The sequence below is a fragment of the Lethenteron reissneri genome, chromosome 39 (genome assembly GCF_015708825.2).
Source record: "Lethenteron reissneri isolate LAM-NWPU_2019-01 chromosome 39, ASM1570882v1, whole genome shotgun sequence".
Classification (NCBI taxonomy): domain Eukaryota; kingdom Metazoa; phylum Chordata; class Hyperoartia; order Petromyzontiformes; family Petromyzontidae; genus Lethenteron; species Lethenteron reissneri.
Genome location: NC_083817.1, coordinates 2,284,229 through 2,491,325, shown reverse-complemented (window position 1 = coordinate 2,491,325; position 207,097 = coordinate 2,284,229). Strand labels below are relative to the sequence as shown.

General features: G+C 55.5%; 2 protein-coding genes and 1 long non-coding RNA gene across 6 annotated transcripts; 1 reads left to right on the top strand and 2 right to left on the bottom strand.

Annotated features, from left to right (window-relative positions):
* Positions 1-22,536: 22,536 nt before the first annotated feature.
* Positions 22,537-78,352, bottom strand: ERI3 (ERI1 exoribonuclease family member 3). Of its 3 annotated transcripts, none has more exons than XM_061567812.1 (9): positions 78,286-78,352; positions 59,529-59,649; positions 56,729-56,902; positions 55,225-55,341; positions 54,184-54,243; positions 48,928-49,019; positions 43,561-43,633; positions 37,528-37,624; positions 22,537-23,772 (listed from the first exon to the last, which is right to left on the bottom strand). In XM_061567812.1, exons 2-9 carry the CDS (start codon positions 59,598-59,600, stop codon positions 23,693-23,695), a joined length of 765 nt encoding a protein of 254 aa, XP_061423796.1. In that variant the 5' UTR covers positions 59,601-59,649; positions 78,286-78,352; the 3' UTR covers positions 22,537-23,692. The 3 variants fall into 3 exon arrangements, with proteins under 3 accessions (XP_061423796.1, XP_061423795.1, XP_061423794.1); XM_061567811.1 differs by lacking the exon at positions 78,286-78,352 and adding an exon at positions 68,630-68,771; XM_061567810.1 differs by lacking the exons at positions 59,529-59,649; positions 78,286-78,352 and adding an exon at positions 68,630-68,740.
* LOC133352070 (E3 ubiquitin-protein ligase RNF220-like) lies at positions 69,212-188,301 on the top strand. The gene is given in 16 exon segments (XM_061567809.1): positions 69,212-69,715; positions 91,246-92,249; positions 156,611-156,740; positions 161,734-161,782; positions 166,389-166,487; positions 167,341-167,383; positions 170,235-170,281; positions 171,561-171,695; positions 171,697-171,709; positions 176,097-176,211; positions 176,628-176,723; positions 178,114-178,178; positions 179,010-179,097; positions 181,252-181,366; positions 181,898-181,972; positions 182,799-188,301. Coding segments are annotated over 15 exon segments (1,962 nt in total). The 5' UTR covers positions 69,212-69,715; positions 91,246-91,429; the 3' UTR covers positions 182,871-188,301.
* On the bottom strand, positions 114,387-116,157 carry LOC133352072 (uncharacterized). 2 transcript variants are annotated; one of them, XR_009756254.1, is made up of 3 exons: positions 115,936-116,157; positions 115,641-115,791; positions 114,387-114,895 (listed from the first exon to the last, which is right to left on the bottom strand). It is a non-coding gene; the product is annotated as an uncharacterized LOC133352072 (long non-coding RNA). The 2 variants fall into 2 exon arrangements; XR_009756253.1 differs by having other exon boundaries at positions 114,653-114,675.
* Positions 188,302-207,097: the final 18,796 nt, after the last annotated feature.

Sequence of the window (207,097 nt, the reverse complement as noted above, 5' to 3'; positions counted from 1 at the left end):
TGCCGACACAGCAGCATAAGCAGACAATTAGCGAATCAGGGTAGGACTTGCAGGACATGGATTCACGAGCTGCAATCAGTCCATCGTGAGTGTGCTGCTAAATTTATACGAATGCTCGTATTTCTCAAAACCTATTGACGGCGCCTGATATTACTCATACAAAATTAAATAATAGTTTTGACTAATTAGCATAACAATTAATATTGTTAACATAATCATATCATGAGAGGTGGGATGACTCAATTGTCACGATTTCGGGTCACAATTCGATTCCATATTCAATTCTTATTTTAATATACTTTATTAAGGTGAAGGTTAGCGCCTCTAGTGGCAGCAGGGGTGACGTTATTCTATTACATACAACGTGTACGAATTGAAAAACACGAGTCCATACACACGCATTTCAGTGCATGTATCGTGTGATTAAGAATTGTTATTCAGTGAATCAATTACTCGTTACACCCCTCTTATTTGACAACTGCTGGGGCAGAACAAACGGAAATTGTATCCCGTGCTTCAACAACCTGCTGATGAAACTACATTTTGACTGGAAACTTTCGTGACGGCAGGAATTCACATTCTTTGGTTCTTTCGATAAAGTCACGTAGAGAGAGAGAGAGAGAAAAAATATATTCACTTTATTTTTCTTATGTTTTCTTATCTACGTGACTTTACCGAAAGAACCAAAGAATAAGCTGATGAAACTCACAACGTCGAAACTGGTGCAGGGGCTTGGCCATTTACATGCTGGCGTAAAGCACCGGTCTAGAAAAGCTTTTAGATGACAGACCTAAACTATATTGTATTTCTCGTAGAGCCACGTGTGTGCGTGTGTTTGCTTTTGTTATCAATTTCACAAAATGGTTTTCGTGTCATTAAATGTTTATTATATTTCAAACGATTTCCTCCCAGTCGGTGTTTCATGTAAAATTTGATTTTCTGCTTGGCCGTTATGAATGTAACTACTTTCGAACTATACCCTATTGGGTATCTAAAATGTATCTTCCTGGAAGTAAGTTATACTTTGAAAATTATATATATGTATATACAGTACAGTACTGCACTATCGGTAATTTATTGTTAATTGTGATGTAATGTTCATATTGATATCATGTGTAGTCTTGGTGTAGATGTCGAATGTGCAGGCTTTTTAACGGCACCCGCGGGCCGACACTCCGTAGGGGCTCAAGATCCAGCCAACGAAGAGGAGAGGAATCGGATAGGGAGCCCCGTTTCATTTCTCGGAATCAGTTTATTTATTTACACTGGAGGAATCCGAAGAGCTATAAAGCTCTTTTTCGCAGATGTCCAGTAGAGGCGGGTCAGAACGATACAACAACAAACGAAACAAAAACCCGACAGCAGTGCAAAGTACAGGGAATTGCAAACAAATCACCCAACAACATTCAACTTAAAATGAAACTATCCCTATCCTACCAGCGCCCGTGCCGACCATGCCACGTCACTGTCTCAAGCTTGTCTCTCCCTGGGTTTAAATGAAGTATCTGTACGTGTGGCTTATCTTCCCAGCTGGTGTAATCCCGACAGAGAAGTCCTCTCCAGCCTCTGCGACCCCGAGGACGCCGATGCTGTTGACCCAGAGCTGGTGTCCCCCGCATCGACCACAGTGGTGGCCCTGACTCGAGTGTGATTGGCAACAGCCCACAGTGGTGTTCTGGGGACACTTTGAATTCTGGAGGAGGCACGGCGGTTCACTGCGGCACTGCCGGAGATACTCAGCAATGACAACACCCATCATGGACTGCAGCCCAGAATCGGGAAGTGAATCTGCCGATATACGCGGTGCGATGGTGAATGTCTGTGGCTCTCCGATATGGGGTTTCCATCCTAATTTCATATCCGAAAATATCGAAAGTTGTACATGTAAATTCTATGAGTTTTCCATATCCAAAAATACATATGCCCGAGTAATGTAATACTCACTGAAGTTCAGTGGGAAAATGTATTCGGGCATAATTTTCTGGGTGTAGAATTTGGATGGAACACCCCATGCAAGTCTCCACGTGTTTGGCGTGAGGCCAGCGCCGATTCTCGGGCTGAACTGGTGAAGCGATGGACTCCTTGACTCGCAGAGGATCTGTGAATGGAGAATGGGGGGGGGGGGGGCAGCTTCGTCTCCATTGGGGCGGTAGTGCCGGGTGAGTCCAGAACGCACGCCAACCCGCACCCACGGAACTTTGCACTTTCGTCTCTCGCCCGCCCGGGAAAGAACATTCACCCGGTGTATCATTAACAGGCGGCTGCAGCTAATCACCGTGCTGAACATTTTGTAAATGGTATTCATGTTTTTTTTTGTGTGTGTGTAGGCTTCCAAACAGGAATAGTAATGAGCGGAGTGTGTGGCGTGGGTCTATCAGTGCGGTAGTTCAGGTGGAGCTCCCCGCTGTGTGTTTTTGGGTTGTACCCGTCGCGTGTTGTTTGGAGTGACGTTCGACGTTTCGCTGCACGTGCTGGGAGCTTCAAAAACACACCGGAGAGAGCGATAGAGTGCAGTGCAGTGCAACCCTAAAACAAATACCTCGGCGGTGGTTGCTCAAGTAGTTAGCACGAGTCCATTCATGAGCACTGAGAATTCTCATTAACTTATCAATAAAACTCACTGAATCTAAAAACTCGTCTTGGGCATCTTGAATTGGAATATTTGGAAGAATAACTTTTTGAAAAGTGTTTTGCATGTTGGAGGAAATTTGAGTTACCAGAGAAAACCCACGACGGTCATAAGCCGATTAGCACGGATGGCGACGTACGGTGCGAAAGAAGTTCAACATACATGCATCGATTCACACAGAGACCCATAGTTTGTTGTTCTTCCCCCACAACCAACAATACGCACGGTTGGCTACGTACGGTGCGAGAGAAGTTCAACATACACGCATAGCTCCGCACACATGGATTCACTGATCCCACTTGCCCTTTTTTTATCTCCTGACCGCCTCGCAGCCCTGCAAGGTTTTACAAATTCCACAAACCCGCATGATCCACCATCCCCTGGGGTTTCCTATCGCTGCATTAGGGGCCGTCCATAAATGACGTCACGCACCTAGGGGGGGGGGGGGTCAGACATTTGTGTCAAAATGCGCAACTTTAAATAAATATAGATACCACGTTCTACTTATATTCTTGGTTCTTTCGGTAAAGTCACGTAGAAGGGAAATAATACAACAAATGTGTATAAATATTATTTAATTATTTCCCTTCTACGTGACTTTACCGAAAGAACCAAGAATATGAATCCCTGCAGTCACGAAAGCTTTAAATCAAAACGTTCTACTTATTTAAAAAGGCTTTTTAATAAATGTTTAGGGGGTATAGCTTTGTGACGTCATATTTGAGGGGGGGGGGTCTGACATTTTGTGACGCCGTGTGACGAGGGGGGGAGGGGTTTAAAAAATCGTTCAAAATCGCGTGACGACATTTATGGACGTCCCCTTACCGCAGGCGTGCAACCCGCCGCGCCTGGCGTGTCGAGACGGGAAGAGTTCGAGGTGGGGGTGAAAGTGTCCACCAGGTGGCGATCTCGCCTCGGTGATTGGCCCAAAAACGAGGCCCGTTCGCAATCGCGATGTCCGTGGCAAACGTGGTGTGTTGAAAGTGGCTAATAAGATAGTGTGCAATAACAACAGAAATCCTTCACCGTAGATGTGCAAATATAGCTTTTGGTATCTGGTGGCCGAGTATTTATGGATTACACTGCTCTATCTATAAACTGTAATAAATTAAAAAAACTAAATAACTGAACCACAGTGTCGTGGCTTATCAGGAGGCTGTGTGGGGGTGTATATGTAAACCAACGATTAAGCAATAAAGGTGCATTGTCGGTGAGATTCCTCCGTGTTTCACGCGTACCTTATCGCTGGGGCGGCTTGGCTGCGGGGAGAATTGTAAATCCTGGGGGGGGGGGGGGGGTGCCTCGATTTCGCCGTGGCCGCTGTAAAATTCCACAGAGAGGCGAGGACGCCCGGGGAGAAGGAGCGTGCAAGCGATCTGAGAACGCGAAGCCTCCCACGCTCTCCTCCTGCTAACTCGAGCCGACAAGACAATCAACCACGTGCTGCAGCCCGCTCGCCGACCCACCTGATCACGGTGGAGTTGCCACCTGGGCCCGGGTCGATGCACTCCCCCCCCCCCCACCACCCCCCCGATAGTACAGGAATTGGTATTTGTGTTTCGGGTGGCAGGAATATGATTTGTACCGAGATCTGGTACCGGTGTTGTGTTGAGCTTGTCACAGATTCTGCACACTTGGGTCTGTGGGAAAAGTGGTAAGCCGGTGGCGGATCCATGTTGAGGGAGGGGAGGGTAGTCCCCCTCCCTTGACATACCCTAAAATGGTATTTTATTCATATTTACAAGCGGAAATATATTGGCATTGTGTTTATGAATGTTGTGCCATATTTAAAAGCCTGAGAGGTTTCTATATCGGCTTCTGTGGCATCGCGACAGCACGGTGGACCGCACTCGTCAGTGTATGGCAATGTGGAAATATCTTCATCCAGCAGTGAATAGATAATGGCGATGGTGATCTGGATGTTGAGCGTCTTTCAACACCGTACGTAGCCAACCGTGCTAATCGCAGGTGCGGGGGAAGAACAACAAACTTAACACAAAAAGCACGTTGTACAAGATAGCAACGCCACTGATGTTGAATAAAATGATGTCAAGTTTCTGTGGATCCAGGGCTTGCCCCGTGTGGATTGGATGAGAGGCTGAAGGTTCTGAAATCGGGAGATGAGGATGAGTCCGAAACTGTATTACTTTTCATAATCAACGTTTTTGGGTTTAGATCGCGTTATTTATAAATGTGTCGTAACCCTCCACCACCCGACACGGCCAATCAGTAAAAAAGTGTCACGTTGACAAAAGACAAATAGTTCACTGCTTTAGCCCACCGGTGTGTTGATGCGTGAAACCACAACATTTACAATTTTTGAGTACGACGTTTCGCTGGTAATTGCATCCACCCTGCTGCTGCTCTATATAAGACCGGGAACCAGAACAGAGCCTCACCATTCTGGCGAATTGCCCGATGATGCTGGATGCAATTACCAGCAAAACGTCGTACTTAAAAATTATAAATGTTGTGGTTTCACGCTTCAACACACCGGTGGGCTAAAGCAGTGAACTATTTGTCTTTTGTCAACGTGACACTTTTTTACTGATTGGCCGTGTCGGGTGGTGGAGGGTTACGACACATTTATAAATAACGCGATCTAAACCCAAAAACGTTGATTATGAATAATATTGGTCGCGAAAGCCTCCCACGTGTTAAACTGTATTACTTTTCTTCCTGCAAACGACTGCAATCGCTGCTGCGATCCCGGGACACAGACGCACAATGACCAGGGCGATGTGTGTGTCTGTGTTTGTCTGCAGCCTTTCCTCTGCGTTGTCCACGAGAGTGTTGTGATCGCCGCAGTTTAACCTGCGACTCGGCGCACAGCGGAGCGCGCACGTGTCGACCCTTCCTCCAGGGGAAATGACTCAAAACAACCGGCAGTCATCCAGCAGTGGATTGGCAAACAACGGTCGTGCGCTTTAATCAGTTGAGACACGGTGCAGGAGGAAACTTTCACTCTTAAGCGGTGATCGTTTCGGGTAAAAATAATTCGCAGTCATACTTCGGTCTACTGCTGGACTTAGAACCCCCAATGCTGTGTTGGTAGTGTAGCGGTTAGCGCGCTGCGCTACGAACCTGGCGACCCGGGTTCGATTCCCTCTCACGGCCAACACCAGTGACGATTATCTGAACCGGTCCTGGGCCTCCCCTAGGTCGACTCAGCCTCAAATGAGTACCTGGCGCGATGTGTAAACATCGCGACTGGGGAGACAAATGCGGCCGGGCGTGGTGTTGGCCACCCACCCCCTCGTGTGCCGTGCCGGCCTTCATAGGTGCTCGCTAACAGCACTAGCCCCTACAGTCTGTTAAGGCTATACGGGGATCTTTGTTGGTTAGAACATACTTCACCACGCTGGTCAGTGGCGGGTTGCTAAAGGGGAAGCAGCACCTTATCATTCACCGCTAATGTCAGCCGTGGCCGGGAATCGAACTGAGGTCGGTGTGTTCACGGCGCAGTGCGCACAACGCTTCGCCAGTGCTCACACTCCATCCTAATCCTCCACCACCCGACACGGCCAATCAGTAAAAAAGTGTCACGTTGACAAAAGACAAATAGTTCACTGCTTTAGCCCACCGGTGTGTTGAAGCGTGAAACCACAACATTTACAATTTGAGAACGACGTTTCGCTGGTAATTGCATCCAGCATCATCGGGCAATTCGCCAGAATGGTGAGGCTCTGCTCTGGCTCCCGGTCTTATATAGAGCAGCAAAAACGTTGATTATGAATAATATTGGTCGCGAAAGCCTACGTGTTAAACTCCATCCTAATCCACAACACACCACACATATCGAGTTGTGTGCTAGCAAGCCGAGCCCTTGCGGCTTGCGTGAGCGTGTTTCCTCCTGGACTTGACGAGGTTACTCCTTCGCTGGGATTGGGACTGGCAACGCTTTCCCCGAGTACAATGGGGATGGTGTGGGAGGGTTACTATGTCGGTGTCTGATATCCCATCCTCTTTATTTCTAACTGCATTTCCTGATATTGCTTAATCTTCTCTCTTTACATCCGTAACACAGAGTAGTCACTGGGGACTGATATCTCAACTGTTGCCACTTTATTGCGTTTTTTTTTCTCTCTCTCTCTCTATCTCTCGCTCTCTGTGAGAACGATGTCTGATTTTTTTCTGGCATGCCCTCTCCTCTGCGGGTGTGGTCGCAGCCGAGGCCAGTGATCTCAGAAGGGGGGCACTTTCGCCGATAAGACGACGACATCAGTGCGAGAGCCGCCACACATTTGAAACCATTGTTGGGTTTGACAACACGACGATGATGATGATGGGGGAGGGGGCTGTTGTCACATTTGTGTTTTGTCGGGGGCCGCACGTTAGGGGCCGCACTAAAGGCCACCAGGGGCCGCCAGTACCCCGCGGGCCTTGCAGTGAAGAACGCTGACCGAGGCAGTGGCGTAGCTATCGAGTGTGCAGGCGGTACAACTGCACCGCACTGGGCTATGAAGCGGGGGGGGATAAAAAGCAGGCGAGGGGGTGGGACTGATGTTTTTTTTTATCCGATGGAAGTTGTGTCTAAGAATATTTTTTTTTCTTTCAAATATAATGAAGACTCTGAATGGTGACAATTCACCAAATCACGAGAGGGGGGTGGGTGGGTGGGGGGGTAACCATTTGTACCCCGTAGGATATATTCCGAATGATTGCGATCAGCTCATTGCCCGTTCTGTGCAAGGGTCACAGGCTGGGCCAAGGTCACAGCAGAAAGCCCTCGAGCCCTTGACCCTCCAACACACGCGGCGGGCTCCACGCGCTCTCGACGTCCGACTGGACATATGTGGGAAAAGAGCTTTATAGCGCATCGGATTCCCCCAGTATGAGTCGGGATTCTGACTCTGCTCGCTCACAGGCTCGGGCTCGGCGCAACGGCACGCTGAGCCGATTTAGAAATTCAGTTAATTTTTGTGGTAACAGCATCTGACTTGTTGGCATCGGCTCGGGTTGTTGTGAGTGGATTTTAATCACCCTAAACACATGCATATGTTTGTGCGCTTAATTCCCGTAATTACTGTAATCAGAACGCGCTCTGAGATGTTGCTCGTCTGCGGATTTTTGTCCGTTCAGTTTTGCAGAGACATGTGCACATACAAAGACAAAGATCCCCCGTATAGCATTAACGGACTGTTGGGGCAAGTGCTGTTAGCGAGCACCTATGAAGGCCGACACGGCACACGAGGGGGTAGGTGGCCAGCACCACGCCCAGTCGCTTGTGTCTCCCCAGTGGCGATGTTTACACACCGCAACCAGGTACTCATTTGAGGCTGAGTCGACCTAGGGGAGGCCCAGTACCGGTTTAGATAATCGTCACTGGTGTTGGCCGTGAGCGGAAATCGCCAGCTTCGTAGCGCAGCGCGCTAACCGCTACACTCCCACTCACGTGTTCACAAAGACAAAGACCCCCCGTATAGCCCTATCGCCTTAACACACACACACACACACGTTTCGCACATACTAAAGATCTTCTGCATAGCCCACCATTGCTACCATATGCCTTACCACCTTTATCTCCCCAGTGTTGATGTTTTGGACATTAAAGCAGATTACTTAATTACGGCTGGGTCTGCTACTGATGATAGCCGTGGCTGGGAAATGCCTACGGGGTCGCCGGGTTCATCGTGCAGTGCAACTATTGAGCCAACGTCTACACACACACACGGGTTCACACACCAAGACAGAAAGATCAAGAGCCTCCATTATAGCCATACGGACTAGAAAAGCATGTGCTGTTTGCGAGCACCTATTAAGGCCGGCACTGCATACGAGAGGATAATGTGACAAGCATCATTGGTGATGTTTACAACACCGCACCAGGTGCTAGGGAAGGCCAATGACAGTTCCAGGTGTCATGGCCCAGCTCTGTAGCCCAACACTTTGGAGGGAAGGATTGGTGGATCAGCAAGCCCAATGGGGATTTGGAAATTTCGCAAATGTCTCCGTGATCCGCGATCCGGAGGCAGAGACGTGGCCTCGCAGCAGCGGCGTGTACACACCGTTTGTTGGAGAGGTTCGCGGTTCTAGTGTGGCCAAGTTTGTTTGTTTAACCCGGCGAGACCTCACGAGACCAGGATGGGTCTCATTTGCAAGAGTGACTACTCTGATTAATACTGCGGGTGAGTTAACCATAAAATTACGTGCCAGTGTCACGGTCCAAATAAAAAAAATATCCACAAATTACTAAATTGTAATTATACAATGCAATCAGTGCCCCCACCCCCAGCTCCCCGCCTACTGCGAAAAACGTAGCAGGGCCATCGTGAAAAGCACACACCATGAGACTCAAGATTTTTCCTGGGTAAACAGGCCTAATGATCATAATACAAATCCATTACCTCCAAAAATTTCTGGATCGCAGACGCGTGCCAACCGCAGAACGGTGTCATCTCCATTTCACCTGCGGAGTCAACATCTCACAAACGCAGTTGTGACATGGCCCGCACGCACCCCCATTGGCATTACGCGCACACGATGACACACACGGTCGGCCAGGTGAGGTGTGTGCACAGGCACAGGCAGAGCCCACCACTGACATCGCCACACAGTGCCCATTAGCAGCACTCATCTGCCGGCGATCAGCTGACACACTGGGCCCCTGGCAGGTGACAACACGAGTCACCCCCCCCAGGGGGCCTTCACCATCGCCACACTTCTGAATACTAAATGAACCTTTTAATTGACCTCGGCAAATTAGCGCGTCGTTAGAGGAAGCGTGACACAGATATGTTACGTGCGCGCGCTGTGCCGTGTTGCGCAAACGATCAAGGAGCGGTGGTGCAGTTGGTTAGCTGGCAGAGCTATGAAACTGGTCACCCGAATTCGTCATTGGTGAGTGATATCGCAAACCGGTTCTGGCCCTCCACTCGATTGACTCAGCCTTAAATGAGTAAGTGGTGCGGTGAGTGTAAATATCAACACGAGGCATGAGTGACCACCGCGAATTCCCCTTCGTGCGAACAGCATTCGCTCAAACAGTCTATGAGAGTCATAACGGGGGATCTATAATGAACAAAACGAACGTGATAACATCTATATCCAGGAGAGCCTTACTGGGTCTCAAGACTCTCTTCTAGGATGACCCTGCACTGTGATGATTGGAACAATTACAGTTACGGCCAGGTGTGTCTTTATAGAGCTCTAGAGACATCACGCCGTTGGTTTGTCTGTGTTGTCTTGTTTCCTCTCCTATTTTATTTCAATCTGGCACCGTATCGTGCAGAGAGTTCTCACCGTGCAGCGCATCAACCAACTTTACAGAACGGCATGTGGAAGAATATATCATAGAACTACTTCTGAAGTCCCTTGAGATGACTTCTTATCCACACGAGGGATGGTACACTTTCCAACCTGAGATGTTCATCACCCGTCAAACCAAAAAGTAAAAGTCTCAGTGCTGTAATTGTGCCACATTTAAGTGAAACCCCACATTGTCTCTGATGGGATTTCGTACAGTGATTTGTGACCGTCCCGAGACCATCAACTCGCTACATTTGAGAACCATGGGTGGCTGAAACCGGATTCAAATCCAGCATCTCAGCGGTGCTGGCTCAGTGTCTCCGACAGAGCCATTATGAACCCCCCCAGAGACAAAGAATGACACCCACACTCGGGGCTTGAACACAGCATCTCAGCGGGCCAGCTCAGTGTCACTGACACAACCCCCAGAGAGACAGAGACACACACACACCCAGACCCTGGGCTGGAACCCAGATTCTCAGCAGTGCCAGCTCAGTGTCTCTGACACGGTCATTATGAACCCCCAGAGAGAAAGCGACTAAACCAGACTCTGGGCTTGAATCTAGATTTCCTGCAGTGTCAGCTGAGTGTCTCTGACAAGGCCATTATAAAACTTCAGCGAGCGAGAGAGAAACCCAAAACTGAGACTTGAACCTGGGCCAGTGTTCTGCATTGTAAGGCCCCGCGGGCCATTGGGGGCCCCTGGTGGCGTTTAGTGCGGCCCCCGACGACACCCAGTGAAAGACACCCCCCAACATCATCGTGCTGTCAACCCCAATGGTTTCAAATGTGTGGCGGCCCTTACAGCGATGATGTAATATCGGCGAAAGTGGCCCCATCTCTGAAATGTCGTGAAGAACACTGCTCCAGGCTCTCAACAGCGTCGAAGACCCTCGATCCACTCGGCCCACCACTGGGCGGCTTGAGGAGGAGCGAACGAGCGCCTCGTGTGGAGCAGCCACGGACAGCTCGCCCCGTCTTAAGTTACGAAGCCAGACGCCCGATTCGGGGTGTCGGGAAGCGGCGGGGGGGGGAGGCGAAGGGGATGAGAGACTCGGGGCCATTAGCACCAATACGGGCGGGCGGGGGGTCCTCAGTCGCCATGATGGAGCTCCACTCTCTCACGTTTCCCGTAAAAAAAGAGTAGAGGGCTGATGGGAAAAGGGTCTCCGTTTCCCTAAATGTGCGTGCGCGTTATCGCCGGCACGTGCCCCCACGGCGCGGCCGCGCCTGATGGATGGTCCGTGGCAGTGGAACGCGATAAAGCAGCCGGGCAGGAGCCCTCCCTAGACAAAACCCATTGTTGCGCATACCAGGGGAAAACACTGAAAGTTCCGCACAGATGGATTCAATAACACGTGCTCACTGTACTGTCATCTCCTGGCCCTCCTCGCAGCCCAAGCCTCTCTTGAAAGCCCGAGCCCATGCGATGTGATAGGACCGTGCGGGCTCAGGGTGACTTGGTCCACTGATGATTGTGATCGCAGACCGAGCTCGCCCAATCAGTGAAACCAATCAACCTCTGAAATCGTCATTTATGCGGAGCACAAAATGTGTAATTGTTTCTATTGTTTTTTGGATCTCCCCGAGTTCAACAAGTGAACGCTCAAGCCCGGCCCTGAATTGTAAACGCTGCAGCCTGGGAAATCGCGCGCAGAGTTAATGTTTCTTCTGGGAGGGGGAGGATCGTCGCGGGGAGAGGTGGTGGTGGGGGGGTCTGAGGGTTTTGCCCCTTTCATCACCGTCCTCCTTCCGAGCTCACGGCTGAGTGGGTTCGTGGACAAGGACAAGCGCGGCGGCTCCAAGATTCACAGACAAAAAGAGAGAGAGAGAGAGGGCTCTCCTCGGCCATGCTTTATTCTTCATCACAACCGCTGCGGAGAGATTTTTCATGACGGCACCGCGCGTCTCGTGCCGGGAAGGCGGCGCATATAATGAACGCCGCTCTGTCTCTCTCTCTGCCGAGAGAGCAAATTAACGGAGACGAACCCCCCACTCGGAGAATTAATTGCCAGGGTCTAAAGAGCGCTGCGCCGCTTACATTAATTAAGCTCCGAAATACGCCCGGTAGGTTTAATCAGCATATGGCTGGGATGTTAATGCCTACATAAGTGGGGTGCTCATTTCATCCGGAGGTGGCATTTAACCCAGACACTTTTGCGGCTCCCACATCGCGGATCTCGCTGAGAAAACTGACTCGGGGGGGAAAAAACAACCACCGTTCCCCCACCACCACCACCACATTCATCGCTAGATCCGCATTACAATTCAGGCTGCTGAGTCAGAGCCAGGAAGGCTAATGCCCGGAACGTCGGCGGATTGTGTATTTGTTGGTTGTGAGGCAGAGCTAATTAGTGGCGTGTTTTTTGTCCATTTTTGTGCTACACTGTCAACACTACCCGTCAATATTTTCTGTTAATTTTACTCAAAAAAATTTAAGAACACACAGACGCAGCGTGAACTTTGAAATCAATAAAATATGGCCTTGGGATTTCTACACCGTATCCACTACATATTGTGGGTCTGACCTACCTCGCGATCGAAGGCGAACCCCAACCTGAACCCCAACAAACGTGGATCTTAAGAGACTCGTTGACGCTTAGGAGCAGTCCCTAAATGACGTCACGCGATTTTGGACGATTTTGGACCTCCCCTTCGTCACACAACGTCACAAAAAGTCAGACCCCCCCTCAAATATGACGTCACAAAGCTTTGCCCCCCCCCCCAAAATAAAACATGCTTCAAATCGCATTACACTATTGTCATTGTAGTGCGTATTTAATGTGGCGCTGCACTCTGCTGTTGTAGGAGAAAACATTTATTAAAAAGTCTATTTAATTTAGTAGAACGTGTTGTCTATATTTATTTAAAGTTGCGCATTTTGATGTGACGTCACATTTTTCAAACACTCCCCCCCTCGTCACACATCATCGCAAAAGTCTGACCCACATACGGACCCATAGACTCACAGAGACCCAAAGACTCACATATCAACCCATACACTCACATGGAAATTCATATACTGTACCCACATCCTCACATATAGACCAATAGACTCACAGAGGGATCCATAGACTAACAAATCAACCCATAAACTCACATATAGACCCGTAGACTCACAAAGAGACCCTAGACTCACACAGAGACCCGTAGACTCACAAAGAGACCCGTAGATTCACAAAGAGACCCATAGACTCACATATAGACCCGTAGACCCACACAGATCCATAGACGCATATAGAGACCGATATACTCACATATAGACCCGTAGACTCACACAGAGACCCAAAGACCCACATAGAAACCCATAGACTCACATATCAACCCATACACTCACATATAAATCCATAGACCCACATCCTCACATATAGGCCAATAGACTCACAGAGGAATCCATAGACTCACATATCAACCCATAAACTCACATATATACCCGTAAACTAACATATAGACCCGTAGACTCACAGAGGAATCCATAGACTCACATATAAAGCCATAGACTCACATTGAGACCCACAGACTCACATATAGACCCCATAGACCCACAGAGATTCATAAATCCCCACAGACTGACGTTTGATTAAACCGGTTTCTCAAGGTGTAAGCGAGTTAATGGTGTCAGCCTGGTAACCAATGCCTAAACACACACAAAACAGCATTCGATTAAATGTTACATCCACTTAGCTTGACTGAATCCCAGCTCTGAGAGAATGGGATTGTTTCTCTCACACGGACCAATCACCGTGCAGGACGCGCGCAAGGCGGTGACGTGCATCGACTGCGCGGAAGTGCCTTTGTGACGTCATCTTCCGGTGGCGTCCTCACACAGGGTGGTGCACTGCTAGCTGCTGCAACACTAAGGGGCCGTCCATAAATGACGTCACGCGATTTTGGACGATTTTTGACCCCCCCCCCCTCGTCACACGGCGTCACAAAAAGTCAGACCCCCCCCTCAAATATTACGTCACAAAGCTCTGCCCCCCCCCCCAAAAAAAAAACCACATCGCTTTAAACTATTGTCATTGTGGTGCGTATTTAATGTGCCGCTGCACTCTGATGTTGTAGGAGAAAACATTTATCAAAAAGCCTTTAATTAAGTAGAACGTGTTGTCTATATTTATTTAAAGTTGCGCATTTTGATGTGACGTCACATTTCTCAAATCACCCCCCTCGTCACATATCGTCACAAATGCCTGACGCCCCCCCCCCTCCCAGGTGCGTGACGTCATTTATGGACGGCCCCTAACAACAAGAAGAACGTTCTGAGCGTAAACGCAATCCTCTAGCGACCTGACGCCAATTGTGCAATTGGAATGTGATTGAAGAAACACAAATGTTGTTATCATTTTTATTTTATTGTAATCACACAGTGATCGCGTTTTCAGGATTACGATCCGATCCGCGGCTACGTCCTCGTCGTTGGTCCCTTAGAAGAGTTAAGCGAAGACCCAGCCTCGCGATTCTACATTCATTTATGTGAGATAGTCGTAAAAAGAAGAAGCAGCAGCAGCAACAACAACATAAGGTAAAAGCCCGGCTCGTAAAATCGTGTGCAGGGCCGGCCGGAGCGACACGGTTACGAGCGAGAATGTTAATGTGCAGCGGCAGTCAATTGTGCCCCACGTGTCACAGCGAACGTTTGTCTGCGGGGGGCATTGGAGGAGGAGGGGGGGCATGGGGGTGTCTACCCCCCCCCCACACCAACAGCATCACAGAGCGGTGATAAGCCGATGACTAAAGAGACACGTGCTGTCGCGAAGTTCATTACAGACTGTAATGCGAGAGCACTTTTTTTTTGATTTGTTAATTTTTTTTTTGTTGCGAGAAGATGAGGATGGGGAAAGTGATAATTCAGTGCATTCCGCACGAAGATGACTTCATTATCGTGAGCAGCCAGCCACGGTTCGTCGTGCTCCACACATCATCGACGGTGGCTCTCAACACGACGCACAAGGGGCAGCATCAGCGGCGACGGGGGGGCATGGGATTTAACAATTAAAAAAATATAAAAGCCACTCGAAAATGTAGTAACGCTCTCCTAATTAAGTTCAGTAACACGAAACACAGAACTTAATTTACTTTGAGCAAGTATGGGTCCCTAATCGCGGCGTGATGGTGAGATGTTTTGTGCAGAGATTAATGCCAGAGTTCACCTATGCCACTCTGATGATAATAATATATCATTATAATTGCGTCCTTTATTTGGCAAACAAGGACTCACCGAGTATCAAGCCTCTGTTTCGGGATGCAGTAGCATCGCTACGTTTGGCCAATTCCGCCACCTCCGATTAGCACGGTTGGATACGTACGGTGCGAAGGAAGTTCAACGTCCACACATTTCCAGAATTCCACGAGCGAGCGTTTGGAGTCGTGTGGAGTGCCCGGAGAAAGTCCACCGCGCACACGAAAGGATGGCACCGACAACTCTGCATAGGTGAGTTCAGCAGCTGATATTCATAGGCAGTCTCCCATCCAGGTACTAACAGGGCTCAACTCTGCCAAAGCCTCTAAGATCCTGCAAACTCAGGGCGATTGGGTGATAGGCAGCGTGACAGGAGAACTTGCGACAAGTCACAAAGCCAACGTTCTTGCTTGGATCCTACACCATCGCTATAGACAGAGCCATTGCCCACCAACTTCAAGGAGACGTGACCAACAACTTCAAGGAGACATGACCAACAACTTCAAGGAGACATGCCGCTGTCGAGATGGTCCGTGCGTGCGTGCAGTTGCGATGGCCGTGGCTGGCGATATCCAGCCGGATTGGACATCTGAGAAAACTACTGGACATCTGTGAACAAAAAAGAGCTGCATAGCTCATCGGATTCCTCGCCGGATACATAAAGACTCTGGATGTTGAACTTACAGACCGCAGAGATGTCCCCTGCCAGCCTCCCTGCGTGAGCCGGGCAGCGTGGCCCTTGGCACAGCAACTCATCCTGCAACTGGCGGAATCCACAACTTTCAAGTTGTTGTTGTTATTGTACTTTTATTAATTAACGGAGCCTGAAACGAAGTGGTGGGCAGCAGAGGGCAAATTCAGTGGAACGTTGTTGCGATCCCACGTCCAGCTCCCCACACCTTCACAAACGAGCGCTGACCCCGCGTGGTGAAGTATGGTCAAATATCCCCGCCCCCCACTCACGACGCGGAGGATCGTCGGACGGCGTTGGGAGGGGGGTGTCGCCCAGCAGCGGACGGACAACACGTCTGTACATGTACACTGATAGTAATAATCATTTTTCACCTGAGGACGGCTACTTGCGTTGTGGCCGAAGCGTCGTGAGAATTATTTTATTATGTTTTATTTTTATTATTTTATTACTTCCCTTCTACGTGACTTTACCGAAAGAACCAAGAAGGAGTAATAATCATAATCATCACAGCGACCCTTCGCTTGGCCGCTCACGTTATTCGTGGACTGCGACCCTCGAATGACCGCGCGGCGAGGCCGTGACCGCCCTGCCGGGCGATCCGCGAGTCAAACAAAACCACACGGGACGCCGGTGCACGGCAGCCGAGAGCAGCCTTGGCGAACGCCGTCGCAGGAGGAGCTCCAAGTCACCTTTTTGGTGCAACGGGTGCGTGGCCGACGACGACGACGACGCCGCGTGAGCGAACGAATGAACGACGATCGCAAATCGTGACGCGCGCTCGTCACGACGAGTCTCGTCCGCGTTCCTGGCGCTCGACGTTTGGGGGCTCTCGGAGCGATTGAACCGAGTCACGTGGCCGCCACGCTCGCGTCATTTACTAAACACAACGGGGCGAGGAAATCGATGGGGGCATTGATCAGGCTGAAACTAATTAATTTTCAGTGAATTGGGTTGTTTCCATCAATTAATCTTAATTTGGAGTAAGGGCGCTGGGACGGAACGGCACGTGAGCGTAATAGGTCCGGTGACTGATGGCCAGTGCTTTTATATCTTAGTTAAAGCCATTTCCTCATAATATTGCGCGAATTAATCAATGCCTTTCATCGCAGAACAAAGCGAGCGATAAAAACACACACGGGCGCGAAGTGCGCAGGGAAATCGCGTGCGAGACACCTCGCAGCAGCACCGCCACCCTCGCTCGCTGCCGCGGTTCCATCCGAAATATCCGAGCAGAGCAGCTGGTGTGGGCCATCGGAAATTTAACACAAGCCACGCGGTGCCCTTTTTCTTCTTCTTCCTAGCGTTGTTCCCGCTGTGGCGCAGGGTCCGCTTTTCGGCATTGTCTTCCCCTTTTATCCCGGCAATAATAATAATGATGACGACGATGATCACGACCATTGTTTACACGGGAAAGCATCGACAAAGTCTCGAGACTTTTCGTTTTTGTTTCAGGAGTGTTCTTGCTGCTTCTCTATTTGGACCTTCATTCAATCAATGCGGAGTGATGATTATTAAACGGAGTGATAAGAACCCGCAGAACACCCACGCGTGCGAGGAAGGCACCACTCCATCCACGAACAGACGGAATCAACAGGTGAGAGATGAGTCCACTTGCTGTGCCGCCTTCTCCCGGCCAGCCAAGGCACGGGCTCCTCCCTCGACACCGATGCGAATGGAATTTCACCAACAAGTGTTGCGACGATCCACCAGCCGTCGCCTCCAGCGGCGCTGGGTTAAAGGCAGACACGTGCATAGCCACAGCCACCGCCACAGGCCGGGGAACTGAGCTTCTGCGCTCCCATGAGCTCCCTTGTCTGTAGTTTAAACTCCCTAGCGCCAGCGTCACATGCGGCGGTGCGTGACAGCTTGAGCTCGTTAAACTTTAATGTACAGCGATTGCGGCTAATAGCGTAATCGGAGGGGGGGGGGGGGGGGGAAACAACTTCCTCCGGAAAAGTTTCTCATTTGATTTCACTTCCAGACGAATATCCACGGAGTTTTGCCAACTTGACCGTGAACCCGCTGGTGAAAGTCAAACAGAAGAGGCGGCAGTAATGATCGCTGCCGTGTTCGATTGTTGAAGGTTGTTTTGCGGAATTGTGTCTTGCAGAGGGGGCTAAGTGGTAATGTTCTGGCCTGGTACCCATTACGCACCTATCAGCTATTGCCCCCCCCCCCCAACTCACCCCGCCACCGTCAGTCAATAGCCTTTATCGGCTAAACAAAGACAACAGCGTTAAAGAATTTGAGATAATTTGCTTAGAGATAAAAAAAAAGACAAAAGGCAAAATACAGCCCTAAACTAATTAGGAGAACACGCATCGAATGAGCGCCCATTATCAGCGTCGTGGCGACCAAATCACACAGAGCGCGGTCGATCTCATCGGATCTCAAACGCTAAAGAGATCTGATCCCTGTTCGTGCTTCCATGGCGTGGTGGGGTGGGTGGGTGGCGTGGTGGTGGAGGGTGATGGTGGGTGAATAGGGTGGGTGATGGTGGGTGGGGGCTTGCGAGGAGTCGCGAGTTGGCGGTGAAGCATCGAGTTTGGTTTCGCGGACAGAGTAGAGGTTTGAATTTGACCGCGGACTGAATCCACCTGTGGAGTTGCGAGCGAGCGAGAATTCCCTGCCGGGCTCTCGCTCGCTCCCATTGCCTCTCGCAGGCCGCTCCGAGCTTCGGCGTGGCGGCTCCCTCCCGACAAACATTCTTGGGACCCGGCGAGGCTCCCCCCCCCCCCCCCACCTGGGGCGAGTGAATTGCCAGCGACACCTGCGGGATGAGCGCAGCGTGCGGAACACCCCGGGGCGGGGTCACAATGGGCACGTGGCTGGGATGCTGTGGCCCACAACTTTCACTTTGGGGTGTGGTTCAGTGGCCGTCGTCGTGGGGCATTCATCACCACCCACGCCCCCCCACGGAGTGAGCCGGTGTCAGAACCAAATGGGACCCCCCCCCCCCCCACAAGTCAAGGCACGAATGTGCACCCTGAGCGGCGGCTCTCCACAACGAGCTGCCAGGGCTACGCAGAGTGGGATGCCGCGAGTCCCATCCTCCACCCCCCCCCTCCCCGTGGGCTCTGCATGGGATGCGATGCGAGCAACAGGAACGTCGGTCCATGGGCCCCAGGCGAAATGATTCTTCACCTGTTGGTGCCATCTATATAAAGTACCGCTGTGAAATCCGACAAAATGGGGGGGGGGGGGGGTCATTGGGGTGAATTTGCTTTTAGTTTATCGGGGAGCGGTCGTTAGTTTTGGCAATGGTTTAGCTTATCCCGCTCGGCACGTGCGAGTATTTTTTTCTTTTTCCAAATGACGTTTCAAAGGAGTGGATGGCCCCGCGGATGTCGAGTTGTTTAAAAAAAATTCTTCAGTCTGGTGGAGATGGCACCGCGCAAACGAGCTCGTTATAGGAGCCAGGGATGGAGGTGACCGTCGCTCGCCACTTTGCTTTGTCCGATGCAGTTCCGTCGACTTTTCGAGCAGAAGAAAAGCCTTTGGGAACGTGTTTACATCCCACCGAGAAACAACAACAACGAATAACGAGGCCCTGCTCGAGCGCGACAAATTAGAGCGGGCACGCGCGCTGGTGAAAATTAAAACGGTGGCGCGGAGTGTAACACACGAATTGTCATCGTTCGCGGCGCCGGATTCTCATCACGAGTTTCGTTTCCCCGGCAGCTCCCAGGCTCCCAGCGCACGCAGAGGCAGCGACGGGCGGAAGGAAGTGTCGTTGTGGAGAATATGAATTAGAAAATACAGCCAAGACAATAAGTACCCTGCACATATCGGTCTCTGTATATAATTACACTTTTTATTGTTTGTTTGTTACACAAACGCATCGGCCCCACGGCCTTCTGGGAGTAATTCCAGTGACGTTGAGTCAGTCCAAGCAAAACTTGTTTTCGGCATACGATGTCTCAACAGCAGAGTTATGCTTGCTTGAATCATAGTGGGTGGACTGGAGAGACCAGGCATAATGGTTGGACAGATGTTATGTAACGATGTGAGATACCCAGGCGCACACGCGGACTGCAGAGAATGTCGATGTGGTGACATTCGTAACAGCTGCGGTGCTGTTACGCATCGTGGCAATTCATCGAATCACGAGGGCGGAAACGTCACTGGCTTAGCACGGTGGCGAGACATTAACGACCTCGCCTGGTATACAGGAACGCGTGGGTTCGATCCTGACCCTGACGCCTGCTGCTCTATATTTGGAGTTGGCGGTGTGTTTCTCTCCCCACATGGTCGTGTGGATTTTTCTCCAGGTCCTCCGATTTTTCCTTCCGCATTTCGAAACACGCACTTAGAGTATTTGGCTGCTCTGCATTCACCACGCGGTGATGAGCCACTTCGTGGGGCTGTCATTTGTGATCGCCATGCCGCTTCCGAAAAAAGACCTACAAATACTCTTTGGTTCTTTCGGTAAAGTCACGTAGGTAGAAAATAAAATAAATCACGACGTTTCGGGCGCAACACAAGCGTCCGTCACTCGCTTGTGTTGCGCCCGAAACGTCGTGATTTATTTTATTTGCTACCTACGTGACTTTACCGAAAGAACCAAAGAGTATGGATCCGTGCAGTCACGAAGGCTTCAAATCAGAAGAGCTATATAGCACGGGTGGGCCTGACCTGGTAAAATCTAAAATAGATTAGAGATGTTATAGTCACAGTAGTCTCAGTGTGGGTTGGCGTTGTTAGACGATAACCGTCGGTAAGACTGAAAACCGTTTTCAGAAACCGGTTCGGAAAGTTAGGGACCTCGGAAACCGATTTCAGCGGATTTTGCTTCTAACGCACCGATTGGCGCGTGTGATGGTACCGCACGGCGGCAGGCTTCATGGTGAATCACGTACGGGGTGTAAGGGGGTGTAAGGGGGTGTAAGGGGGTGTAAGGGGTAAACTCGAGGCAAAGGGGCAGCCCCGCAACAGCCTGTTCACGCCACTTCTGGCGGAAGGGGAGGGGACCTCCGCCAAGCTCTGCAGGATACTTGGTCTACTCTTCCACGCTGAACAGGCGACCGGCGGGCCGTGTCGATGCAACATCGACGCTGCCGGGTGGACGGCCGGAGGGCTTGTCGAGGGCGACTCCGTTGGGACTTCTGAATAGGACCCTAAATGAAGTCAAATAAAATGAAAAGTTCTAAACTACCTTTTTTTCCGGTAAACATCAACACATTATTTTTTTTACATTTTCGGAGACTCAACGGGAAGGGGTGGGGTCACGAGGTGGGGTGGGAGAGCGATCACCCCAAATGTCCCCCACCCCCCACCCTCTGGAATCCACCTCTGATGTCAACACCACCACCCCGAGTTCGGCTCCCCGAGTCTCGGACATTTCCACGGAGCCGCGAGGTTCGCGCACGAGGAGGAGAGGGGGGGGGGTGCGAGGAGGAGGGGGCGACGTCTCCGTAGCCGGCGCGGAGCTAACGAGGAGCCCCCCGCACCGACCTCGCCCCCCCCCCGCATCCACCTGCACGGCGCGGCCCGCGCGCGACTCAAATAATCAAACAATAATCAATTATTGAGTAGCGCCGAGGCCCCTGCAGCAGCCGCCGCAGCTGTTCTATCTCATGCATGGTGTAAAGTGCAATTTGTTCCAGCGACAATCTGTCGCCGTAGAACAAAAAAAAAAACACACGCACACGAGGCAGCGGTGATTATATAAAAATTTCTCTCTCTCCGCCTCGTCGCGATTTCTCATTATTGAGTCTCGCAGTCGGTGGCCGGCATGGATCGGGGGGGGGGGGGGCGCGCCTCCACGAGACTTCATGAATTTTTCAACACTCGTTGAACATTTTCTTCTTCTTACATCCACCATCGCCCCCCACCCCCTCCTTACCACCCCCCTCCCTCCCTCCCAGAGCAGAGGCGACAGGATTTAGAACGCCGGCCACAGCACCTGAGTCGATTGAAAATTTAATGAAGCTGCGCAAATCGGCTGCTGGTGAAGTTTTGAGCGGAGAACTTTGGCACGTGACACACACGGGGCAGCGCTGCAGGGCAGACCATCGCACTGCAGGAAGAGAGAGTGGGGGGCCAGCCACAGTCATGAGTTGGGGGGGGCGCCTCCACCCCCCCGCCCCCCCACCTTACTCACTACCCCATAATAACCCGCGGGTAGCAGCTGCGGTAACAACAATAATGTTCTCTGTTTATCCAAGGAAACCACGCTCGTCTCAATGCTCTTTTCGATTGTTTTTCCACATTTCATTTAGCCCGCAATCACTTTCTCACACAGAGCGATTCCTCTCGTTGTATGCGCCGCATCTGTTCAGGTGCCTCGAGATTTACTCGCGAGACCGCCACGGTCTAAAATGAAGACGACGATAATTTTTGGGAGGGTACCTGCCCCCGGGATGTGTGTGGCCAATTCCATTTTGGGATCTGGCTTCAAGTTGCAAAGAAACCCACACGTACAAAGGAACAGAACGAAGCTCCGCACAGATGGAGGCAATCGCCTTGCTGCACCGCCATTGATGGCCACCTTGCAGGCCCAAGAGTTTTTGCAAATGTGTGTCACATCCACCAAGTCGCTCCTCCAAAGCGCCGGATTACAGGTTTGCGCCACCGTGCCTCGCACGGATATCTCTAAGGAGGGCACAGCCCCTGTTCTCACGGCATCGAAGAAGACTGCCTCAAAAAAAGGATTTAGCACGGCCCTAATTACCACAGCAGGAATGACAGCGAATATTACTGTGCCGATAACAAATGACACGCGCACAGACACGCCGGCGAAACACCACACGGTGAAATAAAAGTTGATAATTACGGAAAAAATATCGCACCAGAAAATATTTAATGCCGCGATCAGCACTTGCACAAAAAAAGGGATTACATTAGGGTTGTAAGCGAGGAGTCATTATTTCTTGTGAAGAGGCGCGTCTGTGATCAGCAGGCAGCACGGCGGTGACGAGCAGCGCAAGTGGCAAACCCACCATGTCCACTGGGTCCGTTAACAACCTCCGTAAATGGGGAGCCGCTGCGTGTTCTCGTTCTCGCGGTCGCGCGGCTGAAAGACGCGCCAGCGAGTTTCCGCTCACGCCGCTCCGGCGCGTGACCGTTTTTTTTTTTTAGTTTACCCGGCGAGCGCTCTCGAAGCGCCGCATCACTGCGCTCCGCTCGCACGCCGCTGTCCGGCAAACTCGCCCCGGCATCGCTTTGCCGCGTGCGCTTTAGCAGCGTGTGGCGGTCACCGCAGCCTCTGGCGGCTGGAGGGACCACGTGAAGCCGCGGTGCACGACAACAAAACGATAGCGCTTCCGACCCGACGCGATTCGATGCGACTATCTTGAGAATCGGCAATTAATCGATGCCACGTGGACACCGTCCGAGGTCGGGTCCCATGACAACGGGCCGAGACCAACCGGGTGGAGGGATGCCTCCAGCCTCGTCCCCTCTCGGAAGCCCAAGGAGGTTCAAGTCTTGGACAGGTACCCACTATGCAAGCCAGATGCTATAGGCTGCGGGCCTACGCGTGGGGCAGCGGAGGAGAGTGCAGCAACATCGACTGCCGCACAGTGCTTCCTCGCTCTCACGGCTGCACTCAGAGCCGTCACCAACCCGCAAAATGACCAGCGTGGTGAAGTATGGCCGCCCCCCCCCACCACGACCCGCACAGCACGCGGGCACTCATCCAGCAGTGGATCGATAAAAGAGCTATACATGTACACGCAGCATATAAAAGTGACCCGCGGTGTCCGTGCGTGTGTTGTGTTTATTTTTATCTTCTGTGCGTATCGCGCTTTCGCCGCGCCTATCTAATTTGTGACGGTTTTTTCCGGCTGTGCGTGCGTGTGCCTGCGTGTGCCTGCGTGTGCGTGCGTGTGCGTGCGTGCGCCTGCGTGTGCGTGCGTGCGCACCGCCGCAGTTGGCCACGAACATAGCGGCCCAAGGTGCTCTGAGCGCTGAGCGTCTGCGACGCTAAATGTGCGCGTCAGAGTTGAGCCGTCGCCTCCAGTGTTGCTCCGCGGCGCGCCAGCTCCTTCAGGATGGCGGCGATATTCTTGCAGTCGTCTGAAAGCAGAAAATAAAAACAACGCAGGGCGGGGGGGGGGAGCGGGGGGGGGGGGGGACAGTGGACCGGGGGGGGGGTTGGGGAGGGGGGAAAAGGCGAAAAAATATCACAAATTAAAAAAAGACGTGTTGCAGAAGCGCACAAAGTGAGGGGAATGTTGTGTTGGCGCTTAATCTTGCTCGTGTGTAAAGCATCCATTGGAGGGTATTGTGACAAGCCACACTGCCGCTGTTTTCATGAGCACTTGTAAAAGCCGCACTGCTTCGAGTGGAAAGTCTCTCATTAATTTGTCTTTGGATAATAATAATACATCCGAAACGTGCAATGTTGATAATTAGAATGTTGTTTTCATCTTCTCTCGCACAAATTAGATGAGACTCTCGCTGATGACGCGTAACGCCGAGCGAACAGTTCCCGAACATCTGCCGGTTATTAGACCGTTACGCGCTAAGCAAATAATACTCGGCAGCGCTAACGCGGTGGGCTGCGTGAGGTCCCAGAGCGGACCCTGGCCACGGCACCACCCCCTCCTCCTCCTTCCACCCCCCCTCCGCCTTCCCCCACCGAGCCGGCAGCAACCAAATGAGGCCCCCCCCCAACAAAAAAAAAATGATTGTGTTTTGGGAATAATCTCTGAAAGCTGAAAGCGAAACATCTCTGTCGAGCCGGAATTAAAACATCTGACCGAAGCGCGAGATAGCGGCGGTAAAACAGAAACCCGCGGGACACGGCAGGAGCTGTGCGCCGCGTTATCAATCGGGCGGGCCGTCTAGCGCCTGTTACCGGCGTTATTACAGCCGGGGCCGACCCAACACCCGATCTCCTCTTATCTTATCACTTTCTCTCTCTTTTTTTTTTCTTTCAGAAAATTTCATCCACGGAAGAAGAAGAGAAAAAAATGTAACTCGCTCCGGGGGAGAGGGCGGACGGATCAGCTGTAATCTGTTGATTTCGGCAAATTTTCTTTTGCCGTCTGTCAGTAATAAGGTGGGCCTGCTAAATTTGATCGGGTGGCGAGGGCCGCAGGGGGTAACGGCGGGGGGGGCGGACCACCAAAGCCCCCGGACGGAAAACAAGCCATCGCAAAACGAAGGCATTTCACCCGCCGCCTCGATGCCGTGCGCACACACAGACGCGCACGCACGCACGCGCGCGCCAGCGAGCAGAGTAAGAACACACAACGGCAGGAGAAATGAGATAATGTAATGTATCCAGATTGATTGTTGGGCTTTAATACACAAATAGCGTGATAATGTGATGGATGCGGTGTGCGGGCCCGGGCGCTAATCTTTCTGGGCACATCAAAAGGAATCGTAAAAAAAAAAACCCTCCGTAATTATAGGCTTACTTTTACTCACCAACATTCCCAGTCAAGAGTGCACACAATGCCTGCCACCGCACGTCGCCCGCGAGTGATTACGCCGTCACTTACAAATGTATTTTTGTATCCGTTGGCATCACTATTAATTAACGATTGAATGTTAAGCCTGATAACCGCCCCCCCCCCCGCGCCGCGCCGATTTCGGCCCCCCCGAACCTCCGCGCTTGGGCCGCGCACGCGTCCGGTCGGGTGATCGGCCGACGGGGTGCTCGCCGGCCCTCCGGCAATGCCGCGGGGGTACGGTGGGCGACCCCGAGGGGGGGTGGGGGGAGGGTCCCGGGGTCCAACCAACGGCCCCGGCCGCCGTCGCCCCCCCGCCCGCCACGGCACCGAGATCCGCCGCTTCGCACAAACATCTTGCACTAATTGGCGCCGTCATTTACGACAAAAAAACAAAAAGCCGCATCAACACGGAAACTTCTCGGCTTGGTTATTAACGCGCGCAGTTCTGAACGAGACGTTGCGTTTCTCTCCGTTTTAAATAGATTTTTTTTGGAATGATTTAATTTTTTTCAGCAGTCACGAAGAAATTATCACACTGTTCAAACGTTAGTCATTAATTATAGAAATAAAGCGGGGCGCTATTAAATAGTTTAATTAAATACAAACACTGCGCATGTGCAGATACAGGCGCGTTTTGTGTAATTTACTTGATAAAGAATTACGTTTGGAAATGAGAGACAGTCGAAAACACACGCGCACAGGTCTGTGAAACCCGGTGGGTGCATTTTAAAACGCGGGCGCGCGTGTACGCAGCGCGCGCCCCAGTAGCTTCGCCAACAGCACTGAAAGATTATGAATGTGCGTGCGTGGATCGGTGTGTGTGCGCGTGCGTGCGTGTATGCTTGTATGCGTGCGTGCGTGAAGCACTATTTCTTTGTGTTCCGCTCCGCATGGCGGTGCACACGGCGCGGCGCTTGGCAGCCGGCTCTGACGAGACAACCGCAAGACGATCACACGGCGTCGTAGCGGAGCCTGCCCCCTCCCGAGTCAGAGATCACGGCGAATATTTCGGAAGCTAAGGTCGCGGTAATCTCTGCTCGCTTCTCCGCAAACGTCATTTGCCGTCGCGGTGCTAATCCGATGAGGACGATAACTTATCAGCGGATTCGCAGCCCGGCCCCTGTCCTGCCTCCGTAATTTCTAGGGCTTCGGCGCAACGGTTGCGACCGCCACTCCATGAAAAGAAAAAAAAACGAACGACCTGCTCAACCGCACCTGCAGGAAACTTCAAAGGCGCCCAACATCAACAAATCACGCACCGAGCCCCCCTTTTGAAACGCACGCGGACGTGCGGATTATAAAAAATAAAACATTCATACCCAGGGCCAGAGCCGCGCGGCTGTCACGGCAGCAAATTCTTAATTTTTCATAATCACGGCAGTAAAATCTCTCATTTGCTTTCATGAGCCCGAACGCTCGCTGGCGCCACGCGTCTCCGCAGCCTCCGCCGACGCTGCTAACGCGCACGGCGCGGAAAACTTTTTTGCGAGCGACAGTTTACGAATTAGCGCCAGGCGCCTCGCTTCTCTTGACAGACGCGACCAGAGGCCACGGGCTGCACTAATTGGAAATAAAAGTAATAAGGAGGGTGGCGGCACAGTCGTCATCGCGGCTCATCCTCCACGACGCTAAATTTGGTTAAAGGTTAGCGATTCCTTTATGAGAGGATGATAATTGGCCTCCAATCAGTTTGGCGGAAGAGGCTCGCTCCCTCCCCGGCACACCACTTTGCAATTATCTTCCTGTAATTGCCACCCGTGACTCGATTTGCTCGCCCAAGGCTTGATAGAAATTTCAGCACCTCTTCCGCGAATTTCTGACCGGCGGATATCTTCGCTGTCGCGAGAGTTTATTTCGAATCCCGAATTAGCGTTAATTACAACACACTGGAGCACAAGGCCATCTCCGATGCCCGTGCCGACAAGCCCCCCTGCTGATGGGGATGACTGGAGAAGACACTCGCTGCGCTCAAGCCGAGCAGCCAGGGCACCCACATTCTTGAATGTGAAACTAAGTGGACTTCTGTTTATTTTTTTTATAAATTACAATTTTTTATTTTTTTCAATTGGAGGCATTTAAAAATTCAAGTGATCGTATAACTACGTCAGGGCTAATAAGAGTGTTACACATTTTCATCTCTTAAGCACTTATTCGTCTTTGAAGCCATCACATTAAAGAAAACGAGCCTACATTTTTCGAACCATTTCTCCTGATGTTGCATTGCAGTAAGTAAGCGTGGCTTCATCGCCAGACCGTTATTGGTTTTTAATTTACAAACAAGCGCAGGGGATCTTTAAAGCGCCGCAAGGCCTGGGGGGAGGGGGGGGGGTTCTCCACCGTAATGGGAACGTGGCTGCCCCCGACGCCCTTTAGCCGTGACAGCTCCGGCCTTCAGGCGCCGCCGTCACTCTGAGCGACCGCTCGCTCACGCGCCGTGTCACGTGTCACCGTGTCACGTGTCGTCACCGTGTCGTCACCGTGTCGCGTGAACACGCAAGTGGCACGCTCGCTCACATCTTGAGTGGCATCTCTCCACAAACGTTTCCCCCCCTCGTCTGGTGACCCCCCCCCCACTCCCCGAGTCCGGGCGGTGGACCGTCGGTTTGTCACGGTGCCGATGGAGGAGGCGGTCCGTGCCGAAAGGCCTGCGTGGACGCAGCGGCGCGCACGACGGGGTTAAGGGGAGCTCAGCGACGTGTCACGCCCCGCTCGTTTACAAAGAGATGCCGCGCACGCACGCACACGCTCCCCGAGCCGCTCAATAGCCGCCCGCCCGACCCACAATGCAAACTGACAAACAACCACGGCGTGAACAGATTGGCTAATGTAATTTATTTGTCAAGGCGCTTCTTAATGGGCCAAAAATAATATGAAGAAGTGAAATAAATTCGCTAAGCCGCGGTGATGGAAACAACAGCGGGACGCGCCTGATGTAGAAATTGCGTTTGGCCATTTGTCTTTATGAGCGGCGGTTATTAATGGCTCGGAGGTGAAGGCACGGCACCGCCGATAATGCAGGCTGCGCCATAATCACACCCCGCGCGGCGCGTGGCGCAAATAAATAAATAACAACAAACACGGAGGGAGACAGCAGCCGGCAACCCAATAAGAGGGCAGAGTGTGGCCGGGACGTGAGAGGTGCCGTCACTATTTATTAAGAGCTTCCCGCACCGGGCGGGAGCCGGGCGGGCATTAGGCCGGCAGGCGGTGGAGTATAATTCATCACGTAACGGTGCATAATTGGCCACATTTCACACCACATTACTTCTCCACCGTATTTATAGTGGCAAAACGTGATTGCATTTTTTTTTTCTCTCTCTCCTACCCAAGCCAAACGCCTCGCCGCCGACTCCTCACCGTGTCTTGCGCACCCCAACTACAGACTTGCCTCGGTACCCCCCTCCACCCCGCCCCCACAATCACCCCCCCGCCGCCCCGACCAGCTCAGCAGCGCCGTAACTATCGATCCCGCGCAGGCAGCGGCTATGAACGCGTAAATCGGCGACCACGAGCGTCGCCGAAAGTCCTCCCTGCCACCGCCTTCGCCGCGTCCCGCGAGATGACGCTCGCTCGCACGCCGCGTCTGCACCGGCCCGGCACCCGGCTCGGAGAGGAGGCGGAAAAATTGGCGTCGGCGCGAGCGGGAAACGGCGCGGACGCCGTCGCGAGATCAGGCGGCCGGTCGAGGGGAGTGGGCGGAGCGCGGTTGGGACGGCGCTGGAATCGGACTCTTAAAGATTCTCGCCGGGGGCGCCGCGCGCTCTGTTCGGCTTAAACGACGCGGCACGGGAACCCGCAATCACCCGCGCGGGTCGCCCCCCCCCCCTCTCAGCAACATCGGCAAATCAGCATTACGGAGCGAAGATAAGGCGCGTTTACCTAAATACGGTAATACGCGTATTGACGCGCCGCCACCACAGCCGGCGTAATAATCTGAATGCGCGCAGCCAATACGGGGGCGCGTCCGGTAAATGGAAATTTAGTGCCGGCCGCGACGTGCCAATGCCTTCACGTGTCCGGCTAACAACTCTGTAGCGCACGCCCGCTCTGAGGTGGGGGAGAGAAAAAAAAATCATTAGGGTTCCTCCGCAGAGGTGCCAAATCGTGATCTTCCAAACACCTTTCCAATCTACCCTGACATCTAAATCCATGACATTCCCCTTCAGTAAATGTTTGGTCTGATGAGATTTGTTCCTCATCAATAACTTATCAATCTGACCCATCAGCGCCACTGGATGATAACAGCATTATTTTCCAGTAATGGAATAAAGGGGCCGGGATTATTGCGTCGTCGGAATCGATGGCCAAAACCATTAATAAGCAGTCGTCAATAAGCCATCACGTTAAGAAGCAAATGATCTTTGACTCGCAGTAGATTACACTTGCAAAGGCCGCCCAGGTTTTTTTTTTTTCCCCCCCCAACAATAAAGGCCGGGTCATCTCAGGGGCAGAAGCAACTCTTTCTTATCGGTGGTAACGGAGCCATGGTAGGGACGGGGAAGGGTGGTGGCGGGGAGAGCTGCCGCGATTTGGAAGTCGCGTCTCAATTAGCCCCGGGTGAGCGTCGCCCGCCGGCACCGCCGTTGAATCACCCCGCGGTTGAATCACCCCGCGGTTCAAGCCAGCAGCTCCCTCCGCCGCGGAGCAACGCAAATAAAACCTCCTCGCAAGTAGACGGCAACGGACGCTTGCCCCGCGCCGGCGAGCGACCCGTGGTTACGAACGGGCGGGCGCGCAGGAGCGGGGTTACTGGGGTGTGTAAGTTTGTTGTCCTTCCCCGCGCCTCCAATTAGCACGGTTGGCCACGTACGGTGCAAAAGAAGGTCGACATGCATGTGTGTACACGAGCGATGTCGGTTGGTGTTGGGGCTCACGAAGCTCCTGTTCCGATTCAAAAGAAAAACCCCACCATGACCGAGGACTGCCCGGGGGAGGAGGGGTGGATCTTGAATCAGAGTCTGAAGGTCGCGAGTTCAAACAGCGGTCAGGGGTTGCTTCCCCAGCTCATCATTCCTCTGGGGTGGATAAATCAGGCACTACGAGCGCTGCGAAGGGTGCGGCGCGTGGTGGGCGGAGTTTGAACTTGGACGAGAGGTGCAGTCAAATTGGATAAAAGTGATCAATCACGGCGCTCGGTGACATTCCGCCAGACAGGAGACGTCGGGACGGTGGCAGCTCCGGCCAAAGCTGGGAAGGCAACGATGCCCGGCGGAGGGCGTGGGCCACGCCGTCGCTCGAACCCGACTCCCCGGACTTCATCAGCGAGCGCTCGTGATGCGAGCGAGTGACGATTCTAAGCTGCTCCCGTCTGCCAGATAATGATTGCGCGGCGCCACGATGCACTGCCGCACGCAATTAAACTCCGAGCGCTCTCCCCGGTCACGGCCGCATTTGCATAAACGACCGAAAGCCGCGCGACTGCCTCCCGATCACGCCGATCAGCGGCCAAGCCCAGTTTGCCCGGCGCAAAGTTTCGCATTTGGCGAGCGTCGTGGCGCGGGTGCGGGCATTGACCCGCCTGCGAGGTGAAGGCCGCGATATCGATTAGGGAGCGGCAGCCGGAACCGTCAGCCGGTTCCCTCCTCCATCCCCGCCACCCTCGCGTCGCCACCGCCGCCACTCCCGCGCGCGCGAGGAATGCCAATGTTTTCACCCAGACGGTGGGAGAAGCCATTTGTCTTATGAATAAAACACGAACACAAAGCTGGGACTGCAAATGAGCCCCGCGGCGGACACCACAAACTATCGCCGCGACGCGCAAGGCGCGTCAACCCGGACGAGACCCAACGCCCGCCCGCCCGCCCGCCAGTCCCACCCCAGGTGACCCGTGACCTTGGCCAACTCCCTGCTCCGCCCTGACCTGCCGCCCAAAAGAGGGATGGAGCAGAAGTGTAAGGGAGCCAAATGTGAGGGAGGGAGTCTGTGGCGGAAACAGCAAACAGAGGCCTCTGATCATCAGCCAAGAGGGTGAAACGTGTGTGGCTCCCACACCCCTCCCCAACCCCCATTATTTGTGGGAAGCCCGCGGGCAAAGTAGGCGCGGAGCGAGCCGGCGGCGCGCGCTGTAATTGCGCGCAAGTTTAGTGCCGCTCTGTGCGGGCGACACCTCTGGCTGCCTACGGAGTGCCAGCGCACAGCCAAAAAATGTCCTCTTTATAGACCCCGAGCCCTCCCCTGCATCTCGTCGCCCGTAATTAATCTGTCATCCGGTGCGGCCAGACTGCTTCATTAACTCTGACGACAAGCATCATCGTATGGCCTAAAGTGGGCGCGCTCTAATTAGTTTCAGTTCATTTGTCATTTTCTCGTTACTGCCGGAAAATAATAGGACGCCCAGTGCGCGCGCGTGCGCGCGGGCGCCACATTACGCGCGTAACACGCAGACCCCACGGCTCTCCGCTTGGCGCTCGCAGCCTCACCCGTCGCCCCCTTCCAATCTCGGCAGAAATTACGGCTTTATTCGGCGCGCGTGATTACGCCCAAATCGGTCGCGCAATTAAGACTTGACTGCCGTGCCGAAGCCGCTTAATTAGTTACAGAAGGGCTCGTTAGACAGCTCGGGTAGTTTAAAATATAACGATCTGTTTATGCTCGGAATCGGTGGCAGGGACATTGGCTTTTGAACTGGAACGGCGGCTAACAAGGAAAACACTTTTGTCTTTGGCGGAACGGGGGGGGGGGGGGGGGGGGGGCGGCAATTGCCGCTACCGTGAGGGGGGGGGGTACCAACGGGGGCAGTGGAACGCTTTAAATTGCAGGCGCACAAAGTAATTGGGAAATAATAGCGTTCGCAAGTTACCTGCATTCACGGGAACAAAGGGTGTTAATTTGAATCAGCGCCAGCCAAGTTGCATTTCTGACGACGGGGTAATTTTAATGAGTGTGTTTTACACACCGTTAATGCTAATCAGTCTCGCGGCAAAACGTGCAGGGGACGGCGGAGCCTGTGAACTCTGAAACATAGCGACACGCGGCGCCTAACGTGCGTTCAAAGGGAGGGAAAAAAAAACGGCAAATTAACATTTCAAATGTACAACAAATACGCAGCCCGCGACTATAAAGTATCTCGAGCCGCGTGAATGACTGATATAATATAATCCCACAGCAATATTTGCACTAAAATATGATTAATAAATAAAACGTAATATATTTTGCGCATGAATAAATGATGGGCATGCGAATGGTGCCACATCCCCCCCCCCCCCCCCCGTGACTACGGCGAGGACCCCGCGACTGAGATGGCGGAAAGCGAACGCGGACCTCCCCCCCCCCCCTCTCACACTCTCCGTTGTTTTTCCCGCGTCCCTCGAATTTATTTCCACTCCCCACCGCCCCCCCCCCCCGTTGTGGCACCGTCCGCCGCTTTCTACGGAGTCGAGCGCGTCTGGCGTTCCTGCGGACGACGACACAAAACGACTGCGACCCCACTGCCCCCCCCCCCCCCCCCAGGTGCACGACAAGTGGACGCGCGCACGCACACCGACCTCTACGACCCGACAAATGAGATACGGTTTTGCTTTTAACAAAAGTAAGGCAGGTTGTTTGTTTCTTTCTTCCTCTTCCTTACCGCAGCGGCGCTTGCCTCGAGACGCGAAGTAAAAGCGGCCGTGTTTGCACGGAGGGGGGCGCGGCACTCCGAGCGACGATGACTATCATCATCGCGCGCGAGCGTCCTCGGCCCGAGGAAACCGCAGAGGACAAACTCCGCAGTGCCACTCGGCGCGCGTATCAAAGGGGCTCCGAAATCTTTCGGCCGTCCGCACCCAGCCACCGCGCACACGGCGGGTGGAGCCTTCCAGCGTGCAGGCGGTGCAACTGCATCGGGCGCCACGCCACCTACGCTCCAGCACTGGACCGCACAGACACTTGCGGAGAGACACGAGGAATGTGCTTGCACAGTGGTGTAGCTATCGAGGATGCGGGCGGTGAGACCGCACAGGGGCCCAAGGGCCAGCGGGCCGCAGGTGCCGGGTTACGAAGATACGGGAAGGTGAACAGGGCCCCCCCCCGCTCCTCCCATCGTTTCATTCCTTGCACCGGTGCCCGTGTCAACCGCGCTGTGCCATCGTCCGAGTCGACAGCGCCTGGGTGGAGCCTGCAGGCGTGTCGCCCTGTCTCGGGTGAACCCCACCCCCCCCCCCCGAACACCCCCGCCGCCCTCTCGACCACGGGGTGACAGCGAGAAAGGCTGCAACGTTCCTAATCACCATTACTGCCGCTGTAAGTATTTGAAATCAGGGCCACACATTGGCGCACGAGGGCGCGGTGCAAAAGCAGACACTGGTCAGGAGTCTGGAGGGGCTGCGTGGTTTTGGGCTAGCCAGGCTGGAGGCTGTTACTTAGGCCTCAGGCTTGAGGGCGGAGCGCCGGTTTCATTTGACCGGTCTCGGCGGGGAGGGCGCTCCAAGGGGAGACGCTGCTAGGCGGCCCGCTGGCATTACCGAGCCACAGGCACACGGCAGCCTCGGCTCGTGCTGCACGGCCACGCTCGCTACGGCACAGCCAAGCAAATCAAGGTGCATAACGAAGCAAGGCGATTTTGTGCTTTTGGCGATAATTTCAACCCAATTCTGCTCTCGACATCACATCATGAGAAGAGGTGCCCATTCGGAGCTATCGCAGTGAGCAGCGGGGCAATTTATTTATCAGCTTGCCACTCAGCGATCTCTGCCTGAACAGTGTTTTTAATGCATGGCAGGGTCTAACAGTGTTAGTGTTCTAAGCTGGGTGGCAGGTGAGCTGAATCACCCTTTTGTGTCTTAATTTATGAACGCTGACAAGAGAAACCGCTCCTTGAAAAAGAACTGGCCAAACATTCCAAGGCTGGACTATCCTGAATAGGACTTAATATCCTGAGGATTTCCAGTGTAAATGAAGGATGTTTCATATTCTTTGCATCTTTCTGTAAAGTCACGTAGATAGGTTTTCTTTTAACCTACCTACCAACGTGACTTTACCGAAAGACCCAAAGAATACGAAGGACGTTTGTTTCATTAATGCTTGTTTTTCATTTATTTATTTTTTACCTACGCGACTTTACCGAAAAAACCAAAGAGTATGAGTATTTGCCACCTCTTTAAATCAACGATTTGTCACTATTTGGGGTGGCGATGCGATTTAAGAATCGATTATATGTTTAAAATAACGTATCGACGCCTCGAGAGGCAATTACATAAAGCGTATACGGGCTGATAATGATCGCTGCACACGAGCAAGATTTGATGGTCGCATCATGCACGTTAGGAATTGATTTTAATTGCTATGGCAATGTATCGTTACACCTCTAATTATCATTACATTCGTTTGAAAACTGACGATTGGAGACACTGTGAGACGTACGTTGGTGTGGGCCTCTCCCCGCCCTCGAAATAATGAGGGCAACAGATCACGCACACACACACACACTAGCTTGCATGCACACATGCAACGCAATGCACGCGCCCACTCGTCGTTCTTTTGTTTAGAGGCAATGCCACTCCCTGTTGTTTGGAAGTTTTTTTCTCCAAGTAGAGGACTGTCCACCCCTCGTGGTGACTAGAGCCAGAACGAGCCCACCACAGAGGCCCAGGCGGTACCGGTCCATCTCCCGACCGAGGAATGGCAGCCTCTCCTCCGCAGCAAGAGTTCGAACATGCCACGTGGCCAACCGCGGTAGACTCACACCAATGCCTGGATACAAAGATCCCCGAATAGCTTTAACAGACTGTTGGTGTAAGTGCTGTTAGCGATCACCTATGAAGGCCAGTAAGGCACACGAGGGGGTGGGTGGCCAGCACCACGCCCGGCCGCCTTTGTCTCCCGAGTGGCGATGTTTACACACTGCACCAGGTAACTAATTTGAGACTGAGTAAACCTAGGGGAGGCCCATGACCGGTACAGAGATGTTGGCCCTGAGCGGGAATCGAACTTAGGTCACGGGGTTTGTAGCGCAGCGTGCCAACCGCGACACCACCGCTCCCCACAATATATGCATACACACGCACTAAGGCACTCACACAGTCACTCACGCAGTCACTCACACGTGCACTCCAAACTCCCACGCACAGTCGCCCACGCGCGGGCGTGACACAACAACCGCCAGCCGCCACTAAGCGGCGGTAATGTCACCACAATGCTTGTGCCAGACTAGGTGCATCGTGAGGCGATCATCTCAAGTGTGGAAGACTGGCCCAGGTGTTACAGTTGCAGGTTATGACGCAAACACACACACGCTCTCCTGTCAATCTCATCACACGTGCGGCCCTGTGCTCTCCCTATGCAGTATTTGGGACAAATTCTGGCCTCTCTGTCCAAACGACACCAAAGCCGGCCGGGAGGAGCAGGTCCTCGATGGAACCCACGGTGCATCGCAGCTCTGTGATCACTCCCCGTGCCCTTGGCGCGATCTAGAACTCGCACGGAGGACGGTGCTGCGACTCCAAGCCTCGACGGCGGAGGCAATTGCGCGCAAAACTCTCGGCTGCGAATAAAAAAAAAAAAACCCACTCGCGCACACACTCGCTAAACTACGGCAGCCCCGGCCTGAAAATCACAAGGGAATTAACAAAGAGACGCCGCACAATAGCGTTGCTTGCACAAGGGTTAAAAAAAAAAAACCCCAAACCCAATTTGTATGCCGAGGCTGCTGCCCCGCCGACAGCTTCATCATTAGCCGGCGCCGGAATTCCATTACACGTAATATTTGGGTGCGAGGGACGGTGGGACAGCGGCGAGTGGCGAACGGAGCCACCCCGCACCGGCGGGCACGCAGGCACGCGGCGGGTTATTTTTTTTTACTACAATCCGTGCAAAAGAGCAAACGAGTTTAACAAGGCAATTACATCGGTGCTGATGAGTTACACGATAGGAACAGCACCCCGAGCCCGGCAAAGGATAATACGCTGTCAGTCATTAGCGTGGCGCGCGGGAGCCTTGTAGCGCCGCGACCGGCGCCCCGCGAGTGCGCCGGCAAGTGGCAGCCGCGGAATTCGAAAATAATATGGCGCCAATTAAAAAAACTTGGCCCCCGCGGTAATTGGCTGACCAGAGCATATGCATGAGTGGCAGCCGGGGCTGCCGGTGTCACGCCGCAAGCGCCGCGACGCCTCTCTATCACGCCGACGCTCGGCGAGAGAGAGAGAGGGAGGGAGAGCGGCGGGCTCGGCGTGCCCGGCCCGCCGGGGTCGCGCGGCGACGGCGAGCGGCGCGTGTGCGGTCAGTGGCACGCTCGCGGCTATTACCCGGAGAGCGTCCGGTGACAAATTGGCCGTTTAAGCCGCTCGCGCCGTCGCCCAAACAGCGGGTAGAGGTCACGGTGGCGCTCGGGGGGGTGGGGTGGTGGGGGGAGCAGTGGTGGGAGGGGGGGGGGGTTTCCACCGAGCCCCCCACTCTGCGCTGGGAATGAACAGCCTTGTGGTGACAGGGTGGACTGGCGTGGCACTCCCGCGATCGTGGAACGCGGAGGATGATTTGCCCGATAGACGTGCCCCCGCGCCCCGTTGGGAACCGCACGCTAGCAATCGCTGCGCTCGCAAAGATACACCTTCTGATGAAGGTGTTAAAAAAACACTAAAAACGATATAGTTGTGAATTTAAATCCAGTTGCGTATAAACACAGAAGACGTTATTTAGAATAAACGTTATTTAGAATAAACGTTATTTACAAATAATGTAATTTAGAAATAACGTCTTCTGACGCGGCACCGTGTTCTCAGGAGAGGCCAAAGTTACAGTGAGCGTGCCTCAGTGCCGACTGCAGTTCAGCGGTGCGTCAGTCGGGGTCGTCTCGAGTGAGCAGGCTGGGCTCGGTGGGGGGGGGTGGGCTGATGTGGAACCCACCGGGTGAAGATGGGAAACAAAACTCACGACGCATTACGAACCAGTGACAGATTGAGGGGGGAGGGGGGGTGGAGGGAAAAAAATAAACCCAATATAAAGAAAATGAGTGGACATTAAGAAAAGTAAACAAAAGTGACAGCGTGCAGCATTGTTTATTCATCAAAGGGAATTTTATAGTGATTTATTTATAGATTATTTATAGTGAGCGACTTGTTCTATTTCGCACTCCTATTGTTGTTTTTGCATTGTGTGCCGTCGCAACTCGCTCACCCGCCCCAAACTGGACATCTGTTCAAAAACGAAGCTTCACAACTCAGCGGAATTCTTCCTGCAGCCTGAATGAAGACTCTCATCCGGATCGTGACGAGCGCGGACCCGCAGTTCGGCCGCCTTGCCAACAGGGACCTCTCACGAGCCGCCTCCGGTGGCCACCGTGGGCTCCAGCGGGCCGGCGGCCGCAATCCCCGACCCGGCAAACTCGGGCGGGACCTACGACGGCCTCGCCGTGTCGGCCGCTCTCGTCGGGGGGAGGGGCGACGACGGGCAGACTCACCTATCCCGCTGTGCAGACGTCCCTCGTGTTGCAGGCCGAGCCCCGCCATCATGTCGGCGATGCCCTTGGCGTAGCGGCCGGCGGAGGCGGCGTACACCTGCCAGACGACGCGTGCCGGGGGGGGGGGGGGGGGCGTGTGGGGGGGGGGGGAAACGCCACTTAGGCACGGCCCTAATTCAAAACGAGCGGATCAGGGTACATTACAGACGAAATTTCTTTGCGGCTGAGAAAACCCTCCAATCCATTTCTCCCCCTGCTGCTTGTTTGAATTGCTTCGGGGCAGATTTTTATAAAATTCAAGCGGGCGGATAATAGGCTTAGCAAGCGCATAACGTGAATTGCACCGATGTAGAGCGTGCATCTCACGCTCTGACCCCGAGACAAAAAAATCGACCGCTGGATGCGAGGTGAGGGTGCGTGTGTGTGTGTGTGCGTGCGCATTGTGTCGATGTGTACGTGCGCACGTGGCGGTGTGCATCTGTGCACGGGTGCGTAATTGCGTGCGTGCGCATTGTGTGCGAGCATGCATTATGCGCGCACGATTGTGTTTGTGTGTGCGCACGCATGTATTGTGTTGATGTGGGAAGCAGTAGCGTAGCAGTCAGCGCGCTGCGCTACGTACTCAGCGTCCCGATTCCCACTCACGGCCAACAACGGCGATGAATATCTGAACCGGCCCTGAACCGAGTAAAATGCGGAAAGTGAAGCGAGTTGCTGGCGGGTCGACCGCCGTTTCGTCGCAGACACCGACCCCCCCCCCAACCGCCGCTCGGCACTCTGGGAGGGAATTGTTTTTGCGTGGGCCGCGACGTCTCCTGACACCGCCGCTCGATGGCCGCGGACAGCCCAAGCCGCGCCGAAGCATCACGGAGCCTTTCGCAATATTGTGACACCGCCCGCGTCTCACGGCACACTCCAAACACCGGCCCGCGCTCCCCGCCCTCTTGACGTCCCCGTGGTGTTGTGTCACATCTAGCCGTCTCGCCTCCACGGCCGGTGACTCATCCTCGTTCTCCCTTTTTCTTCTGGAGTTGAAAGCGGCATGGCGAATAAACACCCCTCGCTTAATCTTCTTCTACGGTGCTGCGTGTCGCCGGGGCGAGCAAGTGGCTTCTGGGACGGCAAGATAAGTTCCAAGTTTTCGACGGGGTCGGTTGCACGTCGACTAATTTTGTTTTCTCCAGAACAACCGATGCCTTCACCAAGACGGGCCGCAGCCTCTTGGTCGGAGCAGCGACCGATGAACGGAGAGCGAAGAGCACCGAGCCAAGAAGCAAATCTGTCATTGCATTGATAGTAGCATGATGATGATTTGAAAAATACCGTGATTTAGCCGTCCATCGATCAACATGTCTTGCGGACAATCGTAACCGCCAACCACTCCTTTCAACAGTTCATGAACACTCTCCAAGGTCAGGTTATGCCACCTTAAAATAAATATCTATTATGAGAAGGGCTATGTATTTTTGCCGATTTTTGTTATTTTGCTAATCCTGGACACACCTTCACCAAACCCACTCTGAGCGGTGTGAAGTATGGTCACACAATCGCCACGACCTGGCACGGCATGGGGAGGGGAGGAAGAGCAGACCTTCATCCAGTAGTCGATTTGACAACGGGCTGTAAAATGAGAGGAATGCTAATCCCTGGCGTTGCCTTCTGGTTTGCTCTCGAGCCCGTAAGTGGAATGACATCTCCCGCCGATGCATCTGCAGCCACCACGGCGGCGGGGCGATTATTTCTCCTAAAAATTAATTCAGAAACACCCAAACCGCACGCGACCCCTTAATGTTGGCAACGTTCGCAGGCGCGCGCAACTTTTGCTCCACGGCCCCTCGCAACAACAACAACAAAAAAATTCCCACCACTCCCGGCAGCGCGTTTCGTTTTTCAAAAAATCCGCTCGGCAGATGTGTTCACGCACGGCGGCAGAAGCGGGCATATGCATCATTAACGCGTGCAATCTGCTCCAGATGCATTCCTCAGTCATCATAATAATAAAAAAGCTGGCAAATCAAAGCAAAACTTGTTTGCAAACGTGCGCACCGTAAACAAAGACCCCTGCTCGCTCGCTCGCCACCCGCCAGCCCTCGCCGCCCCCGCAAGCTGCCGCTTGGCCCGGCCGGCTTGGCCCTCGGAGAGAGAGGGGGGGGGGGCCAGGTGGCACCAATATCAGTCGGCTCGTTAAAGGGGACCCCTGCCCCCCTCCCTACCCCACCGCTCGCGGCCGGACAGCGACGACAAAAGCTTCCGCCTTTGGAGCGTCGAGAAGCCCATTTCCGATTCTGCACGGCTGTCTAAGTTCGCCGTCCCCGGGGGAGGGAACCTTTTAACACGGCGGTCAGCCTGGCGTGTCCAATGTTTATTAAAGGTGGTTAAAGCGGTTTACTGTATGCAGGCTCCACGCCCGCACACGCCGAGGGTCGGGGGGGGAGGGCCGCCAGGGAGCCCGGCACCCGCGCCCATTATCCATCACCCCCAGCGCCGCCTGGCCCAGCGCCGTCATCTCCTCATCAGTGCCAGCGCCACGGCCAGCCCGCCTGGCACGCCCGGGCTGCCCGGTAAGTGTGCGGCCCAGACGCCCGATGATTACCACACCCACTACCCCGGCCACAACCATCATTCCAGCCACAACCATCACCTCAGCCACAACCATCATCCCAGCCACAACACATCACCGCCACAACCATTGCAACTACACCGTGCCCTCTCCACAGCCACTGCCGGTCCAGCGACCGCGTCAGGACACCCTGGACAAAAAAACCGCACCGGCCACGACCGTTGCCGCAGCCACACCACGGTAGCCTCACCACAGCCACCGCTGAACCACAACACCTCACCACGCCACCGCCCATCTTTGTGGACTGGACCCGCGATTAATTTATTTGTTTATCCATCAAGCAGCAGAATGGGAATTACGCGATCAACCACGAGGGGCCATTTCAGATTGGATATTCAGCAAGTGCAATTACAATAACAGCGATGGGTATACGAATTAAGTGGGGGGCCCACAGTGTCAGTGAGGCGGGGTGGGGGGGCCGCTGAGGAGCAAGACGCTGTGACACGAGGATGTGTCAGGGAGAAGGGGGGGGCGTGTTTGTGGCCACGGGGGGACGGTGGGATGAGCCCCTCCCCTCCCCCCATGCCAACACCCGTGCCCTACACTCCCCCCCCCCTCGCTCGATGCCACCGTGCCCTGCGGTCGCGTGTTCGGTTTGAACGTCTCGGTTTCCCCGGTAATAACAAGCACAATAAGCATGTAGGTTATGGGCCTCAAACTGTGGTATTTTCAAACTGCCGCCGCGGCCGGAGGCAGCATAACGATGCCGCGTTGTTTACAACAGAAATAAACGAATTCGGTGAAGGAAAATGTCGAAACTTTTACAAAGACACCTGAGAGTGAGAGAGAGAACGAGAGCGAGCGAGAGAGAGAGAGCGAGAGAGAGCGAGAGAGAGTGAGAGAGAGAGAGCGAGAGAGAGCGAGAGAGAGCGAGAGAGAGCGAGAGAGAGAGAGCGAGAGAGAGAGCACCGACGCGGACGCACAAAGCCCACTCGGAGGCACTCGGAGGCGCTCGGGATAAACGCACGCGCAGACACGCGCGCAACACACCGCCGCCACGTTCACAGTTGGGCGACTCTGGCGAGGGCCGAGCGGATGATGGATAACAAAGAACGGATTTCTCCTGCACCTCTAAGCTCACTCATGTGCCTCCCGCGTGCCGGGTGGATGGATGGATTGGGATGGGATTTGGGAACAAGCGAGCTGTTTTTTTCCCCTCTCCCTCCCTCCCTCCCTCCTCCCTCCGCGATTGCCTTCGGCCCTCGTATCTAAGGGCAAAATCCCCAAACCACGCACAGCTCCCTTCTGCCACGGCCGCCCCGACACAAGCGGGCATCAATATGGATCGATGGGGCCGGCGACCCGAGCCTTTGACCCCTGCCCAGGCCCTTGTGACGGATTTCTGTTTGACGTGACCGGAGAGAAAGGGCCGGGGGTGTGTGGCGGCGGCACAATGCCGCTAATCGGCAGGGCAAAGCTAATCGCGCAGCTGATAAATGATGGGCGCGTCAGGCGCGTTTTTAAATGCGCGCGATCGACGCGGGCGCCCTGTCACACTCTCCCATCCCCCCGCACGGGGCGACCGGAGCGGGCGTCGCTGTGAAGTTGTGCGTATGTACGTTGAACTTCTTTCGCACCGTACATAGACATCCGTGCTAATCGGAGGTTAGCACTGTCCGTGGCAACACGGGGACACGAGACGCTCGCCGTGTTGCCCTTCTTGCCCTTCCGGTGCCCGCCTCGACACCCGCCAACGAGTTTCGCCCCCCCGCCCCCCCACCCCTTGACCCGGTGCCTTCCACGGGGCCGGTGTGCAGATCGCTCACAACGATGGCGATGCCACCTCGACACCCACGGCACGCCGGGATTCCAGTTTTGTTTCGACGTTGAAAGCGATGCCTTTTGGTTCGCGAGTTACCGTTGGTTTCAGGCCCGCACGTATTCGTCTTCGTGGCTGTGCATTTGCCACTTTGGCTCGGGGCGGATTTTGTGGTGAATGTCTCGTTAGTGTTGTGTTTTTCACGGCCTGATGTGTAGCGGCTGAGCACGTCAATGTTGAGGCAGAGGCGAGGTCAGGGTGGCATTTACTTGCGCGTGCAGCACACCACAACCAGAGATCATCCACGATTCAAAAACTAAATAAAAACAATATTTTACAGCTCATTCCTGGAAGAATGGTACCCCCAAACTATGTTGGTAAGGGGTTTGTTGGACCATACTTCACCACGCTGGTGATTAGTGTGCCTCGACATAATTCGCCGCCGACGCTAGCTGTGGCTGGTCGCTGGGCTCCGAGCACAGTGCGCTATCCGCTGCGCCACCACTCCATCTCAGTTTGGAAATTTAACGTGAACAATTTACGGACCCACCACTTGTACGGTTGCCTTCACAACGGCTAACGCCGTGACATTTGCTGCCGGTGTAGCCAGAGCCGCGCTCCACCGTGATAATCACTCGGCTCACGAGTCGATTAGGCCCAACGTTACTCGCAGCAGACTGCTACGGAATCAAGGAGCCTAACAGCAGATGAAAGCGGACGCGTTCTCAACACCGCGGGATTCGACGGCTTTTTAAAGAAGCTCGTGGGCCCGTGCCTGCGCGCGGTTGGGTCGAGGCGCGCTCCTCGCGCCGAGCGGAATCTTTCTGCGTCGAGGAGCGTGCGGTGGGCGGCCCCGACGACCGCGAGCCGTTGCCGTACGCGCACACACACACGCGCGCTTTGTGACGCAACACCGGCTGCTTGAGAATGAAGAACAATAACCCCCGGCACGATCCGCACGCCGGACTGCCCGCCGATCGCCAGTGAACGCGACTCGCGACAATGCCGCTCCCGCCGCCGTGTCCGGCGTTCATTTGAGGCACGGCGGGGAAAAGGGCGGCTCGCGCCAACGCTTCGGATTGCAACGTCGGCGTTGTCACGCCCCTAGCCGGCAAAGCCCCAATAAAGAAAGTGTTTAGTTAAAAAATAAAACCGCACCAAACACATATTACAAAGATCCCCCGTATACCCTTTAACAGACTTTTGGGGCAAGTGCGGTTAAGCGAGCACCTACGAAGGCCGGCACGGCACACGAGGGGGCGGGTAGCCAGCACCACGCCCGGTCGCCTTTGTCTCCCCGATACTGATGTTAATAAACTGAGGCAGGTCCTCATTGGAGGCTTGGCCAACCTAGGGGAGGAACAGGACCCGTTCAGATACCGGTCAACGCCGTTGTCCGCAGGCAGGAATCAAACTCGCCGGGTTCATAGCGCAGCTCGCTAACCACTACGCCACCACTTTCCACGCCTGTACACACACACACAAAGACACGCACGCGCGCGCGCAAGCAAAAGGCGTGAATACGTGAATGTCGCGGGGCGACACGCCGGCCGCCCGTGCGAGGACGAGAGAGCGCCGGCGACGCTGGCAGGGCGTTAAGCTGGACGCCGCGACACCGAGCGCCCTTAATTGTCGTTCTCTCGTTCGCTCGTACCTTCTTAATGTTGATCCACGAGCGGTAGCAGTCCCTCGGCTGCAGATTTAAGTGGCTGCATTGTCCCGGCAGCCTGGATAATCCGGCCGACAAGAGATTGAAAGAGAGAGCGAGAATAATAAAAAAATTAAATTCAGAGCGGCGTTAGATGTTTAAACTCCCCCGTTAGAACGCGTCCAAATCAAAGTAACTGCACTAAGCTGCAAATGATATGTTTGCAAATAGCCCAGCACTCTGGCGTGTTATTAACCATAAACCAATTTGGAACGATAATATAAAAAAACACACAAGATGCAAAAGTGCTTAGTGTCCAGGTGCGATGAGGCAGTATTTATTTTATGACCTTTAAATTATGTTGCATTAAAAAAATAACAAGTACATTAGCAAAAGCCACAGTGCTTAAAAATGGTGTAATTATGCGGCATTCCTTAACCTCTATTTAGCTTAATTTACAGCCTGCTCCAGGAGGCCCGCTCTTTATAGCTCTGCTTAATAAACTATCGTGTCTCTTATTTATCCGCGTTGCTTCATCAATTTACAGCCGCATTTGATCAATTATTAATGGCGATGAGCGGAACATTAGCTGTGCCCTCAGCCTAGGTCACCTGTCTGCCCCCCCCCGCCCGCGCCCCCTCCTGTCCTGCGCCTTCCCCCCTTCCACCACCGAGTTCCCGAAAACAAACGGAGCCATTACGAGGAGCGTTCTTTAATCTGCGGCGAATAAATATTTAAAAAAATAGACGTGTCCACGCTCGACGGCGTAAAGAACTCGCCGGCGAGGTCTGCGACGGCCGTTTGCCGGGCCGTGCCGCGATCGCTCCTCCTCCTGCGCGGAGGCGGTGGCAGGTGCCGCGCTGCTACGGGAAGCGGCGATGGCGCCGCGGTCAGCGTGCGGCGGAGGGGGCATTGCCGTGATTGTCCCTAACGCTCGGCGCATACGATGGGCGCGCGCCTTGCCCGGCAGGGGACAACCACGCGCACGCGCGGCACTGATGATGGCGAGAAAGAGAGAATTCTGGTGTTGCCGTGGACGGCGGTGATGAAGGTGGTGATGAAATGGGAATGGTTTCGTTGCAATTAATGCCGGTGATGGTGATGACGATGATATTTGATGATGAGATTTATTGAAATGGCGACAGATTATGACGATGATAATGGTAAAAAGAGAATTGTTGCAATTGCTGTAACTGATGATAATGGTGACGATGATGATGATGACGAAGAAGGTGCTATGGCAATGAACTGCAACGATTCACTGTGACAATTTCTCTTTACTTTCCAACAAAAGACTTCGGACATCAGTCAGGAAAAAAACTCCCAGCTCCTTCCATATCATATCTAATCTCCAGGTCCCTATTTAATTTTCTGTTTTCTATATCGGATTTCGAGTAATGTAACCCTTTTCCCACTCTCACTTCTATTAATTCCAGGAGTACCGCGGTTCACGGCTTCCGTGTTGGAGTGCTTGCGACGCGCCACAAAAACAATTTACTTTACGGGATTGCTTTCCCTTCCCCGACACAAAAGGAAGCCCGGGTTTCGCTCTGGACCGAGAGCGGATTTCTGAATTTCTGCGTTAACCCCTTATGAAACGCACTGACCCGTCCGGCTGAAAAAGGGGCAGGAAATGGACACCGTAATGCGGCGAGGTGGCGCCCACAAAGGCCGCGCAGATTAAAAGTGGCATTACGCCTGTTGGATTTGGACGGCCGCGGCGAGAGAGAGCGAGCGCGTGCGCGCGCGCTCGCGAAACGTTATCACGCGGCTTCGCCATTGTGGGCCCGAGCGTTCCACTGGCTGCCCGCTAACAGGGACCGCGCGGCCCCATCGCCGGGGGCTAAGCCGATTTTCATTTGCGCCGGTTTCAATTTATTAAACCCCCTCCTCCCACCGCCGCCACCGCCCGCGTGCTCCGTCGCGCGCACACACGACGCGCCGAGACGGGGGCATCGTCGGGGAGGAGGAGAGCGAGCCGGGATCCACCGGGGCATGAAAGTGCCCGACTTAAGATCCTAACACGTGTGCAATGAGATCAGACGGCTGGCAGCGATCTACCGCTGCCTGGGCCGTCGGCCGTGCGAGACCACAAAACGCCTCTCAGCCGCGCTTCGCCGCGCCCGCCACGCCGCCCGCTGCGCCGTCCGTCCGTCCGTCCGGACGGACGGACGGACGGCGGGGGGGGAAAATGTTCATCTTAATCCGGCTCTCCCCGCCGCCAACCGCGCCGCTGACGGCTTAACAGATGGCAAAGCGGCACTGCCGCGACTTGAGGGGCACCGAGAGCTCCCGCCGGGCGCACGTGGCCCCCCCCCCCCCCACAGCCCTGTCCCCGGCGCACGGCGATGGCCCGGCACCGGCCGTGACGGCGTTATTACGGTTAATGCCACCGCATGTTCATTTCGAAAGGGAATTAATATGAGCCCCATGCAGCGACGGGGCTCACTAAAGGTTATTTCAAGCTGAAAGGAACGGGTTTGTGAATTTTATCTTACGACATAGCGCTAATTCCTAAAAGTCTGCACACCTCACAGCGTGTTTGTAGGGAATATGATGACGCAAAGATGCACGCACACACAATCTCACCTACAAAGACAAAGATCCCTCGTATAGCCTTAACACACTGTTGGGCCAAGTGCTGATAGCGAGCACCTACGAAGGCCGGCACGGCACACGATGGGGTGGGTGGCCAGCACCACGCCCGGCCACCTTTGTCTTCCCATTGCTGATGTTTTCCATTTGCACCAGGTGCTCAATTAAGACTGAATCGGCTTAGGGGAGGCATAGCCTGGATTCAGATATGTCGCCGATGTTGGCCGTGAGCGGGAATCGAACTCTGGCTGCGGGTTGGTAACGCGATGCATTAACCACTACTCTACGGCTCGCCACAACTCAACACACACACACACACGTATACTCACACAATGTCATTAACACCCTCTTCCACACCGCCTCCAAGTAAACAAAATGACTCATACACACACACACACTCTCTCGAAAACACCACACTTACACCCTCCCGTCGCTCTCTCTCCTCCCGTCTCTCTCTCCTGGCTCTCTCCTGGCTCTCTCCTGGCTCTCTATCGTGCTATCTCTCCTGGCTCTCTCTCTCCTCCTCGCTCTCGTAAGGTGTGCGAGCCTCATGGCGAGCGGCTGTTATTCGCGAGCGCTAAGTGACAAAGGCCGCCGCCTCGTCACGACGGTACGGGGACGAGCGCGCGGGGACCCGGCCCGGTCCCCGGTAACCCCGCCCCCCCCCTCCCAACCTCCCCCCTCCCGGCCCCCCCACAGAGACACTCATTGTGCCCAGAATTAAACCAAGCAGAGCGGAACAACAAGACCACCCCCCCGCGCCCCCCCCCCCCCTCTCCCGCCACTGCGGCGAACACGGTCGAGGTCCCCGGGAGATCCCGATTAAAGGATCCCCGTCTACCCGACGCACACCCTCCTTGTCTGTTTACATACTCTGGGCGATTACCGCGCCAAGCCCATTGCAATGTTTCTTTAACGATCGTTTTACTATGGAACGGTAGGGGTTGTTTTATTACCTTTTAAAAAAAGAATTGCAATTTGTCCGCGCGGATTTTTCGCGAACCGGGAATGTATTTAAGCTTCGTGTTTATTCGTGTCTGCGAAAACTACGCGATCTTGCTTTCTGTAACGACGACGTGTTTCTGTGGGGGGTTTGGGCTCCGTTGGTGCCGTGAGTTGTTTTGTTCTCTCGCTCTCTCGACTTCTCCGTGAACCAGCTCGCCGCCCCCCCCCCCTGCCAGCGAGGGTCTCAAGGCCTCCCGGGGTGCTCGCCTGGTCAAACAAAATCAACTTGAAAAACCTGCGGTGGCAACCACCAAAACTGATTTCTACTGATCCACTAAAAGAGAAACAAAATCAATTGGCAGATAATTCACCTCCACCTCGAACACACACGCATTGTTGCACACATCCCATCAGCCACGCCGCCTTCCGGCACTGCATATAATCAGCAGCATTGATTCGGTACACGCGAACCCTGCGCCGGTGCATCAACATCCAGTGTCTCATTAGCAGTGACGCCTGCCCAAACCAACACACGGCATAAGCGTCGAGGAATACAAGTCGTGGGCCGTGTCACTTTTTAGTCTGCACGGCGACGCTAACGGTCGCTGAGAAGAGTGGGGGTCTTGGGTCGGACGCGTCACTCGAAAAACACTGCCCAGGGGCCGTTTACTTGAATTGCACTTCCCACCTTGGACCACGCTGCCGCCGCCGCCGCACAAATTGTCCGTTCGCTCGCGCAGAGAGACAACGACCCGGGGGCACGAGGAGGAAGCCACAGACGAGGGGGGAGCACAGACGAGGGGGGAGCCACAGACGAGGGGGGAGCCACAGACGAGGGGGGAGCCACAGACGAGGGGGAGCCACAGACGAGGGGGGAGCCACAGACGAGGGGGGAGCACAGACGAGGGGGGAGCCACAGACGAGGGGGGAGCACAGACGAGGAGGGAGCCACAGACGAGGGGGAGCACAGACGAGGGGGAGCCACAGACGAGGGGGGAGCCACAGACGAGGGGGGAGCCACAGACGAGGGGAGAGCCACAGACGAGGGGGGAGCCACAGACGAGGGGGGAGCCACAGACGAGGAGGGAGCCACAGACGAGGGGGGAGCCACAGACGAGGGGGGAGCCACAGACGAGGGGGGAGCCACAGATGAGGGGAGAGCCACAGACGAGGGGGGAGCCACAGACGAGGGGGGAGCCACAGACGAGGAGGGAGCCACAGACGAGGGGGGAGCCACAGACGAGGGGGGAGCCACAGACGAGGGGGGAGCCACAGACGAGGGGGGAGCCACAGACGAGTGGCAAGACAGCAGCTAGGCGGTGAGCCGGTGCCAAATTCCGCCCCCCCCCCCGCAAAGCTCTGTGGTCCTCTATATATTAAGGTGTTTTGGGCCAATGAATGAGTGTTTACATGTGGAAGGAAGCAAGAGCGCCAAGAGAAAACCCACATTTGCCAGGGGGGGGGGGGCGGAGGGCGGGGTTAGGTACTCTATCCCATACAGATGGAACAGGTGGAGTCTCCACATTTTGCTGTACTGGCTTCTCCTGGGAAGAAGGGGAGTTTCACAACAACATCCGTGCCGTGGTCCACCAACCCTCGCTGCTGCTTCCACAGCGCTGGATCACAGCAGCGACGTGCAGCAGCAGCAGCGACGTGCAGCAGCAGCAGCAACATCAGCAACAGCAGCAGCAGCAACAGCAGCAGCAGCAGCATCAGCAACAGCAGCAGCAGCATCAGCAGCAGCAGCAGCAGCATCAGCAGCAGCGTAGCTACCACCGGCGCCCGGCACCAATAACACAGAGAAGGGGTCCCCCCCCCCCTCCCGTCGCTCACATCACTTTGAGGTCCCAGTCGCCACAGGTGACGAACACGGACTTTGTCTCGGGATCCAGGAGGCCCTCCTTCTCCATCCATTCGTCCACCATCTGCAACGGGCGACCGATAGTATAATTATTAATTTACTGCACGGCCAACGGAGTCCCGCGACTCGCACGCGTCACGAGCGTAAAAGAAAAAAAAAACAACCCCGATTTTAATTGGCGAATGGAATGATCGTTACAGCCTCGTGGGGGGAGAGGAGGGAGGAGAAACAAAAGAGCTCGACAGAGCGCAAGAGAGTGGGAGAGAGAGCGGGAGAGAGAGAGCAGGGAAGAGAGAGTAGGAGAGAGGGGTACAGAGAGAGGGGGGGCAGAGAGGGGGGTAGATAGAGAAGGAAGGGGTAAGGAGAGCAGAGCGAAAAATATTGTGTTCAATATTTCATTTAAAAAGGGGGGGGGGGGGTTACGTAAAGCAAAGCATTAAAAAAGAAAAACGAAATGATGAACGAAGCAAAGTGCCGAATACACCGAGCATCTTCTTGTTTCCTCTGATTGTAAAGAAGGAAAGAGAGAGCAGGAGAGAGATAGAGAGAGCAGGAGTGGGTATGTGGGGAGGCAAGAGAGCAAAGCGTGAGGGTGAGTGTGCTGGGGCAGCTCCTCCTGCTGGCGCTGTGGAGCGGTGCAGTGTGGAAGGGTGAGGAGCGGTGCAGTGTGGAGGGTGAGGAGTGGTGCAGTGTGGAAGGTGAGGAGGGGTGCAGTGTGGAGGGTGAGGAGCGGTGCAGTGTGGAGGGTGAGGAGTGGTGCAGTGTGGAGGGTGAGGAGCGGTGCAGTGTGGAGGGTGAATAGCGGTGCAGTGTGGAGGGTGAGGAGCGGTGCAGTGTGGAGGGTGAGGAGCGGTGCAGTGTGGAGGGTGAGGAGCGGTGCAGTGTGGAGGGTGAGGAGGGGTGCAGTGTGGAGGGTGAGGAGGGGTGCAGTGTGGAGGGTGAGGAGGGGTGCAGTGTGGAGGGTGAGGAGCGGTGCAGTGTGGAGGGTGAGGAGCGGTGCAGTGTGGAGGGTGAGGAGGGGTGCAGTGTGGAGGGTGAGGAGGGGTGCAGTGTGGAGGGTGAGGAGCGGTGCAGTGTGGAGGGTGAGGAGGGGTGCAGTGTGGAGGGTGAGGAGCAGTGCAGTGTGGAGGGGTGAGGAGGGGTGCAGTGTGGAGGGTGAGGAGGGGTGCAGTGTGGAGGGTGAGGAGGGGTGCAGTGTGGAGGGTGAGGAGGGGTGCAGTGTGGAGGGTGAGGAGCGGTGCAGTGTGGAGGGTGAGGAGGGGTGCAGTGTGGAGGGTGAGGAGGGGTGCAGTGTGGAGGGTGAGGAGCGGTGCAGTGTGGAGGGTGAGGAGCAGTGCAGTGTGGAGGGTGAGGAGCGGTGCAGTGTGGAGGGTGAGGAGGGGTGCAGTGTGGAGGGTGAGGAGCGGTGCAGTGTGGAGGGGTGAGGAGGGGTGCAGTGTGGAGGGTGAGGAGTGGTGCAGTGTGGAGGGTGAGGAGGGGTGCAGTGTGGAGGGTGAGGAGGGGTGCAGTGTGGAGGGTGAGGAGGGGTGCAGTGTGGAGGGTGAGGAGCGGTGCAGTGTGGAGGGTGAGGAGGGGTGCAGTGTGGAGGGTGAGGAGCGGTGCAGTGTGGAGGGTGAGGAGCGGTGCAGTGTGGAGGGTGAGGAGGGGTGCAGTGTGGAGGGTGAGGAGGGGTGCAGTGTGGAGGGTGAGGAGCGGTGCAGTGTGGAGGGTGAGGAGGGGTGCAGTGTGGAGGGTGAGGAGGGGTGCAGTGTGGAGGGTGAGGAGCGGTGCAGTGTGGAGGGTGAGGAGGGGTGCAGTGTGGAGGGTGAGGAGCGGTGCAGTGTGGAGGGTGAGGAGGGGTGCAGTGTGGAGGGGTGAGGAGCGGTGCAGTGTGGAGGGTGAGGAGCGGTGCAGTGTGGAGGGTGAGGAGTGGTGCAGTGTGGAGGGTGAGGAGGGGTGCAGTGTGGAGGGTGAGGAGCGGTGCAGTGTGGAGGGTGAGGAGGGGTGCAGTGTGGAGGGTGAGGAGCGGTACAGTGTGGAGGGTGAGGAGGGGTGCAGTGTGGAGGGTGAGGAGGGGTGCAGTGTGGAGGGTGAGGAGCGGTGCAGTGTGGAGGGGTGAGGAGCGGTGCAGTGTGGAGGGGTGAGGAGCGGTGCAGTGTGGAGGGTGAGGAGGGGTGCAGTGTGGAGGGGTGCAGTGTGGAGGGTGTGGAGGGGTGCAGTGTGGAGGGGTGCAGTGTGGAGGGTGTGGAGGGGTGCAGTGTGGAGGGTGAGGAGGGGTGCAGTGTGGAGGGTGTGGAGGGGTGCAGTGTGGAGGGGTGAGGAGCGGTGCAGTGTGGAGGGGTGAGGAGCGGTGCAGCGTGGAGGGTGTGGAGGGGTGCAGTGTGGAGGGGTGCAGCGTGGAGGGGTGAGGAGCGGTGCAGCGTGGAGGGTGTGGAGGGGTGCAGTGTGGAGGGTGAGGAGGGGTGCAGCGTGGAGGGGTGAGGAGCGGTGCAGTGTGGAGGGTGAGGAGCGGTGCAGTGTGGAGGGGTGAGGAGCGGTGCAGCGTGGAGGGTGTGGAGGGGTGCAGTGTGGAGGGGTGCAGCGTGGAGGGGTGAGGAGCGGTGCAGTGAGGAGGGGTGCAGTGTGGAGGGGTGCAGTGTGGAGGGGTGCAGCGTGGAGGGGTGAGGAGCGGTGCAGTGAGGAGGGGTGCAGTGTGGAGGGGTGCAGCGTGGAGGGGTGAGGAGCGGTGCAGTGAGGAGGGGTGCAGTGAGGAGGGGTGCAGTGTGGAGGGGTGAGGAGCGGTGCAGTGAGGAGGGGTGCAGTGAGGAGGGGTGCAGTGTGGAGGGGTGCAGTGTGGAGGGGTGCAGTGTGGAGGGGTGCAGTGTGGGGGGTGCAGTGTGGAGGGGTGCAGTGAGGAGGGGTGCAGTGTGGAGGGGTGAGGAGCGGTGCAGTGAGGAGGGGTGCAGTGAGGAGGGGTGCAGTGTGGGGGGTGCAGTGTGGAGGGGTGCAGTGTGGAGGGGTGCAGTGTGGAGGGGTGCAGTGTGGAGGGGTGCAGTGAGGAGGGGTGCAGTGTGGAGGGGTGCAGTGTGGAGGGGTGCAGTGTGGAGGGGCGCAGTGTGGAGGGGTGCAGTGTGGGGGGGGCAGTGAGGAGGGGTGCAGTGAGGAGGGGTGCAGTGTGGAGGGGTGCAGTGTGGAGGGGTGCAGTGTGGAGGGGTGCAGTGTGGGGGGTGCAGTGTGGAGGGGTGCAGTGTGGGGGGTGCAGTGTGGAGGGGTGCAGTGAGGAGGGGTGCAGTGTGGAGGGGTGAGGAGCGGTGCAGTGAGGAGGGGTGCAGTGAGGAGGGGTGCAGTGTGGGGGGTGCAGTGTGGAGGGGTGCAGTGAGGAGGGGTGCAGTGTGGGGGGTGCAGTGTGGAGGGGTGCAGTGTGGAGGGGTGCAGTGAGGAGGGGTGCAGTGTGGGGGGTGCAGTGTGGAGGGGTGCAGTGTGGAGGGGTGCAGTGAGGAGGGGTGCAGTGTGGGGGGTGCAGTGTGGGGGGTGCAGTGTGGAGGGGTGCAGTGAGGAGGGGTGCAGTGTGGGGGGTGCAGTGTGGAGGGGTGCAGTGTGGAGGGGTGCAGTGTGGAGGGGTGCAGTGTGGAGGGGTGCAGTGTGGGGGGTGCAGTGAGGAGGGGTGCAGTGTGGAGGGGTGCAGTGTGGAGGGGTGAGGAGCGGTGCAGGGTGGACGGGTGAGGAGGGGAGGAGGGTGGACGTGTGGCCCTGGCGGTGACGCGTGTGGCGCTGTCCGTGGTGCTGGTGCCCGCGTGTGCCCGTCCCCCACGCTCCCCGCTGTTCCAGGCCTCCTTATTTATCGTTGCGACGCCTCTGCCTTTGAATCACTGAACGGTTTCTCAGAGGGTCATTTTAATTCATTTGATTTTTTCTCCACCCCCCCACCCCCAATCGTCCACCAGTCCCCCCCCCCAAACCCCCCTCCCCCCAACCCCCACGCGCAGTTAATTGAATGATTGATAAGTTCTCAGCGCGGAGAGCTTTGCGCCCATCCGTCACGCCAGACGTGGGCACTCGGAGAAGCCAGGTCTGGGCTCATTTGCTTAATCAAAGTGTGGTTTAATTAATCTCCCGTGCACGCCGCATCGCCGCGCTCCGCCGGCGGGCCGCTCGTGCTCACGGCGGGGTAATAACCCGGGGCCCGCCGCCAGTGCCGACGCAGTTGCGGCAACGGCCCCAATTAATCTATTACCACTGGGTGAGATGGGAAACGTGCCGGGGGGGGGGGGGGGGGGAGGGGGGCTGCTGCTGCTGCTGCTTTATTACTCCTTTTATTGTTATTATTTATAATTTAGGAATGCCGAGCTGTAAATGGGAACGGGGGGAGGCCATCAACGGGGGCGTCGGGAGCGCCGGAGACCACGCTGCTTGGGCGACGCGACGAGAGGGGACCGTGTGTGCCGACGCGCCGCTGAATCGGGGACACGCGCGGCGGGCGGCGGATCTCCGTTGCGCGACCCTGACCGCCGACCTGACCTTTGCGCCGGGGAGATTCCACTGCCCTCGTCATCTTAACGGAACAAATGTCGCGAAAGTCGGGGAGAAGACGCCAGAGGGAGGGCCTCGAGTTCAACACCAAGTCGGGTCTTCAGAGCGCATAAATGCTGCCTTGCCCTAGCCGCCTGTGCTGTTGACTCCCTGCTCCAGGTTCAAGAGTGTCCTTTTCTCCAACTGACGGCTGTCTCGATCGACCACAGGCGTCAAAAGCAGGAGACTAAAAATCCAAACGGACCTCTCGCAGAGCAGCGAGTCCCTTTGTTTTGTAGAACGGCCATGGTAGAAGAGAACACAGAGATACCTCCGAGATCCTTTCAAGTGACCACACGGTAGGGGGTTTGCAATCTCCCTCCTGCCACTCGGCGTAATGCACGTCACACGACAGTGAAACCAATATTTTAAATCTCGGGCCAAGAATTTAGCCGTATTAGGTGCAAAACCAAGTAAAATGTTACTGGGGGTTTTTTTGGTTAAATTATTTGTGACCGGGCCAAGACCATCCACTCACTGCACATGAGAACCCAAATTTACTCAAGAGCAGCCACTGAAACCCAAATTCGAACTCAGGATCCTCAGCGTCCATGACCTCCGAGCCACCCGGCGGCGGCCTCTCACAGAAACCCGACTCGACAGACGGACAGGGAGGGAGACGTTGACGGACAGAGTGAGGTTTCCGCACACGAGACAGCCGTGGCAGGTCTATCTCGTCCCCGTCGCAGCGGCGCGGTTACCTGTAGCACCTGGTCGAGCGTGGGGCGCCCATCCACCATGTCCTGAACGATCCCTGTGAGCTGCGGCGATCAATAGCCGGGGACAAAGCCATTACCGCCACCAATTCCGCCGCTACAACCACCACATAATTTCAGCAGATTCCCAAAGTCGGTATCTAAAAGGAATCGATGCATCACAACGACAGTGTTTATTGATATGTCGTAAATATGTGGTCGATTCCGTTGCATGTTATTATTACGCGGTTATAAAATTGGCCATGATAGATGAATGAAAAACATTACCTGCGTAAAAAAAAAAAAGAGAGAAACTGCCGTCCAGAAAAATTACCCTCCCACTTCTAACGCCTCTTCACCCCGAAACATCTAACAAATAATATCTCGGCGTCGGCATAATTTTTGTGGCGAATAACGCACGCGCATCTTACAACACGTGCGCTTCCCCCCCCCCACCCCCCTTTTAATAAAACATTCAAATCTCTGCATAATTTATCCTGGGTAAATTACGCTTCGTGTCCGATGTAAATTCCCTCTCCCTCCTCCCACGCCGCACTCACTACAACAAAGCGTCCGAGACACAAACTGCTCTCAATAACAATGACTCGGGCAGTAACAGTAAAAACAAACCGTGCGGGTTACCGCTGTAGGCTTGCTGCTCTCACAGATAAGCCACGGAAAGGCACGACCTGTTAATTTCCTGCCTGTTGCCCGTTCGACCTGACGCCTGCTGGTACATTTCGGTAATCGATATCCACTCTTTAGTGCCTTGCTGTGTGTACCTTTCGCAGCCCGCGCGGCATAAATCAATCCTCGCTCGCCGCGTCGGCGGCATCGCCGCGCCGGGCCGAGCGCAAACAAAGGCCCAGCTTGCAAATTGGTGCGGCGGCCAGTCCCCGCCACGGCACGCGCTCGCGCGCACTCGCACGCGAGCCAGAGAGCGAGCTTCTAAAGCCGTGCCGCGTTTGTTAAGATTTCAATTAGCACGAAAGGTGCGATGGTGGCGGCGGCGCGACGGTGCCGGGGTTTCTTAATTCGCACACCCACCTCGGTGCAGAAGGCGGAGAGCTGGGGGTGCGCGGTAGGCCGGACGTACGTGTGAAAGGTTGACTCGACTTCCATCGACTTCCCGTTCACTCTCAGGATGGGAAACTCAATGATCTCCTGCGCGGGGAGGGAGACCGTGAACAATACAGCCTTCACGGCGTGAGCGATCGTGCGGGCGCTGGCGCCGGATCAACGCCCGCGCTCGCGAGTGGCGGCGCTCCTGAAAGAAGCGGAGAGGGCGCAGGCCGTCTTGTCGCGCGGCTTGACCGTGCGGGAAAACGGCAACCGCCGGAGGGCCTCCCGATCGGCGCTTCACACCGAAGAACGCTTTCACGTTTAAAAAATAACTGCACGATGGACACCAAGAGCGTTACGGCGATGAGCAATGCACTAAAAATCATCGCGTTAAATCTCTGCTTAAAAAAAAACTCGCACAATGGACGCGCTTTGACCTCTGCCGGTGTGTCACCTCCGAGGTCGACACGCGGAGCCACCAATTATGTTTATTTCTTTTATAATTTAGATTTACTTCTGCTTACCCTGCAACCTGGAATTGATTAAACTTAGCGTTGAATACGTTGCCTGCTGAACAACAATCGATGTGATAATAAACTGTTTATTGCCGTTTTTATTATTACCAGCATCATCATCATCATCGTGGTGGTGGTGGTCGTCGCTTACACGGAATTTGTAAAACGCCTTGCGCGCCAAACACTGCATCTCAGAGCGCTAATTATTGCCGCTACGGCAATTTAATGCAGTCGGGGAAATCTTAAACGGCTCGCGCGAACCAGCCGCGCTGCCGCACACCGCCGACTCCCGTTGGCTCCCCCCCCACCGCCCGCCACGCTCGCCGCTCAAGCCTTGCGCAGCGGTCTAAGTCGCGCGTTTAACGTGAGCTTTGCTCCGCGCGCGGCTCCCATCGACCGACGGGAGCTGTGGCCACTGTTGGCGCACGTCTCTTACGAAAACCAACACTGGAGGTGACTAGGAGCAGTATTAATGCGAAAATTCACATTAAACTTAATGGGCCGTGTTAGCAGTGCTGCATTTGCTCACGTGCACGCACACATAACCATAATCACCATAACATAAACACAGAGAGAGCAGGCTAACCTTTAGGGCAACGTCACTTCCCCAGTGCAGACAGAACGGACAGCGCATATAAAGTTACCCCTCCGCAGAACAGTGTTCTGCCAGAGTGCAACAACTCTATCCCCCCCCCCCCCCCCCCCCGAGACGCACCGAGAGGAGCGGACGGATTCAGGGCGTACGAGCAAACCAGAAACAATCGCACTCATAATGACCGTCGTCAAAAGTCAAGACTCCAATTTAACCGAGGGCGTAATTTCTCACCGAATATTTTCTGGGTTCCTTGGTAAGCCGGTACACGTTAAGTGGCATTTGAGTTGTAGCCACGGCCAAAACGTGAGGTGTACCGGACACGGTGTGCCGGATCCGGGGACATGTATCGGTGCACGCACGGCTGCCGGCGACCTCTGACCTGCGGCCGTGGCGGCGCGGCCTTGTCGCACGTCGCCTCGAAGTCGAGCACCAGGAAGTGGTGGAACCGGTGCACGGAGGGCGACGTCGGCGCGCGGGGGCCCCGGACCCTTGCCGCCTCGACCAGGTCGACCATCGTGGGCCCTCGGTGGACGCTGGCGGATCCCGGCGGAGCCTGCCCGGCACACGCGCGACCACGCTCAGCACCGACCGGCACGCAGCCTCAACCAAAGCGCGAATCATTCCACTGGGCTTGTGAAAATAAAACCCCGAACTGCCGATCCCCCAATAATTAAGGGCGATTCAATTGTCACTGGACGAAGGCCTCCTGATGCTATATCAGTTGGGAGGGGGGGGGGAAATGTTTGACCATACTTCACCACGCTGGTCAGAGCAGATTAGTAAAGCGGGAAGGGGAAGGACCTTCAGTGGCTCCGATATTGGTTGCCACCGACGTTAGCCGTATTGGCCGGGAATCTAACTCGGGTGGCCGAAATCAGAACGCAGTGCGCTGCATCACCGCTCCACCCCGTGCTATACAAATTGAAAATAAGAGATTCTCACAGGCACGATGCAATGCACGCATCGCAAAGCAGGAGAACCGATTTTTTATTTTAAATCGATGAAAGGATCGTGACGTGTGTGTGGTTTCCACGGGGACGAGAGTGTGAGATTTAGTGACCAGCACGCTAACAAACACTCGCGTACGTAGCAGATGTGTAACCAATGTCATGCCGGTCAGGTCGGACAATCAAGACACTACGAGTCTCTATTCTCATGGAGATCTGGGTGATGATAGCGGTACAGCACATGCATTACACAAGGTTATAAACAGCACCTTAATAGACACAAAAAAAACTCTAATATAGTACTTAACATCAACCGAGGTAAAACATTAAGCAGTAAAAAGTAATAAATAGTATTTAGAATACGAGCAATAAGAGTCAAATTCGTATTTATGAAATACATGTTAATGTCACATGCGAGCACCCCTTCACTGTCACGATGTTTCACCCCGTTTTAATTTCTTGCACTTGGCACTCTGCGAGCCGTTACAATTTATCGATTTATTGCGACTCAGGTCTCCTTAAAAAAAACAGACAGACGTACGGCTTCAACAGCCTTCTTATCTGGCCCTCGACAGAGTTTAAATGTACGTCGAATTCCCACTCGTGCAAGACGCAAGCGGACACAGCCACCTCTCGCCCTTCACCCAGTCACGGCCGGCCGTGGAAACCCGGGCGCGTAGACAACGTACGTGTGTATACAACACGCGGTACGATCACCCAACAGCATATGCAACGTACGCGCGTGCCACGTACGTACTCGCACCGTCTAGACCAGGGGTCCCCAACACCCGGGCTGCGGACCGGTAGCGGTCCGTGGTCTGTTAGGAACCGGGCCGCACAGCAGCAGGAGGCGAGAGCGGTGAGTCCGCACGTGGCCCGCCCCCATTGTTTTATTATTCACCACTTCCGTCTGCTCCTCTTTCCCGCACTGCGCACTCGTCTCAGTCACAGTTTTGGTAAGCCCACAGTTTTGGCAAGCCAAAATGAGTAAAAAACAAACGTCGCTGGAGAGCTTCTTCTGAAAATGGAGAAAGACCCAATGATGAACCCCCCCCCCCCTCCCCGGTCCGTGAAAAAATTATCTTCCATGAAACCGATCCCTGGTGCCAGAAAGGTTGGGGACCGCTGGTCTAGACAACGGCAGCTCTAGGGGATGGCAGCGGCGCGGGCGACGGTTGGGAGCGATGGTTGGGAGCAGCGGTTGGGAGCGGCGGAGGAGCGGAAGGCGGCGGCGGAGGAGCGGAAGGCGGCGGCTGCAGCGCAGGGCGAGGGCCAACGGGGGGCGCCAGATCCGGGCAGGAGAAGCCCGCGACGCCGCGGCGACAGTCGATCCGCGCACGGTGCACGGCGCGACACGATCGGGAGGCCACGAATTTTTTTTAACTGAACACAAATAATACGAGGAAAGAAACTCGTTCCAGATGTGTACCGCATTTTCATTTGAGACGCGTTTAGTGTTATATGGTGGCGACTTAACTTTACGCGCGATTGTAGACCAAGCCTGCTGCTGATGATATAAAATGAATGCGTTTGGTTCACGGAAACTTCAGCGTGTGTTCGGGGAAATTTTGCAGCCGCTGTAGGTTTTTTCCTCAACAGATTTTTACATCGATAATGCGTGCTTCAAAAGCACATCGAGTCTCGCGCTGAATTATGATCACAGAATATAAATTATGCGCATGCGGCAATTCCCACCTGTGCCCCAACACGGTTGTCCCGATTCGTCACGATTAAATAAAAAAATCGATTCTTGTTTGGTCTCGTTATTACGGTCTCATTTGTATTGCTCCTTGATCTTTCATGTTACTTTTGAGCAGTTTTGTTTGCTCCACAATTCTGAAACTAACAAATTACTTGCATGACAATTAACATAAATCATCAACAATCAATTTTCACACGCATGGAACGTGAGCACAGTCACAATCGGTTTCAATTAGACGAGTCGATGAACCATTGCTTGCTTAGCAACCAGCATGCCTGTCAACCCATACGGTTTACCCGTATTCTTGTACAGGGTTGTATAAGGGGCACGGGGTGACCAATAAGGTCTGAATTGGTCTGTAACAAGTCGGCACTGATGATAAGGTGTTGGACAGGTATGCAAACCAGTGGCAATTCCCAAAATCTTGGCTAATCATCGCGAGTCGCGCACGAACCACGCGCTCCCGCGCCCCGCGATCTTTTGACCCGAGCGACGATCGCTCCAGCAGGGGCTCTGGGGGACAAACCCACCGTGCGCGCGTGCAACAGTCGGCAGCAGAAGGCGGCGACGGCCCTGGATCGGAAGGCGGCTCCAACCAGCATCAGCGGTGGTGGCAGCGGCGGCGCCTCTTGGCGTCGGCGCGAGTCACAACTGCCAACGACGAAAACGGAGAGCTGAGGATCCTCGCAACGGACTCATCACTCGCTGCTGCCGCACCGGAGCACGGCGTGGATATCTCAAGAGACAAACCGAGAAACTAGCGGCGATGCGCGAGCACGGAGGGAATAAACTCACCGTCGTGGGAGTGAGAAGACGAGAACTGCATTTTACGTGCAAAAGAATTGTCTCCAAAATTGTAGTTTGATATTTACGTTATGTAATTATAATTTTAAATCAGTTCATGGGCACGCTCGTGTTTTTGACTTTCTTAAGCATCGTGTGATACGCGATGTCCACAATAGGGAACCGCTGGCACCGTTTGTCAACTTTTATTAAATGTCCCAGTTTTATGGATGTCCCAGTTTTATCAACGTCACGGTCAGTCTCTCTGCTCTGAAAGAACAGTCGGTGCCCAAAAGGCGAGCCCATCACAGACTCTGGTTGCATACAGATGGCGGTGTTGTGTTTTATCGCCAAAAAAAAATCAACATTTAAATCCATCGATCAATAAACCAGTGGAACACAATCCAGGTATTTGCATAATTAAATATCTAGCAAATGGGATTAGATGTTTATTTATTCATATTTCATCCGGCTGGCGAAACTTTCAACCAGTTTATTTACAGCAACGTACGGCCTGCAAGGCCGGACGTGACCCACAACTTACTTTCACGCAGCCCGTGGCCACACGGGGACCTACCGCCTCAAAATGGGCCACAAACAATATTCATCTGTCGCTGCAAGCATCTTATCAACGATCGGCTACGAGAGAGGGCATATTTTCAACCGGGCGACAACACCAGGTTCAGGTCCCTTTCTGGTCCCTCTTGCAGTGACAGCAGTGGCCGAGGCGTTGCGTGGTGGCTTGCGGCGGCCCTTAAAAAGGCACCTGAACATTTTTCCAGTCAAAGGAAAGACGTTCCCTGGGCCCCGAACTAAAATGTGGGCGGGCGGGCGTGCGGACGAAACGACGCGGCGAGAGGAGTAGGAACTCCACGTGATGGAGCCGCGGCGAGGCCCGGCGCTGTCCATCTCCGTGTCGGCGGTGATGCACGAGATTTCCACTCTGCCGCAGAGTTAATGGCAGCGAGTGCCGCACCACCTTTTATAGAGCAATCTCTCAGAGAGGTCCGGCGGGTGGAGGGGAGGCTCTCAACGGCCCATTACCGTGGAGGGGGTAATCACCGCCACACACCACGCCGTTTCAAAATATCACCGCCGCTCTTGGCGTCCTTGTCGCTTCCATTTGTAAGACGACAAGTGTGCGCGCGTGTCCGTGTTGACACCGGTTAACGTGGCACGCTCTTTAACATCGCCCATTTAAGCGGCTGGGTCAAGTGCTCGAGTGGTAGAGAGCGACGCTCACAATTAGAAGGGTTGCAAGTTCAAATCGCGGCCGGGTTGGTCGCCTCGGCCCGTTCCATTATTCCACGGTCGATAAAATGAGCGAGGTTTTGTGCGGAAATCAACGGTGGAAGTCCTTTGGAAATACCTGAACCCCATCGAATGAATGTGGAATTTCCACCACGCCGCACAACACCACGCTCGACCGCGCAAAAAACCACTCTGGATTTTGATCGCGGTCAAACGGGTGACCCGCTTGCACGTTATTCGGTTTTGTTTGTGTGTCGTCAGAAGATTTGCGAGTACGAGGGAATCCCCACAGCCTGCTACCCCCCAACAGACCGCGTGGTGGGTACCAGAGGGCAGTGCAGCAAAATCAGTCTTCCCCCCCCCCCCCCCACCGACCGGCGCTGACCCAACGAGGTGAAGTACGGCTGAATAGACACCACGACTCGCACGGCGCGGGGATTCCCTCATCAAGCAGCGGAGTGACAAAAGGGACTGCACAATAACGCACAGCACGCATTGGTGGGCACCCATTGGCTGCGACCGTCGCGAAACCTCAGCCACCTCTGAGATCGCGGGGGTTAAGTTTGGGAGCGAGAAAAGAAAACAAATCTGAAAGACGAAACTAAAATTAACCAGGAAGGGGAAGAGCAGGGCGGCAGCAAGGCCTCGCCAGTGCCCATCGCTGTAATCAGGGCACAGCGCAAACAGCGAGACGAACGAGAGTCTGGCGATGAATTAAAATACGAGCGCAGTGACAGCGCTCGGAGGACACAATCCAGTGACATATTTTAGATCCACAAATCAATTCCAATTATGGCCACGGAGGAAGCAGAGTTTTCAAGAATAACGCGCTCTGTGCTGTCACCACATCGACCACATCAGCAGCCACATTCTGGCAACAGCGGCCAAATATTGAAGAGGTTCAGCTGGAACATTTTGCCCCCCGAGTTAAACACACAGGCAGATAAATCTGCAGCCCTGAAACTGCTTGCTCAGGCCACTACTAGAAGACGGGCCTCCACTAGAGGCACCTTTATAGAGCCCCTGTAAAGATTATACGACCTCCTTTGCCATGTGGGGAGGGGGAGATGGAACCGAACCGGCGACTTCCGGATCACAAGTCCAGTGTACGAACCGTTACACCACGGTGGTGGCGGTGGCGGCGGCGGCTTCCTGTACACGCAGGCTCGAAAGTAAAAACAAAAAATCACACAGGGGTTAAACGAGGCGAGCTCCGTTACCCATTTAGCAGCTGCTCAGGAAGGCAACCGCAGATAACGTCGCGACGTCGCTTCCTTGGCGCAGGATCAGCGGCGACGTGGGACCCGGCTAGCGGGCGCACGCCGCCGCCCCAGCCATCGCGGGCACATCTTCAAGGTGCTTAACGGGAAAGGCTGGCCGATTATAGAAACCGTGCAATCACCGCTTCCGCTGTGCTCGCCGCACCGCGCGGGGAGAATGCTCCCGAGCGGAGAACGAACGCCGTCGGATTCGCCCGCGCGCATCTGTGCGTGCGTGCGTGCGTGCGCGAACGTCTGTATTTTCACGAGCGCAGGCACGACCGCCCGTGTGATTAATTAGAAGTGCTGCGGGCAAGTGTTTTGAGCGTGCGTAAGGGGGAACGGCCGACTGTGTACGCACGTACATGCGTGTGTGTGTTCAAAAAAACTCCTTGGGCGACTCAGCCTCAAATGAGTACCTGGTGCAGTGAGTAAACATCATCACTGGGGAGACAAAGGCGGTCGGGCATGGTGCTGGCCACCCATTCCCTCCTGTGTAATGTCGGCCTTAATAGGTGCTTGCTAACAGCACTTGCCCCAACAGTCTGTTCAGGCCATATGGGGGATATGTCTTTGTCTTGTTTACAAGCAACGGGAGTATGAACTTAATTAATCCCAATGGAAGCTGTTTCGTAGGGAAATCATCCCGAGCATAACTCTGTATACCATCTGAGCATGCAACGGCACGTAACGATGCAACGACTTATTAATTATTTAAACGATACATTTAAGATAAGAGCGACAAATCCTGCATGTAAGAATCTATTATTTACTGTTCGTGAAAATTACACGCAAACTGTCTGCTCAGGTCAGTTTGAGGCTAACGGAGCAGACAATACCGTACAAATGGGGTCATCAAAAACACACGCAAATAAAATTTGACTCGAATCTCGACACTTGAATCGTGAGGATCGGTCAAATTTCCCGGTGAGGCTTTATAGTTGCAAGCCCGGCCTACAATAGGTCCGCTTTACCACGCGCGCACACACAGCAGAGCCGGTGCACTCTGGCAAGAGTGCCATCGCTAAAGCACGTTGTCCTGCTGTTCGCGATGGATTCCCCTGGCGGTCAGCGTTCTGCTTTTATCCGACCCGGCCTAACTCATCGTGAGACAGGCGGAGAGGAACCTCGACTCGTCACCCGGTGACAGCCCAGCGCGACTCCCAAGTCTCTTTGGCGAGGGGAGATCGGCTGCAGGCACAGCGGGAAACAAACGGTGCAGTGATCGCACAACAAAAACCCATAAAAAATTACATATCATATATATTACCGCTGAAAACATTTGTCGTTGGACACGATTAACAGAGATCGATAATGTAAACAAGATGAAGGCTGGCCGAGGAGAAGGGATGCATCAAAGGGATTTACAATCGTGTCGTCTGAGTCGAGGCGGTCGTTACGTGCGAGCGAGTCGTCCGGGGTGCTGTGCACATCGCTCCGCACCCCAAGCCGCACGCGAGACATACACACACACGCACACGGTGCGCTCCTGTGCCAACGCCTTTCCTATCGTTGGATCTGTTGAGAAGACCACGCCGCCTAGCGCTCCTCCTCCGCGCTCCAAAATAACAATTTGAGAGGGGCCCAAAGCTGTTCCTGGACCGTGAGGGCGTTGCGGATCAAGGAAGGAAAAATATCTTCGAGAAATCTGGAGATGCGGCCAAACACCACCAGGCGCGCGGCATAACCCGTACCGCTCAAAAACGAGCACGCGCGAAGGGTCGACGGTCGCACGTGTGTGTGTGTGTGTACAACCCAAACATGCTTTGCTTGTAAATAGGCTCATTATATTCCTTTTCCACGTAAATTTTCGGAGCGAGGAGGGCAGCCCAAACGATTAAGTATATCGCACGGCGTAGTGTAGAATAAAAAAATATTTAGAATAATATTAATGCTGCAATTAATGGTTTAAAATGCTAAGGATATAAAATACCTAACACGGACGCGGTAATAACCAGGAAGGGAATTCTTAGCTAAGCGCAACAAAGTGCCGGCTAAGCCCTAATATACGGCTCAAAGCCCAGCGCTCCCAACAGTGAAAGGGTGCCCGCGGATACTCTGCAATCCCCCTCCACCACCGCACGTCCTGCCCCACTCGCTCGCTCATTAACGAGCAGCCCATTTAATCGGCAGCTAATTTAAAACAGCCCGCGATAAATTGTGCATCAGGGTCCCTAATTGCTAACAAGCAATTACAGCGCACTGGTTATTACAGTTCATTAGGAGTGAAATAAGCCAGGAATGGATCCTGTATTCAGCGCACATGCGCGCACACGCTGGAGTGCAATCGCGGGTGCGCGGTGAACGTCGATAGGGCCGGACGTGCGGACGCGCCTGCCAGCTCGCATACACACCGCCGCTACCACCGCCACCTCAAGCCACCACTGCCACCGCCACTGCTGTCATCGCCACCCCTACCACCGCCGTCACCGACGCCGCCGCCGCCACCACTACCGCCGCTGCCGCAGGCTTGACTTCAGAAATAAACCCCCTATAAGTGGTGACATACTTGAAGAAGGCGTTCATGAGTTATGAAAGTAAACACACACATTACTGCCGTTGTGTGGGGGGTTGTGTATTTTTACGCGACTCATATCGCTCGTGGAACTTTGTGACAGCCAGCCTCCCCATCGGACAAGGATTTCGCGCGCCCGCACACACACACACACACGCGCAATAACGAGGGCTGTCCAAGTCAGCCATCCGACAAACGATTTCTGCACCCGGCACACCACATCCAATGTACCTATTTACTCTGTACGGCTGGGGCTCCGAATCACGGTGCTGCTGCCTCCCAAGCTGCTCAAGTATCAACAACGAGCTGGAAAATATTCTGTGACAAATAAAGCCCTGCTTGCAGAAATATTGATTGCGTTTTGTTAGCAAGAAAATGTATTACGGTTTGCAAGTGAAACGAATGTTGCCTTTTTGTTGTTGGTACGACACAAAAAAAATCTAATCCGTGAAGGAAATGTGCATTTACACCCAGCATAGTCACAATCATCAATGAAGAAAACGGAGCACTCGGGAGAAAAAGCCACCACGCATATCAGAGGGGGTCACCGAACAGTGCCAAATACCTAATCGCCTCGCAAGACCCACGCCTACAACACCGGGCATTCCCAGACAGGTTACAAACCCAATAACCAGGTTCAGTCCTGTTCAGTTTTAAAGATCTCACAGACGGAGTTGCATTCAAGGGCCACGTTGCTGATCGGAAATTACCCAGAATGCCTCTTACCGAGAGGTTCCCATCCCCGAATCACCTCCACGGCTCCACCTTGCGTCGGGACGTCACGGTGACTGACAGCTTGGATTAAAGCCATCACCAACCATACCAACACCAGCCCATCAATCTCGCGTCTCTTAGGCACCCCCCCACCTTCCCCCATATTACTACGCCGCACAGCTAACAACATCTCATAACGGCGTCACTTACGGGTGGCGGCCACGCTGAGCTATAGTTGGAAACATTTAAATGTGACGCTGTTTGCTAGATAAGTGGCTTTCCGAAGCATAAATCAGTAAATCGATAAACGCAGCTAAATAGAAGGGCCTTCACCCACAATGCCGCCGCGTATTTTTCTTACATATGGATTGGCACTTTAACTTACAACTGACATTAGTCATAAGTGTGTGCGAGCAAATCAATAAAACAAGCCCTTTTTCACACCGCTTTTGCAGGTATCGCATTTCCGCGGGACGTTTGACAACTGATTTATAACGCACCGGAGAGGTCCCCTTTTCCTGATTACTCAAAAAACCTGAAGAATGATCGGATGCGGCCGACAATATAAAGGCTACTTACAAGCGCGTGGGAGGGAGAAGTGGCTCGTGCACTGCGCTACGATTCAACAAGCCACTACCGACAATAATTTCCGGCCACGGCCAGCATGAACGCTGTTTAACACGTAGTAGGCATTCGCGACCAATATCATCCATAAGTGGTTTTTTTTTTCGGGTTAGATCGTGTAAATATATATATCTGGCTGTCGCCTGATGAAGCTAGTCGGAATTATTGGCGAAACGTCGTACTCAGATTGTAAATGTTGAGGCTTGGCTCTCCAACACACCGGTGTGCTGTGCCAGTGACGAATTGTCCACGTTCTGTTTACGTGCCAACCCTTACTAGTTGGCTGTGTCGGGTGGTGGTGGGTTTAACGACACATTTATATATTTACCCAATCTAACCCAAAAAAACGAGCGATATCTGATCCACTACCACACAGGCCTGCCACTCTTCGCCAAGCTCACACTTGCCACCGTGGTGAAGTATGGTCAAACAACCCAAGGCTTACACGGGGTGGTGGAGAGGGCCTTCATCCAGCAGTGGGCTATACATGATGAATTTAAATTGCACATTAACGAGTCCCTGCTCAAATTAGCAACGAAGATGGTGTTCATCTCCGGTTCACAACCCTGAGCGAATGGTGGAAATTCCACATTCCCACGGCGGGGGAGGGGGGGGCAAAGTCTCTCCATAGGACAACCACTGTTGACTTCTCGACACCTTTGCAGTAATGTTATGGATGATGGCCGGAGTCAACCCCGCAACCAAAATGAGATTGCTTTGACGTAGCAGGCAGCGCGTGTATAGCTTAGAGACATGACGAAGACACGCATAAAATTCGATTTAAAGCTTTCGTGACTGCAGGGATTCATCTTCTTGGTTCTTTCGGTAAAGTCACGTAGAACGCTTGCGTTGTGGCCGAAACGTCGTGAGAATTATTTTATTGTTTTATTTTTATTATTTTATTATTTCTCTTCTACGTGACTTTACCGAAAGAACCAAGAAGACACGCATCTGATGCACTCCGATTAAGTAGTTTATAGTCACGTGACAACTTGGTTTCAAGACCACAAAACGCCAACACAAGTGGGGTATTTGTTCATCAGTGAGCAAGTCTCCGGATCATCAGTGTGCGTGCTCTTGGGTGTTACATAATACCTCTTAGGTGACTATAAACTCAGCTTATACTGCTTGAATTTCAAGCTATGAAAAATATATACCCTTAATATCTATATATAAAAGGGAAATTTGTGAATGTGTCTGTGGGGCCGTCCATAAATGACGTCACGCACCTAGAGGGAGGGGTCAGACATTTGTGACGATGTGACGAGGGGGGGGGGTGAGAAATGTGACGTCACATCAAAATGCGCAACTTTAAATAAATATAAATTTAATAGAATTGTTATAACACTAATTTTCATTATTAACAATTTGATTACTTAAATTTACTAAGGTCACCTTTTATTCATTCCATGAAGCAGTATTTTGCTTCTCCATGGGAGAATGGAGAAGCATACATCTTGTAAATTTTATTATTGATTGTTATTAAACATTTTGATTCTAATGATTCAACCAGGGCTTTTTCATTCTGTGGAATGAATATGTGATTGTTATAATTGTACTCTCCATTTTGCTTCGTTCTATTACAAAGTTTCAAGTATTTTTTAATAGTTATAATTACTTTTAATATTTGATCATTATAAGAGAATTTCAATGTAATATTTTTAACATCTGCAGTTTTAGTTCGACGTTGAATATTTTCAAGTGAATTTTATGCTAAAAATCAGCTTTCCAACGCCTCCTTTTTAATACGTGTTTTCTCCTACAACATCAGAGTTCAGCGCCATATTAAATACGCACTACAATGACAATAGTTTAAAGCGATTTGAAGCATGTTTTATTTTCAAAATGGAAATATGGTTTGGGGGGGGGGGGCAGAGCTTTGTGACGTCATATTTGAGGGGGGGTCTGACTTTTTGTGACGCCGTGTGACGAGGGGGGGGGGGTAAAAAATCGCGTGACGTCATTTATGGACGGTCCCTAAAGCTAGTGTACAATAAACACCACATTTCCATGAATTTGCATATTATGTAGCTTACAGCACCTGAAAATATGCAGCTTACAGCACCTGACATTATGTAGCTTACAGGACCGGACAGTATATATCTCCTGTGTACGAGTACACATGCTCAGCAGTACACATCTCGTGTGGGTACACCACCTCATAGCAGTCCAAAACTAGTGAGTATACGTGCTCATAGCATCACACATTTCCTGCGAGTACACATGCTCAGCAGCACACATGTTCCGAGTATGCTCATAGCAGCACGCGGCTCGTGTGTTGAAGTACACCTGCCCGTAGCAGGCCTGGCGCTGGCCACCCACCCCCTCGTGTGCAGTGCCTGTCCTCATAGGTGCTGCTCGCTAACAGCGCTTACCCCAACAGTCTAAGGCTATACGGGGGGGGGGGAGAGGTTATATCTTTTTACCAGTACCTATACGGGGGGGGGGGGAGGTTATAGCGTTGTCTTTGTAACAGTACACAGACCTTGTACACACGCAGTCGCTGGCCACGTGTAGCCGCTGTGCGTGCTGCGGACCACGTGGCGCGCACGTGCGTCACCTGGGCCGCGCTCTTCTTCCGGCACGCGTCACCGCGGGCGATCATCTCGGCCACCATCCGCCCCTCCCGATGGACGAGCGCGGCGACCAATCAGGCGCGGTCTTGGTTTCGCACCGTCACACGCCCTCGCCCAATGGGGACGCGCGGGGAGGAGCCCCCCGAGCGGTCGCGCGCTCCGCTTATCCGCGTTGGGAAATGCAACGTCCAGGCTCCCCTAGATTCCATACAGCGCATACGCGGGGCCCCACGCCGCTGTCCGGCCGCTCCCATTGGCGAGATCGGGCACCGCCCCGCTCGGCTCCGCCAGCCAATAGCAGACGTCTCAACGGCATTGACTGGTGCGGGTGGGGGGGGGCTGTTCGTAGAGGGGGCGGTGCCACGAGACCCCCCGCGTGCCCCCCCCCCCTCTCAACGCAGGGGGTCTCGGTGGCCCCGCCCCCCGCTTCCCCCGGGGCCCCGCCTCCCGGGCCGCACATGCTCGAGACGAGCACGCGCCCGGCACGGGCACGAGACACGCGGGGAGACACGCGGGGAGACACGGGGCCGCTCGGGGGAGACACGGGGAGACACATTGACCGAGACACACGGGGGTGGTAGTGGTGGTGGGGGACACACACACACACAAAGGTACACAGATTCAGGGACGTAGACGCATAGACACGGACACAGAGACACGCGATTGAAAGAGATATTTAGACACGGGGAGACAGACGGGGAAACTTGCCAGTGACACCTCTGCAGACCTGCAGAGTGCCGCCCAGACCCGGCACTTCTGAACTCATCCCTGCCCAGCACAGCCGAGCGGTGCCCAACTGCGCGCCCTGTCCCATTGCCCAGCTGAGCTGACAGCCATCGGCCCGGACTTCCCTGCATGCGGTGGCAGCAACGGCGAGCAGCAGCAGCAGCAGCGACAGCAGCGGGGAGCAGCAGAAGAATAAGAAGAAGAGGAGGAGGAGGAGCCCCAAGTCGGCGGATCAACTCTGTGCAGTGCAGCTCGGGACGCAGCGAGCGGTGAGTGGGGCCGCGCTCTCTCGGCACACAGCGAGTGAGTAGTGGATTCAGCGAGTGAGTGAATGATTCGGTGAGCGAGAGAGCGAGCGAGAGAGTGAGTTTGTGTTTTGAGTGAGCGAGCGAAAGAGCGATCAGCGATTCAGTTGACCGATTGTGTGAAAGAGCAAACGAGTGAGTCGAGTTGATGGCCGAGTGAGTGAGTGGTCGCCTGTGTGCGAATGAGTTAGTTATTGAGAAAATTATTGAATTGGTGAACGAGCGATTGAGTGAGTTGGAGAGCGAGTTGGTGAGCGAAATGGTGAGTGGTGAGTAGAACGAGTGGGTGAACGAGTGAGCGATCGAGTGAGTGAGTTGGAGAGCGAGTTGGTGGGCGAAAATGTGAGTGGTGAGTGAACGAGTGGGTGAACGAGTGAGCGATTGAGTGAGTGAGTGAGTTGGAGAGCGAGTTGGTGAGCGAAAATGTGAGTGGTGAGTAGAACGAGTGGGTGAACGAGTGAGCGATCGAGTGAGTGAGTGAGTTGGAGAGCGAGTTGGTGGGCGAAAATGTGAGTGGTGAGTGAACGAGTGGGTGAACGAGTGAGCGATTGAGTGAGTGAGTAATCGAGTGAGTGTGAACTTTGTAGAATGGGGGAGCGAGTGTGAAGCCAGCAAGCGAGTGAAAGAGCGCACTTAGAAGAAGTGAGCGAGTAAGTGGGATGGAGCGAGCGAGCATTGAGTGAGCCACACAGATTGTGACATTAGTAGAGGAGGAGTGGGGGGGGGTAAACGAGTGAATTTCGTAGAGCCAGTGTGAACTGGGTGCGAGTGAGTGAAAGAGTTGTACAACTTTGGCGAAGTGAGTGAGTAGGTGAGTGACGTGTCGGTGAGTGTGACTTTGTCGGAGTGGTGTTTTTGCTTGTGTAGATGTTTGCGATATTGAGTGAGCATGAACTTGATGGAGTGTCGGAAAATGTGTTGTCGAGTGAGTGTGAATGTGCCAGTGATGTTCAAGGACTTACATTAATGAGAGTGAATGTTGAGCGAGTGGGTGAGTGGGTGAGTGAATACGTACAAGGACCTGTCAGTCGAGTCAAAGTGAGTGTGAGTGTAGGTCAGGTGATGAGCGAGTGTGGGTGGAGTGAGTTTGCGTGCTGCGTGAGTCAATGGGTAGTAGGTGAGAGAGTGAGTAGGTGAGTGAGTGTGGGTGAGAAGGCGTGTGTTGAGTGTGCGAGTAAGCATGCAAGTGATTACACATGCTGGTTGAGTGAGTTTGCGTGCAGGGAGTGAGTGAATATGTTGACTTGCTGGGTGGGTGAGTGCGTTTACACGTGATTCACTATGTTGTGTGAGTGAATGAGTGGTGTGTGGATTGAGTGGGGGAGTGAGTGAACTACGTTCTTGTTGAGTGAGTGAGGACGTGCTACTTGAGTGAGTGGATGAGTGAGTATGCCGTGCTGGATAAGTGAGTGTGTGAGTGAATGAGTGTGGAGTGAGTTGGTGAGTGAATTACGTGCTGGTTGAGTGAGTACGTGCTCCCTGAGTGAGTGAATGAGTGAGTACGGCGTGCCGGATGAGTGAGTGGGTGTGAATGAGTGTGGAGTGAGTTGGTGAGTGAATTACGTGCTGGTTGAGTGAGTATGTGCGACGTGAGTGAGTGAACGAAGGAGTGAGTGGGTGAGTGAATGAGTGTGGAGTGAGTTGGTGAGTGAATTACGTGCTGGTTGAGTAAGTACGTGAGTGAGTGAACGAAGGAGTGAGTACGGCGTGCTGGATGAGTGAGTGGGTGAGTGAATGAGTTTGGAATGAGTGGCTGAGTGAGTATTCGCTACGTGAGCGAGTAACAGAGTGAGTACGGCGTGATGGATGGATGGATGAGCGAGTGGGTGGATGAGTGGGTAGGTGAGTGAGTGAGTTAGGAATGGGTGGCTGAGTGAGTATTCGCTACGTGAGCGAGTAACAGAGTGGATGGATGAGTGAGTGGGTGAGTGAGTGGGTAAGTGAGTGAGTGAGCGAGTGAGTGGGTGGTGAATTCACTGGGAGGGGTTGGTGGTCCAGCGCAAGAGTTGACTCGCAGTAGTTTCCCTACGCGTTTGAAACCCGCGGTGGCCACTCAGCTCGCCCACTCTATAGACTTTATAGACTCATGATAGACCCACTGCTCACTCACCTACATGCTCACCACTCTATAGACAGCGCTGCGCTTACTCATCTGCATACAGCACTCGCCACTCAATCGACTCGCCGAACTGCGTTCGCTGCGGCCAAGTTGATTGTTGCAGCCCAGCGCCCTAATGCACTCACACCGCTAAAGAATCAGCACATCATACAAAGACCTGGGACTTCACTGCGCTCGCCACCCTATGCACGATGTGCATTAACACTATGTCAAACTACAGCTCTGTACGCTGTTTCGTTTATGCTGCATCCCACTCAACGACCCAGATAAACTTACTCTCACCATGCCTTACGCGGTCCAACAACCTACTACCTAGGTGCCCTCTCGACCTGTCAATCTGTTGAGGTTGCTCCATCGCTTACGCGCAGTAAACATGTTACTCAACGCCATATACTCGCCCGCAGTGCGCGATAGGCACCGCTCTACGCCTCTTGGTTAAACTCTACACATTATTAAAAGGAAATCTATATTATAGGCGACGTTTCTGGTAACGGCCCTTCTGAATGGCACACGAAGGGACATGTGCTATGGATAAGAGCCATTGCCCGAAACGTCGCCTATCATATGTTTTTTTCCCCCACATTTTAAGACGGATGTATTTAGTTGTATTTTATTTTAGTTGCGCTTGTGCGCTACTGCCAACACAGTTACACCAAATACTCGAGACCCGCGCGTGTGATTTACGTCGCTATAGACTACAGGGGCTGTACGTGCACTCTCCTTTACCCGTGTACACACACAGCACTAGTACATATACATTGCAGCCGGAATACGCATACTAAGCACACAACCGTGTGTACGCAGTGATCCATTTGTAGATACCGCACTGATTTCTGTTGACCCCACCCCGCCTCTCTTGGCTTTTGTCTCAACGGGTGACGACTGCATGTCATGAAAGTGACGGCTCCGTGTCTTACAGAGGAGACTGTCAAACAATGGGATAGTAAGCGGCGTAATTAGATCGTCGGGAGGAGATACGTGGCGGCAGTGAAACAACGTGGTCGCTTTCCGCTTCCAGAGCGACGAGTCAATGCTATTGTAGTGGGGTATCTATAAATGGCTCACGCTCTGTTGTACACACAAACTTTACTGCGTTATACCATACGCGTGTGTGTGTGCATGACGCACTGGGTATGCGCTGCAGTGCATGCTGTCCGCCTGTCTGCTGTCCGCGTGAACGCACGTGTGTGTGTGTGTTCTGTGTTTGCTATGCGTTGTGTGCATGCTATGTGTGTACGCAATGTGCGTTGTCTACGTGTGATATGCTTACCATGAGTGTGTGTGCATGCTATGGACTATTTAGGACTATGTGGGAATTATTGATGTGTGTGCACACGAGTGCTGTGTGGACACGCTGTGTGTGTGCATACGGGGTATCACACGTGAGATGTGTATGACGCGTTCACAATCATCGCGCAGTGCGAGCGTGTGACAGTGTTGGACACGGAATCATCCACGACCGAACCGGTCCAGATTTAAAATTGAACGGCGTGGATCCCGTTAAAATGTAGGATTCTAATACAATTTACTCAAATATGTTCACCAACAAATTGGCAAATATGTCAGGCTTAATTATGAATGACATATAAGTACACAAATAACCCCCCCGTGTGTCACGCTGTTGGTGGACGAGCTTCCTTCACTGCGTCCACGCAGCAGTGAGGCTTATTTGACCATACTTCACCACGCCGGTCAGTGTGGGTTGGTGATGTATAAAAGCCGCAGAGATGTTGGCCGCATTCTCCTACTCGAGCCGCTGTAACAGTTGAGAGAGAGAGAAAGCTTCCGTGGCAGATGCCAAAAAAGTATTTCGCCGTGAGATGAAGCGAAATAATTTCGGCGAATGTACGAATGCAGCGTAGGTTGTTTGCAATTTTTGTTTGAGATAGGAACCAGCGGTATTTGTAATGAAACAAAAATGTATCCTGAATCGTCATTCCGGATACAGAATAGCACGTGTGTAAACACACACGCGAACATCATGGGCAATGTTCTTGGTTCAAGGTGCAGAATATTCATTGTTTTACGTAGTGATTCTTGCACTGCCGCTGCCGATCCCGGCGACCACCCGAGTTCGATTCCCGGCCACGGCTCAGGTCAAGTGGGGGGTACTACGGCCGCGGTCCGTAGCACCCCTACAGCAGCAGCCCACGCTGACCAGCAGCGGATTGCATCGTAGAACATTGGGATATCTACCAATAACCTTTCCATCTTCATCACCGCCCACATCCTCACCGGGATACCTCCTCACCATGTGTCCAGTTACCTCCTCAAGTACATCTTTCAACAACTTCTTTGCCTCCTCAACTTCCTCCTTACATGAACCACCTCGTCATCACTGTCATCGTCATCCTCCCAGCTACATTGTGACTATCTGCAGCCTCATCAGCACATCTTCTCGCACCTCCTCAACAGCTTCCAGCCACCTCCTTGCGACCTCCCAGCTACCTCCTCATTACACCAACCCCACCACCACCACCACCACCTCCTCACGACCTCTCGCACTACTCTTCACCCCCTGCCAGCGAGAGCCCGCGGCTCAGGGAGACGCGGATGAGGAGTCGCACAGAGGCAGTCGTGCGCTGCACGCGGCCACACACGCAGCAGCCAGGGTCGATCCACTGCTGGATGAAGCCGTCACCAGTCCCGCGATGTGGCACTCCGCCTAGCACCTGCACTCGAGCTGATTTAATCGCTACATCTCCCAGTTGGATGTCCTCTCGGACGGTGACCCAACCTGTATATTCACACACGCGGCGCAGCGCCGACACACGGTGAACGGGTGCGCCAGATTGCAACCGCTCTTCTTCACGTCTCTACTCTTAGCTTCGTGTATTTACACGCGCAACAAGTGGCATCCGCATGTTTGCACTGCGTGTTTAATGCCTCGTGTATATAGCTGATATGGTCGTGCACAAATGTACGATATTTTATTCATGCCGACAATTGCACGCTAAACGGGGTTTGCCCGGCTTTTAATCGGTTAAATTGTCACACTCTGCGGGAGTCAAATTACTTTGTTCAACGACGACAGCGAGCGTGTGTATATATATACACTTAAATCACAAGTCGTTAGCGCAATTACTTAAAACAAAATGTATAACTCTATACTGACCCTGTCCTATTAGTGGACACACAATCAGACTCCGAGATCGTAATTTATGGGGTCGACCCAAATTTCTTTCGCTTCTCCTCTTAAGTTGTAAGCGTGCGCTCGAGGGGAGAGGATGGGTGTGCTGAGCCCTTCCAGAACACCATCATGAGAATTGACATCGGTCAGTCGCGATCGTCGGCGTGTGATTATCGGATGCGGTGCATGTACATATATCGCCAGCCCCGATGTGTGTGCGGCTAACGCATTATTAGTACGAATACAATTATCGGTGCCGTCGTGATTATCGACTCAATTACATCACAAGCTTGGATTTTGCTATAACTGGGAGGAGCTGCGGATACCGACGTTTCGGCCGACTAGCCTGCCTGCAGGAAGAAAAAAAAACCTCACCGGCTATATAGGATCAGCGAAGGGAGCGTTTTTCTTGCTCGAGTCACCATATATACTGCACATATGTTGCTGGCTCGCCGGGCGCTGAGTGATGTTTACACCCTTGCGATGCTCTCGAATGGCTTGAACGCGTTAATTGCTGGGCGCGTGGATCGCCTCGTCTCCGCTGTATAACCACGGTACATTTGTCCCTGTGCATGCCCAGTAAATGTGTCGATTTTTGGCCGCGGAAAATTGCTACGGTTGGGGGGGTGGCGGGCGGGCGGGCGGGCGAGCGAGTGAGCGAGCGCACGCGGGTTTCACGCCGTCGCCCGAAAGTTCTGACATTTCTTGCGGCGATTCACTTTGTAAAAAGTACGTGAGCGTCACAATCAGCGAACCGAGTAATTCGCCTCCCGTGGAGAGAGAGAGACGCTAAAGCTGATAGAAAGCTGAAGGAGCCCGCTATCGATGACTAGTTACACAAACAAGACAACGATCACCCGTGCCGCCTCTACGATAGACTGTTGGACTCAAGCGCTGTTAGCGAGCACCTATTTTAAGGCCGGCACGCTGCACGAGCGAGTTGTCTGAACGCCACCGCGCCCGTCCGCCTTTGTCTCCCCAGTACTGATATTTGCCCGCCGCATCGAGGTACCCACCGATGTGAGGCTGATTCGACCTCGAGAAGACCTCCCCCGGAGCGATTCAGATATTTCGCCCGCCGATGTTAGCCGTGAGCGGCGATCGAACGCTCGTCGCCAGCCCGGTCGCCCCGTGCGCTGAACCACGAAACTGAAGCGCTCCCGCAGTTCTAGAGAGACACGCGCACCGCAATAGGGAACGTGGCGAAGACGCGAGCAAGTGTGTAGTAGTGGAGATCGTGGGGAGCGGTGGCGTAGCGGTTAGCGCTACGCTGCGCTACGAACCCGGAGCCGACCCGAGTTCGATTCCCGCTCACAGCCAAACACCAGTGACGATTATCTGAACTGGTCCTGGTCCTCCCCCTAGGTCGACTCAAACTAAAATGAGTACCTGATGCGGTGCGCAAATATCCCACCCCCCTCGTGCGCTACCGTGCCACGGCCATCGTAGGTGCTCGCTAACAGCACTTGCCCCAACAGTCGGTCAAGGCTATACGGGGGACCGCTGTCTTTGTAGTAGATACGAGCAGCGATAAGATAAGAGGTTATAAAGGGGCCCAGCTGATTGCAGTGAGGCTCATCAGGGTAATAATTGCAGCCGTTGCGACACGCGGCTCTGTTGAGCTCCCCGGATCTTCGGCGTCATTCTCGCGAACTCGCGGATTCAGTCAACGGGGTCTAGCGAGCTGAGCTAAATAACCGCATACACTCCTACATATTATTACATTGACCAAAGTTTTGATGGCTGGCTGGCTGGGACGGACACAGTCCAAAGGACGTGCGCGTTGCTAGTACTATATATGCATAAAACACACACACATAGTACAATGACAGAGAGTATTGTGCAATGGAGAAGTTATCCAATTGGCTGGACAAGTTGAGTGGGTGCACAAGCACAATTAACAATCACTCAAAACACCCCTCAATAACACTGCGCTGCTGCTGCTGCTACACGGAGAAACGATATATTTGTATACATATAATAGACGACGTTTCGGGCAATGATCCTTTTTAGCATCATGTGTCGTATAGTTCACCCAGTGTGCGTGAACAGTGTAGTGGTGCCTGTTCTGGGCCTCCCTTAGGTCGACTCAGCCTTAAATTAGTATCTGCTGCAATATGTAAATATCAGTGCTGGGGAGACAAGGCCAGTGGGCTTTCGGGGGGAACTTTGTCTTTTTTTGGTGTTGATGAGTAAAGTGTCCGTTTCATGTATTCGACACGCAGACAAATTACCCAGTTACACTAATTACTAAACACTAATTGACTAGCACCTAACAAAGACCCACACGTGCACCAACTATGTATACATTTTCTCACCAACTCCAGCCAACACAAGAATTTACAAATGTACCTGCAAAACGAACTTCTTATGAGCCAACACTCAAATTAACCGAGTTAGCCAGTTCTGACGCACGATTGCGAGGTGTCGCGTACCGCGTTACGAACCCGGTCACCTAAGTTCGATTCCGGGCCACAGCCGACATATTGAATCGCGAACGATATCTGAACACGTTTTGGGATCCCCACCCCATACTTCCCCCAAACCCGTCATGACCAAAGTGGTGAAGTATGGTCAAACAACTCCCCAAGACGAACACGGCGTGGGGAGTGCCGTCATCCAGCAGTGGATTGACAAATGCCTTGAAAAAAAACGCGATAACTCGCATCTGGGATCTACACGTTAATTATTCCGCCGTAAATGTCACACACCTATAACACCTGGGACAGATTCCCGCGGTGAGCCATGCGAATTCATGTCCCCTTTGTAGGAATAACGCGATCGTGTCTTCTTCATCACCAATAGAGGCGATTCGCTAAACCCACACGCAATGCGTGTGTGATGTGCAGATGTGAATCGGGTCCTATGACACACACACATCACACACACCACACACACACGTAGTTTACACACGTAGTACATACACTCAACACACACATGGCATACACAGCATACACACAGTGAACACACGTACCACACACAGCACACACTTGGCATACGTACACACATCGCATACCCACACAACGGACACACACATATCATACACACGATCTGGTCCGAGAACTTTGCATAGTCGCCTGTACCACTGTAGCAGCAAGTGTTGTGCCTGCTATGCCGGCGAATCGATTAACTTTCGTGATTTCAGTCGGTCGCGCATTCGATTTCAAAGTCGATTATATATTTGTGTTGGTCTCGGCCGTGTGAGATTCCCGTAATTGCTGATATGTGTGTAACGTTACGCGCGCTGCACTGTCACGCAATGTGCACACATTTCCCATGAATTACCGTTAATCGTCGTTGTTATGATCGCGACCTCATCAACCCGTAATCTCGTTATCCTCGACTCCCGCCACTCATCTACAGGGATTCATTTCTGCCCGATCTGCCCCCCCCACCCCACCCGGGACCGGCGACCGGAAAGAAATGTCCGCATTCGGCACACCACGTCGAGTATACAGTACCTCCCGTGGCGACTGCGGTGCTAGCAACTTGTCTACAACGACTCGAGTGTACCGGCTAACCGGATAAGTAGTTCGAGATATATCTAAGCACCCACTGATCGATGACTCGACGCGCTGTGTGTATCGCCGGGTCCGCGAGACTGCGGTGTGTGTGCCGGCGACGTTTGCGGTGTGAGCAAAGTTCACAACCCGACCCGGGCCACAGCTTCGGAGGTCCGTGCCCAGTGCGACGCTGCGCGTGATTTATTGCGCGCCGTGTCGCCGCGTGTTGCACGCGTGAAACACGTGGACCACGCGTGTTGCACGTGGCTTCGTGGACACGCGGCTCCACGGCTTCGTAGGACACGTGGAGCCGTGTACGCGTGGCTGTTGGCTGAACTAATTCACGTGGTGATCTGAAGGGCCGAGTGTACACGAGTGTGTGTACACGAGTGTGTGTGTGTATGTGTGTGTACACGAGTGTGTGTGTGTACACGAATGTGTGTGTGTACACGAGTGTGTGTGTGTACACGAGTGTGTGTGTACACGAGTGTGTGTGTGTACACGAGTGTGTGTGTGTGTACATGTGTGTGTGTAATAATAGTGGGAGTAGCGTAGTGGTTAGCACCCAGCGCTTAGGTTCCCAGCCACGGCCAACATCAGCGACCGACTTGAACCCGGCCCGGGCCGCACATAGGTCGACTCAGCCGTAAATGAGTATCCTACTCGTTGCGGTGTAGCAACATCAGCGTGCATGTACGTGCCTGTACGAGTACGTATACATTTGTTTGTAAGTGAATGTACTGCGTGGGCATATGAGCGTGCCTGTTTTTGAGTCGTGCGTGTATTGTGCACGTGTGTTACATATCGATACGAACCCGGCGCCGACCGAGTTCGATTCCCGCTCACGGCCAACACCAGTGACGCTTATCTGAACCGGTCCTGGGCCTCCCCTATGTCGACTCAGCCTCAAATGAGTGCGATGCGTAAAAACGTTGCCACTGGGGAGACAAAGGCGGCCGGGCGTGGTGCTGGCCACCCACCCCCTCGTGTGCCGTTCCCGGCCTTCATAGGTGCTGCTCGCTAACAGCACTTGCCCCAACAGTCCGTCTCGGATATCATAGTGGGGTATATGTGTCGTTGTATGTACACATACACACACACATACATGTAGCGGGGAGCAGTAGCGCAGCGGTTAGCGCTAAGAACCTGACGACCTGAGTTCGATTCTAGTGACGATTATTTGAACTGGTGCTGGGCCTCCCCTAGGTCGACTCAGCCTCAAATGTTTACCTGGTGCTGCGTGTAAACATCGCCACTGGGGAGACAAAGGCGGCCTGGCGTGGTGCTGGTATGTTTAGACTAATCGGGGGATATTTTTTCATCGTATGTGCGTGTTTTGTGAGTGTAGACATAGGTTTGGATTGTTAATTGATAAACGGTAAACCGGTAACCGTTTGCGGTGGAATTTCTTGTAATGCACCGATTTGCAAGGCAGGGCAACGCACAAACGTCAGGGCGACACGAGTGACCGCGTGAGACGTTCCCTCGTTTCTCGCTGAGAATATGAAGGCGCAGCCCTGCAACGGCTTCACCTGCTCATGCTGTCGGAAGAGCCTCCGCTCGATGGGAGCTCTAGAGAGTACGCTTTTGGCCTACTCTTCCACGCTGACCAGATGCCTGGAAAGAGGTCGGAGTACCCATACTTTACCCCACCCGACAGGCGATCTGTTTTGTTCTCATTTATTTACACGCGGTTAGCGGTAAAGTAAAGAAAAAACTATTTTAAACAATTCGAATGTAAATGTTTTGTTGTTCTATGTGTGTGTGTATACATGCGCTTGTGTTTATAGCTATATATACAGGACGGTGTGTGTATTTCTTTACGTGTATACGTGTAAGTTGTGTATTTACTATACTGTGTATGTGGATATACGTTGTGTTTATTCATTTTCATGAACGTATGATGCTTTTATGTGTTTATACGCAATACCGCTTGTGTGAGGATTTGTGGGGAGCGGTGGCGCAGTGGTTTGCGCACTGCACCACGCCACCGGGTTTCGAATCCCGCACATCCGCCTCCAAGGCTGGTGACGAATATCTGAACCGGTCCTGTCTCCCCCCCCCCTAGGTCGACTCAGCCTCAAATGAGTACCTGGCGCGGTGTGTAAACATGAGCATTGGGGGAGACAAAGGCGGTCGGTTGTGGTTCTGCCCGATCCATCGTGTGCCTTAATAAGAGTTGCTCGCCAACAGCACTCGCCCAACCAACAGCATGTCAGAGGCTATACGTGTGTGTGTGGGGGGTCTTTGTACGTGTATATACTGTGTATATGTGTGTGTTTGTATGTCTTTATACGCACTCCGCGTTAGCTCCCGCGTTTGATAATCGCGACAGACACTCGACAATTTGTCGAGAGCACAATTTCGGAGGCCACTCATTTCTACTTTAAGTCGACACACAACGCGGTCGTAAATTCGCTCGAACCCCCGCCGCATGCATACATACAACACGCGCGTGTGTGCTCTCCAGCGCACGCGGAATCAGCGCATTCTGTGCTTCCACATCGTTCCCTTCTGGACATCCTCTTCGTATAAACATCGCTCTCATCTCTCGCGCGCGCGTGTTGCTGCTGCTGTTGTTGTTGTTGCTGCTGTTGTTTTTGCTGTTGTTTTTGCTGTTGTTTTTGCTGTTGTTGTTGCTGTTGTTGTTGTTGCTGCTGTTGTTGTTGCTGTTGTTGCTCCTGGGTCGACCGATCTCTCGCCTTTCGAGTTAAATCCCAAGGCGCGCGCGTACAACAACAACTACTAACACTGTCACAGTCTACACGGGTCCTGTGTGTACTGCATCGCGTACGTGGGGCTACACGTGGGGGTGGTGCTGCGTGTCGCCGGCAAGGGGATGGGAACTCGCACGTGGGAGGCTTTACAGAGGATCGACAAACTCGAAGAGAAGTTGTTGGTGCTGGGGGGGGGGAGCGGTGGGACGGTGGTTTGCGCACTGCGCTCCCACGTGGCATGTCGAACCGGGATAAGTTCGATTCCCGGCCACGGCTGACATCGCTTTGCGAGTGATGTCTGAAACCAGTGCCCCTCCCCCACCACCACCCACTCACCAACCCATCGTGAACCAGCGTGGTGAAGTATGGTTGCAACAGCCCTCATTACCGACGCGGCATGGGGAGGCCTTCATCCAACAGTGGAATAGCCAAATTACTGTAAATTATTATTTAGAATCATTTTATCTAAATATATTTTAAAAGTTGTCGGTGTTGCAAAAGTTGTACAACTGTTGCGGGGGGGAGGGCATAGTGCGCATGGCTCCTTGAAGCTCCTGTCCAGCGCTTGGGAGCGAAACGTCGGACTTCGCGGCGGGACCCCCCGAACGCACATCGGGAGTTGCGCGATGTGCGTTCTGCATCGACTTGCAGCATAGAAACATTCGCGATGCAAGTGAAGCAGTGGTGTTGCAGTGTTAGTAGTGGTGGTGTGTGAGTGTGTGATGTGGTAGTGTTAGTAGTAGTGGTGTGTGAGTGTGTGATGTGACAGTGTTAGTAGTAGTAGTAGTGTGTGAGTGTGTGATGTGACAGTGTTAGTAGTGGCGTGTGTGAGTGTGTGATGTGGTAGTGTTAGTAGTAGTGGTGGTGTGTGAGTGTGTGATGTGGTAGTGTTAGTAGTAGTAGTGGTGGTGTGTGAGTGTGTGATGTGGTAGTGTTAGTAGTAGTAGTGGTGTGTGAGTGTGATGTGGTAGTGTTAGTAGTAGTAGTGGTGGTGTGTGAGTGTGTGATGTGGTAGTGTTAGTAGTAGTAGTAATAGTGTGTGAGTGTGTGATGTGACAGTGTTAGTAGTAGTAGTGGTGTGTGTGAGTGTGTGATGTGGTAGTGTTAGTAGTAGTAGTGGTGTGTGAGTGTGATGTGGTAGTGTTAGTAGTAGTAGTGGTGGTGTGTGAGTGTGTGATGTGGTAGTGTTAGTAGTAGTAGTGGTGTGTGAGTGTGATGTGGTAGTGTTAGTAGTAGTAGTGGTGGTGTGTGAGTGTGTGATGTGGTAGTGTTAGTAGTAGTAGTAATAGTGTGTGAGTGTGTGATGTGACAGTGTTAGTAGTAGTAGTGGTGTGTGTGAGTGTGTGATGTGGTAGTGTTAGTAGTAGTAGTGGTGTGTGAGTGTGATGTGGTAGTGTTAGTAGTAGTAGTGGTGGTGTGTGAGTGTGTGATGTGGTAGTGTTAGTAGTAGTGGTGGTGTGTGTGTGTGATGTGGCAGTGTTAGTAGTAGTAGTGTGTTGCGTGTGTGATGTGGCAGTGTTAGTAGTAGTAGTAGTGTGTGAGTGTGTGATGTGGTAGTGTTAGTAGTAGTAGTGTGTGGGTGTGTGATGTGGTAGTGTTTGTAGTAGTAGTAGTGGTGGTGTGTGAGTGTGTGATGTGGTAGTGTTAGTAGTAGTGGTGGTGGTGTGTGAGTGTGTGATGTGACAGTGTTAGTAGTAGTGGTGTGTGAGTGTGTGATGTGGTAGTGTTAGTAGTAGTAGTGGTGTGTGAGTGTGATGTGACAGTGTTAGTAGTAGTAGTGGTGTGTGTGAGTGTGATGTGGTAGTGTTAGTAGTAGTAGTATTGGTGTGTGAGTGTGTGATGTGGTAGTGTTAGTAGTAGTGGTGGTGGTGTGTGAGTGTGTGATGTGACATTGTTAGTAGTAGTAGTGTGTGTGTGTGTGTGATGTGGTAGTGTTAGTAGTAGTGGTGTGTGAGTGTGTGATGTGACAGTGTTAGTAGTAGTAGTGTGTGTGTGTGTGTGTGAGTGTGATGTGACAGTGTTAGTAGTAGTAGTGTGTGTGTGTGTGAGTGTGATGTGACAGTGTTAGTAGTAGTAGTGTGTGTGTGATGTGGTAGTGTTAGTAGTAGTAGTGGTGTGTGAGTGTGTGATGTGGTAGTGTTAGTAGTAGTAGTGGTGTGTGAGTGTGTGATGTGACAGTGTTAGTAGTAGTAGTAGTGGTGTGTGAGTGTGTGATGTGGTAGTGTTAGTAGTAGTAGTGTGTGAGTGTGTGATGTGGTAGTGTTAGTAGTAGTAGTGTGTGAGTGTGTGATGTGGTAGTGTTAGTAGTAGTAGTAGTGTGTGAGTGTGTGATGTGGTAGTGTTAGTAGTAGTAGTGGTGTGTGAGTGTGATGTGACAGTGTTAGTAGTAGTAGTGGTGGTGTGTGTGTGTGTGATGTGGTAGTTTTAGTAGTAGTGGTGTGTGAGTGTGTGATGTGGTAGTGTTAGTAGTAGTGGTGTGTGAGTGTGTGATGTGGTAGTGTTAGTAGTAGTGGTGGTGTGTGTGTGTGATGTGGTAGTTTTAGTAGTAGTGGTGTGTGTGTGAGTGTGATGTGGTAGTGTTAGTAGTAGTAGTAGTATTGGTGTGTGAGTGTGTGATGTGGTAGTGTTAGTAGTAGTAGTAGTGTGTGAGTGTGTGATGTGACAGTGTTAGTAGTAGTAGTAGTATGTGAGTGTGTGATGTGGTAGTGTTAGTAGTAGTAGTGGTGTGTGAGTGTGTGATGTGGTAGTGTTAGTAGTAGTAGTGGTGTGTGAGTGTGTGATGTGGTAGTGTTAGTAGTAGTAGTGGTGTGTGAGTGTGTGATGTGGTAGTGTTAGTAGTAGTAGTAGTGGTGTGTGAGTGTGTGATGTGACAGTGTTAGTAGTAGTAGTGGTGTGTGAGTGTGTGATGTGACAGTGTTAGTAGTAGTAGTGGTGTGTGAGTGTGTGATGTGACAGTGTTAGTAGTAGTAGTGGTGTGTGAGTGTGTGATGTGACAGTGTTAGTAGTAGTAGTGGTGTGTGTGTGTGATGTGGTAGTGTTAGTAGTAGTAGTGGTGTGTGAGTGTGATGTGACAGTGTTAGTAGTAGTAGTGGTGTGTGTGAGTGTGATGTGGTAGTGTTAGTAGTAGTAGTATTGGTGTGTGAGTGTGTGATGTGGTAGTGTTAGTAGTAGTGGTGGTGGTGTGTGAGTGTGTGATGTGACATTGTTAGTAGTAGTAGTGTGTGTGTGTGATGTGGTAGTGTTAGTAGTAGTGGTGTGTGAGTGTGTGATGTGACAGTGTTAGTAGTAGTAGTGTGTGTGTGTGTGTGTGAGTGTGATGTGACAGTGTTAGTAGTAGTAGTGTGTGTGTGTGAGTGTGATGTGACAGTGTTAGTAGTAGTAGTGTGTGTGTGATGTGGTAGTGTTAGTAGTAGTAGTGGTGTGTGAGTGTGTGATGTGGTAGTGTTAGTAGTAGTAGTGGTGTGTGAGTGTGTGATGTGGTAGTGTTAGTAGTAGTAGTGGTGTGTGAGTGTGTGATGTGACAGTGTTAGTAGTAGTAGTAGTGGTGTGTGAGTGTGTGATGTGGTAGTGTTAGTAGTAGTAGTGTGTGAGTGTGTGATGTGGTAGTGTTAGTAGTAGTAGTGTGTGAGTGTGTGATGTGGTAGTGTTAGTAGTAGTAGTAGTGTGTGAGTGTGTGATGTGGTAGTGTTAGTAGTAGTAGTGGTGTGTGAGTGTGATGTGACAGTGTTAGTAGTAGTAGTATTGGTGTGTGAGTGTGTGATGTGGTAGTGTTAGTAGTAGTGGTGGTGGTGTGTGAGTGTGTGATGTGACATTGTTAGTAGTAGTAGTGTGTGTGTGTGTGATGTGGTAGTGTTAGTAGTAGTGGTGTGTGAGTGTGTGATGTGACAGTGTTAGTAGTAGTAGTGTGTGTGTGTGTGAGTGTGATGTGACAGTGTTAGTAGTAGTAGTGTGTGTGTGTGAGTGTGATGTGACAGTGTTAGTAGTAGTAGTGTGTGTGTGATGTGGTAGTGTTAGTAGTAGTAGTGGTGTGTGAGTGTGTGATGTGGTAGTGTTAGTAGTAGTAGTGGTGTGTGAGTGTGTGATGTGACAGTGTTAGTAGTAGTAGTAGTGGTGTGTGAGTGTGTGATGTGGTAGTGTTAGTAGTAGTAGTGTGTGAGTGTGTGATGTGGTAGTGTTAGTAGTAGTAGTGTGTGAGTGTGTGATGTGGTAGTGTTAGTAGTAGTAGTAGTAGTGTGTGAGTGTGTGATGTGGTAGTGTTAGTAGTAGTAGTGGTGTGTGAGTGTGATGTGACAGTGTTAGTAGTAGTAGTGGTGGTGTGTGTGTGTGTGATGTGGTAGTTTTAGTAGTAGTGGTGTGTGAGTGTGTGATGTGGTAGTGTTAGTAGTAGTGGTGTGTGAGTGTGTGATGTGGTAGTGTTAGTAGTAGTGGTGGTGTGTGTGTGTGATGTGGTAGTTTTAGTAGTAGTGGTGTGTGTGTGAGTGTGATGTGGTAGTGTTAGTAGTAGTAGTAGTATTGGTGTGTGAGTGTGTGATGTGGTAGTGTTAGTAGTAGTAGTAGTGTGTGAGTGTGTGATGTGACAGTGTTAGTAGTAGTAGTAGTGTGTGAGTGTGTGATGTGGTAGTGTTAGTAGTAGTAGTGGTGTGTGAGTGTGTGATGTGGTAGTGTTAGTAGTAGTAGTGGTGTGTGAGTGTGTGATGTGGTAGTGTTAGTAGTAGTAGTGGTGTGTGAGTGTGTGATGTGGTAGTGTTAGTAGTAGTAGTGGTGTGTGAGTGTGTGATGTGACAGTGTTAGTAGTAGTAGTGGTGTGTGAGTGTGTGATGTGACAGTGTTAGTAGTAGTAGTGGTGTGTGAGTGTGTGATGTGACAGTGTTAGTAGTAGTAGTGGTGTGTGTGTGTGATGTGGTAGTGTTAGTAGTAGTAGTAGTGTGTGAGTGTGTGATGTGACAGTGTTAGTAGTAGTAGTAGTGGTGGTGTGTGAGTGTGTGATGTGGTAGTGTTAGTAGTAGTAGTGTGTGAGTGTGTGATGTGGTAGTGTTAGTAGTAGTAGTAGTGTGTGAGTGTGTGATGTGGTAGTGTTAGTAGTAGTAGTGGTGTGTGAGTGTGTGATGTGGTAGTGTTAGTAGTAGTAGTGTGTGAGTGTGTGATGTGACAGTGTTAGTAGTAGTAGTGTGTGAGTGTGTGATGTGACAGTGTTAGTAGTAGTAGTAGTGTGAGTGTGTGATGTGGTAGTGTTAGTAGTAGTAGTGTGTGAGTGTGTGATGTGACAGTGTTAGTAGTAGTAGTGTGTGAGTGTGTGATGTGACAGTGTTAGTAGTAGTGGTGTGTGAGTGTGTGATGTGACAGTGTTAGTAGTAGTGGTGTGTGAGTGTGTGATGTGGTAGTGTTAGTAGTAGTAGTAGTGTGTGAGTGTGTGATGTGACAGTGTTAGTAGTAGTAGTAGTGTGTGAGTGTGTGATGTGGTAGTGTTAGTAGTAGTAGTGGTGTGTGAGTGTGTGATGTGGTAGTGTTAGTAGTAGTAGTGTGTGTGTGTGTGTGATGTGACAGTGTTAGTAGTAGTGGTGGTGTGTGAGTGTGTGATGTGACGGATCATCTCTGTGCCGTTCCTGGGCCAACTAAAGTGAGTTACCTGGGTGCGACGTGTCAACATCAGAACTGAGGGAGACAAAGGCGGCCGGGGGGGTGCAGACCACCCCCAACCCCCTCGTGTGCCACAGCAGCTCGCTAACAGCACTTGGCTCCAACAGTCTGCGAGGCTACACGGTGGCTCTTTGCCTTCGTCAACAAGATGTCCTGTACAGCCCCCCCTTTGTCGATCCACTGCTGGATGAGTGCCTCCCCAATCATTGTGGATTCGCGTGTGGCCGTACGACGTCTAATCAATGTGCGTGCACCTAGCCTGGCACAGGCACCGTGGTGGTTGTGGACTATATTCGGGTGAGTTCCATACACAGAACAGTACTTGTATGTGAGCTGTACACACGTGTAAATGTGTTTAATTAGTGAAATAAGTTTATATTGAACGAGTCTTCCCGTACACGACGCTGCATGCGAACGTGTGATATGTTATATTTGCTGAAGATAACACATTTAATAATGAATGAAGAGTATTAATAGTAATCAGTCCACTGCTGGATAAAGGATGCTCCATCTCCTGTGAGTCATTGGGGATTCTGCTGATGATGTTGCTGACAGTGATAATTACAATGATGATGAGGAAGCTGCTGCTGCTGCTGCTGATCACGATACCGATGCTGCTGATGATGATGTCCACACACACACCCCACACACTACACACACCACACTACACACCCCACACACTACACACACCACACTACACACCCCACACACACACTCCATACACTACACACACCACACTACACACCCCATACACTACACACACCACACACACACCCCACACACTACACACACCACACTACACACCCCACACACTACACACACCACACTACACACCCCACACACACACTCCATACACTACACAAACCACACTACACAGCCCCATACACTACACACACCACACACACACCCCACACACACACCCCACACACACACCCCACACACACACCCCACACACACACACCCCACACACACACCCCACACACCCCACACACCCCACACACACACCCCACACACTACACACACCACACTACACACCCACACACACACTCCATACACTACACACACCACACTACACACCCCACACACTACACACACCACACTACACACCCCACACACACACTCCATACACTACACACACCACACTGCACCCCCACACACACACTCCATACACTACACACACCACACTGCACACCCCACACACACACTCCATACACTACACACACCCCACACACACACTCCATACACTACACACACCACACTCCACACCCCACACACTCCATACACTACACACACACACACTCCATATACTACACACACCACACTACACACCCCACACACACTCCATACACTACACACACCACACTACACACCCCACACACTCCATACACTACACACACCACACGCACACCTCACACATACTCCATACACTACACACCACACTACACACACACTCCATACACTACACACACCACACACACACTCCATACACTACACACACCACACACACACCACACACACCCCACACACACACCCCACATTACACACCCCACACACCACACACACCCCACATTACACACCCCACACACACACCCCACACACACACCACACACACACACCCCACACACACACCACACACACACCCCACATTACACACCCCACACACACACCCCACACACACCCCACACACACACCACACACACACCCCACATTACACACCCCACACACACACCCCACACACACACCCCACACACACACCCCACACACACACCCCACACTACACACACGCAGCCACACGGCCACGCTGCACGTGCCCAGCAGCAGCAGAAGCGGCAGTGGCTGTCAAGTTACACGCGCGGGGGTTGTTGTTGTTGTGGGGAGCGGTGGTGGAGCGGTTAGCGCGCTGCAGCTACGAACCCGGCCACCCGGGTTCGACTCCCGCTCGGGGCCATCAAAAACACCGGTGACGATTACTTGAACCGGTCGTGGGCCACCCCTAGGTCAACTCGGCCTCAAACGAGTAGCTGGTGCAACGTGTAAACATCGCCACTGGGAGAGACAAAGGCGGCCGGGCGTGGTTGTAGGCCACCCACTACCCCCTCGCGTGCCGTGCCGGCCTTCAAAGGTGCTCGCTAACAGCACTTGCCCCTACAGTCTGTGAAGGCTACACGGGGGATCTTTGTCTTTGACGGGCCGACGCATCGCGTCCACCCCCTCGCAGGTCCAGCAAGGCAGCACGGCCGTGGTTGGTGGTGGTTAGTGGTGGTGAGGGTGGTGGTGAGGGTGAGGCTGAGATGTGGTTAGCGAGGGGTGCGTGTGTGGTGAGAGTGAGAGTGTGGGTGAGAGGCGAGCTGTGGTCAGAGTGAGACCTTGGTTAGGCTGTGATGCGTGTCGCGTGTGCTGTGCTTAGTGCGGTTGGAGTGTGGTTGGAGAGTGGTTGGAGAGTGGTTGGAGGGTGGTTGAAGGGTGGTTGGAGGGTGGTTGGAGAGTGGTTGGAGAGTGGTTGGAGAGTGGTTGGAGTGTGGTTGGAGAGTGGTTGGAGTGTGGTTGGAGAGTGGTTGGAGAGTGGTTGGAGGGCGGTTGGAGAGCGGTTGGAGGGTGGTTGAAGGGTGGTTGGAGGGTGGTTGGAGGGTGGTTGGAGGGTGGTTGGAGGGTGGTTGAAGGGTGGTTGGAGAGCGGTTGGAGAGTGGTTGGAGGGTGGTTGGAGGGCGGTTGGAGAGTGGTTGGAGGGCGGTTGGAGAGTGGTTGGAGGGCGGTTGGAGTGTGGTTGGAGAGCGGTTGGAGGGCGGTTGGAGTGTGGTTGGAGAGCGGTTGGAGGGTGGTTGAAGGGTGGTTGGAGGGCGGTTGGAGTGTGGTTGGAGAGTGGTTGGAGGGTGGTTGGAGGGCGGTTGGAGGGCGGTTGGAGTGTGGTTGGAGAGTGGTTGGAGGGTGGTTGGAGTGTGGTTGGAGGGTGGTTGGAGAGCGGTTGGAGGGCGGTTGGAGTGTGGTTGGAGAGCGGTTGGAGGGTGGTTGAAGGGTGGTTGGAGGGTGGTTGGAGGGTGGTTGGAGGGTGGTTGGAGGGTGGTTGGAGGGTGGTTGGAGGGTGGTTGGAGGGTGGTTGGAGAGTGGTTGGAGTCTGGCTCGCGTGCAGTGTTGGCTGCGGCCCCTGAGTGAGAGGTGACACGCTCCTCCGCTCCATTCGTGACTGGCTCGTGACTGCACACCCGTTGAGACGAGTGTGCGTGGCTGTTCCTTAGCAAACACAGAGTGACTGTTGGTGTCATCGAACTGTGACTGTCCCATCAAGAGCGTGACTGATTAACACATGACGGTGTGACCACGCGTACATTTCCGATTAAACGTGACCAGACCTGTGATTAACGCGTCGCTATCCCTGTAATCCAGATGTGACTATGAATGATACATGGCTCTCCGTGTGCGACTTTGTACGGTGTTCACGTTCTGTAAAATTACATAAACGCAGCGATCATTTCAGCGAGTGTGCCTCTCGGCTTATGGCCTTAGGCTACCAGTCACATGCCTACATGCCTACTCCAGTCTAGCAGTTGACCTGGAACATTTTCAGCGCAGAATGAATCCCCTGCATAAATGTAGACAAGCACTAGCCACGTGTACGTCCTTTGAACGTGACCGTCCGTCCTTCCCAGCCAGCCAGCAAAACTTTTGTTTCATGGAATATAGTATGACGCAGTACACATACACACCAATGTGCCTACGCATCACACAAGTACACGCAAAAATATACAGAGTCGCAGACAACTTGGCCAAAATATATTCACACGCTCATGAACCACACGTTGTACCAGCGGAGTGTCTCCGCAGCGCGCGTGTACACATGTATGTATGTGCACACACACACACACACCAGTGTATCTGCGTTCATTCGCGCTCATTGTGGATGTTCTAACCTCGTCACGGCAGGGTCTGGTTTAAGCGACGGTCGGTGAAATCACCTTGCGCGACGACTCGTCTCGGGTCGGGTGACAGGAGCGAGGCTCGTGAGCGTGGCGCTGATGGATTCCGAGCAGATGTTTAGCCGCGTTGGAACCGCGCTCGTCTTAATTAAACCCCGGCCCGCGCCGCGGCGGGGGCTTCGGAGGAGCGCGCCGGTGATCGCCGGGATGGCTGTGCCCTCCCGGCGATCCCAGCCCCGGCGCGGGAAGGTGACTACGGAGGCGAATTACACCGGTAATGGCACGGTGGCAATTTTGGAAGGATCAATTTTCAACAAAACACTTCTGTCATATCTCGGGATATGGCTATAGATTTTAAATCATCAGCCAGCCTGCTTTACAACAAGATTTACAGATGCATTACAGGACGCGGTAATGAGTCGGACATCAGGAGCTGAATTTTCTCTCCCCTTTTCTCGCTCGTGTGTCAAAACACAGGACCCGGCGCCAGCGTAGGGGGCCGGCTCGGGCGATGGTTTCCGCGTGATCCACGGCAGCCCGTCCACCCCCCGTTCCCCCCCACCCGGGCGTCCACCCCCCACCCGCGCGCCAGCGTCCGCCGCCAGCACCGCCGTCGCGAGCCAGAAAGACGCGCGGACGGACGGACGAGGGCGCGCGCTAAATGCGTGAGAGCGGCACGAGCGTGGGAGCGACGCGGGAGCCCAGCCCCGAGGAGACGTTCCGCATGGACCTGCAGCGCGGGGCGGCGGCGGCGGCCGCGTTCCGCATGGAGAACGCGGCCTACCTGCAGGGCCCGCTCACCTCCCCCACCGCGCTCATGGTGCTCGCCTCCACGGCCGACACGGGCCGCGCCGAGCAGCAGCAGCGCGCGTTCGCCGCGGTGGCCGCCGAGAAAGAGGCCGCCGCCGCCGCCGTGCACATCCCCTTCTCCAATGGCTCCTATGCCTTCGCCTCGCTCTACCACCGGCCCGCCGTCGCCATGGCCGGCTACGGCACGCGCGAGTTCCCGCCCCCGGGCCTGCTCCACCTGCACCCGCAGTTCGCGACGGCGCCGCCGCCGGGCCTCGGCCTGCTCGGCCACGGCGGCGTCGGCGCCTTCCGGCCGTTCGCCTCGCCCGGCGACGACCGAGACGGCTCCAACGGGGCCTCCGGCGGTGGAGGCAACGGCGGCGGCGGGGGCTGCGGCTACCATCAGTCGGCGTTCACGCCCGCCAAGCGACTCAAGGGCGTGCTGGCGCAGGCCGAGGCGGAGGGGGCGGCCGCGGCCGCGGCGGCCGCGGCGGCCGCGGCGGCGGCGCTGCACTTGCGCTTCTCGGAGCCGGAGGAGTACGGGCCGGCGCACCCGTCCCTGCCGCACCCTGCCCACAGCCGGCCCTCGGCGTCGCCCGGCAGCCTCAAGCTGGAGGAGCACAGCAAAATGGCGTTCACGGTGGCCGGCCTCGTCGCGTCCGACCGGGACGGGCTGCCCAGCCCCCAAGAAGGTGAGAGGTCGCGGTTGACGAGAGGTTGACGAGCGGCTGCCGAGCGGCGTGAGTGCCTTGGTCCTGGAGGCCGTGCCGGGAGACTTGGCTGAGCACCGCACGAGTGGAAGTGGCGCACGGCCGCTCGTGGAAGTTTAGCGTCGCGCGACAGTCGGCCCTTGGCTGCCTTTGGAGGCATCGATCGCCAACGAATATGAGAGGAGAGATTTGAGCTCATGGAAGCCATGGCTAATGGTGATCACCATCATGATGATGAGGAGGAATAGAGCCTTTCACTTTAAAACACATTTGTAAAGTCCTTATTTCTGTACGAATGTGAAAAGTTTGTTTTCAAAGTACATCTGGAATCGAAAATGCAGCATAAATGGATGTTGTTTTGTATTAAACTAGTAACCACCTTTTTTTGTCGAACGTATTGAAGCGCCGAGCATTTTATTTACGTTCATATAAATGTAGATTTTAGTGTCACCTGAAGAGTAAAAAAAATAAAAATCGGTGCCAATTTTATCCGACGTTTGTTGAGTGCGGAGAGAACTTGTTAAGGAAACGGATCATTCTGGCATCCGTTCGGCGTCGCGGCGCGTCATCGACCAAGGACTCGGCTGCAGCTTCCCACTGAGGGCCTTGAGTGCTTGTTCCTGTTTGTAAATCGAGGAAATCTATCTGGGCTAATCTTAGCCACTTCGCGCACACCGGCAGGAAAGCCGGAGCACGCGGGGGGTTCGCCCGCCTGTGGGAACGCGATCCCGCGCACCGCACCGCGTGCCAGCCGCTCCGCTCCGCTCCGCTCCTCATCCTCCTCCTCTCGCTGCTTTTATCGGCGGATCGCGCATGACACGCGGCGCGACACCGCTAACCGCTTCGCGCTGTCAATCACCGCCGCCGTTCCCCGGCGTGGGTTGCGATCGATCGGGGCACCAAAGCAGCTTCGGGGTGTCGCGCGTTTCGCCCGCGACAGAGAGATCCATCCGAGTCGTGTTGCGCGCGACCGGTGGATTTTGAGTTTCTCTCTCTTCTCGCCGGCGAACTTCGACCGACGTGCCAGGAAGCGCCGCCCGCTCGGCCCCCTCGCGAGAGGGATGCGGAACTCGGCTGGAGAAGCGGGAGGCGCGGGGGTGGTGGGGGGCCGGGCCCACGCAACGAGACGGCTCCATTGATTGCGGCGCAGCGCCGACTCGGCAATTACAGCGGTGGCTCAGAGAAATCGCGGCACGGAGATTTTGTTTTCCAATTTGTTGGGCCGGGGAGCGGAACGGCGCAATTCGCTACGGGCGGCATTTTGCTGCTTGTGACGGTGGTGGGTGGGTGGGGGGGGTGGGAGATGCGTTGGGTGACAGGACACGGGAGTTTGGCCGGTGGGGGGTGGCTGAGGGGGGGGGGGGTGTTTGGTTGTGTGTGTGGAGGGTGGTGGGGGAGAGGAAGACACGAACACTGAATTTGGTTCCCACTCAGCCATTTCCTCACTGCTTTCAGAATGTTGACTTCCAGCCCGCGGCCCCCAATCCTCCCCACTAGCTTCCCTTCCTTCGCACAGAGAAAGACAGAATCTCATGAAACCCAGTGGCTGGCAGCAGGAAAGACCATAGCCTTTGATCTAGCAGATGGTCGTGATGATTCTAAAACAAACCTTTTTTTAAAGCGTCTTCCTCGCTCACAAAACAGCCCTTTGTCCGGTTGCCAGGCCCCTTCCTTACGTGATGCTCTTCCTTTATCCACCAGCCGTGGCCGAGCGTGCCGTGTCCCATCCCCCAGACGCCACTTCCCCGTGAGCCGGAGGAAGTTCGTTACATCCCCGGTGCCCCTCGCGCTCGCTCGCTCGCTCGCTCGAGCCTCCGCGATGCTTTATCCATACGGCGGAGGCACGCATCCCTCCTCTCGTTTTATTTAATCTATTTGTGGTTATTTATTTATTTATTCACAGTTCACCCCCCCCAAAGAAAACCTCCAGGCCGCCGGGCCGCGGTCTCGGTGGTGAGGACGGCTGCTGAACGCATCGTGTTTTGCTTTAATTTAAAACTCCGGCTCGCCACTTCCTTTCTTTTATATCTAAAAATATGGCCAACTTCAAAAGCACAGCAGTGGGCTCCGTTAAACTCATTATAAATGCCCGGGCCACGGCCGCTGCCACGTTTGGCCGTGCGGGGCCTGTGCCGAGACGTGCGACCGGAACCACGTCGTCGGCGCGGACCCACGACGTTGGCGAACGCGCCCAGGGAGACCCGGGGATACGGGCCAGCTCGCCCCGCTGGCCGCACGGCCCGCGTCCGCTCCGTTGGGAGCCGGCTGGCCCCCTCTCCCGCCCCCCTTTATAGGCGAGGGTCGGCCCGCACTCGGGTGGTTTTAAACGGCGAGTAAATATCGGGCCGCGCGGGAAAAAATGCACTTAAACGCGTTTACGGGACGTGTTAAAGTTGGGCGGCTCGGTTTTTCCATATTAATCGCTCGGTAACGACCACATTCTTACACCGCTTGTCCTCCAGCAAAAGGGTAGCGCGGCGGGACAAGGGAGCTGAGAAGGCAGCTAGGAGATGGAGACGTTGGGCTGGCGAGGGAGGTTGGAGAGAGCAATGGGTTGGAGGCCGGTGAACGTGGGCTATGGGCTGGGCAATGGGAGGCAGAGGTGAGGGACTTGAGGCTGGGAGTTGGGCACTCGGAAGCTCCTGGCTGGAGACTCTGCAGCCAGGGGCTGCGGTCAGTGGGCGTCCACCGCGGAGACGGAGCGACGGAATTGGCTCACGTCCAGGTGCTAGGGTGGGTTGTCCGTCGGCGGACTGCGAAGGTGCCTTCATCCAGCGGTAGATTCATCACGGTGGATGATTACGATGGGGCTGGAATCTGGAAGCTGGAATGGGATCAGGGGGATAACCATTCATGCCAATTATTCATCCAGGAAAGCCCTCGCAGAGTCGTTTTTTCAGGAGGGTCCTGGCCACATCGGGAGGTTTGACCAAATCCATTTCACGAGTGTTTTGGCTTCACGTTGGAAGAAAACCGGTGAACCCCCCCCCCCTTCCACACAAGCCCCGGCAGCCACCCTCCAAGTTGGTTACCAACCAGACTCCAACCTGCTTCTTACACTTGAGATCTGGTCGCGGTAGGACGCACGCCACACCGGTTTGGTTGTAGGTTGGGGCCCTCGGTAGACGCCAGGCGACCCGCGGTGAGTTTGCACGAAGCGACCGAAGTGTTCCCCGAGCTCCAATTTGAATCTGGGTAAAGTTTAAGGGAGATTCTCACTCGAAGGCGTTTGCTGCGTTTGGGCCGCAGAGACGTGCAGAGGTCATGGCGGCCACAGGAGTCTGGGGGGGGGGGGGGGCAGCTAGCGAGCTCGGGTCTCGGAGGCCGGGAGGTGGCACGCCACGCCACGCATCGATTCGTCAAACAGTATCGACTCTTCAGCTCGCGCTTTGCACAAGCACGGAAGCGGCACGTGTCGGGGAATCAGATGTCCTTCCGTCCGTCGGTGTAATGCTCGCCGACGTGACGGGTTAACGTGGCAAGCCGCTCGAGGCCTTAAACTAAATAGATCGATTCCCAAGCTCGCGAATGCGTGCACGCATGCACAATGTCGCCGTGTAGAGTGGAGATTCAGTGTATGCAGCGTCACGGCGTTCTATGCGGTGGACAGTATCTATATATACGGCCTGCGAAGTAGTGTTCGAGGCGCGCTCGGGGCTGGGACAGTAACAGCAGCAGGAGGAGCAGGAGAAGCAGCAGCAGCAGGAGGCTGTGTGGGCCAAGAGCCATAAGCTCCGTGCAGGGGTCTGGAGGCGCGTCCTGGGGGTCGCGGGGGTCGCGGGGAGGATGAGGAGGAGGGGGTGTCGGGGGGGGGTGTCGGGGGGGGGTGTAGGAATTCCGCACGTGCGCGCAGGTGGCCCCATTACCCCCCCAATGCGCTCCCCCCCCCCCCGCTTCTCCCATCCCCCCCCCTCCCCCGCGCAGAGAGTGAACCGTGCCGCACCACCCACAAACAGCGCCGGGGTCCCCATCACCCCTCCCCCTCGCCCCTCCCCTCCTCCCCCTCGCCCCTCTCCTCCCTCCCCTCCTCCCCCTCCCCTCACCCCTCCCCCTCCCCTCACCCCTCCCCCTCCTCACCCCTCCCCCTCCTCCCCTCCCCCTCCTCCCCTCCCCCTCCTCCCCTCCCCCCTCCTCCTCCCCTCCCCCCTCTCCCCCTCCCCCTCCGCCCCCTCCTCCCCCCTCCCCCTCCCCTCCCTCCCTCCACACGGGGATGGGAGGTCCAAGTGTTCCACTGGCGTTACAGCGAGAGCGATCCGCGCTCCTGCTGCCACGCGAGGTGCTCCGTCTCCCCGCTCCGTGGCTCGACTTTACATGGCCATTGGCTCCCGCTGTGCGCGCTTCCTCCCCTCGTTCTGGTGAAACAATGGGGGCTTCGCTGGTCCTGCACCCCCCCACACACACAGCACCTTCCACCCCGAGGTTTTAAATATATCACCCCCTCCTCCTCCTGCCTCCACCACCACCAGCACCGCCACACCCCCCGAGTTGGTGACAAAGAGACACGGGGGCCGCAGCTGCGCTAATTGAATGATATTGCACCAATTCATGGGCTCTGCGGAAGAAGAGTGCGAGGCTGATGGATTGCGGCTGAGCGGGGAGGAGGGGGTGGAGGAGGTTGGGATACGTGCGGTCTCTATACACAACTAGAAAGTTATCTTCTTGGTTCTTTCGGTAAAGTCACGTAGAATGGAAATAATAAAATAATAAAAAATAAAACATGATAAAATAATTCTCGCGACGTTTTATTTTTATTATTTTATTATTTCCATTCTACGTGACTTTACCGAAAGATCCAAGAAGATGAATCCCTGCATTCACGAAAGCTTTAAATCTGAATAGAAAGTTATCTTTCGTTTCACCAGGTAAGGCCCACTGAGCCGAGTAACTCTATTTCAGAAGCGACCTGGCCACCACAGAATGATGATGGCCCGACGAAGTGGCTTATCGCGTGGAGATTTTGGGCAGACAAAGTTCCTGTATGTGGAGGGAACAACCGGAGGACCCGGAGACAAATCCACGCGACCATGGGGAGAGAGAGACACGCAAACTCTAAATATACAGCAGCAGGTGTCAGGGTCGCGATCGAACGAACCCACGACCACCTGTATACCAGGCGAGGTAGTTAACATCTCACCACAGTACCGTACTGTAAGCTGTAGTCTATGTATTACAGTATACACACCTGTAGTCCACGCAGTATCGATACAATCTATCTTATCTACATATGATATGTGCAGTATATGCAGTACCCATTGCACTGCAATTTATCTATATATAAAAGAGAAATTTGTGAATATGTATGTTAGAAATGTTTAGCATACTTCCCGACATGCAACAAACTTGAAATTTGGCACGTGGGTAGTTTCCAGACTGTACACAATGGAAAAAGTGTAAAAATAGACTTTTGCACGGCAAGTGAGCGGTGACGTCACATCTGTGATGTCACCCGAATGTGGCAGCGTCACGCAGCGTGCTTGCTGACGTCACGCACCCCTCCCCCACCCTCCGCGTAGGCCGTGTGTTAATCCAAGACAAGAATCCAAGTCTCGGGCAAAGCCGGGTAGTAAAGCCAGTGTAGTATATGTAGCGTCTATGCTACATATACTACACAGTCTGTGCAGTATGAATTGAGTTGATTTGGTATAACCAGTATCTGGACAATCTCTACAGAATACATATAGTCTACGTCAGGGGTCGGCAACCAAAATAACAAGAAGAGCCATTTCTTTCCAATTCGGTACAAAATTCAGTATTTCAAGAGCCGCAATGCATCTGAGTACATACTGTACATACGTACATATCGTCAAGAAGCAGCCCGTAAAGAGCCGCATGCGGCTCCGGAGCCGTAGGTTGCCGACCCCTGGTCTACGTAGTATACTTAATTCGATTAAAGCATTGATGTTTTAACACTGATGCATGCAGCGTCTGTGCATGGCTGTCGGGGCCACGTGAATCTATTACACAGCATAAGCAAATTGAAACGTATCAAATCAAGCTTACACGCGTGATTCAGAGCAGTTATCCTCAGCATAATGATCAATTTGTAATCGTTACATCCCTAAGATACTCACCGATGCAGTGTTGTCCCAGGTGGCTCCACACAAGTTTCAAACTTTGCTCATGAGTGTCATAAAAATACCGTCGAAAGCGCTACTTCTCGTTGCGCTGTAGGCACATCACTGCAACGATGTCTGACGTGCGGTTGCAGTTGCCCATTTGCTCGAGATGTTCACGGCGGAGGAAACCGGAGAAAATACATAGACGCGCGAGGGGGCAATACGCTATCCCCAGTACAGATGGAAACAGATGGAGAACAGTCCACTTGCCGCACCGCCTTCTCCTGGCGAGCCAGGGTACGGCACCTCCTCGGAGTTCATATTCTTAGGTTTTTTCGGTAAAGTCACGTAGGTAAAAAATTTAAATCTTCTATCATGTGCACCAACAGGTGCTTGTGCACAAACAGGTCCACGGACACGTACACCTCGTGTTCTCTTTTAGCCCCGCCCCCCCCCCCAATACGTTCCATTCATTGGCTACCACATTCTGATAAGCTCCCCCCCCCTCCCCCCCCAACTTGTATTTAAGAACTTGCATCTTGGAATCCCTGCCTCACTTGATACAGCGAATCTGGCTGTGACGGTCCCACCTGATGACGGAGACTTGTGTTGCCTCCGAAACGTCGTGATTTTAATTTTATTTTTTATTTTACTTTTATTAATTTTAATTTTTTACCTACGTGACTTTACCGAAAAAACCTAAGAATATGAATCGTTGCAGTCACGAAAGCTTCAAATCTAGAACCTCCTCGGAGCCCACTCGAATGGAATTTGACAACATTTGTGCGGTGACCATCGTCCGGCCAAAAGGGAACCGATGGCGTTGCCGAACCTGCCGATCGGTGTCGGTGACGTCCCGACGCGAGCCTTGCTGCGATGCTCGGCGCGAGCGCGCCAGGCTGCCAACCGCACGACGACTGTCGATTTAGAGCTCCGCGTGTTGACACCAACACAATAAGCCGACCTCCTAATTAATGACGTGCTCTGGGGACAAGCCAGACGGATAATTGAATTTCGCGTTAGATATGTTACCTACGTAGCCATGTATATTTCGACGCAGTATGCTGTGTAGAACGGCGGCACGGCTGTCGAGTGTGCAGGCGGTGCAACTGCGCTGGGGCCCACGGTTGTCCCTTCGAACCGGTAACGCGTGTGTTTCACAAACTGGTTTCTCAACTGTGTTCGTGTGTACAAGTGTGGTCGTGTGTTAGTGTGTACAGCTTTCGTAGTGTGTACAATTGTGTTAGCATGGACAGATCTGTTCGGTGTGATGGTGTACAAGTTTTATGGGTAGGAACCTCCTGGTTACACCAGCCCACAGAGGATTATTGTGTCCGTCGTGCAGGGAGGGGCTGAGTAGGGAGGGAGGGGATGGGTGGGGAGGGGATAGTGGGGAGGGGAGGGTGGGGAGGGTCTGGGTGGGGAGGGTGGGGAGGGGCTGGGTGGGGAGGGTGGGGCTGGGTGGGGGGTGGGAGGGGTGGGGCTGGGTCGGGAAGAGCTGGTCACCCCGTGGTGCCCTTATAAAATTCAACGTTTAACCTACTCACGCCAGCTTGTGCCCGCCCTTACAGTCGGGCATATTTGCGGAATACACCACGCCGCCGTTGACCCTGGCCATTGACCGAGCAACCCAACGTTCCTACCAGCTCCCTTCGCAGGAATGTGTTGGTGATCTCATTCATAAGATTGCACAGGTGCGGTAGGTACCGTGAGCTAAGGGCGTGTTGATGCACTCACCTGCATTAGAGTGTACAAGTGTGTTAGAGTGTGCGGAGGTGCTCCAGAGATGATGGAGCGTCGAAATTAATGTTGGCCGATAACCAAGCTCGCTTGCACGAACAACAATAGAAATTTGTCAAACAACCGCGAAAAAAAAGGCTTACATTTAACTACGCGGCCGCAGAGAGCGTCCGATGCGTTTCTCTAAATCGACGGGACCGTCGCCTTTTGTGTAACCGCGCTTGTCGTGAGTTGCAACCGAGAAACCACCTCGTGAGTGGGCGCGTCGACGCACGCGTGTTCGATGCGTCAGTCCGAAAACTTTTTTTAGTTGTTGATTCCGCAAAACACGCCGCGCTGTGCGTACTTAATCGATTCATGAGATTATTGCCTTGATAAGCGTTAAACGCTCATAAAGTTTAGTGAGCGCGAGTGAGCTTTCAAAATGAGCGTTCGGAGGAGCGGTGTGCGGTAGTTCTAAAGGCCAATTAGTGTGCAGTTCTGCGAGCGCGAGCCGTAATAGCATCGTGCAGAATCCATCGTTGCGCGGTGAAACCAATTTAAAGGATTGGGGGGCAGGCAGTGGGGAGGGAGGGGAGCGGTGGTGGGGGGGGGGGGGAGCGGCTCGCCTGTGAAATGTTAACGCCACAAATGGAATTATTAGGGGATCAAAATTGAAGGCGCATTTCAGAATGTTGGGGCGGTCCGATTTGACGCGACACATTTCACAAGGACCACTCTAATAAGCATCTGTCAAACTGCAGCCTTCAAAGCGTCCACGGACCCAAGCAGTACAAAGTGCAACATTTATCTTCAAATGGGGGGTGAAAAAAAAAAAACCTCGTGCATTACATTTGTCAGAGTTGATAAAGACCGTGCTGTTGACACTGCGGCCTTGACACACACACAAAAAGGCTCGGGAGCACCCCCCTTTAAAAAAAAAAATTTGGTGAAAAATGTTTCTGACAAATTGCCTAAAATCCCCCGGAGCCGTAACCGGCAACCGTGCCCATCCCCGGGGGGCTCGGTGCTGCTGCCCTAACCTCCGTGGCGCGCCGGTGCCGAGCGCTACGCTTCCTCCTCCTCCGCGGGCCCGGCTGGCACGTGTCTGCTTGCGGAACGCCGTTCAACGAACCCCGCCGTGCCGGTGCCGCTTGCGCCGAGGCTCCGGGGCTGCGGGGGATGAGAGTGGAGGCGGTGCGGTGCTCCCGCTGGAGGTCGGTGTGCGTGCCACGGCGTGTGTGTGTGCACGCGTGTGTGTGTGTGTGTGCACGTGTATGTGTGTGTGCACGTGTGTGTGTGTGCACGTGTGTGTGTGGCGTGTGTGTGTGTGCCGTGGCGTGTGTGTGTGTGCGTGCCGTGACGTGTGTGTGTGTGCACGTGTGTGCGTGCCGTGGCGTGTGTGTGTGTGCACGTGTGTGCGTGCCGTGGCGTGTGTGTGTGTGTGCACGTGTGTGCTTGACGTGACGTGTGTGTGTGTGCGCGCACGTGTACACATTGTGTGTGTCTGTATCGTGAGTTGATCAAATGAGTCGAATCTTTACGCTGTGGTTGGTGCACGGTGCTGCGAACTTTGATCATCGGCGCTTGATTCCATGACTAAACGACGTCTTCACTGACCTGGGCCTCTGCAAGGTCGACTCGGCGTAAAATGAGTGGTGTCGTGTGTAAGCATCAACATTGGGAATACAAATGTGGCCTGGCCTAGTGCTGGCCACGCAACCCCGCTAATGCACCGTCTTGGCCTCCGTCGGTGCTCGCCAACAGCACTTGCCCCAAAAGCCTGTAAAAGGCTACGCGGAGGATCTTTGTTTTCATATTGGTGTGTGTGTGTGTACGTGCTTAGTGTACGTGCGTGCCTTGCGTCCAGACGTGCGTGAGTTATCCAGTGTGCACGTAGTTACAGGAGGGTGCAACGCACAAAGCTAAACGCCTCTTACGTTGCAGCTACTCGCGCTGAGGGTTTGCACGCCGCCCCACTCCGGCTTGAAGCATCGTCAGCGAGACACAGACTCTCAAGTGACTTTCAGGAGCGCTTCAGTGAGGTTGCTGTGGTGTGCACCCCTTACTTTTATTAACAACACGTATACACGAACCTCCTCCGCTCTGTCTCCACTTATGAATAAAATATTGTTTAGCCATCGGCCCTGTTTGCTTGCTTAAGCAAATGCTGCAGGATGATATTGGTCTGCGAAGCCAGCAGGCCGCTAATCAAAACACGACTTAAAGCTTTCGTGACTGCAGGAATTCATATGCTTTGGGTCTTTCGGTAAAGTCACGTAGATGGGTTCAAAGAAAATAACAAAAAACGAAAACTACGACGTTTCGATCGCAACACAAGCGGTCGAAACGTAATTTTTGTTATTTTTTTTTTACCTATCTACGTGACTTTACCTAAAGACCCAAAGAGTAATCGAAACATGTTTTGTTTTTGTGTGGAGACACAGAACAGAGTTCTGTGCGTATGTATTTTGAACTTCTTTCGCACCGTACGTAGGCAACCGTGCTAATTGGAGGTGTGGGGGAAGGACGACACGAAAATCAGTAGACGCTGTTACCCACAATGCTGCAGTCATGTAAAATAATAATAAAAACAAACGATCTATAACACGTGCGTATTTCGCGATCCGGACGCATCGTTCGATTGACGACCGGCAACTCGGAGGTGCGGAGCCGGAGAATGTGTACCGTGTCCTTGATTCGACGGGGAGCGGATGTGCCACGAGGCGCCGCGACGGAGCCCGCACGCCTTTCTCGAGGACGCGGTCGCCCAGTCGAGAATGTCGATCCCAAAGTGGCACCGATGGCACCGAGCATTTTCAGATGATTTGAGAGACCCATGGCGGAGCTCGTGGCGAGAAGCGACACCGTGGTTAATCTGCTGCCTGGTGCCAAGGAAAAAGAGCTGCAGATTTCGCCAACGTTTAACAGGAGGTGACCAATGCTGTTAGGTGGAGGTACAACTGGCCAGATTGAGTGGGCCGTGACAGGGGGGTTGGAGTGGAGTGCGATCGAGTCTCGTCAGCGTAGGAGTGCCAGATAACGCCGTGGTTGTCGGTGAGGTGAGCAATTGTGGAGATGTCGACAGAGCATGCTCAAAGGCCCAGGATGCATCCCTGAGGTCGCCTTGCAGTGGACGTCATGACTGGGGTTGAGGCCTTATCGTGGGTTTTCGTACCTCGAACCTGTCATGGCAATCTTGTGACCGGTGCACGGTGGGTTTGCACCTGAACTTCACTGGACAATCTTTCACTCACTAGCGCAGCGACAAATGCGTGTGGGACAGCCCAGGACACACGGGCGAGATGTTTATCTTCAAGACAAGATCCGTTTGCGTGAGGGTCTGCTCTTCCTTATCATCTTTCCGCTCAGCCAATCGATGCTTGCCTGCGAGCTTGCACCTCTTTGTGGAGCACGTGTTAGCGTGTGTTGCGCTACGAACCCGGAGGCCCGCGTTCGATTCCCGCTTACAGTCAACACCAGTGACAAATGTCTGAACTGGTCAACTCGGCCTTAAACGAGTTACCAAGCATCAGCACTGGTGGCAGGGGGCAAGCGTGGCGTTAGTCATACTGCTAACTGCCTCTTGTGTGGTTTCCACTTTAGGAGCTGCTTGCTAACGGCACTTGCCCTTATGGCCTGTATGACTTAACGGGGGACCTTTGTCTTTTTTGTTTGTGGGCGAGTGAGTGGGTGTGTGTGCGCGTGTGTTGGGAATGCTTGTGTGTGTGAGAATTTATGTGGGTGTCTACATGTGCGTGCGTGTGTGTGTACATGTGTGCATGTGTCCATGTCAGTGTGTGCTCGCATGTGTGGTGGCGTGTGTGTGTGTGGGGAATGGCGGCGCAGTGATTAGCACACCGCACTACATACGAGGCGATCCCAGTTTGATTCCTGCATATGGACTGGTCCTGGGCCTCACCTATATCGACTCAGCCTTAAATGAGTACCTGGTGCGGTATATAAACACCAGCATATTGGGGAGGCAAAGATGGCCAGGAATGGTGCTGGCCAGATCATGCTGTCGTGCATTAATAGGTGCTCGCTAACAGCACTTGCCCCAACAGTTTGCTCAGGCTATAGGGCGATCTTTGTTTTGTTTCTGTGCGTGTGCGCATATACACGTGTGCGCACTCGCATTTGTTTGTGTGCGCATGCACATGTGTTAGGGTGTGTGTGTGTGTGCATGAATGCACGTGCGTGTGCACGTTTGCGCGAATGTTGCTTGCGTGCGCGTGTTTGTGTTGCTCGCTCGGAAAAAATGTCCTCCCAGGGAGGTGTGCTGGAAGGTGCCTCCCCGCGCTCATAAAAAGGAAGGCTCTGCTCTGTTCTGTTGGCTCTGGGGTAGGGGGCAGCGGGGTGGTGGGGGGGGGGGGGACAGAAGGGTGGGGGGCTTTGGGGAGGGGAGGGAACCACGTAGGGAAAAAAAGCGATCGTATCCACGTCGCTCCGTGTGTGGGTTTCGTTTTCAGCCCCCTACAATTCTGGCAGTATTCGGCGAAAAAAAACCTCTGACAACAGATTTACAATTTGCTCCTCTGTGAAGTCGCGTTATTGAGGCCCTAAATTCGAACAAGAATTCCTTTATGCGGTCCCCGGTGAAATTTTACTGGAGCTGGCCGATCTGCCACCGCGCATTACGCTTACTTTGGTGCCTCTTTCATTAAATATAATCCAGATACACTCCTCCAAGTTTTGCGTTTCGCTTTTAATTAAATTAAATATTCTATTAGGGTAAATGTAAACCTGAAAATTTGAAAATGATTAAGGAAAACGTTTGAAAAGAAGTTATATGTATTTTCTTTTTTCCAGTTTGAAAGAAGCTGGCTTTTTCACTCGCCAGCTTCGGGGCAAAAACATTTTTACAAGGAAACAAAGCGAAACAAAACAAAATATCTCGCGCATGAAAACAATTACTCGTGTCCAAGTGCTCGCGGTGATCTGACAAAACGATTCCATCGCTGCCACGTCTCCTGACTGTGTAATGGTTCGAATGTTTCATAACCCGTTCGGGCATCCCCAAGGGCTGTCGGGGGGGAGTGTGTTGCAGTATTTCAAAGAGACCTCGATAATTTGGATGCAAATTGAATGTTCTTTTTTCCATCCACCATTGACCACATACACGGCCTCAATAGGATTCTCGAAAAAGACCGGTGAGTGTCAAATTCACACTATTCCTGGCTTTTGTAGGCCACGGAAAGGCAAAATCGATTAGGTGGAAACCAGTGCAGTCGCTCGAACTCTCACGCACCAAACTGTTAAGTCGACGTTGTGAAAACCACTTTAAAGAGATGGAACCGTTTACACCGAGATTGTATGACGATAGCAACAAATTATAATTCGGAAAAGGAGATGCGATCTCGTTGAGGATATCCACGGCAACGTTCGAAGATATCTTCCCCAAAATTTGATCGCGGTGAAGGAAACATCACGAGCGTGGCACGAGAGGCGAAGGGTGCGCGGAGGAGAAGCGTGGGGACGAGGTCCACGCTGACAACGACACCGAGAAGTCAGGAAGGAGGAGCACACGGCTCTGAGGGTAAAACACAAATCGACACGTCACGTCGGAGAGACGCTGGCCGATGGTTGAGACTGGCGACGGAACGGCAGCGGAGGGGAGGGAACGGGTCCCGGGGGGACGATCCACCGCGGAAATGTACGTACAGTGCATTGACCTTTTGCACTGTACGTAGCCAGCCGTGCTAATTAGACGTGCGGGGGAAGGACGGCAAAATAAACACATAAAGGAGTTGTTAGGAAACTTAGTTTTCAATTTAGATTTAAAAGTGTGTAGCTCCATTGGCCTTCCTAATATCGGAAGGAAGAGCATTCCAGACGGCCGCAGAAGCACGCAATGCAGTGACCGTCTTTGACCGTCTTTTGTTCGATGGTTAACCAAAATCCGCTGCGAGAGTGACCAGAGTTCAAGTGATGGTTCATGGAGCAATGAGATCAGCTCGCGCGCAGGGCCGCGTAACGGGTGGCGATGTCGTGGGGGGGGGGGGGGGGGGGAATTAGGCCTTCATCCAGCAGTGGATAAAACATGACTGGTGATAGGAGCATCTAAATCACACTGTACAAAACAGTGGCGCTTACATCCTGGTAAAATCAGAGGCGTTTTTCGACTGTGTATACATTCAAATTTTTTTTTTTTTATAAAAGGGACCATTGAAGTGCGGAGAAGAGGAAGATGTTTAGCCTGGACTTGAACAGGGCCAGCGAGCAAGTAACTTGTGTGAGTGGCGGGAGGGAGTTCCAGACATTAGGGTCAGCAGAGGAGAAGAAGCAACATCCTACAGAGCTCAAAGCTTGACTTGGGGCTTTGACCGCTTGGGTCTCATCGGCGGAGTGAGACTCACTCGTGCCGCAGGCAATTCTGTCGGAGTGCGGCCGCCGCGGGTGGCTGGCGGAGCTCCCGGCTCTCGAAGGGAGTGTGCGGTGCGGGGAGAAGAAGGGGACGAGCTATCGACAGCCGAAGCGGATTCGGCGAGGGTGGGCCACGTGGGTTGTCTGTGTCTCGCGGCGAGCGCTCCGTGCTGATTCATCGGTCGCTGTTCCTCCTCCGTGAGCAATAATTCGCCTGGATCAAAACGCAATCAGCCACCAACACAGCGTGAATAATTTATCAGCCTCGCGGCCGCCCGCTACCGCTACCGCTGGGTGAAGGGGACGGCCCGTCACGGTGAGCCCTGCCGTGCGGGCGGGCGGGCGGTGCGGGGATCGGAGAGCCCAGAGGCTTTGCTCCGTGTGGCCGCGGTGCTCGTTTGTAGATCGGCGGAGAAGCTCGCGACGCTGGCGCACCCCGACGGTAACGTTCGCCGCTGACGTGGTGGCTGGGGGAGGTGTGGGAGCGGGGGGGGGGGGGCGCGCGGTGGCGTTGGCGAAGTTGCGCTCCTCCTGATGCTGCTGCTGGAACGGGACCCGTGCTGCGTGTCTCTCGCGTGTGGAACGTGTCACGCCGTGCGCCCAGCGAGAGTGCGGTCCCAGTCGCTGCTGTGGTGAAATATTCGTGCTTTTATGGAAAGGCATTGCGAAGTTTTAGAACGTGGACATACCAGACGTAGCAAGTCACGATTTGTAAAAATGTGATGATTCTCTCGTGGTGCGATTGTAACGAAGCCCTGCGGATACGCGGTCACCGGGTGCATCCCTGACCGTCTCGCATTGGCAACTTTGCGAGAGAGAAAACGGCTGAAACAAAAATTGGAATTTCAAGAAGAGGTGGCCGGTGAGTTACGGCCTTGAGGGGCATTGAATTGCGTGGTGACGGCTCAGTGGGTGCACCCGGGAGTCGCGGGACCACCCCGACGCATCGGCAGCGGCGGCCAGCCCTTCCCACCCACCCCCGCTCGCCCTTTCAGCGCGGCTGCCCAAGATGGCTGGCATGCGCGCTGCGCCCCCCACAGCGACCCCGCCCCCCAAACACGGGCGACAGAGCCATTGTGAGCTGTGTGAGGGCCTGCCCCCCTCCTCCCTGCCCCCCTCCTCCCTGCCCCCCTCCTCCCTGCCCCCCTCCTCCCTGCCCCCCTCCTCCTCCTCCCTCCTCCTCCCTGAGTGCCCAGCACCTCCCAGCGTGTGCCTTTTTCCACCAACTGGTGTGAAATTCACGATCTCATGAGAGCCGTGGGGTTCGCCCGCCACCCGACGGAACGCGCGCCGCACCCCGCGCCGCTTGCCTGCCGCTCCGCTCCGCTCGTCCCCCTCCATCCTCCTCCTCTCGCCGATGTTATCGGCGGATTGCGCACGACACGCGGCGCGACGCCGCTAACCGCTTCGCGCTGTCAATCACCGCCGCCGTTCCCCGGCGTGGGTCGCGATCGATCGGGGCACCAAAGCGGCTTCGGGGTGTCGCGCGTTTTGCCCGCGACGGAGAGATCCATCCGGGTCGTGTTGCGCGACCGGTGGAATTTGTGTTTCTCTTCTCGCCGGCGAACTTTGACCGACGCGCCAGGAAGCATCGTCCGCCTCGGCCCCCTCGCGAGAGGGATGCGGAACTCGGCGGGAGAAGCGGGAGGCGCAGGGGTGGTGGGGGGCCGCGCCCGCGCAACGAGACGGCTCCATTGATTGCGGCGCAGCGCCGACTCGGCAATTACAGCGGTGGCTCAGAGAAATCGCGGCACGGAGATTTTGTTTTCCAATTTGTTGGGCCGGGGAGCGGAACGGCGCAATTCGCTACGGGCGGCATTTTGCTGCTTGTGACGGTGGTGGGTGGGTGGGGTGGTGGGAGATGCGTTGGGTGACAGGACATTGGCTTGTTGGACACGGAGTGGGGGCGGGGAGGCGGGGGGCGGTGAGAGATTGTGTCTGGAGAACTGAACAGGCATGACATCCGATTGGTCACAGCAAGTCCTCATTAGGACTTTTGCCCTCTTTGCAGCGAGCGAGCATAGCTGGCTCATGTCTCTAGACAGTTTTCTCATCGTCGTTGTCATCATAATTCTTGTGTTTGTTATTGGTGCCATCAGTTGTCATGACTGTTCCCTTTAAGGTCTTGTTAATAACACTTAATCAAGGAATAGTCTACATTTGCGCTGTTATTTTTTTCGCGTACTAAACTGGCCGTTGTCCCCATTATGGCGGCCATCAGTCCCTGCAAGTTTCACACTCGCCAGGGCGAAATAACAAAATGACCAGCTGACGCGCACCAATAATTTTTTCAAATAAAAAAAAACGCCCTGTACAAGTGCTTCGCCCTCCGTGAGCTCCGTGCGGCAAATAGCCGTGGCGAGGGGGGGCCCGCGTGAATAACCGCCGGCGAATTACATGGCGACGTGATCGCCACACTCTCACGCGCCACTCGCATTGTCCCTAAAACAAAAAGCTGAGCGCGTAGGACGCCGATAGCCGCGGCAGATGCGTCCGTTCGTGCGAACGCCGTCACCGCGCCGGTCGTGAGCGGCCACTCTCGCGTGGAAGCAGGATTCTACTCTGCCCGGATTCCACGGCCCATCGCCGAGCCTCTCGTAGACGGATTAGCGGTTTTCTGTCGAGCCGGCCGCATCGGAGAGCCCAGAGAGCCACCGCCGCCGCCGCCAACTCCGCTGGAGTTCGCTTCTCTGTGCGGTCACCCGGCCCAGCCGCTCGGCTGACCCAGGCGCTGACCCAGAAGTTCCCGGGCTCACAGGAAAAAAAGAGAATTGACTTATTTTTTTTCTTCTTTCTGTTCGCTCTGCGCGCCTGAAAAGCGGCGGGCGGAGAGGGCGAGGGAGAGGGAAGGAGAGTTTGGATTTAAAGTGGGAGGGGTTCGAAGAGGGGGGGAGGCAGTGGAGGGGGCTGGGGGAGTCGGGGAGAAAATGCCCCTTTTGTGCCGTGTTTAACCAAGTGGGCTGCTCTTTTTGCTGAGGCCTTAAAAGACCATTGTTCTGCTCTCCATGTGCCATCTGTGTTTCCCCGGGCCTTGCACAGGCTGCTGCCATGGTCACATGACCTCGCGCTGGCTGGTGGTGCCAGGTCTGGCGGGGCTGCAGCGGAGGATCCGAGAGCCTCTCAAACGACCCCAACTCACCGCGCCCCCCGCCCCCCCCTCCTCTCGGACGTAAAATTTACGGAAACGCTTTCAAATGCGTCACAGCCCTCTCGAGGAGCGTAGGTCACCCACGCGTTCAAGCCCGCGTCCACTCCAAACTGACGCGCGGTGCCTCGTCTGAAGGCTTGCGAGATCTTCTGGCGGTCCCGGAAAACCGAACGCCCGCGGAGGGGTGGAAAACCCCCCCGTGGCATTTCCCAGATCGCGGCGCGGAGCGGGCGACGCGGGTGGGGACCGCGCCGAGTCGGGGGGGCCGCGTGGCACGGCTCCGTCTCGGGTGCTACGCCTGCCCTGGCCCTCCCCACGCCGCACCGCGGCGGTCGACCGCAGCTCGGACGCGGCTCCAGATGGATCCGTGTTCAGTCGCAGCGGGCGGCGTGGTGCAGGAATCCAAAAAATGCTGAAGTCGCCATCAGACTTCCAATAACACTGTCCGCTTGCCAGTAACGGACGGGGGGGGGGGGGGGAGGTTGATGGTGCGGCTTGAACCGGCGATGGGAGGCGATTGCTGAGAGATATTACTTTTCTGGGGTCTTTTCTATTCGTTTTTTTTTTTGTCAACATGCAACAGTAACCCGAGCTGAGCAGAGCCTGGAGATTTCATGAATATAAAACTCCACGCTGGGAACCTTATCAGGAGTCTGGGCAAAAAGTTACGAGTGACCTCGCCATGCGTGGATTCTTCAATTCTTATTAAGTCATGCCCGCACTGCCGGGTCACTCCACAGAAACTTTCCTAGAACCGTGCTTCCGGACAAACCTGTGTTTTTCACAAGAGCTCCCCCTCCACTTCTCCGCCCCCCACACAGCCCCCACCCCCTCCGCCCCCCCCCCCCCCCCACCCCCGGTAGACTTTACTCGCCGTGGCTTAATGCGCGGGAAGAATTGCGCACAATTGAAATGTTCCCTCCTCTCGCTCGCTAAATCTCCGTGCCATTTACTTTGATAAATCCTTGGCCGCTTCCCCACCTGCTAACCCCGGCTGTCTCCCTCACCGTCCCGCGCGCCCGGCCTGCGTCCGCCGGTACTTTAGCGCCTGTCTGCCGACGGCTAATGGCCGTAATTGCACCGCGCTTGATGTGGCTGTCACCGCCACACCACAATCTGCGGGAATTTACCGCGGATTTACATTAAATTGCACCGCACTTTAATACGGCCCGATATTTATTGCGCCTGCCCGCTCCGGCTTAAATTGCAGCCTGTCAAAATGTATTTTGGCAAAAGGAAAGTGGGGGTGAATTTTTTTTTTTAGCGAAAGGGGAAAGGAGGCAGGGAAATAAGAAAGGCGAGAGCTCGGAGCAGCAGCAGACAGCCGATGTCTTTTGACAGGGAAAGTGCCATCAAGGCCATGATCAGTGTGTTCCGCCAAGCGGGGAAGGCTAGTTAAGCTTAATGCTAGGTTTCCATTCCTGGGATCAAGGGTTGTTCAAATTAAGTGCGCACTTTGTGAGGATTTTTTTTTATACAAATCAGGGGTGCGTGGAGATTATAAAGATTCCTGTCCACGGAGCAGAGGGTTTCACGCATTAAAAAGCGGCAGACTCTGCGTGTTAGCAACCGTCACCCCCTCACTTTACAATTCTACAGAAATTACAGCACGTGGCTCCATTCAGCGGCATTTAATTATACGGAAATATTGCCGTTTTATGATTAACGCATGAGCTTTAAAAGGCCTAGAAAATAGTATTTTCGGACTTTAATAAATCAAGCGTGACGCCATAACTCGTCGTTTTACAGCGCTCTTTTTTAAGCGCTCAAATAAAATCAATAACTTATAATTTCCCCGCCGACCGACAATGAGAAACCTTCAAAGTGTCAGAAAGTATTAAGCGGGGCGGGTGGGCGGGTGGGCGGGTGGGCGGGTGGGCGGGTGGGCGGGTGGGCGGGTGGGCGGGTGGGCGATCGGCTTGCGCCCGCTCGCCGGGCATCTCGGCGAGCGACGGTGCCTCCCGGTCGCGGCGCGGCACCAATCGTCCATCACGACACTGATCGCCCCTCGCGGCACTGATCGCGCCGGGCAGCGTGCGACTGACTGACGGATGGACGTGCTCGGCAAGGCCGCCCCGCAGGCCGACCGTTTGGGAGACTTCCTGGTCGACGCCGCCCCGTCCAAGAGCGATTGGTGCACCCCACGATGCGTAACAATGAATAATCATGACAATGAATCTTTATTCATCCAGGAAAGGACTTTTCAGGAGAATCGTCAGTGAGGACGCTTGGCTGGTTCCTTCTTAAGGAGTCTCTCGCTTCATGCGGGGAGAGCCAGGGGCACCCAGCGAGAATCCACCACACGTCCGATGGGGAAGCTTTCGAAGGTCCGCGTGAACAGGTTGACAAACCTGCTTGCTGCGCTGTCGTCTCCTGTCCAACTCTCTCAACCCCCCTAAAGCACTGGATCGCGGCCGTGCTCGCTGGCAGAACGAAACGTAAAGCGAGCGCGGTCAGCCCGAACTCGCTGGCACCCCGGCGATCGGCGGGGGGGGGGGGGGGCAGCCGGCAGCGCCATCGAGAGCCAAGCCGGCCCCGCGGGCGGGTTATACGCTGCCGCTTTAACGCGCTGGCGGGGGCGCGGAGAAGGCCGCCGGCGGGTGCGGGGTCAGCGTGGCACCCGAGCCACTGTGTGGTCGCGTCGCAGGAGGCCGCGCGCTCTGTTTGCACAACGCTGGCCCTTTGTAGTTGGTAGTTGAGTTTTTTTTCTACTTAAAAAAACCGGGCTGCGGCGCGAAGACGATGAAAAGGAACACGCGGCGGAAAAGTATTGCCGCTTTAAAGCCCTGCACTTGCGTCGGCAGCCACGGCTGCACTGCGCCACCGTCGCGCGCCGCGTCTGCCTGCCGCGCGTTAACAGCGCCAAACTTTGAACCGGCCGGTGGCTTACGCTGTCGAGTGTGCAGGCGGGGCATCTGCACCAGGGCCCAAGGGCCGGAGGGCCCCAAGCGTCGGCCTACGAAGATGGGGAGTGACTTGTTGGACAGGGGCTAGCGAAGGGGGAGTGGGGGGCGGTGGGGCGTCTCCACTGGAACCGCCGATTCACTGCCCCTGAAAAGGCAACCCTGAGATCTTTTTGACATTCAGCGAGGCTCTCACGGACAGATCAACAAGCGACGCGGCTGTTGTTCGTACGAAATATCCGCGCCACGTCGCACCGCCCGGCATGGGTCCACAACGTCGGCATCGCGACGACGTCGCGTAACGTCGCGAATCGAAGCGGTTGCCGCGCTTGAAGCGGGCGACGAGGGCCGAACGGCGGTGGCGGCAGCGCCGTGGCTTCCAGCGGCCGAAAGGGGCTCTGCCGCCGCGCGGGGGAGTAATCGACGCGGTTATCGTGCTTCGTGCGTTCGTTATTTAATTCGGGCTCGATCGAGCGTGTTCCCGTCGGAGAGAGGATTTTTGGGGAGCGGTGGTGGTGGTGGGGGGGGGGGGCACGCGGGGGGAAGTGGGGGCGGCCGGCGGTTTCGTAACGACGTTTGAAACGAGTGGTTTGGGACGGAGGGATTGAGCCGCGCGGCGTGGAGATGAAGGCGATGTGGGGGGGGGGGGTGCTTGATCTTGGGCTGAAAGAGAAGGGGTGGAAAAAAAGCGCCACGCAATAGCACTTGAGGGTGGCGCGCTGACGAGATGATATCAGCGGCTTATTTCCTAGGTCCTTGTGGGTTAAAATAGCAGCAACCTCTGAGTGGGATGTAAGGAGCGGACATCCTGTACAGCTGTGAGTGCGGGTGCTCGCTCGCGCTCGGGCGTGCGTGTGTGCGTGCGTGTGGGCTTACACGCGTGCGTGCGTGTGTGGACTCTAACGGGAGCGTGCGTGTGCGTGCGTGTGTGTGCGTGCGCGTGTGGGTGTGTGTGGGGAGTGCAGTGATGAGTGCTTTGCGCTCCTCACCTGGCAGACCCGAGTTTCATTCGCGCTCACGACCAATATCAGTGACGAATATTTGAACCGGTCCTGGGCCTCCCCTATGTTGACTCAGCCTTAAATGAATACCCGGTGCATTGTGTAAAGATCAGCACTGGGGAGACAAAGGTGGCCGGAGCTGCCCACACCACCCTTTCGTGTGCTCTCTCAGCCTTCATAAGTGCTACTCGCTTACAGGACTTGCCCCAAAAAGTCTGTTTAGGCTATACGGGGGTTCTTTGTCATTGTGTGCGCACGTGTCTGTGTGTGTGTGTGTCTGTGTGTGTGTGTGTCTGTGTGTGTGTGTAGGCGTGCGTGAGCGCACACGCGTGAGTTTGTGTGTGCGTGGGCTAATTGGGCGCATGCGTGTAAGCACGGGGTTTCTAAGTGAATCCGTTTGTGTGCGTGTGTGTGCATTGTGCGTGTAAGTGCAATGTGTACGTGACGTCAGTGTGTAACTGCATGTGCGGGTGTGCGGTTAGTGTAAGTGCACGTGTTCTGCGTGTTGTTTGTGCGAGCGCAAAATTACGTGTGCGAATGTGGCTTGCTTGAGAGCGCGCGCGTGCGTGCGTGTGATTGCGATGTGTGTGGACGCGATGTGTATGTGTGTAATTGTGACGCGTGTGTGTGTGCGCGTGAATGCATTGTGTGTGTAACTGCACGCGTGTGTGTGCGCGTGAGTGCATTGTGTACGCTTCCCAGATAACTCGCGCTTTCCTGGGTCAGCTTCCGCGATATTCCCGTAAATTTCTATTTTTACGACGCACATGTTGTCGCGTAACACACACGCGCGCGCGCAGAAAAACACAAAATCACGATCGGCGCGGTCGCTGTTTTTATTTGTATGTTATCCCCCCTCTGCATTGTTCCTCGACCGTCCGTGTCTCCACGGCTGCCCCTGGCCGCCGGCTCTCGCCAACGCCGCCGGCTCTCGCCAACGTCGCCGGTCACGACGCGTCTGCGCATCCCGTCGACGTCGCTCGCTCAAGGGTTTACGGTTGTAGGCGGAGCGGCCCACCCGTGGGTAGACTTGCCACCGTCGCGGGAGTGTGGAATTTCCGTCACTGCTTCGCGGCTGCCAGTGACGATGATCCTTCCTCCCCCGCCTCCACCCCGCTGGCTCTGAACGTCGAGGTTGTAGACTCAGACGGGGAGCAGAGAGAGAGAGGGCAGAGGGAGCCACTTGGAGCAGGAGGGAGGCTGTGAGCACGTAGACTACGCAGGCAGAAGGGAAGGGCTTGAGCTGAATTTTACTTCCCATATATATTTATATTTTTTCATACGGTAAAGTGATAATGAAATGGCACCGTGTGCTAATTGACACACGGGGGAAGGCAGTGGACATACACAAATACGTAATTGCAGCGCTCCTGCTTGCACGATCTTCCAGGTCTCCCTTGCAGCAGACATTGCGCCTCGGTGATTTCTCATTTGACTTGGGAGTAAAAAAAAAAAGGAAATTAAATTAAATTGACTCAACTCACTTGAGCAGCGCGCATGGCAACTCGTAAACGCGCGCCGCGCGCAAACGCATGCCGGCGGCCGCCGCGTTAAAGCTACGCAAAGTCATCGTAAGTCATCGGTCGCATCGCTCGTCCGACGCTCTATTTACATGAGCGGGGCGTGAGTGGAGAAGTGCTTCTGGATTAAGGCGCATCCCCCCCACTGCCCACCCCCTCCCACCGCGCCCTTCCCCCCCCCCCCCTCGCTTGTTTGTGTCTGATTGTGACATCGAGTCTCGTTTACAAACCATTTGGCGAGGCCGGAGGGAGCGCGCGGCGACTGCGGGCTGAGCCGGCTCGAGCGGGGTTAAACGCCGGGTTAGACGCGGGAATCGCGTCGCAATCTGCTGCCTCTCGCGCGGCACGGTCGTGCCGGTAATTGGATTTGGAGTCCTGACCGAAGCTTGGGTCGTCTGCCGCCCGTGTTTGTAGCCTCCCCTCCTCCCCGTAGCGCGGGCGCGTCTCTCTGCGTGCGCGGGAGACAGCCCTCCAAAAACACCTTCCTATTAAACTTGCAGTCCAAATGCGATTCAAATGACTTAAAAAATCAACTACATTTGCTACCCCACCCCCGCCCACCTCTACCGCCACGACGTGCCGGCGGTGTCTCCCGTGGACGTGCCGAGAAATAATTTCGCCGCACGCGGAGTAATGAAGTCTGGAGTTTTTGACGCTCACCTCCGCCGCTTGGCGTTGCGCAGCGGCGGCAGAGTCGGGGCTCCTCTCGTGTTGGTTTGGAGCGGAACGCCGGCGGGCTCGCGGTGCGGGCGGGCGCAGTGAGGCCGCTGCTCGAGACAGAGCGACCGCTCTTAGACGCTTGTAAAGAAAGCTGTTAATTTCAAGCGGAGGGAAGGCATGGACCGGGGGAAAAGCATTTGTTCAAAAAGCGTTTAGCACCCTTTGGGTTCATACGGGCGTAATTTCAAGTATCTTTTTTTTTTCCGCCGGGCGCCATTTGAATTGGAGAATTTACCGCGTGATGCCGGCTCGGTGTTTCGGCGTTGTCCGGGGAACGAGTCGGGGCGTCCGAGAGCCACGCTGTCAGCCCGCCGGTGCGCGCTGGTGTGCGCGCGTGTGTCCGTGCGTGAGTTCCGTGTGTGTCCGTGCGTGCGTGTGGCCTATCTGTCACGCAAACGTGGGAAATAAAAACACGCCTGGCTTATTTTCCGTTACGAGTTTATCACTGCTGCATTGATTTCTCTCCCGACGGATCCCGCCCTCTGCCTTTGTTAGGCAGGGCCATTTCCCTCCCTATTCAGCGCAGCCCACGCAGCCGATGTTCGATATTTCATTCGAGGGTGTTAATCTCATTACACGCCGTGACATTTCGCAGATATCGCATTATGGGCCGCAAATTTGGAGAATTATTGCGGCAATAACACGCGGCTCATCATTGTCGCTGGCAAGTCAAGTGAAACGGCTTATCGTGCGGCGGGAAACGGCAGGCAAGAGAGAGAGAGGGGAGAGAGGAGAGAGGGGAGAGAGGGGAGAGAAAAAAACAACGAGAGAGGGGGGGGGGGGGGAGAGAAGGAGAGAAAGAGCGCCGGGGAAAGGAAAAAGAAAGAGAGAATCGCATCGCGCTGGCGAAGGCTTTCAAATAAGCCACTGGTTATTCCATTCACGGGCCGCGCTAAGCGATTAGGCATTGAGGGCACAGAGAAGGGAGGAAAAAAGTGGATTAGCAGAAATCAAAAGGAGCTTCAGTGCCACAGCTCCCGAGTCTTTCTCAGCCGCTGGAAGGGATATCGTGGGGAGGGAAGTTCGGGGGAGGGCGAGCCAACAACAAAGCCCTTGATTTTCTTTTTCCTCTAAACTCCTAAACCTGGGCTGTGCCACCCCTTTTCCCTTACTCGGAGAAATAAAGCCCACTTGGAAGTTGCAGTTTAGCATAAGAAGACGTGGCCGTTCCTACGCTCATTAAAATGCTATTGCGGTTTGCGTGGGGGGGCGGCGGCGGTGGTGGCGGGGGTGGGGGGTGTGGAGGGGGAGGCGCGAGCGGGATTTTTGGAGCTTGGGGGGTCCTCCAACGCCCTGCGGATCACAAGTACATTTTCGGCAGCCATTCTTATGGAAATGCGGCAATTTGTAAACGATGAACTGCTCGGCGGGGGCTTGTGTTCAGGGGGCAGGCGCTAGGTAATGTGAAACTGGCTCCCCACCGCTGACGCCTATTGAGGCAGATTTCTGTGGAATTTGCTCGTATTGTCACTACGGGCGGCCTTTCTCTAAGAAGAAGAAAAAAAAACCAAACACCAAAATGGCCCGGCGTGCGTGGGCCTTTTTTTCTTTCTTTCTCCTCCTTTGCGCGGCGCTCGGCGGCGCGATAGACTCGTCGGCGCAGGCTGTGCTCGCACGCTGCCGTGGGATTTGCATGGAGATTTGCCTCGGAGGACGCTCGTCACACTTGGAGGGAGCGTTTGCGCTCGCACAGCCGAGAGACGGAGTGGCGGGGGCGAGGGGCACGCGGACCCCCCCCCCCCCGCCCGAGATTTTGTTGCGCACGTGCGCCGCAAGCTGCCGCCACTGCGTTTAAAAAAATGTCGAAAGCGGCGGAACACTCCGCGCTCGGCTCTCCCGCGCGCCGTACCGGCAGCGACGGCGGCAGCGGCCTCTCTCTCTCCCGACGGTGTGAATCGCGCGATCGGCCGGCTGGCGCTCGTTCGTAATCGGCCGTTCGATAACTCGACGCGAGCTCCTGGACGCGCCAAGCCCAGAAGAAGAAGAGAGGGTTTTTTAACGTCGTCCGTGGCGCGCAGCCCGCCGGAGGAGCGCTTTGAATGGAGGGACGAGCGGTTTACTGCGTGCGCTCGCGCGAGGGAGAGAGTTTCCGGGAGGGCTCTTAAAAGCTGCGGTGGGTGCGGGGGGGGGGGGGGCGAGGGGGTAAGGGGAGGTTGTGGGGGGCGCGGTGGGGGAACTCTGCCCGCCCGCACGCACGCATGCCGGCCGGCCGGGCGGCCTCCCTGCTGCGGCCCTGATATTTTCCGTGTGTCGGGGCCGTGTGAAGGCTGCCCCCCCCCCTCCCATCGTGCTCGCCATCAAATCTTGGTGGGGGGGGGGGGGGCCCGCACGGCGTGCGGTGCCCTCTGTGTCGTGTTCCTCATGCAGCCCGCGTCTGATGGCTGCGGAGAAACATGCTCGGCGCGTTGGGACCATTTCATGCGTGGCATTATCATTCTAATGAGGAGCCATAGATCAGGACTAACTACGCTGGAGGCAGGCGGGGGCGATGGGGGCGCGGGGGGGGGGGGGGGTGCGGGAGCTGGTGGGGGGACGGGGGGGGGGGGGCTCGTGGCTGCTTGTGTAATGAGAACCGTGTGGCATTCGGGCTTAATTTGCGCGCGATAATTAACACGCTGGATCGGATGGGGGTGGGGGGGGGGGCAAAAAAAGAAAATGAATTTTAAAACAGCGTAGCCTGGCCACGGCGGCCATGAATTACGGCCGCTGTTTTATCTCCGGGATATTTGTTAAATTAATAAATAAGTAAATAAGTGCCATTAAAAATGTTGTTGTGCGCGGGTTTTTTTTTTAGTGTCTGTGTGTTTCGCGGACTGTCAGGAATGAGAGAGCCGGCGTCCTAGCGCATGGTTCACATTTAGCATGCACCTTAGCTTTCATGCGCTCAATTAGGCTCCGCCGTGCCATCTGTGCCCCGCGCAACCCATTAGGAGCGATCGCAGAGCCGCCAATGCCGCCACCGCCGCCGCCGCTTTGAACCGGAGCCGCGCGTCCGTGTCCGGTGGCCTCGGCGCTCTAATTCGGCGAGATCATCATTATCGCGGCAGACGGATCTTAATGACGCGCCGCTATTCCAGCCCCCCCACCTCCATCCCCCCCCCACCTTCCGCCCCTCCCCGTGGCCGCGTGCTTAATTGCCAAGTCTGTTCCAATCCCCTGGTGAGCCTGCGCGCTCTCCAAACCGATACAGTTGTTGACATATGTGCGCCCGTGCCACTTAATCAGGCAATATGGTGCGAGGTATATACTCGGACCTGTTGAAATATTCCCAGAGAGCTCTTACAGCCATAATAACTGTCCCAGTACGGCACCACCGGGAACCCTTAGCGGAGGAATTATAAATATTAGTTTACGGTAATATTATTTATGGGCTGTAGGGAAGACAGCTTAATGGGGGCAGAAAAAAAAAAAAATCTCAGCTACGCACCGCGAATATCTGACGCTCCCGGCCGCGAGAGTCGGGCAGCGTCGAGCGCAGGAGCTGCCAGGGCCGGGGGCGTGCGGTGCCCCCGCACGGGTTCCTACGAAACCACGCGACAGTTTTACGCATTGCCGCCGCTCGCTCAGAAGAGTACCGGGCAGTTTTGTGTTTCAGAAAAGAAATTGTAAACTCTGATGGTGTCGGCGGGTCGGTAATACGTTTTTTTTTTGACTGCTGAATCGGTGTGATTTTTATTTTATTTTGCGTGACGCTGAACCGGTTAGTTTATTTGAAATGTGTTTTGCTGGGATTTTAACTGCGACCCTGCTATTGCAGCCTACGACATGAATGGCGAAGCTGCTTTTAATGCATTAATTCACTGACGAAGGCAAAAAAAAAATGACATCTTTATAACCCGCGGTACAAATAAACATATTTGTGTGATCGAAGGTTGACAAAAAAAAAGGGAAAAAAATGCAATGCCCATAAAAGTTTAATCCTAGCCCAGTTATAGGAGCGACTCAAGAGCAGCCCACATAAATATTGACACAGTTGCACGATCCAACGAGGGAAAACATTGCTGGACCCTAACCGCGGACCGAGAAGTAACTTCTTGGCTGGAAACAGCGCTTGTGTGCGAGCGCCCTCGCCTCTCCCCGTCTCCCGGCCACGTGACGGCAGCATCAACCAGCAGTCGTAGCCGTGGGGAGCCGTCACATCTCGCCACGCTGCGGCCGCTTCTTCCCCCCCCCTCTCCCTGCCGGCCTCCGGAGGTTTTCCGCCAGAGAACGCGGCGTTGTAACGAGCGAGGTTGGCGGCGGCGTGGCCCGCGTGAGCGTTGTGGAGACCGTGGCGCCACGCGGCCGGAGGAACGTCGTGGTCGTGGTCGTCGTCGTAATAGTCGTCGTCGTCGTGGTCGTAGTAGTCGTGGTCGTAGTCGTCGTCGTCATTGCGAGAACGCGCGCCGTCGCGGCCGGGATGGAAACCGTGGCCCGGAGCCGACGTGTGGCGCGGATCGCTTCAAATTCCGCCCCCGGTGTCTTGGCGACGGTCGGACGTCATGGAAACCCCGGGAGGCGCCGCGCGAGCTCGCGGAGTTGCGCACGTTGGCGGTGGGCACGAGCAATCGAATGGCCCCCAAACAATGGCACCCAAACAATGGCCCCCGCGCGCGTTCTCCGAGCACGGGAGGGCGGCGGTGGGAATGCGCCCCCCCCCCCCCCATCCTGCCGACCGCCGAGTTTCCCGGGAGGCACGAATCTATGCGCGCCTCACCGCCCCCGACCTTTTTGCGAGGCCCCCACCGGCCGCAATCCCTCTTCACCCGCCCGAGCCTCCCACTTGGCCCCCAGCTGGCAAGATCGCCATCTGCGGTGCTGCTTGATAAATCGCCCTGCCGGCTGCACTGTTTGCTGACTTTGGAGCGGCTGGGTCGTTCGGTATCTGAGATCTGTTTAAACAGATTTACGGCACGGGCGGCCGGGCCTGGCGTTGGCTTCTGTGGTCCAGAGCCTGAAACAAATTGTCGGCACGGTGCGGTCGTAATTTAAAATTTGGGTCGGCGGTGTTTAAACGCTTTGCGCCCATCGCTTGGCCCCCCTTGTGACCGCTGAATGCGATTCGGCGAGGATGATTTGAGTTACACTTCGGCAAACTTTGCACCAGACAAATGTAAAGCCACCCTACTGCCCCCCCCCCACACCTCACACCACACACCACACCGTAACGTCTTCTACAACCGTTAGCACAAGGTTATAGGGACAAAATATTCCTTGTTTTTTTATTTCAAGGGATGTGAAGGGTATTTACTCTTGTCGGTCGAACCTCGTTAAACTTTCTTAACGCGTATTTAGTTTTGTGGAGCTGATAAGTCGTAAAGGTGTGCTGCTGCGTCGTGCGCCCAGCACCGTTTAGTAAAACCTTTATAAAAGGACAAAGCCACCTTTCAGAGAAAGCGTCCGGGACCTTTCTCCCCAACGCTAAATCTGAGCGCACCCGCGGCAATAAAAGCATCCTTCTTGGCATTCATAACCGAACGTTGAGAATGTCAATTCAGGACAAGTATTCTTTTTCACGAATTATGGTAAATGGTGGCCTCTGACTTGCTAAAAATGTAGACCAACTTCACGGTAACTCGATAAACATCAATGGAGGCGCGCGCCCGACGCGTTACCGAGTCGCCGCTTGAAGCGGGCCGCGTGCTTTTTGCAAAGCGTCGCACAAAAGCGAAGCCCCCGTTCCCGCGTGCGCGTGCGGCTTCGCTTTATTACCGTTGCCGTTGTGGAGTCACGGGGGCCACGGGCGCACAAACCCTGGCTGTCAAGAGAACGCTCGCGCGCGTCTCTCCATGCCGCCCGCCCGCCCGCCCGCCCGCCGCCGCCGCTCCCCATTACGACCGTTTTGGGCCAATTTTCGTGGCGGAAAAACAGGAACCGTACAGAACGCTTTGACACGTCCCTCCCGATTCTCCAAAAAAAAAAAGCGCGCGAGCAAGGAAAACAAAAATCGAGGGCGTGCGGAGTGGGGGGGGAATAAAATAAAAACGCATGGAAGGGGAAAAAAAAATCCGAATTTTTGGAGCCGGCATAGAGCGTGGGCCCTTGCCTCACGCTGAGGGCACATCCATCTCGCTGTCTCGAGGCAGCGGAGGCAGCGGCAGCAGCAGCAGCAGCAGCGCCGCTCAGAAACAACACAGAAAACACCGTGGAGCAGCGAAAAAACGTGGCTTTGAAGTGACGTGAGGGGGGGCGGCGAGGGGGAGGGGGGGTGGACCCGTGTGCCCGAGAGGAGGATGGCGGGGGGGCGGTGGAGTTGTGCAGCGCCGTCTCGCCACATTAACTGCGCCAAACGGAGCATTCCTGGACACGGCACTCACTGCGAGCGCCGGTGAGTGCACGTGCACTGCCTCTCGCGTTAATTATGGGCACGTAATGATTTAATGATTAAACCGCCCCCCCCCCCCCCCGTTGCAGCGATTCAATCACTTGTCATGATTTAGTTGTTGTGGGTTGGTTCGATAATCAGTTAATTTATTTGTTTCATTTTTACCGTATCATTTGTATTGTTTGTGCCTGCTCCCTGAGTCGAAACAGAACGTCGGCAAGTCTGTATACATTTTTGCGTATTGGCGCATTATTCACATTTACGCTTCGTAAAAATCAAAGAGTCGCAGGCAAAATATAACGCGTGTGTCAGTGAGGGCCGGAGTCGATTGTAATTGGCGATTCGGCGTGTCGTCACACGCCGGTCCGGTTAATTACCGGCAATTATTGCCCGTTAAATTATTTACGCATCCGCTGGTTTTTGTGGCCGTGTTGATCGAATCCCAGGCCTGTTGAGGGCCGCCGTCACGAGCCTCTATCGATTGGAAATCAACTCATTTGGATTTCCACTGCCCTCTGACCTCTGATTACGCAGCGAAGCACCCTCAAAGGGCTCCTCGAGCCTCGTGTGTCGCGCAGCGGGAAGAGGGAACGCGCCACTCATCCTACACCCCTAGACTCCAATTGGAACAGTCCTACAAGGCGACGGACAACATCTGTGGGGCTGCCTGGGATGATCATGACGCATATTTATGGTGGGCCATTCCATTCCGGCACAGGGAACGACGTGTGTGTGTGTGCGGTAGATTTAATTAAAATCCCACGCTTCCCGTCTGCTCAGTCTGTCATACTCTCTGTGGATCGTTCCGTTCGCTGAGATTGACGCTTTTACATAAGTCCCGCACTCCACACTCGGTGACGTGAATAAGTTTGTGGTGAAATTACACTTGCGCTTACTTATCCTTATTTTACGAGACAGAGAAAAAGTACAAATAATTATTGGTAATTTGGAACACATGACCATCGTATCGCATTGCGTTGAGTAAGCATCGGGGGTGAACCAGAGCCCGTTGTTGGAATAACGAGTTTCGCCGTCTCGCCGGCACAAGGGGGAGCCGATCGAGCGGAGCTTCTCTCACGGCACGCGATGGATCACCCGCAGGAGTTTCGATGAACTCTCGCAGCTCGGAGACGCGATTCGATTGAACAATCGGTTGATTTTCGTCTGGTTTAGCGCTCAGCTTGCTTCTTTTTTTCGAGTCTCGCTCGCAGAGCTGGTGTTCGCTTCGTCAAGCCGAGGGTGACGATCGCGCGAGTTGCAAACGAGACGTTCTCACGCCGCGCGCACTGTGGACGTAAGCGTCGCGATTACAAGAATCGATTTTAACCGACGAGGAACCTGCATCGTGGCGTCTGCACGACCCTCCCCACCCCCCCCATGTCCGTTCGCCCACTTGGCCTTCTCGGCCGGCCCTCAAAAACACGAGCGACCTCTCGCCACTGCCGCCACCCCCTTCCCGTCGTCTCCAACCCCCCCCCCCCCCCGGCTGTCGTCAGCTCCGGGAACCGGAGAAATGGACGTGATGTCGGCGAGGAGGCCATCGCGGTTGGCAGCTTCGGTAAACGATCCGCCGCTGTGGGTCGGGGCCGCGGACCCTCACCGCACACCAATCACGGCCGAGATTGACAGTTTCAATTTTGAAGCTGACGTGCGCTCGCGGGTTTAAGTGTTACAGCAGTTCTGGCCCGCGACGCTTGTAATCTGCCCACGGGAAATGCTTAATAATTCCTGAGGTTTTTTTTTTGCTTTTTTCCGCGAGTGATTTTTAATTAAAGGCGGCCTACACCGCAGGGCCGTAATGAACGGGTGGCTCAAGCGCCCACCCCCTCCCCATCCCCCCCCCCCCCACTCATCTACTCTTCCTCTACCTCCTCCACCGCCGTGCTATCCTCCTGAATGCCACTCGCCGCAGGAAACGGCAGCGGAGCTACAATTACCGTCATCTCTCGCTCTCTGTCCGCGCGTCCGTGTGTGTGTGCGCGCGCGTGGGGTGGGTGGGTGGATTCTTCCGAGTTGAAGGAGAATTACGGCACAGACGCTTTCTCTTTCATTCCCTTAATTGCATCAAAACACAAACACGACGATGTTGGGCGTCGCGCGTCTCCCTCGCTCCCGGTGCGAGGCGTCGCGCGGTGAGCATCTCATCGCGACTGTTTGTCTGTCTGTCTTCAAAAAATCCGTACTGTGTTTTATTTACTAAATTTTTTATCACACTGCTATTAAAACAATTCTACGCCTCGAGTCTCATGGCTGGCTGCTGACTGCTGGCTGGGCTCATCTCCACCCCAACAACGACGCTGTTGTCAGCGGCTGCCCCGGCACGTTGCCACCGAAGCTAGCTGGGTAGCTGGCTACGAGGGGATTTTCCGTGTTACAACATTCAATTGGATTGAAACGGCGGAGAAGGAGTTCAGAAGACGTACAAGAGGCAGCGATACAAAAGAGCTGGGCATAGCGAATACAGAAGACTGACCACGGTTCATTTAAAAGTGCTTTAACTTTTCAATTTGTGCTCCTATGAACGTAATTCTTTCACCAGAATATTCTTAAAATTTTTGAGAATATAAAAAAACCTTACAATACATGTTATCTTAGCACTTTATTTCGTAAAAAAGCAAGTCTCTTTCAGCGCTCAAAGTATTATTTAAGTTCTATTATTTCTAGAATTAATAATTATTCATGATTTATTTTTACCTACGTGACTTTACCGAAAAAACCTAAGAGTATGCATCCTTGCAGTCACGAAAGCTTCAAATCTAGAATTAATGATTGGAAGACCATGAAAATGACTGTTGCAGAGCAGCGGGTTCTCTACTCGTTCATATGAAGAATCACGCGATGTATTCCTGTAACAAGCGACACACATTCATTGTGGTTTACGGGCGAGAGTGGCATCACAGGGAGAGACAGCGTGAGGACACGGTGGTCATCCTGGCCCCGCCCCATAACACCCAACTCAAGGTCCACTTGACAAACGGCCAGCGACGCACGGACACCAACACACGCGCGTATGCACGCGTGCGTGCGTGCTGTTCGTGAGTCACGGACCCCCCCCCCCACCACCACCACGCGGGGGCTCTCGTCAAACCCGAGAGCGCTGAGCGCTCCGTCGACGTCGGCGCGCTCACCGGTAATTTCGCTCGCCGGCAAACCCCCTCGTCTCCGTTTAAGACGACACCGGCTTCCCGAGGCGCCGCTCGGGGTTCAGAGGACGAGTGACGGGCGGCGAGTGAAACATTTGTCACGTTTGAGACGAGCCGCGCCCCGACGCGTCGGCGCGAGCCTCCGCGGCTATGTCAGCTGCCCAATTACTGATCAAAACAGCGGCTCCCACCACCACCGCCGCCGCCGCCGCGTAACGAGACTGGCACGCGATTGAGGCCGGGACATAACGAGGCTGAGACACGGCGGTCGCGTTCATTAGCGCTCCGGCATTATTCTACCCCCTGTGATGAACTTGGTGCAAAGGGTGGGGGGGGGATGGACGCGATGTCTGGAACGCGCCCCCCCCCCCCTCCCGCTCATTCAAAACTAACGTGATGCACAATCCAGAGAAGCAATCATTTGTCGGCGCCGGGCCGCTAATAATCGTCGTCGGAAACTGTCGTGGCGTGAAACCGTGAGCCGTGCGGCCACGCAGGCCGGGGGCTTCATCACGAGCGCACGCGCGCGAACACGCACGCACGCGAACACGCACGCACGCCACGATTACACGCACGCCACAATTACACGCACGCCGCAATTGCACGCGTGGACAGAGCAACACTTTTATTCGTCGTGGCAGTTGGCGCATGTTCCGTTGATCGATTCGTGTTCTAATTTGAGCGGTAACACAATTTAGCCAAATTAACATCACTCGGAGGTGGACGCACATCAATTTGCACGGGGGGGGGGGGGGGGGCGGGAGGGTAAGATTTCAGGAAATGGTGTCTGGATATTATGGTTACAGGGCACTTTGTAAAACAAATAGCAGATTGGCACCACGTGAAAATAGGTTAACGGTGCGGCGTGCGGAATCGCGGATAATTGTTTCGGCGCAGCGTTGTCGTGGCGGCCCCGGGGGCGAGGGTGGGAGGGAGGAGAGAGGGAGGTGAGAGGCTGACGTGGCTATCTGCACACATCTGGGCGGCCGTGCTCACTCAAGCTCTCAGCCACAATCAGATTATGGTGAACAAATGGCAGCGTTAAATCATTTGTTTTTGCGGGAAGCCTCGCGATTCCCCCCCCCACCTCCTCCTCCTCCTCCCGGCCCGGTTTGATGTGACTGCTGCTGCGACACGGAAGCCGCTTCGAGCTTAATGGCCGTGGAAAGAAAAAAAAGAGCGAAGGGGAGAGATGGAAAAACAGGCCCCGGGATGATCTGTGTGCTCGGAGGGCGACCCAGCTCGTCGATCGACGGGCTCGAGATTTCATCTCATCTCTGCCCATCGCACGTTTATGAAATGCTCACGCTGCAAGGGCGGTAATTTTGAGATTGAGTATCGCGAACACTTTGGGAACGGCGTCAGCTTTGCTGATTTCATTACTGGGGGGGGGGGAGGGGGGATGTAACGATAGACGCCGTGGAATGCTGTCCGGATCGAGTTTTCACGAGATCGGAGAAATATCGTGCCACGGGAATTTTAACGCGTAACCTCGTGTTTAAAACACGCGTTCCTTTCAGTGACACTGAGTCGCACTGGGCAGCACTGGGCAGCATGGGCAGCAGGGCCGCTGAGTGCAGTTCGAGGCTCTGCTTGGTTCTGCTGTTTGGCGCCCAGGTAGTTCACGTGGCAGAGGCCCCACCAGTCGCAGGTCACAGGAGCCGTCTCTGGACCCCAAATCGAGGGGGGCAGCTCTCCCGTCACGTGACGCACGCCCTGCCCCATCCCCTCGGGAGGTCGGGGGGGGGGCTCGTGTGAGGGCGCCCACTCCGCACCCCCCACCTTGCGGGGAGAGTTACCTGGGGGGGGTTGGGGGGGAGTTCTCCCTGCACCTGGCGGCGGGCTGGTGCCGGTGCACCCTTGCCGCCTCCTCACTCACCGTGCCCGAGTAGAGAAAAGTATTTTTCAAAGGGGTCATTGTAAGGTTTTTTGAGGGTAGATTTCTGCCGTTCCTTCGGGTTTGTTTAGATGGCAGTAAACCCGTCTGTGCGCTGACAAATTGTTATTAAATTGCTGTAAATATTACGACGCATCACATCATGAGAAAACACAACGCAGGCTTTCACACGATCCTTTATTTTAAATTCCATAAATGTCAAAACTCGGGAGTTTAGTTAAATATTTTTGCCATATTGTATATCCCCCCCTAAACGTATACTTGTTTACGTTTAGGGGGGGATACGTTTCGGGCGGCATACAGCCTGCACCATTTATTCATTTATTAAGTGAGTTTTTCTCTCCTCCACGCACATTTTCTCCTGTTTATATAAACGCCCGCGTGATGAATGCCACCAAAAGCCTCCCGCACCTCTCTGGAAGTCGCGCTGACCACAGGTGAAACTCCCCGTGCTGCCAACACGGGGGCTCTGTTTGCGCGGCCTCTCCAAATCTCACGGGACCCGGGTCCCGGAGGCTCACACCGCGGCAATCGCTGCCCTCCGGGGGTCCCCTTGCCACCGTCCTCTCTCTCCCCGCGGGGATGGGGGCTGCCCCGTGCCGCCCCCCAAGGCTCGCAGGCGCCCCCTGGATTATTTAAAAACGCGACAGCCGACGTGATAAACACGATTTAGAGTTCGATTCAAAGCTTTCGCGACCGCAGGAATTACTCTTTGGTTTCTTTCGGTAAAGTCACGTAGAAAGAAATAAAACGAAATAATTTATTTCTACGTGACTTTACCGAAAGAACCAAAGAGAGATTATTTCAAGTATTTGGCTGCGACGAATCGCCACGCGGTAAGCCCACTTTGTTGCGCTGTCATTATTTATGGCCACATCGCTGCTGAAAAATGAGCGAATACCTCATTTGGTACCTCACCTGGCAAGATAAACATTTGTTTAGTTTAATTTTTTTATTTTTTTAAAGTGATTTGTTTACCTTTTCTGTACTTTGCACTCTTGTCGTATTTTTGTTTTGTTTGTTGTTGTAACGTTCTGACCCCGTGGCCCCCTACTGGACATCTGGAGGAATCCGAAGAGCTATGAAGCTCTTTTTCTCACAGTGTCAATAAATATTCTGATTCTCTGGCCTGGAGCGGCGTCCGCGTTAACCTCCGCCGTGCGGGGTGAGGCGCTAAATGGTCCCTGGGCCAGCCGCCGCTGGCGCCGTCGCCGCGTTAAACGGAGAGACTCGAGGAGCAGCGGAGGAGCGATGGTGACGCTGGCGGCGTGGCGCTAATTGATGGAGCAACGTGTGCGGCCCGGGTGGAATCAAGCGGCGGTGGCGGGCGAGGCGCGGCCATTAGAGAGAAACCCAAGCCAAAAGGGTAATTGGACTTTCAGCCTCGCGGAGCGTGAAGCTGCTAATTATGCTTTAAAGGCATTGTCTCTCGTTCCCGGTTTGGCCGTTAAAGAGCCGACCCAGGCGACTGCGGCGTAATTACGGCGCCGCTCGCGCGATCGCCCTGGCCGGAAAAAAAGAATCTTATAATTACAAATTACAGTACAAAGAAAGACACGTGTAAGTGTATTATTGTTTACAGGAAAGGCTGCTGAGCCAGTGTACGCAGATGTCGCCGGAGCGTCCAGGGCGGCCCTGTTGGTAAACACGCGGGAGTGCATGGAGACGACCTGCAGTCGTTTAGTTTGCTGTGTGCAGACTGCGGCCTGAGACCTCGCACATCATCCGATCAACTCCACAGCCACACACGGAGAGGAGAGGCGGTGAGGGGGGGGGGGGGCTCTTGCCGTACCCCCCGCTCTCTCGGCGAGCGACACCCCCGTCTGGTCCGTAACTGTCTGCTGCTAAGAGCCACACTTTGGAGCTGGCTAATACAATTACCGTGACGAGGGGTCTCCCAGCAATCCCAGAGAGCGCGGGTTGGCTGCCACTTCCAGGTGAGCCGAGTTGGTAACGGTCCTGCCTACGTTAAGGGTGGGATGCAGTCGGCAGTGCCCCCCGCCCTTCATCACAACTGCTGCTCGGTATGGAATAACGGGAGCCTTATGAACACAGCCGCGTCGCCCGCTGTGTGACCGTTTGCGCGCCCTCTTTGACCCGGGGTGCCCGCTCTCCGCGCGTGCACGTGGCGGACACGATGCCCTGCGTGCACTCCCCCCCCCCCCCCCCGCCATGTAATTCACTGGTGCCCCCCGCAAAACGAGACTGCCCCAGCCAGCGCTAACGACCACTGCAGGCCACGGGCAGCCCGGCCTAACCCTCGCTCTAACGATGGTGACGAGCCACCGCTGGCGCGGTGTAACTGTCGCGTTTATGAGCTTCCTTCCCCACGTGCGGCTCTGGGGATGTAAGTGCATTAAGGAGGGGTCAGCGACCTGCCGACCGGACGTTAGCAGGCGCTCATTTTCATTCATCAGGCATTAATTGGTGCCGTATTGCACGGGAGCAGATGAAGGCTCATCGCTAAGACAAGGGACATATTACGGAAATCTCATTACTTTAACAGCCGGGCTGCGATTTAGACATCTCGACCTCCGCTGTGATGTAACGTATACGTCTACGCTCGCAAAAAAAAAAAAGTCTTCTTCACAACAAGTTTAAAATTGCAATCACAACATTTGGCATTGCCGGTATCCGTGTCCCACTTCACGTAATTGGGGGCAGAGGACGGCTTTAGTCGTCGATGCGTTGTGTTTTTGTTCCCCGCCCGCCCGCCCGCCCGCTCGTCACCCATCCCGCCCTTCCCGTTGTCTTTCATATTTAGCGTGTCGTCGGGGATTTCTGGGAAGCCAGTGTGGTCCTAAGTTAATAAATCATTACATCGTTTAGGGTCGTTACGGCTAATCGTTCATTTCCGCGCGACTTCCTTCATTCGCCGCAGACGCCAAAACGGGGTGGGGGGGGGGGGGGTTGAGGGGCGGCATTTCGGTGCCGGGGCTCGGACCGACGTTGCACGCGCCAAGGCACCGGCGCTGCCGGCGAAGCGGCAGCTGCTGCTTTCCCCGGGAATAATCGTCGCCACTTTCCGGATCGGATCTCGCTCGCGCACGGTCGGAGGGGGCGGGGGCACCCAGACGCCCCGCCGGGGTCGCGCAGGGGTCACCGAGCGGGAGAAGTCCTGAGACTTTTTCAAATGTCGCGATCACGAAGCCTAATTTGAGAGCCGTAATGAGTTTGTGTAGTTGTGGAGAGGTTACAGGGCAGAGGTCGCGGTGTCGCGCGGACCGTTAGGAGAAAATCGTGTAAATTAGTGGCCCGCATTATCCGGCGATGTTCAAATTAGAGCGCTGGGTGTTCTCTGCCCTTTCATTCATCACTGACGTCGCCGGCGCCTGAGTGCTGGACGCCGGGAGCCAGGCAGGTGAGCGGTGCACCTTAGGGGGGCACATCGAGAAAAACAAAAACTGAAAAGTGTGCAAAGAGATGCACGCCTGGAATTACGCTGAGAGGCAGGAAGAGGAACGAACGTGGTTCAAAGAACACAGGCAAATCGGAAAGGAAAGTAACACAAAAGAGTAATTTGCATCGTTGTTGAGAATACAAGTCAGAAAATACATCATCAGACAATATATCTCTTTCATATATCCATCCCTGCACATAAAGAACAAAAACTAGTTTTTTTTTTAACTTCCCATCAACCACAAGGCCTTCTGGGAGTACATAATTTCACCAGCATTGGTTCAACCCAAGCGAACTTGGTAAGTGTGCTCCTCAGGCAGGACGCATCACGGCTAGAAGGAAGATGGCCTGTGGATGAGTCCGGTGACAGAATGGCAGCCAGAGGCATAACGGACGAATTGCTGTGGAGATGGAGCAACGAAATCGACTCGTGAGGAGTACGAGGAATCGTGGCCTCGCACGGCTGTGAGGGATGGCGGCGACGTCTGGAGGCCTTCTTCTAGCAGTGGATAGACCACGGCTCGTGAAAACGTTTGGCCAAGTCTGTCGTGACCAAAGTCCATTCAGGTCTCAACACAAATGTTTAACGCGTCGGCTTTCGCGACCAATATTATTCATAATAAACTTTTTGGGTTAGATCGCGTTATTTATAAATGTGTCGTAACCCTCCACCAACCGACACGGCCAAACAGTAAAAAATGTGGCCTCGCACGGCTGTGAACAGCTCAGAATAATACGCTGGTGCCGTGTCGGGTGGTGGAGGGTTACGACACATTTATAAATAACGCGATCTAACCCAAAAACGTTGATTATGAATCTCAACAAAAATGTCCGCTTTCCCGATGCCCAGCGCAACATCTCACTCGCGCTCCCTTCTGTCCGGATCATCGGGGACTCTCTGAGCTTCACGGCACCAGCGTATCATTCCGTTAGCTGTTCTGTCGATGGCAACGTTGTCCAAATGCCCGGTTGTCAATAAGAACGAAGCCCAACTGAATTTGAAAACTAAGAGCTGCCGTAAAATATGTTTTATTGATTACGTTTCCACTTTGCGAGCTGACCGAACGAGTCCAGTCCCGTTATCGGCCCAACGAGTCCCCAGCCCGTTCAGGACGACGGGGGGAACGCCGCGGCCGCCTCTCGGCGTTCGCAAACTCGAGCGATGGATGGGTTTAGGGCTCGGGCCCTGCGGAGTCTGTTTTAACTCATTAAACTGGATTTACATTCTCACGGTGAAATGGGAATGTCACAGTTTATGCGGGATGTAGTGTGCACTGCGCGTGGGGAAATTCTCGCCCTCGCTCTGCACGCGCACTCCCCGTGCACAATTACGCACAAATATGTTTCCCGCTGCCGCTGCGGCGGCGCATATAAACTTAATTTAAGAGAGAGGTGGAAGATAAAAGCGAGTTTTTTATTTGCCGAGTAGAAATGACAAAGGGTGACCGGCCGAGACTTTCACTCCATAACGGTGACGGTGCGAGGGTCCGCACCGCGTGCCGATGCTCGTGGTGTGCCGGCTGGCACGTGTGCCGGGTGTGTGGATTTGCTGGTGCACCGTTGTGTGCCGTGCGTGTATGTGTGCCGTGCGTGTATGTGTGCTGGTGTGCATGTATGGTTTTGTCGGTGTATGTATGTGTGCTGCTATGAAGTGCCTGAATGTGCTCGTGCTGGCTGATGTTCGTGGGTGCGCACGGTGCACTCCTGAGTATGGTGTGACGGTGTACGTGCAACGCCGGGCATGGTGCGGGTCACGTTCACGGTGTTCTGTATATGCGTGGCGCGCACGGTGCGGTACACGTGTGCGGTGTGCACGGCCCGCTGCGTGTGTACGCGGAGTGCACGTTGCGGAGGTGTTGCCGGTGTGTGCGGCGTGCGCGTTCCCGACCCAGAGGTTAATGCGCACGGGGCAAACCTGCACTCCGGGGAGTGGGGGGGGGTGGTTGGGGGGGGGTGGCAGCCGCCGGGGGGGGGGGAGGGCCGCCCTGTAGTTTGTGGCCGTGATTTTTTTTTCTTGGCAGGCACACAAGCCCTCGGCTTTCTCTCTTTTATAGCCCGTGGACAGATGCTTTTATATACTGTGCACGGCCGTAACTCTCCGCGGCTCGGGCGGTAGCAGAAAAAAAGGCGGAGTCGTATGTCAGGGCAGGAGTGGGCTACTGCGATCCACCTCATTGCTACCCGAGCACACTCCGACAACGCTTTCGCAAATAATTTGTTTGCTATTTATTGCGACTTTGCTTCGCCGCTCCGTACTTTAGCAGAGGCCCGCCGTTGCCTCCGCCGTTGCCACCGCCGCGCGCCGTCGCGGTTATTGCCGGCGCTTGGGACGCGGGCCCTCCGGGGGGGGGGGAGGCGGTGGGAGGGGAGTGCGGGGTGCGATTCTAGCCGCGTGCGCGACGGTGACGCCGCCGGCCGTGGGGTGGTGCCGCTCGGAGCCGAGCGAGAGCCGAGCCGGGCAGCGAGCGAGCGGTGTCGGCACGCGGCGCAATCTTCCGCGTCGCAAATTGTCGTCTAATTTGAAACGGACGCGCAATTTTCACGTCATCCGTAGAAGGGAAGTAAAAAGCCGGAGGGAATTTATAGAGCGCCGGGCCGCGTAAACATCGACGTGGCCGCCACCGCTGCCGTGTTGACGGCGGAGAAGGTGCGGAGGCGAGAGAAAGCGGCCTCTCTCCTCTCGCCTTTCGCCCATTGTGCCGAGCGGTCGTAAATCGCCGGGCCGCCCGGCACGGGTTATCTCCTGCTCACCAGGAGGGCTCTTAGTGGGGCTCCTCGCGGGCGCGCACACACACACACACACGGCCTCCGTTGCCAGGCTGTGTTTGAGTTGTGGGTTTGGAATGGAGGGGATTGATCGGTGTTTGAGGGTGGCATGGCATTTGAGATGGTGTTTGAGGGTGGGAAGGTGTTTGGTGTTTGAGGATTTTGTGTGCGCGGTGCGCGGGACAGCATTTGACGGTCGAGCTGTTTCAACCGACCTTTGATATTGAGATGACGGGGAATTTGCGAATGGAATTTTGAGATTGGCGGAGAGGTTTTTTTGGAACGGGAGCGACCGGGAACGGGGAGATTTTATTGCTAAACGAGAGCCACCCGCGGCGCGACTGCGGTGACGCACCTCGGAGACTCGCTCCCTCGGTCGCACCGGGCAGCAGGCGACGGCTCGATCTCCACGCACGGCATCGGGGGGGGGGGGGGGGGCACGAGCGGGGGAGCATGCTCGCGAGTTCCGTCGTCGTGTCTCCACGTCGGTTTTCCTTCGTCACGGGGGGGGGGCGGTGGGCGGCAGGGTTGACGTGTCGCGACAGCCGCGGCCGCTAGCGAGATAACGTCGGAGGGTAATTAGAAAACGAGCGGCCGCTGTCGCGCTTGTAGCCCGGCGATAAGCGCACCGTCGTTCCAGGGAGGAGGAGAAAGGGGTGGGGGGGCGGAACGATGCCGCAGCGTCCCCACCGCCGATTTGTAACCGCCGGGGCTCCCGTGTTTACCTGCCGTAGAGAGGCGCTCCGTGTTTCAGGAGGCACCTCGCCGGTCCTTCACCGGGCTGATTCGGCCGGAGCGCGTGGCTCTGTCATTCGTGGCAGAAACAAGCGGACACGTCGCTGTCTTGCCAAAGTGCTCGAGGCTTTACGCGTCGGCGGAACGCGTAAAACCCCGCAAACACGACGGCCGCTGTTGATCTGCGTCTGCGGTAACTCACGGAAGGCGTCGGCGTTGGGGAGGGGTTGACCGAGGGAGCTGGAGGTAATTGCAGAGCTAAACGCCGGATAGATCTCAGCGCCGCGTCTAATTTGGTGTTCGCCGGTGCCGGCTGAGGTGCCCGGCACTGGGAGGGCCGGCGCAGCAGCGGCTGCAGCGGAGTGCAGATCTGCCGTGCACCCTTCACGCTCGTCGTGCGCTGCTGTTGGCAGCATCGCCACCTCTCCCGGTTTTCGCAGCATCATCCTCTCTTTGAGGAGGCAGCCGCTGTCACGGGAAAAACTTTCAGTCTTGCCGCGACATTAAAAGCTCCAGTTTTTTGTCGGTCGTGTGACGATCCACCGCTCAGGACAGCGCGTTCACACCGAGTTCTTCCCCCCTTCCGCTACAGTGAGACGTTCCTCTTCCCGCGATGGGTCCCGCTTCTTTTGTCCCTCCGGGATGGTAACCCCGGTTTGTCGTCCGCATCGACGGGGTGGGCAAGCTCACCGACAGTTCGAGCATCGCTCTCCTCCGCCGTCGCTCCGGGGCGCGACGCCAATCCCCGTTCACGCCTCCCGCGGTGGAGGAGGACGGGCGAGAGGGGGTGAGAGGGTGGTGAGGGGGGGGGGGGGGCTCGGCGTGCGTGGCGTCAGAGGATGGGGAGTGGGGCAGTCGCGTTGACCTCCGGGGTCGCTCCCAGCTCGGTTGCCCCCCGGTTGGGAAGAGGGCAGCAGCAGCAGCCTCGCCGGCTCCACTAGGTGGCATAGCAGAGGCCGGAGTGGTGATTCCAAGGGGTGGCATCAGTCACGGCACATCGAGAGCTTGTAACGTTAACGTGACCGACCACTCCTCCCCGTTTTATGGGACCCGCGTTCTGCTCCGACACCCCCCCCCCCCATAGTCCCCTCACGCTGTTCACTGACTCCCTGGAGCACCCCACCCAGTGCGTGCGACTTGTTCACGGACCCCCCCTTCCCCCCCGATGTACAACCCGAGGTGCAAACGCTTCGGCAGGCGCATGTAGGATATGCAAGCGAGAACAACTAGTAATATACACACACACACGGGGTTAACACGAGGATACGTACACGCGTGCAGTGTATACATACACACCCGTGGGTCAATGGCTTGTTGTGATCTGGGGGTCGTGATTTGATTCAAAAATCAATTGTGTTTTGTTCCGTTATTCCCAGATTGTTTGCAATGTTTGCCTGGATATTTTGACCTCTCTTGCACAGTTTTGTTGACTCCATTAGCCTGCGTGTAACATTGGCACACAATCTGCATGGATCACGAATAATCAGCGCTTCACGTGCACGCATAATGAGCGGAACAATTGACTTGAATCAATGAATCAAGGCATCGTCGCATGCCTGGTACCAGAACGCATTTGTAAAATCGGCCGTTACCAGGAAAACACGGACGCGCACTTAACGCTGTGGCGCAATCACTGACAACCGTTCTCGACGCCGAGTACGGACGTCTCTCGCACCTCTGCCGGCCGCCGCCACCGCCCCGAGTGTTCGCCGTGCGGCACTCGCACAGATCCTTGGCTGGGCTGCGGCGAATCCACTGAGCGAGCGAGCGGCTGTGAGTGCCGCTGCCCGCCCGCCCGCTCGCCCGCCCGATAAGTGTGTCGCCTCTGTGCCTGCCCAGACGATCCAACTGCCCGTTAACAGGTCTCCGTGGAAATTGTGTCATTGACCTTTGACCGTTTCACTTAAGCACACTCCCGGGCCAAAGTTGCGCGAGTCTTAGTGGGAAAATTGTCGATTTTTGTTGGTTTGTTTTCGTTAAAAAGGGGTTCTCACTTTCTCTCGCTCGCTCTCTCGCTCGCTCTCTCGCCTTCTCGTTTAGCTGGCGCCTCCGCAGGCAAGCACGTTTGCTGAACACGGTGACCCAGGCCTTTGACCTCCCGTCGGTTTGTTTAAGTGATCTCTGTAGAATGCCCCCCCCTGTTATTGTTGTTATTGTTGTTGTTCGTGGGGATGTGTGCCGGGCAGATAACGTGTCGCGCTATCGCTGCCACAGACGGGCGGTCACCCCTTCCGACCCTCGCTCGCTGACCCGGCCGCGATTGATGTGCTGTTGTGGTAATTGATTCGTAAAAGAAATTTAAATCAATTAATTGAACAATGGTTATGGCACTGATACCCGTATTGATTGGTATCAGCAGCACAATAAATTCAGCGCTAAATAGCGCGACGTCCACCCGTTTACACACACATTAGAGGCCGTAAAATAATGCGGTTCATGTCAGTGCTGGAAATGGTTTAGAGCTCACGCCAATGCGGCGGTAAATGAGCGAAACAGACTCGGACGCACAGATTCACACGAATGAATTGGTGATACCGCGTTGGCAGTGGTTGTGCACGCGCACAGATAACGAAAAACACGCGGGTCAATAACACCGCCTTCAAAGAAAAGAATATATAATAGGCACATGGGTTCAGACACACAGGTTCAGACACACAGGTTCAGACACACAGATTCAGATACAGAGATTCAGACACACAAATTCAGATACACAGATTCAGACACACAGATTGAGACACACAGGTTCAGACTCAGATTCAGACACAGGTTCAGACACAGATTCAAACACACAGAGTCAGACACAGGTTCAGACACACAGATTCAGATACAGAGATTCAGACACACAAATTCAGATACACAGATTCAGACACACGGGTTCAGACACACAGATTGAGACACACAGGTTCAGACTCAGATTCAGATACACAGGTTCAGACACACAGATTCAGACACACAGATTCAGACACGCAGATTCAGACACACAGATTCAGATACAGAGATTCAGACACAGATTCAGATACACAGATTCAGACACACAGACTCAGACACACAGATTCAGACACACAGATTCAGACACACAGGTTCAGACACAGATTCAGACACACAGATTCAGACACACAGATTCAGACACACAGGTTCAGACACACAGATTCAGACACACAGATTCAGACACACAGATTCAGACACACAGATTCAGACACACAGATTCAGACACACAGATTCAGACACACAGATTCAGACACACAGATTCAGACACACAGGTTCAGACACACAGCTTCAGACAGAGGTTCAGACACGTGAGCTGTCGGCTGTGCTGCCTGTTACTCAGACTCCCCCAACTCTTCTATTCCCGCATTTCCCGCTCTCGGCCCCGGATGTCGGGGTCGCCGTCCCTACTTCTGGATCGACCCTGCCCCCGGTACCCGCCCCCCAGTGAGTGAGAGTGGCCGAGAGAGATTCCCCGGTCAAATTTCGGTCACCCCCCCCCCGCCCTCCAGGACCGCGCGGTGCCTCTCTCTCGGCCCATGAGCTCACCAGCAGATCCCCTCATCTCCACCCGTTCTACTCAAGACGCGAAACACTCCGTTTCATGGGCCAACGGTAGCGATTTTTGCAATGACCTTTTCAAACGCGTCTGCTATCGCGACACGCAGGTGGTACCGGTTCCCGCCGCTGCCGCCGCCCGTGTTGACGACGTGAGTCAACGGCACCCGTGACCTCCTGCCCGACGATTGACGCTCGCTCGGTGCTTTACCTCCCCCCCCCCCCCCCGTGCTCCCTAAAGGGTCCACGCGCACGGCCGCTGCGCGCACGCCGAGACGACGCGGCAGAGCGGCGGACGACGGGGGAGGGGGGGAAGGTGGGCCGCGCGCTCGCGCCAACAAAGCCACCTGCGTTATCTCTTAGGAGCCACTTCGCAGCTTTGATCCGCTCCTCTTCTCTCAGCTTGCGTCGCGGACACGAGAGCCCGTACGGAGACGATGTCTGATTCATGAAACGAGTTGCCGAGAGGCTGCGCGAGCGAGCGTAACCAGGCACCGAGTTTAGGCGGATCGAGATCAGAGCCTTCCAAATTACACCGGGAGGCTTTAGTTTGAAAAAAAATCAAACGTATTTGTGTGCTGTTTGTTGTGTTTATGCCGCCTGCAAGCCATGATACCAGAGCTTTGCTAAAGTGTCCTCCGCTTGCACGGCGACGAAATGTCAAAGCGGGCTCCGAGCGCTTTCCCCGGCGAGCGACTGCGGACGTCTCGCCGCGCTAGGAGACGTCGCCGCCGTGGGTTCGGCGAACGCGCCGCCGGTGTCGCCGGAGCCGCGAGTCGCTAGCGGCGGCGGCGGTGGTAGTCGTGTGGAGCTGGGGTCGCCGCGGCCAGGTTGGGCACGGCGAGGCCTCCGTGGCGATGGTGCCGGGCGGTCCGTTGGTGGGCCGCCCTCACTCCCGCCCACACGCCACCATCTTTATTCTGCGCGGTCTCCGCTTCGCGGAGGCGATTTGGTTCGTGGCATGGGGCGGCCACCGACGGCATTGTGTTGTTTGTTCTCGCGGCGCCTCTTGCACTAACGTGGAGTCATTCTACGTGGGAATCGGTTGTTTCACTTGCATGTGAATGAAATGCTGATGTTACATTTAGGCTAATGGGGTGAACAAGACTTTACAAACGACACAAACAAAAACAAGAAACAATATAAACAAGATGGGAAAAAGAATACGAAAAATCACCAATATTTTTATAAAATTACAAGCCCCAATCGTGAATATTCATCACATTTCTGCGGGGGGGGGGGGGCGTGGGGGGGTGAATTGTTAATTGCTAATTATTAGGGGTGGCACGATAGTTAGTGCACTGTGCTATGAATCCAGAAAGCTGATTTCGATTCCCAGCCACGGATAACTTGTGATATCTGAAATAGTCCTGGGCCCTCTGTCTTCTTCGCCAACCTGCCCCGACCAGTGCGGTGAGAAGTGTCATCAAACAGCTCCCCCGGCCACCAGCTTGGCTATGGAGAAGCCCTCATCCTTAGGTGAATTGACAAGAGGGAGGCTGTAAAATCGTTTTATTTTTATCGTTTCATTCGCAAGGTGAATATTGATATGGGAGCTTTGCTGTGCAGGAGGACGGAGACGCGAGGGAGGCCGCTGTGGGCTCACAAACTCCGCGGCCTCCCGCGTCACCGCGCCAAACACTTAGCAGGGGCAGAGTGGCGAGGATAAAAAAAAATCGGAGAGGCTGATTTTAAAAAACTGTTTCTATTTGAATCAAATTTATGCAGGACACCGAGATTTAATCTCCAAGCAGCACGAAATCCCACAGAGGGAGAGGAACGAGGGATTATTTATGACACGGCAAAACAGTTGAGCGAAAAATTGAAAAATCTGCCGCAAAAAAAAAGTTAAATGCACATGCATAAATAATGAGATCATCCCCGGCGGAAAATGGAATGGCACGGGGATGGCTGGTTTCAGTGTCTCTCCGCGTGTTTTCACCGAGCCCATTTGCCGGGGGCAGCGGCTGGGGGAATCTTTGGGCGCTAGCGCTAAGAGGCGACCGCCGGCGTGACCTCCACGCGTCGCGGTGATCTTCCCGGGGAATTTTATTGCGATCGCCCGGCATAACAAGGCGGTGACGGCCGCTGAAAGACTCCCATCACCTCCACTGCCGCCAGATCAACCGCCGCCGCCACCAAGGCCACGTTCACCTCCAATCGTCACCACAACCGTCACTGCCACCACCACCGCCACAACCGACAACACTGCCCGCCTTTGTGCTCAAAGGCTTTCTGTTCCGCGGGGTTTTTCTGCCGTGACCCCACGGGGACCCGCCGCACTCATCGCGCCGTCTCCCGCTCGAGCCAGCCGCTGACATCGACGAGACGCTAAGCACCTGAGATGGTGCGGCTCGCGACGGCGCGCTCGCTCAATCCGCCGTGCGCCACCCTGGGCTGTCTCCGGCGGGGGCCCCTGGGAGCGTTTGAGCGCCGGCGCGTATGACAGCGTGATGGGATTAGGGGCGAAATTAAACGTTGGCGGTTATCTGCGCCCCCCCCCCCCCACCTTGTTGGTTATGTTTCTGCATCGTTTTGACTCTGGCCGACTGGGATCCCCACGTTTTGTGGCCACAGCCGATTCAGCGTTTGCCTGTCTGTACGTCCCTCCGCCCCCCCGTCCATAACGTCCGCACTGTTTGTTTATTTCCACGCACGCACACGCGCGCTCGCACACACACACGGAAACAAACTTTCCTCCTCCTAATTTCCCCTCTGAGACACAGAGGCCTTGCTCTCACACTCTGCGGGGGAAATGATGCACGGCCACAGCTAACTCGGGACTTCCGGCGAGCCGGTGGAGCGCCGCGGGGCGCACGGAGTCGCGAGTTCATTAGCGCGGCGTGCCCGGTCAGCGGCAGCTGCCGTGTGCCGGACGGAACGCGGCAAAAATGTAACTCGGCGGTCAAACCGCGCCGCCCACAAACAAAGTTTGCGCAAAGCGAGATCGGCGCTGCGGACTGCGAGAGAGAGAGGGGGGGGGGACATTGTTCTCGAATGATTCGTGCTCCTCCGAGCGTCTCTGCGTCATGGGAGCGTCCCCACCGCCTCCTCCTCCTCCTCTCCCCTTCCACTGTTGTCGCCCCAGCGCCCCATCCCCTTGCGGAGGGAACAGGCGAATCTTTTGAATGAATTGCGCCGTTTTTGTTTGCGGCTCTGCTGCGCGCGCGTGCGTCTGTGGGAAGTCGAATGCTCTCCCGCCGCCTCGTGAATGGCTTTGTTTGACACAAACACAATGACGCGCTCTGTTCGCCACGCCGAGCGCAAACCCCTAATTAGCACAGCCGTCGGCGCGGTCACCCCCATTGAAAAAATCAAGCGTAATTATATTAAGCTGCTGGGAGCGCGGGTGTCACGTCCTCTGTTCGTGGTCACAGCTGATGGGGATTAACACAATTCGGCCGCCGCTCTAATTCTTTTCAATTACTCCCGCGGTACAAATCGAGCGTGCAATGACACCACTGGCCTCGGAATGGAACACTGCGCTGCCTTTAATTATTATTTGCCGCAAAGAGAGCGAGCGAGAGCGGAAGACGCTCTCTCGGGGGGGGGGGGGGGGGGGGGGGGGGAGTTAGCCAAAGCCAGAGGGGCCAGACCCAACCAAACAACGACCCGGAGGGCGGTCGGGCACGTTACGAGCGCGGGGGTCGAGGGGGCCAGCCCCACCCGGCAAGAGGGGCCGGGTCGTGTCAACACGCGGCACCTGCCGCTGTCGGCTCCCCACCTGACGGCGAGCCGCAGGCACCGCTGGCGCGAGAGGTCACCTCGTTGCTTGTCTGGCCAGCCGAGGAACCTCGAGAGAGATTAAAAACGTCTCTCTTTTTTTTGAATAAAAAAAAAATGGGAAGGCCTGACCCACGAAAGCGAATGCGTGTAACAGTCCGTAGCCAGGGACATTGCGGCCGAGCCGAGAGAGCGAAGGTTGCAAACAAACACAACGGCCGTTCGTTCTCTCTTTTTACCATCCCTGGATGCGGCGGTGGAAATTCCTCTGGCGAGGCGCGAGTCATCCCATGGGACCGATCCGCTGTTGACTTCTCCACAAAGTGTGGGTGGGGGGTGGGGGAGGGAGGGGTGATTGGGGAATTGTGGGATGAGTGGAAATGCATCAACGTGCTAAAGGCGAGGCGGGGGCCGGTGGGGAGTAAAATCCGGCACGGAGCATCGCGGGCCGCGGAATCGGCCGCACGCGGCGGTGGGAAGGAGGAGGGGGGGGGGTCCTCCTGCCCCCCCCTCCTCCTGCCCCCCCCTCCTCCTGCCCCCCCCTCCTCCTCCTCCCCCCCCTCCTCCTCCTCCCCATGCCGACACCTGGAAGGGAGCGATGGCGCGGAGTCGGCAGCTCGTGCACTGAGTGGGGCTGGGCACGCACCGCGCGTCCTATCCGCACCCCCCCCCCCCCACTTCTCCTGCACCCTCGGGGCAGCCACCCTCATTTTGTGGGTCAGTGGTTGGGTAATGGCCTATTAATTTACACTGTCCCTTTCCTCAACCTCTCCCTGCACCCCCCCCTCTCCCGTCTTCTGCCCCCCCCCCCCTCGACTACCCCCCACCCACCCAGCCCCACATATCCCTGCCACCCTGGAGGCAAACTCAATTTCGGGCTGTGGCGTCACTGCCCGACGCTAACCGCTGACACCGCGTGATTGATTCCACTCACGGCAGATGCTTCCCGCGTGGCTCGGTGTGCGAGTGTGTGTGTGTGTGCGCGTGTGTGTATAATGAATGTGTGTGTGTGAGTGGGTGCGTGTGTAATGAATGCGTGAGTGTGTGTGTGTGCAACGAATATGTGTGAGTGCGCGTGTGCGTGAGTGAATGAGTGCGTGAGTAGGTGCGTGTGTCATGAATGCGTGTGTGTGTGCGTGTGTGAGTGAACGAGTGCGTGAGTGGGTGAGTGTGTAATGAATGCGTGTGTGTGCAACGAGTGTGTGTGAGTGTGTGTGTGCGTGTGTGAGTGAACGAGTGAGTGAGTGGGTGCGTGTGTCATGAATGCGTGTGTGTGTGTGCAACGAATATGTGTGTGTGTGCGTGTGTGAGTGAACGAGTGCGTGAGTGGTGGCGTGTGTAATGAATGCGTGTGCAACGAATATGTGTGTGTGTGCGTGTGTGAGTGAACGAGTGCGTGAGTGGGTGCGTGTGTAATGAATGCGTGTGTGCGTGAGTGAGTGAATGAGTGCGTGAGTGGGTGCGTGTGTAATGAATGCGTGTGTGCGCGTGTGTGCGTGTGTGAGTGAATGCGTGCGTGAGTGGGTGCATGTGTAATGAGTGTGTGTGTGTGAGTGAATGAGTGCGTGTGTCCGTGTGTAATGAGTGTGTGTGTGAGTGAACGAGTGCGTGTGTGTGCGTGAGTGAACGAGTGTGTGTGTGTGTGTGTAATGAGCGTGCGTGTGTGATTGCGGTGACAAATATTTGAACCGGTCATGATCATTCCCTAGGTCGACTCAGTCTTAAATGAGTACCTGATGCCGTGCGTCAACATCAGAATTGGGAAGACAAAGGCGGCCGGGTGTGATGCTGGTCACCAACCCCTTCCGTTCTATGCCGGACAAAATAGGTGCTCGCTAAGAGCACTTGCCCCTATAGTCTGTAAAAGGCTATTGGGGAGGATCTTTATCTTTTTTGTGGTTTAGGTGTGTGTGCGCTGTAGGCGTGTGTGCTGTAGGTGTGTGTGCGCTGTAGGTGTGTGTGTGTGCTGTAGGTGTGTGTGCGCTAGGTGTGTGTGTGCTGTAGGTGTGTGTGTATGCTGTAGGTGTGTGTGTATGCTGTAGGTGTGTGTGTGTGTGCTGTCGGTGTGTGTGTGTGCCTTGCGCTTCCGTCCCTGCCCATTACTCCTCAGACAGCCCCACCACTCAGCCTGAGAAATGGCGCTGCGAGCTGAAAGGATAAGTAAGATTTTGACCAGGCCGATCCGTGACACCGTGTACGTACAAGTGGCTACGCTTGAGCCACGCCGGGTGGGTGGGGGGGGGGATCCCGGAGCAGCCCAGGGGCACGAAGCTGTCAAAACAGCATCAGTCATGGACGCGTCGGCCTCGCTGGGAATGGTGAGCGACTGTGCCGTCATCCCGCACCGCCGTCACGGCGAGGGGGGGGGGGGTCCGCGTTTCCGACCACGGCGATCGTGGCGATCGTCCCGCCGTAAATATTATTCCTGCGTTTGTTTGTGAGCGAGCGCCGGCTCGGACGAAGGGCGAGCGGGCCCTCCAGCCGCGAGGGCCGCTGGACTCTCTGCAGCGTCGAGCGGAGCACCGGGAGGACAGGAGCCTCTCGAAGGCACCGCACGGGCACACGGAGATGAAACGGGCCGCTCGCGACGTGCAATTAAATCAAATTGATCCGGCCGGCTCACGGACTTATGCTAACCGGAGCAACACAAAGATCGTCGCGGTCTCTGTGTAAGCGCCCACGCACACGCACGTGCGTGCGCTCCGATGTCCCGGGGACTGTGCAGTGCGAGAGCGGGGAAGGCTTGGCGAGGCACTCTGCATGCTGAACTTCTTTCGCATCGTGCGCTACCGAACGGGAGGATCGTGGGAAGCACAGCAAACCAAACACAATGAACAGTTAATAAAGAAATTAGTTTTCCATCCAGGTGGTTTAAAAGTGCACGGCTCTCGTGGCTGGAGCTATGTACAGCATTGTACACAACGCTGTAACCCGAACCCTAACCTGTGTCAGACGCTTGAAATTACGCGTTACCGCCCGGCTGATTGTTCACGCACACGAACGAGTGCTAATCAATCGCTCAGAAATGCCTCGCTGCTCCGCGAGAGATCCGGATGGACGCTGTGTCTCGTGACGCAACGTGGAGAGCGCGGCCGGAGGAACATTGGGTGGGAGGACGCAACGCAACATACAGATGTCAGCAATTGCATTGATTATAATATTGCCCTTTATTTACCCAGGAAAGCACTCTCCTTTTCCGGAGGGTGCTGCTGCATTGGAACATTTGGCCCAATTCCAGTATCGAGAGTTTGGCTTCGTCTGAGAAGAAACCGAAGAACCCGGAGAAAACCCAGCACCGCGCCTGTAACACCCAGCGCCACCACCCCCTGGCCACGCCTTGCGGCCCCACACCTCCAACACCTGGCAAGCTCGAGTTGCCGTCGCCAATCCAAGTACACGAACCGGGCTCTCAGACCTTAGCTTCCGAGATGCCATGAGATCGGGCGCATTCGGGGAGATCTGCCCATCGGCGTGGGGCTCGTCATCACAAAAAGCGCAATCTCTCAATTTTGGCAATGAATGTGAACGCAAAGCAGATAAGCGGCCTCCGCTTGAGGTGGCGGCATCTTGCGCGCACGCTCAGGGGCCCCTCTCGCCGGCAGAAGCCGAACTCTCGGTGGCCGAGATATGAACTCCCTGGCCTGGTATACAGGAAGCGTCGGGAGCAGAGAAGTTTATCGCTCTAATGTCTCCTGCGTATTTGCGGATCGGGCATTGCGATCATGATGGGTGCCACGGTGGCGATATGTTAACTGACGCCTGTATATTTGGAGTTTGGATGTCTCTCTCTCTCCCCGTAGTCGCGCGCTCCTCCGATTTGTTCCCTTGACATTGAGAATTGACGTGCGCTTAGAGTATTTGGCTGCTGTAAATTCCCACGTGATAAGCCACTTCGTTGAACTATCATCTGGGGCCAGGTCGCTTCTGAGTGGGCCTTACCTGGTAAAATAAAGAAAACAATGTAGTTTATTTTGCTTCCAGAGTTGCGCGACCTCTCCCCCTCGCGCGGCAACTCCTTGCTGGGGTTGGGGGGGGGGGGGGCTTTACGGCACCGCTCGCTCCGCCGGCGAGGAGTCGCTCCCCTGCTCTGTCACGACAGAGCGTGTTGACACAGCGCAATCGCGTCGACGCGAGCGTGGCGCTCGCGTCTCTCCGCAGGTTAACGTCGCGGAGCGCGTCGCGGCAAACAAAGTGGAGCTTTGGGAAGCGGCCGCGGCCTTTGGAGCAGCGCGTTCCGCACTCGAGCAGATGCGGCGTAATCTGTTACAAAGCCGCGGTGCGGCGGCGCGCAGATGTTAAAGCCGGCTGTGCGTTCCACGCGCGCTCACGCGCCCGACAGGGTTTTGTCGAGTGAGGGGAAAAAAAATGTCTCCTCCTCTGCCGCCTTCGCCTCCGCCCCGGAGAAAGATGCTCGCTGTCATAACGCGCCGGGGCAATTTAACAAACTGTCATCGTGAAGAATGCGGCCCCGTAGTAACAAACATAATCGTTTACATCTGCGGCAGAGCTACATATATCACTTAGCGCGCTCCCGCGCCTCCCCGCGGAACCCCGGCGGTGGAGGCCGCGCGAAAATGTGAATCTCGTCCCAAAAAATAGTTTGTAGCGGCGAGCGCGGTTTACCGCACGGCGGCCCCGGCGGCCCCGGCGGGCCCCGTGCCGACGCTCCGGCGCGGCCTCGCGGAATCTTCGCGCCACTTAAAGAGGCGTCGGGTGAGAACCGGAGCTCCCCTCTCCGTGAAAATCGCTTTGGCGTCGTTCATTCGGAATTGGTTGCGACGCGACACGACGCTCTTGCCCGTCAAGGCGCCGGCGGCTGAGAGACGATTTCTGGCCGCGCGCCGACGGCCGTTATTGGCGCGGCACTAACCGGTAAGCTCGGAGCGGATCGCGGGCCGCCTTAATTAAGTGGGGGTTTGCCGCGACGCGGTGACGGGCACGGGAACGCGGCGTAGGAAGCGTTGATGACGTTAAAAAAAAAAGAATGAAGGGACGAGTTATGATCGGTTAGCGCCGAGGCCCCGCGGCTCATCCATCAGCGGCGCCGGGGCCACCTCTGCTTAACGACGTATTACCGCGTGTGCCGTGCAAATTATCTCCCCCCGGTTCCGCCCTATCAATTCCCAGCTCGCAACCCGAGAGGAGCTCTCCCGCCGATTGAACGAGGGCGGCCTTCGCGATCGCGGTCACGTGCCGCCGCAGACAACGCTGCCGGCGAATACCTGCGCCCGCCGCGCGCGCTGCTCGCGACGGCAAAATCTGCGCGCTCGAGGGGCTCTTAATTAATGGGTTTCAAAGGCGACGCTAATTAGCGATGCCGCCCAGGTGTTTGCCTTTGACTCGGGCGCCGCAGAGTAATGAACGGTGCGGCGGATAGAGCAATATTGACCGCGGATATTTACATCTGCACTTAATTTAACAAACACCTCTTCACTTAAGGACGCAGAATGATGTGGCAGTAAAACGTCTCTCCAGTAAAGGACAATTTATTAAGGCTCCCCCCCCCGCCCCCCCCTTCCGCTTCGGCATCTCTAATGGAGAGACGCCGTTATTTTGCTCGCGAACGCCATCGCAATTATCTTCCATAACTTGCGCCTGCGATGGGAGCGCCGGCTCCGCGTTTGACGCCCGCCCGCCTCCTCCTCCTCGCCGCGGTTAAGTACGCGAGAGCACGCAGCTGGCTCCTGTAACCAAACATTTTGTGGGGAGGCTGCTTTGTGTCTGATGGATACAGGGGAACACGACTTTTATTGGATCACAAATATTCATTCCGTTCTGTGCTGCTGGATCTGGGGACATCATTGGATCTTTTTTTTTTGCTCGCCCCGTCGCTGGCCTCGGCCCGCGGCTCCTAGATGAGATTTTGCCCGTTTCACGCCGACTAATGCGCCATTCCGCCCAAATATGCATATCGCTGCCGGTGTGCGGATCATCCCATTTCGGCCGCACTATTTATCATCTTTAGCACTGACAGCCGCACGGGCGCATTAGAATTTATCTCCGAGGCTGCGACAGGCGGGGACCCATCCGTCAAGAGCGTGGGGGGCAGGGGGGCGTGGGGGGGGGGGGCGGGGGAGGTGCCGGCAGGGAGGGGGTGGGGGGGCTCTCTGACTTTTGCGGTGCGGGTGGCGCTGCCGAGTCGGAGGTTACGGGGTCCGGCCGGGTGAGCCGGACTGGGCCCAGTTGTGCCGGGCGCTCGGGTTGGGGCACGGGGGTGGGGGGAGGGGGGCGACGGAGTTAGGGCCGCCGGAAGATCGCAGCAAGATGCGCAATTAATCACAACTCTGGGCATCAATTTGGCTGATTTACTCCCCAGCTGGGCAGCCGGCATAAACACGGCGAGGCGCTCCACGCTCAAACATAATGTATCTGTCTATAGGAAAGGCATTAAGGCCCAGCCTGCCCGCTGATTGATAGCCGCCGCTGAGAGGCAGTACTCTGTCTCCGGCCCTCGGTGCACTCAATAGCGTTTATCCGCCATTAGGACACTTTCTTTGTGTGAACGGCGCGATTTGGATCGATCCGATTTTTTTCGTCTCCCTAAAACTTTGCGCGAGGAACGGCCGTGTCGGCAGACACGTCCGAAAACCCGCCAAGTGTCTTTCTTCACGCGGTTTGTTTTGCCTTTTTCCGAAAAGTATCTCAATCGGCACACGCCGCGAGCCCCGCCGGTGGGGGGCGGTCGGCGCGTCGCTGCGAATTGTCGAGCCGGTGGCGTCGCGGGGGGGGGGGGGGCTGCGCGTGGGGACCTCCTCGTAGGGGGCTGTGCGTGGGGGGCTACGCAGCGTAACCTGCAGAGTGACGCCCGTGTGTGTTTGTGTGCTTAGGTGTTTTTTATTGAGCTGTGCTGTGAGCGGCGCAGCTACCGAGGGTCATAACCTGTGGCAGATCTTTTACAGCTCCCAGCCCCTTGTCGTGTCTCGCGAGTGTGTGAATCTGCGTGCGAGCGAGCGAGCGAGTGTAGGCGTGTACGTGGGATGACCGTATAGTGCAACGGTTAGCGTGCTGCTCTACGAACCCGGCGATCCGAGTTCGAATCCTGCTCACGGCCAACAAATGAGCACATGGCACGGTGCGTAAACATTGTCAGACGAGGGCGGTCGGGCGTGTTGTTGGCCACTCACCCCCTCGTGTGCTGTGCCGGCCTTCATAGGCGTTCGCTTAACGGCGCTTGCCCCAACAGCCTGCTAATAGGCTTACGTGGGGGGAATCTTTGTCTCTGTGACGACGTAAAAACGTCACGGCGAATTGGCGAGACGAAGCTCGGAGCGTGGCTTTGGCCGGACGGAGGAAGCGCCGACACCGCGAACCCACGGGGCGCTCCGCACGGCGGCCCTCGCCGAGCATTAGAATATAAATTAAAAGCGTTTGATTGTAAGTGATCACATTAACATCCATGCATTATTAATACGTCAAAATCCAGAAATGATTTTGCTTTTGCTCGAAATTAATTTCTGGGGGGGGGGGGGGTCCCGTGGAGCTGGCTGCAGGGGGTGGGTGGGGGGCTGGGGCGGTGGGGGGCTGGGGTGGTGGGGGGAGGTGGGCGGTCAATTAGTGGCACTACCACGCCGCTGCTGTGCTACTGCTGCTGCTGCTGCCCGTGCAGCCCCGGCGACTCGCGGTCACAGCTGTGGCAACAGGCAATTACGCCTCGCCAGTGAGTGCGTTTAGCATCGAATTAAATATTAATTAGTCCGCGACACTGGCCACTCATCTTTTAATGTGTCCGTGGGGGGTTAGCGGAGACAAGGGGCTGCGTGCGGGCTGGGGAGCCGGGGGCGAGTGGGGGGCGGGCGGGGGGGGGGGCTCTTCGCTCACGGGGAAGCAGAGCCGTGCATGGCAGCGGCCGCGTTTGGTGATGATGATGACAGCCGTGATGATGATGATGATGATGACGGCGATGCGTTCATTGATTTCCATCTGGGGCAGAGCCGTGCGTATGAAGGCTGTCCTCAGGCGGCGGTTTAAACAACGGCGCAAGTTTTCTCAAATCTCTCCCACCCGCCTCTCTGTCCACCCAGCAGTCTAAACGGCAGCTCGCATGTGGTGGGGTAAAGTGTGGGTAACTCCCACCTCTTCGTTTGCTCTCGCGTGAGCAAGCGATTGCAGGGCTGCACCTTTACCTTGCTGACTAGTAACGAGCGGGCTCGCGGGCCCGGTGCGGCTGTGTCTGCTGCACTGCCACTGCGGCGGCGGTAGCGCAGATTTCGCCGGACTCGGCGGGAGCCGCGAGCGCGCTGCCTCGTCCCCCTCCTCGCGAGGAGGGGGACGATCGATCGGCGTGACCCCGTCGCTGCCCGACACGTGTCAGGGCCTGCCCGGCTCCAGAGGCCTCCCGCTCCTCGACCGTGAAGGCGGCGGTGGCGGCCGGTGGGAGGGAGGGGTGGGGAGGGAGGGAGGGATTGAGAGAGGTGACTAGTGGTCGATAACTGGAGCCATTGACTTGGAATCATGACAGTGGGCTCTTGTTCCTGGGCAGAGGCAGGAAAAAAAAAATTCCACGGTTGCGTGGGCCCGAGTGATTTAGCGATGAAATGACACAAGTTGTGGGAGGAGAAAAAAAAAAGACTTGTTAATTTTGAAGGCTGCTCGGAGACAATGTAGTTAGCCGGCCCACGCGCGGTGGTGGCTGTGCGCGGCTGACACGAAGCTTTTACACGAATTGCGTCCGATCGCTCCGTTTCTCAGCGCCGTTGAGGCGGCTCCGTCGAGCGAAGCACACAAGGGGTGCGGTGATTTAAAAAAAAAAATTCACCTTCCTCCGACTTGATATGCGGAATCACGGCGGAGGCGACGGACGGCGCGCCGCGGCCCCATTTAGTGGGCAGGGCTGAGGCATAAAAAAAAAAGGGATGAATTCATTTTGTGAGGGGAAATAGTTTTGACAATCCAATATCTCAGTTTGGGCGGCCGTGCCCTCGGCGCGTGGGGGCCCCGCTTCTCCACGATCTCTCCTCGTACTCCTCGAAATTGCGCGTCCTTCCGCAAGGGCGCCAGTGAGCGGCGCCGCCATCATTTCGCTAATGAAGGCGCTCACGGCTCCCCGCCGCCGTGCCGTGCCTCCTCCGTGAATCCGCGCTTCCTCGCTCGCTTCTTGGCATCGCTCGGCGTCCTTCCCCGTCCTCTGCGCGTCTTGTCACCGCGCGCACGGCCGTTCCGCCGCACATATCTGGATGATTAAATCCCGAGTAGGAGGCACCACACCTTGAATTTTTATCTGTGCGGGCGCCGCGTCTTTTTCCGGAGCTCTCGGTTGGCATCCCCGCCGCGGGGTCTCGCCGCAGCGTTGCTGTCGTTCGATTTTTTTGGGGGTTTTCGTTGTCAACATTTTCTTCCAGTCGCGTCGTCAAAGGCACGCGCCCGAGTCCACAAGTGTCCATTTGGAACGGTCGCGATAAGAGAACGGCGCCATCGAAAGAAACGTCACAGAACACCTCCCGAGATCCCTTCAAGTCACCTTGAGGAATCCCACTTTCCCCACGCACCCCGCTACAGACAAACGCTTGTCGCGTCACGGAAACAAAACCGACGCATTTGAATCCGACAGCTGTAATTAACCCAAAGCTAGTAGAATTCTTTTTTGTAAGGTGATGTTTTTTATTTACACAGTCATAGTCAAATCAGCTGACTGCATTTGAGAACTCGGGACTCCTCGTGGGGTTTGACCCCAAGTTTCAGCCACGCCTGACCTCGGCATCGCTGCCTTTGTCCCCGACTCCTGGGCCACCTGGCCACCCTTGTTTTTGTGACCACAGTGACTCGAAAATCGACGTGAACCTTAAATATAAACAAACCGCCACCGAGTTCTGCTGGTACCGGGATCGTGATGACGACCAATAGGATCGGCCCGGCACAAGCTAAACCGTTTTAAGCCTGGCCATGATTGGGCGAGAGCTTGTGTCAAGAGCAAGTGCTCTCATACTTTGAGCGCCGACCTCCGAACCCGGAGCTTACCCCGATGGGATGTGGTGCCGGCCACTGTGATCGCACCGCCGCCCCAGACACCCCTCCCGCTCCGCTCCCTCGCCCTGTCCTGGGCTTCCCATCTCCTCTGTGTGTGGGGGGGGGGGGGGGGGTCACCGCCCCCCCCCCCCCGGTGACTACGATGACCCCGCCGTAGTTGCCAATCGAATTCGGGTTGCTGGATTCGTAGGGCAGTGCCGTGGGGTGCCACGCCACCGCTTCCCCAGCGGCATCATCGACTGTCACTGAATAACTCACTCTCGCGCGAACACGTGATTATGATTTGTACACAGCTGCCTATTTAAGTTGTCTGCCTAACAACTGGCTTGCTCCGAGTTGATATGCTTACAGCTGCTTTGCTTCAAGCTGCTCAACAACAGCTGACTAGTCAACAAGCAGACTTGCTAACAGCTGACTTACCAACAGCCAGGTTACCAACAGCTGACGTACCAAAATCTGGTTCACCAACAGCTGACTTACCAACAGCTAACTTACCAACAGCTAACTTACCAACAGCTGACTTACCAACAGCTGACTTACCAGCAGCTGACTTACCAACAGCTAACTTACCAACAGCTGACTTACCAACAGCTGACTTACCAGTAGCTGACTTACCAACAACTGACGTACCAACAGCCGACTTACCAACAGCTGACTTACCAGCAGCTGACTTACCAACAGCTGACTTACCAACAGCTGACTTACCAACAGCTGACTTACCAGCAGCTGACTTACCAACAACTGACGTACCAACAGCCGACTTACCAACAGCTGACTTACCAGCAGCTGACTTACCAACAGCTGACTTACCAACAGCTGACTTACCAACAGCTGACTTACCAACAGCTGACTTACCAACAGCTGACTTACCAACAGCTGACTTACCAACGGCTGACTTACCAGCAGCTGACTTACCAACAGCTGACTTACCAGCAGCTGACTTACCAACAGCTGACTTACCAACAGCTGGCTTACCAACAGCCGACTTACCAACAGCTGACTTCCCAACGGCTGACTTACCAGCAGCCAGCTTTATAGCAGCTGACTTCCCAACGACCAGCTTGCCAACAAGCAGCAGCCGACTTACAACCAAGCAGCTCACCAACAGCCGACACGGTAGCCGCGGACGGCGTCTAACCTTGATAATTACGAATTGACGAGGAGTACAAAGTTGGCTCCAAACCGTCTCGGCTCGGGATTGCTCACCTAACGATTGCTCCCGTCGGTGGCGGCGATATTAGAAAACGCGGAGACGGGACGATCAAACGGGGAGGGGGGGGGGGGGCGAGACGCGATGAGCCGTGATAAATAATTTATCGCGGCTCTGCGCCTCCATGCGCCAAAACTTTTTAGAAACCCCGTAATTATGACAGGCGTGGTAATTGACGAAGCAGCCGATGAGCGTGCCGTTAATAAGGTAAGCAACAGGGATGGCTTTGCCAGTTGCTGTTTAATATCCAGGCGATGTGCAATTGATTTTCCTGGAAATTAATCATCCTGCCGCCGTGGGTGTTGCCTTGCGGCTGACAGCGCCCGCACGCCCGCCGATGCGTGCATATATTGCATCCCTCAACAAGTTTTGCCCGTTATTTGTTTGTGCGTCGCAGTTTAAATTAAACCATAACCGTAATATATTACACATCAAAACAATCACCGCTGATGCGAAATTGTTGATTCGAGATGATTTTTGGTTTGTAATTCGCGCCCATTTTTATTTTTTTTGTTAACAGAAACGCCTCTTCTCCGTGCGCACGTCTGCGAGCGTAGTTTGTTCGAGAAGTTGCTTTTTTTCCCCGATTGAGAGGAAAACTTCAATTAGCAGCATTCCGCGGCAATAGCCTAAATCTCGGGCTTTTAAAACGAATCAAACGCGAAGACGTTAACGGAGCGGCAACGCGCCAGAGCCTCATCAGCGGTGACGTTTGCTGCCGGCGTCGGACCGCCATGCTCGGCGTGCTGCCACGCTGGGGCCGACGTTGTCGCAAAGGTCGCCCGGCATCGACCGCCACGCCCCAGCCCACCGTGTGCCACTCCTAGGGCGTCGCTCGCATCCCAGCGAACCGCGTAAGATTTGCTCCGAAATCGTGACCCCTGACCCCCTCTCCCCATACGAGTGGTCGTGTCGCGTGCGTCCCCCCAGGTTAGGGGGGCGGGGGGGCGAGGGAGGTGGTGCGACCGTCGAGATCCTCCCCCCCCCCCAAGGCACGCGTTGGTGCCCCCCCTACCCCCCAGATGACGCCATCAGCAGCGCCACCAAATTCGAAGCGGCAGGCAACGCGGGACGGTACGGTGCAGGCGCGCGTGCCAAGCCGCGTCTTAATTACGCCGTTACAACGAAAGCGTGCGCACGCTCGCGCGCCTTCCCCTTTGTGCCGCGGAGGGTAGTGAGCGAGGCTGGGCGCCGCAGGGGATGGGGAGCCGCGCGTGCGTGCGGACGGTGCCATTTTGCGCGAGCTCATCATTAACGGCGGAGCCGAGGGGCCTGACCTTAATCGGAAGGCACACTAATTTTCACTCGGCTAATAAACGAGGTTTTAATCAGGAGTGCCTAAATGTCAAAGGCGCAGACACAAAATGCCACCACATTTCTTACTATCATTTTCCAAACCCTACTTTTACCTCCCGCCCTCTCTCACTCTCTCTCTCTCGTTCTCGTTCCTGCTCCCCCACTTAGAGCTGAATGTTGAGATGTGCGCTGCGCGTGGTTAGGCGTGCACGCCGAGCAGCCGATGCCTGCACCGGTCAACCCGGCGCTGCGGGAAAGCGGAGCGGAGGTTATCCTCCTAGAGCCACCGTTCTATTTCGGGATTTCCTTCCGGTGTCCGAACGAGGCCCTCGCCCGCGTGGGACGAGCGCCGCGTTCGGCCCGAACCGCGGTGCCGCCTTGCGCGATGACGTTCGCCTCCATCGTACGTTGAACTTCTTTCACACCGTACGTAGCCAACCGTGCGAACGACAAGCAGTTCTGAAGAAACATTGCTACTCGCGAAACACAAACGTGCCTGTTCGTTCGTTTGTTTCCTTACCGAGGCTCTAATCGAGAAGGCCGCGAGCGATCGAATGCGCCGTGCGCGCTGGCATCGCCCCGTGGCCCGGCGAGGCACCGCACCTGGCCATGCCACGCCTGGTGCCTCGCCGCGCGGGGCTCGTGAAGCCTGTGGGGCCCCCGGCCACGCGACCAGTTTGCTCCCGGGGGTATTGCGCTGAATCGCGAGCGAGCGCGCTGCAAATAGCCGACATAGGATGCCTCTCAATCTCCTTCTCTGAGAAGGGGCAGTAAATGGATGATCTTTTTTGAAAAAAAAAAAGTGCTGAATGACAAGAGTCAGGAATCGACCAGGAATTGCTCTGGATTGGCCGCAGCTGTCAGTGGCGTTGACACGAGTGCATTTGCGGGGGCCTCATCCTGCCCACCTCCCAGCCGTCAACAAAACCTCATTTCATCCTTCAAGGTTTCTCCCGAAACTAACCTCCACAGCACCACCTCCTCCAATGGCGCAAGATCAGATAAAGAAAGATTGCCCCGTATTAATCTTTTTGTGTCTTAAGTGCCAGTGATAAAAAGCCGCTAAAAGCCTGTCAAGTGCAGCGCGTATTGATTCGCGGCTGATTTAATTGACCTGCGAATTGACGTATTTAGGAGCTCAATGCGCCGCTCCTCTCCGACGGAGCTCAAGGCAAAGCGAGCGGCGCGTCTCGCGCCGAGGTCAGGGACGCTCGCGACGGACGGGCATTGTCTCGTTTCTCCGGTTGCGTCTGAAGCTTCTGTTTTTTTTATTGTTATTTTCTGTTACGGGACCTCATGAACTCGCTCTCTCGCGCTCCCGTCGCGCCGAAAGTGCTTTTTTGTCGTGCACACCGAAGGACGGAATTCAAAGGCGTGTGTACGTGCGATGCGTGTTCCAGCGCGTCGCGTTCTGGGTCACGCTGCATTCCGGCAGGCTCTCCGAGGGAACGCCGCTTAAAAGCCGTCTTTTTGATCCGCCCAGGTGTGGGGGGGGGTGGGGGAGAGCGGCGCTTCGACCGAAAGTCCCTCGTCCAGCGCGAACACTCATCGCTCATTTATCAATCTCACCTCTAACCACCGACGATCGGAAAACTAAAATAATCACCGGACACCTTTAGGGTGACCGGGCCACCAAGTGGTGATCAGGTCACCTGGTGAAGGCGCTCGATCTCACCGGCCCTCACAAGCCGAGCTTGTTCGGCGCTTCAGTCGTACGCTCGGTGCAACGTAGCCAACTCGCGGCACTGCGGTGGATTTTTCGAATCGGTCTGTTCGGAGCTTCGAGTGATGTCCCCTTCCATGCGTGGTGGGTTTTCTCCAGTCCCCCATGAATGGGAATGCCTAAACATTGCAAAGCACCCCCGATTAACACGGCTGGCTACGTACGGTGCGAAATAAGTTCAACATTCAAGTTTCATTCATTAGGTCCAGCCCTGTGAGCCATGCGGCTCTTGAGTCAGGTGCAACCGCAACAAACAAACTATGAACGGAGAACATCTTAAAGCGACTACGCGCAACAGAAACATCCTGGATAAACCAGCAAATCTTCCAGAAAAAAGACCCACCGTATTACAACGCTGTGTGCAAAAATCCCAGGGTGATGCAAGACAAACAATAACAACCATAAGATAATTTAGATTCAAGTTATCAGGCCAACTCCACACTTCCGCAAGAAGCATGGCTTAACCATATGTTTTCGAAATCACCAAAAAAAGTTATAAAATACAATGTAACAACAGTAATCATAGGAACTTTGATTCAACGTAGATACATACGGAGCATGGCACTCTTGACAGAGAATCTTGAGACTCGGTGAACCTGGGTAGATAAAGGGCAATGCAATGATTGTTGTCTTTGTAAGTGAATGACTTAATTGCATATTTTGTTGTGTTTATTTCTCGCAATGTTATTCTGATTGTGTAATTGGCAAAGTGTTATTCTGATAGTGTCATCCATGTGGATCTCTCGTACAGCAGTGTGACTCTTCATGTTAGAGAATGACCCACGGAAGTAGCTTCCACAGAGCTAGATCTCAGATCTCTTTTGAATGCCCTCTGTCTCACCAGATGAACGGCAGCACTTTCCTACCCATCATGTCATAGGGGAAAATGGCAGTCAAACTCACATGTGTTTATTAGCAGAGCTGGACAGTAGCCAAGTTAAGTGCAGAACCAAATATGATGTAATTGGGATTTTGAGGCATTTATTTAGTGGCCACGCTTGAGAACTGTTTGAATCGCATGTGGCTGAAACCCGGATTCGAACTCAGAATCCCCGGGGTGCCAGCTCGGAGGGTAACCGAGCGTCGCGGTCTGTGCGTGACTCCCACAGGGCTCTTCTTCTGGCCGGGCCACGCGATGTCCGGGAGCGTGCGCCGCCACGTTGTGACGTCTCACTCGGTGTGCTGTGCATCCGCGCTGCTGCGTGCAGGACGGAAGAAGGCGAGCCTCTTCGACGGACTCAGCCCCACCAGCTGCCCCGTGTGCGGCGTGACGCTGCGGCCCGGGGAGCTGCGTGAGCACCTGGAGCAGGAGCTCAACACCCTGCGGCAGCTCTTCAGGTGAGGGCACCCTGACGGTCCGCCGTTCCACCGCCCCACTGCCCCAGCGCCCCCACCGCTCTACTGCCCCACCGCACCACCGTCACACCGTTCCCCTGTTCCACCACCCGACACGGATACCCTGTTTCACCGCCGTGCCCCACCATCCATTGGGCCACTGTGCCGCAACGCTGCGCTAAACCACCGTGTCCCACCGTCACATCCCTCAAGAACCATCCCTGCACTCTGCTCCACTCCCCCCCTCCCTCCTTCCCCACCCTCCACGACACAGTCCCATCGTCCCGTGCCCCCTATCAGAAGCGTGACAGATCCATTTATTCCTCGCTTAACTTTCTTCCTCGAGTCTTCCTCCTTGGCTTCGTCGCCGAGGCCAAGAATCAACACTGCACGGGATTTAAACACAATTTAGAATTTGCATGCGGCGCGTGCACTTTGCTGGGCTGCACGCGATCACGGCGCCACAGGCAGACAATCTAAATGGAGGGTTCTACGAGGAGGCACTTTGAACGTAACAAGTTTCCGTCGCGGGATAGTGAAGGGTGCATTACGGAGGCGGCCGGTCGCTCGCCGCCGGTCGCAGAGAGACATCAAAGGGGCGATGAGTGGGAGCGTGGCGGCGGTGGCGGCTCGCATAAACAAGTTCATGGATGCGCATAATTTATTGGGCGGCATTTGCGCGCACGCCAACCTCGGCGGAGGACGGCGCGGGGACACGGAAGTCAGGTTTGCTCATCGATCACCCGTCGGAGCGTCCGCGCTGATTGAATGCGTTGGCGGTCATTTGCCCTTCATTAGTATGGCAGCGGCGCCGCAGAGATAAACCGGGCCCCCCCTCTCACCCCCATTCGCCCCCCCTTTACCCCTCCCCCCCCCTTCGCCTTCCACGCCGTGCTTTGCCGCCTTGGCCGGTCAGCTGGCCGGCTGGTGGGACGCGTGCCGCGGCGGCGTGCCGGGGCCAGTGCCGCCCCCGTGGTGTCTCCCGCAGGAGACAAAAGACCCGCGGAGCTGCCGCGGCGAGATAAGGAGGCCCGCCGAGTCGGGTCCGTCATGATTAGCGACAATTTCTGAGTGGGGGGGGGGGGGGGGGCGGTGTCGGGTGGGGGCTCTGGGGCAGCGATAATGTGGCTGATTAAGCCTCGGTCAAAAAAAAAGACACAGCAAGTCACAATCTTATCGGCTCGCAGCTACAAAGGAACGCGATTATCAGGCAATTAATAACCACGCCTGGGTAGTGCGGTGGTGGCCTCGTGCCGATAGTCATCGCGAGAGGGACGGGCCGGGATGTTTCCCCGCGGTCGAAGATTTAACCCAAAGACAAAGGCGCTCGCCACACGGGCTAAACGCAAGATCTACCCCCCCACCCACCCCCCACCCAGATATCATCGCCACCCGCTGTCTCCTCTCTCGTTCCGTCTCGCACGGAGTCATTCACCGGCGCGGAGCGGCCCGCCTGTGTGCGTTGTACAAAAGGCATTGTAGCGCGTTCAATGGGTGGCTTAGGACTATATTACTGCTCTGCGCGAGACAAGTGAATCTGAATGCGCCGAGGAGGCAGAGTTAAGGGTGCGCTCCACCGACACTCTCGCACGTGGGATGGGCAATGTGTTCAGCGGATGGTGTTCACAGTCCGTGTGTGTGTTGTGGATGTAGTCGGCACAGCGTCTGTTGCACAAATGTATATCGAAGCGGTTTCCCGCTCGAGTGAGTTTGGAGGTAGTGGCCATCTTCTGCCCACAGCTCTGAGCCGGTTGTGGAAATTCCACGAGGCGGGGTCCACATTCTATTGATCCCTGAGGGACGATGAGCCGAATTCAAACTCTCCCCCTCTCCACCCCAAACCCTGGGATTGAACTCGCAACCTCGCGATTGCGAGCAGCTCGCTGCCTACCGCTGAGCTGCCACCTGGCCACCCCATGCCAGGTGGTACGACCATTTCTATATTTATATTTAGTATCCGGTCTGCATTTTGGATGCATTTAGTATATGGTAACCATATGTTTAGCATGCACGTTGTGCGTATTCAATATTGTATTGTAATGTATGTGCGACGAGCGGTTTGCGCACCGCGCTATGAACCTGGCCACCTGAGTTAAATGCCATCATTTGGCGAGTGATGTCAGAACCGGCGCTTCAATCCGCACTGACTTGTGTGGTGAAGTATGGTCAAACGACCCCCACCCCCATTACTGATACGGTGTGTGGGAGGCCCTTATTCAGTAGTGGATTGACAACGGGTCGTAAATCATTAATATTATATCGTACCCATTTAGCATATGTACGCACATTATATATCTATATTGTCGTGTGCATGCTTAAAAAAATGTAATATAGGTCCAGTATTATTTTTTATCCGACATCATTTTAAATTCCATTATATTTTTGGGCCCCCCCCCCCCACCCACCGCCACCGAAAAAAAATAATAATACACATTTCAACGTCTGATCACAAAAGTGATATTGTAAAAAAACACCATGGAGAGAAGAGAGAAGAGATGAGCGCGCATTTAAAATTGCGAGCGGTACGTGTTGGCAATGTAGATCTCCCATAATGCGCACGGCGAGTGTGGGCTGCGCGGGCGGCGCGGCGCGCTAGACCCCTTTCAGACGGCGCTCGCCAGCGAGGTGAGGCCGCTCGCGGAGCTCTAATCACGGGTTAGCGCCATTAGCCGGGTGTCGCGCCGTCTCCCCGGGGGCCGCGCCGCCGTGATTGATGGACGGGGGGGGGGGGGGGGGGAGAGCGCCGGCGTTTCCCCCCCCCCAATCCCAAACCGCCATCGCCCCCTCGCCCACCCCTCGCCCCCCCCTCGCCCCCCCCTTGCGCCCCGCCGACCCGGCCGACGCCGCTCGCCGCTTTCGACCGGTGACCGGCGCGGTGACCGGCGCGTGCTGGACGCTGCCCCCCGCCCCCGTCGCCGGGTTTGTTTATTTGTGCGGGCGGTGGCAGTGGCGGTCGGCGCGTTATCGAGTTTAAACGCGGAGGGCCCCCCCCCCGTGCCTCTCTCTGTCGCGCGCAGATCCCGGAGCGAGCCACCGCTAATGGTGCTTAAGAAATCAATGGCAGCCCGCAGAGCGAGTGCCCGCCGTGTTTTAAAGCCAGATAAAATGAGCTAAATTTTTTTTGACGCGCGAGATTGAAAGGAATTTGCTTTGCGCCATTCGTTTCTGGCCACCCGGTGGCCACAAAAAAATTAATTTTACACCTCCCCCCCCCACCCCCCAACCCCCACCGCCGTCGCTGCCACGGAGCTATGAATTTTAATAAAGGACCGCGCATAACGTGCGGCCCGTGGAATCTCCCGCTTACCACGGGCCCTATCCATCTTGATGGGTGTCTGTCGGACTGCTCGGGGTGGGGGGGTGGAGGGGGTGTCCGGGCAGGGGAGTGAGCACCGCCCGTCGTTGAGCGGTCCTCTGGCGGCGAGCGCTCCGCCCGGGTGAATCGATGGCCACCGAACGGGGGGGGGGGAGGGGGGGCGGTCCCTGGTGGCGGCGGCGCTTGATAAATCTGATCGAATAAAGCGGAATCGGATTTATCGCCGTACGTCGAGGGGCTCTCTCCGTGGACGGGGCGGTCGGCCGGCTTTGCCGGGGGTGAGGCGGCGCTCGCCGGTCGGCAAACGGAGCCCTAACGAGACGAAGGTGACAGTGCACGGGCCTTCGTTCTTCACATCTGGTTTGCGGGACGCAGGGAATTCTTTTAACGTCTGTTATATATTTATATACTTAATGTTTGCGCCGGCCACGGCCGCCTTATTCTTTTGCACGTGTTGCCATAACTTTTTTTAACGGCCAATATCTGCATTTGGGAAGGGGGGGGGGGTAGCAATAAACTTTCCCCGTTTCCCGTATAATCATATCGCTCCCGCACACACACGGGCACCTCCCGCACGCACGTGCGTGGCGGCGTGTCCTACCAGCCCTCCGCACGTTGCGTTACTCGGTACTCTGCGTTCTAAGGCGCTTAAAACAAAACATTTTAAATAAAACTGGACCTTCACGTCCCCCTGCAAGCGCGCCAAGCGCCCGCGAACGATCGCGCTGCGTTTGGCCAGCGCCGGATCTGAGCTCGCTCGCGAGGGGCCTGCGACCGTCCCTCCGTCCGTCACCCGCCCCCCGGAGTTGGCGCCAGCGGACGACGGCTACCGTGCTCGCCGTGCCCCTCTCCAGCCGGACGGCGGCGACGGAGGCATCGCGTTCGTAACCTCGCGGCGCCGGCGGGCAAGCGCGCCGAACCGCGGCCGCCTCGCGTTTAGCCACGCAGCCAGCGGCAGTCTGAATCGAGTCCACCGATTGGCGCCGGCGAGAGTGGCACCGGCGGAAAGTGGCAAGGTTGGGCCACTTCCACCCTTCCGCCATCCTGGGCCTTCGGCCTGCTTAGCGTGTGCGGCGCGCGCAGTCCTTTAATCCGCGTTCAGGAACGAGGGCACCTGTGAATTTTCCGTAACTTGCATGCTACCAGAGAGGGATGGCTCTGAATTACGAAGGCCGTGGAGAGAAAGGGAACGTGTTGTTTTTGGCCACGCTTGTTTAACGCTTCGTGAGAGAGGGAGAGAGGAGTCGGGGTGTCACCTGGTCTCGTAGTCTTAGTCGATGCTCGAGTCTCCCTGTAAAAGCGATTGCGTGCGAGTTGGTCACGTGACTTCTGCGTCAGAGCACTGAGCCGGCACCACTGAGAGCCTGGTTTATCAGACAATTTGGCTAAATTCAAGCTGTCAGAATTTAAAGAGATGCCTTGATTTACATCAGCCGGTGAACTGTGATTCCAGAAGTAGTTCTGTGACGTCAACTTTCACGGACTCTGTTTGACACAGGGTGATGCGCTGCTCGCTCGAAATGTCTTCATTTTATGACGTGACACGGATGGCACAATTGGGGAAAAGAAGAGATCATGAAAGCAACGTTTGAAGCGAGTAGAGTCATGCGCCCCGCTGTGGAGGTGATTTGCGAATGCGGAGGTGATGGCGCTAATGTTCCGTTCCCCTGTGCCCCCCAGCGCGAAGAAGCCTCTGTCCAGGGACCCCCTGCTGCTCGGCCACAGCAAGGTATGGCGAGCCGAGTGAGGGCGTGCACACGACGCACACACACACACATCACTCGCATCACTTACACCATACGCACGACAGCACGTACACACACACACCACACACACACCTTCAATCATACGCAGCATCCACATGATACACACTGCAATCCGCACACACGACTCACACCATACACACCGCAACGCACACATGTGTACACCGTACACACCTCCGCGCGTGCACACACACGCACATCAGTCCCATTGCCGCACGCTGTGAAGGTCGCCCTCCCTCTCCACCTGCGTGACCCTGACTGCGCCGTGACCCTTCCATCTGCGTCCGCGTGGCCCGGCCCGCAGGCACGTCGGTGGCGGCCGTAGTAGTCGTAGTAGCGTCCAGCTGACTCAGCGGCTGCGGGAGGGCAACAGAATCCCGGTGAGCGGGGATCGCCCGCTGCACATCGCCCCGGCGTTCTGGTTCTCTTTAAGCTCTCGCACTTTTAACGGTCGAAAACTGGAATCCGTTAAACGAGGCTTTTGCAACATCTTGAAAATGTTTAGCGACCGAGCCGTTAAAGCGGAGGTGAAATCGCAGCGGTGGCTGCGTTTTCGTGGGCGCTTCACGCGGAGGAGGAGGGTGCCCCCGAGGAGTTTTGGCGTCGAGCGCGACTCCGCGGCGAAGTCGCGATGCCACCTCCCGTCGGGATGCCGCCATCCCCGGCGGCACGACGCTCGTTTCCCCCAGTTCTAGAAAATCAGACGCTCAAAATCGCAACCGCCTCGCCCTGCCCCGCTTGAATTCCCTCCGCGGTGGAATTCCCATCTGCCCGACGAGCAACGCCCGAACGCCGCCAACGTGGAAACCATCTGCTAACGGACTAGCCGGGGACGGAGCGCGGCGGTGTGATGTTCGGCCAGGTGGGCTGCGCCGCGGCCGCGTGGGGTGGGTGGGTGGCCCGCTCGCTCGCTCGCACGGTCAGCGTCGCATTAAAAACATTCCTCGCCTCGTGCGCCTCGCCCTGTTAGTGGTCTCCAAAGTGGCGCAGTAAAGGCCCTCTCCGCCGGCGTGGCCGCATGTGCGGTTGATTTTGCGCGGCCGTACCCGGAGATTTTTCTTCACACTCCTAATTGAGCCAAAAATTTCAACAAAATGCCGCGTCCCCTGCCACCTGCCATCGGAAAATTAATAGGAAAGTATTTGTTTTTCATTTTTTTTTAATTCGTCTTCTTTACCCGGATGATGTAATGGCCCTGCCTTGAGCTGATTGTGCGCTGTGTGTTCTTTGTCAAAGTGTAATTAGAAAATTGCGTTGGTTATTAATCCGCCTCCGCTGGGGATTTACAGCCCCACCCCCCACCTTTCCAAGACACGATTCCAACTGAGAATTATTCCAGATTTTTGTAATCCAATTTTTGTAATATGCAATCAAATTTATGATACATTTATTTATTTATTGAATCCCGTTCACCATCACCCGCACCCCTACACCCCCCCTCCCCCGCCCGCCCGCCCACCCACGTTACACAATATTACACGTTAGGCGGAGTTGCAAGTTCAGACGCTGCTCTCCCGCCGTGCGACGAACGCTCTCTCCGTTGTCAGGGGGAAGCTTCGAGTGCCCCTCGTTTGATCACAAAGTTCGAGCGGGGATTGGAGCCCGCCAATGAAAGGGGGTTCGCACTGAGGGCCTCTCAGACGACCGGAGCCCGCGGGCGGATCAAAGGCGCCGTTGCGTGAGTGCGCTATCTTGGCGCAAAGTGAGTTTGGGTAAAATGCTAAATTTGGAAAAAGAATAAAAACAAAAGATCTTTTTGCAAATCCTGATGGATGAGTGAAGTGGGCTTTTTGGAATGCTTTAATATTGCGGCGTAGCGGCTCTGCCTATAAAACATCTCGACGCAGGAAAAGCATTCCTGCTCTCCCTCCTCCTCGCCGCTGCTGGTGCATCATTTGTTCCGTCGGTTGAGCCCGGGACGAGCTCCGAACTTTCTATGGAATCAACGGGGAGTCGTTCCCCCACCCCCCCACCCCCCACTACTCGGCGCAGGAGAGTGTGTTGGCTTAACACGACGGCCAACTTCCGGAAATTCGGCAAAAACTCTGGAGGAGCTCGACCCGAGTTCCCGTGTTTACACGATCCCACGCCTCCGCCTAATCCCCGTGAAAGCCTTTTGTTAAAACCCCACCACCCCACCGCTCCTCCCCCGCCCCACGGTGGGATAACGGGAGACTTCCTACCTGGGAAATTAGACGTTCGACGCTCTCGCGTCCAGATGTCCCGGCGCGGTGCGCGCGAAGGGCCCGGTAAGTGTGTTTAGTCTCCGTCACCCCGAGAACGTAAACAGGCGCGGTGGGCGCGAACGGCCCGTGCCTGCGAGCGCGTGTCCGCGCCCGCCCGCCCCGAGTCCCGCTGTTTAGCTTTGGCTTTGGCGCGGCCGGGCGAGGGCGGCGAGCAGGTGTGGCCGGGCCTGTGGGTGGCCGCGTGAGAGGGCTCCGGGAAACCCGCGGACGTGGTGGGGGGGAGGGGGCGGGGGGGGGTTAAACGCTCGCCGCTCGCTTGCGGAGGCGACGGTGGGGGGGAGCGGGGCGGGGGGGCACTTGGGTGTGGGGGGGGGGCGCGACCCGCGCAGGTTTAGGGGATTTTCTCTGTGGGCTGTAAGTGGAGGAGGGATTAAGGGGCGATGATGCCGCCCGGCTGGAGGGTCACGGCTGTCAAAGTGACCGCTGCAGCTGTGACTTTCTTGACAAATTCCCGCTAAGTGCTGAGATTTCACCGGGGCAGGCACGTGCGTCCCCAACCGGACGTGCGATGGTCCCGAAGCATTTGGAGACTGGCTGCAACAATAATAATAATAACGTTGTTATTACAACAATAATGTCGTTTGTTTCCCCATTAGAGGCTCGCCGAGTCTCGAGGCATGCTCTCGCTCGGTCGCGCCGTGCACTGGCTGGGTGGGATGTTCGTCCAGTCCCCCTCGTAAGTGTTTGGCTTGTGGGAGGAAATTGGAGTACGCGGTGAAACCCCACCACTCGTACAAGGGATTAACACTCAAAGCTCCGCACAGATAGATCGCTCTTTCGCAAGGGGGGGGGGGGAGAGGGGGGGGGGCGTGCGTTGGCGCAGCCAGCAGCGTCGCCGCTGAGGCTGAACGATGTTGAGTGGGAAGGAGGCGGGGGGGGGGGGGGGGCGGCGCTCATCGCGTGCGAATTAGCGGCCCACCTGGCGCGCGGAGTGGAGGGACGCTTGGCCGTGCTCGATGGAACGAGCGAGGAGAGCGCACGCAGGGGCCTCCGACTCTATCAGCCGTCTTAATTACCGAACTTAATTAGCGACGCTCTAAATGATGTTGAAGCGGTCCCCCGCGCGGCGAGTCCGAATTTAATTTGCATGAGGAGGCCGGCGCGGCGTGCGGATTTAAAAATAATGTCGTCATTATTAGCGAGTGTCAAGGGGCCAAGACAGGAGCTCTTGCCTCGACTTATGTTCAAAACGGTAATTTTGTTCTATCCCCCCCGCACCTCGGCTCTCAACATTAACATGCGCCCTGCGCATGTCGCTCGCTCGGTAGCCACGGCTGAGCGCGGCAGTCTTTTAGGAAAATTGTGTTCGCGCATCGCAAGCAGCTTTACCGACGATTCCCATCACAACCGCTGCCCCCCCCCGGCCCCGCGCCCCCCGCCGCTCACTCAGACGCTCCGGTTTCCGTGGCCGTTGCCGCTGCTCGGCGGGATGAGTCTCATCATCGCGGGTCGCGCTCAGCCTCACCCTAATCTTCCGGGGTCGTTCCGCCCCCCCCAAATCCCGCCCCCCCCAACTCCCGCCCCCCCCCCTCCGGCCACGTCGTGCCCGACCACCCATGACGCCGGTGAAGGCCGAGAGCCCGCCCGGCCTTCACCGTGGCTGCCCTCTTTTCGACCGACGACTCGGTGATTGGGGGGTGCTGTTATCACGATAGCCACGTGTGTCCTCTACGCGCGGTGACGTGTGTTCGCGATCGCGCTCCATCTCTCGCCTCTTGCTGCCCGGTGCTGCCAATCAATGGTTGATGACAGCATTGTACTCAAGCGTTAACCCCGATGCACGTGCCATAAATTAATTCACTTCTCATCAGTGACGTCCAGAGTGTGTGTGCGTATGCGCGTGCTGGTGCCTGTGCGTGCGGCTTTACAGCGGGCGGTCGCACACGAGGCACAATGCCGCACGACCTGGCCCTTGGCTTCTGACCCGCCCAGTGGACATTCATTCATTGATTTGTCAACTTTATTTTAAAAAGGCCGCAACCTATTGGAAATAAAAGTCTCTCGCTTGAGGGAGACCCGCGATCACACAGTATTACAGTGCACGTGCAGAGTCCGAGTCGCATCACAAGACTCACGCCCGTGCACGCCTGGACTACCCCCGTGGTGTCGGCGATGGTGAAGGGGTCGCACCGTTCGGCATTGGTCATCAACGCGCGGAGACCCTCGCGCCGGGCACGGCGCGGCGGTGACGTGCTCACCATCATCTCGCTCGTCAGAATGCGTCGCGTCCGGCCTTGACGCTGGCACGGACGCCCCCGGCGCCCACGAGCTCAGGAGGAAGAGCGGTCGGAGATGGACGCTGAACTGAGCGCGTGTCCCCCCGCAGCTGTCTCCGTGCTCGTCGTCGGACAGGAGGCGAGAGGGGGACATCCCGTCGCTGTCTCCCATCTCGTCCGAGGATCTTCAGCTGTCGGATCGTTACCAGGTGCCCCCCCCCACCCACCCCCGCCACTCGAATCCCCGGAACGGAGACTCACGTGAACTGGCTTTTGTAGTCAATCACCACTGCGATGCTGCACGCCGTTATTAATTATAGATGTTTGCAGAGGCGCACCAACAATCGTTTTCATCCTCCACCCCCTCCGCCCCACCCACCCCCCCGAACCCCCCCCCCCCCATAATAATCGCGCGCAACAACAGCAAAGGGTGGCCGCTTAAACAGGACCTCGACGCACGGCATCGATCGTTCTCGGCAACTGCAAACAAAAACCACGGAGCTCTGTTATTATTTTTAATTAACCACTTATTGAGCGATGGCGCACCGCTGGGCCGTACGACGCCACCTCCGACTGCAGCCTCAGTCCGCGCGCACGTATGCAAAACAAATTAATTGAATAAATCGCATTTCGTAAAAACAACACCAGTTTTATAAACAGCGGCGAACCGTCAAGAGCTTCCTGCGAAACAAGCCGCGCAGTTATTACGATCTCGAAGCGTTGGGCACTGGGTTAATTTTAAACTCACGGACTTCACGCTGACTCGGTTATACGAGGCTACGTCCCGCGGCTCACAAGGGACGTCACTTATTACCGAACAATTATCCCTCCAAACGCGTCTAACGAAGCGGAAATAAATTGCCGGCGCCCTCCCGCCGCTTTCCGCGGTGCCGCGTGATTCGCGATCGCCGCCACCGCCCCTCGTTCGTTCGCTCGATGAGAATTTGTCAGAAACTTGCGCTGGGAGTAACTCGATTAGGCGCCGTGTCATTAACGAGCACGCGGGGCGGGCGGACCGGCTCTTGACGCTGCTGCCCTGTTGCGTGCGTGTTCTGTCTCCAGACCTTCCTGCGCGTCAGATCCAACCGCCAGTCAAGACTCAATGGTGAGCGGCGGCGTCGGCCTCAGTTCGTTTTGTTGTTTGTAATTCTCACCCCGGTCGTGCGACAGATACACCCTCGAGAGCAGTGCATCGCCCCCTGCGTGAAAAAGGTCCGCTGAAGGAGGTGTCATGGAACTACTGCTGAGGTCTACAGACTAGGGGCTATTCCACGTGCCCTGCTCAGGAAAAAGTAGTCGCGCGAAAATATAATTAGCAGAGCTATAATTTTGCCTAATTCAGTGAAATATTAAATTGAACACGGGAGGGTTGTTTGTGCAGTCTTTGGTGACCTGGCTGAGACCATTATCTCGCTGCAGAACCACACGCAGTTGATCCCACACATGAAACCGAGGATCTCGGCATTGCTGGCTCAGCGTTTCTGAGCCCTAAGTCGCCCGGCCACCTCTGGCGTGTGGGTCCCCGGTGCCGACACCATCAGGGACACCAGCCTCTCTCCGCTTGTCGCGCGCCGTCCAGGCGCCGCGTCCGACGTTCCGTCGTGCGCGCCAGGGGCCGAGCGTCGGTGGGATGGGGGCGGGGTGCGAAACGTCGGATGTCGCGCCGAAGGACTCGCGGTGCAAAACCCGGATGTCGCATTCCCTCGCCCCCCTCCCCCGTCGCTGTTGGCGCCCGCCACCCGTCGGGCGAGTCCGTCGGAGCGTGCGGCCGAGCCGTAATCCCTCACACCTGGCACGGCCGTTCATCCCGCGAGGCAGAGGCAGCGGCGCGCGCAGCCGGTGGGCCCCGTACCCCCCTCCCCCGCCCCAGCCCGGCTCCGTGGGCCGGGTCCTCTGTTCGCTCGGGACAGGTGGAGGTGTGGAGCGGCGCCTCGCGTGCCCGGCAGCTCGCGAAGGCGCCACGGCGCGGCTCCTTTGCCGAGGGTGCCACTCGCTGAAGGTCGGCGGCGGAGCCGGTTGAGCCGGGGCGTTTTACGGCCGCCCTCATGCCCCATTACCGCCGGCACCGTGACCACGTTAACGAGATGCAGGTCCACATTAAAGTTGCGGTCCTCTTTATACTTCACTTTATTCATTAAAAAAAAACAAGTTCCAATGCAGCTGTTGTTGCCCGTCGGTTTACCGTTTCTGGGGCGAGGTAACGGCCGCGCCGAATAATCAAAAACCGATTTGGCTGTCGGCGTGGACAAAAAAACAACAACCTGCTCATTGGCCGTCAGCTGCAGCCGCCGCAGCAACAGCCTGGACTCGATTCCTCACAGACGCGCCTCGAATCCCCACGCGGCTGACGCTGAACTCTACCAGATGTCGATACGGGCAACAGCGCGGGCAGGGAACGGAACGCGCGGAAACCGCGAAAGCACAAAACAAGATCGTCGCAGGTCGCCAAAGCGACCGTTACTTGCCCAATTTAAATACAAAAATAACAAAAGTTGCTCCCTCTCCCGTGGCCGCCCCCCTTCCCCCCCCCAGCGCGCGCCAAACGCACCGCGGAGTTCACGGCGACGCCGCGTCACCGACGCTTATCAACGTCGGTGCCGCGAGGTGCTCCGGAGGAGATGTATCGACACCGCCTAATGAGCCGCCTTAAACTTTCCGCGGGGCAGGCGCGACGCAGTTCATATTGCCTATTGATCGCGTCGGCGACAGCGCCCCTCACCCCTCCAAAAAGGACTGGAAATCTGCCGGAAAGCAACTTAGCATCGATCTTTCTGCCCCTCATCATGGTGGGGGAGGGGGGGCAATCTGTAGGGAAATAACCGACTTTGAATCATTTATGCGCGGCCCGGGCAGCGACCGGTCACGGCGGCCGTTTACATCGGGGTAGCCGGCGGTCGCCGACCCGCCCGTTAGGTCGGTGAGGATTTAATGGCGTGTCGCTCGCCCCCCCCACCCCCCCGGCTCGTTGAGGTTTTGGCGGCGGTGGCAGCGACGGTGGCTCACGGGTTCGGCGCAAATGAGCAACGAGGGCAAGAAGGGGCCTTCTGCGTCGTTAGTCTCCTAACTAAGCCCAGGCCGCTCGAATAAAAGCGGAGGGCCCCCCCCACCCAGCATGCCCCCACCCCCCCGTCTGGCACCGCCGGGCGCGGGGATCACGGGGAGCGGAGACCGCGGGTGAGGGGAGGGGCGTGGGGGACAGGGGCGAAGGGATAAGGGGAGGGGGCTCACGGGGGCAGCAGCCCAAAGCCTAGTGACACTGCCAGCATCCCCGTCACTGCCACTGCATTTCCCTTTCTGTGTGTGTGTGTCTGTGTGTGTGTTTGTGTGTGTGTGTGTCTGTGTGGGGAGCGATAGTGCAGCGGTTAGCGCGCTGCACTATGAACCCGACGACACGAGTTCGATTCCCGCTCACGGCCAACACCAGTGACGATTATCTGAACCGGTCCCAGGCCTCCCCTAGGTCGACTCAGCCTCAAATGAGTACCTGGTGCGGTGTGTAAACATTGCTACTAGGGAGACAAAGGTGGTCGGGCGTGGTGCTGGCCACCCACCCCCTCGTGTACCGTTCTGGCCTTCATAGGTGCTCGCTAACAGCACTTGCGGGGAATCTTTGATCTTTGTCTGTGTGTGTGACTGTGTGTGTGTCTGTGCGTGTGTCTATGTGTTCGGCCTTCATAGGTGCTCACTAACGGCACTTGCCCCAAAAGTCTGTTAAGGCTGTTAAGGCTATGCGGAGGATCTTTGCCTTGGTGTGTGTTTGCGTGCGCGCCTGAATATGTAAACACGTGCGATCATTATACACCTTGGGAAAGTTGTATTTGTGTAAGCGCCACAAACCGCCTTGCACTCTGTCTCATGTCTCCGTGCCGACTCATTACGTCTCGCATCTCCAAGGGACGCCGCCGGTGGCTTGAGGCGCCGAGTAACTCTGCCGCTCTGCTGCGTGTCGCCCCCAGCTCGCATCGGGAAGAACAAGAGGAAGAAGCCGCTGGAGGAAGGGCAGGTACAGCGAGCTGGGGAGGGGGGCGGGGTGGTGGGAGGGGTGGTCAGTGGGGGGGTGGTGAGTGGGGGGGGGTCTCGCTTGGAGCCTTGCAGGCGGTGCCGACTGCTGCACAAAGTTTTCCCTCTCCGACCGCTACGCGGAGTTAGAGGGAACGTGCGCCTCTGTGTGTGTGTGTCTGTGGGGAGTGGTGGTGTAGTGGTTAGCGCACTGTGTGTGTGTGTGTCTGTGGGGTGCGGTGGTGTAGTGGTTAGCGCACTGTGTGTCTGTGGGGGGAGCGGTGGTGTAGTGGTTAGCGCACTGTGTGTGTGTGTCTGTGGGGAGTGGTGGTGTAGTGGTTAGCGCACTGTGTGTGTGTGTCTGTGGGGTGCGGTGGTGTAGTGGTTAGCGCACTGTGTGTCTGTGGGGGGAGCGGTGGTGTAGTGGTTAGCGCACTGTGTGTGTGTGTCTGTGGGGAGTGGTGGTGTAGTGGTTAGCGCACTGTGTGTGTGTGTCTGTGGGGTGCGGTGGTGTAGTGGTTAGCGCACTGTGTGTGGGGAGCGGCGGTGTAGTGGTTAGCGCACTGTGTGTGGGGTGCAGTGGTGTAGTGGTTAGCGCACTGTGTGTGTGTGTGGGGAGCGGTGGTGTAGTGGTTAGCGCACTGTGTGTGTGTGTGTGGGGAGCGGTGGTGTAGTGGTTAGCACACTGTGTGTGTGTGTGTGGGGAGCGGCGGTGTAGTGGTTAGCGCACTGTGTGTGTGTGGGGAGCGGTGGTGTAGTGGTTAGCGCACTGTGTGTGGGGTGCGGTGGTGTAGTGGTTAGCGCACTGTGTGTGTGTCCGTGGGGAGCGGTGGGGTAGTGGTTAGCGCACTGTGTGTGTGTGTGGGGAGCGGTGGTGGTCCATGGGCTTCCCCAAAGTGCAGCGTGCAAACATCAGCAGAGGGGAGACAAAGGTGGCCGTGCGTGGTGCTGGCCATCCACTCCGCTCGCCTGCCACATGCACGCCTTCGTAGCTGCTCGTTAACAGCATGTGCACCAAGAGGTGGTTAAGGATGAATTGGAGATCTTTGTGTGTGCGTGCGTACGTGGCTGTGCGTGCGTGTGTACACGGCAAAGTACTGGGCACAGCTCCCAGAAGCCCCGAGCGGCGGCATGAGAGGCATTTCATTCGGCCACGTGCGGTCCCTCGACTTTAGCCTGACCCCGTGCGTCACCGTTTGCCGTGTCTGTGCCGGCATTAACGCGAACTCCGTTTGTGTCCGGGCTGCCGGCTACGCTGTCATCGCCGCCGCCTGCCGGAGCAGTACGATGGATCGTTCGCCAACGAGGACGAGGAGATGGAGACGGAGGGCGAGCGGAGGGTGGGAGGAGGCCACCATCGTTACGACGAGTTCGAGTGGTGCCGGCCCCCGCGACTGCCCGCGCCGCCACTGCTCGACTGGCGCCGCCAAAGGTGAGTCCAGAGTGCGGCGCTCGCGACCACGGTGCTTGTGCCAGGCTATGTGCACCTTGAAGTGTCAGAGGTTCGCTGGCAGGAGGTCACGGGACAGGCCCAGGTGTTACGGGTTGACGGGCCGAGATGACTGACAGATGCACCAGCTGCGCTCCCCACCGTGCCACCCCGCTGTATTTTAGCCGCCCGGCGCTCCGCTCGTTGTTGTGAGTGCCACTCCTCCGCCCGGTAGCGCTCACGCTCGCACGCTCGCTCACTCACTCGGCATCACAAACGCCACGGCCACCGCGAGGGCAATAACCGTAATGTGCACCCTCTCCGTCTTGCGCGTCCTAATTACAGTGGCAGGATTTCGTGCCGTTTCATTTAGGCCGCTCATCAAATATTTAAGCGCGTGTCACTTATTGTCAATTCCTGCTCCACCACGGCTGTCGCCCGAGGGGTATCGGTGGAGGTGGGGGAGGAGGGCGGGGGGTGTGGCTCTGTCAGCAGCCCAACCCCCCCCCCCCCCCCTCAGTGTCTCCCGTTGGACTCCTGAAGGCGGTGCCCCCTCCGTGCAGTCTCCACGGAGCGGGGTGTCAGGCCGGGGCGAGCGACACCTATTGGGGGGGGCCGTGCCCCCCCCCCCCCCCAATTCCTCCCCCCCCCCCCCGAGCCTCCCTCTCCGGGCCTCGCCGTCTTGGGAGCCTCTGCCCGGCGAGCAGCGTTAATTGGCTGCGATTAATTACGCGCAGAGGCGTTAATTGACCGATTGGTAATTGATTGATAGACTTTATTTGACCAGGTGGGATTCCCAGCGAGGCTTCTGTCGCCTCTGACGCGACAGCAGAACTGGCACAAAGCGAGTGACAGCCGATAACAGTGCAGCGCAGAGCCTCGTGCCCGGAGCTGTCAATCGTCCAGCGGAGCGAAACGCTCGCGTCTCGAGCACAGGTCTCGGACGCGCGGCCGCCTGGGGTCTGGTCTCGCTCGTGCTACCACGATAGCCATCGCATCTCAGGGGGAAGCCGAGACGCAGCGTGCGCTGTCGGAAGCGCGTGATGCAATCTCCTCGTCATCGCCTGGACATCTGTGAAAAAAGAGCTTTGTAGCGCAACGGATTCCTCCAGTATCAATCGGTATTCTGATTCTGCGTACGATGGCGTCATCGCCTGCCGTGTTTGAGTGCTCCGAGTTCTCCACTCCCAGGGCGATGCCGCTCCTCCTGAGTCGTTTGTGCCCCAGGTAATTTACACGAGACGCGTTCACGTTGGAAGTCCTGGACATTTCTCGTGAAGGCTCTCGAGTTTACCTCCGCTTATTATGTTTAATTTATATTATTTTATTATTTCCATTCTACGTGACTTCACCGAAAGAACCAAGAAGATGAATCCCTGCGGTCACGAAAGCTTTAATTCGAAATTGCTGCCTCGAGTTTGCCGCATTTTGCCAACCGCTTCCTGACTATCGACTCGAACTCGGAGGAATGGCCAGAGAGTGTTTGTACGTACGTAAAAACCCCCATTAATGAATCATGGTGAAATATTTCCACCGTTTGTTTTTACCTCAGTCAAAGGTTAGAGGTTGTTTAAAGGTCATCTTAATAAAGGTAGGTCACTGGTTTCTTCCAGACATAATGAGGCCTCGCTCAACTTAGTCGGCCGACGTTTATTCAAATGCTGTGACCGCCGGACACGCAACTCTCCTCTCACAGTAATTTCTCCTGACACCGCACAGTTCCCATAACCGTAGAACGACCAGAACCAACTCCACTCCACTCCGCTAACTTGTACCATTATACCTTAACGGGAATGCCTGTAGCATTCGTAGCTGTGCATTAAAATTGAGAGCTCCGGTAGCGGGTAGGGGCAGCCGATGGGGGATAGGAGAGGGATTTCTGGCCATGTAATTTGCCGGCTGCCTTCCCGCGGCTCGACGCGCCAACGTCGGGGATAATCGCAAAGTTTGGCGGCGAGTGCCGCTGACACGGCCGCCGACACGGCCGCTCTCGGCCGTGCTCGGCGAAAGGGGATTACGAGGCAGCGCGGGCGCTCGGCCGAGTTCAGTGCCCGGGGTCCGCGGTTGTAAATAGCGAGGCCCCGGGTCACCGCGCGGCGGGTGTCACCGCTATCGGCACACTTACACACGCACGCACGCACGCACGCACGTGCGCCCTTCCCTGCCCCCACCCCCCCGCTCCCTCGCCCGCCCGCTCACGAGTCTTCGCTAGTCCCCACTCCGCGAGCGGCGGCATCGATTTGTCGTGGGAGGGCGCGGGGCGTGAGCGCGCACACTACGCGCGCTCGCCAGCACCGTCGCCGCCGCCGTCGCCACCGCCGCTCACTCTTGCCCCCCGCTCGCTCGCTCGCTCGCTCGCTCGCTCCCCGGGCGGTGATTGAAAGGCATTTAAAGCGCTGCTGACCTTTTCCTGTGGGGATTGGATTACCTGTCAGCTCCTCTTTAGGCGGAGCGGTGGACGTGGCTTAGAGTGGGGCTGACAGCAAGGTGAAAGCCACCGCTCTGGGCCTCCTTATTTATTTATTTGCGCCACGATTTTCGGTGCAAGGGCGATGCGCGGACACCAGATTTAATTTTATTTAATTCCGTTTTTTTTTACTAATGTGGCCTAAGTCCCGTGCGAAAGGGCGCGTCGCAGGCAAGCGGCCGCGAATCCCCATTTGCGGGCGGATCCCAATATTCCGCGAAGATGTTAAATGTGTCTCGAGTCGCGGCGTGTTTGTATAGACTTATTTCATCACGAGTCGGGAGAATGATTAGATTACAGTCGGAACAATCTCCGTCGTGCCGCCAGTGCAGACGGCAATTTGTCTAAAACACGGCCACCCTCCAAATATGATTGCCGCTCAGCAGGTCACTTACGGCATAAATACTCCCCCGAGTGACACGTTTAGCATTTACACGATTTCCGTTTAATGCCCCCAGTCACGTGCCGCTCCTGATTACCGATGGCGGCAGTGTTTTGAGAGCGCGCCGCGTCTCCCGCCCGGGCGCTAAATCCCCGCTGCGGCCGTGCCGGGCGGAGGGGAGAAAAGAGAAAGAGGAAAAAAAAAACCCAAGAAAAGCTCCCCTTGCGGTTTTGCTGCCGCCGCCCCGGCGAGACTGGGATCCGAGCGGCACTCCCGGAAGAATCCGCACGGTGAGGACAGCCGCGTCCTCGCCGTCGCGGGGGGAGGACGTTATTTTCGCCACCCGCGCGATCGATGCAAAGTCACCTCCCCACATCGCACGCGGTGCGCTAACAGCCTCGTGATCCATGAACGCTTTGGGGCAGCGGCGGTCGAAAAGCCGCTGATGCATTGATCAAATTAGCAGCGATTCGGGCCGGGAAGGAGCGGTTTTCGGCAGGCCCTCTTGACCGGGCAGTGCCGCACACCGCCCCCCCGCCCCGGGCCGTCCCATTTAAATACGACCGTGAATTAGTGTCGCCGTTTGTCAGGATGGCCGCGGGGCCCAGGGACGTGTGTAATTGGACCTCGGGCCACAACGAGGGGTGCGATCCCTCACCATAATGGTCCGAGATGGAGCTCACCCGCTCGCCCGCCTGTCCGCCCGCCTGCCCGCCCGCTCGCTCATGGAACGAGCGTGTGCTCGCGGCCCACTCCGCTGTCAATCTGTCGGCCCCCGCGCGGTCCCAGCGCCGGGGCACAGCCGCCTCGCGGAGTTGCACTTTCCGATTTGTGTCCCGTGTAATATGCGTCTGTGTGTGTGTCTTTCTTTGTCTTTGTGCATGCGTGTGTGTCTGTGCGTGCTCGTTAACAGCACTTCCCCCAACACGTGTGTGTACGTGTGTGTCTGTGTGCGTTTGTGTCCGTGTATGTGTGTACGTGCATGCGTGCGTGTGTGTTGGGCGCTAGTGAAATGTTGTGATTTTGCTGGATGGGGGGAGGGGGGGGGGGCGTGGAGGAGGCACAGACTTATGGTACGCAGTGGATTAAGGGAAGTTAAAAATTTAAGTTTTGCATGACGCTATGGTGTTCACCATATGGTCGTATGATGGGGTCGCTCCCTTGTTTGTTTCTCAGTGTGTATGTGCACGTGTGCGGACGCACATATGACATGTGTGTGTGCGAATGGTGGTAGAGTGGTTCACACACTGCACTATAAACCTGGCAACTTGGGTTTGATTGCCGGCCATGGGACACAGCAGTGCCAAGTGCCACCTGGGCCTTTCCTGCACCCTTCCTTTATCGTTGACTCGGCCTTAAACGACCACCCAGATGCAGTGTGTAAACAAATATCGGCATTGGGGAGACAAAGGCGGCCGGGCCGTGGTTCTGGTCAGTCCGCCCCCCCCCCCCCCCTTGCACACCGCGCCGGTCTTCGCAGGCGCTCGCACTTGCCCCAAAATCTGTGCCTGAGGCTACCTGGGGGACGTTTGTCTTGGCAGGCGCTCACCCGATGCTGGCGCTGTCCGCGCTGCACGGCGCTCGCCTCGATGGCCACGACAGCGACGCGGACCTGGACGTGGACGGGGACGACACGCTGGACTACGGCAAGCCACAGTATCCTCCACCCCCCTCCGCTGACGGCGCACCCCCACCAGCACCAGCAGCAGCGCCGTTGCCGCCACCACCAGCGGCACCACCACCAACATCACCAGCAGCACCACCAACACTACCTGCACCAGTACACCCATCAACACCAACCCCGTCACCACCAGCACCAACAACATCAACTCCACCAGCAGCAGCACCGCCAACACCACCACCACCAGCAGCACCACCACCAATACTACAAGCATCAACACCAGCAGCAGCACCACCGCCAACAGCACCCCCATCAGCACCACCACTAATACCACAAGCATCAACACCACCGCCAGCACCACTGCCAGCACCACCAGCACTAGCAGGCCCTGCAGAGTTCGGTGGGGAGAGCCAGTGTTTGGCAAGGCTTCCTTGACAACGCGACGCTCCAGGTACTCGGAATCGGACATCATCCCGTGCAGCACGGGGGACAGAGGCGGCGGCGGGGAGCAGCCGGCGCGCGAGAGCCCTCGCCCCGCCGGTGCCAGGTGAGCGGCGCGCCGCCAGCGTCACTCCCGAGTCATCCCACGCAGGCCGCTCTATGCCATCCTTGCACTCAGATACATATATCCGTGTATATATATTGCATCGTGTGCTACAATGCCTGCTCAGCAAGAAGTATCGATACACTCTCTTCGGTATTTTATTTTCGAACAGTTGTTAGTACGCTGAGATCAGAGGTCTCCTCTTGGCAAGGGGGTTGCGGCGTGCGACGCGGGGTTGAAGGGAACGCAGGGCGGTCCGAGCGCTCAGCGGTGCGGACGAGAGGAGTCGCCGTGGCCACGCGGGGGGGGGGGGGGGCGGTGACTTTGGGCGACTTTGAGACGGCTTGTCGAAGCCACGGCGTCTCTCTTCGCGACGGTCTACACTCGTGAATTTGTAGCTCTATTGCCTTCCGACACCAGTTAAATTTTAATATTAAATGAGTTGGTGCGGGCGGGCGGGGTGGGGGGAGGTTTCGGAAATTGCTGCTCATCAAAAATCCGAGCTGCCTCTTGAAATTTAATTTAAAAGTGTGCCCGAATGAGCGCTCCATTCAGAGGGAGGGATTCCCTCGGCCCATGTGGTTCGGTGGTAAATCCCGCCGTTAAATAAAGTAACGCGGAACATAAAAGTTTTAAGTCACAAAACGACTCGGCCAAAGGCTCTCCTCAAGGCTCGTCTCCGCGTCTGTGAGAGAGAAGCGGGACCCCCACCCCCCCACCCCCCCCACCCCCCCACCTCCCACGTGCGGCGCGCTCCGCGCTTCCCCGAGCGTTGTTGACGGGAGCCACGGAGCGGCGGCATGCGGGCGCGACACTCGCACCGCAGCGCCGCCCCCGCCGGCACCCGCATCGCCGGCCGACCGTGCCGTGGGAGCCGTCTCCCGGCTCCGACCGGCCGGCCGTCATGCGTGTCCCCGGCAGGTGTTAATGCGTCCCGGCGGCGGCGACGGCGAGCGCGGGACGGCGCTGAACGAGTCGCCCGTCCTGCGGATGATTGCGCGCGAGGGGTGGGGGGGCGGGGGAGCGATCAAGGAGCCCGCCGAAAGTCGCCGACGAAACTCGAGCCCGCGGTCCAATCCCAGGGCGAATCTGATATAAAAACACGCGGCGGAGGAACTTTGTTTACGGCACGCGCCGACAGCTCTGAACAATGGCGGCCCTGATGCGGGCCGCCGGGCCGCCGTGCCGCGTCGCGCGCGTGAGCGACGTGGCGCGATCGCGGCGGCGGCGGCGCAAGGCGGGCGACCGCACCTGTAGCGCCGTCCGTCTCGGCCACGCGCACTCGACACCTGTGTTTCCGTACGCGCCCGCAGAGCCCGGCGTTATCCCGCGCGCCCCCCCCCCTTCCCCTCCTCCCCCGCGCCGTGACTCACGCGCGCTCGTCTCCCCGCAGTGCGGACGGCTCGCCAGCTCCCTCCGCGCGCCCCGGCTCCGAGGCCGCTACGTGGCCCAGCGACGGTACGGAATGCTCCGTCTCACCTCCGTCTCACCTCCGTCTCACCTGCACCACCAGCCAACACCTCCGGCTCCCCCCCCCACACCCGCACCATCCCATCGTCGCAGCCTGAAATCCAGCGCTGTTTATCGGCACTCACAAACGTTATTTTGCAACTCAGCGCTCGTTCCTTCATTCATTCATTGTCTCACCCCAGCACGCAACTGTAACATATGTATAAGAATTAAAAGCACATGGACCACATTCATCATGAATAATGTTTTTGGACGGTGATCAGTGTGCACGCTATGGAGGAGATCAAGCAGTGAGGAGTGCGATATCCGTCTGCAAGGCATTCTCTCTGCTCTGAGACAGGGCTCAGCCTGTGACATTCCCTGCCGCTGTGAGGCCTGGATAACGATGAACCTGGGAAGCGGGTGAAATTCAAGCTTGCGTGCTACTGCCAACAATGGCCCCTAGCTGTTTAGTTTACCGAGGATGCAATTAAGGGAGTCTCGTGCAGTGACCGCGTCTTTAACCTGCAATGTGCACTGGCAGCACTCGTTGGGAGCTAGTGGTCCCCCGCTCGGGCCAGGAGCATTCAGGAAATTACAGTTTGTACGTTTAACTTCTTTCGCACCGTACCAAGCCAACCGTGATAATCGGAGGTGCGGGGGGGGGGGCGAACAACAAACCAGATACAACAACAACAACAAGCAGTTTTGAAGAAATTAGTTTTCAATCTCGATTCAAAAGTGCACGGCTCCAGCGGTTTGGCTCTGCCCTGCCGCCAGCGGCCCCGGGGCGGCCTCGCATATTAACACCCGCGGCCTCGTCCTCTTGCGTGACCGCAGAGACCCCGTCCACGAGCGCCGGCGAGGGAGACGGCGCCACCGCCGCCGCGCAGGAGCAGCACAAGTCGGCGGAGGGGGACGGCGACAAGTAAGCGAAGCGGCTCGTCGGACGCGGGGAGGGGAGGAAGAGGGGGGGGTGGCCCCTCCGCTGACGGGCGGGAACCGTCGCGGCGGGCGGAGAGCCACGGTGTGAGATGCAGCTGAGCGGGAGAGGAGGTGTCGCGAAGTGATATCGGGTTCCTCCAGTCTAAATAAATATTCAGATTCCGAAGTCGTGGCCGTCGCCCGATGTCGCGAGCGGGAAGAGCTCTGGCATTGCAACCGGCGCGCGATTCCGCTGTTCAGTTCACTCCCGCGACCAAACTGCTCCCTGCATGTGCCCAGTCTGGTAGGATTTTGGAAGCTGAGCGCCCTTGTGTCCGCGTAGCAGGTCAGTTGCTGACCCGGCGAATGAAACTCATCCCAGTCTCTCTTGAGTTCTTACCGAGTTAAACAAATAAACTTGACTTGCCCTGGCCGGGCATGTCGGTGGCGTCACGTAGCCGCCTTCCGCTGGAGTGCGTGACCCTGGGGGAGGGCAGGGGCGGGGGAGGTCAGTCTGGCAGCTGGGCCCTGAGCCCACGGCCATCGTCACCACCGGCACATGATTTGGCCCGTGGCCTCTATCCCGGGCCGGCGCAATTAGACGGGAACCGTGATCGTGCGGAAAGAGCGCGCGTGGAGGGGTTTCAGGATTTACCTAATTGTTGCTCATTAGCGGTAATCAAGCAGCGCGTGTGAGTGCCGTGCACATTACCGGGAAGCCGTGCCAGTACCGATCGCGACGAGCGGCGCGCGGCTAAGCGGCGCAGAATAACGAAACATTAAACATCTGAAATTAGGGAAATCCAGTTACGTTCTGTTTATTTTTTGGTACGAAAAAAAAAACCATTGTAATTATTCACAGGCCGCTTTCCGTACAGCTGCGGAGTCGAGGGGATTATTTAGATTTTGTTGTTGTAATTTAATTATTTGTTTGTAATATTTAATTTAACTTGCATAAGCTGTTTGTCACCGCTTGATGAACGGCGGCTGCGGCGGTGGCTTTATTAAAGTGCAGGCTTCCGCTCGCGCTGACAGCTCCACGTCGGGCCAGCGAGGTGACTGATTTATTAAGAACCACGCGCTGCCTCCTCCTCCTCCTGCTGCTGCTGCTCCGCAGGACTCTCCACACCGCGCGGCCGCGTGATGTATCGCGCCGTGAAATGTTACGCAGCGCGTATAAATCAATTTTGATAAATTCCGTCTGCCTCGCAACCCGACCTGTCTTTTAAAAACTCAGTCGCGGTAAAGAAAAGGACTGTTACTCATCGCGAGGTGTCATTTTTCAAAAAGGGATATCTTGCCAAAAAAAGGGGGCTTTGATTCCTTGAACCACTAGAGCGCGGCGCTGTAAAGTAAAAACAACAAAAAGCGTGACCGGTGAAACATCGCGGCGCCGTGTTTTGGAACGTCCCGGCGTGATGGAGGTGAGGCCTTGATTGAGGCGGCGCCGTCTGTTGTTTACTAGGACGTGCGAAACATTTTTTTTCGTGAAATTCCGGGAAATGTAGTTGGAAATAAAGCGAGTGGGAGAGCAGGCATCCGCCATAGTTAGCCCCCCCATTCGCACTCGGGAGCCACGGCGCTGGCGGGGAAGCGTTGCCAGGCCCATCCTGGCGAAGGTGCCGACCTCGTCGACGCCAGCCGGCAGCGTTCCCGCGCAACCACGAGAGTCCGTGGCAGAGCTGTGGTGACTGCCATTCAGAGACGGTGGAAGGAGCGGTGGTGTAGTGGTTCATGCACAGTGGCACAGTGCTAAGAACCCGGCCACCCTGGTTTGATTCCCAGCCTGGACCCCTGCCCCCCCTCCTCTCCAACTACACCGACCCACACTGAACAAAGTGGCGGAGTACGGTCAGACAATGCCCACACCGCACACAGCAAGCCCCTCAACCTGCGGCGGATGGACACGGCTGCCGTACGGCAGATGAACAATATTCGCCGGCGAATCGATGCAGCGTCACGCGCCGGGCGGGGAGCGAGCGTGGCGGTCACGTGGGGAGGCCCGGCGGCCTCTGGGCAGGGGGCCGGCACCGGCGGCACCATCGCCGAGTCCTCGCCGGGACCGGTCTCTCCGCCGAGAGCGACCGTGTCTGAGCGTCTCTCCGGCGACCCCCCCCCCCCCACCCTCTTGACCACCACCCCCCCCCCCCACTCCCAGGACGGGTCGCGGTGACGAAGTGTCGGGGGCCGTCGTGGCCGCCCTGAAAACTCGCATCCACGACCTGGAGCGGCAAGTGAAACGAGGAGACAAACACAAGTGTCTGATCTGCATGGTGAGTTCCACCGCCACTCCGCATGCCACCCCCCGCTGCCCCCGCCCCCCATCGAGACCCTTCCCAGATTTATCGATGCCCCGGCGTATACGGCGCTCTATTGAACACAAATCATTATCGTGATTATGCTCTCCGGACGAGTCCTCTACGTCTCTCTCTGTGCGTGTCTCTCTCTCTGCGTGTCTCTCTCTCTGCGTGTCTCTCTCTCTGCGTGTCTCTCTCTCTGCGTGTCTCTCTCTCTCTGTGTGTCTCTCTCTTTCTGCGTGTCTCTCTCTCTGCGTGTCTCTCTCTGCGTGTCTCTCTCTGCGTGTCTTTCTCTCTGCGTGTCTCTCTCTGCGTGTCTCTCTCTGCGTGTCTCTCTCTGCGTGTCTCTCTCTACGTGTTTCTCTCTCTGCGTGTCTCTCTCTCTGCGTATCTCTCTCTCTGCGTGTCTCTCTCTGCGCATCTCTCTCTGCGCATCTCTCTCTCTACGTTTCTCTGCGGCGGGCCGTGCTCGTGCCGCACTCACGACGGGGCTTGTGTGCGTTGCAGGACTCGTACGCGCTGCCGCTCACCTCCATCCAGTGCTGGCACGTCCACTGCGAGGAATGCTGGCTCCGCACCCTGGTAATTGATTCATTACAGCAGCTTGCCCCCGAAACCCCACGCTACACAAACAACATCGAAATCACAAACGCGCACTCCACGCCGCCGCCGCTCGCTGACGGGAAACCAGAGTCAAGCCAGCGCAAAAATGCAGAACCGGTGGCAACTCCAATTATGTTAATTCGTTTATAAAGTTTTTTTTTTTATTTAAAGCTCGGCGCTCGGTTCAGGAGGCTACGGGGCGCGCTGAAAATGAACCCCGCACCCCGCGGGCCGCTGGCTTGTCAGCCGGTGATCCCCGGGCGGGAGGGCGGGCGGGTAGGGTGTGTTTACCCTCAGCAGATACCGGAGCAGAACGGTGGTGGTGGAGATTACCGCCGTGTTGTGATTCACGACCCAAGCGCCGCGTCGCCAAATTCTCCGTCCCTCCGCCACCGCGACCGCCGGGCAATCAATCGTGTGAACAAACACCGTGGGTGGGTGGGTGGTCGGGTGGGTCAGGGGTCAGGGGTCAGGGTGCGGAACGACCCTCACTTCGACGCACTTTCAACTTGAGCACGACTCGTTCAGCTGTTAGCCCAAAAGTTTACTCCCTTTGTGCAAGGGCACCGCCGGCACGCACGCCACGGATTTAACTGAGGCCGGTTTTGTCGCACGTGGCGTCCGGCTTTGGTAACGACCCTGGGACACCGTGATGAGTCGCTCGGCAGCGCGGCACCGCTCCCTTCGCTCGGCCGTCCCCGTCGGCCGCCGTCCACTTGACTCGGCAACATAAACGATGGAGGGCCCTCCTCTCACCGCTCTGTTGTGGCGCGTCTTCTCGTTTCTTTCCCCCCGATTGTTGCAGGGCGCGAAGAAGCTGTGTCCCCAGTGCAACACCATCACCTCCCCCGGAGACCTCCGACGCGTGTTCCTGTAGTGGCGGGGCCGGGCCCCCCCCCCCCCAACTCCCCCCAACTCTCCCCGCCGCCGCCGCCGGCTCCCGTCCGGAACGAAGGGGACACTTCCACCGAAATGTCACGTGCCTCGGCACCGATCGGTGAGCGTCGGCGCTGACGGGGGCGCCGCGAAAACGGACCACCGGTGTGAGCGATGGCAGCGGAGGCGGAGGAGGAGGCGCCCAAATTGTACGCGTTTTTCCGTGCGTGTCGTTTTTTTTCTTCTCCGTTCGCGTTTTTCGTCTGTGGGGGGGGGGGGGGCGGGGCTTCCCTGTTCAAGGCCCCGTCCGCTGAGGCCACGGCGGCGGCACGGGTGGTGGGTGTTTTTTTTCGGGGGGCGGGCGAGCGAAGGGGTTTGTGGCCCCCCTTCTCTCGCAGTCCCCGCCAATGACAAAGATGATGATGCTGCTGCTGCTGCTATCGCTGCCTCTCGGTTCCTGGAAAGTTTTTGTTTTTCCAGTTCTCACTTCCCCCCCCCCCCCTGTCGTCCCCATTAAACGTGACGACGGCGGCGGCGGTGGCGGCACGCACAGCTGCACGGGCGCCGGAAACTTCTCAGTAACGGAGCGTATATTTCTTGCCGCTTATTTAAGTAAATAAAGACAACAAAGCAAACGCTCAAATAATAATGGTGAATAGGAATCTGCTGCCAATGCATTGGCTTGTTATTTAAATGTCATGTCCAAAAAGTTTTTTTTTTCTGAACAGAGGTGTATTAAAATCGGGCCAAAACTGTATGCATAGGCTGCCCGTTTAGCTTTCTTCCGGAAGATATTTTGTCGTTCATGTAAAGTCGTGATGTCGTGATGTTGTACAGAGGAAATTCTATAAAATCGGCGAAGCGCCGCCCGCGCGTGAACCCTGCGGACACGGGGGGCGAGGCGCGAGAACTCTCCCCATAACCCCCCCCGCCCCCCCCCTTCCTTCACAACCCGTCACGAACGCACACTCGGGACACGGAGGAAATCGCGTCGACGGAGCGACCGCGGAACGGCCAACCGACGCGCGGGTCCCGCATCTCGCACGCATCTCGCACGCAACTCGCACGCGCGTGCGATTCGCAGCAACGTTTTAAAAGCACAACTGCAACGAGGAGGCCACGTGCTCTCTCTCTCACCGGTCTCGTGGTGTGACGAACGCCGGTGCCGTAGCAGCGCCGGCGCGATCCCGGTGTCGTCGCCCCCCCTCCCCCCCCCCCCCCCCCCGGCCAACGTTCTTACCGCTCGCCAAAGGATGCAAATCCCTGCCGCTCGCCCAAAACGCCCCCACCGGGGGAAGAGTTTCGGGCGAAATGAGTTGTTCCTTGCAAGTCCCAGTCTCCTGACCTGTCTGAACGATCCAGACCAATCGGTGTGTGTGTATGGAGTGTGCGTGTGTAGAGTGTGTGCTGTGTGATGCTGTGTCTCGATGTGTGTGGCGCGTACCATGTGCGATTCTGTGTGTGATGCTGTGTGTGTGTGCTGCTGTGTGTGTTTGATGCTGTGTGTGTGACGCTGTGTGTGTGTGTGATGCTGTGTGTGTGCTGCTGTGTGTGTGCTGCTGTGTGTGTCGTGTGTGTGTGATGCTGTGTGTGTGCTGCTGTGTGTGTTTGATGCTGTGTGTGTGACGCTGTGTGTGTGGTGCTGTGTGTGATGCTGTGTGTGTGCTGCTGTGTGTGTGCTGCTGTGTGTGTCGTGTGTGTGTGCTGCTGTGTGTGTGATGCTGTGTGTGTGTGCTGCTGTGTGTGTGGTGTATGTGTGTGGTGTGTGTGTGTGGTGTGTGTGTGCTGCTGTGTGTGTGATGCTGTGTGTGTGGTGCTGTGTGTGTGACGCTGTGTGTGTGACGCTGTGTTTGTGACGCTGTATGTGTGACGCTGTGTGTGTGACGCTGCATGTGTGTTGCTGTGTGTGTGGCGCTGTGTGTGTGGCGCTGTGTGTGTGCTGCTGTGTGTTTCATACTGTGTGTGTCATGCTGTGTGTGTCATGCTGTGTGTGTGTGCAGTGTTTGTGATGCGGTGTGTGTGCTGTGTGTGTGGTGCTGTGTGTGTGATGCTGTGTGTGTGACGCTGCGTGTGTGATGCGGTGTGTGTGACGCTGTGTGTGTCATGCTGTGTGTGTGGTGCTGTGTGTGTGGTGCTGTGTGTGTGGTGCTGTGTGTGTGACGCTGTGTGTGTGGTGCTGTGTGTGTGGTGCTGTGTGTGTGGTGCTGTGTGTGTGACGCTGTGTGTGCTGCTGTGCGTGTGTGTCATGCTGTGTGTGTGCTGTGTGTGTGCTGTGTGTGTGATGCTGCGTGTGTGACGCTGTGTGTGTGACGCTGCGTGTGTGTTGCTGCGTGTGTGACTGATGTGTGTGTCATGCTGCATGTGTGATACTGTGTGTGTGCTGCTGCGCGTGCGGCCGACTTCTGCTCCGAGCGCCGCTTCACCCTCTTAGAGTAGCTCTCGACGTGACCTGGCGGATTGAACGCCAACCCGCCATGGAGCACGTGGAATTATCACCCAGTCCCTTATATTATAAATATTCACAGGCAGCCAATTCCAGCCGGCCACTGACCCCTGACCTTCAGTGCAGCGTGTGTGATATAGGGGGATCATGATGACCACAATGAATCGTCGATAAAATGTCGACGCTTACATCTCACGACGGCGCGCTGTCGGATTGCCGCGCGTCATAAGCGACGTTTCTCGATTTGTATATATGTTGTACGTAACGGGGTTCGCGTGACCCCTGCCGCCACTGGAGGGGCTACCATTCACTGCAATGTTAAATAATAGATTATTATTGAATCGAATCGCCGTGGTGAGGGTGCGGGTGGGGGGGTCAGTGGGGTGGTGAATCGTTACACCTCCGGTGTGATGTATCTGGGTGTGCGGTGTGAGTGTCTCTCTCTACCGCAGCGTCTGCCAGATGTCTCTGTTAGCGTGGAGGGGAGTGACTGCTCGCTCAGCGCACTTGATGGACCATGTCAGGGGAATCCTCTCTCTCTCTCTGTGTCTCTCTCTCTCTCTGTCTCTTTCTGTGTGCATCTTTCTCTGTCTCTCTCTCTGTGTCTGTCTCTCTGTGTGTGTCTCTCTCTGTCTGTCTTTCTCTGTGTGTCTCTTTCTCTGTGTGTGTCTCTCTCTCTCTGTGTCTCTCTGTCTCTCTCTGTCTGTCTCTCTCTGTCTCTCTCTCTCTGTGTGTCTCTCTGTGTGTGTCTCTATCTCTCTATGTCTCTCTCTCTGTCTGTCTCTCTCTGTCTCGAGTCCAGCTCCAAGCCGAGCAGCGACACTGGCCCGCTCCGTTCCGTTTTTTTTGTTTAATACGCAGAACTCCGTGCGATATCGGTGGCGTCTGCGTGACGCGTGACATAACCGCCATCACGTAACACTCATCGGATGAGACCACGCTCATCGGATCTCGGGAGCTAAGCCGGTGTGAGCCTGCGTAGCGCCTGGACGCATTGCCATCAGGGCTTTGCCAGCGGCGGTAGACACGAGTAGGCGAGTTTGCAACGTGATGGCAGTGCCAAGTGTCCACCCCCTCTCGAGTTATGGGTTTTCTCCGCGGTCTCCATTTTCTCCCCGCACGAAGCCAAATCAGATGTGATTGACCACACATCCCATGGTGTGAGGGACGAAGGCGACTGAGACTCGTCGGGATTTTCGCCATGATTAATTGACACGCATCATCATTAACAGTATTATGATAACAACAAAAATGGAACCAGACTGGTCCGTTCACAGCACCTCGAAGACGAAGCCGTGCAGCTTTAGTCAAAACACAATTCGATTCCAGAAATGTGCAAAATTTAACCCCACGGGGAGACCGGTGGTGTGAGATTTGGGTGACTACTGCGCTGCCTAAGAAGCACGTGGACTCATCGTTCACGCCTCGCCAAAGTCCGCGGGACTCCCTAAAGAGCTCCCCGTGCCGGGCAATGTTGGGTAGAGCGGGAGCCACTGGAGCAGACTCACGGAGTCCGAGGAAGACCCGCGCGTGACGGTTTGTGTGGTGGTGGTGGTGGTCGGGGGGGGGTGAAAGGTGTCACCGTATTATCCGGATTCTAAGACGCACCCGAAATGTCAGTACTGTCACACGCGCGCCTACCGGATTATAAGACGCACCCACGACTCCCCCCCCCCCCATTCATATCCACGGAGTTGCGTGGAGGGGGGGGGGGGTCCCGTAGTGCGTCATTACCTGGAGAATACGGTGACAGGACCCGCGCGGCCACCAAACACACACGCAGCCCTGAACCTCGTAGCTTACACGACCCAGTGCAAGGCCGTTGCGTCTTTTTGTTTTGTATCCCTCGTTAGTGACGACAACAACAACAAAGAGACGCGTTACGGTCAGGCGCACAGTCGTATCGCTCGTGACGTCACAGCGGGTCACGTGTCACCCATCGTCACAAGGGGGATGGCCGCCCCACGTGACTTGAGAGTATTTTTTCAATGTAATTTAAAATAAACCACATTTTTAAAAATGTCATTAAATAATAACGCATCTGTCGGATAGCCCGGGACACACACACACACACAGAGACAAGGTAGGCGCGCGCGTGTGTCTCACAAGTTCAGATCTGCCTGTCGATTGAGGCTAGCGTCTCTTTAAACAAATGGATATCGGAGATAGCAACAACAACGACAACGACGACACATGGCGCGGGCTAACGAGTTGAGCTCCCGTCGCAAGTTCGTGACGAGAGGTGACTGCGGCGGTGGCGGCATGGCGAGCGCTTCATCCAGCGGTGGATTGAGCATGGCCCTCCTGATGACGACGGCGAGCGATCAAGGAGCTCGGGTTCGTCCCGGGGTCGATCGGTCGCTCGCACGGACGTTGGGGACTTCTTTCGCACCGTACGACGTAGCCCACAGTGCTGACCGGTGCAAGGCATTGGATTCGCAGTGGCATCGGAGAGCGCGCCTCCACCCCCCCCACCCAGCCCCCCCCAGCCCCCTCCCCCCCCCCGCACCATCCGCCCCCCACTCCCCGACCCGCACGTGTTGATTCTGTAGGGGCCCCACGGGCGCCGCGGCCTCCGCGGGGGGCGGGGGGGGTTCGGTTAGCCCCGAGGGCCGACCGAGGCGACCGAGTGTACATTTCGGTCAAGGTATATAACAATGTCGCTGTTTGTAACACGAATACATAATTAAAGTGAGCAAGTGTGTGTTTATTATGTGTACGGTTGGAGCTGTCGTATACTAACAGCCCTTCCTCCCCATCGCAAGTCTTACCTACGAGTCGTGCCGCTTCTGTAGCCGAGTGTCTTGGTGTCGCTGTGAGTGATGACGACGGCTGTACATAGGCTAGCGAGCCACCACGCGTGTGTACAGTCCCGGTTCCGTGATGATTCATGTGGTTGGTGGTGGTGGTGCTGGTGGTGCTGGTGGTCTCTTTTTTTGTAGCGAGAGCTTTCCGAAAAAGGTTTAATAAAATGAAATTTGATGGTGTGTGATGGCGTAACAAGCACGGAATCGTTTGTTTGTTCCGAACGTGAAAGATTTTCATTCTCAACCGAATACAGGAACTGTGTTTTTGCCCGGGGGGGGGGGGGGCGGGGTCCTCTGCTGGATATTGCAGAGCAAGTGGCACGTGAGTGGCAAGCCACAGCCGTGAGGCACACGGACTGCGTGTGCCGTGCCGTGCCGCTGACCCTCGGATAGTCCCGGCTGAAGTGTAAGCACCCGCTCCCCGCCGTTGTCGCTCGTGCGAAACCAGATAACGCGCAGACACACGGGTGGGACACGTGACACAAACAAGACATCGACCAAGAGCAGATCCCATTGATGTGGGGTGCACCGTTGGGAGAGATCTTATCTAGGATTGTATGTGCGGCAGCGCACACCAACCCCCGTCTGTGCGCCGTGCCGGCCTTAATAGGTGATCACGAACAGCACTTGGCCATGAACAGCACTTGCCCCAGCAATCTGTGCTGTGCGATTGCAACGGGCATCTTTAGCTTGGTACACAAAGACACGGGCACCCATATGTGCGCTGCCTGTGTTCTCGCACCCACTAATCCACCACCATCACCTTCACATGGCGCACCATCACCTGCCGTCAACAAACATTCCACACCATCGGCTCCACCTTCCATTCCGTAGCTATCAGCAGCATCCCACACCATATCACCTTCCACGCCATAATTTTCACATTCCCATAGCCGTTCATTCAGCATCAATAATCCACTCCATCACCATCGCGTTCGCATGACCATCGCCTTCCCACGCCCGTGCCAGGGTTATGGGTCATCGGGTGGCCGTCTGGAAGCCTCCCTGTGTGGCAGTGGCGATCGGCCTCGCGTTGAATTGACTCGCCGAGCCAGGGGGGCAGTCGTATGACCTCCCCGTGTGAGATCGCCTTCATGGACGCACATTATGTGGAACGCGCAACCCCAAGACATACACACATCTCACGTATACACACACACAGTACTCACACACTGGGCGTGTGTCAGTGTGTTGGGAGCGGTGGCGCAGTGGTTAGCACGCCGCGCTACGATTCACGCTCACGGCCAACGACACTGACGAATATCTGAACCTGGTCCTGGGCCTCCCCTAGGTCGTCTCAGCCTTAATTGATTATCTGACGCGGTGTGCAAAAGTGGGCCTGCACCCACCCCCACGTGTGCCTTCATAGGTGCTTGACAACGACACTTGCACCAACAGTCCGCTCGGGCAATAAGGGGGCGGGGGATCATTGTCTTTGGGAGCGGTGGTTGAAACATCGCGTTCTGAACCCGGCAAGGTCCGGGTAGAAGGGAGCGAGTGACCTTTCGTGAGACATCAACGTCGTGAGACATCAACAGGAACTCATCAATCGCGGCCGGCGCCAAGTTTCCCCGCTTTGCGAACATCTACCACCCTGTCCGTGACTGAACCCCACGGGACCCCGAGTCGAACCTTGACCGTGGCGATGCTGCCGGCGAGTGCGAGCGGGCAGCAGCAGCAGCGGAGAAGTGTGCGAGACGGCGGCTGGGTCTGCCCACAGTCAACAGCTGAGCCCCACGTCACCGCCGCCACCTGCACCCGGCAGCGCTGGTTAATTGGTTAATTAGTTAATGACTGCGCTGTTTGTTTAAACGCGGACGGAGGGGGGGGGGGTTAAGTCACGGGTGGTCAAACGAGGGCTGCCGCGAGACGCCCTCTCACTCTCTCTCCTCTCTTTCTCTCGGGCGCGCGCGGCTGTTGATGCGTAATTACTAATTAGCGGGGAGAGGGATCCGCGTGGAGCGCTAATGAGGACCTGGGGGGGGGGGGGGGTTATCGCCCCCCCTCACCACCCCTCCACGTGCGCCCACAGATGTTGCACGAGTGTGGAGCGGCTCCATCACGTGACGCTTCATTAAACACATAGACGGTGCCCCCACCCACCCCCCCCACCTTCTTAATGCTTCTATAGCGGGTATCGCCCCCCCGCCACCTTTTAACAAAAAAGTTACCCCCTTAAAGAGGTTCACCAGGTAGGCATGTGATTAGTGGAGGGGGGGGGGGCTGGGAGGAATCGTCGATTAAAATCAATTCGAACGCCGGATGATTCCTGCAGCAGCGTAACGCGCGGTCAAAGATCGGTCGGCTTCGATTCCCCGCTGCCGCTCGTGGCCGCTATGTTAAGCGCAACAACAACAACAACGACAACAACAACAACAGCCAATCGACGCTGTTTTGTTGTTGTTGGTATTTTGAAGCGAGACGTGCGACACTCGAATCGCCCGGGCGTGGGGTGACCGGTTCCACCCGGCGTGGACGCGATCAAGCCGTGGGATATTCATTACGCGCTACCCGCAGGAGTTGTAATCGCCCCTGATTAATGAATCAGGGGTGAAACTCGTCCCGGGTTCACGCTGGGAGGCGAGTGGGCAGGGGAGGGGGGGCAGGGGAGGGGGGCCAGCCCCCCATTGTTGGACCGGGTCCAGCATCGAAGCCCCGACTGAGCGGCCGAGTCTCACCGCGGATCAACACGAAAGGTGAAGTCCGACTCATCCTGCGGATGACTCGACACGAGTTCGTGTCGAGTTCATCCAGAGGGGTGGGTGGGGGGGTGTTGGTAGGGGGGGAAGTGTTGGTGGTGGGGTGTTGGTGGGGGGGGAGTGTTGGTGGGGGGGGAAGTGTTGGTGGGGGGGGGGGAGTGTTGGTGGGGGGGGGAGTGTTGGTGGGGGGGGTGTTGGTGGGGGGGGTGTTGGTGGGGGGGTGTTGGTGGGGGGGGGGGGGGGTTGGGGGGGGGGTTGGTGGGGGGGTGTTGGTGGGGGAATGTTGGTGGGGGGGGGGGTGTTGGTAGGGGGGGTGGACTCCATCACCATCATCACCACACGGTGAACTACGATTCATCACCACCATCCAGGGTAGACTCCTCACGGCGCTGCTAAGTTCATGCGCTCAGTGTCCACCCCGCCCCGTTGCGGCGCGCGGGGGGGGGGGGGGCGCGTGAGAAACTCCGCGCGGAGGCCGCGTGCCCGCGAGTGATCGCGAAATGTGGTTCCTATTTGGAGCTCAGACTCGCTGTTTCCGAGGGGATGAGGAAGCGGCATCACGAACAAGAGCCCTTGGCAGCTGCGGCTCGTGGTGCTGGTGGTGCTGCTGGTGGTGGTGCTGGTGGTGCTGGTGGTAGTGCTGCTGGTGGTGGTGCTGCTGGTGGTGGTGGTGCTGGTGGTGGTGCTGCTGGTGGTGGTGGTGCTGCTGGTGGTGGTGCTGCTGGTGGTGGTGGTGCTGCTGGTGGTGGTGGTGCTGGTGCTGCTGGTGGTGCTGGTGGTGGTGGTGGTGCTGGTGGTGGTGCTGGTGGTGGTGCTGGTGGTGGTGCTGGTGCTGCTGCTGGTGGTCGTGGTGCTGGTGGTGGTGCCGGGCGCTGTTGTGTTGCGCTGGCAAGCGACCGTGGGCTGCAGCAAGCCACTGCGCGCTCTGAACATTTATTAGGAGTGATTGCAAAGAAATATTGTATATAAATAAATTAATGGTTCACTTACAATTACTTGGAAATTGCAAAAAATATCTAATTATGCTGCCAGCGGTGTCATGCGCCTCTTTTTTTTATTTTGTTTGCTGCGTGGGTTTGGAAATGGGGTGGGGGTCTAGAGGGGGGAGGGGCGGATGGGGGAGTGGGAAGGGGGAGGCGGATGGGGGGCGGGCTCAGACTTGAGTGTAAGAGATGAGGAATTGTGGAGTAGGGAGAGGTGGGAGAACGAGACGGTGACCGAGAGAACGCGGAGCGAGAGGGAAGATGCGGGGAGGTTGAGCGAGGAGTGAGAAGAGAGAGAGAGAGGTGTGAACGGTGAGGACGGAGCGTGGGAGAAATGAATCTGAGAGAGAGAGACGACGACGGACGAGAACGTGAAGAGAGTTAGGGGAGAGGAAAGAGCCCAACGTAAAAGGGTGAGATCGATGGCCGAACAGAAGGACAGTGGGGGGAGAGGAGAAGAGATATCGGAGAAAACAGGGAGAGAGGGCAGAGTGATGAGGGGGAGGATTGATATGGGCGACCATAAGGGGAGAGTGGAGAGGGGAGGATGAAGAGACATGCGCGGCTGACCCACGCCGTGCCGGCCTTCAAGGAGCAGTGGGCGCTGGAGGAGGCCGTATGCTCGGTGGCAGATGACGGGGAGCTCTGCATGCTGATATGAGCTACCCGTCGGAGGCCGTTGGACTGCGAGAAGGGCTGCGTGCAGAACGAGAGAGAGCGAGAGAGAGAGCGAGAGAATGAGCGAGAGGTGGGGATTTACATAAAGCAAAGTTTAATAAAAAAAAATTACGAAATGATGAACGAAGCAAAGTGCCGACTACACCGAGCATCTTCTTGTTTCCACTCCGTGTCGTCTTCCTCCTCCTCGTCACCGATGGCCACACACGGACACGAGCGGTAGGGGCTGAGAAGGTGGTCACGAGATGCCAAGTACGGCCAAGTGGCTGCGGTTCTCAGATGGATTGCGACACCGGCTTGGAGTGAGTCTGTGGATCGCAAACGCCTCTCCCTGCGGGGGCTTTGAGTGTTTCCCCCTCGGCTCGGCATGCGCCGTGGAGTCTCTCCGGGTTCCCAGGTTCCACTCCACGCCCCCACACGAAGGCAGAGAAGCAGAACGGAACAAACATCCCAATGCAGCTGGGCCCTTCGGGAACAGAGTCTTGAGACTCGGGTAAATAATTGCCATTTTTATACATTCGCTGCTGGGAGCAGAGTTTCTTTTTTTTGTATAAAAATTGCATTGTTAATTAGCAAGGAGAAAGGTGTGGATACTGCTGAGCAACGACCCCAACCTCCCCTCCCCCATGCTCACACAAAACAAAGAGAAAGAGCCCCCGTATAGCTTTAACCGACTGTTGGGGCAAGTGTTGTTATCGAGCACCTATGAAGGCCGGAACGGCACACAGGGGATGAGTGGCCAGCACAACTCCCGGACGCCTTTGTCTCCCTACTTATTTGAGGCTGAGTCTACCTAGGGGAGGCCCGGTTCAGGGATATTTGTCAACTGGTGTTGGCCGTGAGCGGGAATCGAACTCTGCTCGCCGAGTTCATAGCGCAGCGCATCAATCGCTACACGACCGCTGCCCACCCACCCACACACCTACCCACCCACCCACACACCTACCCACCCACACACCTACCCACCCACACACCTACCCACCCACACATCCACACACCCATCCACACCCCCACCCACCCCCACCTATCCACACACCTCTACCTATCCACACACCCACACCTATCCACACCCATCCACACAACCAATCAACCCACACACTCACACACCCACACACCAACACACCCACCCCCATCCACTACACACTGACCCACACCCAACCCCCAGACGTGAAGCCACAGGGGTCACTGGGAGAGCGGACACGAATTCCCGATGTCCGCGATCGGGGCAGATTTATGTTCGATCGATCGCGCGCGCCCGGCCACTGCGCTGGCACAGCAGGGCCTCGCCCCGTGTCCTTCGGGGCCGTGGGCGCTGTCCGTGGTGGCTATGTGGTTCTCTGCGCGACTTTGGCTACTGGTGCTGTGTGTGTGTGTGGTTGCTGTGAGTGTTAGGGGAGTTGTGGGTGATGTTGGCCCCTCTCGGGTACAGACGCATGGGACACTGGCGATGGTAATGATGTCCTCGACAAAATACGGAGTGATGATGATGTGGTGTTAATGATAATAGAGTGGTGTCTTGGTATATGCGGCGATGGTGAGGATGACGACTGCGGTGGTGCCACTGCAAGTACATATTGATGATGACGACAGTGGCTATGATGATGATCGATGACGCACACCACACACGGCGCGATGATGTAGATGTCCTCGTGGAAGAATTGAGCGACGATGATCATGATGAATGGCCATGGGCATCACGGTTGATGATCATGATGATTATTATTTATGTCGACGATAAGTTGTTTCTGATCCTGTTGGTACTATTGTTGTAGTCCCGGCTCCACATGACGGCTGGAGTTGTCGCTCGCATCCAGTCCTGGACAGGTACATCCATCCACCGTGCCTCCCACCGCCCCTCCGCCGATGATTATCTGCGCCACGCGCACGAGTGCCACGCAGGCGTGGTTATTAATTGTCCGATAATAGTTTTCCCCTTGTAGCTGCGAGCCGATAAGATTGGACTGCTCTACTGTGCTGCGGATGAACAAATTGACGCGTTATCTTTCCACCCACCTCTAAGGAGCCTGGCGTTGGGGGGGGGAGGGGAGGGGTGTAGGGGAGGGGCTCGTTCAACAGAGCGACCCCCCCCCCCACCTCACCCCCCCACTTATCTGCCCTCAGCAGCGGCCTGCTGTCTTTGTCTCCCGCGGGACGCCGTGGCCGCGACGGAGGGAGGCGCGTGCCCGCAGCTCGCGTTTATCTCCGTGAGCTGCTCCATACCGCCGCTGCTGCCGCCATCGCTAATGAACCCTAATGATCGCAAACAACTTCAATTGTTCAGCGGCATAAAGAGGGACAACACAATCAAAGTCAGGCGTGGGTGGGAGGGAGGGAGAGAGGGAGTGGGGAAGGGCGAGAGAGAGAGAGAGAGACTGAGACGGGGCTTTTAGTCACAAGCAGCACCCGTGGGTTTTCCGATGTGGTTGTATTTCAAGGGTGTTACCGCGGTGTTTGGTCTGCGTGGTGTCCGACGTTTCGTTCCAAGCAGCTGTGGATTTCAATCTCCCGACCAGCTCAAGGCGGCACCCCTAGTGGCTTCACGCGCGGATGGGGCTCAAGGGAGGCGAGGTTATGGTGGCATCTCTTGGGATAGGAGCACACAAACACAATCTGGCCATCAGGCACCGTCACGACTCTGTCCCTTGCACAGTGGAGAAATCAAACACCAGGTTCACTACTCATCTCGACAGTCGCGCTGTCAATCTGCGAGTGCATACTGTCAGCAGGATTGATTCAACGCAAGCAAACCCCCTGACCGGTTTCGGCAATCGGTGTCCCATCGGCAGAGTCGGGCTCGCTCTAATCCCTTCGCCGAGTGGTAACAAATCGATGCCCTAACCCGGTGGCTCTTGTAAACATTCACTGCAGCCTTGTAGCCCTTTGGTTCTCAATCGTAAAAAAAGTAGAATGTCAATAAATACGTGGGGATTGAGGAAACAAAGAAGTTGGACTTGCGTGCCCGTGCTTCGATGATTTACTTTCTCAAAAAATCTCGCCATGTCTCGCAGCCCCAGAAAGGGCATCTCGCACCCCCAGGGAGTGCAGCGTCCACTCCCAGGTTAGGAACCTCTGCCCTAACCCCCCCCAGCCACCACCTTCCCCGACCACTCGATGCATTTTTTCGTTTCAGATTCGCGACTCAATTTAAGAATCTAGCGGCCTCTAGTGGCTGCAGAAGGTCGCGGCGAACGTGTACCAGGGAAAATAAGCGCAAGAGCGGCGTCTTGCAGTGTAAGTCTTCTTATGTACAGACACAGATCACCCCCCCCCCGTATAGCCTCAACAAACTTGTGGGGCAAGTGCTGTTAGCGAGCACTTGATGAAGATCGTAACGGCGCACCGCGGGTTTGAGTGGGTAGCGCCACGCCCGGCCGCCTTTGTGCTGAGGTTCACGCAGCGCACCAGGTCCTCATTTGAGGCTGAGTCGACTTAGGGGAGGCCCCAGGACTGGTTCGCATAATCGTCATTTGGTGTTGGTGGTGAGCGGGAATTGAACTCGGGTGGCCTGGTGAAGAAAGCGCATCGCGCTCCCCACGTGTAGGGACTGACACACGGGCACCTCGGCGCGTCCTGCACACACAGCGGTACATGAGACATGTACAGCCCCGCTTAATCCACTGCTGATTGAAGGCCTCCTCACGCCGTGTCGGTAATGGGGGTTGTTTGACCATACTTCACCACGCCGGTCCGCCCCTCTCGCGAGTCACGGGAAGGGCGATTTTTTACGCCGCTAATACAAACCGGTTCGATACCCCCGCGAATACAAACCGGTTCCATTTGTGTTCGCAGATTAATTGTTGTTGCACAGAGCCAATTAGTTTGAATGGTGATAATAAAACGCGAGGTGCCACACATTCCGTATCGTTAATCAACAATTAGCAAGGAAATTAAAGAGAATGAAACATCGCGTTCGTGTATCAGCAATTATTCATTAAACACAAAAACGATTCTTATCCATTCTAACCGATTTGTCAGTATACTGAGACATGAATACCCTCCCCTGCCCACACCGTGTGAGTCGTGGGTATCGTTTGACCATACTTCACCACGCTGGTCAGTACGGGGAAGCCGAGGGGTGGGTGGGGGAGGGGCTGTCCAGGCCGCTGGGGTAGAGGTTTTAGAGGGGTACTCGATGAGGTGCGCATTTTGCGTAAACGTAAAGTCCATGTTCGTGATGATCCATGTCGTGGTGGTGATTGGTGGTGGTTGGTGGTGGTGTTGGTCTCTTGTACCGAGAGCTCTCCAATAAGGTTTATTTCAATGAATGCGATGGTGTGCGATGCTGTACGGGGGGGTCGGTCCCTCGCTCGTGCTGTCAGTCGTGAAGCGGGGTCTGGTGGAGTGTCCGGTATGGTGGTGCGGTGTGGTGGAGCGGTGTGGTGGAGCGGTGTGGAGGAGCAGTGTGGTGCGTGGTGGTGGTGCCCATTCGGAGCGGGCTGGCCGGGCGGTGTGCAGGTGGTGAATGAAACCGTGGCCGAGATGATGATGCACTCAGAAATTAAATTGTGTGCGAGGAGTCGGCGACGAGAAAATTCATTATTAAAATTCGCCCCGGCCGACTGTCCTTGAGAAGATGGAAAAAAATGGGATAACATGAAGACAAAATGATGCGCATGTAATTTCAAAGATGGGGAGGTGAGAGGGGAGGGGGGAGTGGTGAGATCTCTGGGCTCGATCCGTTTGTGTGGGTCTCTGATGCGGTGAGACGAGGGGGGGGGGTAAGAGAGCAGAGGGAGTGCAATGGAAACAAGAATTGGAGGGAGGGAGGGAGGGAGGAGGGAGGGGTGGGTGGAGGGGGCGAGGTGGAAGCCACCCAAACTGAGATATTGGATTGTCAAAACTATTTCCTTGAGAAAATGGATTCATCACGTCGCCTCGCGAGCAGTGTCAGCCGGGCTGTGGCCATGCTGCGCGCAGCCGTGACATCGCATAAAGGATGCTGGAAAGCTCCCTCGCCCTACCCCCCCTCTTTTCGCCCCCCCCACCATCCACCACCCACTCCTCTGCCCGTCCACGTCCAACGCGCCTAAAGTGACATTGAGAAATGGCCGATCGATCATAATTCTAGGGCAGCGTCTGGGCAGGCGGGGAGTTGTGGAGGAGGGAGGTGGGGGAGGTGGGGATGGTGGCGGGGGGGGGGGGCTGCAGGGGGGGGGGGGGTAGTCAACGCCAAACCAAATGATCCGCTCTTCCTAAACAAGGCACCCTCCGCGCAGACAAATCCCCTAACCCTCTCCGCCTCCCCCCGTGTTTCCACCGCCTCCTGCAGTCGATGAGCAAAGGGACTCGTACATTTACCTGCATTCCAATGAGCCCCCCACCCCCCCATCGTTCTCCCTCCCCCGGCCCCTCCCGCAATCAATCAATAGCCTCTGTAATCACGTGTACCCCCACTTAACGCCTCTGGATGCAGATGCGAAAGCGTGGGCATCGGAGGCTGTCGGCAGCGAGGAGGCGGCGGCGCTGCTGCCGCTGTCTTTGTCTTCCTGCTGCTGCTGCTGCTGCTCCACCTCTTACAGCTCCTTTCTCTCAAGAGTCTCACTCCACCTCGCACCTGCCACGTGGCGGATGCCCCCCACAACTCGGCGGGCAGGGCTTTCGTCGGTCAATGCGGATAACGCGTCTACGAGGGTTGGGTTAAAATATGTTTGTTTGCATTACCTTTAACCGCATGGTGTAAAAAAGAACCCGCTATAAAACCGGTTTTCCGTAAATATCGAAATGTCCAACAAACGAACGGGTTTACCCGTTTAGAATACACAAGGTACTGGTTCGACTCCTGGCACGGTAGGGAACACAGTGGAGACCGTGTTCAATCAGTACTGTACATGAAATCATGGAGTCGGTTACCGCCTCCTAACTTCTTAAACCGTTAATCGAATAAATAAAAAAAGGTTACAGGTTTACCGTTTATCCTGTAGCAACCCGAGTGTTTACCCAACAAGACTCCACATCCAGCAGTGGCATACTGATGATGATGATGGCTGGTGCCAAGCGTGTAGATTTAGCCGCGATATTCTCGTCAAAGAGCCCCCCCCCCCCCCACTGCAATTTGGGATGTTTGTCCAATTTCATTGATGCGACTTTGGCGTCGCGTGGGAGGGAACAGGAGAGCCCGGAGAAAACCACACGCACACACACACAACAACAACAACAACCGCCATTCGCCACTAAGTGGCGGTGACGTCACCACGACGCTTGTGCCAGGCTTTGTGCACCTTGAGGCCACGTGCAGTGTCGAACGCCCACTGGCAGGAGGTCACGGGGCAGACCCAGCAGGTGCCACACGTCGACTGACTGAGACGACTGGCTGATGCACCACCTTCAATAAATTGCCACTAAACTACACACACGCGCACACACACACGCACACACACACACACGAGGGAGAGAGATGCTCAGCACTGTTATCTCCGAGCCGACAGCACCTGGCAAGCCCTGACCGTCATCCGTTTCAACACTAACCAGGCTCAAAACTCCGATTGTCTTGCGGCATCGGGCGCGGTCAATCGCATTGACGTGTACAACTCACAACGGTGTTTATTAGTCCGGGAAAGCTTCAATGAGTCTCACGACCCTTTATCAGGAGGTGGGGGGGGGGGGGTGATTGAGCAACCGGCTCCGCGTAGGAGGGGGAGCCCGAGGGGGGAGGGGGGGGCGCCGGGACATCGTCGGCCCACGCCACCGCGTGGGCCCACCCAGGATCCAAGTGGCGTAACCGGCGCTCCAGAAGACCTCACAGAGGAGCCGTGATGAACGAGGCCGTGCCACCCCGAGGGGTCGCGGTTGGGGTTTTTAGTCGGCGTCTTCTCGTCAAGTCGAACCGTTTTTTAACTCCGGCTCGCATCGGGACACCCACCTCGCTGCCTCGGGACAGCCGCGCACCGCGAGGAAATCCTCTGTGCGCTACGGGCAGCTGTGTTTGTGTAGCGATATCCGTGCGTTGTCGGTATAACTCTGTGTGCTGCTGCTGTAGGGGACAGCCGTCTGCGTGCTGTAGGGGAGATGGCTGTGTGGTGGGTGCCGTAGGGGGTAGCGGCGCGTGTCCCGTGGCTCGGTGCAGTGGGGAAGACGAATGTTCCCCGGTGCGCGTCTCCCGTCCACGAACGCGGGTGGGTGGCTCCCAGCTGCCAGCGCCGCTTTACGGGGAGCGCAGCCCAGAAAATAAACATCGCTTAATCTCGCATCTCCTCTCCCTCCCTCCCCCTCAATCCCTCCCCCTCCCTCCCCTCCCCTGTCTCTCTCACGGACGCAATCACCGGACACAATGCACGCCTCTTAGCCATGGGTGGCTTTAATTAAAACAAAACCAAAAGCCCAGGATGAGAAGACAATAGCCGAGTGATTCTGTCCTCATCGAGGAGTGGGGCGGGTGCGCGACACCCCGCGTTCGTGATCGTGCCTGGGATCGTGAATCTTCTGGGGGCCGTCGGAGTCGTCACGCGGGGATTTGCACGCTGGGTGCTCCCCCCCCCCCAACTTCCCCTCCATCGTGGAGGTGGCGAGGTGTGCAGCGCCTTGTGAGGTGTGCAGCGCCTAGTGCAGCAAGAGCAGGACCTGGGTTCGACTCAGGACTCGTGCGCGTTGGAGTGTCTGTGTGTGTGTGTCTGTGGGGGAGCGGTAGTGTAGCGGTTAGCGCGCTGCGCTATGAACCCGGCGACCCGGGTCCGATTCCCGCTCATGGCCAACACCAGTGACGATTATCTGGACCGGTCCCGAGCCTGCCCTAGGTCGACTCAGCCTCAAATGAGTACCTGGCGCGGTGTGTAAGCATTGCCACTAGGGAGACAAAGGCGGTCGGGCGTGGTGCTGGCCACCCACCCCCTCGTGTACCGTTCCGGCCTTCATAGGTGCTCGCTAACAGCACATGCCCCTACAGTCTGTTAAGGCTATATGGCGTGTCTGTGTTGCGTGTCTGTGTTGCGTGTCTGTGTTGCGTGTCTGTGTTGCATGTGTCTGTGTTCTTCTCGCCGCTGTTCTAGATGGGGTTCCCTCCGAGTTCTCCGATGTTCTGCCCATAGCTAAATGGCTAACGATGTCATTGTGGGTCGGCCAAACATCACAATGTCGCGGGACCTTCCTGACAAAAAAGAGTATTGGAACACAGTGCGGCTTTCCTTGGTCTATTAACAATAGCATTGATTGTTATTATCTGAAAAGCAGCGGTGTTTTTGTATTGTATTTTTACGAAATTACCTTTTCAGTGGTCACTATCGCGACACGTGGTTTGTGCGTTGATGTCTTGCAATGTTCAATCGCCACTGCCGACTGTCTTGGGCTGCTATCAATGTCCACCATGATGACAAGCCACTTTGTTGTTGTTGACCTATCATTTATGGGCAGGTCGCTTCTGAAAAATAAATTCATACATCGGTGGCCCTTACCTGATAAGATAACAATTAGTTTCTTATAATTGTATATTTTAAGTGATTTGTTCACTTCGCGCTCCTATCCCGCCTCTATTGTGGACATCTCTGAAAAAAGAGCTTTATAACTCGTCGGATTCCTCCAGTATAAATCAAATATTCGGATTCTGTAACTGAGCTGCTTGCCAGCTGTGGGCCTCGCCAGCTGAAACAAAGGTGGTCCGGGTCACGGGACGAATGTCTACACGGAGGCCTCTGCAGAGGCCACGTGCCAGCACCGCATGGATGGAGAACGGCCTCTGTATGCGGACATCGTAAGAATTCGCGCCGAGGGCCCAGCGATTTGCCTCCTTCCACCCACCGCAAGCAATGTCATCTTCTCACACGCCCGGCTACAGAGATGGTGTCCATCGCATATCGATACAGCTGAAAACATAATATTCCTCCGAGCGGGAAGAAGCTAAATTGAGTGGAAACCAAATATAATTATGTGTGTGTGTGTGTATGTGCGCGCGCAGTAATTAATATCCGGAGCTCAGATCATCAACTTGCCACACACGCGTGACAAACCCGGTCTAATCGCCCGCTTGGAACCCAGAGCTTCAACGATACCGGCTCAATGCCACCGAGGACATTGCATTTTACGAACCCCCCCCCCCCGCTCCGTCCCTCCCTCCGCTTTCTCCGGGCCGCCACAGCCGCACCTTTTGTATCTTTGGACATCGGTAACAAAACAAGCGAATCGTGCCGGATCGCTCGGCCCCCTGAGCAGGAATGCGGGCCGTGCGGAGTGAATCTATGGGCAGCTTTGTGCTCCGGGAGAGGTGGGAGAGAAATGCGCAGAGTGCATCGCTGGCCTTGTCACTTTTCAAGACGTAAAGTGCTATTATTACGGCACTAAAGCGAGCTTGCATGGGAAACAGATGTATATGGATTTTGTATCTTATTTAGGCTCCTGCGCTCGTGTGCTGGGCCGTAAAGACGATTTTACAAGTGAAAGACGTCGAGCCGAAGCAAGGTTGATATGGGGATGCTACGCTCACCGCAGACACCGTGACCACACACTCGCCGCACACTCACCACAGACACCGCCAAACCTTGCACGGAGACTGTCACTTTCACTAACGCAGCCCTCCGCACTCACCCCACACCCGGCCACACACACCACAACCACTGCCAAAGTCGCCATCCAGCCCACCACAATCGATAGGAATCCCATCGCACGTACCGCGCATCATCATCATCACCACACCACCACGCTCGCCATAAACCCTCGGCCACACTCACCACGAATCTAACCGTGTTCGCCGCGCTCACCCGCAGACCGCCTCCACACACTCACACCGTGATCCCCACCACGCTCGCTCGCTCCCCCCCCCTCCACCGCTCCACCGCTCCACGCTCACCACCACCACGACACCCTCGGTGACCCCGAGTCGACTGCCGCCCGGGCGGCGCTGCGCATTAACAATGGGATGTTTAGCAGGCAGCGCGGGGTGCCCCTAACCTTTGCGACGCTCGCCGGACGTGCTAATGAGCTAGGCAAGCCGTGGCGAGGGCTAGGGACGGAGCGCCAGCCATCAATCAGCGGCCAGGCAGGGGCCTTAATGTCTTTCCTATAGACAGATACATTATGTTTGAGCGTGAAATCCGGGCGCCGTGTTTGTGCCGCCCGTCGCCGCGCCGCGTAAATCACCGGCACGGAACCGCCGGGCGCTGTGACTATAATTGCTCATCGCCACCTCGTCCTCCTCTCTCTCTCTCTCGCCCCTTCCGCTCCGCTCCGCCGTCTTAGCGGTCGCGACTGAAGGCCCCTTCTCGCAAGCGCCGACACCGCCGCCGGTAAAGTCGGACGGCTCGGAACGATCCCACGGCGGAGAAATCCCCCCAGCAGCTCCCCCCCCCACCCCCTCCGCCCACCCCGGACGAAGCGTGATAGATGGGGTCTCGCGCGAGATAAATTCTAATGCGGGCCCCCGTTCGTTGGAGGGCACTGAACATGATGAATAGGGCGCCTGTAATGGGACCGTCCCGACCACTGTATCTGCACGCTGCTAAATCCATTACGGTTCTAGCAGTTAAAAATCCAATTCAGTCCTTGGTTGCTGTTGCAAATCTGCTCCGTGTGGCCCTGATCGTGCTTTTTAATAAAACGTTTGCCATTTGCAAGTGTAGGTCATGATGTGTAAAATTCGGCAATTAATAATTTATGGTGCGTGGTGTCGTCTCGTTTGTGTGGCGAGCGTGAGAGTGCGGGCTGGCACAGGAGGGTGGTGTCAGAGAGAGCGAGAGCGAGCGAGAGAGACGCGAGATTCCGTGCTCCAGATGCGCGCGAGGAGCGTTTAACGGAGCAGAACGCGCTGCCTTTCCAACAGCCTCCACCTCCACCACCTCCTCCACACCGAGAGTCAGATCCACACTTAAATCACGCGGTGCCACCATCCGCCGCGGTGAATTTACATGCGGCCGCTGAAAGTGCATAACGTTTCGCAAAGTTCACGATGAGCTTCCCCTTTCATCATTTTGGCAAACGTGCCCTGTCCCGCAGCGTCCCTCGTGTCGGGGGTGGGGGGGGGCAGGTGGGGTGGGTGGTGGGGGAGTTACAGCCGGGATGGGACGGAGTGCGCGAGAGGGAGATAAAGGGGAGAGAGCGCACGAGAGAGATAAAGGGGGGGGGGGGAGAGAGAGAGGGGAGCTGCTTTGAGGTATTGGTGAGAATTTACGAGCAAAGGCTCAGGAAGGCGCAAAGTTGGGACTTTAAATGAATGCCCTCTGGGCGTCATTGTTGAGACGACTTTGTTGTCGTGCGGTACTTACCAGTCATCGTTTTCATCATCACCGTCATCATCGTCGTCGTCGTTCCTCTGGCGAGGCGAGGCGATCTTCATCACAACTGCAACTTGTAGCTGAGAGCCCACTGCAGCAAGACATTCTCGCCGGCAATCGAGACCGGTGATCTAAACAAAAGGCAATTGCTGTAAACATCAAAACGACGCATTGGGTAGCGACACCACAACTCCACAGAGCGCTGTCGACGGCTCACTTGCCCACAGCACCGAACGGACAGGGGGCGCAGTGCACAGGCCGGCGAATTCACAGTCAACACGGGCGGAGGCTGTCGGTGCCAGGCTAGGTGCCGCACGGGTGGGTCTGTGGGGGTGGGGGGTACAGCCCCGCAGTGAGCGGGGGTGGGGGCAGGGGGGCATCTGTCATTGTCGAGGAACTCTGTGCTGCGCCGCGGTCTCGCCGCTGGTTCTGTTTGTTCACTTGACCGGCAGTGACAGCCGAGTGCGTCACGTGTGTGTGTGTACCTGGTGGGATCGTCACGTGTGTGTGTGTACCTGGTGGTATGTGTCACGTGTGTGTGTACCTGATGAGATGTGTCACGTGTGTGTGTGTTTACCTGATGAGATGTGTCACGTGTGTGTGTACCTGATGAGATGTGTCACGTGTGTGTGTACCTGGTGGGATGTGTCACGTGTGTGTGTGTACCTGGTGGGATCGTCACGTGTGTGTGTGTTCCTGGTGGGATGTGTCACGTGTATGTGTGTACCTGGTGGGATGGGATGACTTAATAATTCGTCGTGCCAACGTGAATAGGCGCTCGCTAACCGTACTTGACCCCCTCTTCAGCCGTTGCGACTCAATGGGTGATCTATCTCTCTCTGTCGGTGCGTACGGGCCGTTGTAAATCTACTGTCACAAAGAAGGCCTGCCAATGCCACGCCGGTGATGAAGGGTTGTTTGACCATACTTCATCACGCTGGTCGGCGCGGCTTGCCGATGGAGGCGCGCCGCCGGTTCGCATATCGCTCGCCACCGATGTTCGTGGCCCTGGCCGGGAAACAAACTTGAGCTGGCCGGATTGCAATCGGGCAGTGCGCTAACCACTGCGCCACCGCTCCCTTGGCATTGGAAGGCGCGAGCTTTGGCGAACTTGGAGACCCGGGTCCGTCCCTCCCGCCGCGGCTGCGCAGGGGCCGGGCGGGTGCCCTCTGGATGTATCAAATTAAACTGGACCCCCATAAAGTTATGAATAATTCGAGGCCCGATATGAACTGAAATTTGTAAAAAATTGCCTCACCTTAAGCCAGCTAAGGCCGTTACAAGAATTACACAAAAAGCCTACCAGCAAAGTCCGTGACTTTTAAATGTGTGAAATTTATTCTATTCAGGACAGAAACTGGCCACGTTTTTTTTTATATATTCCAGTTTTTTTTTTACTTTTTCTGCGCCCCGAGATGCTTTTGTGCAAAATGAGTGTCTGTGACGAATTGCTGTTAATTTCCCACCGCCGCCGGGAAGACAGGAACTGATAACAAGGGGGATGGAATGACAACAGCTTTTTGTTCAATGATTTCTCAGGCTGAGGGGGTCCGGGCTCGATCCGTCCTCCCTGATTGATTGGACCTCCGGCTGCAGCTGAGCTGAGTGATGAATCGCTTAAGGTTTGAACACAGGGATGAGCTCGATTGGAAATGGTTTGTGCTAATTTATATTTCACCGCTATTTTCTATATATTTTTTCTCTCTCTCTTCCCACTCTCTCTCTCTCTCATCCTCTCCCTTTTCCCTGTCTCCGCTGCCTCGCGACAACTTGCCGCCGTGTCTACTCCGCCGAGGTCAAGCGCTGAGAATCAGCGCGATCTGTCGGTCTTCTCTCGCCGCACGCTGGAAGATCGTCCGTCAGCGCGCGTATTCCTCGCGAGGAGCCGTGGCGTCGTCTCTCTCTGGCATCGGGACGCTTCCACTCGTGACGGCGGGCAGGCGTAGCGGTCAGCGCACCGAGTTTAGGAATCTAGCACCCGCCACCCCAACCCACGGTTAGATTCCCAGCCACGGCTAAAATCAGTGGCGTGTGGTGTCAGAATGAGTCGTGAGTCACACCTCGGTTCGCTCAGCACCGGGGGAAACAAAGGTGGTCGGGCGTGGTGCTGGCCACAGCCTCCCGCTTTCTCGTCTCAGGCAAGTGATGCTTTGTTTCGAGGATACGGAGTTCCTGGGTTCGAGTCTGTGTGAGTAAACCGGTTCTTTCGGTAAAGTCACGTAGGTGAAAATAATAATAATAAAAAAAGTAAAATAGTGAAAACAACTAAATTAAAACACCTTTTTATTTGATTTTTATTTTTAATGTTTATTTTATTATTATTTTATTGTTATTTTCACCTACGTCACTTTACCAAAAGAACCAAAGAGTATGAATCCTTACAGTCACGACAACTTCAAATCTAGAAAGTAAACCGGTTGTCGCGTGTAGAGAGTTGATCAACTGCAGCCTGGTCGCCAATTACTGCGATAAACGAATCCCATAACCATTTTTTTTTGTCACCGAATTAAACTTTTTCCGGCTCCTGAGAATGTAACATATTGGGTTTGAATGGCGCATAACAGCTGCAGTTATTCCGCACGTGTGAATGGGTGTTTGCGATTGTGGGATTGATTGAATGCAGATTGCCTCTCTTATCTGACCCAGACCCTGACTGCAACCCCACGGCCACATCTCCCGAGAGATATCAGAGCCAGTGCGTGCAATACGCAACGCTGTTCCGTTTGCACATCGCATTTGTATATTGCGGCTGTGTTTGTTTTGCCAATTGCCAAAATTACTTTAGCACATTTAATAAATCAAGCGTAGAAGGAAGGGAAAAGATTAATTACGAAAATTTGGAGGCATAATGAGCAGGGCATTCGATTAATGCAACTTTTAAGAAGACCACACACACTTGCTCCCTCATCTCCGAAACAAAGACAAAGCCTCAATAGGCTATTGGGGCAAGTGCTGTTAGCGAGCACCTATGAAGGCCGGCACGGCACACGAGGGTGTGTGTGGCCAACACCACGCCCGACCGCCTTTGTCTCCCTAGTGGCGATATTTACACATCGCACCAGATACCCATTTGAGGCTGAGTCGACCTAGCGGAGGCCCAGGACCGGTTCAAATAATCGTCACCGGTGTTGGCCGTGAACTCGGGTCGCCGGGTTCGTAGCACAGAACAGCGCACTAACCGCTACACTACTGCTCCCCATATATACACAGACACACTAATACACATACACTAACATATATATACCCACACACATACACACCTCCACACACACTCGCATATATATATCCCACGGAAACCAGGGCAATTACTATATTTACGGCCGCACTTGGCCCAGGGACGGCTTTGAACCTGCGCCTTTGATGAATGTGGCTCTGCCGCAGATGTAAACGATTATGTTTGTTACTGGGGGACCGCATTCTTCACGA

What these genes read in the sequence shown, in the direction of transcription:
- ERI3 (XM_061567812.1), bottom strand. Translation starts at nt 59,600, where the DNA reads ATGCTGGTTGGAGCCGCCTTCCGATCCAGGGCCGTCGCCGCCTTCTGC. An exon ending in TCTCCGCCTTCTGCACCGAG is followed by an intron (nt 54,244 to 55,224) that starts GTGGGTGTGCGA and finishes TGATCGCCGCAG; the next exon opens with CTCACAGGGATCGTTCAGGA. An exon ending in ACGTCTGCACAGCGGGATAG is followed by an intron (nt 23,773 to 37,527) that starts GTGAGTCTGCCC and finishes TTCTGCTTTCAG; the next exon opens with ACGACTGCAAGAATATCGCC.